Source organism: Stenella coeruleoalba, assembly GCF_951394435.1.
Source record: "Stenella coeruleoalba genome assembly, chromosome: 7".
Lineage (NCBI taxonomy): Eukaryota > Metazoa > Chordata > Mammalia > Artiodactyla > Delphinidae > Stenella > Stenella coeruleoalba.
Window position 1 is genome coordinate 35641983 of NC_137153.1, and position 268049 is coordinate 35910031.

General features: G+C 39.1%; 4 protein-coding genes across 13 annotated transcripts in view; 3 read left to right on the forward strand and 1 right to left on the reverse strand.

The window, feature by feature from the left end:
* The window catches only part of ZNF510 (zinc finger protein 510), a 22405-nt gene extending 20392 nt beyond the window's left edge, over positions 1–2013 (forward strand). The window contains exon 6 of the mRNA XM_079925791.1: positions 1–2013. This exon is cut by the window's left edge and continues 1803 nt beyond it. The gene's annotated coding sequence lies outside the window, so the exon portion shown is untranslated.
* A 34014-nt stretch (positions 2014–36027) lies between these two features.
* On the forward strand, positions 36028–47908 carry PRXL2C (peroxiredoxin like 2C). Of its 2 annotated transcripts, XM_079926799.1 has the most exons (6): positions 36030–36783; positions 37225–37293; positions 38191–38244; positions 38413–38518; positions 42799–42930; positions 46222–47908. In XM_079926799.1, exons 1-6 carry the CDS (start codon positions 36568–36570, stop codon positions 46347–46349), a joined length of 705 nt encoding a protein of 234 aa, XP_079782925.1. In that variant the 5' UTR covers positions 36030–36567; the 3' UTR covers positions 46350–47908. The 2 variants fall into 2 exon arrangements, with proteins under 2 accessions (XP_079782926.1, XP_079782925.1); XM_079926800.1 differs by lacking the exon at positions 37225–37293 and having other exon boundaries at positions 36028–36783.
* Positions 47909–74233: 26325 nt separating this feature from the next.
* On the forward strand, positions 74234–174722 carry CDC14B (cell division cycle 14B). 8 transcript variants are annotated; one of them, XM_079926140.1, is made up of 14 exons: positions 74234–74924; positions 118830–118920; positions 119465–119540; positions 121881–121973; positions 141128–141204; positions 146873–146939; positions 149532–149594; positions 151680–151767; positions 152053–152283; positions 155126–155264; positions 155437–155596; positions 156309–156406; positions 161256–161400; positions 170993–174722. In XM_079926140.1, exons 1-13 carry the CDS (start codon positions 74765–74767, stop codon positions 161368–161370), a joined length of 1458 nt encoding a protein of 485 aa, XP_079782266.1. In that variant the 5' UTR covers positions 74234–74764; the 3' UTR covers positions 161371–161400; positions 170993–174722. The 8 variants fall into 8 exon arrangements, with proteins under 8 accessions (XP_079782266.1, XP_079782262.1, XP_079782263.1 ...); XM_079926136.1 differs by lacking the exons at positions 161256–161400; positions 170993–174722 and adding exons at positions 165954–166070; positions 170629–170982 and having other exon boundaries at positions 74235–74924; XM_079926137.1 differs by lacking the exons at positions 161256–161400; positions 170993–174722 and adding exons at positions 165954–166070; positions 166264–169548 and having other exon boundaries at positions 74236–74924.
* An 8011-nt stretch (positions 174723–182733) lies between these two features.
* HABP4 (hyaluronan binding protein 4) lies at positions 182734–219323 on the reverse strand. Of its 2 annotated transcripts, XM_079926135.1 has the most exons (8): positions 218872–219323; positions 213922–214084; positions 208650–208811; positions 208379–208447; positions 204085–204168; positions 189664–189835; positions 186167–186352; positions 182734–184122 (listed from the first exon to the last, which is right to left on the reverse strand). In XM_079926135.1, the coding sequence occupies exons 1-8, from the start codon at positions 219230–219232 to the stop codon at positions 184066–184068; spliced, it is 1254 nt and encodes a 417-aa protein (XP_079782261.1). In that variant the 5' UTR covers positions 219233–219323; the 3' UTR covers positions 182734–184065. The 2 variants fall into 2 exon arrangements, with proteins under 2 accessions (XP_079782261.1, XP_079782260.1); XM_079926134.1 differs by lacking the exon at positions 182734–184122 and having other exon boundaries at positions 185839–186352.
* Between the last annotated feature and the right edge of the window lie 48726 nt (positions 219324–268049).

Below are 268049 nucleotides of genomic sequence, written 5' to 3' on the forward strand. Positions count from 1 at the left end.
TTGCCCAAAAGGCAACTCTGAGAGTGTATCAGAGAATTCACACAGGATTTCTTTCAAGGTTCTCTGGAAACCCTGTTGGATGGAGTCATGCCTTGTTAGATAACTCATATCACATGCGCTGGTAATCTCATTAGTAAGAATTTCATAGCTAAACTAAATTTCCCTATCTCCCTTTCATCTAACTGGGGCTTTGTGACTGTGTAGTAGACTGAGAATGCTCATGTTGTATGCCACACCTAGTTCTGACTTCCTTGGTCCCAGCAGTATCTCAGTCATACATGGAATAGTAGCAGCTATCCCTTAGAGAGGAAATGTATCCCCCACTTTGCTGCCTTAAGCAAAGCTGCTGGCTCAGTTTGACCCTCAACTCATAAGTACTCTAATTGGGCCTGTTTCACTGATGGTTTTGCTAGTTGAAACCACTTGGACACTGAATGTTCAACCTCAGTGCCATTATGCAGACCACAAAACTAATGTGGCTGCTCCTGTCACTGGGCAGAACACAAAGATGTTCTCAACTCTAGCCAGTATTCCCTCTGATGAAACTTGGTGCGTTTTCATTGACTCTTGGGTTCTTACTGTACCTAGCTATCTGACATGCCTGTTGTAAAACTATAGGCTTATAAAAGGACCCCTGTTTGGCACTGTGAACTGTGGGGGGAAAATCACAGCTGCTGAGCACAACGTCTGGGTTGTTCAACTAGATTCACATGGTAAGAGACTATTCTCTGATAAGACTAACTGGAATCAAGTTGCTGATCAAGCCCCCACTACCCTGATTCAGGATTGCTACCTGAATCCATATCATACTGATGGCAAAACATTTACCATCTTACCCTGGATAGACAGTAAAGGTGTGTGTATATATCCAGTGTTTCCTTTGATGTCATTTGATACAAGAATGTAGTTATTTTCTTCTGGATTAGTAGCCAGTGCTCCATATGCCATTTGATTAATTCATCCCTTTCCTACTGATTTTAAATATCTTCATATACTAACTTGTCATTTGTAAACATATTGCATATAACTGACTAATGACCATATTAGTAACAAATTCTCCTTTTATGAACAGGGATGGCACATACCTCATATGAGCCAAAATACCCTGTCTTTCTGGCCTGATAATGTTTCACTGAAGGGTATTTGAATCAAGTTTAGAAAAGGAGAATACCTCCTAGGACTTTGGAAATGAAACATCACAGACCAGTTACATTGTTACTCCAGAGCTGCCAGCAGCATTGTGAAGAAGATTCAACTGCGATAAGAGAAAATAATGTCCAGTTAGTACTATATTCCCTGAAAATCAAGAGATTACTGTTTACTCCATCTTTATAATTGTTGGTAATATAAAGTCATTCTTTCATAAAATTTCTCTGTTTTCTTAAGATATATAGAATCATCTCCTTTACACCCCCTTTCATATATCATCTTTTAGGATTATGATTGGATTTGCTATTAAGTTCAGGACCATCTACCCTCCAAGATGGAACCAGTTCACCCAAGTGGCCTGAATGGGAGGCCAGGTGACAAAGTCCCCTGATGGCACTCATGCTGTATCTGCTGTCTCCTTGGTGGGGAAGCCTCTCCAGATAATACATTATCAACTGGAGACCATGGTCTATGCTGTAGTCATGAATGCTCCATTCTCCCTGCCTGGTTCATCTCCTTTCCAAGTATTAACTTTTATTCCAACAGATGGGTTCCTTATCTAGAGACACTGGCAGAGTCAATTTTCTGTCTGCCTGCCTACTAAGGGTCTTCGAGCTAATAAAAGAAGCCTCCATGAAGGCAGGAAATTTTATCTGTTTTGTTCATAACATGTCCCTCTATGTATTGGGCATTAAAAAATTATGAAGAGTCCCTCTACATATTGGGCACTGAAAAATACGTGTTGAACATAGAATTATAAAAGTGATATCTGAAAATTTTTCCTTTTGATTCTTCAAATTATATTTTGAGATCATTCATTATTATTATAAATAGTTAAGGAAATTATTGCTCTAAGCTCCCACTCAGTCTCGTCTTTTGGATATTTTCTAAAATTGCTAAGAGAAAACTCAATATTCAGAAGTGTTCTTCAGATCTCTTTCAGCCAAAACAAAATTTATTTTCAATAAACTAGTATTCCCAGTTCAAAATTATGTCTGCATAGCTATGTATGGGTACATAGCTATAGCTAAGTACCAATCAAAAAAATTGTGCATAACAATAACAATGATAAATTAGATTTTCAGGATCAACCAAATGGGAGGGCAAAATAATTAGTTCTTGGGGTCATGTATTTAATTCATCATATCATTAATTCTCATTTTTACTTCCCAATCAACTTCCTGACAGTTACAAGGAAAAGTTTTTTATTTTCTCAGGTCCAAGAATCTATCTCCTAGGAGACATGTCTGACCCCAAAAGAACAGGTATAACATCTGCTCTGACCTACCTCCATGTTTTGTTTTTCCTTGCCAGGTATATACTACCTCTTCTGTCACATTAAAGGTCTCTCTAGAAGCCTAGCAGAAATAGTATATTCTGTCCTTCTACCAGGGCAGCTTCACACTATAATGGGGGTGAAACAAATTTGTTTTGTGGAGACTGCAGTCTCCAAGTACCATTAACCTGCCTGACCAACTGGCTATTTTAGTGATCTTCCAGTTTTCTAAGGAACTGACTGCCAACTGAGAAAAGCATAATTAGCTTAATTATCAGCTAACTAGCTTGATACACAATTAATAAACTGAGAAACTACTTGGAATATTACTCAGCCATAAAAAAGAACAAAATAATGCCATTTGCAGCAACGTGGATGGACCTAGAGATTGTCATACTGAGTGAAGTAAGAGAAAGACAAATATATGATATTGCTTATATGTGGAATCTAAAACAATGGAAATGAACATATTTACAAAACAGAGTCACAGATGTAGAAAACAAACTTATGGTTACCAGTGGGGAAAGAGTGGGGGAGGGACCAATTGGAAGATTGGGATTGACATACATGCACTACTATATGTAAAATAGATAACTAATAAGGACCTAGTGTATAGCACACAGAACTCTACTCTAATGAACTATATGGAAAAAGAATCTAAAAAAGAGTGCTTATATGTATATATATAACTGATTCACTGCTGTACACCAGAAAATAACATGACATTGTAAATCAACTCTACTCCAATAAAAATTTTACAAAATAAAAGAAAATCTTCAAACACTTGCAAATTAACACACTTTTAAATGTTTCATGGCACAGAGGAAGTTACAAAGGGAATGAGAAAATAATTTGAAGTGAACAAAAAGGAAAAATCTTGTCAAAATTGGTGCACTGGCAGAGGTTGAGAGTACGCCTGCTGATGCAGGGGACACGGGTTCGTGCCCTGGTCTGGAAGACCCCACATGCCGCAGAGCGGCTGGGCCCGTGAACCATGGCCACTGAGCCTGCGCGTCTGGAGCCTGTGCTCCACAGCGGGAGAGGCCACAACAGTGAGAGGCCTGTGTACCGCAAAAAAAAAAAAAAAAAAAAAAAAAAATTGGTGCACTGGAGCTAAAGCAGTGCTGAGCAAGAAATTCATACCACCAAAAACTTACATTAGAAAAAAAGAAAGGTCTCAAATCAATAGTCTCATCTCTCATCTCAAGAAACAAAAAGAGCAGAGTAAAAAAACCCAAAGCAAGCAGAAGCAAAGAAATAATGTAAGAGCGAGATTCAATCATGTTGAGAAGAGAAAATCTAAGAAACCTGAACTTAATCCTTTGAAGATAGAAATAAAACTGATAAAACTCTACTATGACTGAAAAAAAATGATACAAATTAATTCAGGAATGAACAATATGATATCACTACACAAATACTGAAAGGATAATCAAGGAACACTACAGAAACTCTGTGTGTGTCACTTCGACACTTTATGTGAAACCAACCAATATGGACGTCAATATCACAAAGCCACAAATTATGAAAACTCAAGATAAAACAGAAAATCTAAATTTTTCTATAACTATTAAATACATAGAATTCATAGCAAAAAGCATTCCCGAAAAGAAATGTTCAGGCTCAGTTGATTGCAATGAAGAATTCTTCTACATTTAAAGAATTAACACCAGTTGTACCCAACTTCCTCCAGAAAAGGAGGGAATACTTTACAACTCATTTTATGAGGTCTGTACACAAAAACATGACAAAGACAAAAAGAAAACTAAATATTTATATCTCTCATGAATTTCCATTAAAAAATCCTCAAAAGCCTATTAGCAAATCAAATCCAGCAATATATAAAAACTAACATCACAACAAAGTGGAATTTATTCCAGGAATGCCAGGCTCATTCAACATTTGAAACTAAATTAATGTAATCCAACATATTAAACTAAGAAGAAAAATGACATATTAATGCAGAAGAGCATTTGACAAAATCAATTCCATTTTATGGTTTTTTCTTTAAAGTCAGCAAATTAGGAATAGAGAATGTCACCAACTTGATAATTAATTGAAAACACAGCTAACATTGTACTTAATAATGGAAGACTGAATATCTTCCTCAAAATTAGGACTAAGGCAAAGATGCCCACCTTCATCACTGTTATTCAACATAGTACTGGAAGTCTACCCAGCACAATAAGGCAAAAAAAAAAAAAAAAAAAAAAAAAAAGGCATATAGATCATAAAAGAAAAACATAAATATATACCTATTTACATATGACATAATTGTCTATGTATGTACAAAAATCCCAAAAAATCCAGAAAAAAATAAAAACTTCCTAGAATTAATAAATTAATTCAAGTTTGCAGGTTATAAGATCAATATAAAAAATAAATTATATATCTATCTGCTACACACACACACACACACACACACGTATCTAAACCTAAAACCCTATTCAAAATATAATTCAAAATGGATCAGAGATTTCAATATAAAATGTAAAACTATAAAATTTTAGAAGAAAAAGGGAAAATATTCTTTTTTTTAACATCTTTATTGGGGTATAATTGCTTTACAATGGTGTGTTAGTTTCTGCTTTATAACAAAGTGAATCAGTCATACATAAACATATGTTCCCATATGTCTTCCCTCTTGTGTCTCCCTCCCTCCCACCCTCCCAATCCCACCCCTCCAGGCTGTCACAAAGCACCGAGCCAATATCCCTGTGCCATGTGGCTGCTTCCCACTAGCTATCTACCTCACTACATTTGTTAGTGTGTATATGTCCATGACTCTCTCTCGCCCTGTCACAGCTCACCCTTCCCCCTCCCAATAACCTCAAGTACGTTCTCTAGGAGGTCTGCGTCTTTATTCCTGCCTTACCACTAGGTTCTTCATGACATTTTTTTTCTTAAATTCCATATATATGTGTTAGCATACGGTATTTGTCTTTTTCTTTCTGACTTACTTCACTCTGTATGACAGACTCTAGGTCTACCCACCTCATTACAAATAGCTCAATTTCGTTTCTTTTTATGGCTGAGTAATATTCCATTGTATATATGTGCCACATCTTCTTCATCCATTCATCCGATGATGGGCACTTAGGTTGTTTCCATCTCCGGGCTATTGTAAATAGAGCTGCAATGAATATTTTGGTACATGACTCTTTGAATTTTGGTTTTCTCAGGGTATATGCCCAGTAGTGGGATTGCTGGGTCATACGGTAGTTCTATTTGTAGTTTTTTAAGGAACCTCCATACTGTTCTCCATAGTGGCTGCACCAATTCACATTCCCACCAACAGTGCAAGAGTGTTCCCTTTTCTCCACACCCTCTCCAGCATTTATTGTTTCTACATTTTTTGATGATGGCCATTCTGACTGGTGTGAGATGATATCTCATTGTAGTTTTGATTTGCATTTCTCTAATGATTAATAATGTTGAGCATTCTTTCATGTGTTTGTTGGCAGTCTGTATATCTTCTTTGGAGAAATGTCTATTTAGGTCTTCTGCCCATTTTGGGATTGGGTTGTTTGTTTTTTTGTTATTGAGCTGCATGAGCTGCTTGTAAATTTTGGAGATGAATCCTTTGTCAGTTGCTTCATTTGCAAATATTTTCTCCCATTCTGAGTGTTGTCTTTTGGTCTTGTTTATGGTTTCCTTTGCTGTGCAAAAGCTTTGAAGTTTCATTAGGTCCCATTTGTTTATTTTTGTTTTTATTTCCATTTCTCTAGGAGGTGGGTCAGAAAGGATCTTGCTGTGATTTATGTCATAGAGTGTTCTGCCTATGTTTTCCTCTAAGAGTTTGATAGTTTCTGGCCTTACATTTAGGTCTTTAATCCATTTTGAGCTTATTTTTGTGTATGGTGTTAGGGAGTGATCTAATCTCATACTTTTAAAAGTACCTGTCCAGTTTTCCCAGCACCACTTATTGAAGAGGTTGTCCTTTCTACACTGTACATTCCTGCCACCTTTATCAAAGATAAGGTGTCCATATGTGCGTGGGTTTATCTCTCGGCTTTCTATCCTGTTCCATCGATCTATCTGTTTTTGTGCCAGTACCATACCGTCTTGATAACTGTAGCTTTGTAGTATAGTCTGAAGTCAGGGAGCCTGATTCCTCCAGTTCCTTTTTTCGTTCTCAAGATTGCTTTGGCTATTCGGGGTCTTTTGTGTTTCCATACAAATTGCAACATTTTTTGTTCTAGTTCTATGAAAAATGCCAGTGGTAGTTTGATAGGGATTGCATTGAATCTATAGATTGCTTTGGGTAGTAGAGTTATTTTCACAATGTTGATTCTTCCAATCCAAGAACATGGTATATCTCTCCATCTATTTGTATCATCTTTAATTTCTTTCATCAGTGTCTTATAATTTTCTGCATATAGGTCTTTTGTCTCCTTAGGTAGGTTTATTCCTAGATATTTTATTCTTTTTGTTGCAATGGTAAATGGGAGTGTTTTCTTGATTTCACTTTCAGATTTTTCATCATTAGTATATAGGAATGCCAGAGATTTCTGTGCATTAATTTTGTATCCTGCTACTTTACCAAATTCATTGATTAGCTCTAGTAGTTTTCTGGTAGCATCTTTAGGATTCTCTATGTATAGGATCATGTTATCTGCAAACAGTGACAGCTTTACTTCTTCTTTTCCGATTTGGATTCCTTTTATTTCCTTTTCTTCTCTGATTGCTGTGGCTAAAACTTCCAAAACTATGTTGAATAAGAGTGGTGAGAGTGGGCAACCTTGTCTTGTTCCTGATCTTAGTGGAAATGCTTTCAGTTTTTCACCATTGAGGATGATGTTTGCTGTGGGCTTGTCATATATGGCCTTTATTATGTTGAGGAAAGTTCCCTCTATGCCTACTTTCTGCAGGGTTTTTATCATTAATGGGTGTTGAATTTTGTCAAAAGCTTTCTCTGCATCTGTTGAGATGATCATATGGTTTTTCTCCTTCAATTTGTTAATATGGTTTATCACATTGATAGATTTGCATATATTGAAGAATCCTTGCATTCCTGGAATAAACCCCACTTGATCATGGTGTGTGATCCTTTTAATGTGCTGTTGGATTCTGTTTACTAGTATTTTGTTGAGGATTTTTACATCTATGTTCATCAGTGATATTGGCCTGTACTTTTCTTTCTTTGTGACATCCTTGTCTGGTTTTGGTATGAAGGTGATGGTGGCCTCGTAGAAGGAGTTTGGGAGTGTTCCTCCCTCTGCTATATTTTGGAAGAGTTTGAGAAGGATAGGTGTTAGCTCTTCTCTAAATGTTTGATAAAATCGCCTGTGAAGCCATCTGGTCCTGGGCTTTTGTTTGTTGGAAGATTTTTAATCACAGTTTCAATTTCAGTGCTTGTGATGGATCTGTTCGTATTTTCTATTTCTTCCTGATTCAGTCTTGGCAGGTTGTGCATTTCTAAGAATTTGTCCATTTCTTCCAGTTTGTCCACTTTATTGGCATAGAGTTGCTTGTAGTAATCTCTCATGATCTTTGTTATTTCTGCAGTGTCAGTTGTTACCTATCCTTTTTCATTTCTATTGATTTGAGTCTTCTCCCTTTTTTTCTTGATGAGTCTGGCTAGTGGTTTATCTATTTTGTTTATCTTCTCAAAGAACCAGCTTTTAGTTTTATTGATCTTTGCTATTGTTTCCTTCATTTCTTTTTCATTTATTTCTGATCTGATTTTTATGATTTCTTTCCTTCTGCTAGCTTTGGGATATTTTTGTTCTTTCTCTAATGGCTTTAGGTGCAAGGTTAGGTTGTTTATTCGAGATGTTTCCTGCTTCTTAGGGTGGGCTTGTATTGCTATAAACTTCCCCCTTAGAACTGCTTTTGCTGCATCCCATAGGTTTTGGGTTGTTGTGTCTCCATTGTCATTTGTTTCTAGGTATTTTTTGATTTCCTCTTTGATTTCTTCAGTGATCATTTCATTATTAAATAGTGTATTGTTTAGCCTCCAAGTGTTTGTATTTTTTACAGATCTTTCCCTGTAATTGATATCTAGTCTCATGGTGTTGTGGTCAGAAAAGATACTTGATACAATTTCAATTTTCTTAAATTTACCAAGGCTTCATTTGTGACCCAAGATATGATCTATCCTGGAGAATGTTCCATGAGCACTTGAGAAAAATGTGTATTCTGTTGTTTTTGGATGGAGTGTCCTATAAATATCAATTAAGTCCATCTTGTTTAATGTATCAGTTAAAGCTTGTGTTTCCTTATTTATTTTCATTTTGGATGATCTGTCCATGGGTGAAAGTGGGGTGTTTAAGTCCCCTACTATGAATGTGTTACTGTTGATTTCCCCTTTTATGGCTGTTAGTATTTGCCTTATGTATTGAGGTGCTCCTATGTTGGGTGCATAAATATTTACAATTGTTATATCTTCTTCTTGGATTGATCCTTTGATCATTATGTAGTGTCATTCTTTGTCTCTTTTAATAGTCCTTATTTTAAAGTCTATTTTGTCTGATATGAGAATTGCTACTCCAGCTTTCTTTTGGTTTCCATTTGCATGGAATATCTTTTTCCATCCCCTTACTTTCAGTCTGTATGTGTCTCTAGGTCTGGAGTGGGTCTCTTGTAGACAGCATATATAAGGGTCTATAAGCATATATAAGCATATATAATGGATATTAGCTCCATTCAGCTAATCTGTGTCTTTTGGTGGGAGCATTTAGTCCATTTACATTTAAGGTAATTATCGATATGTATGTTCCTATTCCCATTTTCTAAATTGTTTTGGGTTTGTTATTATAGGTCTTTTCCTTCTCTTGCATTTCTTGCCTAGAGAAAATCCTTTAGCATTTGTTGTAAGGCTGGTTTGGTGGTGCTGAACTCTCTCAGCTTTTGCTTGTCTGCAAAGGTTTTAATTTCTCCATCAAATCTGAATGAGATCCTTGCTGGGTAGAGTAGTCTTGGCTCCAGGTTTTTCTCCTTCATCACTTTCAGTATGTCCTGCCACTCCCTTCTGGCTTGTAGGGTTTCTGCTGAGAGATCAGCTGTTAACCTTATGGGGAATCCCTTATGTGTTATTTGTTGTTTTTCCCTTGCTGCTTTTAATATGCTTTCTTTGTATTTAATTTTTGACAGTTTGATTAATATGTGTCTTGGTGTATTTCTCCTTGTATTTATCTTGTATGGGACTCTCTGTGCTTCCTGGACTTGATTAATTATTTCCTTTCCCATATTAGGGAAGTTTTCAACTATAATCTCTTCAAATATTTTCTCAGTCCCTTTCTTTTTCTCTTCTTCTTCTGGAACCCCTATAATTCTAATGTTGGTGCGTTTAATGTTGTTCCAGAGGTCTCTGAGACTGTCCTCAGTTCTTTTCATTCTTTTTTCTTTATTCTGCTCTGCAGTAGTTATTTCCACTCTTTTATCTTCCAGGTCACTTATCCGTTCTTCTGCCTCAGTTATTCTGCTATTGATCCCACCTAGAGTACTTTTAATTTCATTTATTGTGTTGTTCATTGTTGCTTGTTTCATCTTTATTTCTTCTAGGTCCTTGTTAACTGTTTCTTGCATTTTGTCCATTCTATTTCCAAGATTTCGGATCATCCTTACTATCATTATTCTGAATTCTTTTTCAGGTAGACTGGCTATTTCCTCTTCATTTGTTAGGTCTGGTGCATTTTTATCTTGCTCCTTTATTTGCTGTGTGTTTTTCTGTCTTCTCATTTTGCTTATCTTACTGTGTTTGGGGTCTCCTTTTTGCAGACTGCAGGTTCGTAGTTCCCACTGTTTTTGCTGTCTGTCTCCAGTGGCTAAGGTTGGTTCAGTGGCTTGTGTAGGCTTCCTGGTGGAGGGGACTAGTGCCTGTGTTCCGGTGGATGGGACTGGATCTTGTCTCTCTAGTGGGCAGGTTCACGTCTGGTGGTGTGTTTTGGGGTGTCTGTGGCCTTATTATGATTTTAGGCAGCCTCTCTGCTAATGGGTGGGGTTGTGTTCCTGTTTTGCTAGTTGTTTGGCATAGGTTATCCAGCACTGTGGCTTGCTGGTCATTGAGTGAAGCTGGGTGCTGGTGTTAAGATGGAGGTCTCTGGGAGATTTTTGCCGTTTGATATTATGTGGAGCTGGGAGGTCTCTTGTTGACCAGTGTCCTGTAGTTGGCTCTCCTACCTCAGAGGCAGAGCCCTGACTCCTGGCTGGAGCACCAAGAGCCTTTCATCCACACGGCTCAGGATAAAAGGGAGAAAAACTAGAGGGAATTAGTAGAAGTATGAGGAAAGAAAGAAGGAAAGGAGGGAACAAAGGAAGGAAGGAAGAAAGAAAGAAAGAAGCACAGAAGGAAAGAAAGGAGGGAGGGAGGGAGGGAGGAAGGAAGGAAGGAGGGAAAGAAGGAAAAAAGAAAGAAAGAAGATACAGTAAAAATAAAATAAAGTATAATAAAGTTATTGAATTAAAAAATTCTTATTTAGAAAAAAAATAAGGGACGGATAGAACCTTAGGACAAATGTTGGAAGCAAAGCTATACAGCCAAAATCTTACACAGAAGCATACACATACACCCTCACTAAAAGACGTAAAGGGGGAAAAATCATAAATCTTGCTGTCAGAGACCACCTCCTCAATTTGGGATGACTCGTTGTCTAAAGGAGGGAAGGAAGGAAGGAAAGAAAGAAAGAAAGAAAGAACGAAGGTAAAGTATAATAACGTTATTAAAATTAAAATTGATTATTAAGAAAAAAATTTTTTAAAAAAATCATGGACGGATAGAACCCTAGGACAAATGGTGGAAGCAAGACTATACAGACAAGATCTCACACAGAAGCATACACATATACATTCACAGAAAGAGGAATAGGGAAAAAAATCATAGATCTTGCTCCTAAAGTCCACTTCCTTAATTTGGGATGATTGGTTGTCTATTCAGGTATTCCACAGATGCAGGATATATCAAGTTGATTGTGGAGCTTTAATCTGCTGCTTCTGAGGCTGCTGGGAGAGATTTCCCTTTCTCTTCTTTGTTCTCACAGCTCACAGGGGCTCAGCTTTGGATTTGGCCCTGCCTCTGCGTGTAGGTCGCTGGAGGGCGTCTGTTTTTTGCTCAGACAGGACGGGATTAAAGGAGCCGCTGATTCGGGGGCTCTGGCGCACTCAGGCCGGTGGGGAGGGAGGGGCACGGAGTGCGGGGCGGGCCTGCAGCGGCAAAGTCCGGCGTGACTTTGCACCAGCCTGAGGCCCGCTGTGCGTTCTCCCGGGAAAGTTGTCCCTGGATCCCGGGAACCTGGCAGTGGCGGGCTGCACAGGCTCCGCGGAAGAAGGGTGTGGAGAGTGACCTGTGCTCGCACACAGGCCCCTTGGTGGTGGCAGCAGCAGCCTTAGCGTCTCCCGCCCGTCTCTGGGGTCCGCGCTTTTAGCCGCAGCTTGCGCCCGTCTCTGGGGTCCGCACTTTTAACCACGGCTCGCGCCCGTCTCTGAGGTCCGCGCTTTTAGCTGCGGCTCGCGCCCGTCTCTGGGGTTCACGCTTTTAGCCGCGGCTCGCGCCCATCTCTGGAGTTCCTTTAAGCAGCGTTCTTAAACCCCTCTCCTCACGCACCAGGAAACAAAGAGGGAAGAAAAAGTCTCTTGCCTCTTCGGCAGGTGCAGACTTTTCCCCGGACTCCCTCCTGGCTAGCCGTGGTGCACCAACCCCTTCAGGCTATGTTCAAGCCACCAACCCCAGTCCTCTCCCTGCGCTCCGTCCAAAACCGAAACCCGAGCCTCAGAGCCTCAGCTCTCAGCCCCGCCCGCCCCGGCGGGTGAGCAGACAAGCCTCTCGGGGCTGGTGAGAGCCAGTTGGCACCGATCCTCTGTGCGGGAATCTCCCCGCTTTGCCCTCCGCACCCGTTGCTGTGCACTCCTCTGCGGCTTCGAAGCTCCCCCCTCCGCCTCCCGCAGTCTCCGCCCGTGAAGGGGCTTCCTAGTGTGTGGAAAGTTTTCTTCCTTCACAGCTCCCTCCCACTGGTGCAGGTGCCGTCCCTATTCTTTTGTCTCTGTTTTTTCTTTTTTTTTTCTTTTGCCCTACCCAGGTACATGGGGAGTTTCTTGCCTTTTGGGAGGTCTGAGGTCTTCTGCCAGCCTTCAGTAGGTGTTCTGTAGGAGTTGTTCCACGTGTAGATGTATTTCTGGTGTATCTGTGGGGAGGAAGGTGATCTCCGCGTCTTACTCTTCCGCCATCTTCAAGGTCCCCCCCTCTATCTATTTCTTCTTGATTCAGTTTTGGTGGGCTCTATGTTTTTAGAAAGTTGTCCATTTCTTCTAGGTTGTCAAATTTGTTGGCATACAGTTGTTCATAGTATTCGCTTATGTTTTTTTTTTATTTCTGAGGTATTAATTGAGATTTCTCCTTTTTCATTTCTTATTTTGTGTATTTGGGTTCTCTCTCTTTTCTTATAGATGAGTCTGGCCAGAGGTTTGTCAATTTTGTTTACCCTTTCAAAGAACCATCTCTTGGTTTTATTGATTTTTTTTCTGTTGGTTTTTTTACCTCTATTTTATTTATTTCCTCCCTCATCTTTATTATTTCCTTCCTTCTGCTGACTCCAAGTTTATTTTGTTTTCCTTTTTCTAATTCTTTTAGTTGGTACGTTAGGTTGTTTGAGATTTTTCTTGTTTTTTGAGGAAGGCCTGTATCACTATGAACTTCCCTTTAAGAACTGCTTTTGCTGCATCCCATAGATTTTGTATGGTTGTGTTTTCATTGGTATTTGTCTCAAGGTATTTTTAAATTTCTTTTTCGATTTCCTTGTTGACCCTTTGGGTTTTTAGTAGCATGTTGTTTAGTCTTCATGTAATCATTCTTTTCTCATTTCTTTTCCTGTGGTTGATTTCTAGTTTCATGCTGTTGTGGTCAGAGAAGATGTTTGAAAGAATTTCTATATTCTGAAACTTGTTGAGGTTAGTTTTATGCCCTAGTATGTGGTCAATTCTAGAGAATGTTCCATGTGCACTTAAAATGAATGTGTATTCTCATTTTTTTGGATGTAATGTCCTGAAAATATCAACGAAGTCTAACTGTTCTATTGTATCATTTATGATCTCTGTTGCCTTATTGGTTTTCTGTCTGGAAGATCTGTCCATTGATGTGAGTTGATGAGTGTAAAAATCCTCTTCTTGTATTGATCCTTTTATCATTATGTAGTGTCCTTCTTTTTCTTTATAGCCTTTGCTTTAAAGTTTATTTTGTCTGATATAAGTATTGCAACTTCTGCTTTCTTTCATTTCCATTTGCATGAAACATCTTTTTCCATCCCCTCACTTTCAATATATATGTGTCCTTTGCCCTAAGGTGGGTCTCTTATAGGCAGCATATTGTAGGCTCTTGTTTTTTTTATTCACTCTGCCACTCTTTGTCTTTTGATTGGAGCATTCAGTCCATTGACATTTAAGGTAATTATTGATACATATGTATTTATTGCCATGTTAAACCTTGTTTTCCAGTTGATTCTTTGTTTCTTCTTTGCTCTTTTTCTGCTTTGATGATTTCCTTTTATGCTTGTGTTCTCTTCTTTTTGGTTTTTTTGAATCTGTTGTATGTTTTTGATCTGTGGTTGCCCTGTTTTTCAAGTATGTTAACCCCTTCCTATATCTGCTTGACTTATAGTCATATAGGCTCAAACACATTCTAAAAAAAAAAAGAAGAAAGAATCTGCATTTTCTTACTCTCTTTTCCCACATTTTATGATTTTGATGTCCTTTTTTACATCTTCATGTTTATCCTTTTGCTATTCCTTTTATTTATAATTGCTTTCACATATAGGTTTTTTTTTCTTTTTTTGATCTGTATACTGGCTAATTTAAGTGATTTAATTTCCAATTATTATTTCCTCCTTCATATATCTTCTTTGTTCTTTTCTATTTAGAGGATATCTTTCAATATTTCTTTTAGGATAGGTTTACTATTGCTGTATTCTTTTAGTTTTTGCTTGTCAGAGAAATTATTATTTTTCCTTTTCTAAATGATAATCTTGCTGGCTAGAGTATTCTAGGTTGCAGATCTTTCCCTTTCAAGACAATATATGTTGCCACTCCCTCCAGCCTGCAGTGTTTCTGTAGAGAAATCAGCTGATAACTTTATAGAGGTACCTTTGTAATTAACTCTTTGTTTTTCTCTTGCTGCCTTTAGAATCCTCTCTTTAACTTTTGCCATTTTTATTATAATATGTCTTGGTGTAGATCTGTTTGGATTCATATTTTTGGGGATGCTGTATGCTTCCTATATGTGGATATCTGTTTCCTTCTTTAGGTTTGGGAAGTTTCCAGCCATAATTTCTTCAAATACATTTTCAATCCCCTTTTCTCTTTCTTCTCCTTCTGGAATCCCTATTATGCATAGATTGGGACATTTTATACCATCTCATAGGTCTCTTATATTGCTTTCTTTTTTTTAAATTGGCTTTCTGTCTGCTGTTTTGATTGGGTAATTTCCATTTTTCTATCTTCCAGATCACTTATTCTTTCTTCTGCATTATTCATTCTGCTATTCATTGCCTTTAGTTCAGGTTCATCTCAGCAAATAAATTTTCTAATTTTGGCTCCTCCTTGTAGTTTCTAGTTTCTTTTTACAGTAATATGCATTTCTGTCAGTAGCCTTTCTAAATTCCTTCAGTATTTTTATTACCTCCTTTTTGAACTTCATGTCTATTAGACTGAAGAGGTTTGTTTCATTGTTCCTTCAGGGGAGTTCTCTTGGTCTTTTTTTTTTTTAATTTTTAATTTTTTAAATTTATTTTTGGCTGTGTTGGGTCTTTGTTGCTGCGTGGGCTTTCTCTAGTTGTGGCGAACAGGGGTTATTCTTCATTGCGGTGCATGGACTTCTCATTGCGGTGGCTTCTCTTGTTGTGGAGTACAGGCTGTAGGTGCACGGGCTTCAGTAGTTGTGGCACGTGGGCTCAGTAGTTGTGGTGCATGGGCCTAGTTGCTTTGTGGCATGTGGGATCTTCCTGGACCAGGGCTTGAACCCGTGCCCCCTGCATTGGCAGGTGGATTCTTATCCACTGTGCCACCAGGGAAGTCCTCTCTTGGTCTTTTAACTGGGAGTGGTTCCTCTGCTTCTTCATTTTGCTTATATTTCTCTTAGTCTGTGAGTTTAGGAGAAACAATTATCTACCGTTGTCTTGGAGGGCTATTTATATATGGGAGCATCCCTTCGTAGCTTGTGTGGGCTTAATATTTTTTGGTGTGAAGGTTATTTTTGGTTTGGATGCTTGCTATCTCTTTCCTCCATGTGTGCTGGCCATTATCCCCTTGATAGGGGGTGTGCAGTTATGCTGCCCGTGAATGCTCCCAGGAAGGAGGGGGTAGTGGTTGGCTCCCAGTTGCAGGTCCCTCAGTAGTGGCGGCGGGTTGAGTGCACTCCTCAGGAGGTGGGGGCAGCAGTTGGCGTTGGGTCTCAGGACCCTTGGCAGTAGCAGCCAAGGTGATCTGGGCCCACCTCTGGAGTCCGAGATGGCAGCTGTGGCTTGTGCCCGTCCCCTGAGCTCATGTAGGCAGTGCCCTGCCACTTGAGAGAGCATGTGAAAAAAGAAGTTCCTATGGCAGGCCCACCCCTCTCCTTTCACACCACCCAATGGTGGTGCCCTGCCTTTCTGGTGGGCCCAGGCCTCCCCCCATACTCCCTTGGTTGTGGCGTACCACACCCTTGCCCCCTCAGGATGTCTCCATGCAGCCAATGCCAGTCTTCTCCCCTGGGTCTGGTCTCTGAAGCCTGGGCCTCAGCACCCAGGCCCGACCCACCCCCTCTGTCCCAGCTAATCTCCCCACCATTGAGGGCACTTCCCAGTGTGCAGAAACCTTTATTCTTTCACAGCTCCATCCAAGGGGCACAGGTCCTGTCCCAATTCCTGTCTCTTTTTTTTCTTTTTTCTTTTGCCCTACCCACTTATGTGGAGATTTTCTTCCTTTCTGGAAGTCTGAGGTCTTCTGCCCATATTCAGTAGATGTTCTGTGAGAATTGTTCCACATGTAGATATATTTTTGATGTATTTGTGGGAGAAGGTGAGGTCCATGTCCTATTCCTCCGCCATCTTGATCCAATCTCTTATGTGTATTTGTTTTAGTTTCCATGTTTAAAAAGCTAGAAACGGACAAAGTAGTGAGAGGTAGGTACTCATTACATGTATTCCTCACAAATGTGTTTGTTTCTATAAGAGGATTCAGGTCTTGTTACATCACCTCAGTATGGCCTTCCACAACCTCCCTATTTATAATGGCACTCTTCATTTCAAGCAGTCCGTTTATTCCCTTGTTTTTTCTCCTAAGCACTTACTAGCTCTTCTAACTTCTGAAATTGTATTTCAAAATTTCCACTTATCTGTCCTATTTGAAAAATTGGGGGGCACTACATCTCTTTCCCACACTCTTTCTGCTTCCTTTGATGATACTTACTAATCATGATTCCTGAAATCAGCCCAAACTTTGATTTTATCATACTTTTGTCTGTGCTCCCCTAAGTGCTTATTCACATTAGTTGACCTGGTTTAAAGTTGTATCTCTCCTGCTTCAAACATAATAAGGCACAGAATAGGCATACAATGGATATCTGAGAGTGAAAGAATTTTGATTCCCAGTCTTTTTCTCCTCCTAATTTGTCTATCTTTGAGCACTCTATCCTCAAGTTCTGCTCTTTTTCTTCTTATACAATAACTCTTTCCAGGCCTCATCCATACCTGCAGTTTAAGCCTTTTTACTTTATTCTAATGACTTGTGCCCCTTCAGGGCAGCTGTATTTCAGTGTTATGGTCTCTTTATTCTCAAAATGGTTGAAAAAAACTAAATTTTTTTTCTCACAACTCAAATATCCTTCTTTTTCCCCTTCCATAATTATTTTGTCCTGGTAGCCTATCCTCATAACAGACAACCAAGAAATCACTTTAAAGTTCTGAATCATCTATGTTATCCTCATACCAATCTTTCAATACTTCCTGACATTTTAGTTTTCCTTTGTACTCAGTATTTTCATGTTCTCACGGCCTAATGACATCACCCAAAACTTAGAGCCCTGCTCTTTAATGCCTCAATTTTTCTTATTCCTAATTGGATTTAATTTTTACATAATGTATTAAATTCTCTTTTCTCTGGGCTGACAAAATAACTTATGGCTTATAAACTGGGTTTTACATATAACTTAATACATGAAATTTAGTGACCATCAAATAAATTATGAACCCCTCTTACATTATCAGATGTATTTCTTTCTGTTGCCTACCCTGATGCCAGAGCTTATATGATCCAGTCTCCTTGTAAGTGTCACCCATTCATGTGCCATTCTTCCTTACATCACAGTTTTCATCATTGTATGCTTTCCCTATACAGCTACTTAAATTTTATACATTCATTAAATTGCTTAGCATGCCTGGCACAAGGGAGTGTCTCGTTATTTTTTGTTATTTTTGCAATATTAATTTTTGGCTAAGATTCCTACTTCTATAAAATAATCATGGAATATATTAGCCTATTTTAATTTCTCCTTTTTTGTAATCTCCCAACTCATTTCATGGCTATTTCACAAGAAAATGAGACTTTTCAGACACTCAGTGCTCGATAACATACAGTCATTGAAAGAACACTTTTTCTTTCCTTGAAATTCACTAAAAAGTGTGGCCTCAGTTTTATTCTTCCATACTCAGGTTTGCAATGTAAATAAATATGATTACATTGTGGATTAGCTCCAAAGCCAGGTAGAGGAGAAGTAGTTCATATCAATTCACTCTGAAAGCACTATCTCAAATACAAATGCCCAGCTCAGGTTTCTGTTTCCCCCAGCAGTTACTTTTGATTAACATGAAATTATTCAGTTACTTGTAATTAATTCTTTGCAAACGAAGCAACTGACAAAGGATTAATCTCCAAAATATACAAGCAGCTCATGCAGCTCAATATCAAATAAACAAGCAACCCAATCCAAAAATGGGCAGAAGACCTAAATGGACATTTCTCCAAAACAGATATACAGATTGACAACAAACACATGAAAGGATACTCAACATCACTAATTATTAGAGAAATGCAAATCAAAACTACAATGAACTCATTGTATGTAGTTGATTGATACCTATCACCTCACACTGGTCAGAATGGCCATCATCAAAAAATCTACAAACAATAAATGCTGGCGAGGGTGTGGAGAAAAGGGAACCCTCCTGCACTGTTGTGGGAATGTAAATTGATACAGCCACTATGGAGAACAATATGGAGGTTCCTTAAAAAACTAAAAATAGAACTGCCATATGACCCAGCAATCCCACTATGGGCAAATACCCTGAGAAAACCATAATTCAAAAAGACTCATGTACCACAATGTTCATTGCAGCAGTATTTACAACAGCCAGGACATGGAAGCAACCTAAGTGTCCATTGACAGATGAATGGATAAAGAAGATGTGGCACATAAATACAATGACATATTACTCAGCCATAAAAGGAAATGAAATTGAGTTATTCATACTGAGGTGGATGGACCTAGATTCTGTCCTACAGAGTGAAGTAAGTCAGAAAGAGAAAAACAAATACTGTATGTTAACTCATATATATGGAATCTAAAAATAAAAAGGTACTGATGAACCTAGCTGCAAGGCAGGAATAAAGAGGTAGACATAGAAAATGGACTTGAGGACACTAGGAGGGGGAAGGGTAAGCTGGGACGAAGTGAGAGAGTAGCATTGACATATATACACTACAAAATGTAAAGTAGATAGCTAGTGGGAAGCAGCTGCATCACACAGGGAGATCAGCTCTGTGCTTTGTGACCACTTAGAGGGGTGGGATAGGGAGGGTGGGAGGGAGACGCAAAAGGGAGGGGGTATGGGGATATATGTATACATATAGCTGATTCACTTTGTGAAGCCACTCTTCTTGGCCACCACTGTTGGCGGAGAGGCCGCCTATCACTGGGGGTGGAGATACATTTTCTGATAGGGATTGAGGAGGCCACTTTTGCTGGAGATGGAGCCAGTGAGGCCAATCCCACAAGAAAAGAAGACTCATCAGAATTTAGGTGCTCTGTGTCCCCAGTTTCATCAGGGTCTTCCACATGGCCCCACCCCAAATTACAGAATCCCATTCTTTCCGAAGCAATGCATTCACTTTAACAGAAGACATGCTGTGAGGCTGGGAGGTCATCTTGCATTATAATTCAGCCAATTGCTAGGCAAGGAATCAATTTTTGATTCTCAGAAATATCAGCCGTGTGGCTACAGGAGATATGGCTGTCCCTCAGGGCATTTGTAGAAGCTCTTAGGTCACTTTATGCTGCACCTGAGCTGAGAATTTGAATCCCAGAGCTCATCCTTTTCTTTCACCACTTTGTCCAACAACATTAGAAGCAACCAACACATTATATTCCTTGGTTTTCCAAAAATGTTCAAAAATGCCAAACACAGAGTCACTTAGTTCCTTTCTTCTTTTAAGTGGTTGATGAGGATATTCAATACAGATGTTTTGCATATCTCTATATACTTTTCACACCATGGACTATCAGGGCTCTCTACTACGAAATGGAGTCATTAGCATCTCTAAATCTAATCAGACTAGAGAGCCAATTCCAGAAACCCCAGAACCAATTCAGAAAACTCATCCTTAACATTTTGTTCTTCTAGTACTGCTCCCCATACCCAAATCTTTACTAGTCAGGGTTCTCCAGAGAAACAGAATATATATAGCTATATGTAAATAGTGTACTATAGGAATAGTTCACATGATTACGGAGTTCAAGAAGTCCCACAATCCATCATCTATAAGTTGGAGAACCAGTAAAGCCAGTGGTGTAATTCAGTCTAAATTCAAAGGCCTGAAAACCAGTTGAGTTGATGGTGTTAAGTCCCAGCCCTAGTCCAGAGGCTTGAGAACCATGGTCTAAGTCCCATTCTGAGTCTGAAGGCCTGATAACCAAGAGCACCAATATTTGTGGACAGAAGGTGGATGTTTCATGACAGTGTACTTGGCAATGATCTCTTAGATATGACACCAAAAGCAGGGCAACAAAAGCAAAAAAAATAAACAAATGGACAAATCAAGTTTAAAAGCTTTTGTGCATCAAAGGACACAGTCAACAGGTGAAATGATGTACAAATGACCAACAAGCATATGAAAAAAGGCTCAACATCACTAGTCATGAAAATGAAAATCCAAATCACAGTGAGATATCACCTTACACCCATTAGGATGTCTAGTATCAATAAAACTGAAAATAACATGAGTCTTAGCTTGGGCCCTCATAACAGTATACCATAGACTGGGCGGCTTGTGTCAGCCAGTCTCATGGTCTAAAGGCTAGAAAGTCTAAGATCAAGGTCCCCACAAAGCAGGTTTCATTCTGAGACTTCTCCTCTTGGCTTGTAGGCAGCTGCATCTCCCTGTGCTCACATGGACTTTCCTTGATGCATGTGCATATAGGGTGAGGAAAAGAGCAAGCTCTCTGGCATCTCTTAAAAGGGCACTAAACCCATCATGAAGTCCCCACATTTATGACCTCATATAAACCTGATTATCTTCAGAGGTCACATTTCCCAAATACTATCATATTGGGGGTTAGGGCTACAATGTAGTAATTTGGGAGGGAACAAAATTCAGTTCATAGAACAAGTGTTAGCAGAGATGTGGAGAAATTGGAACCCTTGTGCACTGTTTATGGGATTGTAAGCTGGTCTAACCACTGTAGAAAACAGTATACAGATTCTTCAAAAAATTAAAAATAGAACTACCACAGGATCCAGCAATGCCACTTCTGGGTATATATCCAAGAGCATTTAAAGCAGGGTTTTGAAGAGATATTTGCACACCCATGTTGATAACAGCACTATTCACAGTAGTCAGGAGGTGGAAAGCAAGCCAAACGTCCATTGATGGATGAGTGGATAAACAAAAGATAGCATATACATACAGTGGAATATTCTCCAGCTTTAAAAAGAAGGAAGGAAGTCTATCACACGCTACATGGGTGAAACTTGAGGACATTATGCTAAGGGAAATAAGCCAGTCACAGAAGGACAAATACTGTACGTTGGTAAAAGCAGTCTCACGTACGCAGTATTTTGACTCCCACTTGGTCACATAAGAATGGGCCTTGGGTCTGGAACACTTCCATACCAAGAGATAAAGAGCCCACATAGCTTGTGTGAGCTTCTCATGCCATGGGAATATTCTCCTTGTTACAGCCACAGTTAGTACTCTCATCTCTGCTTTAAATGTGTGTGTCATATGGCACCTGGCCACCCCCACCGTCATATCCCTCCTCACAGGGAGGGGACAAGGTTCCTTCCACTGCAACATGAGAGGGATGCACATAGGCAAATTGGCCTGAGTCAGCCACCAGGAGAAACTCCCTGGCCATGGAGGACTGACACATACTACTGAGGCTGATCTTGTTCTGTCTCTTCTCTATGTAAGTAAAGCGTTGTTCCATCCAGTGCCTAATTAACTGTGTTGTTTTCCTTGGCAAGTCCAATACCAAGATGCAATGTGCAGAAGTGTTTACAGTCCTTCCCCTGGTGTTGGTAACCAGTGAATGGTACTCTGCTGGACACTGGGTATGAGATATGTAAAGTAGTCAAATTCATAGAAACTAAAAAGTAGAATGGTGGTTGCCAGAGGTGGGGGAGGAGAAATGGGGAGTTGTTTATGCCCTCAACATCTTCACATCCCCATCAAGTATAAGTGAGAAGGGCCAAGAAAGTGAGTCATGCCCACACTCATGACTGATTAATTAATATAAAATATCTATCATGATTTGTGTTCCTGTGCTATTTCTTAAAGGTAGAGCTAACAAATATTTTTATACATGATTGATACCTACTATAACTACACTATTAGTCTGGAATATTTAACATATATTCTAATTAAGTAATTGAATGCTCTGTGTTATTTTGCTGGATTCCTGTTAAATTGGCCTGAAAGAATCTTTATTTATTAAAGTATCAGGTGGTTTTAGAAAAGAAGTATTCAATGATTTCTATCTAGAGCACGATCAAGTTGAAATATTGCCATTTGTACAGTTAAATTCACTTACAAAGAGAAACCACTGTTTGTTCAGTTAATATTTCCAGAACATGTGACTGTTTTAATTTACATTTGTACCTTATCACTTGAGGACAAAAATAAAGTGACAGTTAAAGTAACAACATTGAAATGTAAAATCAGAATAAAATCATGCCCTTTCACAATATTCTATCTAGACAAAGTTGTAGACTGTGGTTCTTTAAGAATAGCTCAGATGGGAACTTCCTCCTCATAACTACACTCTCCGCCACCCTCCTCAACCCCCAAAAACACAAACACAGACATTCTCCTCAGGCTCCACCAAAATAAATTTACTTGTGAGCTCATCAGTTATGAGGTACAGGTTTAATTTATCTTACCACTACAGAAACGGCAAAGATTTTCCATTAAATACTAGATTTAGAAACTTTATAGAAAGTCCCAGATTTATAATTCATTCTGTAATACTGGCACAATGAAGATTGTTCTGTAAAATTCATGGAAAAAATGTTCCAAAGAAACAAATTTTTCTCCTAAATTATTTTCCCAAATCAGTAAGTTAATAAAATATCAAAGAAGCTATGGTTTAACATAACCACATTTATTTTTGAAATTTTAAAAGGAATTTTATGATCTTTCAGCTGTATAAATTATGATGCTTCACAAAGGTGAATTTTAGCCCTTAAGGAAGGTAACTGTATTTTCCCAATTCCTCCATTACTTTGAAAATATAAATACCAGGTTCCAATGTTTAAACAAATGGGAGCCACTGTTTCTGATATGGATTTAAACAGATTATAATATATGCATATTTAAAAATATATATTAATGCCTATTTAACTTTATTTTTTAACTACTTGGGAATTATAGCAATGTCATCACCTATGCCAAACAAAGAGTGACTCTCATAACCTTCTCTTTTTGTTTTCTGCATTTTTATCCCCTCAAGACCTGCTTACACAAGAAACAAACTGTCTTCTGTTGTACTGCAATCCAAATTGATCTCTGCTTGCCATAGAGAAAATTTGAAAAAGTTTTCTTTAAAGTCTTAATTAACTTAACTTAGTTGATTTGATTTTGCAATAACTGCATTAATGTCATATAAATTAAGAAACTTATCTACCATCTCTGAGCAATTCCAGGATAAGAAACCAGAAGCTGTAGCTTTTCAATCACAGACTGAAAAATCCCTGTCATTTAACGTATAAGTTTCTTTGTGTTTGGTTCAAAGCAGTAGTGGCTCCTATAGCTATTTTGATGGTCATCTGATACCCCACTTGCTACCTTTATCCAATGAAGTCCCTATTTCTGCCTAAGTTTTCCTCTTGTAGTGGACGTTTAAGAGATTTAAAAAGAAGAATGGAAAAGCCAGAAAGAAGACAAGACCTATGAAGAAACAAGTCAACAAAACTGCTTCGTCAAGCAATTTAGACAGTTCCCCTGAAGATGGTGAGCTGAGCAGTGCATACCTGGTAGTAAGCTCCCACCCTTGTATCTTTGAAGATGGAAGGAAATAGGGAAGATGAAAAAAATGAAGTCTTCATTAGAGCACTCTTTAACCTAATGAGATCAGTAAAAATGTCAGTGATTGCCAAAGGTTAGAGAAGCAGGAGGGAGGAATATAGGAGGAGCACACAGAATTTTAGGGCAGCGAAGTAATTCTGTATGATACTATAATAGAAGACACATGTCATTATACATTTGTGAAAACCCATAGAATGTACAATGCCAAGAGTGAATGGTAATGTAAATTATGGACTTTGGGTGATAGCGATGTGTTCATGTAGGTTCATCATTTTAACAAATATACACTCTGGTGCAGGATGTCGATAGTGGGGAAGGCTGTGCATGTGTGGGCAGGGGGTATATGGGAACTCATCATACCTTCTGCTCAATTTTGCTATGAACCTAAAACTACTCTTCAAAAAAGCCAATTTTTTTAAGTTGATATTTATTTCCCACTCACAGAAAAGATAATAGGGTTTTTGTTGAACTTATTTGACTGTCTAATTATATCCCTTTCATGTATGCTGAAAAATTTTTTAAATTGAAGTATAGTTGATTTACAATGTTGTGTTAATTTCTGCTGTGTATATATATATATATATATATATATATATATATATATATATATATATGTTTATATGTATTCTTTTCCAGTATGGTTTATCACAGGATATTGACTATAGTTCCCTGTGCTATACAGTAGGACCTTGTTGTTGATTACTTCTTTGCTTTATCCTGCAGAATACATATAAAAGTCTTGAAATAACAATGCCAATATTGTATTGATACTATGTATGAAATAGGCAACTGATAGGAACACATTGTATAACACAGGGTACTTTACCTAATGCACTATGGTAATCTAAATGGAAGGGAAGTCCAAAAGGGAGGGGATATCTGTATGTGTATGGCTGATTCCTTTTGTTGTGCAGGGGAGGCTAACACAACACTGTAAAGCAAACATACTCCAATAAAAATTAATTTTAAAAAATGCTAATATTGGCTACTGAATAGAATTTAAAATTTCTTAGTATTCTTTTTTTAATCTTGGAATATATCCTCCTAGGGATGTACAGTCAAAAATGCTCTGTTTTAGAGTCATTTGAAGTAGTTCTTCAGTATGTGGTTATGCCATCAGCTTGACATACAGCTATGTTCACTATAAAAAAAATAGTTTTTTTTTTTCAATTTTTAGAAATTTTTTCATTTTGCTTTTTTAATTATGTAAATATTTGCATGGTTACAAGTCAAAATTATTAAAAAAAGGAACATTCATAGAAATTTTGCTTCCATCCTCATCTCTGCAATTCTTTTCCTCTCTCTTTAGACCATTAGTTTTCTTAGTTTTGGTTTATCCTTTCATTGTTTCTTTTTGAAAATACAAGCAAATGCATTTAAATATAGTCACACTCCCTTCCCTTTCTTACACAAAATTTGCAAACTATAAAAGTATTTTGCATCTTGCTCTTTTTTTTTTTTTGCTCAATAATATATCTTGGAGATCACTCCATATTGGCATATAGAGCTCTTCCTGCTCATTTTTACAGCTGCATAGTACTCCACTGAATTAATGCAACAGGTTTTTTTTTGTTTGTTTCCTATGATAGAGTTTTGGGTTGTCATAATCTTTTTGTTATTAAAAACAGTGCTGCAGGGACTACCCTGATGGTCCAGTGAGTAAAACTACACGCTCCCAATGCAGGGGGCCCAGGTTCAATTCCCGCATGCATGCCACAACTAAGAGTTCCCATGCCGCAACTAAGACCCAGTGCAGCCTAAATAAATAAATAATTAATTAAAAAAAAAACAATGCTGCAATGAATAACTTTGAAATGTGTGCCAATTTTAAAAAATCAAAGTTAGTTGTAGTAAATGCAATAATAAGCTTATAGGAGTGTTCCAGCACTGTAGTAATCATTCATTGATAATAATTAGTAATAACCTACCTCCACATTGTCTTCTTATTGAATATTGTTTTATTTGCCCAGATGTGAACCTCCCACCATCACTCAGATACACACTGTCTACTCAAGTGTTTACTATGGAGTTGCAATCCTCTTATAAACTCCACATTCCTTGCCACAATGATAGGTCTATGCTTAGGTACCTAATCCAAATTGGGTCCATCAAAGAACCTCGATTGAATGGTCTGGGTTTAGTAATCTGACTCAAACTGTGCCATTCAGGGCTCTTCTCTGGCTTCTAAACGTGAGACCTAGGAAGGGTGTTTTATTCTGATCACCAATTCCAGTGTGTGTGCTGCGGTGGAGGGGGGTGAGGGTTCTTCTCCACTCCTCCAAACAATGCTCCAGACATTAGCTGGGTATCCTAACAATTCAAGTCCATTTTGACATTATCTACTGGGAGAGAGTATCAGATTCCACAGGTCATGGGTTCAGTTCCACAAGAATGGCCCCCCTTACTTCAGATGTCAATCACAAGTAGTAGGTCCCCAAGTTACCCACAACTTCTGTCCAGTTTAGTTAAAAGTCAAAGGTTCCCATGAGGGCCCTCAGGTTTTATTAACTTGCTAGAGCAGCTCACAGAACTCAGAGAAACATTTTACCTACTAGATCACAGTTTTATCATAAAAACAATATAACTTAGGAGCAGCCAGAAGGATGACAGGGCAACGTGTGGGGAAAGGACATGGACCTACTATGCTCTCTCTCTGAGCATAGCACCCGCCCCAAACCTCTGCATGTTCACAAGCCTGGAAGCTCTCAGAGCCTCCTATTATTGGGGTTTTTATGGAGGCTTCATCATGAAGGCATAATCAATCATTAACTCTATTTTTAGGCCTTCTCACTCCTTAAGAGCATGGGAAGTGGGGCTGAAAATTCCAAGCTTCTAATCATGGTTTGGTCTTTCCTGTGACCAGCCCCTATCCAGGAGCTATCCAGAGCTGCCTCATTAGAATAAAAGATGCTCCTATCACCCAGGAAATAACAAAGGTTTTAGGAGCACTGTCAGGAACCAGGGTCAAAGACCAAATATTAGAACAAAAATGCCTCAAGAGCTCTTATCACTTAGGAAATTACAAGCGTTTCAGGAGCTCTGTGCCAGGAACTGGGGGCAGAACCAGTATATACTTTCCATTACCTCACAAGGGGGAAGCTCAATTCATCCCCAGTGGAGTGTGTGCGACATGATTCTGGGAGTAGCCATGTTCTCAGGCATTGTATAAGGGGACAAGTTGAGAAAAGGAAACCCACCCATAAAGAGATGCAAAACTAGAGAAGAAGGAAGAAGTTCCTGGTGGTGTTTTCTTCTGAGACAAGCCATATCTATGCCTTTCCTGCTATTTTGTTACATGCAACAATAAATTTCTCTTTTATTCTAAAAAATAAAAAGGAAATTAGGCAGTGAATTAAGGCATTACATGAAAAATAGAATTAGCCAACAAAAAAGCTCATACTAGAGTCAGAACCTACTTTGATTCTTAACTCTATTGTTTTCTCTCAGTTCATCTAGTTTTTCAGACAGAAGAGTTCACTGCACCTGGGACACAGTAGGTGCTCAATAGATGAGAGCTGTTTGAACAGATGAATGAGTAAACAATAGATGCATCATTATTTCTTTTCAGTGATTATTTTCTCAACAATCTAAACAAGTAGATTATAATTCAATCCGAAATTAGAATATGTTTCCTAAATCCAAGAGTCCCTGAATTTCAAATTGGTTCTCACACAACTGATAAAACATCGTTTCATAATCTGTTTACTAAATTCGTAAAGAAAGACTCAATGTCCTGGACTGGTAAATTTTAAAGAAAGAGGGAAAATATTCTCTGATTGGTGTTCTTGTGTGGCTATAGAACATTTAAAATCTACCCACTGCAAATCAACAAGAATTTTATCTGCATGTTACTAAACAACAGTAGATACCACAAATGTACTTTATGAAACCACTTTGCAAGTAGAGCAAACTTGTTCCATTCATCAAGGGATGCTTGCTCTTAGTTACTAAAAACTCAAAGAGGCATTCCGTTTGCACAGCCTTTTGCTACAATTCAGCAAAGATATTAATCATTAAGATAAGTTACATATCTTGAGATCTTTCATCTTAAATACAAACCTACTGAATGAAGAGCCCAATGAAGAGCAATAACAAATTACTTAAATGGAAAAAAATAATATAACAAACTATTAACTATATATAGGCAGTAACTAATGGTGAAAAGATAACTCTAAAGAATATCCTAGGGCTGAGGAAGAGTGCTCAAGGAAGGAACAAACTTGTCAGGGGCTCCCTCCGCATGGCTAGAATTCAGTCTCTTCTGAGATGTGGATTTAGCCCATTGGATGATGGAGAAACTTGCTGGGTTTCCTAAGCCAAAGCTGGTCCATAGTCCAGGCAAGCGGCAAATACTCCTTCAGGCTGCAGGTGGGCAGAGACTACCAGATAGGCATGCAAAAGGAGCTGGGCATCAGGAGCCCACTGAGTGGTATTAAGCCTGGCATGTGTGGTGTCCACATTGGGAGAACAATAGGAACCAACCCTCCAGGGTGCAAGTGGACTGAGGTTGGCAGTTGGGTGAGCAGAGGGAGTCAGGGCATCAGGAGCCCATCTATGGGCAGTGCAGTGTGAGGCCTGGGGTGCACAGTGTTCACACTGTGTGGGCTGCAACAAGTTGGTCACTGGGCCTGGGCTGGGACTGCAGGCTCACCAAGGGATTACCCGCTCCTGGATGCCCAGTGAGACAGAGCATTGCTGAAGTCCCCACACGTGCACCCCTAGTAATTGTGAATTTGGAGCAAAGTGTGGCAAACAGAAGCACATCAAAACAAGAAGAGAAGCCCTTTCTCCTGCAATGTCCCTCCAGCACCCCTGTTTTAAAACGTAGGTCTTATTATTATTCAGGTATGGTAAGGCCAAGTCAGGAGACAGCTGCCATTGAAAAGATAGTTTGTTACAGTTCCCAAGAGGAGAGAGCAGGCCATGCCACGTAGGGCCACACGGAAGCATCAGAGTCAGTCAGGAGGCAGAGGGAGTGAGGGGAAAACATGGGCAACAGCCTTTATTGTGGTTTTCATGGGAAGGAATGGGAGAGGTAGGGTAAACAGGCTTAGGATTGAGTAATTTTAGTGAGCTCCAGGGTGTAGGGCCTGCTCCTAGCTGTCTGATAACTGGCCCCTTTATAATTAGTGCAAGGGAACAGTGGCCCATCGTGTGAGAGCCCAATGAAAGAGTGGTGGAGGGGTATGGGCTCTGGATTGTTTAGTGTGCATCTGAAAGCTGTGCTTGCAGGCAGGCCTTTGCTGTCTCTAGGAACTGGCTTCTAGGCAGTCCCTCCAGGGTCAGCAAGGCCCCAAATGTCAAACCATCAGAAATACATGGTTAATACAGCCCCCTACTGACAAAATGTGTTTACTGCAAAGGAGAAATGCTTATTACCATAGAGTAAGTAATGAAGGGTGGATTTGCAGCTGAGATTTATTCATTACTAACCAGCACAACTATACAGAGATTGATCATCCTGTTTGAAGATTTTCAACCAGTTGAGTTCAGCTGATTGTTTATTTATTTTTTATTTCATTTATTTTTGTCAGTGATAATATCATCTTTGGAAAATGGATCTCTCCTTGCTTTGTACCCTGTAATGGTCATTTTGGCTTTTTCCCCACTGTCTCTTTTATTCAAATAATCAATTTAAACTAATCATGGATATTTAAGTCTTTTGCCAGAGACTGGTCTAGGGAAGGGCACGTCTAAGCTATGCTGACCTGAAACAAATAGACTTCCAGATTTTTCTCCAGAAAAGATGGGTTTATTCCAAATCAGTAGGGAATTGCAATTCTGGGTCTGCAACCATAGTGAGCTACATGCAAGTTCACCCACCGCAAGGGAAGAAGAATACTTTTATAGAGGGAAAAGGAGGTTGGGAGGGCTATAAGAAGCAAAGAGTCCATGGCTTTTCATTGGCTGAGTCCTTGCCAGGAAAGGAGTCTTTCTTACAAATGCAGGGCTTGGCTATCTCTGCAGAGCATGAGAGCGCCCCCTCCTGTTTTCCCAACTCTATTTAACTCAGGTTGCTGTTTAATCATTTTTTATAGCAAATTTAGGTAAGTTAAACCAAAAGGAGAAGGTTGCTAGGGCTTCTGGGGATGAACATGTTCTATGTCTCTTCATCGCACCTGAACTAGAAAATGCAGCTCTGTTGCAACTGGGATGCATCTTGTGACCAGCCTAAGGGCAATGCCGATACAAAGGAGGATTGAACCAAGAGAACAGCTAAGAAGGAAGCCCTGATTTTACCACACCTAGAAACTGACTTGTCCCTGAATTTCCTGTTATGGTAGATAATAAATATCCTTATGATACAAAACAGTTTGAGCCAAGGTTTTCTGTCATTTGAAAAGAAAAATATCGTAACTGATACAAGTTCTTATTATACTTTATTCATACTTCTGCTCTATTACTTATTGCCCTTCCTCACAACTATTTATTCTGAGTTTATCTTCCCAACTAGACTACTGTCTCCTTCCCTTGAGCTTGGCTTCATTATCTTAATCTTTCTAGTTTCTAACAATGCCTGACACAGGGAAGTTACTAAGTAAATATTTCTCTGGTTCTGCCTGTTGCATCCTGATTTCAAGGATTTGGGGCGTTTATATGAAACATAGTTTGTATTCGTAAGCTTAAAGTGTAAAGGAAACTACAATACATTGCAATTAATACTCCAAAGAACAAACACATTTGAGAGTAACCAAATGAAACATCCATAGCAGAATAAGCCAAATTCGGTGGTGATCATTTGTGGCTTTACTCATGCTTTCTTCCTGTCACTCGGACTCTAGAACATTTTTCTAAACTTTACTTTTGGAACTAATTTTAGAAATACAGATGAATCGCAAAATAGTACAGAGCTCCTATTTACCCTTTACTCACTTTCCTCTAATATTAACATCTTATATAGCTATAATACATTTGTTAAAACCAAAAAGTTAACACTGGTACAACACAACTCATTGAAGTTCAGACTTTATCCAGAGTTCCCCAGTTTTTCCACTAATGTCCTCTTTCTGTTTCAGGATCCAATTCAGAATACCACACTGCATTTAGTTATCATGACTCCTTATCTCCCATCCGTGATGGTTTCTTGGTCTTTTATGACATTTAACACTTTTGAAGAGTATTGGTCAGGTATTTTGTAAAATGTCCCTCAAATTTTTTTTATCTAGAGCTTTTTCCATTTTTTTCTTTCTTCTTTTCTGATGTCTGAAGCTTTCTAAAAATTCTTTTGAAAGTAATAATAATGCCTTATTTTAGGATATTTTATGCTTTGCAGACCAACGTCACTACATTCCTTTGGTGATTCTCATCTCCACCTGGAGAAGTGACTCAGAAAGAACATTTCTCCCCATATATGGGAAAGCACTCATGGAAAGATGCTGTAAGGAGGAGGTTGAAAGCACCAAAGCACCTGTAGGAATGAAGCCTGTGAGACAGGCTGGGACTTGGGACCTGGGACCCTTTGCTGCAGTGCTTATGATCTCGGGTGGCCTCAGCCTGCAGCGGCTTGGAACAGGATTTCAGTTCCCAGCCACAGATTGAAGTCAGGTCGCAGCAGTGAGAGCGCTGAATCCTAGCCACTAGACCACCAGGGAAGAGTGGCCAGTGACAAGGCCCTGGCCTGTCAGCTGTGCAGAAATGAATTTCCACATAGAGTCAGAAAATAGTGAAACAAGTGTTATGAGGAAGAAAAACAGCACATATGTGTGGATAGACACACGGGCGGGCTCAGAGAGAGAGTCACGTCCTCCCGGTAGTTTGAATCACCTTTATGGGGCATTTCTTCCAGGTTTCCTTTGGCCAATCATCTTGCTTTGCCTGGTTCTGAGTCCGTATATGGTATATCTCAGGGTCCTCCCATGCGCACATCTCATAGCCACGATGGATTCTAGCAAAGAGGCCTATGGGTAGGTTGGCATCACTTGCTGTGGGGTGGTGCCCCCTCCCTTTTGACCTCCGAGGAGCCTCTCTACGCATGTGTAGTCAGGGAGGTCTCCTTGACTTCGAGAATGAGGAATATGTGGTCTTTTATCTCTTATCTGGGCAGGGCTCAGCTCTTCTCTAGCTCCTCAACTTGGAGTATCTGTCCACAGAGGACAAACTCCAGCTGCTCAGCCTGGGGCCCATCTATCTCCTGCCTCACTTACACCTGGACAAACATCTAGTCTAGTCCCAGCAACAGAATACAAAGAAACTATAAGGGACTAAAAATAACTGTGTATGCGCAGTTGGGGCAAAGTATGAACAACAAGATGCAAAAAAACCAAAAACCCAGCTGCCACTTCTGAGGTGTCAGGAGCAAAAGCAGGGTGCTGTGCATGACCCCTGCACACAGCACCACCAAGGGGGTGGCAGGCCACCCACACCACCCCTTCCACCTGACACACGGGTCCGCCCCTACCCTCACCCCATTTAAGGGATCATTTTGCCCCAGCTCAGGGAGCCTATTACTTGTTTTCACTCCCTCGTGCTGCAGCACCAGTCCCAATAAAGCCTTGTCTGAATTTCTTGTCTGGCTTCTTATCAATTTCTATTGATTAAAGAGTCCAAGAACCCAGATCGGTAACACCTGGACATGAGGTCAGTGAACTGGACCAGGCCTGAAGGGAGCTGGGATTGAACTTGTGAGTTACCCTAACAGGGTCAGATTCCTTACCTCCATGGGCGTAAGTGGTTTATAAAATGTCTTCCAGTACTAAAATCCTCTATTATCTGTGTATTTCATTTCTCCTGCTAATATTGCACTCTATTGACACTAATCCTTAACAGCTAATAATAAAACCCAAAAGTTGCCTTTCAGAGATAGCATTCTACTGTACTTTCTTCTTTCTTAGACAAAGGGAGCAAAGTGAAACCTTGCTCTCTGGGCAAGGCTCTCTTCAAAAGGCTGATAGGGTATATTGGCAACAACTTATCCCTTTAGCCTAAGTTACTTCTCAATGAATTAACCTCTTGGGAGACACATGCCTTGTTTCAGAAAACCAAGGTTCATTAGTGACAGTAGCGGACATGAATTCACCAGGAATGTACTATTTTCAGACTGAAGTACAGCTGCAGAACTCAGCCAGGTGTGTGGGTGATAATGGCATACCAGAAACATAGTGGAGGAGGACAAAATGAAAAATGAAAGGCTCGGGAGTGGGGAGGAAGGTAGAGGTAGAAGTACAAGAGGATAAGGACAAGCAAAAAGAAGTTTATCCATTTATGAGTATTTATTGGGTACTCTCTATGTTCCAAGCTCTGTGATAGATGCTGGAGATATGCAGAACAAAATGGACATGGACTTGTTTTCGGGGAGTTTATACTCAAGAAATGGACAAGAAGGGCAAGGGAGGGATAAATTAGAAGTTTGGGATTAGCAGATACAAATTACTATATATAAAATAAATAAACAACAAGGTCCTACTGTATACCACAGGAAACTATATTCAATATCTGTAATAAACCATAATGGAAAAGAATATGAAAAAATATATATACATATGTATATATATATATGTATAGCTGTATAACTGAATCACTTTGCTGTATACTAGAAACTAACACAACATTGTAAATCAACTATACTTCAATAAAAAAAAAAATGGACAAAAACCAAATAATTATTTAACCATAACTGTAACAAATGCTTTTTTAAAAAAAGTGTGCAGTGTACCAAATAACCAGAAGTTAGGAGGTCAGGAAAATTTGGTAAGTTGGAATATTTGATGGTCTGGAATATATGATGTACCAAGTAACATATTCCCAGGTTCAACCAGGAAGTTTGGGGGAGCTTTGACCAGTTATTGGTCACAGTGTGAAGACAGTGTGGTTAGAGTCAGTGGTTAGCATCTAAACCAAGGAAACTTGGGCATCTACTGTCAGGTGAGGCTCACCTCTGGAATAATGTGAATGAAATAGAGCTGGCTGGGTGTTAGGTTGATGGGTTTCTGTGGACTGGCAAGCCTGCAGCTGCATATGTCCTCTGAGCTCTGCCCTGCTTGTTTCAGACAGTGGGGAACACCATTTCTGTAAGGCACTGTGACTACCTTGCTCCCATTCATACTCGATCCACGCCAGATGGTGAAAGGTCTCTTAGCGCCACCCTATCTTGCACATTCCATGCATTCACCAATCAGACAATATTCATAGAGGCCTACAGTGTGTCAGGCCTTGCGCCAGTCTGCGAAGATATTACAGTGCTGCAGAAGGCAAGGAGCTTACTGCCTGATTCAAAGCTTTCCAAACTTTCTTGGTTCACAGTAGTTTATTTCTTGGGGTCAGCAGTTTATTCACAGCACCCTTAGGCCAAAAGAAATTCCTATCAATTTCTTTTATTTGGAAGTTAGATCCAAACAACTTAATAAGTATTTATGTCTGAACAACTTAGTAGCTATTTGAAGATACAACTATAAATTAAAAGAAAAAGTAATCTTTTTATTTCATCCCAGAGTGTGCCTGCCTGTTGGACACTGCACAACTTCTCCAATCTTGGAATCAGACTGGACGTCCCCAACCTCATTCCCTAAACACAGTGATTTTTGTGCGGTTTTAGGTTTTTTTAATAATTTTTAAATTTTTTTATTTATTTATTTTTGGCTGCATTGGGTCTTCGTGGCTGAGCGTGGGCTTTCTCTAGTTGTGGTGAGCGGGGGCTACTCTTCGTTGTGGTGCTTGGGCTTCTCACTGCGGTGGCTCCTCTTGTTGCAGAGCACGGGCTCTAGGCACGCGGCCTTCAGTAGTTGTGGCACGTGGGCTTCAGGAATTGTGGCTCACGGGCTCTGGAGCGCAAGCTCAGTAGTTGTGGCGCACGGGCTTAGTTGCTCCGCGGCATGTGGGATCTTCCCAGACCAGGGATCGAACCTGTGTCCCCTGCACTGGCAGACAGATTCTTATTCACTGCACCACCAGGGAAGCCTGTGCAGTTCCAGCTTTTTATCACAACTGTTAGAAACCCAACTTGGCAAAGATATGACATTATTCAAAGAAATATAGTGGAAAAGAAATGTAGTCTAATGTGAAATCGTGAACTATCTCCACTCACAAGCAGGGTGTCAGGAGGATAAGCTCTGCTTCCCTCAAGTATTTAAAATATCCTGCTGTGCCCCTGAGAGTGCATCTGTGGCACCCCAGCACTGGTGGAACATGACTTAGAAACAGGTCTATGATTAGAAATGTCCAAACCCACAGCAGAGTTTCTCAAACTGGGAGCACTTAAATGTGTGTTCAATAATGTATGTCTTCACACAACTGAAAGCCAGAGGATTCAGGATCAGTCTCTCCTGCACTTTGTGGCAGAGTGAAATTGGTCACTTTTACCTCACTAGCACTCTGCCCTTGATAAGTGTGATCCTGAAGGGGTTCCACTGGACAAATACCATAAATAGAGGATCGTATTTTCTGAACCACAAATCCAGAAACAAGGGTGGGTGAACTTATAAAGACAAAGAACCTGAATGTTGTCTGGTTCTGCCCTGGAAGACTTGGACACATGGTCACCATCTATGAGAAACCCCAGTGCAAGACCAACCTCCAAGTCCAGCACCAGCTGACTCTCACAGAGCCTGCAGAAATTCCTAAATTCCTCTATGCCTGCTTGCCTGCAGCCTGCCCCAGGAGAAATTAAGGTAGAACAGAGCCATTTAACTCCATCTTCCTCATCCCTCTCAATCCATCATTTACACACACACACACACACACACACACACACACACACAGAGTTATATCACTTGAGGGGCCTGGTAAACAGCTTTAGCAAGAAAAGTCTGAAGAAAGGACATGAACTCCTGAAACACCCTAGCACATTTATAAATAGATTTATTATACCTGCTCTTAAAAAATATAACTGAGGGAATTTTCTCAAGTGATAGCAATGGTCCATATTTTTATAGGATTGTGGATAACGGGTGGATAATCAGGCAAAACTCAACTGTGGACAGATGCACAGATTCTGACAGAGTAAAATAGAATCTAGGTGGTGGATATAGGAGAGTTCCCTGTAAAATTCTTTCAACTTTTTGGGCATGTTTTAAAATTTCCATGATAAAATTTTGGCAAATTTTTAAATTTAAAAATTTAATTAAAAAATAAAATTTAACTCCACTTAAGATTTGTACATTACCCTGCAAAAAAACAAAAAAAAGCACAAGAACTGAGGAGGGAGTGGGTTAAAAACAGACTAGAAGGTAAAACAAATCTATCGGATCATAAATATGGATGTGCTTGGTAACGGGTTCTCTTGAACAGATAAGAACTAACTTTGACCCAGGCGGCTACGGAGAGCAGGGGTTGCTTTCTTCCTAATTAACTCCTTTCTCGGCTTGGATCTCTCTGTCTCTCTCTCTACCTCCCTACCATGAATGGCTGAGTCAGAAAACGCGACAGCGGTTCCGTACCTTTCCGGAGCTTCGGAACCACCGGAGATGCGTACAAAGACTTGCCGAGTCCTAACCTGGAAGACAACGTGTGCGCCCCGGATCGACCCCGCGCGCCTCACTCTCGCCGGGCGCCGCAGCGGGTCTGCACCTCAAGCAACTCCGCGCCGTGCGCCCCGCCCCGCCGTGCGCCCCGCCCCACCGTGCGCCCCGCCCCGCTTGTACGGCCCGCTCCTAACGCCCAGCTTGGGTAGCGACCCGGCCCACCAAAGATTCTGACCCCCACCCTCGCGAACCAAGGGCCCGCGGATGCAGGGCGCGATGGCCGCCCCATCCGTGGCCCCGGTCACGCGGCAGATCAGCGGCCGCGCCGCCCCAGCCGCAGTCCCAGACCCGAGCGGCCCCGAGAGCGGGCAGTCCCTGGCCGCCGCCGTGGCCGACCTGCCGGTGCTGGACGCCTCCGGGAGGCGGGTGCTGTTCGGCGCGCTGTTCCGGGAGCGCCGGGCTGTAGTGGTCTTCGTGCGGGTGAGCGCGGGGTGCGGGACGATCCGGAGCAGGTACCTCACCCGCAGGCTGGGACGGAGGTTGCTTCCACGGCCTACGCTGAGGGGTGGTTACATCGGGCCCCTGGACGGGTCCAGGGCCCGAGAGCGGAGCCCGCCGGGCCTGGCCCTTCCCGTGTTCATCCACTAGAAGCTTCCGGAATGCGAACTGCTCCTCTCGCTTCCTTGAACGGGAATGGAAAAGCAGCCTGCCAAGCGAAGGCCATTTTCTCAACGAGCGAAGAGGCCTAGCACAGACTGGGTGCGGCCTAATTTCAATGCATATTTGGGCGCCCCGACACCTCTTTCTACCCGTCTTGGGTGTTGTGTTAATTAGCATCACGCATAATGAAGTACTTGGCCCTTTCTGACTCCGGGGGTGTTAGTTGCTAACTTGTCCTTCTTGCCCATATTGGGATTTCAGCATTTCCTGTGTTACATCTGCAAGGAATATGTAGAAGATCTGGCCAAAATCCCCAAGAGTTTCTTACAAGTAAGTTTCCTGAGAGTGAGCAGCAGCGAGCCCCGCTTCAGGGCGGCCTGGTGAAAATCACCTGCCATTTATAAGGAGTGCAACGGGATGAGGTGCGGAGTGCACCACCTCTCCAGCGCAGACACTCACAAACCCAGATTCTCACCATCCCACACATCTCTCCAACACCTCCAAAAAGGGGAGGCACGCGTTAGAAGTCTATTTCTGGCCTGTTCATTATTGCCTGGTTGTAAACATACTAACCATAATAATAATTTTGATGTTACCTAATAACCTGCCTGTTCTCAAATGTTGATTGATAATGACCAAAAACAGAAATGCTAAAAATATTTCCTTCCCTTTATTTTTGTAATAAAGATACTCCAAATAGTTGTTCGTTATAGGAAAATACTAATATATCCTAAAGGTGAAAATTTGTATTGTTAATGGAATGCATGTTCCACATTGGTCTGACAACCACATACAGGTGTGTTTCTTCAGGCATATAGAGGTTTGTCCCCAGCTGAGCTTTTGAGTGACCGCATTGGGTAGATTTTGTAAAACTAAGATCTATTTTCAGCAGACCTTATCAATTGAGAAGTGAAAGAATAAAATTGTCTGATTAAATAACCCTACTTTAATAGTTTTTATTCTCGTTTAATGTATGCCTTTGGGGGAAGTGTAGAGAACTACTGACTATATTGTTTTGAAATTCTTACTTAGCAAAAGAATTATCTGAATTAATTGAACATTTTAGCATACATCTCTTTGCTTTGACTCACACAATTTTGCTCTTTATACCATTCTTCTAGAAGCCTATAGGTGGCATTAGAATGGAACAAAAGAGTTGGATTAGGGGAAGTTGTATGAAACATGTGATTTCCAATAATATGTACATGTCTTTTTTCTCTCCTAAAGGAAGCAAATGTCACTCTTATAGTGATTGGACAGTCATCCTACCATCATATTGAGGTAAATATATAGCAAATTGAGACTCTAACAGGTTAAATCTCTTTCAGACGTAAAAATTATATTATTTGAATCACGAAATGTAGGCTAAATTTGCTAAAATTAAGTCAGATTATCACTATTTTTCTCCCATTTCTTTTTATTAAAATTCTAACTATATTCTTTTTTCAGCCTTTCTGTAAACTGACTGGGTATTCTCATGAAATCTATGTTGATCCTGAGAGAGAAATTTATAAAAGATTGGGAATGAAAAGAGGTGAAGAAATTGCCTCCTCAGGTAAGACATGATATGTCTCAAGTAGAAAACACTAATGGTGTATTTCACATTTCACATATGCATATATATGCATAGGGGAACAAATGGTAAATTCATAAATCAGCCTGCTTTTTATGATTCTAGTAAGTGATCCAGATTCATGAGACTCTAAAAGATTCACTTGCTATATGTAATGACATGGAAGGCTGTTGGCGAAGTACTAAATGAATGAAAAATGCAAGTTGCAGGGCAGTGTTTTTAGTATGATTCCATTTTTGTAAAAATAAAAACCATTTTCATAAAGATCTATACTATATATGTGTGAAATGAAAAAGGTTTTAAAAGATATTGCAATGATTACCCCAAGGCATGGGAATGAGAAAAATGGCTTTTGAATTTTTTACAATAAGTACATTTTACTTTTGTAATTACAAGAAAAATAATATTGCTTAATATAATATAGTTTCATACCTCGACACCATGGCTTTGAATGCTCTATGTTCTTTAATAGATGAAATCTTAGTTTTCATTTAAAGCCCAGCTCAAAGGGGCTCTTAATAGCTCTTCAAGCAGAAGCAATTGCTTCCTTCATTGTATTTTAATAGCACCTTGTACTCGATTATATACTCTATAATTGCACTTAAGGTGGTGGGTAGTATAGTTAGTTGAAAAGTTTGATGTTTTATTCATCTTTATATGGTCCATATTCCCTGCCCTTACACAATTCTTTACAATTAAGTGTATAATAAGCTTTAGGTGAACTATTTATGTATATATTAGGTAGAAAGACCTTGGCTTCTGAAACACCAAATAAGAGAACTCAACTTGAACTCAAATCACTTATTCTCAACAAATGCTGAGAATGACACCCATGGCACCCACTGTGTTGGATGTTCCTGGGAGGACTGTGATAAAAGACACAGCTCCTGCCAACCCAATGCTCATAATCTACTCTGGGAGACAGAAGCAAACAGTCAACTATATTACAGGTTAGGGCTCATAAAAGAGGAGAGCATGTACTGGCAATACCTATAATGCAGAAATGCCTATAACACCAGAAATGCACAGGGAGAGAAGAATCTGGAAAGGCTTCTTAGAGGCGGTGTTGTCTAAGCTCATTCTTTAAGGAGTTAGCTGGGTGAAGTGAGGCTGGGAATGGTGCAGCTGACAGAAGGTAGCATGCACAAAAGCACACAGGTATGAAAAAATGTGACTGTTGGAGAAGTGCAGTTCCCTGTGTCTGGCCAGAGTCTAGGAGCCAGTTGAGGGATTGTGTGAGCCAGGGGACTGAGTCTGGGAACATGCCAAGGAGTTTGGATTTGTTCTGGAGGCAGTGGGGGAGTCATAAAAGAATTATATTTGAGTGGAGAAGTGATACAGTCTTGTTGCCAGGTGGAGGAGCAATTGGAATGTTCCAAACGGGAGTCGTTGATATTCTTGACAAGTTTGTAGTAATAGTCTAGAAAGAAATGACACGGCCTGAAGTAGGGATGCAGAGGGACAGATCACAGAGCTACTTATGAGGTAGAGTTGACAGGATCCCTTTACTGAAGTTTTTAAAGAAAGCAACCTAAACTTTATTAAAACCAATGATGAGGTAGCATAAATACAGAATTTGCTCTTTTTTTCCCCTCTCTTTTTAGTATAGGAAATTGCAACAGTACAGATTGTGAACCTTTGTCTTTGGTAGACTGTTTTCCTGTGCTATAGCAGAGTCTCAGCATGTGTAAGGTCTGTTTGTCATTTAGCCACCTTAGATATAAACTGTGAGTTTCACTTTAGTAACACCTCACCATTCATTGCCTCAATAAAGATGTGGAATTGCAAAGAAAACAGTTGCTTGTGATTATAAGAGAGAGTATATTTAAATCATTTAAACTCCTTCAATCTGTGTTAAAGTACTGTATTTCCAAACAGAAAACATTAGGTTCTCACAAAATGATTTTTTAAAGTCCCTGCCTGGAAAAGCACAGATCTCAGAATCAGTTTCAGAATAATCCTACTTGAAAATTATGACACTGAAAATAAAATATAATAATTTAAAGTTAATGGGACAGTTTATAAAGACAAAGTGTAAGAAAATAAAGCCACTAAATTCAAGGGAGTAATGGGTTTACCCAGTATTTCATTTGCCTTACCATAAGCCAATTTACGGTGTTAAATCTACAATGATTACTGTAGACAGCACATAAGCACAATGCAGAAAGCTTGCCTCTTATAATACTTACTTAATCTAATGTTTCAAGTTAAAATTCTGGTCTTGAGTCCAAGAATCAAACTAAGCGAAAAAAATGAAAAACAAGAGTTTTACACATAACTAAATTCATACTAGCAAAATTAGATTGTGCTTTACAGCAAAGATTGTGAAATTCTAGGTTGTGAAATCTTCTTCAATTGAATTTCTAAAATTTCAGAAGTTAAATGACCCTTCTTCAGACATGAGGAGATAGTTTGGATTTAGGAACATCTATTTTAAGTGTAAAATCCTAAAAAACAGTAAACTTTAGTCCTTTACCCATGTCTCTAAGCTAATGAGCCTGTATTTGTTTCTTGGTGAGATGAATGTCCATCCTAATATAAACATGAAAGAAATAGAAAAGTTGGAGAGATGAGGAAATAATAGGTATCTGGAAATATTAAGAAATCGGACAGGTCAAAGGCAGCATAATCATCAAAATAAAAAGCAAAAAGCACTAGTAGGAACCGACTGCAGGGCTGAGGGTTGAGCTCTGTGCTGCGACCCGGCAGGAGAAGATGAAGGGGACTGGTAACTGCTATACACTGGTGGACATGCACCCAGAGGGGCAGACGGTGGGCAAGAGGACCTGGGCCATGGTGTCTTGCTGCTCAACCAGTCATTCTCTGGCCTCAGAACTGGTGGAGTCCAAAATTTAAAAAAACTAAAAAGACATAAAAGGCAGGGATAGGAAAAAGATAAGTTACAAGAAAGGTAGAGACTGAGCTTCTTTACTCAAAGGGAGTGGAGGACTTCCCCGGTCGCGCGGTAGTTAAGAATCCGCCTGCCAATGCAGGGGACGCGGGTTCGAGCCCTTGTCTGGGAAGATCCCACATGCCACGGAGCAACTAAGCCCATGCGCCACAAATACTGAGCCTGCGCTCTAGAGCCCATGAGCCACAACTTCTGAAACCATGTGCTGCAACTACTGAAGCAGCAAGAGAAGCCACTGCAATGAGAAGCCCGCGCACCACAACAAAGAGTAGCCCCCACTAGCAGCAACTAGAGAAAGCCTGCGCGCAGCAACAAAGACCCAACCCAGCCAAAAATAAATAAATAAATAAAATATTAAATTACTTTAAAAAAAAAGGGGGTGGGGGAGTGGAAGTGAAGTATCAGTTACTGTGAGAAAGGAAATAGAAAAACTGACAGCCAAGCAAAGATGGAGTGGTAGCTATAGTTGCTATTGTTACAGCTAAACCCCAAAGTCTCAGTAGCATAACGTGGGAGAAGGTTCTTTTTCTTTCACATTTCAAGAAGGGTATATCTATTGCGTGCTTGTCCAAGCAGCAATTCGGGGACACAGTGGGAAAGACTCAGGCCCTTTCTATCTTGTGGCTCTGCCATTGTCAATCCAGACTTCGAAGGATGTAGAAGAAACACGGAGAATCACTCCCTCAGAGGTTTTTAAGAGGTGCCCTGGAAGTGGCACACATCATTTTACTTGGTTAGAGTGTAGTCACATAGCCGTACCAAACTCCAGGAAATGTTTAGCTGTGGTCCCAGAAAGAGGAAACGGGTTTTGACAAGCGTATAACAGTCTGTGCCACAATGTCTCCCGAAGAGGAATGTAGTTATCTATTAGTTGGTAAGAGACTAAACAAAACACAAATGGGGAATTAAAAAGGAAAGCACTACCAGTTTGACAAGTCTGTAGCTGACATTTTTCTGTGGGAGAAAATGATCTGGGTCTGTCATCAGTTCTTCCTTTAAAGCAGTAGTTCTCAACTGGGAACAATTTTGACTCCTCCCCCCAGGGGACATTTGGCATTGTCTGGAGACATTTTCAGTTGTCACAGCTTGGCGAATGGCGGCTGCTATGGCATCTAGTAGGTACAGAGAGCAAGGATGTTGGTAATCACCCCACACTGCACAGGACAAAGAATTATCTGGTCTAAAACATCAGTAGTGAAAGACTGAGAACTGTTCTTTGAAGGAAGAATAAAAGACAAGTTAAAAGTAAGATGACACATAAGAAAGACTGTTTTCTAGAAATACTAACATTATCTTAATATCTAATCAAATATAAAATGACAACTTCTAAAGACAATTCCTAATATTTCAGGACAGAGCCCCCATATAAAATCGAATATACTCTCAGGAAGCATTCGGAGCCTGTGGCGGGCAGTGACTGGCCCTCTTTTTGATTTTCAAGGAGATCCAGCTCAGCAAGGTGGAACACTCATTTTAGGTCCAGGTAAGCATCAAAGCCCAGCTTCGGCAGTACACGTTTCGTGCTTTTTAGAAGTCCAAAGGCCATCCACTTTCTTCATAAAATAGCCACCATGTAAAGACGGGCAACTGGACATGCTAACCGTCAGGGTGCTGTGCTTTCATAGGGGTCATCGTTTGTTTTCAAATGCTCCTGTGTATTTTTGATGTTTGTTTACTGGATGTAATGTGGCCATGATTCTGTACCTGAGTGATTCCAGGTATTTGGGATAGAAGAAATCAGCAGTGGTTTGGTGACTTGTATGTGGCTATAACACTCTTTAAAAATTTCAGTGGAGGTGAACATTTTCAAATGGGAGAAAACCATCAAGAACTTTTTTTTATCAATAGAAGAATCAAATCTAGTTATTTATATCTAACAAAACTAGCAGACTTGCCCTATGTCAGAAAGCAAGTCAAGGGGAATTCCCTGGCAGTCCAGTGGTTCGGACTCAGTGCTTCCACTGCAGGGGGCATGGGTTTGATCGTGGTCAAGGAATTAAGATCCTGCATGCTGAGCAGCATGGTCAAAAAAAAAGGAAGCAAGTCAATCCCAGGGGCAGCTTATTCAGTAACAGTTACTCTAAGCTACATCCTTTAAATAGCTTTCTTTTTTTATTTAATTTAATTTTTATTCTATATTGGAGTATAGTTGATTTACAATGTTGTGTTAGTTTCAGGTGTACAGCAAAGTGATTCAATTATACTTATAGGTATATCCATTCTTTTTCAGATTCTTTTCCCATATAGGTTATTACAGAATATTGAGTAGAGTTCTCTGTGCTATACAGTAGGTCCTTGTTGATTATCTATTTTATATATAGTAGTGTGTATATGTTAATCCCAAACTCCTAATTTATCCCTCCCCCCCACCTTTCCCCTTTGGTAAGTTTGTTTTTGAAGTCTGTGAGTCTGTTTTGTAAATAAGTTCATTTATATATTTTTTAGATTCCACATATAAGTAATATCATATGATATTTGTCTTTCTTTGTCTGACTTACTTCATTTAGTATGATAATTCCTAGGTCCATCCATGTAGCTGCAAATGGCATTATTTCATTCATTTTTGTGGCTGAGTAATATCCCATTGTATAAATGTACCACATCTTCTTTATCCATTCATCTGTCCATGGACATTTAGGTTGCTTCCATGTCCTGGCTATTGTAAATAGTTCTGTAATGAACATTGGGGTGCATGTATCTTTTTGAATTATGGATTTCTCTGGATATATGAACAGCAGTGGGATTGCTGGATCATAAGGTGGTTCTGTATTTAGTTTTTTAAGGAACCTCCATACTGTTCTCCATAGTGGTTGTACCAATTTACATTCCCACCAACAGTGTAGGAGGGTTCCCTTTTCTCCACACCCTCTCCAGCATTTATTGTTTGTAGACTTTTTGATGATGGCCATTCTGACTGGTGTGAGATGATAACTTCACTGTAGTTTTGATTTGCATTTCTCTAATAATTAGCAATGTTGAGCATCTTTTTGTGTGCTTTTTGGCCATCTGTATGTCTTCTTTGGAGAAATGTCTATTTAGATCTTCTGCCCATTTTTTTATTGGGTTTTTTTTTGATATCGAGCTGCATGAGCTGTTTGTATATTTTGGAGATTAATCCCTTGTGGGTTGCTTTGTTTGGACATATTTTCTCCCTTTCTGTGGGTTGTCTTTTCATTTTGTTTATGGTTTCCTTTGCTGTGCAAAATCTTTTAAGTTTAATTAGGTCCCATTAGTTTATTTTTATTTTCATTACTCCAGGAGGTGGATTCAAAAGATATTGCTGTGATTTATGTCAAAGAATGTTCTGCCTGTGTTTTCCTCTAGGAGTTTTATAGTATCCAGTCTTACATTTAGGTCTTTAATCCATTTTGAGTTTACTTTTGTATATGGTGTTAGAAAATGTTTTGATTTCATTCTTTTATATGTGGCTGTCCATTTTTCCCAGCACCCCTATTGAAGAAACTGCCTTTTCTCCATTATATATTCTTGCCTCCTTTGTGGTAGATTAATTGACCATAGGTGCATGGGTTTATTTCTGGGCTGTCTACCCTGTTCCATTGATCTATAAATAGTTTTATTGATCAATTTGTACCACCTGAAATTCCTTTGGCTTCCCTCTACAAAATGGTTGGGCATTGGATCCCTACCATGTTCAAGTATTGCAGTCAGGAACAAACACCCAAAAAGCCTAGATCACTGTGCTGTAAACTGATTTTTCTTGGTTCTTCTTCATGTTTAAAACTGTTCATATTAGTGAGTGTAGCTTCTACAGGTTATAAAATTAACATTTACTTTAATAAATTCCAGATGTCTATAAGGAAGTCTTTAGAAGGAGGATTTTGACCAACTATCATAACTTTTTTGTTTTTTTACAGCTGGAACACTATAGCTAGCTAAAATCTTTCTTTTTATTTAATCTCCCTTTCTGTCTCTCTCATGAATTTACACTAGTTAGACTAGCCAAAAAAAAAAAAAAAAAAAATCAAAGTAAACAGAACACAGACTATAAATTACGACTATTTGGGCTTCCCTGGTGGCACAGTGGTTGAGAGTCCGCCTGCCGATGCAGGGGACGCGGGTTCGTGCCCCGGTCCGGGAGGATCCCACATGCCGCGGAGCGACTGGGCCCGTAGGCCATGGCCGCTGGGCCTGCGCGTCCGGAGCCTGTGCTCCGCAACGGGAGAGGCCACAGTAGTGGGAGGCCCGCGTACCGCAAAAAAAAAAAAAAATTACAACAATTTTATTTGAGCAGATAAAAGAATTGTGAACATCAAAGTGTATTGTAACTGATTGTCTTAATGCCCTTATTTTTTTCAGCCTCTTTTGGTCTATGGTTATAATGTAGATAGCCTATTAAACCAGTATTTGGGAGTGAATTTTTTAAGGAAGTGATTTATTCTATTATTACATTTAAGAAACAGATGATTTTCCAGCTTGATATTTATGCTAATTCCATATTCTGCCTGTTTGACAGGATATTTTATTTAATTACATTTAATAAAACCTAACAGACGGTTATAATTTAAGAATCTTTCCCCTTGGATCTCATAAAACATTACGTATTAGCCTTATTTAACGATAATTTTTGTCATGCTTTATTACCTTAATTAAAAATTATTATGTCATTATATAGAGAATATTATGTACTCTAGGTAAATAATGTTTTATTTTGGACTAATTTAAAGTTAAAATGCTTCCTTGATTCTAGTAAGCAATAAATCTAATGAATAGCACTGCATGTCAACCTTTACCTTTTATTCTTATTCTCTTCTAGGTAACAACATCCATTTTATACACTGTGATAGGAATAGGTTGGATCACAAGCCCATCAACTCTGTTTTACAGCTTGTAGGAGTTCAGCACGTGGACTTTACAAGCAGACCTTCAGTTATCCATGTGTGACATTACAGACTATGTCGCTTTCAAATGGACCTTGGGATATGACCTGAATTGTGGGAATGTAGTATACTTGTGCAGTGCCTAACTTGTTGGCTCTTCCCAGCCTTTGAGGAGTTATGAAACCATAAAGAGACCATGTACCACCAGTTGAATAGCATGCTGAGAGGCATTAGTTGTCAAAAATGTGATCTATATTTATAATTTTATAGCTTTTAAAGTTTTATTTTCTATAAAAATTTTTGTAAAAAAATTATTTTATTTTTGTAAAATAAAACTTTAAAAGCTATAAAATTATAAATACCATTCTTTATTTTACATTATGATATATCCATTCAATGAAGGTTTTTTTGGCCATTAAAATCATAAATTCTTTTTTTTTTTTTTTTTTTTTTTTTTTGCGGTACGCGGGCCTCTCACTGTCATGGCCTCTCCTGTTGCGGAGCACAGGTCCCGGATGCGCAGGCTCAGCGGCCATGGCTCATGGGCCCAGCCGCTCCACGGCATGTGGGATCTTCCCGGACGGGGGCATGAACCCGTGTCCCCTGCACCGGCAGGCGGACTCTCAACCACTGCGCCACCAGGGAAGCCCTAAAATCATAAATTCTTATAAAGAACATATAAGGAGAAAGGGAAGCAACCCAAGACCATTTTATCCATTGAGGAAAGCAGGATCTCAAATTCTGTAAACAGTATAATCACATTTTTGTATGTATATGTTTATATTTTTGTATGCTTAGAAAGAAAGACAGGAAGTAAACACACCAGAGTATCACCAGTTAAGTATCTCTAGGTGGTAGGATTACAAGTGTTTTTATTTTCTTTTCCATACATTTTTATATTTCCCAACTATTCTATAATGAACATGATTCATTTTTTTGGCAAGGAAAAGGTCTTTAAAATTATACGAAGAATATATCCCTACGTAGCAAGTTCCACAAAGGTACAATTATATAGGCTGCAGTCCACAAGTTTCTATCCTGATTGCTTTACTCAGAGGAAATACAGCAGATCGAACCTTCACAGAGCCTGTGTTCACAGCATCTTGACCACACACCCACCGTCCATTTCACTAGGATTTTGTTTGGGGCAACAGGGGCGGGGGTTGCTGGTAAAAGGAGAAAAATATCTTTTAGATATTTAAGATACGTATAATCAGTATGCTTTCTGAAAGGAAATTTTAAGAATTGTTTAAACTAAAAACCAAAAAAACTGTAATTTAAATGTACACTGTGGTTTGGTTGTATATTCCTGGACAGTTTCTATTTCTCACCTCCAAGTTTCTTTTATTTAGTAGACTATTGTCATCTTTTATTTTTCTGGAATCATAATATGTTTTGTTGGAAGTGTCCCAGGAATTCTGGTGAAAAGTACAGCAAGGGCTTCCCTGGTGGCGCAGTGGTTGAGGGTCCGCCTGCCGATGCAGGGGACACAGGTTCGGGCCCCGGTCCGGGAGGATCCCACATGCCGCAGAGCGGCTGGGCCCATGAGCCATGGCCTCTGAGCCTGCACGTCCGGAGCCTGTGCTCCGCAACGGGAGAGGCCACAGCAGTGAGAGGCCCGCGTACCGCAAAAAAAAAAAAAAAAAAAAAAAAAAGTACAGCAAAATTAAAGTATTTGTAATTATTAGCAAGTATAATACTGCTTTGAACTTATACAAGCATATGGAGTCATACACAAAATATAAATTTAAAGTGTCCAAAAATTTGAATCTATTTTCATGGGTATATAAATGGAAAATCATGTTTTTAATCAATAAAAATGAGTTATCTTATAAAAGTTAAAATTAAGGTATTTTGTACTATTTTTTATAGTAAGGAGACTGGTGGCCCAGATCCTTCTACTGATTTTAGACTTAAAACTGCTGAATCATAGCTTACACAAAATTTATATATTTCCATTTATAATATACATTATAAAAACGTACACCACATTTTTTAAGATACATAAATGTTCTTTATGTAGTTTCATGGAGGAACAGTTACATAAATACAGTGCAGTAGTAAATTGCCTACCCGAACAAACATTTAATATAAAAATTACTTATAATAGGTGCTGTGAAACATATAAACGTACTTCATATCCAATAATGTACTGGACGCAAAATTTTGAAAAACCTTTTGGTGATAAATATGTAGAAGTGCCGGATAAAAAAATAATAACATCTAACAGTTTTGTGGTGCTAATTATTTGCCAGGTACTATTCCAAGTGCTTTACATATATTAGCTCTGTGGAATTGATATTACTATCATCATTATCATTGTCAACTCCATTCTACAGAACACAAACAACCTCTTTTTTTTAAGTTGAATTTACAAGAAAGTGAGGAAACTCCACAAGGGCCGAACAGAAGCAGAAACCAGGCTGTTGACTATGTGTTGAAGCCATGGGCTGCCCTGAGGGCTGTCCCCCTCCCAGGAGTTAGAGAAGGCTGTTCCTTGGCCAACTCAAAGGCCTTACACTGTAGAGTTAAAAGTAAGACCACTAAAGCACTACCTGAGACCTGGAACTTCTGAGGGCTATGACAGTGTAAGAATGGGCTGCAGTCACATCCATCTATAGGCCAAGGAGCCCTGTGAGGAAATATGTTGTAAAGTTTCTACAATGAACCTTTGTGGCAAAAAGAATTTCAGTAAAATGAAAGTTCATGTTTAATTTAAAAATTTAAAAAAAATTCATTTATTTTTGTTTCTCAAGGAGATTGATAACTAATAGCCTGCATAAAATGTTTGTTCGTGTTGCCATCTACCATGGGGTTGGGGTGCAAAGTGATAACACTGACCACATGAAAACTGGAAGACAAACTTTCTAAAGAAGCAACAACATCTACTTCAAGGTTAAGAGTTATTTTAAGAAGAGTGTTCCAGAAGATGATTTAAGACATGCAGTTGCAGAAGGTACACTTACACATCATTCTGTGAAGAACGATTTTTCATTTAGATCAGAGTTCTTTTAAATTAATTTCACTTATGTTCAATTCCAAGTTTTCTTGTGCACATTTAAAAAGTGAAGTGGTAGCTCTTCATGTACTGGCTCTGTTAGCAGAAAACTCTGAAAACAGTTTCAGGATGCCAGTTTTAAATCAGTATTATCAGATGCTTCAAGTAGAAAATCAGGTAAACTCATTCCTTAAAAAGGAGCTTAAAAAAATATATTCTTTTTTTTTTTTAAATCCAGTTTCCAAAATCAAGGCAAAACTTTCAGAAGATGAAATATCTGACAGTATGGTGTGTGCTACTCTAAATTCAGATTAAAAATTCAACGCTGAAGAAAAACTGATTTGTTTTTGTGGTGACAATATGAGCATAGATTTGGATGAATATATATTTTGATAAAAGTAATGTTCATACTATATTAAGAAACCTGTGGGGCAGATGTGTTTTGGAATGTGCTGTGGTGCACGCATAATTCATAATTAGGTCCAAACAAGCTGTCAATCAAAACAGAGATTATAGTTGTTAAAATTTACCAATTAAAAATTTTTTATTGTGGTAAGATATATATGACATAAAATTTACCGTCATAAGCATTATTTATTGTAAAGTATACATAACATAAAGTTTAACATTTTTAAGTGTACAGTTCAGTGGCATTAGGCATATTCATATTGTTATGCAAGCGTCACTCCTATCCATCTCTAGAATTTTGTTATCTAATACTGAAACTCTGTACCCATTAAACAATAACTCCCCATTTGCCCATCCCCCAGCCCCTGGTAACCACTGTTCTAATTTCTGTCTCTATAAATTTGACTGTTCTAGGTACCTCATGTAAGTGGATCATACAATATATACCCTTTTATGTCCGGCTTATTTCACTAAGCATAATATCCTCAAGGTTCATCCATGTTATAGCATGTATCAGAATTTTATTACTTTTTAAGGCTGGGTGTTCTTGGGGGTGTGTGAGTGTGTGTATCACATTTTGCTTATCCATTCATCTGGATAGTTGGGTTATTTCTACATTTTGGCTATTGTGAATAATGTTGCTATCAACATTGGTGTACAAATAACTGTTTGAGTCCATGCTTTCAATTCTTTTGTGTATATTCCCACAGCGGAATACCCACAAGTGGGCATTCTGTTTGTTTTGAAGAACTGCTGCCCTGTTTTCCATATCAGCTGTATCATTTTACATTCCCACCAGCAATGCACAAGAGTTCCAATTACTCTACATACATTTTTCTGTTTTGCTTTAAAAAAAAAATAGCCATTCTAATGGGTATGAAGTGATATCTCACTGTAGTTTTGACAAAATGTGCCAGTTTTAAAAAATGTATATACAGAGTGATAAGGCAACACAATGTGTGAGAGAAGCTGATGGTGAATAGCAATTTTTTAAAAAGCGAGCATGACACTGGGCACTTTATTGTTGTTGCCCACCATTAAGCAGACATTAGAAATGTTTGAAGTGTTGAACAACTGCTCTGGTAAGTCAACCTGTGCTGTCCTCGCTGATAGTGAACTTGTTTTTTTAATGGATCCTGTATGTTTTGATTTCTTCTGTGTAGTAAGTTGGAAATATTTAATGAATTTACTCAATGAATGGTGTGCCAAAAAACTATCACTTTTGAAGCTTTTAGCAAAACTGTGATTGAAAACTAACCTTACAAATAAGAAGACATTGAAATTGGCCCTTAAGAAGAAAACTAAACAAAATAAATAATTGAAAGCTCAAATAAGATAAAAGATATAATTGTTAAATTCTATAACTTTTTTTTTTTTTTTTTTGCGGTACGCGGGCCTCTCACTGTTGTGGCCTCTCCCGTTGCGGAAAACAGGCTCCAGACGCGCAGGCTCATGGGCCCAGCCACTCCGCGGCATGTGGGATCTTCCCGGACCGGGGCACGAACCCGTATCCCCTGCATCTGCAGGCGGACTCTCAACTACTGCGCCGCCAGGGAAGCCCTATAACTTTGTTTTATAGTTTCTGAACTTATGATAGAGCTCCTATTTTTAATTGGGTAACAGTGAATTCTGCATCAGAAAGGAATGAAATTTTTTTTAAAAAGGAAAAAAATGCCCTATGATTTTATAGCGTCAAAATGTGAAACATTCAAAAGAATTTTAAGTGGAGAATTTATTTTATGAGTTTCATCTTGTAAAAATTATGTGTTAAAGAAAGGCACTCTGGACTTCCCTGGTGGCGCGTACCAAAAAAAAAAAAAAAAAAAGAAAGAAAGAAAGGCACTCTGAGTGGAAGCAAAAAATCAGTATCTGAAAATGTTAGGGCTGAATTATTTTCTTTTAATTTTTTATTGGATTATAGTTGATTTACAATGTTGTGTTAGTTTCAGATGTGAAGTGAATCAGTTATACATATACATATATCCACTCTTTTTTAGATTTTTTTCCCATATAAGTCATTACAGAGTATTGAGTAGAGTTCCTTGTGCTATACAGTAGGTCCTTATTAGTTATCTATTTTACATACAGTAGTGTGTATATGTCAGTCTCCCAATTTATCCCTCCCCCACAAGTATTTGTTTTTAACATGAAAATATTGACCTGAAAATATCCTTCATTTTGCAAAATTTGTCCTGAGCTTACCAGGTACCTCAGTATCTGTAGAGACTGAATATTCTCAACTTGAAATGTGGACTACAGAGAAAACTCAGATGAAGAGGTCTACAATTCTAATTCATTTAACCATAAAATGCAATGTTAGAGAAGGTTGCAAGGAATTTTATATAAAAGTTAAAAATAATAAAACCATATTGAAAAATACAGTTTTCAGAAATATACCAATGACGTAGTATTAGAGACAGATTCAACTTACAAATGGACTAAAGTATATAAACATGGACTAAGCATAATTATTCTGCTTGCATTATTGTTATTTTTATTATTATTATTACTTTTTGCCACATGGCTTGTGGGATCTTAGTTCCCCAACCAGGATTGAACCCGGGCCCTCGGCAGCAAAAGCACAGAGTCCTAACCACTGGACTGCCAGGGAATTCCCTTTTTAAAGTTCAGATAATCAATATAAAAAGTTTTAAAATGTATAGAAAAAATTTTTAATAGTTTTTGAGTAGATTATTATAGGTCCCTTCACATTGAAACAATTGTCAATCAATATTTCAAGAAATTATATAATCTTAATTATTTTGTGGCTTTTTTCACTCTCATATGTTCTGGTTTGGACTATAGGTTATATGGTCACCTTCATTGATGGATGAAGCAAATAAAATAAATTTTAAAAATTAAGGATAAAGAACAGTTGAACAATAGAAATAATAAGCTTGATTTAATTAGCAAATTAAAACAATAATTAAAAACACCTATCATTCTCAAGAACATAAAACATTAACCATATATTATCCCTTAAAGTAAATCTCGATAAATTTCAAAGACTCAATTTCATACAGACCATGTTCTGTTATCACACTACAACGAAATTAGAAATCAATAACAACAACAAAAAACCTCTATAGACATTTTTAAATTTAAAAAACACTGAAAGTCATGGGACAAAATAGAAATTGTGATGGATGTTAAGAATTAGAACTGAATAATGACAATATTCATGGAATTCTTCAGAAATAGTATTTTAATGTAAATTTATATCCTTAAACACTCATATTAGGAAAGAAAAAAAAGGCTGAAAATTAATGTACTAAGTGTTCAACTTTAAGAAGTTAAAAAAGCAGCAAACTAGGGAATTCCCTGGGGGTTCAGTGGTTAGGACTCTGGGCTTTCACTGCTAAGAGCGTGGGTTCCATCCCTGGTTGGGGAACTAAGACCCCACAAGCCACGTGGCGAGGCCAAAAACAAAACAACACAACACAAACAAAAAAAAAAGAAGCAAACTAAACCTGTATAAAAAAAAAAAAAAGAAAGGAGATAAAAATTAGATTGGCCATTGATTAAAGACACAAAGAAATAATAGGGAGGGACTTCCCTGGTCATCCAGTGGTTAAGAATCAGCCTTCCAATGCAGGGGACACGGGTTTGATCCCTGGTCGGGGAACTAAGATCCCACATGCCGTGGGGCAATTAAGCCCGCACGCCACAACTACTGAGCCCGAGAGCTCTAGAGCCTGTGCGCCACAACTAGAGAAGCCCGCACACCACAATGAAAGATCCCGCGTGCTTCAACTAAGACCTGATACAGCCAGATTAATTAATAAATTAATTATTTTTTTAAAAAAAGAAATAATAGAGAGATACAACAGGCCCAAATCTGGTATTAAGTAGACAAATCTCTGGCAAAACTGATGAAGGAAAAAAAGAGAGTAAGTACAAATATTAGTAGTAAAAAAGCGACATAACTACATGCATAGTAGAGATTAAAATATAAAAAAACTCTGAATAACTTTATGCCAATAAATTTGAAAATTTAGAGAAAATGACTATATTTTATCTAAAAAAATAGTAACTTTTCAAGTCTTAAAAAATATATAATAGAATACTATGTAGCCTTATAACCATTTAAGAATTGAACCAGCAGTTTCTTCTTACAAAGAAAACAACAGATCAAGAGGTAAATTCTACCAAATTTTTACAAGTGAATTCTACCAAATTTTCAAGGAAAGGATACTTCCAATGTTTTTTTTTTAATTGAAGTATAGTTGAATTGCAGTGTTTTGATGTTGTATTAATTACTTTTGTACAACAAAGAGACTCAGTTATAGGTATTTCCAATCTTATACAAACTTTCTGAGAATAGAAAAATGAGACTAATTTTACCTTGCTACTTCAATTGGACTAGGACAATAAAAGAAAGGAAAATCATAATTTTGACTCTCCCATGAACAAATGCAAAATTCCTAAAATGAATATTGGCAAGCAGAATCAAACAATATATAAAACATTTAATTTACCACAATAGAGTTTATTCCAGGTATGCAAATTTGGTTTTACAGATAAAAATTAATACAATTCACCACATTATCACATTTAAAGAAGAAAAAATGTATATAGTTATTTCAAAGAAGCAGAAAAAGCACATGATAAAATTTAGCCTCCGTTCACATTAGAAAAGAAAACCTTAAGAAATCTAGGAATAAAAGGGCATTTCCTCAATTTGATAAAATCTATCTGCCAAAAACCTACAACAGATATCATATTTAATGAGAAAATGCCATAACTATTCTATTTTTAATATTTATTTATTTATTTGGTTGCACCAGGTCTTAGTTGCAGCAGGTGGGCTCCTTAGTTGTGGAATGCAAACTCTTAGTTGTGGCATGCAAACTCTTAGTTGCAGCATACATGTGTGATCTAGTTCCCTGACCAGGGATCGAACCCCAGGCATTGGGAGTGCGGAGTCTAACCAGTGCACCACAAGGGAAGTCCCACTATTCCTTTTAAACAAAGGACTATGATAAGACTGCTCATTTTTACTGCTAACATTTGACATTATACCAAATTTCTAGCCAGTTCAAAACCACAAAAAAACTAACAAAAAGTATAAGAATTAGAAAAGAACTAAAACTCTCATTGATCACATATGCCATAATGGTCAACATAAAAAACCAAAAAGAAAATACTGAGAATTAGTAAGGTACGTTGCTGAATATGACATCAATATTCAAAATTCAGCTGCATTTCTACATACCCTTAATAAATAGAAAACCTAATTTTAAAATCATTTATGGGAATTCCCCGACGGTCCAGTGGTTAGAACTCTGTGGTTTCACTGACGATGGCCTGGGTTCAATGCCAGGTGAGGGAACTAAGATCCCGCAAGCCGCGCAGTGCAGCCAAAAATAAAATAAAATAAAATAATTTATAAGAGCAATAAAACTTATAAGGGACCCAGGAATAAATCTAATGTGTTAAGCCTGAGAAAATTATATAACTTTATTAAGAAATATTTAAAGGAGCTGATAAATGTAGAGGTATAACATATTCATAAAGAAGAATTCTCATTATCCTAAAAATGTTAGTTATTCCCAAATTGATCTACAGATTCTTTTCATGGAACTTGAAATGCTGGTTCCAAAATTTATGTAGAAGAGCAAAAAGTCAAGAAAAGCTAAGATATTCCTGAAGAACAACAAGCAAGAAGTGTCTTGTTCTATAAGATATCAAAATGCAGAATACAGCCATAACAATTAAGATGGTGTGGAATTGGCAACATATGTATACACAGGGCTTCCCTGGTGGTGCAGTGGTTGAAAGTCCGCCTGCCGATGCAGGCGACACGGGTTCGTGGCCCGGTCCGGGAAGATCCCACATGCCGCGGAGCGGCTAGGCCCGTGAGCCATGGTCGCTGAGCCTGCGCGTCCGGAATGGGAGAGGCCACAACAGTGAGAGGCCTGCGTACCGAGGAAAAAAAAAAAAAAATATATATATATATATACACACACACACACACACACACATATGGAATAGAATAGAGAGTCCATACACATACATGGACACTTGATATATGACCAAGTCTATGTTGCATAAAGGATAGAGAATTAATAAATAAATGGTACTGGGATATTTGATTACCATAGGATAAGGTAAATACACTAGTGCAATATTTGTAAGCCACTGTTTTTCAAATCACTATTATTTTCAGCTAAATCTAATCCTCTTTAATAGATTCCTAACTCACACCAAACACACAAACTCCACAAGAATTAAAGACCTAAATGTGAAAACCGAAACGTTTCTACTTTTATTTCCTGTAGGAGAATGTCTTTTTGAAATCAGGGTAGGAAAGAAATCCTTAAATAAGATTTTAAAGAAAGCAAAAATCATAAGGGAAAGACTGAGACACTCCATCAGATCAAAATCTTCGGTTCAATGGGTAGCAAAAAAGAAGAAAATAAATTGGGAAAAGATATACACAATGCCTATAACAACAAAAAAATGATTAATATCAAGAATATTCAGAACTTCTACAAATCAGTTTTTAAACAAGATAAACAACATAATAGGGCAAATAGGCAAAAGAGATCAATCACTGTAAAATTAGAGGGTACAGTACACAAGATCACCCTCCCTTCTGACACCCACTGCCATTTCAAGGGGGTCCCAAAACCATACTCAGGTTGGATAATTTGTTAAAAGGACTCAGAATTCACTGAAAGCTGTTATACTCACAATTACAATTTATCACAGGGAAAGGATTAAAATCAATAGGTCTTAAAAATCTTTAAAAGATTAAAATGAGCCAAGGGAAAAAGCACATAGGGCCAAGTCCAGGAAAGCACCACATGCAGAGCTTCCAGTTGCCCTCTGCCCTTGGACTCTGGACACTGTTTCTTTCCTGGCACTGATGAGTGACGATAGGCATGGAGTACTGCCAACCAGGGAAGCTCATCCAAGCCGGTATCCAGAGTCTCTACTGGGGATCCATGGTTAACTCCCCAAGTGGCTGACCTCAATCTCCAGCCCCTCCAGAAGTTAAGCTGATACCACATGACTCAAAACTTCTACCATAAATTGCATTTTTTAATAGCTTAATTTTTTTTGTTTGTTTTTTTAATTTAATTTTTATTTTTTTGGCTGCATTGGGTCTTCTATGCTGTGTGCAGGCTTTCTTCTTTGCTGGCGTGCGGGAGCTACTCTTCATTGCGGTGCGTGGGCTCCTCATTGTGGTGGCTTCTCTTTGTTGTGGAGCACGGGCTCTAGGCACGTGGGCTTCAGTAGTTGTGACACACGGGCTCAGTAGTTATGGCTCACAGGCTCTAGAGCGCAGGCTCAGTAGTTGTGGCACATGGGCTTTGTTGCTCCGCGGCATGCAGGATCTTCCAGGACCAGGGCTCGAACCCGTGTCCCCTGCATTGGCAGGCAGATTCTTAACCACTGCGCCACCAGGCAAGTCCCAATTGCATTTTTTTAATTGAACAAATTTGACATTTAACACTGTGTCAATTTAAGGTGTACAATGTGTTACTTTGATATATATTATAATATGATTGCAGTTGTAACAAAATTTTTCACGTTATATTTTTATAGTACAACAATACTGTTGTTTATATTCATTATACTGTGTATTAGATCTCTATGGTTTATTTACTACTTGTGGCAAGTTCGCACCCTAAACAACATCAATCTTATCCCCTCACCTCTCATGCCCTGGTAACCACCATTTTACTCTGTTTCTTAATGGGCTTGACTATTTTAGATTCCACATATAAGTGACATCATACAGTACTTGTCTTTCTCTGTCTGACTTAGTATAATTGTACTAAGTCCATTAATGGACTCGAGGTCCATTAATGTTGTCACAGATGGCAGGATAACCTCCTTTCTCACAGCTGAATAATATTCCAGTGTGTGTGTGTGTGTGTGTGTGTGTGTGTGTGTGTGTGTGTGTGTGTGTGTATCTCACATCTTCTTTATCCATTCATCTCTTGTTGGGCATTTAAGATTGTTTTCCTATCTTGATTATTGTGAATAATGCTGCATATATCTCTTCAAAATCCTGTTTTCATTTCCTTTGGGTATATACCCAGAAGTGGAATTGCTGGATTGCATGGTAGATCTATTTTTAACTTTTTGTTTTCCGTAGTGGTTGGACCATAAATTATTGGTGTTCGGGTTTTTCCATAAGGTGATACGGAAAAACCTGAACTAACCTTCTGGCCAACCCAGTATATTGTTAATCCTATCATTAGTCTATCTGGTATGACCCAAGGCCCTCAGGCAAACAAAAACACTCCTATCAGGCATTACAAGGACTTAGAGATTATCTCTAAGCAGCCGAGACCAAAGGCTAGACCTCTTTTGGGGAACGACCATGTTCTTTACTATACAACCACAAATTTATAGGGGAAAAAGCCTCGTAAAAGGCTAATAAACATACAAAAGTATGTCGAACCTCACTAGTAATTAAGAACTTGCAAATTAAAACTACAATGAGATACTATTTTATACTCAGGAATTTGGTAAAAAATAAAAAGTATGACAATACAGGTGTTGGGAATACAGAGTCATGGGTACTTTCATACACTGACAGTGAGAGCATAAATTGAAGAAACAGTTTACAGAACAATTTGGCAATACCTAGTAAAATAAAAAACATGTATAGCTCTAGAGTCAGTCTTATATAAATCAGAAAAATGCACAAGAATGTCTACAGCAGCATTGTTTGTTCATGGCTATCAACTGGAGACATCCTAATGTTCATCACCAGGAAAGTGGATGAATTAATTGTTGTATTAGGTTTCAAATAGTATGTATTGCTAAGGATACCTACATATGTATTACAGTTTTAAAGAAATGCAAGGGAATGATAAATAGCAAATTAAGGATAATGAAAATATTTAAGGGGATGAAAGTTGAGATAATTAGAGTGGTTATGGTGGGCTATGGCTGAGTTGGCAACATTTCATTCTTAAGTGGCATAGTGGGTACATGGGTATCTGTAATGTCATTCTTTATACCTTTTGTATTCTTAAATGGTGTATAGTACTTTTGAAAATTAAATGTATAGGTGTATATATACATACACACATAAATATATATAATATATTCAAAAAATATATATATACCATAGCCTGTTATGTAGATGTATTAATTGCTTTGTGCCTTACATTATTATCCAATAATTGCCTTTACAGCTTATGCATTGAAAGAGAGGGCAGTCATCAATTTTACATTTATACATGGGAAGTGGAAAAATAATTTGTACACCTTTAGAACATGTAGCTCTCCTTTCAGTTCCCACCTAAAATGATAACACAGAGGTGTATTTCTTGCTTGGGATCTGTGCTGCGGTTCTGCCTTACAGGTGATGTAGACTGATAATCAAGGAAAAGATGTTTTGGAGTTCCTATTATGTGTTAGGTACTGTGGGAGACTTAAGGGATACATAAAGCAGAATTTCTGCCTTTAATCATTCAGAATATATTTCGGGAGGGCAGGAGGAATATCAAGGTAACCAACAAAATAGAGTAGTAAAATAAATAGCCCACTGGAGGGGCAGTAAACCTCACAGTGGTTTGAAGAAGGTCCTGCAGGGAAATGCAGGAGACTGAAGTGCTTGAAGAAGGTTTGCACGTGAATTTCTAAAAGCAGCTCACAAGGACCCCAAGTGTAATTGGCCTTATTCATCATGATGAAGTATTTGATCAAAGCTCTTTTGGAAGTAAAGCTTGTTTCTAGAAAATTATTTTAAATATTATACCAATCTTCTTACAGTGCCATATTTAAAAATAGGTAGCACTCAGAATATTTTAAAGGTTTCTTTAGAAATAATTCCAGCTCTGTTAACTTTACTCTGAGAGCAGCCTATAATCGCTGACATTTCCAGACGTTGACTCCTAAGGACTTAAAATGCCATATGTGAATGTATTTACTGATTTGATGTAAATAAAAAATAGCTTCATATTTCCAAGCAACATGCCTACATCTCTTATAAACACAACATTCATCTTTCTTTCTGCCTAAACCAGCGCACTTTCCTCTCCATTTTTTAAAACTGAAAGCTCAGCTTTTTTTTTTTTTTGCGGTTCGTGGGCCTCTCACTGTTGTGGCCTCTCCCATTGCGGAGCACAGGCTCCGGATGCGCAGGCTCAGCGGCCATGGCTCACGGGCCCAACCGCTCCGCGGCATGTGGGATGCTCCCGGACAGGGGCATGAACCCGTGTCCCCTGCATCGACAGGTGGACTCTCAACCACTGCGCCACCGGGGAAGCCCGAAAGCTCAGCTTTTGATGTTTTGTTGCTTGTGTCTATATTGGCAAGTATGAGGGCCTCCTGTCAATTAATTCTGTTTGCCACACAAGAGGAAAATGAAGCAAAAGAAAATGTTTTTAAAAAATGTATTGGAGGGTCTTCCCTGGTGGCGTAGTGGTTAAGAATCTGCCTGCCAATGCAGGGAACACAGGTTCGATCCCTGGTCTGGGAAGATCCCACATACTGAGGAGCAACTAACTCCGTACGCCACAACTACTGAGCCCGCATGCCACAACTACTGAAGCCCTTGCACTGCAACTACTGATATCCACACGCCCAGAGCCTGTGCTCTGCAACAAGAGAAGCCACTACAATGAGAAGCCTTCACGCTACAACGAAGAGCAGCCCCTGCTCACCGCAACTAGAGAAAGCCCGCACACAGCAACAAAGAACCAACGCAGCCAAAAAAAAAAAAAAAGTATTGGATGGGCTTACCCGGTGGTCCTGTGGTTAAGACTCCATGCTTTCACTGCTGAGGGTGTGGGTTCAATCCCTGTTCGGGGAACTAAGCTGTAAGCTGTGTGCAGTGGCCAAAAAACCCAAACAAAAAACAAAACCAAAAAACCCCCCAAACAAACAAACAAAAACCCAAAACAAGAAAAAAAAACAAAACAAAACTATACTGGAGACATTTTTCCAGGAAGACATACAGACAGGTACATGGAAAGATGGTCAACATCACTAATCATCAGGGAAATGCAAATCAAAACTACAATGAAATATCACCTCACACCTGTTAGCATGGCTAGGAGCAAAAAGACAAGAAATAATAAATGTTAGTGAGGATGTGGAGAAAAGAGAACCCTTGTGCACTGGTGGAGGGATGATACATTGGTGCAGCTGCTATGGAAAACACTATGGAGGTTCCTCAAATAATTAAAAACAGAATTACCATAAGATCCAACAATTCAACTTCTGGGTATTTATCAGAAGGAAATAGAAACATTGACTTGAAAAGATATCTGCACTGCCATATTCATTGCAGCATTATTTACAGTAGCCAAGACATGGAAACAACCTAAGTGTCTGTCAATGGCTGAATGGATAATGAAGATGTGAGATATATATATATATATACACACACACAATGGAATATTACTTAGCCATTAAAGAGAATGAACTCTTGACACGCGACAATATGGATGGAACTTGAAGACATTATGCTAAGTGAAATGTCAGACAGAAAAGATAAATACCATATGATCTCACTAATATGTGGAATCTAAAAACAAAACAAAACAAACAAACAAAAAAACTCACCGATAAAGAGCACAGACTGTTGGTTGCCTGAGATGGGGCTAAGGGGGTGGGCAAAATGAATGAAGGAATTCAAATGGTACAAATTCCCATTTATAAATAAATAAGTCATCGGGATATAACGTGCAGTATGGTGGTTATAGTTAATAATAACTGTATTGCGTATCTGAATAGAGTTTTTCAAATATGGATCTTGAAAGTTCTCATCACAAGAAAAAAAAATTGTAACTATGTACCGTAATGAACGTCAACTAGACTTATTGTGATCATTTAAAAATATATACAGATGGGCTTCCCTGGTGGCGCAGTGGTTGAGATTCTGCCTGCCGATGCAGGGGACACGGGTTCGTGCCCCGGTCCGAGAAGATCCCACATGCCGCGGAGCGGCTAGGCCCGTGAGCCATGGCTGCTGAGCCTGCACGTCCGGAGCCTGTGCTCCACAACGGGAGAGGCCACAGCAGTGAGAGGTCCACGTACCGGAAAAAAAAAAAAAAAAATATATATATATATATATATATATATATATATATATATACACACAGATATCAAATCATTATGTTGTATACTTGAAATTAATATGTCATGTCCATTATATCTCAAAAATGTATTGGAAACAATGATTCATCTATGTTTTGTAATGAAGAAAATAAAATATAGTACCAGAGACATTCTGGTAGAGAGACCTGTGACCACAAACATTTTAAGTATCTTTCTCCCACTTTTTTAGGGAAAAAATGTAGCTAATTCTTAATGTTGAGATATTATTCTAATATTGACTTAGAATCTATGGACTGCAGTGTAATCTTACATATCTTTGTTAAAAATTATAGAAGTCATTCTGCTTGTAAGTTTTTTTAGGTCATTTTGTTTTAAGATATAAAAGTAAACCACATATAGGGTATATAATAACCAATATATGCTTGCATTTACATAGACTATATATGGATACATAAAAAAATTGAAAACATTGTTTACCTATAGGAAGGCAGCCAGGTGATTTGCAAATGCCAGAGGGATGGAGACGCTTTACTGTCTATTGCTTTGCACTTTCTTAATTTTGAGCCATGTGGGTGTATTATCTATTTAATAATTAAACAGTTATTTTTATAAATAATAATCATCCAAATTGTCACTGCACTATAACCTTCTCTACATTATTTGATACTAATTGGTTATAGAAGTTTCAACTGCAGTACCACAAAGAATAGCAACCTCATTGCTTTATAATCCCAGTTCTCCTGTTATCTTGAACCGTATTATTTTCTATTTCCCACACACAAAGCAAATATTCTCAGTTACACTGGTAATCAGGCAAATGTAAATTAAAACAATGAGATGCCATTTTTCTACCATGTGAGAGGAGTTCTGGAGGAAGTGCTGCAAGGAGCGTAGCTCAGGGTAGGATTCTGTGGTGGTCAGAGAAGACCACACATCAGTTAATACTTGAATAGTTGTGAAAAGGAGTAAGAATTGGCCATACAGAAAAGTAGTGGAAAGGGCATCCAGGAAGAGCAAGTATATGGAGGAGTACGGCACTTTGGGGACTCTATGTGGCTGAGCACAGGAGGCAGTGACAGAGTCACAGGAGGGGATTTTCAGATGAGACCAAAGCCAGATCACAGAGGTCTCATATACTTTCTAAATATCATTACCCAATGAAGGGAACTGAGCCTTCCTGAAAGAATGGATGATTCTAGGACCAGGGCTCAGAAAGGACAACTTACACATGTTCTTGTGCCAGAACATAAGAAAGCACTAAAAAATTGATGAGGACATGTCAAAAAGACACAGAAGCTAGTACGAAGAGCCACCCACTAGTCAAATCTGGGACAATTTGAGCATCAAAATATACAATGTGAGGGATTATAACACATTGTAGAAAACAAGTGATCATCCATCCATCCACCTACATGTATACATACATACGTTCATACATACATAAAAGGGAGAGAAAAGAAAGCTCTTTTTTCTATTGAATATGAATTTTTAAAAAAATTATTGAAATATAGTTGATTTACAATGTGTTAATTTTTGCTGTACAGCAAAGTGCCTCAGTTATATATATATAACTTTTTCTTTTTCATATTCTTTTCCATTCTGGTTTATCACAGGATATTGAATATAGTTTCCTGTGTTGTATTTGTTGTTTATCCATCCTATATATACTATGCATCTACTAATCCCAGCTCCCAAGCCTTCCCTCCCCCACCTCTCCCTTGGCAACCACAAGTCTGTTCTCTATGTTTGTCTTTCTGTTTCATAGATATGTTCATTTGTGTCGCATTTTAAATTCCACATATAAATGATATCATACAGTATTTGTCTTTCTCTTTCTGATTTACTTCACTTAGTATGATAATCTCTAGGTCCATCCATGTTGCTGCAAATGGCATTATTTCATTCTTTTTTGTGGCTGAGTAATATTCCATTGTATATGTATACCGCATCTTCTTTATCCATTCATCTGTTGATGGACATTTAGGCTGTTTCCATATATTGACTATTGTAAATAGTGCTGCAATAAACATTGGGGTGTGGGACTTCCCTGGCAGTCCAGTGGTTAAGACTCTGGCTCCAACTGCAGGGAGCATGGGTTTGATCTCTGGTCAGGGAAATAGGATCTCGCATGCCTCACGGTGTGGCCAAAAAACAAACAAACAAAAAACATTGGGGTGCATGTATCTTTTCGAATTATAGTTTTGTCTGGGTATATGCCCAGGAGTAGGATTGCTGAATTATATGGCAACTCAATTTTTAGTTTTTTGAGGAACCTCCATACTGATTTCCATAATGGCTGTACCAATTTACATTCCCATCAAAAGTGTAGGAGGGATCCCTTTTCTCTACACCTTCTCCAACATTTATTATTTGTAGACTATTTTTAAAAAATTATTTTGGCCGCACCCCACAGCATGTGGGATCTTAGTTCCCAACCAGGGATCAAACCATGCCCCCTGCAGTGGGAGCACAGACTCTTAACCACTGGACCACCAGGGAAATCCCATATTATTTGTAGACTTTTTAATGATGGCCATTCTGACTGGTGTGAGGTGGTACCTCATTGTAGCTTTGATTTACATTTCTCTAATAATTAGTGACGATGAGCATCTTTTCATGTGCCTATGGGCCATCTGTATGTCTTCTTTGGAGAAATGTCTATTTAGGTCTAGGATGCCAACTAATGAATGTAGAAGACAATTAGAAAATCACCAGTCTGCATCGTATAGTATAATACAGAATAGTAACAACTCATTTGAAAACATCAATGTGTACTGAATCACTGGGTGAAAGTTTGTGGTCTTAAAGTATCTCCCCACAAATTGTTTATTAGATACAAAGGGAAAAATTACACCTTTACAGTGGAAAATCTGACAGACAACACCTTAATGAATCAAAGTTCATGAATTACCCGGAATGGGGGAAATTGACATCCTGGAGTCCTAATCTGATACATCAAGGATACACCATCACAGCAGAGAATTCCTGCAAAAAATGTACATCCTGAGGCTAATCTTTAGGAAAAGCATTTCTTCCTGGGTCAGGGGAAAAAGTGCTATAAAGGACAGTATTAGGACAACTGGTGAATTTTGAAGATGGACTAAATATTCGATAACATTGTAAGGATGTTAAGTTTTCTGAATTTGACAATGACATTATGGTTATGTAAGAAAATGTCCCTGTTCTTAGGAAATACAGTCATGATGTCTGTAACTTACTCTTGGATGGTTCAGATACTAAAGTTTTTCCCCTAAATTAAATTTTCCATAGGTTTGAAACTTTTAAAAATTAAAATTAAAAGTCCCAAATCCTTATGCTGTACACCTTAAACTTATACAGTGTTGTATGTCAATTATATCTTAATAAAACCTGAAGAAAAAAAAGACAGAAAATAAAGATCACTCTCATAGAAATGTATAGGACGGTGCAGAAAATAAACTCAAGAAGACTTTCCCTACATGGGGCAGGGAGCTATTAGAACATTGTAATTGATAATATGATGCTACTAGATTCGCCATTTTGAAATTTTACTAGGGGAGCAGGGGGGAACATAGTCCAGAGCAAGTCTGATTCCCAAACTCATCATTTGGATTCTCTAAATATATTTTAGTGTTATTTTGGCAGCTAGATTTAAGTCAGAAGCATAGGTTTTAAATGTAATTTTTAGTAGTGCACAAACTAAAAGAATTAATACATTAAATGTGAAAACATAATTGCTTTTCTCTCAATAAATATTGTTAAATGAATATCCACTTTTACATACAATTTCTAGAAACTGATTGCCTATATTATGGATCATTTCAGGCTTCTGTTTTTTTCTTTTGAGTAGTCCCTACGTTTGGATAAAATAATTCACTGCTCACTTGAATCTGTATTTAAAAATGAAAAGAGGAAATTAATGAAGAATCCAACTTAATCTGCCCATTTGTGCTCTTGTATCATTGAAGAAGAAAAAAAGTCTTGAATAGTGAAAACCTCTCACCATGTAAGAATTTAAAAGGATAGATCTGTGCATTTTACTCTTTCCTGCTTTCCCTACTCCTATAGGAAATAGTGGGTGCAAGTGGAGAACCAAGACTGGGCTACCATTTCCTCATAGATGGGAAAATTTATAACAAAAAGACAGAAAAATCACCCAATGTATTGAAATTGGTAGCTAGTTTTCTCTGAAAACCTTTGCAAGGAATTTCCTTCCTAGCCACAACAGGAGATAAAGAATAAATTGCTCTTACACTTCTACAATTAGAGAAGTGACTTGAAATTGATGCCTTTAATCTACTTCTTTGTGGATGAGGCAGAGCCAGACAAGGATGTCTTTCTTGTCCTGCAACAATTGGAAAGAATAATGTGTGTAGTAAAGTGAAGGAGGCTATTAGCTACTTCAGATTACCTGGTTATCTCTCCTGATTACTAACCTTGCAAGCTCTATCCTACCACCACCAAGCCCCAGTGGGAGGAGACCTGGCGGGCTTAGCCCAGCAGCTGGGCCCAAAGGCAGGGACAACTTGGGTCTGCAGCAAATTTTGCAGAGTCCAAGAGAAAACAGTCAAGTCCCGTATGAAGAAAAAGACTGAGACTCCAGCCGGCGGAGACCACCCAATTCAGTCAGGGTGAGAGAGCAGGAGGAAAGTTTCAGAAGCTGAGGTATAGCACCAAGGGGTGTCAGAGACGATGGAGAGCAGTAAGCAGGGGCAATGGAGGAGTGGGGGAATGGATTGGAATGGTAAGGGGGATTGTCAGGATAAAGGCCTGACACAGGGAACCAGGCCCACCTTTGCATGGATGGTATTTTTAAAAGGTCCGTGATTCTGTATCTTGTTTTGGGTGGTGGTTACACAGGTGTATATAATTTTAAAACTCATTGAGCTAATACCTAAAATCTTTGCTTTTATTGTACGTTAATTATACCTTGCTTTTTTAAAAGCCTGTTGGAAGTAGATACAGCAGGAAACTTCTGTAGCTAAAATCACAGTTTTACCAACTGTACCCCCAGAGTTTACTCTGAACATAGGTTAATAAATCCTCACAAGGCCTCCTTTACACTTACAAAAATGAGATGATGAGAGACTGCACTGCCCAGAAATTGGGCTAAGATAAAGAAGAGTTTAATTTCGAAGTTGTGTTCGGCCTTGGTGTAAATAAAAGTGTCCCAGATGTAGTAGATTCTCTTTTTTGGTCAGACTGTAATAGGTGTAATTTCTTTTGCTCCAGTAGACCTCTGGGCCTTGTGAGAAGCCAGGAGAAGGAACTGAAATTAGTCTGGACAATAATTTAAAATACTGTCTGAGAAAATAAGCTGAGAAATATATGTTTAATGAAATAAAAACTTTGCATTTCTTAGTATGGATATAGGCTGTACCTTGTAGAAACAATCGTAGGATACAAGAACAATACGTAAAATCAATAAGCTTCCCTGTCCACCAGCAATGACCAAGTAGAAACTGTAAAAGAGAAAAAAGAGGCCCTTTCACAATTGCAGCAAAATCATGAAATGCCTCATAATAAACCTAGGATGATTTACTTACTGAAGGGCATAAGAGGACTTAAATAAATTGGAAGCTATACCTTTTCCATTAATTAAACAAATTTGATATTTTATGAAATTTCTATTAAAGAAATTCAATATTGTAAATATATCAATCTTCCTCAAATTAGTCTAGCAATTGAATGCTACCCCAGGAAAAATCTAAGTAAGAATTTAAGAATATCTAAGACTGTAGACAAAAATTGACTTTGGTTATGAAAATTCCAAACACAGAAAAAAGTAGAAAGACAATGAAAAAACAAGTAACCACTACCTGGACTCAACAATTCTTACTGCTTTGCCACAGTTGCTGCATTAGATAGATGGACAGGCAGACAGAAAGTGATATAGGGTACACATTTACTGAGCCATTTAAAGGGGTTACACTCAACACTTTATCCATAAATTCTTCAGTATGCATCTTACTGGATGCATTAGATAGTTTGGGTGCTATAACGAATACCACAGACTGGGTGGTTTAAACAATAGACATTTATTTCTCATATTTCCAGAAGCTGGGAAGTCTAAGATCAAGGTGAGGCAGGAGATAGATGGGCTTCAGGCTGAGAAGCTGGAATCTGTCCCCTGTGGACAGATACTCAAGAAAAAGATAATGGCAGGAGCAAGAAGCTGAGCCCTGCTTGGATAAAAGATAAAGAAACCACATATTTCTCATTCTTGAGGTCAAGGAGACCTCCCTGACTAAACATGCGCAGAAAGGCTCCTCGGGGGGTCAAGGGGTGGGGGTGGGGCGTCACCACATAATAGGTGGTGTCAGCCTCCTCATAGGCTTCTGTACTGTAATCCATCTTGGCAAAAAGATACGCATGCATGTCAGGCAGGGGCCTAGGACAGGTCCCTGTGGAAAAGAAATGAGATAATTGGCCAAAGGTAAACAAAGACCTGGAAGAACAGCCCTATATAAGTGATGTGAATCACTTCTCTGGTGAACTCCTCCTCATTAGGGAGGACTCCCACACCCCTTCTCTCAGGGTGTCTATATCTGCCTTGCCTCTGTCTAAAACAAACTCTTTTCTCTGTGTGCTCTCCCACTTGTGCTGTGTCTCTAATAATAAACTTTGTACCTGTTTTTACAGTTTTTGCCTCCTTGAGAAATTCATTTTTCAACAGGGGCAAGAGCCAGGGCAACTTTGTTTCTAGCCTCTAGCCCCTGGTGGGCTGGTGGCTAGGATTCCTGGTTTTCACCCAGGCTACCCAGGTTCAATTCCTGGGCAGGGAACTAAGATCTTGCTTCAAGCCACTGCTCACTGCTATCTCCTCGAGATCAAAGGTGCTGGTGGATTCGATTGCTGGTGATGACTCTCCTCCTGGTTTGCAGACAGCCACCTTCTAGATGTGTCCTCACTTTCTTCCTCTTCTTATAAGGGTGCTAATCACAACACGAGGGCCACATCCTCTTGACCTCCTCTAAACGTAAATACCTCCCAAAGGCCCCATCTCCTAACACCATCACACTGGGGGTTAGGATTTCAAAATATGAATTTTGAGGAGACACAATTCAGTCCATACCACCAGAATAAGACCATTCTCCTACATAACCATATTATTATTATCATACCCCAAACATACAACATTTTCCTAATATCACCTAGTGCCCAATCCATATACAGATGTCTCCAGTTGTCCTAAACATGTCATTTACAGCTGGAGAGTATATGCATTGCATTTGGTTGTTATGCTTCTTAAGGCTCTTTTCATTTACCACAGATCCCCTCACTCAGTAGACTCCAGTTTTTTCCCCCCAACATTTGCTTGTTGAAGAAACAGTTTATAGAAAGTCCCACATTCAGGATTTGTTAGATTGTTTCCTTATAAGTCATTTAACTTGTTCCTCTACCCCCTATATTTCCTGTAAACTGAAATTAGATCTCAAAACTTGATTAGATTCAGGGTAAACATTTTTGGCTCTAATACTTCATTGGTGATGCTGTGTTCATCAAGAGGCACATCATCTCTCTTTGGCGCAGTCTTAGGCAACATTTAACATTTGGTTTAAAGTGGTGATAGTTTTATAAAAATATTTTTGGAAAAGAAAAACTGTAAGGAGGAACTAATCCCATTGGACACCAAACCATTCTATAAAGCTACAGTAATCTAAATAGTGTGCATAGACACAGAAATAGACAAAAAAGATCAATAAAAAAGAACAGAGATTAGAATCAGGCCACAGTATATATGAAAACTATACATACAAAAGGGTAGCATTTCAAATCACTGGAGAAAAGATGGACTATATCATAAGAAATGTTGGGGAAAAAAATAGATGCCTACTTTATCCTACATCCTCCAAATAAAATCCAGGTGGATTAAAGACCTAAATATAATAACATCTCTAAAAAAATAGAAGAAAATAAAGAATGCTTTTAAAATATTGGGATGGGACAAACAAGATACAACATCTAGAAGCCTTAAAAAGATTGGTAAAATTGATTTGACATTAAAACACAAAACTTTTGTAGCAACATGAAGAGAGTAATATGACAAAGAATAGACAGACAGGTAATATCAACCAAGATTGAAGGGATGATACCCATAATATATAAATATTCCCACCAATTTAAAAGAAAGTGAAAACAAACAGAGAAACGAGCAAAGGACATAAATAAGAAATTCTTAGAAAATATACTGTAAACATCTAATAAGCACTTTATAATATGCTTAGCTTCACTAGCAATCAGGGAAATGCAATGAAAATAACCGATATCATTTTTATCCTCAAACTTAAAAATATTAATTATATCCAGTGATTCAGGGTGCGGGTGTGGGGAAACACCCAAAATATTGTTGGTATCTATTAAATTCTAAAAGTGAATACCTTTTGATTCAGCAATTCCGTCTCCTGTGGATATACATATGTTAGGATATTCATCGTAGGACTGTTTGTAATAGCACCCCCCACAACACAACCTAAGTGTCTATCTATAGGAATATAAATATGGAAAACACAGGGAAGCCTATGCAACCATCAGAGTGGATGAAATTGTCCATAAGGACTGACATAATTTTCAAGACGCAGTATTAAGTGAAAAAAATAAGTTCACAGAACAATATGCACAGTATAAACCAATTTATTTTTACAAATCTTTTAAATCTAAATATAGACTGTTAAAGGTGGTTATGTAGGAAGGTAGGATTGAGGTGTGAAGGAGAACTTTCATATATGTATGTACATATATATACATATATATATATATATATATTTCTGCTTTTCATTTAAATTAAAAAAAATACAACCACATGTTCATGCATTATTTGGTCATATGCTATAAAATCAAGGAGAAAGAAAAACTCCTTACTAAAAAATCTTTGAGGTAAAAAGCCACTATCACAAAATAAGACCTAGATTTAAGAAGCTAATATTGAGCATGTATGTTCATTCAGTCTTGGTAGAAGTGTTTAGTCAAGGAGCGCACAAATGTGCTGATTTACATGTATCATTTTCCGTTTTTTCCAAATTACTAAATTCTACTCTACTGACATACTGAATATCTGACAGTATGTCAAAGGCATGTCAGCATGTTTCGAAAGGTAATGTGAGAGAAAGAGTTTGGTACTGCTCACTCAGCCCCCTAGGGACAGGGCTCTTTGGCTTTGCGGTGAAAGCATCCTCAGTCATACTTGATCACAAGACTCACAATAACCAGAATTCTCCTCATTTTCTACCCCACCTCCACCCCAGCATTCCATTATTCCATTATTATTACTATTATTATTATTTGGTGGGAAGAAGCGTACATGACCAAAAAATCCAAATTACCATCAGGAATATTGTTTTAAAAATGCACAATGTTAGGGTCTGATCTGAGGTCCAAAAAATGAATCAAAATTTACAATATTTACACAACTATAGAGGTTATTCCATTTCAGAAACCTACGTACAAGGAAAGATCCCTTCAAACTCTGTTCTCAACCTGTGATGCACGATGCTGGCCCCAAGAAAGAGCCATGGGTTTTCAAACCAAACTCAAGCAGAAGGTGGGTGGGATGACTGCTTTGACCTGTCAAATGAGGGATTTCTCACCAATAAAATAAGAACAATACCATCAAACAGGGCATTTGTGTGAAGCCCTTAGCACTGTGGCCAGCATGTGGTGGTAGATAGATATATATATATTCATTTTCTTCCTTTTTTGCAGTTCTAAGAGATTTTCAGTCTCAGGGTCGGGAACACAGGGGATTTCAGATTAACACTGAGATTACCAGAATAGCCAATGAAATAAAACCAACTCTTCTTAAATATGCTAGTGAAGATTTTAGTGTGTTTTCCCATATGCCTGCTACCTAAACCCTCTAGTTTTTATGGAAATTTGACTTTAAACAAATTATCTTCACATAATTAAAGCTGTTATTCACTGATTCTGATATTTATATTATCATTTGAAACTTTAGCATCATATATATACCCACCAGTTTTTACTAATTTTAGGGCAAGATTTACATTCTTCAGAATACGAGTTACCTAAAATGTATAAGAAAATGTTCCATAATTGTTTTCCTTTCAGGGTCAATTTACCTAGTAGAAAGGACTATTTTAGAGAACCCCTCCCTTCCCTTTTTATTTAGCTTTTCACTGTGTTGCCCATGATGTTGAGGAAACAACCAAAAGACAATCAGAATCCTGGAGAGTGTCTGGATTCTGGCCCCAGGGCTGCCAATGCCACTTAGGTGGGTCCCCATGTCCTGACTGTAAAAGAACAGCCTTGCGCCAAATATTGTCTAAGGTGCTTTCAAGCTCTAAAATTCTATGATCAATGGTCAGTCTGAACAACAAACTAGCCAACCAACCAAGCAAACTAAACTACATTTCCTGTGGCCAAATTCTCAGAGCCCAGGAGCCCAGAGGTCAGCTTATTGAATAGTGGGAAGAGTCAATTTGTTCAAAAGACATGCTACACACAAAACAAGTATCAGTAAGAAATAGCACTTTTCTGCCACTATCTAAACACGACCTAAAAACAAAATATAAATAAGGTTTTAAACTTCAATATGTATACTTAGCATATGGACTATCTATTCCCCAAAATGGAAGCTATTTCTGCATAATTTCAAAGTGTAATCATATAACTTCTCTCCTAATGATGTTATACTAACAAAACCATAAAATTTTAATGTTTTTGAAATGTGAAAATACTTAACAGTATAGTTATCTGTATTTATAACACTTTTTCTTTTATTTAAATCATATACATTTCATTAGAATTTCTAGCCCAAACATTGTATTTGAAGGTGAGAGAAAACAAACTGATATAGGTGAACTTCTTGGCACTTTAGTCTTAGTCCGACATTTAGATAAGTCACTCTCAAACAAATACAATGTCAAAGCGTACTTGAATTTCTTTAATCTAAGGAGCCAAGTGGACAACACCCAAGTATTATCTATTCAAAACAAGACCTACTCAGTGTTAACTAGAGTTATTTTGATCATTTTGCAGTATATACAGATATCAAATCACTATGTTGTACAACTGAAACTAATACAGTGTTATATGTCAATTATACCTCAACACAACAAAACAAAAACCAAGACCTACTCTTGTAAAATGCCAGATAGTCCAGGAAATGGCAGCCTTTCTGCCGCTGAGCCTCTAGGCCAGTGTCAAAGGCCTCCTCTTCTCGGTCAGAACAGAGGACCTGGGATAGGTAGGTTTCTGCTTACCTAGACTCATTTGCACAGCACTTCACAGCCTCCCAAGTCTCTTGCTTCTTTGCTGCCCTTACAGACAACACGTAGGCCTTTCTTTTTTTTGCCATTTTTAATTTAAGGCCTTCACTGACTGATTTCCTTATGGGAAATGGGAAGAATGAACATGATTACTAAATTTCTGGTCTAAGTGTCAGATCTCTAGTTCAGACTGTTCAAATGCCACTGTCATGCAGAGCCCTCTTTCCCCCCGCCCCCATTCCTCCTTAATTGGTAGTGTTAAGGTAAAAGCCTTCAACAATAGAAGTCAAACAGCCTCCCGCCCCCTCCAGGTACTCCATTGAAATGTGCATTTCTGAGAGGCTTCCTGGGTGACTGACTCAAATTCATCTTTTTCTTCTAGAGGTTGGCAGTAACTGCAGAACTGCAGGGTAAAACATTAAAATACTGGTGAAAAATTAGGAAGAGCTTGCAAGATGTAGAATTTTGGGGTATGAAATCGAAATACTGCCCTCCAGTCTTAACACCCTTTTCTATGCCACCGTGGAAATTCATTTAAAAGCCTTCCAAAATGACAGTTTTGGTGAAGTTCTAGAAAGATCAGGCATTATTTTAACCCAGTAGGAAAAAAAAAAAAAGAAATATGATTATACAGTTTGCAAGATAAAAGTTAAAGGATTAAATTCGCCACTTGCTTCAATATTTCAATAATTGGACCTGTTGATACCTTAGGTAAGAAAAACATAGCAACTGGTGTATAAAACTACTGAGTCAATTCGGGCATAGGATTCCGAGATGAAGAACTTCGAGGTGCAAACCTTTACATTATATCGTGTTTCCACGGTAGTTTTATTGACTCCTTAAGAAGCCTTTGCTTGGTCTATTTGAACCCTGGGCATAGGTCAATAAAAAGACCGTAGCTGATTTAGATAGTTCCTAAATTCTGACATCAACTCTACCTTAAGTCTATATAACAGCAGACAATTTAAGAAGTCCATATTCTTCCAAGCCAGCAGCCATGGCAAGAGTCCCTTTCACTTGGCGCTATTACAGGGAAAACCAAGAAATACTTTAAAAAATATACAGGCCAAAGAACTGGAGTTAAGTTACTAGGGTAGGGCTGTGTAAAGCTTTGGTGACTCACTAAATGAAGTTGTGAACTGGGGTCTTGGCACTAGGGGAACACAGAAGAAACAGAAAAGTTGGGGGTCTTGCGTAGGGTGGCGAGCACACTTTTATCTTTGATTGGCGGAATCACTCAGACTTTTCTTTATGGCGTCACCGGCTACCTGCCTGTAGAAAAGCTCCGTGTCTGTGACGTCACGCCTCACTGACCAATAAAAGGCCTCAGTCTGCGGGCCCCGAGGAGGGTTGTGGGCCCCTTTTTGTGAATGAAGCTTTACGGACCAACCCTCCGGGAGTCCCCGGGAGCCGCGGCCCTTGTGCTCGGGCGCCTCGGCGGCAGCGTCCGCGGCTGCGGTGGGCGCGCACGGTTACTCCGGGCAGCCCCAGGCGCCGGCGGCAGCACCGTCGCCTCTGCCGCGCCAGCGGGCTGCAGGCACCTGGGGGCGGGCTGGGGGTCGCCGGCAGCGGCAGGAGGCGCTGTAGCGAGGGCTGTGGCGCGGGTCCCGCGGCGGCCGCAGGAGGGAGCGGGACAGCCGCGGTGGGCCAGGCCCCTCCTCCGGCTCCTGCGCGGCCACCTCCCGCCGGGCTCCGCCGGCGCCTGCAGTCGGCGCAGCGCCGCTCCGCGCCCGCAGCCCTGAGCGCCCGCGCGCGGGGCCAGCGGGGGCTTCGGCGGGCTACCGGGCGCGCGAGGCCATGGTCGTGGTCCCCTGACGGGCCGCGGCCGCCTCCATGAAGCGGAAGAGCGAGCGGCGGCCGAACTGGGCCGCCGCGCCCCCCTGCTCGCGGCGGTGCTCGTCGTCCTCGCCGGGAGTGAAGAAGAGCCGCAGCTCCACGTCGCAGGAACTGCACCACCTGGACCGGCAGGACGACCTGTACCTGGACATCACCGGTGAGCCGGCGAGCGATCGCATGGCGGGGCACCCCGGACACGCGGCACCCGGCGCGGGGGTCCTAGCCCACCCACCCGGGGCAGTAGAGGCGCCTCCCCGGGCCAGACTGACACGCCTCCACCCCCACCCCCATAAAAGCCAGAGCCGGCCACACCCCCTTCAGGATCCGGGCCCTGGGAGCGCCCCCCTACCCCGAGTTTTCTTCTGCGTTTGTTGCAAGCTGTAACTTTATCCGTTTTGCACCCTCCTACCCCAGCAAGATGGCCCCAGGGGTCACCTTTCTAAATTGCGGGCGTCTGCTCGGCGCCTCGGGATTTTCCTAAATTCGAGTTGATACCGCCTCCCGGGTTGCAAGCTCGGTTGGCCCTTAAGGAATCACTTAATCCGAATCACTCCAAAGGATTCCCCGAGCGCGCTGAACACGCCGGCGCGGGAGCTGCAGTGTTTATTTGGCGTTTGCCAAACCTCCGCTGCTCTGTGGGAAATGGAGTCCCTCCCGCCTGGGGCGGCGTTCCCCGGCCCGGCGCGGAAGCCAGATCCTTGCCCTGGTCCTCATTGCTCTCGCCCCCTCCCCAGCGCGCGTATGAGCACGCCCCAGACCTCCTAGGGATAATTTCCCTGCCTTGCTTCCGGAATGTCACTTAGATGGCATTTGAACCGGTCAGCTTGATGAATGCCCAGAGTTGTCACTTTTGAGAAATCACAGGTAGAAAAGCAGCCGTTTGATAACTGCTTTATTATTAGTGCCTATTCTACAATTCTTGAAGACTTTATAAATCCAATTTGGGAGCCGTTGGGTTTGCCAGGATTGACACTGAAGCGTGTGAAGGCATTAAATGAGATGATGTTTGTGGAAACGCTTTGTCTACAATTTTGAGGGATTTTTCAGTCTGTTTTCTGTGGCGCAGAGTGTGTAAACCTCGGTGTGTTGGATTTTTATAAACTGTTTCCCGCCCATTGATAAACCAGGTAAGCTGGAGTGGTCAGAACATTAATTAAGAAGATGCTCAAACACAGAAATTTAGTAGAAATTATTTTCTAGGTCGATGGATAGTTGTTTTGGAACTAAGGTCCATTTCACAGAAAGTTGAGAGTAGAGCGGAAGGTATCTCGGCGTTGAGTGGATGGACCTTGGCGACAGAGGAGGTAGGCAGGAAGGGGTTGCCTTAAGTACCTGTCTCCGGCTGGCACCAGCCCAGGTCCACCGTAGCGCCTGGTGCTTTAGGAGGTAAAGCCCACTTGCTGAGGCTGAGACCAGATCCCACCACATTGTGTGCTCCCGGGGAGATGGCCCCGCAGAGGAGGGCCGCGGGTGCAGGACCCACACAGGCCTTATGCCTTGTTATGTATACCTCTTCGAAGGACCTTGTTGAATAGCATTTAATTTGGGGGCAAGTAACACACTTACTTGGTACAGAATTCTTAATTACAAAGGTGAAGAGGAGTATTATATATAGTGAAAAGTTGGTCTCAGCCACCGGGTGTTTTTCCCCAGAGGCAACTTATGTTCCTAGTTTCTTGTGAATCCTTACAGAAATAGACTGCATGGTTACACGTATACATTCTCTACCGTACATAAGCACGGCAGCATACAATACGTTGTTTTGCACATTGTTTTCACAGTATTTCTTAGCAGAAAGATTGTTCTGTATTAGTACATGCAGAACTGCCTCATTTGGTTTTAATTACTGCTTCTGCCAAAATAGATATGGTTTAAAAGTATAAAACCATAAAATGGTGTATGTGGATTTAAATGTATATGTATATGTTTTATGACTTGTTTATATATATGTGTATGTTTTATGACTTGTTTAGACAGTTCCCTATTGGAGACACTTGTCTCCAATCAAAAAGGAAGAGTCTGACAGCAAAGTCATTGGGGTAAATCTTGCTTCTTTATGGAAAAAAAGATGCAATGTGGCTGGCTTTCCTGAGGTAGTGATCAATGAATTAATTTCAGAAAACGTCACCAAGCAGAATATTGAGGAAATAGTTGGTGCACTATATAAAATCATAATACTCGTATTTAGATGACAAGCCCAGATAATGGAAGGGTCCAATCTCAGTGTAAGATCACTCCAGGGGAGTTAAGGAAATCAACTTCCCCTACGATTTCTCCAGATGTCCCTTAGTGACAGTCTTGTATTCCTGGGAATAATAATACTTAATCAGTTTGATTGGTGTGATATACAAGACAAAGTAACTTTGGATGCAAGGTGAGGATTTCTTTTTACTGGGCTTGTAGGAAACGCTTGAGGCCTCATCCTCAGCAAATGGCAACCTGGTAGCATCCTTCCCAACTTGTTTTTCCCTCAGTTATTGTTTTCTAAAAGCAGTGCATGCGCATTTTTAATGTCAAACATTACTAAAGGAGATATATAAATATAGTTAGTCCCCCTTGCCTGGTAATATTTTCTTTCCCTTCAGTTTTCTACTCATATTCAAGTTTCTACAAATTGTACTATACCAGTAAGAGCGGTCCTCTTTTTAATGGCTGCATGTTGTGGCATTGGATGGCTGAATTGTGATTTATTTAATGCTAATAAATAAATGGTTATTTGGGGGTTTTCCAATCCCTACTGCAAATGGCTGCAGTAGCATCAGTGTACATGTCTACCTACACGTGTGACTGTGTAAACTTGAAGTGAAGAGGCCAGGCCAAAGTATATATAGGTTTATCCATTTGTGAGTGGACTTTTGGGGCAATTATGAATAATGCTGCTATGAACGTTCACGTACCAGTTTTTGGGTATATACCAAGGAGTAGAATTCCTTTGGGTATATACCTAGGAGTAGAACTGCTGGATCACATGGTAACTGCCAGGCTTTTTTCCAAAGCAGCTGTACCACCAGCATTCTCACTAGCAATGTATGGATTATTCCACATTCTCACCAACACTTGTTACAGGATTGTGAAGATTCTTTCCCAGTGGGGTTGGTTTGTAAACATTATTACTTCTGCCCACTCTGCCTTTAAATACATTACTTTTTTTTTTTTTTAAACTTTGGTCCCTTCACATTTTTATTACAGTCTATTTTATCTGTAGGTTGAATTCCCGTAGATCCCAGAGTATTTCATGTGTGTACATTTAACATAGGAGGCTTAATTCCTATTTTTGTTCCTCTCTCTTTTGTTATGTGGTCATTATTTATTGTCTATCCTGCCACCCCGATATACTGGACACTACTCTTACTAGGAGCAGACTGACCCAGGTTTTATTCCTAAGCAGACCCCATCAACCTCTCATTGACCATTCATTCAGTTCTTGCCATATGCAATGACTTGGAATTTTACCTGTATTCCTGGTGCAGTTCCAGTGCACCATGTGAAAGAAAGGTTATAAATACAGTATAAACTGTATATGTTAATGCTAAAGAGGTAACTGAGTAAAGATAAGATCCTAACGAGTTATCAGTCAGGAAGCAGGGGCAAGAAGGGAAGCGAGGAGGGCTTTCAGTTGGATTTGGAGCTAGGTATCTAGATGAGAGAAATACCAAGGGAAAAAATGTTGGACACAGTCAGGTTTTGTTGTTGTTGTTTGTTTGGTTTGGGTTTTTTTTTTTTTGCCCATGCGGCTTGTGGGATCTTAGTTCCCCAACCTGGGACCTTGGCAATGAAAGAGCGGAGTCCTAACCACTGGACCACCAGGAAATTCCCCACAGTCAGGTTTTTGATTTTCCTATGAACCTCCTTGTGGCCAGAAGTCTGAATCTTTTTGATCTCTATACATTCCTGTCCCTTAAATAGGGCCCTCTGTAAATGACATTGCACATTTTCCTTTCCTCCTTATTAATATAGAAAAAAAATTAAAGGCTATAACATTACTGCATAATCTGTTTTTGATAATTTATAGGATTTAATAGCTGGTACAGAAGTTCAATTTATTTTACTTTTTTTTTTTTAAATTTCTGACTAGTAACAAAAATTGTCAATAACTGTTGGCTTAAAAAATATTCTTGGTGGTTTGTCTTAAATTGAAAAATACTTTTTTTCAGTGTCTGCCATTATGTTCTACCTTTTAAAGAGTGTCTATATTATAACAGTAACTAATTTTATTGGAGAAGCTCTAATTGAGGTCAGGATGGTTATTTAAAAGCATTGATTAATGGTGTATTGTATACTCATCAAATAAAATGAAACAGATACAGCACTACTCCTCCCCCCTTCTTTTTAGGATTTTAAAAATCACGCTAGACATCATTAGACAGGGAAAATTTATTCATTAATTGAAGTATTTTTTGAATGCTTACTATGTAAAATAGTCATGTGTATTCATTGTTTGCAGTGATAGAAATATATTTTTCTTGATAGAAAAGGAATGCTGTTAACCTGGGGCACTGATTCAAGGAGGAAATAAATTAATTTTTCTTCAACGGTTTCATGTAGTAGATTGAGTTTCAGTAACTGAAACTCATCAAAGTCTGTAGTGTTCATTTTTCTTCTTACTTATGACTTATGTCTATACTTACTCTCTGCGTAATGTGAATTTACTTTCTTGATTTATGTGCTCACTTAATTCTTCAACATCTTTACTTCTGATGGCATTATGTTAGTCATCTGCTTTGAGTCTCATTCCTTAGGCACCAATAAAAAGGCAAAAACTTAACACAGTTTCAGTGTTGCTGCCACATAAAGAGTGTTTGGGCATAAAGATGAGGGGGAGGTGGAATAACTGGGTTACACAGATAGTATTTTTTTGTTTTTTAATATTTCTTTATTTATTTGGCTGCACTGGGCTTAGTTGCGGCATGTGGGATCCTCATTGAGGCATGCGGGATCTAGTTGCCTGACCAGGGATTGAACCTGGGCCCCCTGCATTGGGACTGCAAAGTCTTAACCACTGGAGCACCAGGGAAGTCCCACAGAGATGGTATTAATGCCAGGAGTTGACAGCACAAATTAACTGCGCTGTGCCTTAGAATGGGAATGAATTTCTCCAAATTTTGTTGGGGTTGGGGAGAGCTGGAATGAAACCACTTTGTGGATTTTTAGGATGGAAAGAAGGCACTGGCACATACCAATGACATTTCTTGGAAATTTCTGAGATAGTCTCCTGGGAACTCTGAATTGATGGACCTGGTATTTTTTGAAAGGCTTTTAAGAAATCCCCTAGGAATTTCACAGTTGTCCATTTTTCCCTGTGAAGAAGCCAAGACCAGAGATAAGTAATTTTGCAAATTTGTAAAATAAGTTTGCAAATTTGCAAACTGCAAATTAATGCAGTTTCTTTTTGGGAAAGTCATGATCACCTGCCTTTTATTCTTTCTGACAGATAAAGCTGCTTCACAGTTACACATAAATGATTTCTTGAACATCTACTAGTTAGTCCTTTGCTACTTTGGCTAGTAGATGATGTCATAGTAGATACTCCATAAGTAGTATCTATGAAGTTGAATTTAGAGAGATGAATAATTATCTAGTGAATTTGGAAAAATGAGCAAACTAACTACACAGTTCAGGTCTTTCAGAGCTCATGCTATTTTCCAAGTTGGCCATCATTACACCCCTGATCTTCCAGATATTTCATTCCTTCAGCAAACATGTAATGAATATCTATTCTGCCAGCCTTTTTTTTTTTCCTCCTTCAAGTGCATAAAATAGGTCACTGCTGGGAGATAGTCCCTGCTCTCATAGAGGTTATGTTCTCTGCTTTACTTGAGAAAATAAAAGTTGGAGGATTTGAAGGAGAACTAATCTGAAGAGGAACCATATCTTGGTTGAAATCTTTGGGGAAGAAAAACTTTGATGGTAGCGTTTTTGAAGAGCTAATTCTGGTAGTTAGGCTCGAGGACACCAGGGAAAGCTGGTGTCTCCCCACACAGGGGCTGAACACAGCCAGATTTAATAACCTTTTGGAGCCTGGATTCTCTCATCTGTTTAAAAATAAAAAGTCTGCAGAGTTGTTGGGAGGATGAAATGAAGGGGATGCATGTTAAGTGCCTGGCTTGGTGCCTCGCTGACAACCGGGGCTCCATAAATGATCTCTGGTATTACAAGTGTGCCAGCAGTGGGCAAGCCCGGGGGGTACAGAGGGCACACTGAGTCATCATGGTTAGGAGGGTTTCAGGCTCAGAAGCAAACATTTCCCCCATACGTGTACTTGCACAAAAGGTTCGGTGAATCAAAACAGTGAAAATGCAGTGTGTTCCTCTCCTTGCTTCTGAATGTAATCTTCAGGGCAGAAACGCTGCAGATGAGGCTGGCTCAGTATTTGTCAGAGACGTGGAGGAGGTTTGGCGCCGTGTTGATAATCTTTTCTGCCTTGGGAAAAACGTTACAGTTTCACTTTAAAGATTTCTTGTAAGAGGAAGAATAAACCAAAACTCTTCGGAGGCTATTATTACATGCTTTTATTATACTGAAGAGTTTGTATGTTGCTACTATTAAATTGCAGCTAAGTTTATGGGGGGTGGTTCTTCATAAAAATGCAAAGTCCTCATGGGAGAGCCTCAGGTAGAAGATTATTTTTAAAACGTGTGTTAAGTTATTTACTGATAAAATACAAATTTTTCAGAGTGGCTAACTTAAAGCATGACTGTGCCCTAGTACATCCGTTTTAAAAGAGTATTTCACAGATCCAAAAGCTTTGACACTGGTGGTGCATATTATTGGCAGACAGGGTGTTTGTTTTGGGTAAAACAAATTACCTTTCAAAAGGCCTTTCTAATGTTTAATGTGTGGCACAGAGACCCAATTTATTTGGAAGGGGTGGGAGTTAGAAAATAAGATAAATAAGAAATGATATCTTTAAATCTATTTTCTTTATTACACTGGGAAAAAATAATTTTAGTAGCCAGTATTTTGTTCTTCTTCCCATCCTAGCTACAGAATATTTTTATTTTAATCTTAGTAAGTCCTTTAAGGTCCTTCACACTAAAATTACTTTTATAATTGTCTTTAAAAAGAAATGAAAACATGGGTAGATTGGTTTATCTGAGTATTTAAAAGCCAGTCCTCACTTAGGCCAGGTACCATTATGAGTGAGGTAAGTAGGTCCAGGGTTTACTCTGGGCCAAAAGTGGAGAGATTGTATGGAGACAAAGAAAGTGGTGTGGCAGGAGCTAACCAATTTTCAAATACTGTTTCTTTACATTTTTTGATTTTTAGCTTCCAAGGTTGGTTAGTCACTTAATTTGTAGAAGTGCTGACTACCATATTAGCCAGGGATTACCTTAGAAAACAATTTCCAAAATAAAATTGATTTTAACTTCTGAAACACGAGGTTATTTAACTGGAATTTGTACATCTCATCTGAATTCTCTAGTTTATTTGAAAGTTTTACGCCCTCTCTCTCTCTCTTTTTTTCTATAGCTTTTCATGGATACTGCTCCAACAAAGGTATTCAGATCATTGACTCTACTTTGCAGTTCTTTGATGATTTTAAAACTGTAGATTTAATCTGTTAGTTGTGATTCTTGGTTCCGTCTCTTCCTGTTTGCTTGTCTTAATTTTAGTCTTAGGTAGCAGTTTTAGTTTTCTATAACTGTAGAGTATCTTTCATATGTTTACGACTTAAGTTGAAATCTGTCTTTATATGAAAAGTTCTGTTGGTTTCTGTGTACAGGTAATGCTGGAAGTAGTTTCTGTGATATTTTATGGGGTTAATTATGAATGCTATGTTTTGTATGGTGGATATTTTTGGTAATACTAAATTTTTATTTTAATTAAATCTCACTTTTGTAAGCGCTTGCCGAAAGGATACTTAGAATGAGTTGTTACGACAGCTGTTCTTGATCCCCACCCCCCACCCCCCATTATTTTAGTTATTTCTAGGCATTTCTTTGCTTAGTGGACAGGCATATATCTCACTTACTGTGTTTGGTAAGAGGGAAATCTCATGAAATGCCAACCTGAACTTTGAGAACAGGGGAGTTCTTTTGTATCCTATTAAAAAAAAATTTTTTTTAATATTCTGATTCCCTTTGATTTTCAGGCTCCTCACCAAGGCCATTTACCAAAAGAACAAATCTGAATGGCCCCATATACTTATTATTTTCAATTGAAAATTTTATGACTTTATTCTCTTCATCTTTTATTCAGCTCCTTTAATTCTTAGTATCATTTATATTCTAGAGGAGCAATTCTCTTAAGAGTCCTTTATTCACCAGTCAGTTCAAAGGTTTGGTCCCATTGTCTTTGAGGCTGAAAAGCTGAGGAAGCTAGGCAGGGTAAATTCATTCTAATTGCATAATATCACATATTGATTTCATTTCTCAGGTAGTTTACTTTTACACCATTAAAATTTGGTCGACAGTGCACTTTTCACAAAAGAGAAAAACATCTTGTTCCTCATGTCAGTGATATTTGTTGTTCCTTCAAGTTCTAATTTGACAGTAAAATTACTTTCTTGGCACTGCTATGCAATTTATGACATTGATCTTTTTATACCCAATCCGTAATGCTATAATATCATTACAGATTATGAATTCTGCAAAGTCCTCTATTTTAGGACCATCTCAGCTGAATCATTCTCTGCATTTTGCTCATTTATCCTCATTTGTATTCGTATGAATTGTGCTATGGAATTTATTCAACAAATATTTATTGAGCAACTACTTTGAACAAGGCAGTGGGCCAAGTATTACTGAGGAAGGGAGGAGGGGATATGAAGATTTAATAACAACATGCTCATTATCACTGAAAGATTGAGAAGGCATACACTCTTAAGTCATCATCTCAATGAAGACAGGCAGTGAAGGAATCAGTCATTATGTAATTTTGCTCTCTTAATTTAAACAGTGTCAGTTTGAGAGAAATTAGTGATGGAAATGTTACTTGATAATTCCTACACAAAGTGAGTTATTTTTTTCAATATGTGGTCAAAATGACCTGTCTTATGGTGTCTTTCTCGTGTATGTGTGTGTGTGTATGTGTGTGTGCGTGCATGTATGTTTTAACCTTTAAAAGATGAGAAAAAGCTTCATTTTGGTATATAACTAATCATATATATGTATGATATGAATATATGCATACAGTTAATAATATCCTGGAAACTATCCCTCTACTAACACAGAGCCAAAGTGAAAGGTCTGAATTCCAATTAATTCTGTATCACTAATTTGAATGTCAAAGTATCCCACAGGACATAACTTAAAATGAGATACTTTGTTTTATTTTTAAGAATACCTTATTTATTGGTAAGAAGTAATTATAGAGCACCTTTTAAGTTGAGTATTGCTTCTTAAATTGGAGGCACTAAAGATGGCTAAATATTTTAAGAACTATATTTGGTATGTGTGACTTTTAAACTGAAAAGCATTCTGATTTTCACATTCTTTTATAGGTGCTGAGGAAGAATTGCTTTGACACGAATGTGTAGCAGAATTAACATTATGGTTTTACATTTTGGGGAGCTGTTCTCAATCTGCTCTTAGAATTTTTTTATTGTACTGCTGTCATTAGATAGCTTTCTGGAAGCACCTAATACATGAAACAAGCATCTTAACATTCATTTATTTCCTTTTTGACAGTGTACTGTCAAAAAAGCTTAGAATTTAGCTAGCAAACACAACTGAGGTTGGGATTTTAACTTCACTATTATATTCTAATTTTAAACTATTGTGACTAAAAGGGCTTGAAGTAAAAACATATCCATTCAGGATATGTTTGAGTGCGTATTATAGTCTCATCCTTGCAATGGGTGCTGCAAGAGCTGCGATAGAGATTTCATAGTTGACCCCGGATCTCTGGAAAGTGACACTAGTACATGGAACTGGGTGATATCTATATATCTTCTGTATCACATAGAGGAACTTATCTGTGAATATCATGGACACTCAAAGATAGATGCCTCTGAATGAATGTGATCCTTGGAAAGGAGGCTTTGAGCTATGTTTTAAAAGATTCTCTTATATTCCCCTGCAGAACCAGCAGGAACTGTTCTTGATCACAGTAACACACAGTAGTCTCTGCTTTCTCCTTCCTCCTGACAATACCATTGCTACTACTGTGGTGGCATTTGTATGTGTGAAGGGTGATTGCTGGGATTGGGGATAGACTCTATCCCAGCATGGGATACCCCCCCTCCCCGACCTGTCCTGTTCTTGTATTCAGCAGTTAACCTGAATTAAATAATAACTTTGCTCCAAAATGGAAAAATACTTTATTTAGTGAAATCTCTCTTACTCAAGAGGGCAGGAAAAGGAAGATAAACCTTAAAACATTCTTTATTTAATAGGACCTATTCAGATTATTTTGAACAAATACATTTTTAGAGGCTAAATTTGTGGATTCAGAAGACAATCATTTCCAGGCACAGTGCTAAAGGAATTTTTTTTTCTTGTGGAACACTTTTGCGAATTTCCAAAATAAAAATGTTGGCTATTCCAAAGGCTAAGCAATAAACTTGGATTTTTAAAAAAAATCCATGCTTTGGATTAAGGACTGTATTTTAAAGTGATTTCAGAAAACAAGTATTATTCTAATATAGAGATTTATGAAAAGGCTTAATAAATTTTGTTTTATGCCACAAAAGCGTTTTTAAATAATGCCAATTTCTTTTGTGTACCTTTTACACACCCCATTTAACATAACCATATGCAGTGCTGCTTTGTTGTAATTATATTGTCTTCAAAACATTTTACTAAGAATAAATAGGCATATATAAAACTGCAGTCAATGTCTTGTTTCGGATTCCCCCAGAACAGGCTGAGTCAAGGATTCCAAGGCAAGCACTTTCTTTAGGAGATGGTCCCAGGCAACTCTCAAAGTGAAGTAGGTAAGTGAGAGGATCAGGAGGTGCAGGCCATAGACCGCTCATTAGCAAGTAAGTTACTTACTGTGGTAGCTGTAGTTTGATCCCACAGGGGAAATCTGGGAGCCAGTGTAGAACAAGTGAGGATGGAAGGGGGCTGGGATATTTGTACACTAGTAACTCAGAGGGTGAGTGATAATTTTGAAGTGGTGTGAGGGCAGCCCAAATGGGCTCTGCAGGTGGGAGAAAGTCCTGAAAGAAATGTTGGTATAATAATTGCAGTGTGTGCTGAGAAGGGGAGGGTGGGAGCGGTGACTCCTGCAGTCGCTCATAGTATGGTTAAATTTTTTCTGTGAGCTCTTAGTGCTATTAGTGTTTTTTTAGCTATTTAGCCCTCAACCATTATCCCAAGTTGAGTTTGTTATTGTCACTGTGCTGTGTCCTGGTGAGGCAATTTTGATAGCAAATGTTGGGAGAAGGCACACACGTGACAGGGCGGGTTTGTTAGAAAGAACCAGTGGGAGAGTACTAAGCTGGATGTTTATGATGCGAGCTTAATGAACCATTTGCAAGGAATCGTTTAAGGAAACTAGGTAAAGATGTGTGTGCAGTTAAGGATAGTTGGAAGTTCTTTGATTTTTATGAAAGGCTTTATAAAGATCACTGTAGCTTGGAGATTTAACTAACAGTTGTGATTAGCATCTAGAAGAATTATGGCCAGAGACAATCCTGACTTCAGTAAATGTGAAGTGACTGGAAGGAGCTGAGCCATTGCCAATGTAGAATGCCAGGACTGATCTCCTTGGACACTCTGGATTCCATGCAAGTACCATTTCCAAGAACTCCTCACCCCCAGCTAAATGGAGTTTATGCATACATGTGAAGTCAGCCACCTTATGTCATTTATTTCCAATAAGGCCAGATAACAAGCATTAGGTACTCTTGTGAGTGGTTCAAGATAAATAAATCTACTGATTTAATTGCTCAGGAGTTTATAATCAATGTATCATATGCGTGTACAAAGTGTTACACAAAGTAGGGAAATCACAGTTTACCTTGTGTAAGTAAGAGTTATTTTCCTGCCTTTTGGATGCTTTTCCCATATTATTAAAGCTTTGCATAGTCCCTTTTCATTTTTCTTTGGAAACAATAATTCAGTCTCTTTAACAGAGGGGGAAAATAGTCATACTGCTAATCTTGTGAGAGGTAGACTTTAACAATGCTGAAGCTTTCACAGGGGATCAAGATTCAGTAATAAAAGCCTTGACTTCGGAGACATTAGAAAGAGTTTTTCATCATTTTCCTAAATATGAGTGGGCAGCTTTTAGAACTTATTAGAAAAACTAGTGCTGGTGATGTTTCCTGCCCTATAATCCTGTTCCATGTTCTTGAGGTGCATTCCTGATCCTGGGTTCCTGACACGTTTATCATTGGTCCGTGCAAGCCCCTTTATTAGGCTTTCTGTTTCTGAAATACGGCCCACTAAACAACACTCAGTATACTCTTCAACTAGAGTTGCTTGTTTTTCTTTTATGTTTTTTCTTTTCTTTATTTTTTGTATAGATAATACATGCACATGGTTCACAATTTAAAAGATACAAAAGCGTAAACAGCACAGAGTAAGATTCCCACTTTCAGCTGTCACCTAGCTGCCTATTTCCCCTCTTCAGAATCAATTTGACAAAGCTGACCTCTTGTGTCTTACCAGAGGTTTTCTATGTATTTACAAATATATGTATATATGTGTATACAGATGTCTGTGTGTTTGTATCCTCTCATACAAATTATGGTCCATTATTCCCACTGATCTCTACTTTGCTTTTTTTCACTGCTCTTAGGTTGCTCATTGAGCCCAGAGTTGGAATAAAGTGAGCTGGAGGATCCTAGTGGGCCATGCTTTCAAGATGCTCTAGATTAAGATGTGATGATAATAGCCTCTGGGTTAGTCAGTGTATGCTCCATGTTAAGGCCCATGCTAAAACCTGTGTCTGTCCTCCACCTCCAATAAAGTTTCTAAGATATAGGTGCTCATTATTTTTTAAAAAGACAACACATAAAGAAAAGAAAAAGATCAGTGATGCTACTAGCAAGGGTGTTTTCTCTATCAGTTAGTTTAGGCTTGGTTATACTGTAATAGCAAGCCCCCTCCCAATCTCAGCAGTTTAACATAAAGATTTAATTCTTGTTTCTGTTTCACAGCCACTGTGGGTTGGCAGGGGTTTCTGCTTCCTGTAATTGTTTGGGGACCTAGGCTTATAAGTAGCAATGGTCTCTAATATTGCTGGTCCCTGTGCCAGAGGGGAAAAGAATGCTGTGGAGGGTCATTATCAACAATTAAACGCTCATTTTCGTCATAGTTCATTGACCAGAATTAACCATGTGGTCCCACCCAACCACAGAGGGACAGGAATGTGCCTGTTAGGTGAACAGCATTAATGAGTACCACAGTTAGCCTTTTAGATTGTTCAGTGTATATTTGTATACATAGATATCTCGATAGAGAGATGTATTTTTATATCAATAAGATAAACACTAAGTAATTTTATCATTACTTTTTTCCACTTCATATGTTATAGCAGAATCTTTCATTGTCCTAAGTATGTGTCTAAATATGTATCTCTTTTGGATGCATATTATTCTATTATATGCCTATATAATAATGTATTTCCTTGTGGCTCCTCTCCTAAGGAAAATGTACGTTAATTTCCATAAAATTGGTAGAAATATTTAGAGGTTGTAGACCCTCCCCAGCCAAGCATTGGATTCCTATCATGGTCTCTAGGTTGTAAATATAAGTGCTATTTAGAATAACCTCTCTTCATCCCCTTTGTCCCCTCATAAAGTACCGTTTTATAATTTTTTTAACTTGATATTTTGTATTGTTTTTTGTTTTTGGCCACACTGCGAGGCTTGTGGGATCTTAGTTCCCTGACCAGGAATTGAACCCGGACCCTTGGCAGTGAAAGCATGGAGTCCTAACCAGTGGACCACCAGGGAATTCCCATAAACTTGATATTTTGTATAGGTAAATACAGTTGTCCTGCAGTATCTGTCGGGGATTGGTTCCAGGAGCTCTGTGTATATTATTAGGGAAATTATTATCTGTGATGATTTACAAATGTGTTTTCTATTTGTCATTTGCCTTTTGATTATCTTATAGTTGTGGTTGTGACGTGTGTTTACCATGCAAAGTTTGTAGGTGAACCTGCTAATCATTCCTCTTATGGCTTCTGGATTTTAAGTCATAGTTGAACTCAACAAAGCTATTAAGGAGTTCTCATGTGTTTAATTTCTCCTGCACTGGCCTGCATGCTGTTGTTCTTAAGCATTTTACTCACACATATCATATATTATAAACCCCACAATATTGCTTTGGCCAAAAAGTTCGTTCGGGTTTTTCCGTAACATGCTACCGAAACCCGAATGAACTTTTTGGCCAACCCAATATATTGTTACTACTTTTGTTAAAACAATCATCTTTTAAAGAGATATAATTGAGAAAAATCTTATATATTTACCCATGTAGTTACCATTGCTCGTGCCCTTCATTCCTTTGTGTAGATCCAGAGTTCCAAAAGGTATCATTTTCCTTCTGCCTGAAGGATGGTGTTTATTTGTTTTGTTTCTGTCTTTTAACATTTCTTATAGTCGGGTCTCTTTTACCTTTTCTGTAAAAAAGGTAAAAAACATTTTGAATGTTTAAAAATGCCTTCATTTTTGAAACGTTCTTGCTTATTATGGAATTCAAGTTTGGCATTTTTCTTTTTCCTTTCTGTACTTGTAAAGACATTGTTCTATTGTCTTATCACTTACATTGGTTCCTACAAGAAATCTGATGTCCTTATCTTTGTTTCTCTGTATGTAATATGTACTTTTTCCTCTGGCTGCTTTTAAGATTTTCTCTTTCTCACTGGTTTTGAGAATTTGATTATGGCATATTTTTCTTCACATTGTGCTCAGGACTTGAATTTCTTGGAGCTGTGTGTTTAAAGAGTTTATCAGTTCAGGAAATTTTCTACCATTATTTCTTAAAATTTTTTTTTCTGCCCATTCCCCCTCCTTAGTATACAGTTACCTGTATATTAGGCCATTTTAAGCTGTCCAAGAGCTCACAGATGGTCTTTTCATTTTTGTTGGATTTTTTTTTCCTTCTCTCCCTCACTTTCATTTGGATAGGTTTACTGCTATGACTTCAAATTCACTACTATTTTCTTCTATTTTCTTATCAGCCATTAATCAAATCCAATGTATTCTTCATCTCAGATTGTAGTTTTCATTTTTAGAAAAGCTCAATTTGGGCGTTTTTTATATCTTCCATGTCTACATTTTTTTACTGTATTTAAAAAATAATAGTCCTTTGAGATGTAATTCACATATCATATAATCCACCCATTTAAAGTGTACATTTCAGTGGCTTATTTTTTTGTAATAGTATATTTTATGTAGTATTGAAATACTAAATATTAAAAAAATAGTATTTTGGGGGGGATAAATAGTATATTTACAGAGTTGTGCAACTGTTATTCTATCTTGGCTAGCAGTGGAAATCATGTGTTTTCTTATATATTTTATGTTTCATTTTCTTACATTTAAATATTTTCTCCATTTGAAATTTATTCTGCTGTAAGGTCATGGGACCACTTTTATTTACTTTTTCAGATGGCTACCTAATACCATTTATTTACTCGACATCTGGTTTGATTTATCATCTTTATCAAGCATTAAGTTCCTGTATATGGCTGGGTCTGTTTCAGAACTTCTGTTGTATATATGTCTATCAGACACTAGGAACACTCTGTATTAGTAATGGAGTAATAATCTGGTAGTGCTAGCTCCTTCTTAGAATTCATTTAAAAATTTTTTTTCCTCCAGCTATTCCTGTTTGTTTATTCTTACATATTTTTCCATATGAATTTTAGGATCAACTTCTCTATTCCATAAACAAACAAAAAATCCTGCTAGTTCTTACATGAATTAACCTGGAGAAAACTAATCTTTAGGATGATGGCTCTTCTGTCCACAAACATGGTACATCTTTTTGTTTGCTCAAGTCTTCTTTTCGGTAGCTCAGTAATGTGTTAAGATTTCATAGCATACAATGTCTTACACTTTACTTGTTAAACTTTTTCTTAGGTACTTTAATCTTTGTTGTTACTATTATGAATGTGATTTTTTTTCTCTTCTGTTTATTTCACATATTAACAATTCTCTGAACAATTAGCTGAACTCTTTATGGAAAATATTTTAATTTTATTTAACTTTGACTCCACAGCACCTACCAAAGGGTTTGGAAAGTAAAAGTGGCAGTTCAATATTTAGATGTTAGAATAAAGACTGAGGAGTTACTGTAACTACATTAATACTACATTTACAGTGTAGATGATTACCTCATGGCTTTGTTTTTAATTATTAAAGTTTAGGGATTGATCATTTTGATCTTATTGCTATTTTCTTATTTACCCCTTGTAAATAAGACTCTATTAATATCCTTGTTTAGTTACCTGTTTTTGAACTATGTAGAGTAAGTTAGTATGGCTAATAGTGATTGTATTCAGTGAATAGATTTTTTTATTTGATAAGTGAGTAGGAATTTGCTTGAGAAGCAAAATGGTCTTTTAAAAACTTCGGGTTGGACTTCCCTGGTGGCGCAGTGGTTAAGAATCTGCCTGCCAGTGCAGGGGACACGGGTTCAAGCCCTAGTCTGGGAAGATCCCACATGCCACGGAGCTACTGAGTCCACGCACCACAACTACTGAAGCCTGTGCACCTAGAGCCCATGCTCCACAACAAGAGAAGCCACTGCACGAGAAGACCGCGCACCGCAACAAAGAGTAGCCCCTGCTCGCTGCAACTAGAGAAAGCTGGCGTGCATCAACGAAGACCCAACGCAGCCAAAAATAAATGAATAAATAAATTAATAAAAACAAACTCTGTGGAGCTGAAACATAAAAAAAAAAACTTAGGGTGTTATGCTGCTGTAAGAAATTAAAGCAAAGACACATAAATGGAAAGACATTCCATGTTTGTGGATTGGAAGACTTAATATTGTTAAAATGTCCATAGTGCCCAAAGGGACCTGCAGATTCAGTCAGTCCCTATAAAAGTCCCAATGGCATATTTGTAGAAATTGAAAAAACATCCTAAAATTCATATAGGAAGACAAAGCTAAGACCTCACACTTCTGATTTCAAAACATACTACAAAGCTACAGTAATCAGAACAGTATGGTACTCACCAATAAAAAAGGCAAAAAATTTAAAAACTCCCCATACCAAGTGTTGGGGAGGATGTGGAGCATTTAGAACTCTCATACCCTGCCATAAGGAGTGTGAAATGATACAACCACCATGGAAACCAGTTTGTCAGTTGCTTGGAAAGCTAAACATACATATCCCAGTGATCCCACTCTTATGTATTTACCAAAGGGAAAAGGTAACACATATTCACACAGACTTATACATGAATGTTCAAAGCAGCTTTCTTTGTAATAGGCAAAAATTGGAAACCACATAAATGTCCATGACCAGATGAATGGATTATCAAATTTTCATATATCCATACAATGGAATAATACTACTCAGCAATATAAAGGAGAGAACTATTGATAAATGCAACAAACCATATGGACCTTGAAATCATTAGGTGGAGTGAAAGAACACTGGTAAAAAGACAAACATACTCTTTTTTTGTTGTTTTTTTTTTAATTGGATTATACTTGCTTTACAATGTTGTGTTACTTTCTGCTGTACAATGAAGTGGATCAGCTATATGTGTACCTATATCCCTTCCCTGTTGGATCTCCCTCCCACCTGCCTCCATCCAAACCATGTAGGTCGTCACAGAGCACCAAGCTGAGACCCCTGTGCTTTATAGCATGTTCCCGCTAGCTATCTATTTTATGCATGGTAGTGTATATATGTCAATCCTGATCTCCCAATTCATCCCACCCTCCCCTTCCCCCACTGTGTCCACATATCTGTTCTCTACGTCTATGTCTCTATTCCTGTCCTGCAGAGAGGATCATCTGTACCATTTTTCTAGATTCCACATATATGCATTGATATATAATATTTGTTTTTCTCTTTCTGGCTTACTTTTCTCTGTATGACAGACTCTAGGTCCATCCACATCTCTACAGATGACCCAGTTTCATTCCTTTTTATGGTTGAATAATATTCCATTGTATATATGTACCATATCTTCTTTATCCATTCATCTGTCGATGGACACTTAGGTTGCTTCCATGTCCTGGCTATTGTAAATAGTGCTGCAATGAACATTGTGGTACATGACTCTTTTTGAATTATGGTTTTCTCAGGGTACAGGCCCAGTAGTGCGATTGCTCGGTCATATGGTAGTTATATTTGTCGTTTTTTAAGGAACCTCCATACTATTCTCCAGAGTGGCTGTATCAATTTATGTTCCCACCAACAGTACAGAAGGGTTCCCAGTACAAAAGCATTCTCCAGCATTTATTGTTTGTAGGCTTTTTGATGGTGGCCATTCTGACCGGTGTGAGATGACACCTCATCGTAGTTTTGATTTGCACTTCTCTAGTAATTTAGTGATGTTAAGCATCTTTTCATGTGCCTCTTGGCCATCCGTACGTCTTCTTTGGAAAAATGTCTAATCAGGTCTTCCGGCCATTTTTTAATTCGGTTGTTTGTATTTTTGCTATTGAGCTACATGAGCTGTTTGCATATTTTGGAGATTAATCCGTTGTCCATTGCTTCGTTTGCAAATATTTTCTCCCATTCTGAGAGTTGTCTTTTTGTCTTGTTTATGGTTTCCTTTGTTGTGCAAAAGCTTTTAAGTTTAATTAGGTCCCATTTATTTATTTTTGTTTTTATTTTCATTACTCTAGGAGGTGGGTGAAAAAAGATCTTGCTGTGGTTTATGTCAAGAGTGTTTTTCCTATGTTTTCCTCTAAGAGTTTTATAGTGTCTGGCCTTACATTTAGGTCTTTAATCCATTTTGAGTTTATTATTGTGTATGGTGTTAGATAGTGTTCTAATTTCATCTTTTTATATGTAGCTGTCCAGTTTTCCCAGCACCACTTATTGAAGAGGCTGCCTTCTCTCCATTGTATGTCCTTGCCTCTTTTGTCATAAATTAGGTGGCCATATGTGCGTGGGTTTATCTCTGGGTTTCTATCCTGTACTATTGAGCTTTATTTCTGTTTTTGTGCCAGTACCATCCTGTCTTGATTACTGTAGCTTTGTCATATAGTTTAACATGGGGAGCCTGATTCCTCCAGCTCCGTTTTTATTTCTCAAAATTGCTTTGGTTTTCTGGGTCTTTTGTGTTTCCATACAAATTGTAAAATTTCTGTTCTAATTCTGTGAAGACTGCCATTGGTAATTTGATAGGGATTGCATTGAATCTGTAGATTGCTTTGGGTAGTATAGTCATTTTCACAATATTGATTCTTCCAATCCAAGAACATGGTATATCTCTCCATCTGTGTCATCTTTGAGTTTTTTTATCACTGTCTTGTAGTTTTCTAAGTACAGGTCTTTTACCTCCTTAGGTAGGTTTATTCCTAGGTATTTTATTCTTTTTGCTGCAATGGTGAATGGGATTGTTTCCCTAATTTATCTTTCTGATCTTTTGTTGTTAGTGAATAGGAATGCAAGCGATTTCTGTGCATTAATTTTGTAACCTGCAACTTTACTACATTCATTGATTAGCTCTAGTAGTTTTCTGGTGGCATCTTTAGGATTATCTATGTATAGTATCATGTCATCTGTGAACAGTGACAGTTTTATTTCTTCTTTTCCAGTTTGTATTTCTTTTTCTTCTCTGATTGCTGTGGCTAAAACTTCCATAACTATGTTGAATAATAGTGGTGAGAGTGGGTAACCTTGTCTTGTTCCTGATCTTAGTGGAAATGGTTTCAGTTTTTCACCATTGAGAATGATATTTACTGTGGGTTTGTCATATATGGCCTTTATTATGTTGAGGTAGGTTCCCTCTATGCCTACTTTCTGGGGAGTTTTTTTTTTTTTTTATCATAAATGGGTGTTGAAGTTTTTCAAAATTTTTTCAGCATCTCTTGAGATGACCATATGGTTTTTATTCCTTAATTTGTTAATATGGTCTATCACGTTGATTCATTTGCGTATGTTGAAGAATCCTTGTATTCCTGGGATAAATCCCACTTGATCATGGTGTATGATCCTTTTAATGTATCGTTGGATTCTGTTTGCTAATATTTTGTTGAGGATTTTTGCATCTATGTTCATCAATGATATTGGTCTGCAATTTTCTTTTTTTGTGATACCTTTGTCTGGTTTTGGTATCAGGGTGATGGTGGCCTCGTAGAACGAATTTGGGAGTGTTCTTCCCTCTGCAATTTTTGGGAAGATTTTGAGAAGGATGGGTGTTAGCTCTTCTCTAAATATTTGATAGAATTCTCCTGTGAAGCCATTTGTTCCTGTACTTTTGTTTGCTGGAAGATTTTTAATTACAGTTTCAATTTCATTACTTGTGATAGGTCTGTTTATATTATCTAATTCTTCCTGGTTCAGTCTTGGAAAATCTTACCTTTCCAAGAATTTGTCCATTTCTTTGAGGTTGTCCATTTTATCGGCATATAGTTGTTTGTAGTAGTCTCTTATGATGCTTTGTATTTCTACAGTGTCAGTTGTGATTTCTCCTTTTTCATTTCTAATTTTATTGATTTGCATCCTCCCTTTTTTTCTTGATGAGTCTGGCTAAAGGTTTGTCAATTTTGTTTATATTCTCAAGAACCAACTTTTAGTTTTATTAATCTTTCTGTTGTTTTCTTTGTTTCTGTTTCATTTATTTCTTCTCTGATCTTTATGATTTCTTTCCTTCTACTGACTTTGGGTTTTCTTTGTTCTTCTTTCTCTAGTTGCTTTAGGCGTAAGGTTAGATTGTTTATTTGAGATTTTTCTTGTTTCTTGAGGTGAGATTGAATTACTATAAACTTCCCGCTTAGAACTGATTTTGCTGTGTCCCGTAGGTTTTGGGTCATCGTGTTTTTATTTTCATTTGTTTCTATGTATTTTTTTCCCTCTTTGATTTCTTCAGTGATCTCTTGGTTATTTAGTAGTGCACTGTTTAGCCTGCATGTATTTGTGTTTTTTACAGTTTTTTTCCCCACAATTGAAAAAGTCTAATCTAATCTCACAGCGTTGTGGTCAGAAAAGATGCTTGATACGATTTCAATTTTCTTAAATTTTCCAAGGCTTGATTTGTGACCCAAGATGTGATCTCCCCTGGAGAATGTTCTGTGTGCACTTGAGAAGAAAGTGTATTCTGCCATTTTCGAGTGGAATGTCCTATCAATATCAATTAAATCCATCTGGTCTAATGTGTCATTTGAAGCTTGTGTTTCCTTATTTATTTTCATTTTGGATGATCTGTCTGTTGGTGAAAGTGGGGTGTTAAAGTCCCCTACTCTTACTGTGTTACTGTCGATTTCCCCTTTTATGGCTGTTAGCATTTGCCTTATGTATTGATGTGCTCCTATGTTGGGTGCATAAATATTTATAATTGTTATATCTTGTTCTTGGGTTGATCCCTTGATCATTATGTAGTGTCCTTCCTTATCTCTTGTAACAGCCTTTATTTTAAAGTCCATTTTTTCTGATATGAGTATTGCTACTCCAGCTTTCGATTTCCATTTGAATGGAATATCTTTTTCCATCCTTTCACTTTCAGTCTGTATGTGTCCCTAGGTCTGAAGTGGGTCTCTTGTAGACAGCATATATATGGGTCTTGTTTTTGTATCCATTCAGCCAATCTGTGTCTTTTGGTTGGAGCATTATTCCATTTACATTCAAGGTTATTATTGATATGTATGTTGCTATTACCATTTTCTTAACTGTTTTGGGTTTGTTTTTGTAGGTCTTTTTCTTCTTTTGTGTTTCCTGCCTAGAGAAGTTCCTTTAGCATTTGTTGTAAAGCTGGTTTGGTGGTGCTGAATTGTCTTAGCTTTTGCTTGTCTGTAAAACTTTTGATTTCTCTGTCGAATCTGGACGAGATCCTTGCTAGGGAGAGTAACCTTGGTTGTAGGCTTTTCTCTTTCATCACTTTAAGTATATCCTGCTACTCCCTTCTGGCCTACAGAGTGTCTGCTGAAAAATCAGCTGATAACTTTATGGGGATCCCTTTGTATGTTATTTTTTGCTTTTCCCTTGCTGCTTTTAATATTTTTTCTTTGAATTTAATTTTTGTTAGTTTAATTAATATGTGTCTTGGTGTGTTTCTCCTAGGGTTTATCCTGTATGGGATGCTCTATGCTTCCTGCACTTGGGTGGCTGTTTCCTTTCCCATGTTAGGAAAGTTTTCCACTATAATCTCTTCAAATATTTTCTCAGACCCTTTCTTTTTCTCTCCTTCTGGGACCCCTATAATTTGAATGTTGGTGCATTTAGTGTTTTCCCAGATGTCTCTGAGATTGTCTTCATTTCTTTTCATTCTTTTTCTTTTATTCTGCTCTTCGGCAGTTATTTCCACCATTCTTTCTTCCAGCTCAGTTATTCGTTCTTCTGCCTCAGTTATTCTGTTATTGATTCCTTCTCGTGTATTTTTCATTTCAGTTATTGTGTTGTTCATCTCTGTTTGTTTGTTCTTCTGTTTTCTAGATCTTTGTTAAACATTTCTTGTATTTTTTCGATCTGTGCCTGCATTCTATTTCCGAGATTCTGGCTCATCTTTAGTATCCTTACTCTGAATTCTTTTTCAGGTAGGTTGCCTACTTCCTCTTCATTTATTTGGTTATTTAGGTTTTTACCTTGCTCCTTTATCTGTGACATATTTTTTTTGTCCTCTTTTTTTTCTTTTTTTTTTGATGGTTTGGATTGTTTTCTTGTCTTACTGGACAGAAACAGTTTGGCTTGAGGCTTCCAGCACTGGAGTTTGTACACTGTTGGGTAGACGTGGGTCTTGGTGCCGAGATGAGGACCTTCGGGAGACCTTACTCTGATGAATATTCCCTGGGGTCTGAGGTTCTCTGTTTTTCCCGTGGTTTGGACTTGGAACTCCCACCGCAGGAGCTCAGGCCTGACCTCCAGCTCGTAAACCAAGATGCTGCAAGCTGTGCAGAGCTGCAAAAAGAAAAAAAGTAGCAGAACAATAAGAGAGTAAAAAATGAAATAAGGTTAGAAAACTAGCAGATATGTTAGAAAAAAATTAAAATGTAGGTGAAACAACAACCAGAAGGTAAAACAGAACCACAATAGCAAAAAAGAGGAAAAAGAAAAAAAGGGCAGAAAAGGGCTTGGCTGTGGGGAGTGGGGCTTAGGCAGGGGCAGGGTTTAGGTGGGGGCGGGGCCTATGCTTAGGACCCACAGGGCTGGAAAAAGCCCTGGGGTGGCGGTGGGGGTGCCACCACCAGAGGAGTGCCTCTGGCCTTGGAGGGTGGAGGACCAGGCCTGGGACCCCAGCCGGCTCCCCCAGCGTGAGTTTGTAGGGGAAATGCTAGGCACGCTCTCCCCTGATCCTCTGATCCTGGAGGGCCCTTCCCGGTCTGCCTCTCCTCTTATCCCCCACCTCCCTCCTACACCCCTGGGACCAATGAGGCTGGAGGGGGCTCCAAGGTCAGAGGACCCGGCCCAGGGGCTCATCAGGTTTCCCAGGGCTTGATTGGGCAGGGGAAATGCTAGCTGCACTCCCCCTTGATCCTCTGAGCCCTCTAGGGTCCCTCCAGGCATGGGAACCCCTCCCCTCTCCCAGCCACCCCTCAGGGGTGCTGGTCCTGCCCGGCCCCCACTTCTTCCCTCTGCCTCTCCACCACATCCTACCCGGTCACTTGGGGGTTCCTCCCATCTCCTTGGGCATCGAGGTTCCCCACCAGCATCTGGCAGGTGCCCTAGTTGTGGGGAGACACGAACTCCACCAAGAAGCACATACTCTTAAGATTCCATTTATATAAAATTCTAAAAATCTTCAAACTGTTCTGAAGTGGCAAAATATAAATAAGTGGTTGCCTGGGGATGGAAATGGAAGGAGGGATGGATTACAAAGGAGCAAGAAGAAACTTGGTGGTGATGAAAATATCTATCTTGATTCATTGTGTATATGTATGTCAAAGTTGATTTTAAATATGTGCACTTTGTTGTACATAAATTATATCTCAATAAAGCTATTTTAAAAAGTAAAAACAAACAAACAAAAAAACCAAACTAGTATTATACTAGCTTAAAGACAGACATAGACCAATGGAACAGAATAGAGCCCAGAAATAAACCATCATGGGTATGGTCAAATGCTTTTTAACCAAGGTGCCAAGGTTACACAATAGGGAAAGGATAGTCTCTTCAACAATAGTAATGGGAAAACTGGTTCACATGTAGAAGAATGAAGTTGGACTCTTACCTTACATCATATACAAAAATTAACTCAGAATTAATTAAAGGCCTAAAGTTAAGACCCAAAACTATAAAACTCCTAGAAGAAAACATGGGGAAAAAGCTTCATGACACTGGACTTGGCAGTGATTTCTTGGATATGGTACCAAAGCACAGGCAACAAAAGCAAAAACAGACAAATGAGACTATATCAAACTTAAAAACTTCTGCTCATCAAAGGACAGAATCAATAGAGTGAAAGGCAACCTATGGAATCGGAAAAATATTTGCAAACCACGTATTTGATAAATGAGTTAATATAAGGGGTTAAATATCCAGAATATATAAATAACTCCTACAAGTCAACAACAGAAAAATAAACAGTCCAATGGGAGGGAGACGCAAAAGGGAGGGGATATGGGGATATATGGATATGTAGAGCTGATTCACTTTGTTATACAGCAGAAACTAACACCATTGTAAAGCAATTATACTCCAATAAAGATGTTAAAAAAAAATGGGCAAAACTTGAATAGACATTTCTCCAAAGAAGATATACAAATGGCCAACAGATTGTATTGGGAAGATATTTCCCAGTGTTCCCTCCTGTGTTGTCTCCTTTACTCTCACACAGAACACTTTACTTCTGACCTTTCTGGTTTTCCCCACACCAAGCAATTTGGCACCGGCTGGGTGTTCTACAATTTAATTCTGACGTTATCTATCTGGAGATAGTGTCAGATCTCACAGGTTAGTGCTCAGTCCCACAAGGCTACCCACCCCACCTTCAGATGCCAGTCGAAAATCCATGTTGTTACCTCTGCTTTGACCAATCAGCTATAAATCAGAGGTTCCCACGATCCTGCCTCATGTTTGATTAATTTGCTAGAGTGGCTCGCAGAACTTAGGAAATAGTTTACTTACTCTTTGCCAGTTTATTATAAAAGGATGTAACATAGGATATAGACAAATATCCACATGGAAGAGACGCAGAAGGCAGGTATGTGGGAAGGGGCACAGAGCTTTTTCATCCTCTCTGGGCCCACCACTCTCCCAACACCTCTGTGTTCACCAATCTGGAAGCTCCCTGAACCCCATACTATTAGGATTTTTATGTAGGCTTCCTGACTTAGGTATGATCAGTTATCAATTTCATTTCCAGCCCTTCTCTCTTCTAGAGAATTTGAGGCAGGGCTGAAACTTCAAGCTTCTAATATGACTTGGTCTTTCTGGGGACCATACACATCCTGGAGCCCACCAGAGTCACCTCATTAGAACAAGAGACTCTCCTGCTACCCAGGAAATTCTAAGGGATTTGGTATCTTGGTGTCAGGAACCAGGGTCAGAGACCAAATATTAGAATCAAAGACACTCCTAGTGTTCTCATCACTTAAGAAATTGCAAGGGTTTTAGGAACTGTGCCAAAAACTGGCGGCAGATATATATATCTGTGTATATCTAAATATACACACACATATATTGATACAATTTTTTTAAGATCTCACACAAGCATATGAAAAAGATGCTCAACATCACTATTACTAGGGAAATGCAAATCAAAACCACCATAAGGTATCTCATACCTCTTGGGATGGCCACTATCAAAAACAAAAAAACCTCCAACACATGCACAAAGTAACAAGTGTTGGCAAGGATGTGGAAAAATTGGAACCCTTCTGTACTGTTGATGGAAATGGAAAATAGTGCAGCTGCTATGGAAAAGGGTATAGAGGTTTCTTAAAAAATTAAAAATAGAACTTCCATATGATTCAGCAGTCCCACTTCTGGGTATTGATCCAAAAGAAGTGAAAACAGGCTCTTGAAGAGATAGTTGCACACTCATGTTCATTGCAGCATTTTTCACAATAGCCAAGAGGTAGAATGTCTATTGACAGATGAATGGATAAAGAAAATGTGGTATATATGTAGAGTAGAATATTATTCAGTCTTAAAGAAAAAAGAGCAACCCTGTCCTATGCTACAACGTGGATGAACCTTGAGGACATTATGCTAAGTGAAATAAGCCAGTCACAAAAAGACAAATAATGTGTGATTCCAATTATGACATATCTAAAGTAGCCAATTGCCTGGAAACAGAAAATAAATGGTGGTGGTAATGAAAATATCTATCTTGATTGGGGGGAGTTTCAGTTTTTCAAGATGAAAAATTCTAGAGATCTGTTGCACAACAAGGTATATATATATAGTTAACACTACACTCAAAAATGGTTAAGATGATAAATTTTATGCTGTTTTATGCTGTGATCAAAAGATCACAAAAGGAATTTATGGTTGTAAAAAACTCAGTTTCACATCTACTTCTATTTCAAACTAATCTTAGTATTGTTATTTGTGTAGGTATTTCTTCCTGGAATTGATTAAGCTCTTGGAGATCAAGAATCCAGATTTCAGAGAATGTTTTACCTGTATTTTAAGCAAATAAATGCATCTGACAGTTATAAGGGCTACTCTTAGGAATGGAACAGAATGTTTGAAATTAGAATTGTTTAGAAAATTTAGGTTGTATGATTAAGCATAAGGAGAATGCTTGCACATATCCATTCGATTTAAACAAAAACGATAAAATATACTTACCAGTTGTAAATTTCATCAGAATATTTAGTACTTTGTGATTTTTTAAAAATATTAATTAATTTATTTGGCTGCACCAGGTCTTAGCTGCGGCATGTGAGATCTTTTAGTTGTGACGTGCAGGCTCTTAGTTGTGGCATGTGGTATCTAGTTACCTGACCAGGGATCAAACCCAGGCCCCCTGCATTGGGAGCGTGGAGTCTTATCTACTTCTCCGCCGAGGAAGTCCCAGTACTTTATGATTTTTTTCAACAGGAAGATTTCACTCTTGTTTTAAAAGAGAAGGGCCAAACAGCTGCTACAGCTCTCTTACTGTTCCCACTCCTCAGTTACTCCCCTTAAAGTGTACTGAGAGTCAAACAACTTTGAATCTCCTGTCCAGGGATGAAGGATAGACCAAGATAAGGAAGGATCGTGAAAGGTAACTGGCTGGGATTATTAACTCATCTTTCCATTTAAGAATACTAGCTGCTGGGCTTCCTCGGGTGGCGCAGTGGTTGAGAGACCGCCTGCCGATGCTGGGGACACGGGTTCGTGCCCCGGTCCGGGAAGATCCCACATGCCTCGGAGCGGCTGGGCCCGTGAGCCATGGCCTTTGAGCCTGCGCGTCCGGAGCCTGTGCTCCGCAACGGGAGAGGCCACAGCAGTGAGAGGCCCGCGTACCGCAAAAAAAAAAAAAAAAACTAGCTGCTGATGCTTTATTTAAACTGTCTGCACTGTGGTGGTAGATCTTGTCCTGGTTGGAAATAGCTGTTGTTTTCCCACACGTATTATCAGGGAAGTAGGGTACCCAGGGTTGAGGGGAAGACAGTCTTGAAAGACTTCATTCCCCATCCCTCCCTTACTCTCCAGAAGAGTATATTTTCAATTATAAATGAACACCAAGATGTTCTAAAAACCCAAGTAAATACTGATAAAGTGAAAATTTCCTTCACCATCCCCCAATCCCAGTGCCATCTCCATAAGCAGTTTGGTAGGGGTATTGTTTCAGTTGCTTTTCTGTTTATTTACATTCAAATAAATTTGCCTGTGGCTTAAATTTGTTTTATCATTTTTACATGTATCTGTTGAACAACTAGTTTTTTAAAAAATAATTTGTCTTTGTATTACTGTGGAAATATTTCATATTGATCTACCTCATTAATTTTAAGTCGTGGTATGACTGCCACAGTTTTATGTAATTATTCCTCTATTGCTAATAGTTAGTTCCGTTTACTTTTACTGCAGACAGTGCTACAGTAAACATCCTTACAGCTTCTTACTTGTCATATGCTACTTTTTCTCTGAGGTAGATGTGAAGAAGGGGGACTGGCTGGGTCAAGGGATACATGCATAACAGATTCTGCCAGCTTGCTCTCCAGAACACCTCTACCAATTTTCAGTCCCATCTTCCTTGTATAAAGGTAACAATTTCCCCACAACCTTTCCCTAACTGATAGCACTGTTAAATTTTTTTCCAGTTTGGTGGTGTGAAATACAATGTCATTGTTTATACTTTTTATTTTTCTGTTTACTAGTTAGTTTAAACATCTCACCTTTTTTTGTCATTTCTATTTTTCTGACTTACCTTTGCTATACCTGACTCAATATTCTATGGGACTGTTTGCAATTTAAAGATATTTCATAGGAATTAAAAAATATTTGTATAATATGTATATTTTTTGTTATGTAAGTTACAAATATTTTCTCCCAGTCGCTTTTTTAAAATAACTTTTATTTATTTTTTTAATTTAATTTTTATTTTTATACTGGAGTATAGTTGATTTACAGTGTTGTGTTTCAGGTGTACAGCAAAGTGATTCCATTATACATGTACATATATCCATTCTTTTTCAGATTTTTTCCCATATAGGTTATTACAGAATATTGCATAGAATTCCCTGTGCTATACAGTAGGTCCTTGTTGATTATCTATTATATATATAGTAGTGTATATATGTTAATCCCAAATGCCTAATTTATCCCTCCCCCCCCCACCTTTCCCTTTTGGTAACCATAAGTTTGTTTTTGAAGTCTGTGGGTCTGTTTCTGTTTTGTAAATAAGTTCATTTGTATCATATTTTTAGATTCCACCTATAAGTGATATCATATAATATTTGTTTTTCTTTGACTTACTCCACTTAGTATGATAATGTCTAGGTCCATCCATGTTGCTGCAAATGGCATTATTTCATTCTTTTTATGGCTGAGTAATCCATTGTCTATATGTGCCATGTCTTCTTTATCAACTCTGTTGATGCACATTTAGGTTGCTCCCATGTCTTGGCTATTGTAAATAGTGCTGCAATGAACATTGGGGTGCATGTATCTTTTTGAATTATGGTTTTCTCCAGGTATATGCCCAGGAGTGGAATTGCTGGATCCTATGGCAGTTCTATATCTAATTTTTAAAGGAATCTCCATACTGTTCTCCAGAGTGGCTCTATCAATTTACATTCCCACCAAGAATGCATGAGGGCTCCCTTTTCTCCACACCCTCTCCAGCATTTATTGTTTGTAGATTTTTTGATGATGGCCATTCTGACCGGTGTGAGGTGATACCTCATTGTAGTTTTGATTTGCACTTCTCTAATAGTTAGCAATGTTGAGCACCTTTTCATGTGCCTCTGGCAATCTGTATATCTTCTTTGGAGAAATTTCTGTTTAGGTCTTCTGCCCATTTTTTGATTGTGGTTTTTCTTTTCTTTTTTTTTTTTTTTTTTTTTTGGATATTGAGCTGTATGAGCTGTTTGTATATTTTGAGATTAATCCCATGTCAGTTCTTTCATTTGCAAATATTTTCTCGCATTCTGAGGGTTGTCTTTTCATCTTGTTTATGGTTTCCTTTGCTGTGCAAACGCTTTTAAGTTTAACTAGGTCCCATTTGTTTATTTTTGTTTTCATTTTCATTACTGTAGGAGGTGAATCCAAAAAGATATTTCTGCGATTTATGTTAGAGAGTGTTCTGCCTATGTTTTCCTCTAAGAGTTTTCAGTCTTACATTAGGTTTTTAATCCATTTTGAGTTTATTTTTGAATATGGTGTTAGAAAATGTTCTAATTTCATTCTTTTACATGTAGCTGTCCCATTTTCCTGGCACCACTTACTGAAGAGACTGTCTTTTCTCCATTGTATATTATTTGCTCCTTTGTTGTAGATTAATTGACCATAGGTGCGTGGGTTTATTTCTGGGCTTTCTATCCTGTTCCATTGATATACTTTTCTGTTTTTGTGCCAGTACCATACTGTTTTGATGACTGTAGCTTTGTAGTATAGTCTGAAGTCAGGGAGCCTGATTCCTCCAGCTCCATTTTTCTTGCTCACGATTACTTTGGCTATTCAGGGGTCTTCTGTATTTCCATACAAATTTAAAAAGTTTTTGTTCTAGTTCTGTGAAAAATGCCATTGGTAATTTGATAGGGATTGCATTGAATCTGTAGATTGCCTTGCGTAGTATAGTCATTTTGATAATATTGATACTTCCAATCCAAGAAAATGGTATATCTTTCCATCTGTGTCATCTTCGATTTCTTTCATCGGCGTCTTATAGTTTTCAGAGTACAGGTTTTTTGCCTCCTTAGGTAGGTTTATTCCTAAATATTTTAGTCTTTTTGATGCAATGGTAAATGGGATTGTTTCACTAATATCTCTTTCTGAGCTTTCGTTGTTAGTGTATAGAAATGTGAGGGATATCTGTGTATTAATTTTGTATTCTGCAACTTTACCAAATTCATTGATGAGTTCTAGTAGTTTTCTGATACCATCTTCAGGATTTTCTATGTATAGTATCATATTATCTGCAAATAGAGACAGTTTTACTTTTTCTTTTCCAATTTTGATTCCTTTTATTTCTTTTTTTTCTCTGATTGCCATGGCTGGGACTTCCAAAACTGTGTTGAATAAAAGTGGGAAGAGTGGGCTTCCTGATCTTGAGGAAATGCTTTCAGCTATTCACCGTTGAGTATGATGTTAGCTGAGGGTTTGTTGTATATGGCCTTTATTATGTTGAGGTAGGTTCCCTTTATGCCTACTTTCTGGAGAGTTTTGTTTGTTTGTTTGTTTGTTTATGAGGTACACAGGCCTCTCACTGTTGTGGCCTCTCCCGTTGCGGAGCACAGGCTCCAGACACGCAGGCTCAGTGGCCATGGCTCACGGGCCCAGCTGCTCCGCGGCATGTGGGATCTTCCTGGACCGGGGCACGAACCCATGTCCCCTGCATGGGCAGGCGGACTCTCAACCACTGCGCCACCAGGGAGGCTCTCTGGAGAGTTTTTATCATAAATAGGTGTTGAATTTTATCAGAAGCTTTTTCTGCATCTCTTGAGATGATCATATAGTTTTTATTCTTCAGTTTGTTAATGTGGCATATCTCACTGATTGATTTGTGGATATTGAAAAATTCTTTTTTTAAAAAAAAATATTATTTATTTATTTTTGGCTGCATTGGGTCTTCGTTGCTGCACGTGGGCTTTCTCTAGTTGCGGTGAGTGGGGCTACTCTTCATTGCAGTGCATGGGCTTCTCATTGTGGTGGCTTCTTTTATTGCGGAGCACAGGCTCTAGGTGCGCGGGCTTCAGTAGTTGTGGCATGTGGGCTCAGTAGTTGTGGCTTGTGGGCTCTAGAGTGCAGGCTCAGTAGCTGTGGGGCACAGGCCTAGTTGCTCTGCGGCATGTGGGATCTCTCCAGACCAGGGCTTGAACCTGTGTCCCCTGCATTGGCAGGCGGATTCTTAACCACTGCGCCACCAGGGAAGTCCCTGAAAATTCTTACCTTTTGGGGATAAATCCCACTTGATGATGGTGTATGATCCTTTTAATGTATTGTTGGATTTGGTTTGCTAGTATTTTGTTAAGGATTTTTGCATCTGTGTTCATCAGTGATACTGGCCTGTAATTTTCCTTTTTTTTTTTGTATATTTGTCTGGTTTTGGTATCAGGGTGGTAGTGGCCTCATAGAATGAGCTTGGGAGTTTTCCTTCCTCTGCAATTTTTTGGAACAGTTTCAGAAGGATAGGTGTTAACTCTTCTCTAAATGTTTGATAGAAGTCACTTGTGAAGCCATCTGGTCCTGGAATTTTGTTTGTTGGAAGTTCTTAATCACAGTTTCAATTTCAGTACTTGTGGTTGGTCTCTTTGTATTTTCTATTTCTTCCTGGTTCAGTCTTGGAAGATTGTACCTTTCTAAGAATTTGTCCATTTCCTTCTAGGTTAAATAACTTAGATTTGCAGAAACATTACAAAGATACTACAGAGAGTTTCTGTATATTCTTCACCCAGTTTTAGTTTCATTGAATGTTATCATTTGTATTAGTTTGCTCAGGTTGCCATAATAAGATATACATGCTTATTGGCTTAAACAACAGAAATTTATTTTCTCACAATTCTTGAGGTTGGAATTCCAAGATCAAGGTGCCAGCAGGATTGGTTTCTGGTGAGACAGCTGCCTTCTTGCTGTGACCTCATGCGGCCTTTACTCTGTGCTATGCATTCCTGGCGTCTTTTCCTCTTCTTATAAGGACACCAGTCCTATTGGATTAGGGCCCCACCCTTATGATCTCATTTAACCTTAATTACCTCTTTAAAGGCCCTATCGCTAAATACAGGCACACTGAGGGCTAGGGCTTCAACATATGAATTTGTGGGGAGGGGAGGCACAATTTGGTTCATAACATCATCCTGCATTACCATGTGGCATTAAGAAACCAACACTGGTTGGTATGTTACTGTTACATATACTCCAGACTTTATTCATGTTTCCCCAGTTTTCCCATTAATGTCCTTTTTCTATTCCATCATTTAATCTAGGATACCACCTTGCATTTAGTTGTCATCTCCTTAGCCACTAAGGTTCATGAGAGTTTCTCAGTTATGTTTTTCATGATATTGACAGTTTTGATGAGTATTGGTCAGGTATTTTGTAGAATGTCCCTCAAATTTTGTTTGATATTTTCTAATGACTAGACTGGATTTTTGGAATAAAGTACGATACAGGAGAAGCACCCTTCTTGTTGGATCACATCTGGGGGTACATGACATCCACATAACATCACTGATGAATTATGAACACTTGGTTGAAGTAGTGTTGGCCAGGTTTCTCCTCTGTAAAGTTACTATCTTTTCCTTTCCATACTGTTGGGCTGGCCAAAAAGTTCATTCGGGTTTTTCACAAGATGTTATGGGGGGAACGAACGAACTTTTTGGCCAACTCAGTATATTCTTTGGAAGCAAGTCACTAAGTCCAACCCATACTCGAAGTTGAGGAGAGTTAAGCTCTACCTCTTAGAGGGAAGTATCTGTATATATTACTTGGAATTCTTGTATAAGGAAGATTGGTCTCTTCATTTATTTATTCAATCACTTTTTTATATGAGCATATATTCATGCATATTTATTTATTTAAAAAAATTTTTTTAAAGATTATTTTTTTTTGATGTGAACCATTTTTAAAGTCTTCACTGAATTTGTTAAAATATTGCTTCTGTTTTATGTTTTGGTCTTTTTGGCCACAAGGCATGTGGGATCTTAGCTCTCTGACCAGGGATCAAACCCGAACCCCCTGCATTGGAAGGCAAAGTCTTAACCACTGGACCACCAGGGAAGTCCTCATATTTACTTTATACTTTCAGTTATAATCCAATATTATGGACTTACTTCATTGCTCAAATTGTTCCAGCTTTGGCTGTTGGGAGTTTTTTCAGGTTGAATCCTGTATTCTACTTTCTTCCCACCCCCTTTCTAAAAATATTTTAATGGTGTCTTTTGTAAATTTATCAAATCCTTTCTTTTTATAGCTTTTGCTTTTGTGTCTTAGTTTAAGACTTAAATATCTAAAGATATGTAACATTCAGGATAGGCTAGGTTATGCTGTGATGACAACCCCAACATCTTAGTGGCATGTAACAAGTAAAGGTTTATTTTTTATTCATGACACATGTCTATCACTGGTTAGTAAGAACAGTTATAAATCTTCTTACTTTTGTGACCCAGCTAGTGGAGCATAACTACCACACATATAACTTTTAATTCAGTATAACATAACTGAAGTCTAATTTATTTTATAATATACACAGATCTCTGTAATGTGTTGTAATGATTCATACATACACAGAAATGTGCACAAAGTGAACTTGATTGACAGCTTTGTACATCATGGGTAAGTAACTAGCAGAGAGATTGAGAAAGAGAATATCACTATACCCTAGAAACTACTCCTTTGTGCTCTTTCACAGTCACTCCCCTACCAAGAATAAACACTATCATAATTTTTAATTGCCATAGATTTGTCTGCCTTTGAAATCCATTTGAATGGAGTCAGACTGTGTGATGAAGCCATACTCTTGTTTGGCTTCTTTCACTACAGTGTGTTATTGAGAGTCATCCATGATGTTGTGCCTGGTCAAAGTTCATTCACTCATTCTTACTGGTATATAATATTCAACTGTGAGAAAGTACCACAGTGTGTCAGTCCACCATTTCTAGACATTTGATTTGTTTTCAATTTTTGGCTATTACAAATAATGATTCTATAAACCACTGTTTGTACCTTTCTTGGTGAACATGTGTATGCATTTCTGTTGTATATATGCCTAGAAGTGGAATTACTGAGTCAAAAGATGTGTGATGTTCATTTTTTATAAATATGGCCAGTTTTCTAAAATGGCTCTATTTCAGCTATTATCTTTTTCCGTACACGGCCTCTCACTGTGTGGCCTCTCCGTTGCGGAGCACAGGCTCCAGACGCTCAGGCTCAGCGGCCATGGCTCACGGGCCTAGCCGCTGCGCGGCATGTGGGATCTTCCCGGACCGGGGCACGAACCCGTGTCCCCTGCATTGGCAGGCAGACTCTCAACCACTGCGCCACCAGGGAAGCCCTCAGCTATTATCTCGATTGCTGCTGGTCAGAGGGAAAGAGAGTTCTATAGGGTTTTGTACCATCAATTAAATGGGCTGGCCTGGAAGTCATATATTTCACCTCTACTCATTTAATCTCAGAGGACTCAGGACAATCCTACCATGGCCTGGAATGTAGGGAACCAGAACTATTATGTTCAGCTTTTTAATCCAGGTAGAATTTATTTTTGTTTGTGAATGGTGTGACAGAGGGAGCCTTTTTTAAGCAGATGATTTTCTTCAGATTTTTGTTTAAGCATATTCCACAGATTTTAACATGAATTCTTATTGAGATTAATTTTAAAATAATTTGTGATGAATTGTTTTATTAATTTTGGGGGGGCGCTGTGTTGGGTCTTTGTTGCTGTGTGGGCTTTCTCTAGTTGAGGCGAGCGGGGGCTGCTCTTCGTTGCGGTGCGCGGGCTTCTCATTGTGGTGGCTTCTCTTGTTGCAGAGCATGGGCTCTAGGCGCGTGGGCTCAGTAGTTGTAGCTTGTGGGCTCTAGAGCACAGGCTCAGTAGTTGTGGCGCATAGGCTTAGTTGCTCCGCAGCATGTGGGATCTTCCTGGACCAGGACTCAAACCCATGTCCCCTGCATTGGCAGGCAGATTCTTACCCACTGTGCCACCAGGGAAGCCCTGTTGAATTCTCTTTTAATTTCCCTTTGTTGCAAGTTATTTAGAAATGGGTTTTAAACATTTGCATGTTGATAGATTTTTGCTTGTTGTATTTTCATCAATGAATTTCAAATTTTGTATTGTGTTAACTGTATGATCTGTATGTATGATCTTTGCTTTCCTGAATTTGTTGTGATTTCCTTGTGACGTAATATGTGATGACTTCAGTGAATATCCTATGTTTTGAGAAGTTTGTGCTCTCTGTTGAAAATGGTTCTCTGTATTTACTAGATCAGGCTTCTAATTACTTACTTTATTTTTTGGAGGTGTGTTAACCTTCTATTATTATGGGTTTACTAATTTTTCCTATTTTCACTAGTTTTTGTGTTATAGATTTAAAATCTTTTGTCATAAGGTGTGTGATGGTTGTAATCTCTTGTTAGATTACATAATCGTGAAACGTCTTGTCTTTATTGTTATTTGCTGTGAATTCTATTTCATCTGCTGTTGATATTAATATACCTGCTCTTTTTCCTGGCAACTGTATAGCATACCATTTTCTATCCTTTGATTTAAATATTTTTATATGGTTTTGTTTTAATTATCTCTATTAAACAATATATAGGTTGAATTTTTTTAAACTCAATTTGAAAAAAATTTAATAGGTGAATTTAAGTATTTTGCATGTTTTATTTTTACTGATATGTTTGGACTTATTTTGTTTTCTCTTTGCCATGCTTCTTCTTGCTGTTTGGTGCCTTGATCACGTTTTCTTAGTTTTATTTTTTCACTGGCTCCAGTGATTTGAAAGGTATAAAAACTATTAAAATTCTTCTAGTGGCTCCCTTTTAAAAATTCATTTACAAAATATTTTAGAAATATAGGTGAATATGGAGACTAACATAATTTGGGGGGAGGATGTCTGGAGCATCTTTAGACAAGATTACTCTTTTCCCCACCTTAATTCTGTACTAATTCTTTGAGGAACATAAGAGTTAAACAGATAAAGATTAAAATGTAAGCTTTATTGCTGATAACATTATGGGGCTTGGTTTATACCTGTGTACATTTAGATCTGTAGGCAAGTGGAATTACTTACACAAGCAGTCACTGGCAACCCCAGGGATAAATTCTAGATGGTGCATCTGCAAACTGGTGGAGCCTCCATCATCTTGGATCCTTGGGCTGAACATAGCCCCCCAGCAAGAAATAGCCTCTGTTGTAAATTAAATCACTAAGATTTCAGGGTTATTTTTGCCATACCTTACTCTGACTAATAAACTCAGTTCATCACAGGACATAGAGTAGACCAAAACCATACTCACTGTAGGTAGATTGGAAAAAGAGGAGCAAGGTAGGACAATTAGGTTTCTTCTTTTGTGAATTTCTTAGTCCCATCCTCTGCCCATTTATTTGTTGGGGTGTTAGCTTTTTTCTCTTTGATTCATAGTTCTTTGTAAATTCTGAATACTAATCCTTGTTGCTTTTATGCATTGTACCTATCTTCCTAGTCTGTGAGTTATCTTTTTAAATTTTGTTTTTGGGGTCTTATGTTGAGCAGAAACATTGCATATTCATATAATCAAATTTCTCAATCTTTTGCTTTATAGTTTGGGCTTTTTAAATCTTGTTTTAAAAAAAATCAATCCCTACTCCACTGTTATGAGTTATTTTTCTATATTCTAAGACTTGGCAAAGCTTTTCTTCTCATAGCTAGGCTTTTAATCCACCTGAGATTTTTTTCTTCTTTGGGGGTTGGTGGCCTGTGGTATGAGATGAGGATCGTGAATTTCCCCCCTCCTTCCACCCCAGACAATATGGACAACCAATTGTCACCACACCATGTGTGTTGAGCATTCTTACTTTTCCCATTGATGTGTAATGCGTGTCATAAGGGAAGTTTCTGTGTATGTGTAGTCTCTTACTGGGCTGTTGTATATAATAGATAAAGATCTAGTATATCTGTTCCAATTCTACAAGCCTAAATTATTTTAAGTTTTAATATTTGGTAGGGCAAGGGCTCCCTTCTTGTTTGTTTTCAAAATGGTCTCAGTTCTTCTTGGCCTTGTGGTCTTCTAGATTAATTTTGGGATCAGCTTGTTAGGTTCTGTGGAAAGCTCTGTTGAGATATTGATAAGAGTTGCATTTAGTTTGAGGGAAATTACAATCTTTGTGACATTGAATCTTCCCATTAAAAACCTGCTTTATGGGGGGTGTGTGTGATGAATTGGGAAATTGGGATTGACTTATATAAACTAATATGTATAAAATGGCTAACTAATAAGAACCTGCTGTACAAAAAAATAAATAAAATAAAATTTTAGAAAAACCCTGCTTTATCTTTTCATGTCCATAAATAATTAAGCACTTATATTTCATAAATTAGTTATTACAAGTCGTATATAGAAAAACTCCTGATTTTTGTGTTAATCATCTATATGTAGAAATAAATAAATGTTTACAAACATTTATTTATTCTAATAGTTTGTCTGCAGATTCTTTTGTAATTTCTAGGCAGACAATCGTCTGTAAATAAGGACAATTTTGTTTCTTCCTTTCTAAGTCTTCTCTCTTATTTCTTTTTCTTATCTTGGCATCAGTGAGTATTTCCAGTTATTACATTATTAAATAGGAGTAATGGTAGTAGGAATTTTTTTCTTGTTTTTCATTTCAGGGAGATACTTACAAAGTTAAGGCATGAAGTATTATATTTTGCTAGAGGTATTTGGAAGATAATCTATCAGTTTAAGGAAGTTCTCTTTTAGTCCCATTGTATAAAGGCTTAATTGGGAATGAGTTGATTTTAATGACTTCTGTAGTTAATGACATAATTATGTGGCTTTCTTCTGTAATCTATTCATGATGTTGGACTTTTTAATGTTGAGCCACTGGTAAGATTAATTTTCTTTTAATATGCTATTGGCTATTTGTATTTCTTTTCTGAATTGAGTGTTCGTAGCCTTTATAGATTTTTATTTTCTGTTGGGTTATTATATTGCTTTACAGATACTTTTTATCAGTTGTGATGATTAGCCCTTTATTATATATTTTCTGTAAGTTTCTGTTGCTTATTTTCCTTTATAACTTTTGAGTTTTGTGTCATGCTTAAAAACCCCATTTAAATTGTAAAATTATTTGCTATAATTTTATAGTTACCTGAAAGATTTTAAAAACTTATTTCAACTGGTATTTGTTTTATATAGTATGTGAGATTGGAACCTCATTTTCTTTTCATACTTTGACATTTGTCCCTTATTGAATATGGCTTTCTTTGTGACTGATTTGAAAAGCCAGTTTTCTCATATACTAGGTTTTCATATATGCCTTGGTTCATGTTTCTGTGTTGCTGTGCTAAAATAGTATTGTTTTAATTACTCTTGCTTTATATTAAGGCAAGTCTCTGAGGCAGGAATTTAAAAATCTCAAGCTTCACCCAAATAGTCTGTGTTCAGATCCTAATTCTGCTACTGTACAAGTTTTGTGACTCTGCTCAGGTTAGTCATTTTGCCTCTTTAAGGTTAGGCTTCCTTTCTGGGAAAATATTGGTAGTTGTAGTAGTATTTGCTTTGTAGGCTGTAATGAGCTTATTAATATAATACCTGGCACTAAACTCTCAATAATTGTTAGCTGCCATTGTTTTAGGGGATACTGCTTCTTTTTATTAATCAGTAGTTTTATGAACATTTCTTCTTCTGCTCCCCTTGGTCACTACTTATCTCAAAGAATAAGGGACTAATAATAGATGAGAGCGATGGCTATTGACCCTCTCTGAGGGACAGTCACTGTTCAGGTGGAGCCTGTTCTTTGGCCTGTTCTCTCTTGTTCCCGAGGGGTGTGATTCTCTCTTCTGCTTTTCTTACAGTTAGCTCACCAAGGGCAGACTTCCCTATCTAATAGAGAAGCCTTGCACTTCTCCATTTCCTCTGCCAGGACTTGTGAAGTCAGTCTAGTTCCAGGGGGGAACAGAAATAGTGAGAAGTTCATTGTGTCCATAGTAGAGTTATTTTAATCATTTCTACTAAAACGTAGATACTGTATTATCATTGCCACCTGACTGCTATATATATTTCTCAATTGGTTTAGAACAGTGGTCCCCAACCTTTTTGGCACCAGGCATCAGTTTCGTGAAAGACAGTTTTTCCAAGGATGGGGCAGGGGAGGGAGGGAATGGTTTCAGGATGATTCAAGCACATTGATTTATTATGGTCTCTGTGCAGTCAAACCACTCTGCTAATGATAATCTGTATTTGCAAGCCGCTTCCCAGCTCACTGCATCAGCTCCACCTCAGATGATCAGGCATTAGATTCTCATAAGGAGCGCGCAGCCTAGATCCCTCCCACGCGCAGTTCACAGTCGGGTTCACGCTCCTATGAGAATCTAATGCCACCGCTGATCTGACAGGAGGTAGAGCTCAGGTGGTAATGCCAGCAATGGGGAGCGGCTGTAAATACAGATGAAGCTTTGCTTTCTTGCCCGCTGTTCACCTCCTGCTGTTCCACCCGGTTCCTAACAGGCCACGGACAAGTACTGGTCCATGGCCTGGGGGTTGGGGACCCCTGGTTTAGAACATACCTCTCTCTGTTTTATGATTAACTGTCCCCCAGATAGCTAGTTGTTATGCAGGAAAATGTTATTCATTTATTTAACAAATATTTATTAAAGAAAGAAGTAGTAAACTGGAGGCCCAAAAGCCAAATCAGAACTGTAGACAAATTTGGCACAAGGATGGATTTTGAATGTTTTTGTCAGTATTTTAAAACCATGAGATTTCATTTCTTTCTACTGTATTATATCAGTCAAAGAAGCAGGAATGGTGACATTATGTGATGGGGTATAGAGGGAAGAGAGTTTACCACTTCAGTTTTTGACAACATACACATTAAAGGGAGGACAACAAACACATTAAAGGGAGGATACGTGTGTTTACAATAGGATTATAAGTTTAATCATGAACTTTTATTTTTATTTTTTTTTTGCGGTACGCGGGCTTCTCACCGTTGTGGCCTCTCCCGTTGCGGAGCACAGGCTCCGGACGCGCAGGCTCAGCGGCCATGGCTCACGGGCCCAGCCGCTCCGAGGCACGTGGGATCTTCCCAGACCGGGGCACGAACCCGCGTCCCCTGCATCAGTAGGCGGACTCTCAACCACTGTGCCACCAGGGAAGCCCTAATCACGAACTTTTAAGCAAAACGTAAAGAGACCTGTTTTCTAGCTTCAGGTTTCTAATAAATAGCTCTCATCCCAGCACTCTAGCCTCTGTTGTGTTTTATCACAGTATGACTCTAACAATAGAATTTTGAGAATATATTGTGCAGAGATAATTGGACATAAAATATCAGTGATTCCTCCTCGAACTATAATATATAAAATATTTCCTAGGGAACTGAATTTCAGGTTTGGACTTGGAGGGAAAACCTCTCCCCATTTCCTTCCAGTTTTATTTGGGTTTGTTAAAAGAAACTGGATTTCAAGAGATGGTAGCAAGCAAGAGGTTACTAAGAAGTTCTGTTATTTAAATGTGTGCAAAGGACATTTTCCATATTGTCTTATACTACGTTTACTGAATGCTTCATATCTTGATGAAGAGTCAGCCTTGGGAAAACACTTTTAGCCCACAGGTTCACTTTTCAAAAGCTTCATAATTTTGAATAGGTAATATATGTTACAAAATTCAAAAGTTACAAAAACGAATAAATCTTTCTTACCCTTCCCTATATACAGATACTCAGTTTCCCCTTATAAAGGCAAACACCAGTTTCTTGTGTTTCCTTCCAGAGATATGCAAGATTTAGTATACAATCATATACATTTGTGTTTTAAATACACACCTATAAATCATCCAGCCTGTAAACACCTATAACGCTGTCCATCTTGGCAATCTTGCCCGTGTTCAATTTTCAGTCTTGAAAATTTCTGCCAAATTGCCCTTTGTTGCCCTTCATGGAGGTTGTCCCAGTTTATGTTCTAACCCACAGGCAGTGAGAGTACCTGTTTCCCCACCTCACCAACACAGTGCCTTATCAAACTCCTTTCATTTTTGCCAGTCTGAAGGAAAAGTAGTACCTTGTAGTTTAAATTTGCATTTTTGCAATAACATAAAATTGAAGTTGGGCATCTTCTTGAGATGTACTTGAAATATTTTTCCAGTTTATCCCTTGAATTTGTGTTTATTGCCATGAAGACCATTTAAAAATGCTTATTAGTTTAACAGATTCTCATGGCTTTTAGATTTTGTTTCATTTAGAAAGGCATTCTTTATTAAAAAATAATTAATGGTTTTTTTTTTTGCATTTAAAGTCTTTGATCTGGAAGTTTAAATAAGGGTAGTAGGTATGCAGCTTTACTTTTGAGGCAAAAATGTATATATTGTGATATATAATGTGTATATTGTATTGAGATGATAAATAAAGTGTAATTCTTGGGAAAGAGTTGTTACTGTATTGCTTGTTCGTTTTAAGGGAGAGTCATTGAAAATTTTTTTCACGGATTATTAAAGTAACACTTTTCTGTAGGAAATTTAGAAGAATACAGGAGGGAATAAAAATCAACCATAATCCCACTACCATATTATAGATAACAAAATTGGGACCGTACTCATACTGCAACTTATTTTTTTCTCACTTGATACTAACATAGGAACTTAGGTTTAGAAAATAAATTGTCGTTTACCATGGTGTCAGAATTTTTTTCAACCATCCTAATATTTTTCTGAGGCAAAATCTGAGGCCCTTAAAGGAATGAATGACCTCGGCTTTAGGCATACCTTTAAATTTTGAACAGTTTTAAAGTGCTGCATTTTAAATGAGACACCAGCACTCAGGCGAGCCCGACATTCAGCGGGTTTCGACTCCAGAGAGGACGGAGCTCCAGGCCGGCCGGGGTCCTCGAGCCTGGCCGCTGGCCTCTCAGCCCAGCCTGGCTGCAGTGCCCCCTCGTGGCGGAGGCAAGGGCGGCCAAGCACGAGGCTGACGGTCAGATCCACCGCTGAACCCTTCTCTTCCGAGAAATCCTTTTAGTCGCTTTGGGAGCCGCTTTCTTCGCATTTGCCTGTCTGAGCCTTTGCCGCACACGCCGACTTTGAGCGCAGAATTGCGGCGCTAGAGCGCCCTGGCGCTGCAGACGACCGCCAGGTGTCCCCGAGGCGGGGCGAAGCTCAGCCCCGGCGCCTGGGGCTGGTTTCCGCGCCCCGCTCCCTCGTTACCCCGTCTGGGGAGTTTGAGAAGTTTTGAACTTCCGGGTTGGCTCTCCCGGGCTTGCGGTGTGGTGGCCAGCCGAAGGGCGTCGCTGTGCCCAGTGTTTGGGCGTGTCCCTTTAAACTTTTTTGTTTTTTAAACTTCGGGGGTGTAGTCACGGCCCTCCTCTCTCTGCGAGTTGCTCCCTGGCCACCCGGTCCTTCCCTCCGCCCCGCCGTCCAGATGCTGTGGATCATGAGCCTGAAGGGCGCAGGGACCCTTCTGGTGACCGAGGTGATCAAAGGTTAGTGTGGAGAGCGCGCCCTCGGGACACCCCCTGTTTAGAGGGCATCGGGCAGTGCACGGGGGTCGAGGAGGCCCCCACTGATGACCAAGATGTGCCTTTAAGCTTCGGTGCCAGGACCGATGCTGTCTCTTGGGAGTGGGTGGCCTCCTGGGACTCCTAGTCACCAGGCGTGGTCCTGCCTTGGGGCGAATCCGCACAGATGTGTGCAGTTCGGACCCTTGTGTCCTTACACCATGGCTGGTGGGCTCTCCACCTCAGGGAGCAAAATCCGTAGTCACTGCATGGGGATCAAGGGTCATTTTTGGTTGAAAAGGAGTCAGCCCCGTCATCCGTTTGGGTGTCTGTGGTTGCAGGACATTTAAGTTGAGGCGTTTATAGGGAAATAAATACAGCAATTGTGTGTACTGAATTGTTTAAATTACTGTTATAAAAATTGTTTAAATGACTATTTGGGGAAAGGATGCCAGCTGGCGTCCTTTGTTCCTTACTATTTTAAGGGCTGTACTTAATTTTGCCACAGTTTGAATCTAAGTATTCTACTAGCACTATTACTAGTATTACTACTGCTAGGTATTAAGGATGACTTTGCTTCACCAAGGATTTTTAGGCAATTCCTTTTGGGGTGGGGCAGGAGAGGAAGGGTGGCGCCTCTGAACCTTACCCTGTTACCATTCTTGCTAAACCTCACAGCAGCCTAACTGCTTTTATGCAACGCAGGTTCATCTCATACTCATCCTGCAGAATACTCTTATTTGCCTCTGCTATAATGAATGGTCCGATTGTAAAAATCATTACAAAAGTAGTGATTCCGAATCAAAAAATAAGTAGCGACCCCTAAGAACATTGGATAAACATGTGGTTTGTTTTGTGTGTTATAGCCGTAAACTAATTTTGAAGCAATTTTGAAAGCGTTTTCTCTCTACTTAAAACATAGTTTCTTATTGAAATGACTTTTCAGGATGTCTTGAAAACATAGCGAAACATAGGGAAAGTCATCCAGGCTGGTGGTCTAGCTATCAAATGCATGCTGCCATTTACCGAAATTTCTTAGTCCAGGGTAAAGTTTTCCAGAAATCAAGCCGTATCGCTGTATGAAAAGTCATTTACCGCTGTTGAAACTTATATTAAAGGCAATTTCTCCTTTTTAAAAATTGCTTACTTATTATTACCCACCAAAATAGCCAGAACATTTTGAAGTTACTCACTGATAACCATCTGAAACATGCATGGGAAAAAAATAAAAATTTGACTTCATCTGAAAAGAGTTGCAACATGATATATGAAACGTTTTTTAATGATGTGAAGGAAGGAACATTACAATTTTTCCATTTCAGATCGCCTTTGTTTTGCCATTCTCTACAGCAGACCAAAGAGTTCATCAAATGTACATTATTTCAGCATAGATAATGAACTTGAATATGAAAAGTAAGTATTGCTTTTTCAAAGATTGTTAGTAACGTTTTTTTATTTTGAAGAATCTAAAGGTATGTTTATAAAATTGGAACATTACAAATCCGTTGACTGTTAGTTGCAGGATACTTTTTGCTTTAACCCTTGGTAATAAAATAGATCCTTAGGGAAAAAAATCAGAATGAAAGAACCTTCCTAAATTTAACAATTTACATTTGAAATTCTAACAGTTTACAGTATAATGAGATATAAACTAGAGTACTAAGATGTTGTGTTTTTGCCAGTGGAAAAAAATGTGTGGAAAAACAGCTTTTTTATTCAGAAAGTGTTTTTGTTATTTGAGGTTAGATTTAGGCGTTTTAACACTTGTCAGGTATTTTAATAGTCATCTTTTACCAGAGTATTTCTTCCATTAGTAAGGCAGTACCTTTAAGTTGTGTGACCTATAATAATTTGGTGTGTGCTTTCTTGCTTTATTTTGATGTTGTAGCTACAAAAAGGCATTTATATTCAAAGCATCTGGAATATACATACACATTTTTGTTTTTCATTTTTGCAGCTTCTACGCAGATTTTGGACCACTCAATCTAGCAATGGTTTACAGATATTGCTGCAAGATTAATAAGAAATTAAAGGTAAAGTATTCCTTACGGAAGATTTCACTTAAGTAATCATTGTTAGCCTGATCTTGCAGGGAGGAAGGGAAATCTGTTTTTAAAAGGGAAATGTCATGTTTTTCACTGGAGTGGTGTTTGAGACATACATGTGGTTTATTGTTTTATAAAGTCATAGTATATCTATTTGTTTACCAGAGTTTTGATGAATGGCTTAAGTTTGGGTCATTTGGTTCTGGTTTGGATTGGTGATGTTCATATACTTGAAAAGCCAAAGTTCAGATAGTCAATAAAGTGAACCTCTTATTGTCTGAGCCAGTGGAGCTGTCACCTAACAAGAGGAGCTTTCCTTTCCTTTGGTCATTGTTCTTTCTGCCTTCACTTTGATAGGGGGTGTTAGGAAAACTAAGAGAAATTGGATTCATCTTACTTTATTTCATTATGAATCTCGCATGGTATTGTACTACTTGTGACTCTTCACTATGACCCTTTACGCATATGATTAAGGAGCAGAGAAGCAAGGGCAGACAGCATACAGTCTTTAAGACTGTATCACTGAATTGTAAGAGTGTATTACTATTAGTTTGAACTTAGACCTTATTCATTTATTTTAAAAACTCTGAATTGTTGGTCATGTACAATAAAAGGTGTTCATATACTGCTAGCAATTCTAAGAGTCACTGTATATTCTCAAGTAGAAATACTGGATTTGGGGGGGCAGGTGCTTTTTAAAAAAAGTTTATTCAGCTGATTACTTATTAAACTACGACACAGAAATAAAATTCATTTTCAATTAAAAATTAAATTATACTAAAAATTTATGGGTGAGTAAGGCAGATCTATTTCCCCTTGAACATCAAACTTAAAATTCCACACCATAAATGCTAGAAGCATCTGTCAGAAGTTACTAATATGTAAAAAGGAAGTTGCAGCGTTGCTTTCTCTTTTTTCTATTAAATTTGTATTCACTAGAGATGTCTACAGAGATGGAGACTCTTCTTTCTGGACTTTATTCCTCCCTGGAACAGGAATATAAGCATTTGTGGCCTTGGGTATTTATGTTCCCCCCATCCCGTTTTTCCAGTTGCTAGTGGCAGGTTTTTTGTTTCATACAGGGCTGAGAAGCTAAAAATAATTTCCTTTTCCCCTACTGGTGTTCCTTTACTTTAATTTTGAAAGTTTTTTGTTTGTTTTAAACATACTTGGCCATCCTTTTATCTTTGGGTCAACCAAGAACATATTTGTCCTTTTTTCAAACTTTAAAAAAAAATTATTTACCAGAACAGCTTGCAGTGTTGACCATCCCACCTGACTGAAACTTAATTCCTATTCAATTAATAGAGGTAAAAGTGTGTTGAGAATTTCTATTAAGAGTGTCTTGTGTGTATGCTGCTTGAGGGCTGGTTGGGTTGTTGTTTTTCTTTAAATCAACTTGGATTTCTTACTCTATGTAAACAACTAAAAGAAAATATGTAACATTCATCATTGAAATACCCAAACATTGGCTCACAGAAGCAAAAGAATACTGTGCTTATTCAACTGAATATATCCTGTTTCTTACCCTTACTTGAAATGTTGTCTACTCACATTTGTGAAGTACAGGTGAGGAAGAGCTAATAAATCATGTGTTCCTTTGGTTTTTAAATTCCATATCCTTTTTATTTTTAACTTTTTATTGAAGCACAATGTATATACAGAAAGATGTATAGATCGTGAATATACAGCTCAATGAATTTTACAAACTGAATATACATGGATAGTCATCTGGATCAAGAACAAGAACAGAACATTAGCAACACTCCAGAAGAGCCCACTTGTGCTCTCTTGGTTATCTCTGTACCACCCTCCTCACTCCACCCCTCCCTACCCCATTCACTATCCTGATTTCTAACAGAATGAATTATTTTTGCCCGTTCTTATACCCTTTGATGTTAATTTAAAGATTTTGGGAAGAGATTAACAAAAAAAGTCAGACAGTAGGAAAAGGAAAGAAAAGGTCTCTGCTACTACCTTTTCCAACTTTTTATGTATTCTTTCAGAGGTAGTCCATACTTAAAGTGTATCTGTTCGTAGCTTCTCTCCTACCTTTTTAAAAAATTGAAGTGTAGTTGATTTATGATATTATATTAGTTTCAGGTTTCTCCTCTCCCACCCTTTAATTGTACATTTGTTCTACTCCAAGGGTATGTCTTCTATGGGAAGGTACATGGTATTTTGGGGTATCAAAGTTTATCTTTTTAAGTCCTGCTAATATGAATGCTTCACCATTATGAGGTTTGGAATTTATTTTAATCACAAAATAAAGTTTTAGAAAACTTGAAATTAGAAAGGAAATACTAACAGCTGTTTATCTTTATGCAGTCCATTACAATGATGAGGAAGAAAATTATTCATTTTACTGGCCCTGATCAGAGAAAACAGGCAAATGCTGCTTTCCTTGTTGGATGTTATATGGTAAGTATTTAACTACTTTTCTAACGTATTAGTGAAAATACATACAACAGTGGTACTTTAAATTTGTGGTTGAAATTTTGAAATTACTTTTTCTTAGACATCTTGATTTCTTTCCAGAAAGAACATGTTTTGCTTTATAAAAATTGACCAACTGGGAAAGGCTATGGAGGGGGGAAGGGGTATATGGGAGATCTCTGTACCTTATACTCGGTTTTGCTGTTCTGAACCTAAAACTGCTCTAAAAAAGTCTATTTAAAAAAAAATTGAGCAACTAGTGTGAAAACCTTTTTATGTGTTACGGCACTTAAGGTTAGAAAATAATGCCCCAAATCTGTGTTTTTATTAACTCGTGATCCATTTAGTAAAGTTGTGAAGGTGGAATCAGGACCAATAATTGATTTAAAACAAAAACAAAAACAAAAAACATCAAAAGTGTATCACATGAGGTAAGAGTGCTGTATAATTTGAATACAGGCAATGTTTTCCTAAATAACGTGTGATTCTAAACACACCAAAACATGCCATAAGGACATGGCATGTCGGTACTGTAGGAAAATGGGTAACATACTGTGTAGATTACATACAACATTGAGTGGTTGGTCTTTTTGGGTCATTGGAAGTATGCTTTGGAATAGCCAGTATTTCCTGAGTTATGAATTTCATTTATTTGTAAATATCATGGAAAGTGGTTATTTAGAGGCAGATTTTATCTAGTGCCTGCCTTCATCTTCAGGAGTACCTAAGTAACAGGTTTTCCTGAATAAGCTAAGAGGTCCTCCAGAGTGGTGGTCCTCATGTTTTTGGTGGTGTGGAAGCTAGTTGTTCTACTCAGTGGAGAAGAATATCGAGTAGTTATTCCAGATAAAAAAGGATTGGTGGGCTTCCCTGGTGGTGCAATGGTTGGGAGTGCGCCTGCCAATTCAGGGAACGCGGTTTCATGCCCCGGTCCGGGAGGATCCCACATGCCGCGGAGCGGCTGGGCCCTGTGAGCCATGGCCGCTGGGCCTGCGCCTCCAGAGCCTGTGCCCCGCAACGGGAGAGGCCACAGCAGTGAGAGGCCCACGTACCGCAAAAAAAATGGATTGGTGTTGGAGTTCTTGAGGTAAGTTCTTGTCCCAGGTTGCTACTTGGTTCTGTCATGCTTTCTTTTAAAATTTTCTGACATGTAGTTTGAACGTCTGTAATTTACAATGATAAGACCAAAATTTGGTGGTACTAGTTGAAATTGCACCTCAAAGTCGGGTAGTTTCCTTTTCTACGTTTAAGGTATATCATTAACAATGACTAAGGCCTTTTGGGGTTTTGTTTTTATATTTGTGCTCACAAAAGTAACTGAGAGAAATGTTTCTGAGATAACTAAGTTTTATTTTCATCTCTGTATGAAACACAGGTTGTAGATTATATCTCTTAAAAATTGATTTTTTTTTAAGCTTACCCAGATAAGGACTTTTGTTTTTTGGCTTTTGTCATCTCTCCTGATGTTTATTGTACTTAGCAGCAAAAATCCTGAGGGGGGAGGGTGGGTGGAAAGAGCCTCTGCAGGGTCCCAAGAAAAAGAATGGAGAAGGTAGCTGTTTTCACTGGGGTAATTTGTCCCATTACTTGGCCAGTCACTGGGGAGAGGAATGCCATGGATTAGAGTAAATTGTGACAGCTTTACAGGAAAAGGGACACAGCCAGAATTCTTGGTGTTCATAAAGTATTAAAGGGAACCGTGGAGAAATGGCCCTGGTGTAACAGTAAAAGTCATTATGCTGCCCAGGAGAAAATCTGGATGGCTGAAGCAGTTCCACTTAAGCGAATGTTCTCCTGATCAGAGCACACAGAGCTTGCCTGGGCTGCACTGGAGTCCGTCATTTGTCTTTCTTTGTTAGATGAGATGTCCCTAAAACGGTGGGGTCTCGAGTAGCCAGATATGGTAAGTTCAGTGTGAAAGAACCCCTTAGAGGGTAGCTGTGGGCATCATGCAAACCAAGCATTGTCTTAGAAACAAAACACTTGATAATTTTAGAGATAAGAAATCTCTCTTTTTAGATCTTGTTGCTGTTGTTTTTTTATAGCTAGTGAAAAAGCAGTAACCCCTTGGCACACTGATTGAAACTGTGTTAGCATGCTTGTTCCTAGTTTGGTGTTGGCCTTTTGACTTTGTTTATGGTTGTATTTTGGCATGCAGAAGTTTATTTTTCTACAGTTAATATATTTTACATTTAGAAATCCTTCCAGGATTTTACACTCCCAGGTCAGCACTGATTTGATTGGTTAGGAAAGTGCCAGGTAAGCGATTTGGACTCAAGGAATGAACTTGAGCTCATTCCTCTGTTCAGTTAGAAGCCAGGTTGGCAGGAGGTTTACAGCTCTTGGCTGTAGTAAATGTCTTTGCACCATGACTGGCTGGCTAAAGTAGGAGCTTGGAGCTGTAATGATGCTAGGTGGGGAAACGGGAGAAAAACTTCTAAGAAGAGGAGGTTTATTAATAGGAGGAAAGGAGCGTCAAGACGTGATATGGATACCCCAAAAGATTAAACATCAAAAGTAAGTAAGTAGTGTAGGTTTAATCTGGTTGAAGTCTATTGGATCCTCTGATTAAAGATTTGTAGAGATGAGTGAGAATTCCCCCAAAATTGATCTTCAGGCCTGATGACCTTTTCTGGAGTTGTTTGAGGAATTTTGGAGATAATAAGTCTTTTTAATGACTGACTTAGAGGATGGTGTAGTAATATTAAAACAAAAACAAAGTCTGGAGGAAGTACAGACAGGATGGAAGTATTCCAAATGGACTGATTCTATTTAAAAGGACTGACTGTCCTTTTAAACTCTGGGCCTCTGAAAGGAATCATTCTCCCTTCATTCTTGTGTACTGAAAAGGAGATAGTAGAGAGAGTGAGAGAATAAAATGTTAGTAATTATATTTATTATTTTACCTTAAAAACAGAAGAGGTTAGGCTTTATAAGTACTTAAAATACTCAAATACTTAAAATAGGATTGACATGCCCATACTTTTCAAATACATTTTATTTCTAAATATTACAGTTTATGTGGCCTGGCAAATGGATTTGCCAACTATCTGAAATGGTAGATTATTGGGTAACAAATCAGGGTGCAACTAAAAATTTTTTTGTACCACTCACCATAAAAGAGTTGAGGGACATAAAAGATAACTGGATTTTTTGTTTGTTTGTTTGTTTTAACAAAAAGATAAGTGAACCATATCATTTTACAAAATAATAAGTTTGCTACCCTGTTGTGATAAGTCAGTGGCTGTTTACTAGCCAGATTTTGGGGTGGCGGTACTTAACCTGTCATTTCAAGTAAAGGTGAAATTCTAAGTGGCAAAGTAAGTGCTTTTCAAAACAAATTCACGATTGAGAGTGTATTTCTAAAATAAAAGTTTGAAACTTGGTCATTTTGCTATAAAAAAATGTCATGTGCAAAACCCATATTTGGACCCTTGAGAAATTTAGAAAAACTTCCTTTAAAAAATACTTTTATATTTATTTATAGAAGCAGGATACATTCACCAGTATAATTTTATCACCTGATTTTTTTAGTTAGTGATCTGTTCTTTCACTTTAGTACATGTTTTATCATCTTTATACCCAGATTGTATTCGTCTTTCTCAATTGATCCAAAGTGTCCAAACCAATATTTCATCCAGGACCACACATTGCATGTGGTGGTAGTGTCCTTAATCTCTCTCACACATGGTCCTTTTTTTGCTAACACTGATTTTTATAAAGAGGCCAGACCTATTTTCTTGTAGAAAGTTCCACCTTTTGAATTTCTCTGGTTTCTTCTTTGTGGTATTTTTTAACTTGTTTCTCCATTCTTTGTATTTCTTGTGAACTGGAAGTTTTACCTATAGGCTTGTGCGTTAGTAGTATATGTTGTATCCCCTAAGAAGACACGTAATACCTAAATTGCCATTAGTGGTGCTGAAAACGGCACCACTGGATTAGGTGCCAACCGTCAAAGCCCTTCAATATATTGTTTTCTCCTTATGATTTAAGCATTCTGTGTGGTGTTATTTTGGAACTGTTTGTATATTCAGTTCCCCATCAACCGTGCATGTTGGTGTTTTAAACAACAATTGATCATACTTGCCTGAATCAATAATTTTATTAGGGTTTCAGTATCACGTTTTTCTAATTATTTCCTTCCTCCTTCACTTATTAGCTGGCTTACTTTTATGGAAATTGAGCTTTCCCTCATTCAGTTGGGGCTCTTTGGTTACCCTGAAACGAATTTTCCTACCGAGAAGGCAGAAAGAGTGGCCGTTTCCCTTTAATCACCAGTTTTTGAAGTATTACATGAATAGCCACAAAACAAAATTTTAAAACCTTATTTAAAGTCATTTAAATAATGTTTCATTGGGTTTTGAACTCATTTGCTAAACATTTTAAAAATGTGCAGCACTTTCCCAACACCTGATTAGCATTTGGGAAGTTGGACATTTACTAACCAAATGCACATCATTGCTGAATGGGATTAAAAAAGTAAGTGTAATCATTCCTGCATTTGCATTTACGTATCATGGTAATGTATCTTTTTTAGTTACAGCAGCCATTAAAATCAAGAATTGAAATAGCTGAACTTACAACTAGACTTTCATTTATTTTTATATATTTATCTTATTTTTGGCTGCTTTGGGTCTTCGTTGCTGTGTGCGGACTTCCTCTAGTTGCGGCGAGTGGGGGCTACTCTTCGTTGCTGTGAGCGGGCTTCTCATTGCAGTGGCTTCTCTTGCAGAGCACGGGCTCTAGGCACGCAGGCTTCAGTAGTTGTGGCTCACAGGCTCCAGAGCACAGGCTCAGTAGTTGTGGTGCACAGGCTTAGTTGCTCCACGGCATGTGGCATCTTCCCGGACCAGGGATTGAACCCGTGTCCCCTGCATTGGCAGGTGGATTCTTAACCACTGCGCCAGTAGGTGCAAACATTAATATCTAGTTGCGAACAGTTATTTGGAAGAGGCCATTGTATAGGGGATGAAGTTTAGGGATTTAGGTTCAGATTGAGCTAGCTTTTAATTTCAGTTTGGTAGACTATCTGGCACAAATTAAGCATTTACTAAACGTCATTCTCTTTCTCTTTTTTTGGTTCTGTCTACCATTATTACACCTTAAATCTGCTTTTTATATTAAAAAACAAGAAAGTTACCATTGTATCTTACTGATTATCAACTTTGGTTACATCTTACTGCCCCAGCATTTATATTTTCCTATAGATACATAGTACTTAGTTCTTCTATAGGTTAAATGTACTTTTGAGGACTTGCCTGGGAAATTAACCATTGTTTCTAACAGTTTTCCGTGGTTAAAGCATCCTGAGTGTAAAATAAATGACACAAGCAAACTGTTGGTACATAATTTGCAAATTTGCCCTCCTATGATGTTCAGTAGATTACTTTGGTAGAGCTAATTGTGGTAACATATAGATTCCCTGTTTAAAATGTATCACTGTATTATATTTTTATTTTAAGCAATTTTTATAGCCTTCAGAATGGTTTACCTTGTAAACACTTATACTAAAAACTGTGATACTAATCAAATTCTAGGAATATATTAACTCAGCAATCTGAGTAGAATCCTAAATTGCATTGAATTTGAGATTGCTTCAACAGTTGTAATAAGAGCTCAGGGGCTTAATTTGTTACTTAATGATGATCCTTTGAACCTGTTGTCCATTTTTCTTAATGATTTAATTATTTTGGACTCAGAGTACTCAATGCTGGGCTAAGGTAGCTACAGGGTGAAGGCATTAGACAAGAACTTAGGACAAGGAATGCTGAGGGGAGAGGATCTGGAAGCAGTGGGTGGGAATCCAGTTCAGCAAATAGCAGTCTAGACAGGGCAACAGAGACTGGAAGACAGAACCCGGTGGGATGGCCAAAGTCTTTGTAAACACCCATCCCTGGGCAAACACCCTTCCTGGGTACCTGTGAAAGGCAGAGCAAACAGCAACCAGGCAGAGGTAAATAGCAACCAGACACCAGGCAGTGTGAGGTGCACCAGAGCCACAGAAAGGGGCCAGCATGGCCCCCTGCCGTAGGAAAAGGCCCTGTGGTGGAGGCAGCTGGCTGTCGTCACCAGCATTCATCAGAACTTTACTTCCCTTTTCGCCTTACTGAGCCTATCTGATATTTCAGCTGCCTGTGAGACTTGCTAGGGGCTAACAAGTCTTGGGAAAGAGTAAAGAGAAATGGCCCCTCTGACCATTTATGATCTTTGATTGCAGATCTGTTAAGTTCTGTGTAATTTTGGATCCTATTCTTGTTTCAGTACTTCTTTTACACAGTGTGGTTTCTTATCTTTAAATAAGACTTGAGCAGTAGGCCCTCTTCCATCAATAACAAGCGGTGTGATCTTGGGTGAGCAGTTAACACCAGAGGTTAGAAAGTAGTAGCCTGCCAGCTTTATATAACTCAGAGTATTTATAATTAGTAGTTTGTTTTTGCCAGTGTTTACAAATGAGGTGCCTTTATTTTAAATATTCAAGATTTTTGCTTTGTCTTAAAAAAGTCCCTGCCACTCACATAGAATATATCCATGTGTGCTTATACCCAAGGCCAATTCCCTCACATTTATTAGTCTGGCCTTGGTAAAGATGTATTTGCTACTCTAGAGTTCCAGTTTCCTTTTACCTAAATTGAGCATCATTATACCAGCATACTATACATACAAATAAAAGTAATTTGAGAAGTTAAAACTATTGAAATATAAGGCCATCTGAATTGTTTAGAGAGATTTATGCTTTTTTTTTCTTACTGGTATTTGTGCAGGAGCTGTGAGAGTGATTTTATCTTATTTACTTACTTTATCACATAAAATTGCTTATTATATATAATCTTTTCCCTATTCACCTTTTTTATTCAGCAGTTGAATCTTTAAGCCTGTTTCCAATTTGCATAGATTCATGAAAATTCTATGTTAATCTGGATAGAGTGATTTTTTTTAAAAAAGATCAATCAAGTTCTTGGCATTGGGATGACTGTGTCATCTGGCTGATGTGAAAATAATTAAATATGGGAAACGTTGTGACATTTCTCCATGAAGAATAATTGAAAATAGTTTACTGAAGTGAGAGAGTGGCATGGACATATATACACTACCAAACGTAAAATAGGTAGCTAGTGGGAAGCAGCCACATAGCACAGGGATATCAGCTCCGTGCTTTGTGACCACCTAGAGGGGTGGGATGGGGGGTGTGTGAGGGAGGGAGACGCAAGAGGGAAGAGATATGGGAACATATGTGTATGTATAACTGATTCACTTTGTTATAAAGCAGAAACTAACACACCATTGTAAAGCAATTATACTCCAATAAAGATGTTAAAAAATAAAAATTCTGAAAATTCTGTCAAAAAACTAGTTTACTGGTTTATTGGGTTGGAATTTAAATATCCTTTGTTATACTTAACTCTGAGATATGATGACTTGTGTAATTTTTTTTTTAATTAATTTATTATTTTTGGCTGTGTTGGGTCTTCATTTTTGTGCGAGGGCTTTCTCTAGTTGCGGCGAGTGGGGGCCACTCTTCATCGCGGTGCGCGGGCCTCTCACCATCGTGGCCTCTCTTGTTGCGGAACAGGCTCCAGACGCGCAGGCTCAGTAGTTGTGGCTCACGGGCCCAGGTGCTCCGCGGCATGTGGGATCTTCCCAGACCAGGGCTCGAACCCGTGTCCCCTGCATTGGCAGGCAGATTCTCAACCACTGCGCCACCGGGGAAGCCCGACTTGTGTAATTTTTTAAAAACATTTTTACTGGAGTATAATTGCTTTACAATGTTGTGTTGCTTTCTGCTGTATAACAAAGTGAATCAGCTATATGTATACATATATCCCCATATCTCCTCCCTCCCACCTGCCCCATGCCACCTCTCTAGGTGGTAACAAAGCACTGAGCTAATTTCTCTGTGCCATGCAGCTGCTTCCCACTAGCTAGCTATTTTACATTTGGTAGTGTATGTATGTCAATGCCACTCTCTCACTTCGTCCCAGCTTACCCTTCCCCCTCCGCATGTCCTCAAGTCCATTCTCCATATCTGCATCTTTATTCCTGTCCTGCCCCTAGGTTGATCAGAACTTTTTTTTTTTAAGATTCCATATATATGTGTTAGCATACGGTATTTATTTTTCTCTTTCTGACTTACTTCACTCTGTATGACACACTCTACGTCCATCCACCTCACTACAAATAATTCAATTTCGTTTCTTTTTATGTCTGAGTAATATTCCATTGTATATATGTGCCACATCTTCTTCAGCCATTCATCCGTCGATGACACTTAGGTTGCTTCCATGTCCTATTTTAAATAGAGCTGCAATGAGCATTGTGGTACATGACTCTATCTGAATTATGGTTTTCTCAGGGTTTATGCCCAGTAGTGGGATTGCTGGGTTGTATGGTAGTTCTGTTTTTAGTATTTTAAGGAACCTCCATACTGTTCTCCATAGTGGCTGTATCAATTTATATTCCCACCAACAGTGCAAGAGGGTTCCCTTTTCTCCACACCCTCTCCAGCATTTATTGTTTGTAGATTTTTTGATGATGGCCATTCTGACCCATGTGAGGTGATACCACACTGTAGTTTTAATTTGCATTTCTCTAATGATTAGTGATGTTGAGCATCTTAATAGATGTGCCTCTTGGCCATCCGTACGTCTTCTTTGGAGAAATTTCTATTTAGGTCTTCCGGCCACTTTTTAATTGGGTTGTTCGTTTTTTTGATATTGAGCTGCATGAGCTGTTTATATATTTTGGAGATTAATCCTTTGTCAGTTGCTTTGTTTGCAAATACTTTCTCCCATTCTGAGGGCCATCTTTTTGTCTTATGGTTTCCTTAGCTATGCAAAGGTTTTAAGTTTTATTAGGTCCCATTTGTTTATTTTTGTTTTTATTTCCATTTCTCTAGGAGGTGCGTCAAAAAATATCTTGCTGTGATTTATGTCGTAAAGTGTTCTGCCTGTGTTTTCCTCTAAGAGTTTTATAGTGTTTGACCGTATTACATTTAGGTCTTTAATCCATTTTGAGTTTAGTTTTGTGTATTGTGTTAGGAAGTGTTCTAATTTCAGTCTTTTACATGTAGCTGTCCAGTTTTCCCAGCACCACTTATTGAAGAGGCTCTCTTTTCTCCATTGTATAGTCTTGCCTCCTTTATCAAAGATAAGATGACCATATGTGCATGGGTTTATCTCTGGGCTTTCTTTCCTGTTCCATTAATCTATATTTCTGGTTTTGTGCCATACTGTCTTGATTACTGTAGCTTTGTAGTATAGTCTGAAGTCAGGGAGTCTGATTCCTCCAGCTCTGTTTTTCTTTCTCAAGATTGCTTTGGCTATTCGGGGTCTTTTGTGTTTCCATGCAAATTGTGAAATTTTTTGTTCTTGTTCTGTGAAAAATGCCATTGGTAGTTTGACAGGGATTGCACTGAATCTGTAGTTTGCTTTGAGAAGTACAGTTATTTTCACAATATTGATTCTTCCAATCCAAGAACATGGTATATCTCTCCATCTGTTTCAATCATATTAAATGTCTTTCATAGTGTCTTATAGTTTTCTGCATACAGCTCTTGTCTCCTTAGGTAGGTTTATTCCTAGATATTTTATTATTTTTGTTTCAGTGGTAAATGGAAGTGTTTCCTTAATTTCTCTTTCAGATTTTTCATCATTAATATATAGGAATGCAAGAGATTTCTGTGCATTGATTTTGTATCCTGGTACTTTACCAAATTCATTGAATAGCTCTAGTAGTTTTCTGGTAGCATCTTTTGGATTCTCTATGTATAATATCATGTCGTCTGCAAACAGTGACAGTTTTACTTCTTCTTTTCTGATTTGGATTCCTTTTATTTCTTTTGCTTCTCTGATTGCTGTGACTAGAACTTCCAGAATAGTGGTGAGAGTGGGCATCTGTGTCTCGTTCCTGATATTAGGGGTAATGGTTTCAGTTTTTCACCATTGAGAACAATGTTGGCAGTGGGTTTGTCATATATGGCCTTTATTATGTTGAGGTAAGTTCCCTCTATGTCTACTTTCTGGAGGGTTTTTATCATAAATGGGTGTTGAATTTTGTCGAAAGCTTTTTCTGCATCTATAGAGATTATTGTATGGTTTTTATCCTTCAGTATGTTAATATGGTGTATCACATTGATTGATTTGCATATATTGAAGAATCCTTGCATTCCTGGGATAAACCCCCTTGATCATGGTGTATGATCCTTCTAATGTGCTGTTGGATTCTGTTTGCTAGTGTTTTGTTGAGGATTTTTGTATCTGTGTTCATCAGTGATATTGGCCTGTAGTTTTCTTTTTTTGTGACATCTTTGTCTGGTTTTGGTATCAGGGTGATGGTGGCCTTGTAGAATGAGTTTGGGAGTATCCTCCCTCTGCTATATTTTGGAAGTGTTTGAGAAGGATAGGTGTTAGCTCTTCTCTGAATGTTTGATAGAATTCACCTGTGAAGCCATCTGGTCCTGGGCTCTGTTTGTTGGAAAATTTTTAAACACAGTTTCAATTTTAGTGCTTGTGATTTGTCTGTTTATATTTTCTATTTCTTCCTGGTTCAGTCTCACAAGGTTGTGCTTTTCTAAAGGTTGTGCTTTTCTAAGAATTTGTCCATTTTATTGGCATATGGTTGCTTGTAGGAGTCTCTCATGATCCTTTGTATTTCTGCAGTGTCAGATGTTACTTCTCCCTTTTCACTTCCAATTCTGTTGATTTGAGTCTTCTCCCTTTTTTCTTGATGAGTCTGGCTACTGGCTAATCAGTTTTGTTTACCTTCTCAAAGAACCGGCTTTTAGTTTTATTGATCTTTGCTATTGTTTCCTTTATTTCTTTTTCATTTATTTCTGATCTGATTTTTATGATTTCTTTCCTTCTGCTAAATTTGGGGTTTTTTTTGGTTCTTCTTTCTCTAGTTGCTTTACGTGTAAGATTAGGTTGTTTATTTGAGATTTTTCTTGTTTTTTTGTGGTAGGATTGTATTGCTATAAACTTCCCTCTTAGAACTGCTTTTACTGCATCCCATAGGTTTTGGGTCATCGTGTTTTCATTGTCATTTATTTCTAGGTATTTTTGGATTTCCTCTTTGATTTCTTCAGTGATCTCTTGGTTATTTAGTAGCGTATTGTCTAGCCTCCATATGTTTGTATTTTTTACAGTGTTTTTCCTGTACTTGATATCTAGTCTCATAGTGTTGTGGTCAGAAAAGATACTTGATACAATTTCAGTTTTCTTAAATTTACCAAGGCTTGATTTGTGACCCAAGATATGATCTATCCTGGAGAATGTTCCATGAGCACTTGAGAAGAAAGTGTATTCTGTTGTTTTTGGATGGAATGTCCTATAAATATCACTTAAGTCCATCTTGTCTAGTGTGTCATTTAAGGCTTGTGTTTCCTTATTTATTTTCATTTTGGATGATCTGTCCATTGGTGAAAGTGGGGTGTTAAAGTCTCCTACTATGATTGTGTTACTGTCGATTTCCCCTTTTATGGGTGTTAGTATTTGCCTTATGTATTGAGGTGCTCCTATGTTGGGTGCATAAATATTTACAATTGTTATATCTTCTTGGATTGATCCCTTGATCATTATGTAGTGTCCTTCTTTGTCTCTTGTAATAGTCTTTATTTTAAAGTCTATTTTGTCTGATATGAGAATTGCTACTCCAGCTTTCTTTTGATTTCCATTTGTATGGAGTATCTTTTTCCATCCCCTCTCTTTCAGTATGTATGTATCTCTAGGTCTGAAGTGGGTCTCCTGTAGACAGCATATATACGGGTCTTGTCTTTGTATCCATTCAGCCAGTCTATGTCTTTTGGTTGGAGCATTTAATCCATTTACATTTAAGGTAATTATCGATATGTATGTTCCTATTACCATTTTCTTAATTGTTTTGGGTTTGTTATTGTAGGTCTTTTCCTTCTCTTGTGTTTCCTGCCTAGAGAAGTTCCTTTAGCATTTGTTGTAAAGCTGGTTTGGGGGTGCTGAATTGTCTTAGCTTTTGCTTGTCTGTAAAGGTTTTAATTTCTCCTTCGAATCTGAATGAGATCCTTGCTGGGTAGAGTAATCTTGGTTATAGGTTTTTCCCTTTCATCACTTTAAATATGTCCTGACACTCCCTTCTGGCTTGCAGAGTTTCTACTGAAAGATCAGCTGTTAACCTTGTGGGGATTCCCTTGTATGTTATTTGTTGCTTTTCCCTTGCTGCTTTTAATATTTTTTCTTTGTATTTAATTTTTGATAGTTTGTTTAATATGTGTCTTGGCGTGTTTCTCCTTGGATTTATCCTGTACGGGACTCTCTGTGCCTCCTGGACTTGATTGACTATTTCCTTTCCCATGTTAGGGAAGTTTTCAACTATAATCTCTTCAAATATTTTCTCAGAGCCTTTCTTTTTCTCTTCTTCTGGGACCCCTATCATTCGAATGTTGGTGCATTTAATGTTGTCCCAGAGGTCTGTGAGACTGTCCTCAATTCTTTTCATTCTTTTTTCTTTTTTCTGCTCTGCAGTAGTTATTTTCACTATTTTATCTTCCAGGTCACTTATCTGTTCTTCTGCCTCAGCTATTCTGCTATTGATTCCTTCTAGAGAATTTTTATTTCATTTATTGTGTTGTTCATCATTGTTTGTTTGCTCTTTACTTCTTCTAGGTCCTTGTTAAACGTTTCTTGTATTTTCTCCATTGTATTTCCAAGATTTTGGATCATCTTTACTATAATTACTCTGAATTCTTCTTCAGGTAGACTGCCTATTTCCTCTTCATTTGTTTGGTCTGGTGGGTTTTTATGTTGCGCCTTCATCTGCTGCATATTTCTCTGTGTTCTCAATTTGCTTAACATACTGTGTTTGGGGTCTCCTTTTTGCAGGCTGCAGGTTCATAGTTCCTCTTGTTTTTGGTGTCTGCCCCCAGTGGGTGAGGTTGGTTCAATGGGTTATGTAGACTTCCTGGTGGAGGGGACTGGTGTCTATATTCTGGTGGGTGGGGCTGGATCTTGTCTTTCTGGTGGGCAGGGCTGTGTCCAGTGGTGTGTTTTGGGGTATCTGTGTACTTAGTATGATTTTAGGCAGCCTCCTTGCTAATGGTTGGGGTTGTGTTCCTGTTTTGCTTGTTATTTGGCATGGGGCGTCCAACACTGGAGCTTGCTGGCCATTGGATGGAGCTGGGTCTTAGCGTTGAGACAGAGTTGTCTGGGAGAGTTCTCGCTGATTGATATTATGTGGGGCCAGGAAGTCTCTGGTGGTCCAGTATCCTGAATTTGGCTCTCTCACCTCAGAGGCTTGGGCCTGACACATAGGCCAGAGCACCAAGACCTTGTCAGCCATACGTCTCAGAAGAAAAGGGAGAAAAAAGGAAAGAAAAAAATAATTAAAAAATAAATAAAATTATGAAAGTAAAAAAAATTAAACAAATAAAAATGTAAAAGTAATTTTTAAAAAAAGAGAGCATCCACACCAATAAGCAAATCCACCAATGATAAGAAGCACTAAAATCTGTACTAATATATACGTAAAAATCAGAAAGAAGTCAGTCGCAGACAGCATACCCCAGTTGCACCCAAAGTCCACCGCCTCAATTTTGGGATGATTCGTTGTCTGTTCAGGTATTCCACAGATGCAGGGTACCTCAAGTTGATTGTGGGGATTTAATCCACTGCTCCTGAGGCTGCATGGAGAGATTTCCCTTTCTCTTCTTTGTTCGCACAGCTCCTGGGGCTCAGCTTTGGTTTTGGCCCCATGTCTGTGTGTAGGTTGCCCTAAGGCTTCTGTTCCCACGCAGACAGGGTGGGATTGAAGCAGCGGCTGATTAGGGAGCTCTGGCTCACTCATGCCGGGGGAGGGAGGGGTATGGTAGTTATAACTGGAATGCAGGGCGAGCCTGTGGTGGCAGAGGCCAGAGTGATGTTGCAACAGCCTGAGGTGTGCCGTGTGTTCTCCTGGGGAAGTTGTCCCTGGATCACAGGACCCTGGCAGTGGTGGGCTGCACAGGCTCTGGGTCGGGGTGGGGTGGGGGGGCATGTGGATAGTGACCCGTGCTTGCACACAGGATTCTTGGTGGCCTCAGCAGCAGCGTTAGCATTTCATGCCTGTCTCTGGGGTCCGAGCTGATATTTGTGGCTCGTGCCCATCTCTGGAGCTCGTTTAGGCGGTGCTCTGCCTACTGTGGGCAGACAGGGAAGGAATCCCCTCTCCTTGCGCACCCCGAAGCAATGGTCTCTTGCCTCTTAGTCAGTTCCAGACTTTCTTCTGGACTCCCTCACGGCTAGCTGTGGCGCACTAGCCCCCTTCAGGCTGTGTTCATGCAGCCAACCCCAGTCCTCTCCCTGGGGTGTGACCTCTGAAGCTCGAGCCTCAGCTCCCAGCCCCCACCCGCCCCGGTGGGTGAGCAGACATGCTTCAGGCTGGTGAGTGCTGGTCGGCACCAATCCTCTGTGTGGGTATCTCTCCGCTTTGCCCTCTGCACCCCTGTTGCTATGCTGTCTGTCCTTCTAGGCTCCGAAGCTTCCCCCCAGCCCACCCCCGTCTCCACCAGTGAAGTGGCTTCCCAGTGTGTGGAAACTTTTCCTCCTTCACAGCTCCCTCCCAGAGGTGCAGGTCCTGTCCCTATTCTTTTGTCTCTGTTTTTTCTTTTGCCCTACCCAGGTACGTGGGGAGTTTCTTGCCTTTTGGGAAGTCTGAGGTCTTCTGCCAGTGTTCAGTTGGTGTTCTGTAGGAGTTGTTTCATATGTAGATGTATTTTTGATGTATTTGTGGAGAGGAAGGTGATCTCCATGTCTTACTCGTCCAACATCTTGAAGGTCCCCCTCAATGTTTTGGTTTTTTAAACTCTACCACAGGCTTCTCTAAGTACATAGATTAAACTTCAAAATGTTCTGTGGGAGAATAGAAATGAGAAGTACAGGTCTAAATAACTGGGCTTTATTATTTTGAGACCTGAATTGTCAAGATTAAAACTATACATGATCAAGTTGTGATCTTTTTGTTTCAGTCCACTAATTTATCCATTGCTACTTGAGGCTTTCCTAGGTTTTGAAACATTGATCAGCAATTCAAGATCAGAAGTTTTCACAGGGCTGGGTTAGGCAGATGGTAACTTTTTAAATGGGGGCAGTGGAATTCTAATGGCTGCAATATTGTTCAGCAAAAAAACAAAACAAACAAAAAACCCCACAAAAAACAAAACCAAGAAAGTTTGTGTCATGACTTTGAAAAGCACTACCAACTTCCTAAGTATTTTCTATTCCAGTATTTTATTTTTCCTGTGAGATTGCCTTTTGCTCCTTCAGAGAGATTCCTTACCCTGGAGAGAGACAGCAGGTTCTCCTTACTCATGTTTCCTAAGCCACGGGGCTTCCTTACTTTTACATCTCTGCACTTGTCACATTTTTAAAAACTTTATCTACTTTCAACAAACTGAAATGATCAATTGCTCACTCTTTACTGTGTTACTTGCTGTATTATCTATTGCTGCCTTACAGATTACACCAACACTTAGTGACTTCAAACAACAATTAATGTTCTCTGAAACAGTTTCTGTGGGGAAGGTATTTGAGATTGGCTAACTTGGGGGGGTCTGCTTCTGGATCTGGCTGGGCTGCAGTCATCTGAAGGCTTGACTAGGGCTGGAGGGTCCACTGCTCAAATGGCCCATTCACATGCCCAGCAAGTTTGCACTGGTTGTTGGCAAGGAGCCTCAGTTCCTCACCACGTGGGCTGCGCTCACAAAACAAGAACCTGATTTTCTTGGAGTGAGGAGTCCTAAAGAAAGCAAGGCAAAAGCCACAACGTCCTTGTGATCTAGCTTCAGGTGTCACACTCTACCATTAATGCAGTATCCTATTGTTTACACAATGGTGACCTAGTCATTGAGGGTGGAAATACCAGAAGATGAGCATCGTTGGGGCTGTCTTGGAAGCTGGCTACCACAGCTATTTAGTATCTCTCTTGTTCATCTCTTGTTGTTTTCTATTTTTGGACAGCAATGTGCAGTTAGAGTGGCCATTCTATATATATAGCTTTTCATGAAAATACACTAAAAAAATTTGAGAAGCACATAGCTTCCAAGTTGTTGGGATCACACGGATACATCATAAAATCTCATTGATTTAGAGTTTACTAATTTGAGAACTAATATAGGAGCCATTTTAAGGATTCTTCTCAAGTAACAAATTTATAATAATTTTAATGGGGAAGGACTTTTGACTAGAGAAGATGAGTGGGTGTAAAATTAAGAATTATAGATTGTTAGCAAACATTTCTTTGATTGTTATATGTCTTAGTCCTTTTGGGCTGCTATAACAAAATACCAGAGGCTTATAAACAACAGAAGTTTCTCTCTCACAGTTCTGGAGCCTGGGAGTCCAAGATCAGGGTGACAGCATGGTCCAGTGAGGGCTGTCACATGGTGGAAGGGCCTAGGGATCTCTCTGGAGTCCCTTTTATAAGACACTAATCCCATTCACGAGGGTTTCACTCTAATGGCTGTCTCCCAAAGGCCCCATCTCCTACTACCATCACTTTGGGGAGGTTAGGATTTCAACATATGAATTTTGGATGGGACAGAAACATTTGGACCATAGCATGATGTAAAAAACTTATTCTGAATCTGTAAATTTCCTTCAGCTTATTACATTGTACCTAAAATCTCTACGTATAAGCATTCCCCAGTTGGGTTTAAAGGTTATGTTTTTTAAAAGTTCGTCACTAGGAATATAGGTTTTGTTTCTCCATAGGAAAAAATGTTACATTTTTCTTGGGTTCTTTGAACTGAATTTGTATTCCAAGGCTAACCCACAATTATTTAATGTATTAGAGACTATTTCTGTTTTGAAAGTTAGAAGGAAATAATACCATTGCAATTTTAGTAATTAAAGAAACCAAGAAACTGCAATCTTGAGTTGGAGGAATTATCTTTCACCTGGTGCTTAAGAAAAAGTTTATATAATTTGAGAGAATTTCGTATTAGAAATTTAGGGAAAATCTGAATGAGGTTTCTGGATTTCATTTAATTAATTTATTTAAGTTATGTATGTATATACGTACATCAGTGAATCAAATCCTATTCTTACCCTCATTGGCCTCAAGGTATTTTTTTATTTGGTTTTGTTTTGTGTTTTTGTTGTTGTTTTTTAGAGGAAATTTTTTGGAGGAGTCCTGCTAGGAAGACCTAAAATAGAATGGAGAAATGAAAAGGCTTTCCTAAAGTTATTCATTAAGTCTTAGAAGAGAAAGGAAGCAGGTTGGAGACTAGAAGAGAAGGAGTAAATGTAGAGAACAGGGCGGGGGGGCACTAGATTTAAAAGACTTTTTAGTTTTTCTTAAAGGAACTGTTATGCTCTTTTTCCAAATAAATAGTAAGACAATAGAAAGTCAATTGATAGATTGATCCTTAAAAGATCTAAATAAGTAATATATAGATAAATATAATGTTGAGTGCAATTATAGATGATTTTGATTAGTTAATTCATGATAAATTACAACCTTCTCTGAGTCAGTAATATTGTACTTTGAAAATTTGTTTGATACTAGGTAAGAAGGCATTCCTTTGTTCTTGGGATTGATTGTTCTTTGTGGGTTTGTATGCTGCTATAGATAAATGTTAGAAGATTCTGTATAGTTAATTATAGTTCTGTATTATTAGAGTAAATGGGATAAAATCATTTTCAGAAACAGGGTAAACATTTCCATTTATGAGTCTTAAAACAAAATTGGTAAAATGCCCTCTGGAAGCTGACTTGTTTTAAGATATATCCTTCTCTAAGTTTCAAAGATTCGTGCTGGATCTTTGATTTTTATAATTTTTCTTAATCCAATGATATATTTGTATTAACTTTTTATCAATTATTTTAAAATTTCCTATTGTAAGTAGATTTAAGTTCAATGAATTAAGGATCGAATCTGAGTCCATATAAAAGGTATTGGGTTGGCCAAAAAGTTCATTTGGTTGTTCCGTAAGATGGGATGGAAAAGCTGAATGAACTTTTTGGCCAACCCAATATGAACCCGGAGTTACAATGAAACATAAGACAGGGGTTCTTACTTCAGAATTTTGTTGAAGAAACAGCTCATTTATATAAATTTAAGTAATGGAGATTAAAAAGTTTGTAATTAAATTTTTTATTTATTTTTACTGGTCAAAATTTAAAGTGTATTTTCTCCCAAAGTAAGCTTAAGAATTGAATTGAATTTGGGTAATGATATGTGTGCCAAATCAAATGCTTGTGGCCTCTCTTCACCCCTTGCCTCCATGTATGGGTGGAAAATATCCGCCAGAAGATTCTGAGTTGGAAAAAGATGTGCCTTCGGATAGAGTGAGGGTCAGAAAGTCCGAGGCAAACTTAATTGGGGCTGGGGGATGACTTTTATTTAGGGGGATGACTTATTTAGAGGGATGCCAGTGGACATTCTCAAGCTCCAAGTTTCTAGAACAGGTTGCTTGTGAGGAAGAGGAGGGGGAGAAGAGAATGAGACCAGTAAAATACTTCTGCAATACTGGAAGTGAGAAGACAGTGGCACAACATCTATGAACTGTTGAGAGAAAAGGACTGCAGACCTGAAACCATATATACATAGTCCAGTGTCAGGGCAGAAAACAAGATACTTTGGAAATACAAAAAGGTCCACCAACTGTGGACCTCAAATGCTGAAGAATCCACTTGAAGTATTCTACCAGATTACAATATTGTACGTTGTTAAATCTAAATGGATGGAGTTAATAAAAATGTTTGTCCTGATTCTATGTTGCTCTCATCCTCCCCCCAGTCCCAGTCCCAGTCCATCCCCTATCCCCATCTCCCACACACTTCTTTACTATCATTTCGGTGTATTTTTAGAAAGGACATGAGGTCAAAGCATGTGCTCAGTCTAACATCTTGATTTAGAAAAATCTGTTCTTGAAATGCTCTACTTCTTACCACAAAAGGCTGTTGTAAAACGTTGCTGGTCAGGGCTCTGCAAGCAGCAGAAACCAGCTGTGACAGCAGATTTAAACAAAAGGGGAATTCACTGACTGGGTAGTGGGCAACTCATAGGATTCTTGGGAAGGCTAGAGAATCAGGCTCAGTTGATTGGCTAAAGATTGTACAAAGCTTACTTCTCAGTGACAGTACTATATCTTTATTTAGAAGTAAATTGTCTTTTTCTTCTCTCTTCAAATGTAGGTTATATATTTGGGGAAAACTCCAGAAGAAGCATATAGAATATTAATGTTTGGAGATACATCCTATATTCCTTTCAGGTAAATATAAGAATGTTATGGTAGATTTCATTTAATCAGGCCCTTGCCAGAAATATCTTGGTGTAGTTGTTTCTGAAAAAAGAAGACCTCATAAATAGTTATTTTGAGGTGGGTGCAAATAACACCATAGATCTAGGTTACTCAACAGTGATGCTATTGACATTTTGTCGGGGGGTGGTTGTCCTGTGTACTGCAGGATGTTTGACAGCATCACTGGCCTCTGCCCACTAGATGTCAGTAACACCTTCACCCCAGAAAATTAACTGTGAAAGCCAAAAATGTCTCCAGACATTGCCAGATGTCTGTGGTGGTGCTAGGGGTAGTGGTGGTGAATCGCTCCGACATGAGAAGTCAGAACCACTCTCACTGATGGAAACTGTGCTTTGTAATCAGATGAGAATCCTGGAGTTATAGTATGACAAACTACCGTTTTCCAGTACTGCGGAGTTTTGGTCCTGAGGAGTTAAGAAATAAGTTTTTCCCAATAATCAGGAGTTACTTCTGGGGCAGAAACGAACCCCCTTTTCCTAGGGACACAGCCAGCAGAAATAGTGGGTGAGGTTGCTAATATAGCACCACTACTTGAAAAACCAAAACGGCTGTGTCATAGAGGTGGTAGATAAGTAATGTCTTTATATAAGTTAATGACATCCTCATCCTTATGTCAAAGTTACCAGGTGATTGTGTTGAAGATACTTTGGAAAAAAAAAAACCCAAAAACTTGTGTTTTTTTTTCTTTTTTTAAAAATCAAATGAAGTTCTAAAAGTTGCTCTTCCTGTTTATCAAAACACTTGACTTAGCTGTATAATTAAATACTTGTATGGTGCTTAAGTATAATAAGTGTGTGAAGTGATTTTACTCATTGCATACTGTATTGAGAATTTCAAATATTGCATTATTCTTCCGCCTGCAAATTAGTTAAACTTAGTTTTAGAATTGTTGCATATACCTCAAATGCCTGATTTTGAAGACGTGGGCTTGCCTTTAAAGGGGAGGTTATGAACCTGACTTAATTGTGGACAAGTTTTGGGGTGAGCGTCCCTAACCTTATGCAGAATCTGTCTCCTTCGTAAATAACTCTGTAGGACTGTCCATGGATGTACTCCATGAATTCGAGATTTTTGTTAGGATAGTCTGCAGAGTTCAGTTATGTATTGCACTAAAGACTGCATGTATATTAGTGATTTAGCCAATTAGAAGAATTGCTTTGGACCATGTATCACTCTGCCTTTCTTCCTAGCTCAGAGATCATCTTAAGTATTCTTTGTGGTGGGTAGGAAGGGATGAAGGTTATTTTCTAAACTGGAGAGTGCTCCATTTTTCTTCTCAACTTATAACAGCAACCGTATACTTCCTTCAGAAGAAGTGATTGTGTTTGTGGTCCCTGAGTCATAGGCACATTGCTGTAGTGATAATTTTGTTCTGCAGAACTCTTCTTTTATAATAGTAATCCTTTATAATAGTGCCATTCTTAAAGTTTATAACGCAAGGTCCTGAAACAGGGATAAGCTTACACATTTCACATAATCTAAGTAAGGATCCATGAAGCATTGTTAATGTAAGAGAAGTTTTGTGTTAATTTAAATACAGGCATCAAAAATAGAATAAATGTTGTCTACTGCCGTACCCATGTTTAAATTCTTAAAGTTTGGCACTGAAAAATGTAGTTAGTTGCTTCTGGTTCCAGGAACAAAAATCATTAATTTTATAAAAAACAGGACTTAGCTAGAAGCAGTTCAGGTTTGTGAAATTTGAATCTCTTTAGTCATAGATGCCAGACATTTAATGATTCTCCAAGTGTGGCCTGTGAACTAGTGCCAGTCTGTGAACTTTTTGTTACCAGCTTGTGATAAGTACAGGAATTGCGAGTAAGATTTTACAGACTTTTTAGCAATTTAATAGACTATTTTTATGTCTGTGGAATCAAATAATAGAAGAATTTAAGCTTGTGTTTATGTGTTTTTTCCTTTCATTTTTCTAATAATTCATTTTTACTTACAAAATAAGATTATTGCATTATTGTGGGTATGTAATAGTACAAATATTATTGTATTTTACAAAAGTATCAGCCTTTGACAGATTTAAAAATCTGTGCTTCACCACATTTTACTGTTCTGAAGAACTTACTAATTGAGAGTTAGGCGGGTGGTCCAGTGGTTCCCTGGTGGTGCAGTGGTGAAGACTCCACACTCCCAATGCAGGGGGCCCAGGTTCAATCCCTGGTCAGGGAACTAGATCCTGCATGCCGCAACTAAAAGATCCTGTATGCCACAACTGAAGATCCTGCATGCCACAACAAGGATCCCGCGTGCTACAACTAAGACCGGGCACAGCCAAATAAATAAATAAATATTAAAAAAAAAAAAAGAAAGTAGGCAAATCAGGATTAATAAAACCTGATAATATTTTGACAGAAATTACACTATAGTCTTTTATCTTTGCCAATTCAAGAGCATAGAATAAATATAACTGCTAACAAGGGATTGTGCAAGAATAGTGTTCACTTGTCTTTAGTAACTCCTTTTAGGCTCCTAGCAATATTTAATTAGATGTAATTTAAGTTACATATAATTCTTCAACCACTGAGTTTTAAAAAACTATATATATATATGATTTGTTAATGAATTATATTAGATATTTCTCTACCTGTCTACCTGAAAAAACAGTATAAAATATAGTTCAACATTTTCTTGATACTTTTGGATCATTGTTACATGAAGAGCATATACTTCTGTTCTTTGGTATTACCTATAATACTCCTTGCTTCTTAATTGTTTTTTTGTGTGTGTGTTTTTTTGGGTTTTTTCGGGGGGAGGGCTCTGTTCTTTATTTTCTTGAGAGGTAGTATTGCAGAGCTGCTAATAGCTTGGCTATTGACATCAGACAGACGGGAGCTTGACTCTCCGTTCTGCCACTAATATCTCCATGGTTCTTTACAAATGTGAGCCTTGGTCTCTTAGTCTATAAGTGGGAATGATAGTAGGATCACCCTAATGAGGTGTGAGGATTAAGTAACATCCTGCTTATGAAACACTCGGTGCCTGACCCTTAGATAACATTTGTTAAACATTCATGTTTTTTTCCTTTTAAAAACCATGTATAACTTAGACGCAATTAAAAACTCTAACTCCTATGTGTACAGAACAATAAACTCCTACATATTTACATGTAACTACCATCCAGTTCAAGATACAGAAAATTGTCAGCCTCCGTGAAGATTCTCTTCTACCCCCTTTCTAAAAGTTTTTCTTATCTTTTAATGTCATATAAATGGAATCATACAGTATACATTTTTGGAGAGCTGGGATCTAGTGTTTTAAATATATAATGTCTGTGAGATTTATCCATGTGATGGCAGGTGTTAGTATCAATAGTTTGTCCTATTTTTTATTGCTTTTGTAGCATTCCATTCTATGAATATACCACAGTTTATTTGTCCATTATCCTTTTGATGGACACTTGGGTTATTTGTAGTTTTAGGCTGTTATGAATGCAAGCTGCTCTGAAAACTGTTATTTTTTTTAAACTAGTATTTGACATTGTTTTGCAGTTTCTAAGCAGTATTCCTTTATTGATTCTCATCTGCTTTTCCAAGTTTGTTAAATGATCTGTGACAAGGTTTTCCCCCTCACAAAGGCTTATATCCAGATTCATAGCTGCTATTTTGAAGAAGTCTGATTGCTTGGGTGGGAGGAAGGAGGTGTGGATGTGTTTAAAGTTGGAGGTGTTAATGAAATAAACATGAGTGAATAAAGAAAGATTCTTGTCTCTTCAGATAATGTGGCAAAACTTTATCCAAGCTCAGATCAAAGCTTGACTAGAGCAGGGCTTGGCCCACAGTAGGTTTATTCCAAGTTATGCATTGAATAAATGCATCGAGTTGTCACAAAAACTGAATCAACATGGCTTTAACTTGATTGGAAAAGAATTATCATAGGTTAAGAAGATAATAATCATAGCTAACTGAGGAGACGTGGTGAAAACATTGGGATGCAATTTGAGAGTTCATCGTCTTTCCACTGATCATTTTGACTTAGACTAAACTACTTCATTTTCCTACCTTAGCTTCTTTATCTTAGAAACCTTCCTTATTGCATGAAACAGTTACTTGTACAAAACATTATTTGTGATGATCCTGTAAGTCAGTGGTTCTTAAACTTGAACGTGTATCACAAGAACCTGGAGGACCCAGCCCCACCCCTAGAACTGGTCTGGGTTGGAGCTTGAGAATTAGCATTTCCAGCAAGTGGGGTGCATGTTGGTGCTTCTTGCCCAGGGAGTATATTCTGAGAAGTAATGGTGCAGGTCATTTTATTTTCCTCCTTCCTGAATACTGCCAGTAAGCTATTGGTAAAAATCATTTTCTCGGTTGCATTGAGACCTTTCCTAGCTTTTGGAAGAGCAGCATTTAAATTCAAAAGCTTACAGAACAAAAATGGCACGTTGTAAGGCCTTGCGTCCAGTCCTCATGAAGCCTAGCATATACTAAAGTAAATCTAACCAATTCAGACAGTAATGTCTAAAAGTGTCTTAGCTAAAAAGGATGCCCTTTTCTTTGATGTTAATGTTGCTATAATAATCTATATTCTTAAAGTTTGTACAAGAACTAAACATTTTAAACATGCCTTAATTTTTCAGGTAAGTGAATTACAATGTGAAAGCCCAACCACGGCGGGCAATTAATTATGGCTCCAGTAGCAGCCTGGTTCCACATAGGGACCAAATGAGTACCATTCTGATAGGCACAGTTGCTTGGCATGCCTAGAATGATCATAATAAAATTCATTTTTATCTTGCCTAATTCTTAAAATTTTCACTTTGTAATGAAATGACTCAAGTTAGCCAAAAAGGAGAAGCAGGTGGGAATGGAGGAGTACCTTATTTTTCTGGACAAAATCTTAACTGACATAAGACATTTGTAGTAAGATTACTAACAGGTGTTGATGCAGTGTTGGGTGGGGCTGTCTAACTTAATTTTAAGCACTTCTCCAATGTAGAGTGATTCTCCTGACAGTAGTTGACTCCTTAGTTTCTGTGGTTTTATTGGTACTGTTGTCCTTTAAGAACCAGAAAGAAGTTATCCAGTTAAATTGTTAAAAAGTATAAGAGCATAATGAGAGGAGCAAAATGCTTTTTAGCTTGCACCTATTATTTCAAATATTATCTTGCTTTCCAAATTTTTTTTTGCTACGTGGATGGAGATAAACACACACACACATGCACACACAACATGCATATACAGAATCAAAAAGCAGTCTTTCCTGCTAACAGTTTGACACAGTATTCTCCAGTTGGAAGAAAAAGATCAAATGCCTTTCCCTTTTGAGGGGAGGAGTACATACTATTGAGAAGTTGAACTCAAGAAGGAACTTTTGAAGCTCAACTATTAAAGCCAAAAACAGTCTAGACAGATCATTTGAAATTTAAGATGTGGTCATTATTGATCCACATCTGTAAAACAGTATCTACTGGAATAGGTAGAAATTACAATGAACTGTATAACAGTGACTTATCCTTTATTTAAAAACCAAAAGGCAAGAATCCTTTTTTTTTTTGAGACTGATTCTGTGTTTGATTTTAAATTCTAATCAACTTTGTCTTGAGATAAGTGTACAGCAGAAAATTAAATTAACTGAGCTATGTATTTCAATACTTTTGGAATTTCAGAGATGCTGCCTATGGGAGTTGCAATTTCTACATTACACTTCTTGACTGTTTTTATGCAGTAAAGAAGGTAAGTGACTCGTAGGATACACCCAGTGTTGTGCTGGAGAACTGAAGTACAGTGCAAGGAAGACAGGCCTTCTTCCTCAAAGATCTTCCAAGATGTATATGATGTGAGAGGTATCCCATTTCCCTGCCAACATTAGAATGACACTAAACTAGAAAACAGATTATTCTGAATCTGAGTGCTTCTGTGCACGAGTTGGGGGAAAAGCCACTTGAACACAGGGAACAATAAGAAACAGTTTTGTAATTAGCTTCTAAATTCAGAATTCGTTTTGAATGTGTTATGATTTCAAAGAAAAACAAGAAGTAAATAGATTACTGGTTTCTAAGTTCTCTTTGATTTATGTATTTTATGGGTCTGATTCCCATCGATTCTGTTTACAACAGACATTTCTATAACACAGTAACTGTCAAATACTTTGTTTTTGTATCTTCAAGCATTCAATTTCTAGTTCAACAGAAGTATTTGAGTAGCCCATTAGTTTGTTACTAGGTTTTATATAATACTAAGTATAGGTCACTACTGCTTTGTCAAAGCTATTTAAAAATAACTCCTGTGTTTTGTAACCAGGGCTACTTGCTGTCTTTGACTCCAGGGGACAACCGTCATACCACGTTCTAAATAAACAGGGTCCCCTGGAGTCATGTGATGCAGCAGACCCTGGTTATAACACTCACTCCCTTAGGTATATTTCTTGAACATCAGGGCCGTGCAAGAAACTAGAATTGTCAGTCAGTAGCCCTTGGATCAAATAAGCCTTCGAAAACATCTCAAGTTTGTGTGACTTGTATTTTCAGAGGCACAAGGAACCCAGGTTTACTTTCTTGTATAATGGAACATGGTGGCTTTCTGAGAATTTTGACAGAAATTTTAGGGGTTAAACTGAGAGACTTAATTAGTACAACTTCAGAGATTAATTATTATATCTTTTTTCCTATATAAGGCAATGAGGATGGACCTTAATTTTGGGACTGAGCCCAGCAACTCTGTGGTGTATGGAGCTGATGGAGGTAGTTGCTGCAGGCTCTGAGACAGCTCCATGAGGCCACAGTTTAGGCAGGTCATGGGCAGAGGAGGTGATCAGGAGATGGGGAGACAGTAGGTATAGATGACCCCTTCTAGTTACAGTTACAGTCCTTGCCAGATGGACCCCAGGGAACTGCTGACGTAGCCAGGCATCCTTGTCCTTGACCCTAGGGCTCCCTTCTCTCTGCTCCCAGCACCTTTAAAAAAAAAGAAAGAAAAGAAGAAGAAGAAACACTTATGAGGGCCTTGGAGATGGTCTACTATAACATTGGCTTTGTTTTTATCAGATGTTATATCCAAAGTTTAATTAGCTATAACTATAGATCAAAGATTGCTTTTTTCATGCTACATTTAATTTTATTCAAGAGACAACAGCTTCTGATTTTACATTTAAACATTTTCTGTTTGTGACTGATTTTGAATATTATTGTATATTTGAAATTTTTATGAATGTATCAATAATTATGTCTTGATTTTAGTAGTGCTTTTTTTTAAGTGCTACTTCTAATAGGGTCTCCTTATGAAATTCAAATAATAGAAATTCCCTGCAAACTGATACATTTTATGGTATCATTCTGTTATTTTATTGTGTCACTCTGTTGTTGTATTATTATGTATCATTCTAGTCCAAATATGACATATATTGGGTACTCCAAATTCAAAGAAATAAAATTCATCGTGGATTTGGTCTTGGAGTTAGGACTTAAGCCACTATATTTTATAAAATGAGGGTTTTTTTGTTTGGTGTTATAGCCTTCTTATTTCTCATTCATATTTCAGTAGTTTACATTTTGCACACTGGGTTTGCAGAATCACCCCTTTTGAACCAAGAATACCTTCTTGATCAAGAATTGTTGCTTACATACTGTCTGGCTCAGTAAGCTGGGAGAACAGTTGTCAGAGGCTGCCAGCTTGTCCTTGTCTCAGAAAATAGATATTGTGCTTATTTTGCTTAGCATGATGCTCTGCCCATTGCAACTCAGAGTGAGGCTACAGAGTAGAAGAGAAAATTCATATATTTTTCCTTATTGAAACAAAGGGTTTTTCCCTCAAAATTTTGCATTTTAGTGTTGATCTCTGGGCTGTCTTTAGTATAGGGAACATTAATCTTTTAATTCAAGACTGTTCAGAATTTGAAAGTGAAGATGTTTATGAAATATGTGGGATTTGTTTGATATAAACTAACCCATGGTTTCTTTCCTTTATATTATTTATTTAGCAACTATTGGGTTATGCATTATATTTGAAGCCTGAATGATGTTGATCTAATAAACGAGTAGGATTACTTTGAAGGCTTGATTATTTAGATCTTGCATGGATAGGATGACTGATGAAGGAAAATAAAAAATAAAATTTCATTAAAATAAATACTGTTATAACTAATTTTCCTGATAATGGAAGCATTTAAAAGACATAGCCCACCTCCTTTGAAAACTACTCAATGGAACATAATCTAAATATAAGAATGTTTTTCTGGGGTGCCTCCTGATACTTATTATTAAGAAATTGGATTGGAAACTGTTTCCTTATTTGCATCTTTGTTATTAAAAGCTTTCCTTTGGATTTTAGGCAATGCAGTATGGCTTCCTTAATTTCAACTCATTTAACCTCGATGAATATGAATACTATGAAGTAAGTTTTCAAAGATATTGTTTTTAACTCTTTTATGCATGTTTTACTTCCAGAAGTAGTATTCTTATTTTTTGAAAAATCAAACAATTTAGATGTGTGTAGAGTGAAAAAAACTCGTCTTTTTTTCTCTTATTCCTATTTCTGCAGTCCTAGTTCATATTGATTTTTGCATTTGATACATCTTTCCAGAGTGAATGAGTGTGCTCTGGCATTTTTCTTTAATTTTTAGTTTAAATTTTTTTTATTATTGATGACTTTCATACAGTGATTAAATGAGATAATGTTTGTTAAACCCTTAGCATAGGAGCTGATGAAATGAATAGCCATTATACATCTAATTAACTCTGGAAAATATTTGTTTTTGTCAGAACCTATTGTTTCTGTGAAGTCAAGACACCTTTGGATGCAAATTACAAAAAGTAAACACAAATGGCTTAAATAAAGTGGGGAAAATTTATTGATTTACGTAAATAAAAAGTCCAGGAGCTAGTGTAACTTCACTCATGACCAGATTCAGGTACTCAAGCACTTACCAGAAATTGGGCTGAAGCTAGCTTTGTTCCAAGGTCAGTTCTCCCCAGTTGGGATAAAGATGGCTACCAACAGCTTTGACTTACCCGTTTGATTTACCCAACTCATTGGAAAAGAAAATTCATAGCTCCAGCAGAAGACTCTCGAACTCCTCTCCTTGGCCTGGCTTAGATCATGTCTCTAGCCCCGAACTAGATTGTGTTTTTGGTGAGTGTGGGGGATGAGTAGGTATAGAATACTTTGGCCATCACAGCAGTGGAATCGGGTCAGCCCTATCAAATCATACAGACCAAGAAAGGTGGGGTGGGGGGGGCACAGAGAGGAGAGAATCCAGGCAGGCAAAACCACAGGTGTCCTCTATGTTTTTTAAAGTAGTGTATTTTTTTTTAATGTGTAATTTGATTCTACCATTCTACCTTCCAAGTAGATAATGAGTAAGATGTTATGCTAAAGGTCTTTTCCAGCCAAGAATACTTGTGGAGTCTTGTTTTTTTTTATCCTGCTATAGTTATCTTGAGCAGACAGTCTCACTAATATTGGAATGATTCCACAGACGGCACTTTATTCAGCAGTATCTTGAATCCTCAGATAACTGTTCTTTCACAATCAATTTTTAAAATAACTATTATTTTAAACTCCTAAGTATAACTGAACTATTTTATTGATAAATTGGGTTCATAGTTACTACTAGTCATTACTGTGATGTACCAAACATATAAAAGCATATTGTGTGATTCATTAGGCCAACCCTGCCTTTACTTCTCTGTAATAGCAGTACATTTATAAAGTACGATACACATCAATATTTATTTACCATCTTAACTACTGAATATAATTGAATTATTAACACCATTTTTTGTGCTTCTCCTTATAAAATTAAACATTTAAAATAAAATATACTTTCTCTTTTTAGATAAGCAAAACTAAGAAAAACACCAGTTGCTATTCCTTCAGTGTAGCACAGTGATGCCTTTATGTGTTTTTTACTAAGGAGTAATATAGGTGCTCATTAGCTTCCCTCTCGCTAATGCGGAAATTGCAGCATTGCGGGAGAGTAGCAGGGTCACCCACAAATGACTTTTACTTTCAGTGAAACTGCATTGAGACACAGGGTAGCTACAGACCACCATGGTAGCTTTGTTTAGTCTCTATAAGTATTTTTAGAAATTTTGGATTAGTATTTTTCATTGAATCCACGATGCCCATTTTATCCTTTTTTGAATAGGAATTCTCTGAATTCAGGATATATCTTACAATCTATGATGCCTGTGATTCAATGAAATCTATCACACATTTCTCATTAAAATCTCCAAACTTCTGGTTTTACTTCAAAATCAGAACATGTGGCAACAGTAGTCCTCATTCCTGCTTACATCTTTTAGCATGGAATGAACTCATCCATTCCCTTGGCTGATAATTAAGTCAAATAAATCAGTTTTGGGTTACTTGCTTGGCCTATAGATCTTAAGGGAACTCTTGATTTATTTCTTACCTGTTCTTAGGTACACGTATACATACACATACATTGATCTTGTTTTGGTCTTCCCTATGCAGAAAGCAGAAAATGGAGATTTAAATTGGATAATACCAGACCGATTTCTTGCCTTCTGTGGACCTCATTCAAGAACCAGACTTGAAAGTGGTATGCAAATACATGGGACCAGCATAGTTTTGTTATTAAAAGTATCCATCCAGTATTTTCTTTTAAAAGAGGCCAAAGCTCGACTGTCTTAATTAAGTGTACTTGGACATTTTAGCACATCATTCTGCCTGGATTTTAACTTTTTAAATTTATTTTTTTCACAGTTATAATCAAACTGGTATTCAATCCCCAGTCCAGATACTGTTTCCACCCAGTTACAAGTGAAATTGTTATCCATTGTTTTCTTTCTGCATTTTACAGCATCTGGTGAATTTCTTTATGTAGGTTACCACCAACATTCTCCTGAGGCTTATATTCCGTATTTTAAGAATCACAACGTTACTACCATTATTCGTCTGAATAAAAGGATGTATGATGCCAAACGCTTTACGAACGCTGGTTTCGATCACTATGATCTTTTCTTTGCGGATGGCAGCACGCCTACTGATGCCATTGTTAAAGAATTTCTGGATGTTTGTGAAAATGCAGAGGGTGCCATTGCAGTACACTGTAAAGGTATGTTTCTAGTGTTGGTTAAGAAATGGTGGACGTGAATGTATATGTGTGTAGAAACATACCATACTCGTTTAGATTATATGCAAGGACACATGAAGATGCCTTTGTTTTTTATAGAGTGCTTTTTTTTCCTTTTGTGATTTACTTTTTTTTCTTAAAACCACTTTATGGAGGTATGACTGGCATAAAAAGGCTGTACATATAAAGAATGCTTTTAAAACCCTAATTTCATATGGAAAGTTTAGTAAATTAAGTTGTATTCATGGGTAATACTACAAAGGCTTATCACATTCATTTATTCATCAAATATCTATTCAGTGCCTACTTTGGTAGGTTCTGGCATATGTCAGTGAGCAGAGCAGACTCCAAGAGCTTATCTTTTGGACTTTATATTCTAACAAGTTGCTAGGCTTTCAGCAGCTAGAACAGTGCTTGGCACTTAATAAATATTTATTGAATGAATGTGTAATAACACATTGTATGAATATACTAGGATTTATTTAACTTTTCTCCTTTTGTTAGTTAACTAAGAAGGCAAGGGATACATTTTTGTTAAGAAAAATCCAACACTGGGGAGAAGAAAAACTAAACAGCAAACCTGGGGAATATCAGAAATCTAATCCTGAGAGTTCACACATTTATAAGATTCAAATGTCCAGTTTTCACCAAAAAATCTCAAGGAATACAAAGAAACAGGAAAGGATAGCTCATTCAAAGGAAAAAACTGAATCAACAGAAACTGTCCCAAAGAAAGACCAGATGGTAGACTTACTAGACAAAGACGTTAAAACAACTGTCTTTTGTTGTTGTTGTTCACCACATGGCATGCAAGGATCCCTGATCAGGGATTGAACCTGTGCCCCCTGCAGTGGAAGCTGATCTCTGCATCACCCTCAGGGTCATACTAACCTTCTTTTGAAGGATGAGCCATGTTTGCAACCAGTTACCTCTGTTGTCCAGTCCTATAGGATCCCTGAAACGTAAAAGCCTTCCTTTATTTCATCCTGTTTCTGTCCCCTTTAGTCCAAACTGGCAGTCTTCCAGTGTAATCCCATCAGTATTTTTAGCTTGTGCCTAGATGGCTGATTAAATCCATGGGTAATATCTTTATGGAGCTGATTTTTCAGTCATACCCTTGGCATCCAGAACACAGTTTCTCACTTTTTTCAAAATGAATAGGCCTAAAATTTTTTAAGTGTTTAGTTTCTCGTTCCTTTTTGCTTAACAATTACTTCTTCAATTCATCTCTCTCGTCTCACATCAGTCAGGAGAAACCAGGCTGCACCTTTAACACTTTGCTTATGAATTTAAATCTCCTTTGCTAATTATCCAAGGTTGTCATGCAGAAGTTCTACCTTCCACAAAGCACTAGAACACAATTCAGCCAGGTTTTTTTGGCCACTTTCTAACAAGGATTGCCTTTCTTCCAGTTTCCATGTGAGTCCACTGGAATCACCATTAACGTCTGTATTCCTCCTACTAACAGCCCCTTCAAGGCAATCTAGGTTTTTTCTCTTTTTTTTTTTATTTAACATCTTTATTGGAGTATAATTGCTTTATAATGGTGTATTTATCTAGGTTTTTTCTAACATGTGCCTTAAAACTCTCCCAGCCTTTAGAATTCCAATGCCAAAGTCACTTCCACATTTTTACATAATGTTTCAGTAGCATGCCACTTCACAAAATCTGTATTAGTGGGATTTTTCCAGAGAAACAACTAGTAGGATGTATATATAGAGAGAAGGAGATTTATTATAAGGAATTGGCTTATGTGACTGTATAGGCTGGTGAGCATAAAACCTGCAGTGTGGACTGGCAGGCTGGAGACCCAGGAGAGCCAATGGTGCAGTTGAAGTCCAAAGGCTGTCTGGTAGAATATTCCCTCTAACTCTGGGAGGCAAGTATTTTTGTTCTGTTCAGACTGCCAACTGATTGGATGAGGCCCACACACATTACGGAGGGCAGTTGGCTTACTCAAAGTCTACCAATTTCATCCAAATACACCTGCCAGGTTGACACATAAAATTAACCATCACAGGAGGTAATGATACTAGTCTAGACGAGAGTAAAGGAAGACAGCAGGAACAGAGTGGGGAAAAAAGTCCACGTGCAAATAGGTATAAAAGTAAGAGTAGAAAAAACAGTTGGATGAGGGAGAAAGTACAAGATGTTAAGCCTGTATTTTTGGAAAGATGGTGGTTCCATTAACTGAAAACCCAGAGTATAAAACACTGCACTTACTGAGAATCATCGCTTAGAAAGTGATTTTCAATCTTGGCTAAACGTAGAATCATGTGAGGGATTTTAGGAATCTCCGTGTCCAGGCTGCATCACATACCAGTTAAAACTCTCCAGTTGGGCTTCCCTGGTGGCACAGTGGTTAAGAATCCGCCTGCCAATGCAGGGGACACGGGTTCAAGCCCTCGTCCGGGAAGACCCCACATGCTGCGGAGCAACTAAGCCTGTGTGCCACAACTACTGAGTCTGTGCTCCAGAGCCCGCGAGCCACTACTCCTGAAGCCCTGGCGACTAGAGCCCGTGCTCTGCAACAAGAGAAGCCACCGCAGTGAGAAGCCCTTGCACTGCAACGAAGAGTAGCCCCCGCTCACCACAACTAGAGAAAGCCCGCACACAGTAACAAAGACCCAATGCAGCCTAAAATAAATAAATAATAATAAAAACAAACAAAAAACTCTCCAGTTGATTGTACTGTGCATCAAAACATGAGAACCACTGTTGAGGGGAGCAGAATCATGGAAAGCTTTTTTAAAAAAATCCTACCTGCCCAACAAAATTCTGGAGCACATGACACCAGGTCTCATTGGTTTGTTTCTTTTCCTAGCTGGCCTTGGACGAACAGGCACTTTGATAGCCTGCTACATCATGAAGCATTACAGGATGACAGCAACCGAGGCCATTGCTTGGGTCAGAATCTGCAGACCTGGCTCAGTGATTGGACCTCAGCAACAATTTTTGATGATGTAAGTGGATGGAGAGCTTTTGTAATTCCTCAGGAACGCACGGGTCTGGAAAGTGATGGGAAGTAGAATTTTCCTTAGGCTCCAGTAACAGCAGATAGTCTAGTAGGAGAAAGTTGTTTGTATGTATCTTTCCGGAAGGCTGTATTTTGATCTTGTTACTTAAATACTGTAGGAAACAGGCAAGCCTCTGGTTGGAAGGTGACTATTTTCGTCAAAAGTTAAAGGGTCAGGAGAATGGAAGACACAGAGCAGCTGTCTCAAAACTCCTCTTGGCTGTTGATGACATTTCAATCAATGGGGTCGAGAATGAAGACAAGCAAGAACATGAACTGGTAATCGAACCACCCCCATCACACTGTTGTCATTGCTTTAGATGCTGCTGAGAACTTTTTAGGGCATGGAGAAAATTGTAGATACAAATAATAAAGCACATTTTGAGGGATTATCATCACACATTTTTTGTACTTATTGCCCTCTCTAGAAACTTTTTAGTCAAAATAGTTAAAACAAGGTTATGTGTCCTTAAAACTAAAGTTTATTTTTTTGTTTACTCACAAGGCACTGGTGATAAAAAGAGGTATGTGAAATACACTCTTTAGATGGACCTCGTGACACCCGTTTCCCCCATTTTTTTCCTATTTCATGGTAGCTGATTTAGGGAACCCATTGTTCTCAGATGGGAACTTTAAAGAACCAAGAGTTTAGGGGGTAGCAGTACTATATTAAGTGGTGGTAAGTAGATTGTGGAATTTAAAAGAGAGTGTTTTCAATACTGAAAACCCATTATGCCTCTTCACTGTCAAAATGTTTTATAACAAGAGTGCTATTGGGTTCTTTGTCTATGAAAGTCAACTTTTGGTTGTCTTGAATTGTGTCCTGTCCCTTTATTTTGAAAGCAGCAAAATATTTTAGAGTTCATCAGAACGTTGAAGTATATTTATGTGTGTCTGTGTATGATCTGTATGGGTAAATGTAGCTGCTATGCTTCGCTGCATTAACAAGTACAGCTTAAATCATTAGCTCAGTGTTTTTCTACTTACACAGTACAGTGATGATGACGAAATCAATGCAGTGACACAAGGTGATAGACTTCGGGCCCTGAAAAGCAGAAGACAATCAAAAACAAACGCTATTCCCCTCACGTGAGTCTGATTTCCTTCGTGTGGTTGTAGTTATTTAATTTGTGTATGTATAAGGTCCTTCATGAGCAATTTTTCCTGTACATTTTCTCCATGGTTGCATGCCCATTATGCCACTTTGAAATGAATATCTACTTTATTTAAAATCTAAGGGTGTTGCCTAAGAAGCTCTTAACTATCCTTTGTTTATCTCTGTCTTGTGTTGCAACCTCGCTAGCTCGTATAGATAGGAAAGCACTATGCCGAGTGATTTTTCTCCATGGATAATAACTGTCGGCTAAAAAAATATTCACAGCCTAAAAGTTGAGAGTTATGTTTCATTTGGAGGAAATTTTTAGAACTTGAAGAAGCCTGGCAGGCAGCAATCTCAAGTTACCCTGAAAGAACTGCTCCAAGGAGGCGAGGAGGGAGCCAGGATATATAGGAGTTTTGCAGCAAAGGTAGTCTGAATGTCAAAAGATTACTGTTAATAAGAGAAAACAGATATCCCAAGTCAAGGAATTTAGCGCTTTTCTATGTATGGGAAGATGCAAGAGTCTGGGCTCACTGAAATCCTTCCTTTGATATGCACCTCAGCTCTCTGGGGCCAGTATCCATGCTGAGTTTCCTCAGGGCTCACCATGGGGAGTGGGAGTGGCTGCAGTCTGATGGTTGCTAGATGGCAGGTGTTCCTTCCTTCCTGAGTTCCCTCAGGGCTCACCAGCTCATTGTTGGCTTGTGGCTATAATCACTGATGACCGTGACATCCTTTGTTTACTGATATGACACACAGTATTCCATTTCTCATAAACATGTTACATCCTCAAGAGAGTAACAGAAGATATAAACTGTAGAATAACTAGATTTGTCCAGAGTTATTAAAATTGTTAATTTCTTTAAATTTACTACCGTATTACACATAATTTGTTTTGATATGGTAAACTTTAATTAGTGGTGACACGGGGGCTTAATGTCGTTATTTTAAGTCAACAATGAATTGATTAAACTATATTTTTGTATTAATTTTTCGTTGGAGGAATTTTTCAAGTTACAGAAGCAGGTTTAGTATGGAGTTAGGAAGTTTTATAGTTATTGGGTTGTGTGTGTGTCCACTTATACTTGCTTCTGTAAGTGTTAGTTGGGATTCAATCTCATGGAATGTACAGGATTGTTAGAAAGATATGTAGAATCAAAAACTTGACCATTGTACTTTTTTGGGGGGGGGGGCGCTGGTACACAGGCCTCTCACTGTTGTGGCCTCTCCCATTGCGGAGCACAGGCTCCGGACATGCAGGCTCAGCGGCCATGGCTCACGGGCCCAGCCGCTCTGCGGCATGTGGGATCTTCCCGGACCGGGGCACGAACCCGTGTCCCCTGCATCGGCAGGCGGACTCTCAACCACTGCGCCACCAGGGAAGCCCTCTAGGGTATTCTTTAGTAGATGCTCCCACCTATACCAATGGATTCTTTCCTTCTAGTACCTTTCATTGTGGGGTGGGTGTCAAATTTTGCACCGCCCCCCTTTTTTGGTGATGGAGATAGGTCATCTTAGTATTCAGTAAGCATCTTGTAATATGGCAAGGAACTATGACATAGTAAATGGTTATGACAGAGAAGAACAGGCCTTTTTAATTAAAAGTAGTTCTTCACTGGTATCTTCTCATAATCTTAAAATCCAAAGTAGAATTACACTTAAGGGATGTGTCATCATGGGCCACTACCTTGGGAGATTGTTAAAAGACCCAAAGTAAAGGAATGAGTTTTCCAAAATAAAATGCCATGTGAATGAAAGGCATCAGTATTGATATAGGCATTAATTAAGCATTCTCTTTGCTGTTTAGTTGTGCATTCAATCAACTAGAATGCTTTAAATAATTTATTTAATTCCAAATGCCATTTTGTTTTTAATTTCATTATAAGTCTTCATTTAAGGTCTTAATGTTCTTTTTTTTTTTAGTTACTATTTTTTAAATTAGTTTATTTTTAATTTATTTTATCTTTGGCCGTGTTGGGTCTTCATTGTTGCACGTGGGCTTTCTCTAGTTGCGGCAAGCGGGGACTACTCTTCCTTGTGGTGCACGGGCTCTAGGCGCACGGGCTTCAGTAGTTGTGGCACACGGGCTCAGTAGTTGTGGCGCACGGGCATAGTTGCTCCACGGCATGTGGGATCTTCCTGGAGCAGGGCTCAAACCCGTGTCCCCTGCATTGGCAAGCGGATTCTTAACCACTGCGCCACCAGGGAAGCCCTTAATGGTTCTTTCTATTTAGAAATAGTATGGTCCCTCCAAATAATCATTCTGAACCCAATTTTAGACAGGAGGAAATAGCTAGTGCCTTAGAGCAGTGCTTCTCAAACTTCAGTGTGCATTTGAGTCTCCTGGGAAGCTTGTTAAAATGCAGATAATGATCAGTGGGTCTTCGGTACCATCTGATTCTGCATTTCTGGCAAGCTTCCAGGTGTTAAAAGATGCTACTGGTGCAGGGACCACACTTGGAATCACAAGCCCTAGAAGGTGGATGATTTTGTGGGCTGCTTTTAGTCATGTCCAGGTTTTTTGTTCTGTTTTTAAGAATCTTCAGCATCAGTTTATTTCTCAATAGCTTGTTGCCTTCTGTTCAAAAGTCAAGCTGGGAGTCAGGGATGGGAATTCTGCTTAGTCAAAGGTTCTGAAGTTCGATAGGGCTTATAGGAAATTTTCTTTAGTTACTCTGAGTCTGCTATCTTGTGAATATGTTTTATAAGAGTTCAAATCATTTGATGCTCCTTTCTAGAAAAATGAGACTATAAAAGTCTCTTCCATAGCTCATGGATTTGTGGAAACGTAAAAGAAAACAATAAATGTAGACTAAAATTAGAAATATTGTTGGAAACCAGAAGATGACACTAGATGCTATGACATTTATCTTGGTATGTGAGGTTCCCTGGGATGGTAGTTGATGGATGGCTAAATGATAGTAACTAGCAAAGACCAGTGGAGGAAAGACCAGCCTTTGTGCTATCCATTTGCTTAGTTATCTATTTACACCCCACCTTACCCTAAAAGGAGTAAAGAACACTGGCCCTTTGCTCTGAAGCACTCTTGGCATTCTTGGCATGTGTTAAAACAATCTTTCTGTTTTTTTTTTTTTTTTGGCCGTGGCTTGCAGCTTGTGGGATCTTAGTTCCCCTATCAGGGGTCGAACCTGGGTCCTCAGCAGTGAAAGCATATTCCTAACCACTGGGACTGCCAGGGAATTCCCTAAAACAACCTTTTACTTGGTAAAAGTTAAAAGAAAAAAAAAAAGCTAGCTCCAGATTCCCTTTAATTGTAATTGTAATCCCCCAAACAATAGAATAGTCCCCAAACCACCCTCTTCCCATACACACAATTATGCGTAAACACCCCGAGAGATTTAAGATTAGTCGCAGCAGATTTTCCTTCCTTCTCCTTCCTTATCCCTTCCTGCTTTTTCAGACCCTCTTTGCTGTTACAGTCTTCTCATTTTTGCTCTTATTTGTAGCTCTTTTGGCCCTAGAAGAGGAGGTCAACTGGAGATTTCCTTTCCTTCCCAAGTGTTTGTTGTGATTTTAGAAATATTTAAAAGTCCCCTGAGAGAGAGTTTACAGCAGCAGCTTGGGTTGAAAAATCTAAATTCAATTCCTGCCTCCTGATTTTGACCCATCTGTCAGCATGGACATGTTATTTTGCTTCACTGTTGGTACTTAAGCCAAATGAAAATGTTAAGAGGGAAAGTTAATGAAAAATATATGAGTACTGGTGATTCTTAAAAGAAAGTTATAGTACATAAAGTAATCCAGTCATTGGTGTCTGTTTTACAGTCAATATTTGGGGAGAATTAAGTGTTAGAAATTGTAAAATTAGTAATTTTTTTTTTTTGCGGTACGCGGGCCTCTCACTGTTGTGGCCTCTCCTGCCGCGGAGCACAGGCTCCGGACGCGCAGGCTTAGCGGCCATGGCTCACGGGCCCAGCCACTCCGCGGCATGTGGGATCTTCCCGGACCGGGGCACGAACCCGTGTCCCCTGCATCGGCAGGCAGACTCTCAACCACTGCACCACCAGGGAAGCCCAGTAAAATTAGTAATTTTGTCAGAGAGCTTGTCTGATCCTGACTATCATGAGGACAGGAAATTATGTAGCACCATGATCTTGAAGTGATCTTCAGGACATGATGGCAAGTATATTATTGTCTGTGCCAAAACAGATTGGGTAGATTTTGTAACTTCATCCATGCTGCCTATTTTTCTGCATTGTGCTGATGATTTCTGCTAGGTTTATTAGGGACAAAGGAAATGATGCGTGAAGAGTGGAAGCGCATCCTATGGGAACAGGTAAAAATACAGATATAGTTAGCCTTGAAAATCCCTTAAAACCACCTTTAACAGTACAGTGTAGGTGGGTGTGTTTCATCATTGAAAAATAATTCTCATGCCAGGAGCTTTACTAGAGGAACAAATGAAAATCTATAAAGCAGACACATGCCTGTGTCAGTTCAGGGCTTTTTTTGTTTGTTTGTCTGGTTGGTTTTGCCTCCTTTTTCTCTGTGATTTGGTTTTCTGTGTGCATATTACGCTTTTTGAAGAACTTCAGTCGCATAGCTATGACTCTAATTTCAATATCATACAATTAAGTTAACGTGGGGTAGTTATCCAACTAGAGATTGGGTCTAATCTTTCTTTACCAAATATCAAATCGGTTTAAAACTGAAGACAGCATTTTTTTCCAACGTAAAATGGCAAAATTTGATCCCTGTTTCCTGCTCCTTTGCATCGCAGGGTATCTAAAATTCACACGTGGCTTTATTTATTTATTATTTTATTTATTTTGGCTTCCCAATTTGAACATCTGTTCTTTCCCCTTCGCCCCTTTCCAGATGTTCCCTAGCTGTGCTGACCTCTGCACTGTGTAGTGTTGTCATCTGGTGGATTGTTTGTGACTACATTCTCCCCATCCTGCTATTCTGTCTCGATGGTTTAAGAACACAGTAGCCATCAGGACCCTTGACAGATAGCTGCTGTGTAAGTGTCCCATTCCACTTCTCTACTAGCGCTCACCTCTGGTGTCCAGTGTGTTTCTCATGATGCATGTTTTTCTCACTATCAGCTCTTCTAGCTTTGTTGATTTGCCTATTTTCAAAGGTTCTTATTCTGAATCTTTGCACTTCATGGGTTGGTGGCAGGGAAGGAAGTCTTCTCTGTTACTTTCATATCAGGGATATTAAAAGTAACACGCTTTGTTTGAGATGTGCTTACTCTTAACAGATTTTTTGAAATAGCGATTTATGATGACAATGACGTAGTTTCTTTTTCTTATCAAAAATGTATAGTTAGTTTGGGGTAATTGGGGTGGTTTTCTTTCAGTCAGTTGTCTGTACAACTTTCCTCTGGTTTTCTAGAGTAAATATTGTTAATATATCCTTTCCAATCTAGCAAAAAGAATTTTCCCGCTGGTTTTCTGCTGTTAGTAAAGACTTTATTTTGTAGCCATGAGGTCTAGTGAGCATTGCATCCTTTTTCACCTCTGATTCTGCCATTGTACACGGTGCTCTCTCAGCAGGCACCTGCTTCCCTAATAAATATTCTGTCTTGAATATGCAGAATTTTCTCCTCTTCCTTGTTTCACTTCCTCCCCTTTAGGGAATACAGTTAAGTATAGTTTTCAGCACTTGGTGTTGAATGAAAATAGGAAAGCAGAGAAAACTGGAGTCCTTTGTTTATGTTTGTGTTTCCACATGACAGTCACTGTGCTCCTTTTTCCTTCCCACTTTCCTCCTTTCCCAAAAGTAACCAGAATGCTTTTATTAGGTTAATAGAGGCAGAATTTGTATTCTCTTGATATCTTTCATCATTAAATGAATACCTTCACAGTGAAGAGACTCCTTTTCTGCAGAAGAATGTGACAAGAAGCTTTCCCGGGAACATCATGTTAAGACCAAGAGCACAGAAAGGAGGGTGTATCCTGTGAGACTGTGGTTCACCATTACCCTCTTATGTCTAGGCTGCATTCTTTTTTTCTCTGAAACATTTTCTTTAGCTCAAATTTTAAGAATTTCTTGTCTTGTTCCAACTTGGACTTGGGGGTTATAAAGGAATACAAAAGTGCCTTCTAGGATCTCCTCCAAAGTAAAATTCCATTGCAACCAACTCTAGTACTTTGTGGTTCATTGAATGTTTTCAAATGGCTAGAAAAGATTTAAAAAACTAGCAGATGCCATTCTTTTCAAAATTAAGGAAAAGCTGCTTAACATGAACCTATATATGACATTTAAAAAAAATCTTATTAATAACAAGCTATTACATAGGCACATATACTATGTTTCTGATACGGATTATCCCTTTAGATGTTTTGTTCCTTTACTTCTTTTACCGAGCCTAGATGTCACACATTTGGACTCAGGGCCGTCACACACTGCATAGATTTATCCTTCTCAAACTATTCCGAGTGGCAATTTCAAACAGGCGGAGTCATTGCTAAAAATGTTTAGGCGCTTCATGATTGTATTATTTTTTGCAGGGTAAGTTTAAAAAATGGTCTCTATCAGGCTCTTTTCTTTTTAATATTCTATGTAAGACATAACGTTTTTTGTTATTACTGACATTTGCCATTGTATTTCTAGCCCAAAGCAGAGTATTCACTTTAGCCTGCCCTGATTAATTTGGAATTTACAGAAACAAAAGCTTTCAACAATAACAATAATGTGAACAGATATAATCCTTAGAATTATCCTTTGAGGTGACTACTCATGGGCACTGTTGTTGACATTCACCTCTGTTGGCTGATGATGTAGCTTGCCTGATAGGTTGTTTCCTGGCATGCCTGGAGAGCTTCCCTATAACAGCACTTCACACGCTGCTTCAGACCTTTTAGACAGTGGGAAAAGCATCTCTGCAGGTTGCAGGGCCTCAGGCCCATCATGTTGCAGGCTCTTTTTGTATCAGTGGTGGACAACCAGTGTAAATAGTGCCTGGCTGCGCTGATGGCTTCTCTTCTTGGAATGAACATTTATTTTCAAAGTACTCTGTGACTTGATAGGTGAGAGACCTGGCTTTTCCATTTTTTGCTTTGCCTCAAGTTGCAGCTATCTTTGTATCCAAAATCGGAAAATATTGGGCCTCAAAAGATACTGCAGAGAAGAGAACAAACTCTAGTATGGGCAAGAGATAGAAGGTAGGACTGAGGGTTCTATCAGGAAAAGATGGAAGGGAGAAATGACATTTGCTAAATGTTGTCCTGCAGAGCCGCGTGATTGGCCTTGTGTGCAAGGTGGGGGTGGTGAGCTCCCACATCCCTGTGGCAGAGTGAATACTTCACACGTTTACTAGCTTCACCCACCTTAGGGTGTTAACTTGTAGGATATCTCAGGTAATAACTAAGTGTAGTTGCTGTGTTTCCTTCGCACTTTATTGCTGCATAACCTACAGATGTAATAACTGCTCTGTTTTTAATGTAAATAACTGGTGACCTGAATCTTTACTGATGAGATTAATGCATTCCAAATTTCTAGCATGCTCTCATTTTCAAAATTGCACCTAAATTATTAGCTATTAATAGTATATTACTTCACATGAATTGTTTACACTAATTTTATAGAGAAATAAGTACTTTTAAAAAGATGTTTCCTATCAGCCTAAAATATGATTTAGCAGTAATTTCTTGTTTTGAATAGTATTTAAACATAATAGCTAACTTAAGAAACCAGGAGGTAAATTTCCTAAGCAGGCAATGTATATTGGATCTTGTTTTTTCCCTCATATTAATGATTTTACAGTGTGATGGTTGATACTTTTGACCCTAAGTGGCCTCAAATTATTTGAAAAGTAGTTTTTGTATTTCAAAAAAAAAAGCCAACAGGAGTCTCATTTTCTCCATTTGTAAAAACTGGAGATAAAATTCATGAGCCTCACTGAGTGGGTGAGAGCCCTCGGGACAGGGCCTGGGCCTTAGAAATAACCATGGAAGCATTGCAGTTGGTTTCTGTTTTGTTTTGTTTTTTTAAATGAAAAATTCTAGATTCACATTCTTAACAAAGACAACTAAATATTTCCTCTTCACTTTACACAATCAGAAAGAATTTAAAAATAAATCCTTGTTTTCAAGGAGAGAATTTATATGCCGGGGCAGTTGGTACTACCTCTTCGATAATATAATGATGTCTGCATATACATTTTCTATTTTGTTAAAACAGTCAGCATTTAGGATGATAAAACTTTATCAGAAATCCTGAATCAAGCATTGGCTCATTTACCCAGGATCAGTTTCCCTCAGTGAGATTGAAGGCCTGATTCATAAGGCTTTCAGAAATGTTTCTTGGATAAAGAGAAACAGCTAGGCTAGGAGTTCCCCTCCCTCAGCCTTCTACTCCTCTCCCCCAGATGGCTCGAAAACTACTGACCTCCAGACTTCTGCTCTGGTGCAGTACAACCCATTGTTTTTTTAATGATGAGAAGTTAGTATTTTACTAAATGTTGAATATCCTATGGTTTGAGTAATATTAAGATTATAAGAATTGACTACATTTTAAGGACCTGGCTTTGGTTTTTAACTAATGTGGTGTTAACACAGGCATAGGAGGTAGGACTGGCTGCTAGTTCGTTGTAATGGTTTCTTTTTATGCATGAGCTGGGTTCTCATAAGTTGTTGTTGGCTATCTCACCTTTATGTTTGGATATGAGAGGAGAAAGCTTTTTAAAGTATTTTCTCTCACAGATAAATAAAAGTTGAGTATATGTAAATGTGTATGTATGCAGTTCAGTGTTTTAGTCATTATCTCTTGAAGAAAAGAGTTGCTTGTAAAATTTTTTGGTGTTTTCTGCTGTTGTCCCTCTGACAATTCAGTGAGGAATTTTAAAACACCCTCTACTTATGAACAGGTATTCTGTGTGGGCTTTATCTGAGGGTGTTCTTTCTGATTCATGAATTTGCCTCCTGGGCAGTCTACTCCCATAGGTCTCAGTTCCTTGAGATGTCTAGAGTTTAATGAAATCAAGTTTCACAAAATTTAAACAGCTTCACTTTAATGGTACTGGGTGACTTTGTAAGTGGTTGTAAGCCAGCCCAAAAAATTCTGTTTGAACATACTTTTAAAATTTGAAATGTTATAAAAAATTACTGTTGATTTGATGTCAATTGCTTGTACTTCCAGCTCTGAAGAGTGAATACTGTATATATATTTATATTCGTAGTCTTTAGAATTTGGGGTTTTTAAATGATTTCTTGTTTTCATGACTAGAATTCTGAGAATTTATTTTTACTTTGGGACACAAAAATTTGTCTTACTGATTGATTTCTTTGGTGTGGGAATCGCTTGACATGCCAGGTCATTTCATTTTCCAAAAGCAAAGTTCTTTGTTTATCTTTGTGTAAACCTTCATAGGGAAATGAGATGCTTTATTTCAAAAGACCTTGATGTAAAAGTGTGTTTCAGATTTTTTTTTTGGCAAATGTGCTTATGGAAAATCCTGTCCGTTCTCAAGAAAATAATTTGCACTAAAGTGCAAAAATGCCTTCCTCTGTCAAGTATTTGCAAATCGCTTCAGTGAATATAATGTTATCTTTTTCCAACTGTTTTCAGAGTAATTCTTCAGTCCAGTGTTCAGAGCTGTAAAACATCTGAACCTAACATTTCTGGCAGTGCAGGCATTACTAAAAGAACCACCAGATCTGCTTCAAGAAAAAGCAGTTTTAAAAGGTGAGAAAAGAATCCTACTCTTCTGAAATGTTCTAAGCATTGGTTTTCCAGTTTAATCTTCTGGAGATAGAAATGAAGACAGGAGAAAGCAGAGTCCCTGTGGTAGGAAATTAATCAAAAATGTTTCACTTGTTCATCATCTAAGAAAATCTGGACCATTTTAATTTGGGGTTTTGTTTTGTTTTGTTTACAGAGGTGATTCTCAACACTGGAAATGTGGTCTCTGGGTCATGATATGGGAAAGTTGAGAATGCTGTACTTCTGAGTTCTTAAATTAAGAACTTCCAAAGCTCTCTGTCAGGACTTGGAGGAAATCTTTCTGTCTGTATATCAGATCCATCATAATTGTTGGAGAATTAGTTGTAAATAAGTGTGATGGTGGAAAAATGAGAACTCCCGTGAGTTTGGGATCCTTCTTTACCTAGCGACTATCCTCTTGGCCACAGTCTCTATATACCCAAGGGCGCTAGCCTTTTCACTTTCTGGCCCAGCATCTGTCACTTCCTTCATTAATAGAGGCTTTCACAAAAAATTGGACATGTTCTGTGACCAAATCCATTACTCACCATTGTTTTTGGATGTTTATCATGAACTGAGACATTTCATTTTTAACATATTCCAAAAACAGATCCCCTTTTAGGGGAGAGCAGTTTGCCCACTTCCTATCATCTCAGGAGGCATAGGCAGGCAGGCACCTTTTTTGTGTTTGTGTATCTTTGCCTTGAGCTGGCAACCCGTGCGGTCCTGAGCATGACAGTACCATGCTCAGGGCACAGTGTTGTCTTATAGAGACCACGAGCAAGCTGAAGATAATCTGAACCAGACTTTAAAACGTCCTTCACAGTTTTCTTTGCTTCTTTTTGGCTTCCCTGCCCTCAGATCTTTGAGGCTTTGGACCTGCGTTGACCTTCAGTGCTAAGGTAGTCTCCGGTGCAGTCCCACGGCAGCCTGTGTCCTGAGGGACTCACTGACAATCTAGAGAGCTCTGTGTGTTTAGCTTTTGTAAGGAACTGTTCCATTCTGCCACTCTCCTTCTTTGCTGATTCTTTTGTACAGTTTTACTACAATCTTTTACTTGCCAGAGAACGTGATAGTGCCTCAATACAAGTATTTGAGAATTGGGCACTGACTCCTGATTTTAAGGTTTAAAACTTTTCATTAGAAAGGTATCAAATATTCATACTCTTTGTACTCTCATTCACTGAGAAGAATATTAGAGAAATACTGACAGAAAGTCAGATTTAGGTACATTATAACATAATATCAGAAATGTTGTTTATAATAGTAAGAAATCGGAAATGATTGATGAATTCTGCCAAATGAATCGAGAGTCATGTTTTCAAAGGAAAGTTAATGACCTGGGTTAATGGCTTATGGAGCAATAAGTGAAAAGGGCTACACGTAAAAATTATGAAGTATTGCTCTAATTTTGTAAATGTAAAATATACTTTATATATATGTGTGTGTGTGTAAAAGTGTATAGATGTGTAAATATTTATAAGCTTAAATATTTATAGATGTGGACATTTCTGTTGGGTTGGCCAAAAAGTTCGTTCGGGTTTTTCCGTAACATCTTACCAAAACACCCAAAAGAACTTTGTGGCCAATCCAATATATATGTAGAGAAGTAAGATAAAGGAAAAATATGCCGTAACGCTAACAGCTCTTCCGGTTGGTAGGGCATTTGGGGATTTTTTTTCTTTTTTTCTATCATTTCTTTTCTTCTAACTTTTCTACAATAAATGAGGGGAAATGCGAGTTTTTTTAACTTTGACACTTTTATGGAAATTAAATTATTAAAAATTCAAATAAAGGGCCTGCTGTTGATGATAGTTAGACATGTTTTGAATGGACATATTCTTTTCAGACTTTTATCACAGCCGGGTGTGTTTTGCACATTTAATTCTGCTCTCTGCTTTTCTGGATGGCGCTCTGCAGGTTTCAGAGGAGTTGGCTAGAGTCCTGGAGCCGGGACTGCACTTGCCTGGTCATACCACGTTCCTCTTAGGGTGTGGCCGTATGGCAGTCTTTCCATCTAGGTCTTGTCTAGTGATCTAAACTTGTGCTTCTCAGCAGAGGTGGTTCCTGATTGCGGTGAGCATCTGCCTGAGGTCCCTGGACTTGTTGCTTTGAGGGCTCTAAAGTAGAGTTCAGACTGAATACCTTGACCAAATATTGAAATGGCCCAAAGAAGGCAGTTTTCAGGCATTCGGGATAGTGCTGAAAACCAAAAAAAACTTCTTTTAAATTCTGAAATGGACTTTCAGAGATTTGGAGGGGCGAAGAAGTAAAACAACGAGAGTTAATTGGGCTTCACAGTGCTTTTAACCATGCCCTCCATGCCGGGTCTCCTTTACCTCTTTCTGGGCTTTGACCTGTATTGGCATCACCTTAACTGTGACCACATACAGCTCACCAGAGAAAGGCAAATACGTTATGCACAGGTCCCATTCCCTGCTTCTAGGAAATAACGGGAGTCAGCACCCAAGCTATAGCCTGAAGTTTTTGTCCTATGAGATAGTATTCGTTTGTGGTTGGAGGGTAGTGAGAGAATTAACACAATTGTACATAATCTGATTCAGGACAAAATAATATGAGCTAAGATTGTTGAGTAATTTTAAAGTATTGAATAGAAATCTTTTCTTTGAACAGCAGTACACACACACACACACGCGCGCGCACACACACAAAATAGTACACCATTTTTGCACCATTTCCGTGTACACTCATAAACACTTGCAAGGCGCCAGGGTTGCCAGTCTGCTGTTATTCCCATTTGTGAGGCCTTCTCTCTTGCAGGTGATGTTGTTTGTACGTCATCATCATCATCTCTATTGAGCCGTAGAGCTTGACCTTTCATTTCCATGTTCTATTCTACTCTTTGAGGCTTTCCAGGATGAAGACCTCACCGACATTCACTTTCCATTGTTTTGGCTCTTTTGATTTTTGACAGTTTACTGAGAGGCTTTACATCTTGGAAGAACTTTTCCACAAACATGTTAAAAGAACAGTTATTTGGAGACTGAAAAAATATGAGTTGTGGGGAAGAATTGCCACCATGTTTCTCTCATGGCAGGTGACTGATTATTCTCCCATGTATCCATTGAACATTAGCCACATCTAAGCTTAAATCGTGGGTGACAAGCTCTGCTCTGGCACAGCTGTGGCAGTTCAGGCACGGAAACACTGGAGTGTCTGGTGGCGGATGGGGTGCTGAGAGGAGCCTGTGTAGCACCTTCCTCATCCCCTTTCTTAAGTCCAGAGAAGTAAATTAATGGGCTTCTACACCTCCCACTTCCTGTTAGAGCTAGAAACCCATTTTAATGTTTCTGTTTTAATAATTAATCCACTGAAGAACCAGCTAAATAGAATTGGCCCATTTTTCAGTGTTGTTGTATCAACTCTGAAGGGCTCCCTGAGAATGAGTCTCGAACATTTCATCATCGAGCCTCTGATTGAGAACCTGTAGCCACCTCATTTGATGTCATTCAATTCGCTTCATGTCTGTACACTGCTCACCCATTGAGTGCATGTTTCTGTAAGCTTATACTGTTTCTTTGGGGCAGTCTTTTGTTTCTTTTTTTAAAAAAATTATAACTTCATTTGTTTTCTAAGAAAACTGTCATGTATAAGTGCCTTTTTTATTCCAAGTTGCATCATCGGGAACCATCACTTTCTGCTCCACCTGCCAAACCAAACAATGTTCATTGCTTTGGGGCATTTTGTACCTAATTATTCATAGTTTGGAGGAAGATAAACGCTCAGGCTCGCTCTTCAGTCTCTGAAACCATGAGTCTCTTCACAAGCCCTTCAGTTGGCGTAACTACATTTAGGACTTTGGCTTTTTAAGTCTTCTCATTTGTGACGTTTGCCATCATCATACCTGTCACTGCTGCTTCTTCCTTAGAATCTCAGATCTCAGTGTCTGTTCCATCACCTCTGGGCTTTAGTTCTTCGTCATTGCCATTATGTTTAAAAACTATATCACTGTAGAAGCCCCAGAATGTTGTATCTAAGTACTCTTTTATGCTGGTTACCTCTGTTCCTTTGAAATATTAATCTCCCTTTGAAATTTCAGATACTTTCCCTCTTGGCTCCACCAACTAACCTGGACCTTTATACTCAGTTCTCTATTGGGGTCTCGGAAAACTAAATGTTTGATTCGGATGAGCTGCTCTGATAGAGCACCGTTATCATCATCCAAGTGAGGGTCACCTCCAGATTGGAATTGGTTTCTCTCTTTTCTTTTGCTTTAGTTGTTCTCTGAAAGTTGCTATTTAGTTGAAAGCTAAAGTGATCAGTTGGGGAAGGAAAGAAAGGAGGTAGGGTGAAGATCAACGTAGGTCCATTATTCACGAACAGAAGAGGGTCGGCGGCTGTCCCCTTGCAGCTGTGCAGCAGTGCGGAGCAAGGTGGGAGCAGGTGCGGGGTGCCTGCTGCGCTCTGCTAAACTGGAAACTGCGTGCTGTGCCCCAGCTTTTTCTGTGACCGACTTCTGGCTTTGGAAATAATCAAGTAACACTTCTTTATCTTTTCATTCTTTCCACTTTTCCCACAGCCTGATTCCTCAGAGGGAAAGAAGGAAAAGGAATGCTTTGCAACAAATGCCCTTCATGGCATTATGGTACTCTCATTGCTCGGCCGCTTTTGCACTCCCTTCTTTTTTTATCGTTTTTCTATTGTTTTTTAATTTTTTGCAGAACTGAACCTTTTTCTGCTCTGCCTCTTCTCTCCTGTTTGTCTTTACTTTACGGTTGATATTGTACCGTCTTTTCCAAAGTATCTGTCATTAAAGAATTATACAAAGTGTATACTTTTTAGCATGTCAATATTTTTATTATGTTGCCTTCCTTGTCTTTGATAACTACATATGGGACACTTAAAAACCTTCATGGTAAAATCCTTTTTTTTTTCCCCTGTAGTCCCTCCATTTCAAGGACTAAAACAGTCTTGCGTTAAGTAAAAACCTGTGACCAGAACTTGAAGGAAGACTCTAGGAACAGAAAACTACAACGGGACTTTAGCACAATTTATTTGGAAACAAAACAGAATTGCAAAAGCCTTAGCTGCTTTCCACCTAAGAAGTTTATTCAATGAAGAAAATGTCCACTGGAATTTAAATAACTACATGAGTTTGGGTACAAGTGAATGACTTGAAGAGGGCCCAACTCTCCTTCTATAGAAATGTCTTTAACAAAAAAAGCTGTTGTAAATTAGTCTCAGGTGTAAATATCAAAGCCCTCTGTTATCAGGAGAGCTGACTAGTCTGTGTGGTGCACGTACGTCCCTGTGATGGCAATCAGTTTAGCTGCTGGCCTTCAGAAGAATTGAGGGTCTGATGGAGGTTTTTTACTTATTTATTTGCTGTTCACCCTGTGTCAAAATTTATAAAGATAAAACAAGCATTACTGAAATGGTACTTTCTGTAATTTGATACTATTTGGTTTAATCATCTTCACTTTAGTATTTGTAATACTGTTATAATGTTAACTCTGTCAAGTACCCAAGCTGCTTGTCTTCCACCAAAGAGTGCTTTATTAACAAGAATCTGTGAAAACCACATTTGAAGGCTGTTGCATGTTGCGGTACTTTGGTAACCTAAAACTTTCAAGAGAATGTTAATAGTAGCTTTAGAAGACTCAGGAGGAGAAACTGGCTTCAGAGTTGGAAGACTGTTGTTAAGTCATTCGTTTGTCATTTCGAGACTGAAGAATGCCAAGGCTGCCCACTATTTGGTTGCCCAGTCATACAAATTAAAATCATATTTCCTTCCATGCAGGAAAAAACCCCACACTGTTGGTGTTTCCCCTGGAAACAGTGATCCCAAATAAGGGTGACTTTTTAAAAAAGTTACTTTGTTAGGGTCTTTCTCTGTAGCATTGTGGATTTTTTTTGTTATGTGAATGACCTAAGGCCATTCACACACCCTTTGGTTTCAGTGACAGTTATTCGTATCTGGATTTCAGTTGTTTGTAAATAAGAAACTCACTGTTGCCTTTGGTTAGGGAATACAACTAATAACTCTTTGCAGAGTGCCTTCTCCCCTCAACCCCACAGAAACACAGCAGAGTCTGTAAAAACAATCACAAAACAGAATTTATTTGCTGCTAAAATAAAAAAAAAAGTGGGTCCCAAAAGAAAGAAATATTTGTAATCATCTTGGTTACCTCCATAAGAAGTGAATGGTTTAGTTATTGCTAACCAGTGTTTGCCTGTCCTAGTCTGGAGAATGGGGAGATGATACAATATTAAAAGGCAAAATGCCTTCACGTTATAAGATGAATGAATCAGGTCAGTAGGCAATTCCATTTTTAAAAAGCTGCCTTTTTAATACAAATATGAAGAATAAGGAGTGGTTGGAATAAACAGATTCAAGTCTGCTAATGCAGAAAGTAATTAGAAGACGGTGGATCTATTTTGGTATTTACTCTCTTGGAGTAATTGTAAGGTTGCCTAGTTTTGAGGGGAGATGGAAGATGCCATTGTTTTCGGCCAAACGAGCATTTGTTTGAGGTGCTCCTCATTGGGCACCATGAGGGCCATGCCAGCTTTTTTCTGAGGACTAGACCTCAGAAAACCGGTGTTTTTCTATCCCTGGAAGTTCATAAATATAAAGACCTACTTACCTGAGGGAAGACAGCTCTTCATCAAGCTTTGAGTGGGAGGGGAAACCTTCTGTTTGCTGTGTTGGTCTGGGAGATGATACTAAATATTGAAGCTGTGCCCAGGCATTAAACACTGAATTCTCAGGGCAACTCTTCTTCCCTTTATACTTTGAAAGGCCATCTCCTGCATAAACAATCCCGGTAGTTGTGAAAATCAAACTTCCGTCTGAACCGTTCTTGCTGGTCAGAACAAGTAAACGTGCCGTCACCCTCACAGTGAATAAGCCATTTGGTGTCTCTTGGGCTTCAATGTACCTTTCGTTTTACAAGTTGCCTTTTTGTGTGGCTGCTCAAGTGTCCAGCTAGAATTGCTGTCACTGTGGTTCTTTCTAAAAATCCTTGTATTTGACAGGCTCACTGAAATTAGTCATCGCAAACTAGTCATTTGTTAAAGAAGCCTTCCTTGGAACACACAATTTGGGATAGTGCTTCAGACGGATCGTATATAGCACAGTGTTAAATGTACAGGGGACATCTAGAATCTAGGAAGTCTCTGCATCTGATTGATGGAAAGTTCTTGCTGTGAATAAAAGTAGACTCTTCCCCCGGCCCCCAACTGAAACTTTAACATACCCAAGAATCTTCTCAGATTCTCATTTTTAATTTGTTATAGAAGATCTTGTTGCTATGGAATATGAAACAGGGCATGTCAGATGGAGAGATTTCTTTAACTTCAGAGCCTTAAATAACTTTGAAAGTACACCAAGACAGTTTCCATTGGAATTAAAATTAGAAATGAATATTTTTAGGTGCCCTTGAAGCTTTCTGGGGACTCAACCCATCAAGAGTTAGGGACGGTCCAAAAGAAGGGTGGTCTGCCAAACTGGGTACCTAGACATATAGACAGACTTCCATTATGTAATGCTACAGAAAAACTAGAAATCCCTCTAACCTGTCAGTGAAGAGGGACGGATCCTGAGCAGTGCCTCACTAAAACAAGCAGCCTTACTTGTCAAGACGTAGCTGCATCTAAGCGGCCCGCCACTCTTCTAGTCTCCAGAATTTTTCTGCTGTGAACTCGATCCTCTGAGCCTGTCCCCCACCCACTTCCTTCCCTGCCCTCCTCCGCCTCTCACAGGGGTGATTTCTACCTCTTGGGCCCCGACAAGATTGAAGGAGTCCCCAAGTGTTCTCATGAGTCCCCAAGTGTCTCCCCTTGGGTGAACCGTTTGGACCATCTGGTGTTCTGGGCCGCGTCATGCCAAGAGCTCCGGGAGCCCTTCCCTTGCTTGACCAGTGGGCCTTGCGTTTCTTTGATGTTTGTCAGAAAGTGGCTGAGCTGCTTCTCTTCATACAGTTTTTAAAGTGATTATTGCATTTTGGAAAGCAGTGCTCATCACAAACAACTTTAAAAACATGTTTTCATTCTTTCCTAGTTCTTTCCCACCGAAACTGTCCTTGTGGGGCTAGCTGCTGCTCTTCCTTTTCTCCTAGATCTGAGTATTCGCCATGTCACTAAGTGGAAATACTACAGATGTGTTTAATTGACTGGACAGTTCACCTAATCTGTGTAGGAAATTACCTCCTTAATTGCCCAGTAGAATTAACTGTCAGCAGATATATTCATCTGATTATATTACTGCAGTTTTATATTAATGATTTGCAGACTTTTATCTAACCTGCACTCATGTATAGATTATTAAAACTTTTAAAATGTGACTGATTAATCAGTATTGGATCAATTGTTGTCTTGATTTTTTTTAATTAAAATGTATATTTCTAATCATATTTTATAAAGCTGAGAGAACTAGTTGAATGTTTATTTTCCTGAAGGTATTTTTAAGATAAAGCTTCATAATGGCGTGTAAACTTTGCATATCTATATAGTTTGATACATATTGTCACATTTGTGTATTGTAACTGGTTTTATACGAAATGTTGAATAGTGGAAATTGTATAATTATAATCATGTAATTAAAAGTATTAACCAAACAGCCTTCTGAGTTTTTAATTCACTTATCATTCTGAATCATGGTAGGCAGTATAAAGTGGATGTAACCCTCTGTAGTATTAGTTTGCTAGGACTGCTATATACCAAAATACTGTGATCTGGGAGGCTTCAACAACAGAAATTCATTTTCTTATAGTTCTGGAGGCTGGAAATCCAAGATCAGGGTGTCAGCAGGGTTGATTTCTTCTGATGCCTCTCTCCTTGGCCTTTTCTCTGTGCCCTCCAGTCCCTGGTGTCCCTCTGTCTGTCCTCCGTTTCTTATAATACGAGTCAGGTTGGATTAGGATCTATCCTAATGACCTCATTTTAACTTAATTACCTCTTTAAAGCCAGTGTCCCCAGATACAGTTAGTTACATTCTGAGGTAGTGGTAGAAGGGCTCCAACTTAAGAATTTGGGGGTATACAGTTTAGTCCATAACATCTTCCCCAGGATAAGACAGTAAGCAAGTGAGGGGGCTCCTGCTAAGAACGCATTCACACACACCCACTAACCAGCTCAGGCATGCAAAGGTTTGACTTTTCTGGAAACCGCTAAGGATAGATAAGACACAAGTAAGTCAGGCCCTTGGAGTCTTGTAGGTTATATGCACCGTAGCCCCTTCATTTTGCCCGCCAAGGTCAGGATTAAAGTGCTGAGTAAAGGGCAGGACCAGTGCTAGAGCACTTCACATCCCAATGTGTAACCCAGGATGTCATCCACAGTGTTAATCACCTGCCTTCCCTGTTGGTCTCTTGTAGGGCGGAATCCTAAAAGACCTAGCTGCCCACACCATCATGCAGAGGTTGTGTCTAGGTTGTAGGAGTCTGTCAAGGAGTGCTGTCCAGTTCCCCCAAGGAACTTAGCTTTGATTTGTGCTAGGATATGAGTTTTCAAAGTACAAAGCAAAGGGATCTGTCTTCTCACCCCTATCCAAACTCCTCCTGCACACCACTACTCGCAAAGAGCGATTTCCAGGCTCTGCAGCGTCTGCCTGCCCCTCTATGGTTTACCCTGAGACCCGTGCTGAATCATGTACCCTCCTGCTGACCCACTGGAGCTCAGTTGGCATGGCCCAAGCAACTCAAGGTACATGAGAGTGTGAAAGGGGCAGGCTTGGCAGCAAGGCTCTGAGGCTTGCAAGGCTCTGGATGAAACCACAGGGCGTGTCTGTTTCTCGTGGGAGCAGCTGTGGCTTCCAGGACTGTGCAGTGTGGGCAACCAGCCTCTGAGACCCCGGCCCTGTAGATTCTTGGTCTCCTTCTCTGTTGTTGACCACTGTCCAGTTTTCATTTACCACGTGGACAATTTGCTAAATCCCTCTGCTTCTGTTTCTCAAGTAAAATGGGAATAAAGAGAATTCCCACCTTAACAGTTATAAGGAGAATTAAATGAGATAATTCAGCATTTGGAAAGTGCTTAAAACAGCATTTGGCACACAGCTTTCAATAAATTAATTTTTTCATACATTTAAGGTAATTTTCTCTAGATAATTAGGTAAAGACCAATTATTTGATAGCAGATTATGGTCCCTCAGTATCCACTATTTTTGGTACCTGTAGCATAATTCCATGTAAGTATCATGGTGTAAGTTTTTAAAGAGGTCAGACTATTTTGACTTCTGAGTCTCTTGAGAGCGGTTTGTTCAAGGCAGAGCAGGGGCATAGTTATGTAGAAAAGGCCCCTTCCTGAGGCCCCATGAGTTTATTTAAATAGCAAGTTGATAATGGAAAGAGCAATTAGCAAGGTGCGTTCTAAAATGAGCTCTGCCACTTATTCTGTGACTTGGGGATCCTTTATCTGCCTCCTGGCCCTCCCTTTGTTCATCCGTAAAATTGGACCAATAAACGCGTAGTGTTTGGATTAAGAGAGACCGAAGTACGCGATTGTGGCATAGTATGGGGCCCGGTGCCAGCGTGGAGCATAACATCCACCACTGCTTTCTTTTCCTCTGCCCGTGGGTAAGTGCAGCTGTGGGTGCGTTGGAAAGCCGTGTAGTGGGAGGAATTCTCCACAAATGTGATTTTTACCTTCTCTGCAATATGCCGTGACTTCAATAACCGTTCTCTCCCCATTGTTGCCCATGTAGGTAGTTTCCAACCTCTTACCTTTATACCACTGCTTGAATATTCCCATATGTAAATTCTTCCCGGGTGGTGCTCCTTATTTTCTTGGGATAAATTCTTTCAAAAGGCATTTCTAGGTCAGGGATATGCAAAAGTTTATAGCTTTCGTTGTACAGTGCATCAAAAAGGAGCTTGGTGTCATTGTTTGGAACACGGATTCTGGACCCAGACTGGGTGTAAACCTTTGCTCTGCTGCTTGTTAGCTGTGTGATTTGGGCCAGAGTGACAATATCTAATATGGTTGTATGAGGATTAAATGATTTGATATTTGCTAATTACTTAGAACAAGCACCTGGTACATACTAAGAGCCATATCTATTATGTTTAATTTAAAAATTAAAATATTACCTTAATGCTCTTCAAAAGGACTATGATACATTCTGTGCTCCCTCTGTCCCCCATCAGCAGCTGTTGTGACACTGCTGAGCTGGTTAATTAACAGGAGGACACTGGCCCTAGGGCCATGGGTCGTGGTCACCATCACTCCCTGCTATATACTGTCCTATCTTTTAGCTGCCCCATTATTCAGATTCGGGGCATTTTGTCTTCTAAGTGGTTGGCATGATACGCCCCTATGTTATATATAGTCCCACCATTTTCTCAGCTTATTGGAGAAGCACGTGGACTCTGGGATCCCCTTTCAGGTTCCTCTCCAGGTAACCCCAGCTCCCTCAATGGGGAAGCTGGCCCAGTCCGTGTGGAATGGAGATCCTTCTGCGCTGCCCCTGAAGCATGTCTGGTCTCCTTGCCTTGTCTCTAACTGTGTCTCGTTTCTTTGCTAGAAAGTCTGCATGACTTTGACATGCTTCCGGATGACGGGCGCTCTATCCACACTGAGGTGCCCAGGTAAGGAGGCCTCCTGCAGGTCGGGAGCCTGGCCTTGGCCCCTCTGATTCTTATAATGGCCAAATATCATAGGTTAAATGAGGAGAGCCTTTGGGTGGGAATAGAAAGAGTGGGGGAGGTAGTGAGGTTTGTGCGTCGTTTTTCTTGTAGAAAGACAATGGTTTCTCTTCATCGTGGGTTTGCTTCCCTGTGTAAAGCAAGATGATTTTTCAGGCAGACAGTTCTTCCTTGTGTAGGACTCCAGAGAATGCAGCCAGTCTGGCATTCCTTGCAAACCTACCCCCCACCAACCTACTCAATGCCAGTCATGTCCCGGCTGTTGAGTAATCCAACCCCCCGCCCCCCCCCCCCACCACCATAGTTTCAGCCACCCTCAGGAGGCAGTGCTGCCCCCAGTTGGGAACTGCTGATTAGGTTCACAGTTTTACTTGTGATGTCACAGAAACAGCAGCAGATGCTCTTTGGACCCTGTAAAGTGAATATTGTTCTCCTGCCTCGTTCTGCTCTGGCCCAAGCCCCAGCTGGCAGAGGAAGGGGTCGGAGAAAAGGTTTCATCTGTATAGGAGGCAGCAGAGGCTAACCCTGGGTATAGGGCTCATGAGTATTCATGAGACTGGGGGACCCTGAGATTTTAGGCGGGGCCTTCCTGCCTGGCCCTGGCTTATCAGTGTAGCGGCCATGGGGAGGTTACCCATCCTGTTGTCTCCATCCCTGTGACGGGTCTGTTGTGACAGCTGGACAACACACGGAGTACCCTAGGCAGACCAGTGATTGCATGTCCTTAAGCGGCAGCTGAGCGTTCCCTCCACATTGGCAGGACAGGCGTGAGGGCAGGGAGCGTGATGGCTGCTGGCCACCCTAGCTCACTCCTGCTGTTGAGCCATCCTCTCTGGCCAGCCCCAGATTTGCCTTGCGGTTAACCAGGGAGTTTAGAGGATGAACCCTGGGGTCTTTTCTCCAGACAGCATAATAAACTAGTAACCCCCCTAAGACAGGTTCTGGTGTTGTAAGTCCAACTCTGTGTGTCTCCCACCTTTTCCAGCGATGGTTGGATGTCCTGGGCTGTAACCTTTCTAGACCGACTTTTAATCTGGCTCGGGATCCGCAGGGACTAGATCTTCAGCGGTTTCTCCTGGATACCACAGCGTCACCATCAGAGATGTTCTCAAGGTGCCGTTTAAACCTGTTTCCTCAGGCCCGTGCCTCAGAGTCACAGCAAAGGAGTTTTTGCCTCGTTCTTCCACTGGGTATGGAGATTTCAGCCCAAAGCCAGAGCTGGGACTTCCTGTAGGTGACCTGGGGGGAGGACTGGGTTGGGGACATGACCAGGCTGGCACCCCCTCTGGTAGTGGTGCAATCCTGAGTCCAGGTCGACAGCATTCCTTGAACTTTCTTACGTTAGAGGTCCTTGTGACTATCTGATGGGAGTTGGTCCCTATGGCCCCCCCCCAAAAGCAAAATTTTGAAGACTTCATAGACAGGCCCTCCATGGCATCACAGCATCCAGAGGTGCTGTTCACACAGGTGCAGTGTGAAGGGTGCCCCCTAGAGGTGTGCCGTGAAGGAGCCTATTCACCAGTCATCCCAACGCCCCCTTCTGGGCCTTCAGGATCCTCGGTGAAAACCCCTGAAGGATGTCTTTCCACCCTGGTCACAGGACCCTGGGTTGCCACTTCCTTCGCTGGGCCACCTGGGCTCTGCCTTTCTCCTGCTTCCGTTCTACCCACCGTCCTCTCCCTCTTACTGAACACTCCTCTGGCGTCCCCGCTCACTTCCACTCTCACTTCCCCTCACCACCAGAACACGTAGGTTCTGATCATTTTGCATTGCCAAGAATGTAGGCCTCACCTCAGGTACTTTAAGTTTTCCTCCCTGTTGCTCTAATGCTGCTCCTATCTGAGCAGGTGCGTGAAGTGCAGACCAGAGCCCCCAGCACAGTTGTGCGGGTGGTTCATCAAGGTGAGTGAGGTCCCCCGGGGCTGGGCAGTGCACACCTCTCTGGAGGTATCCTCGATGCCTCTGGCAGGGTGGCTGTTCTCGAGAAAATAGTTTTCCTATTTTCTGAGAACATTTGAGAACTCTCAGAGCCCCCTGAGGGACTTATGTGTAAGTTGATGCCACTCCATTCTCATGACAGGCGTTTCCCAACTCATAAATGACTGTGCTTCCAAGTCAGTCTTCTGAAATGGGGCCACATTTTGCGAAGAAACAAGGCAGCTGGTGCTCTCCCCACACTATGGGGCCACTTTTGCCCGTGGTAAAGCTGTGATGGGTTAGAGAACCTTTGTGGTTTGGTTGGGGAAAGTCCTATTGCCTTGGAGTCATGGGAAACCCATGGCCAAGGAAAAGGCTTTCCCAGAGCAGCAGGAGATGGGCAGAGGCCGCCTGGGCCAGCGGAGGCCCCTGGAGTGCTTCGGACCTCAGGCTCCATGAGGCCCCTGGGAGAGCCCAGCTTCTGCTCCTGTCTCCACCAGCGCCTTGCCGGCAGCCTTGAACCTGGTCTCGTGGCCTCTCAAGTCTTGGCATCTCCACCTGTGCAGGAGACCTAATAAAGCTTTCTAAGAGCACTTCAAATGTTTTCAGGAGAACGTGTCACAGTGTGGCATTGCCCTGAGCGCCACCTCTCCACAGGGAGTGGCTAAGCATGGCAGCACACAGCCCCATGTGGTCCTTCGGGGCCCCCACAGAGGTCCATGTGTCCTCTGGCCTTTCCCTGTCTCTCTCTCGGAAGCTTTGTCAGAGGGACTAATCAATTAACTGGAAATTTCAGGAGTGTGTAGAAAGAACACAGCTTGGGCACCGAATCATCTTCTCACCCCATCCCTGCCCAAACACTAGCTAGGGAGCAAGAAAGACGAATGTCCCTTCCTGTTCCCTGACTGAAAAGTGATGAGACAATTACAGACCGACACATAGCAGTTGCTCAAGAAATGCTTGTTTCCTCAGGTTACCCAGGCTCTGCAAAGAGGGTGGAGGGGGATCCTTCAGACTTAAAGGCCATTCAGGCGAAGGGCAGAGCCGTATTGTTAGGGGTGCATCCTTGGGCAGTGCTTCCTCTAAGTCAGGAGAGCGGCTCCTTTCAGAAGGAGGGGAGGCTGTGATGGGCATGGTCGCATGGACAGGCTTCTGGAGTTGGCTCCTTGACCTAGGTGGTGGTTACAACAAAGTTTTTGCACTTTTATCCGTGTTGTATTTTACAATAAAGATTTATTTTCTGCTTTTTTCCTTCCTCATTCTCCTTACTGCGTAAATACAGAGAGCCAGGCAGAGCCTTACACTTGGGACACGTTGTGGGCAGTGGTGCCGGCAACCCAAGTACCCGACTTCAGGCCGATGTCGGGAGGATGTGGAGGTGAGGAGGGCAGGACCCTGCAAGCTGTTCAGCGTGTGATCCCCATGGAGGCTGAGGGTGGCAGCAGCAGCAGCAGTGAAAGGGAAGTGGGCAGATTTTTTTCTCAAAGTGAACCTCTGCTTGTCCTGCTGGGTCATGCTCTGCTGAGAGGGAGGGCAGCGTGGCTGTCTCCTGAATAGCTTAGAAGATGGTAGTTGTTTTCACTTTGAGGGCTGCCCTTTCCCAGCTTCTGAGACCCGGGTCCTGCTGCTCCGTAGGCCTTGCCAACACCACACATGGTGTGGTTCCAAAGGAGAAACAATGCCTTCACCTATGAAACACCTATGCCCTGGGCTGGCACGGAGGAGCGAGGGAACAGAGAAGGAAAGGACCTCAACTAGAAACCAGCACTAGAAAACGGGGTGCTTGCTGCGGCTTCTGTGGTTCTGAGGAGCCTGCCTTGCACGGGATGAAGATGTCAAATGCTTATCAGTAACATTAGGCTAAGGATGTACTTTTCAAAGTAGCCTGGCCAGACGTTCAAACCATCCAGTGCAAGGTTCCCAGCCAGGAGCAGCTTCTGCAGTGAGTCCGCCTCTTCCCAGACCCTGTCAGCTGTGTGACTTAGGTTTTCATTCCAGTCGAAGCAGGGCACCAAAACCTGTCAGGGGTCACACCTCCTCCTACTGATGCAGGTCCTGGGACCAGCTCATCCTCAGGAGCCCCGGCAGGGAGCGCCTGTATCAGAAGGGATCCAAGTCAGGCTTGGGGCTGGTACACCTGCCCTTGGAATTCAAACATGCTTGACCTCCCACTTTCCAAGAGAGTCTGTTAGGCTCACACGTTTTCTTTAATGGGGTTAGTTTGCTTAGTATTAAGGTTACCAGCCAGAAACGTGTCCTGCCTCATGACAACACGTCTACACCCAAGCACCTCAAAGGAGTCTCGCAAGGCACTGTCACGTGGAAGGCTCTGCCTTGTATATAGGTCCGAATACACAATCCTGCCTCCTGAGTTTCCCTACAGCACATCATGGATTTCCCCTGCCCTTTGCTTCTGCTCTGTCTTCTCTGGGGCCGGACTGTGGACAACCACATGACAGAAGCCTGACATTCATCTGCCCCACCAGATTGGCAAGAGGTAGTCCTGGTGAGCAAATGAAGACCTCTAGCGGGCTCAGAAACCGTCCCCTATTCCCCCAAACTTTTTCTGACCACAAGACCCGAGACTGCTCCGTGGTACGGGCATCCTCAATGTGTTTGGGAAGGACGCAGTGTTTGCAAATACATTAAATCCAGCGCAATGGGCTTTTCCATCGTTATTCACAACACTAAAGGGGATCTTCTTGAGAAGGATCTGTTTTGCCAATCTTCAAAGCCAGGGCAAGGCAAAAGGACTTCATGTGACACAGCACAAGCCTGATGAGCAGTGACACATCTTCACGCTGCACCCGCTGATTATCACGGCTGAACACGACATTCACTCTCACGAGACTTCTCAGGTCAGGTACTCACGTTCACTGTGTCTTTTCCGGGGAGAGGGAGTAAAATGATTACCTTAGTACTCAGATTAATAACAAGAATCCAAAAGTAGGCTGTCAACCACAGGGAAGGTCCTTAACTGGCTTAATGTGGCCGAGGGTTCAGTGCTGATTACTCAACAAAATATGAAATGACTCTTTCCGCTGTGGCCTTTTCCCACATTGTTCTCTCTTGACCTGGGTGTCACCAAAAGGATTCAGCTCTCTATACACAGACGAGGGAATACCAACCTTTATTTACACTTGGGTTCAAGTTCAGAACTGCCATCTTAGTATAGCAAGGCAAAAAAAAGCACAGATCCTGAGACCAAGGTTCAGATTCCCACATAAGCATATTAACCGTGTGACAACCAGCAAACGTTACCCAGTTTCTTCAGTAAAGTGGGAAGAGTGTCACCCCAGCTCCCAGCGGCCGTTACAGCTGCCCCAGCTGCCACCCTGGGCACCACCCTGCAGGCAGCTGGGCTGAGAGAACGTGGGCCTCCAGGTCTCAGCCCTGCTGGTTAGGGTGGGACTCAGGGAGTTATTGAACCTCTGAGGAAGCCCCTAACCCCAAAATTCTCCAAAGGCAAGAAATAGGAACTCGAACTGGTGCAAGGGCTAAGTGAGAAAAACTAAACATAGGTGTTCAATAAATATTAGTTATTTATAAGTCTTGCCCAGGACAGGGACGGAGGGCCTCTGTCACAGGTGTTGAATTCTGACGCTAGCTCTGAGGGAGAAAAGCATGGGGTGTTAAGTTGCAATTCTTGCCTGGACCCCTTTTCATCTGATTGGTGGGATAAATAACATTATTTAAAAAATCATTTACTTCATACTCATCCTAAAACCCACCCAAACACTAAATATGCACATTTATACTAAGCGCGTGTGTGTACGTGTGTGCACATACACGCAGAAACCACGAGGTAGTTTGGATCACCGTGAAAAAATCAATACTTTCCCTAATTCTCTGCCGCAGAGTGGTAACCAGTGATTGCACGATAGCTACTTAAAATTATTGGTTAAATGAAAACCAAAAAATTCCAGGAGAATATAACATTTACAAGTAAATAGTAAATACAACTGTATTTTAATTTCTTGGTCTCGGAAAACTAGGCTGTGACCGCTTTAAATTAATGGTCCAAGTTATATGTATTTCCTTTAATACAGAAGGACATAGCCTTCCGGTATCTATACAACTTACTAAGTAGTCTCAATAGATTCTATTTTACAACTTGCTTTACTCTCCATGCTTTTGTGGAAGATTCAATACAATCTCTATGTACATATTTTAAACATTATTTCTGAACTACATTTGGAATTCCTTAAATAAAAAAATAATCACCATTCTCCACCTTCTCGGGAAAGTGCCAGACTAACGCCTGACCAGCACTGCTGCTCTCTAGCATCTGGAGAAATCCTTATTCCCACACCACCCCCAGGCCAAAAAAGTGCAATGAATTCAAACTACATGGGAAAAAGCAACATCTATTGTTCTTATCTTCCCCACAGCAAGAAAAGTCTCTTTATAGGTATGCCAGTGCTGTTTTAATTTGCCAGGGAAATAGGGCTCTCTCAAGCCAGAGCAGGAAAATCTTCAGGGTCGTCTGGGTTTGGAGCAACATCTTGTGTCTGAAAAAGAAAAGTTTTGAAAGCAACCGTCACTTCACCCATTCCCACCTGGGTGCAGAGCTGTGTGAAACACGGTGCCCACTCTCCCTCAGGGGAGGAGCTAATGGGGTAGGGATAGCGGCCCAAACGTTGAGGGAGAGAGGGTCCCAGTGGGAAGAGAAGAGTGGCAGGGTCACTCTGAGTGAGGCCCTGCTCTGAGCTGCAGCCAAGTGCTGCACAGACCCCAAAGAGGGGACATGGAAGGGTGCCTCTCCCTCCTCTGACCCGCTCCCGTCCCTGTTGCAGAACGGCTGGCAGTGCCTACTGGCCACCCCCGGCCCTCCCTCCCACAGATCCTTACTGATCTTACAGATCCTTCCTTCATCCAATAAATATGGAGGATATTTATTGGATAAATTTGCTCCATGTAGCAAAAAAAAAATTTGCTACATGGAGATATAAGGATGATTAAAGACAGTCCTGCCCTTGGGGAGCTCACAAAGTTGGGGGAGAAACATACTGGTAAGTTCAGTCACAGATGGCCTGGGAATGGGGGCCCACAGTCAGGGCATCCAATGCAATTTGGTGGCCAAGTACACATCACAGTCAAGTAATGTTTTCTAGAAGAGAAGGTTCTCCCAGAGATAAGCCTCAATGAATGAGCAAAGAGAACAGAATCCCGCAACAATGCGAGCGTGAAGGCTGTTAGAAGCTGGAAGAGCCCAGGTGGGCGGCAGGTTCGAGGACCGGATCACCACACTGCACACGCGGTGGCAGAGCTCTGCTATGGGAAAGGAGTGGATGTATATTTTCTATTCCCAGAATAGTTCCTTTTTCCAACATGGCCTCAAATGTACCCAGAAAAAACAATGTTGTGTTTTTGCTCTTGTTTAAGTATAACAGACTAGTTTCTCCTCCCAGGGGCTGCTCCCTGGAGTAAGGGAGTCAGGCAGCAAAAGGAACATTTCCCAGACCAGCCACAGAGAAGGGGCTGCTCCTCTTCCATCGTCACAAGGGCGGCACGGGGGCCTGTGCTGGCCACCGGGCCTTGTGCCCAACTCCCACTCAACAGGTGTTTGTTCAAAAAACATTTATGAAGCACCTACTACAGCTTACATTGCGCTAGGCACTGGGGAAACCATCATGTCCCCTGGAGACAGCAGACACTGATCAACAACTGCACCAGCGAGAATACAATTACAAATGCAGATGGTGCTTCAAAGCAAATAAGGACTCTGACCTGGTCTGGAAGACTTCTCTGAGAAAGGGAGGTTGGAGGATCTATTCTAGGTAAACAGGCAAAGGGGTGGGAGAAGGGCCAGCAGGTGCAAAGGCCCTGTGGGGTAAGGAACATGCTTGTCTGTTCTAGAAGTAGAGCAGTGTTGGCTGAAGAGTGGGAAAGAATGGTTTGAAGCGAAAAGGTGGCCTTGAAGCTGTAGGAAGGATTTTGTCTACCCTGAAAGCATCAGGGCCCAGGGCAGATGATCAGACCATGGTAAGCCACCGTCAGTTGATCTAATTCAATCCCAAGCCTGGGGATCTTATCTGATGCAGATGTGTGAATTTTTCTCCAGCTCTGAACGTGCGTTCATGGCAGACATCGAACTTCCCTGGAGACCCTGGAGGCCAGGGCTACACAATGGTCTGTATCCAACTGATGTCCATCATGCTACCATGACCGTTCCAAACACTCCAACATCAGACCCACACGAGACAGAGGAGGAAGAACCTCCTCTGTCTAGACGAGGCAGAACCTGATGATCTTCCAAAATTAGACTATGTAGGCCCAGGGCATCTTCATCCTCTCACTTCAGAAAACCATCAGGGTTTAGAATATGAACACTGGGCTTCCCTGGTGGCGCAGTGGTTGAGAGTCCGCCTGACGATGCAGGGGACACAGGTTCGTGCCCTGGTCCGGGAAGATCCCACATGCTGCAGAGCGGCTAGGCCCGTGAGCCATGGCCGCTGAGCCTGCGCGTCCGGAGCCTGTGCTCCGCGGCGGGAGAGGCCACAACAGTGAAAGGCCCACGTACCATAAAAAAAAAAATAGAATATAAACACTTACCACCACTTCTGCTCTGGGTCCATAGTTTTCTGCCCTTCTGATCCTTCCCCGGCCTCCCCGTGTGCCACCTCTGGCTCCGCGCCCGGGACGAGGGAGGTTACCAAAATTAATCTCCAGCTGGGATGTGATGTCATTGGCCGCTTTCCGGAAAACGTGGGCATCATCCTCATAGTCATCCTTTACCAACTGAAACACAGTTACAGCATCAAACACAGAACACACACATGGCCGTCTCCATGGACACTCACTGGGCCGGGCTCTGGGCAGGGGAAGATGCTGCTGCTCTGCTTCCAGCCAGGTGGGTTCTGCACATTTTTGAAGCCACATGTTCTCATACTCATAGTCCTTGTTTTTTGAATTGGAGTATAGTTGATTTACAATGCTGTGTTAGTTTCTGCTGTAACAGCAAAGTCAGTCAGCTATACATATACATATATCCACTATTTTTTTAGACTCTATTCCCGTATGGGTCATCACAGAATATCGAACAGAGTTCCCTGTGCTACAAGGTAGGTTCTTATTAGTTGTCCATTTTATACATAGTAGTGTCTCACAGTCTTAATTCAAACATTTTTGAACTTACCGTTACTTCAAGTGAGACCAAATTTCTATCAGTTTAGTAGGTTAAGATGTAAGATTTGACGTGACTAACAGTAATCATTTAAATGTTTTATATCGAATAAGTGTATTTTGCTGAGATTGAAAAGTTTTAGTTTCTGCCTTTTGTTTTATTTCTTCACAAATGCTACTCTGATAAATAAGGAAAATCACCTTCCTAGAATAGAGCTTGATGGAGAAACTTCTTTCAACATGGGTGCTGACTGTACAAATACCGTATGTTAAAAACTGGATGATATACAATAAACACCTCTGACTCAAAATATATGGAAAGGATAGAACAACAGTATGATTTATCTGAGGGTTGCTACCAAGGCAGCATAAAGAACTCAAGCTGCTTTTGAAGAACTGCTCTAGTTCAAATTCTTTGAGAAAGTACATTTTATTGTAAGAGGTCAAATAAGTTCTACCTCTTGTTAAAAGAACACTGTATTAAATAAAACTCCTTCAAATTTGATTTGGCTTCAATTCCTAACCATGAATGAAACAAAGAAGAACTCTCACTTTTAAGTAAAATATAAACCTACAGAAAATATGCCAGTGATCGTAGACGAGAATCTCCCAAGTGCTGTAAGGTTAAACATCCCTACAGCTTGTCCAGAAAATGGAATCAAATTTCCCTGAGCACATCAGTCCCTTTTGGCCATATGTTCATTTCAGGTTTCACATTTAACACTTGTGTCCCCTTCGAAGTTTCAGATTAAAATAAATCAAAGGCCTTAGATGGGCTCTCAAAGCTAAAAAGATGAAGGAAAGAACAATTCAGGAACAATGGCACTCTGGCAACAAGACAAACACAAAAGATATAAGAGGTAAAATGATAACTACGGCCTGGTTTAGAAAACAATTGGCTGTCAGTGTGCCTCAGCAGAGACACGGCAGCCTTCCCAGTAAGAAGGGACAACTTGCAATGGAAGCAAAGTGAACGAATAGTCAGGCCAAGGTGCTTTAAGGTCCCAGCTCTCTTCATAGGCTACTGTTTGGTCTGAACCTTGCAAAGAACAGAGCTCCATGCAAATAAGAGGTGTTATTCTAGTGCCTTTGTCTCTTAGGGCACTCAGAACAAAGTCAGTGACACCAATCACTTCTTGGACTAGTGATTTGGCTTCTGTTGCTTTAAGAAAAATTCCTGGCTAAAATCGTCAATGCCACAAGATTAATAAGTACCAAAGATGTGTGCTTTACTGAGACCAAGCTCGATGACTCAGCAGCTAACACAGTTGCTTCAAAGATTCCAGGAGACCTCTCTCTGGAGCCAGGGAGGATGAATCTGGTGTGGATTAAGGAAGAGCAGCTTCTATTTTTACCTAACATGTCAGCTGCACATTTCACATCCTAACAGCACAATTGTTTTAGGCAAAGCTTTATTTACAGTGCCCCAGAACAAAAAAGAAGAAAATGGATAGAAAAAAAAAAAAAACAACAACTAGCTGATGGACTTGTAAAAAGGCCTCACTCGTATGTGTACAAAAAGCCATTTCTAGTGGAAAAGCTAAAAACTTATTAGACTCGGGCTTCCCTGGTGGCGCAGTAGTTGAGAGTCCGCCTGCTGATGCAGGGGACACGGGTTCGTGCCCTGGTCCGGGAAGATCCCACATGCCGCGGAGCGGCTGGGCCCGTGAGCCATGGCCGCTGAGCCTGTGCGTCCGGAGCCTGTGCTCTGCAACGGGAGAGGCCACAACAGTGAGAGGCCTGCGTACCGCAAAACAACAACAACAAAAAAAACACAAAACGTACTAGACTCCAAGAGCTTGGACTGACTGAAACAGGAGTTAGGAGGGGATCCTGTATCATAAATGACCCCCTAGGGAAACTATTCATTCAAAGAATATAACTAACCAAAGTGTAAATGGGAACACAGACAAATCTACATAGTACAAAACTCCTGAGTTTCAAATGGAAAATCAGTGAATATCCAGCAGACAGGAAGGGTGCTCACTACCGTCATCGACACAGAGACTGGTATCAAGATAAATAGCTGTGACGGAATGAAACAAACTCTAAATTTTAAAATCAGAATGATTCAGTGTACCCTTCCTTAAGTTCAGCAGCTTAAATAGAATGTGATTAAATAACTCTCTGACCAGCCTTCTCAATATCTGCTGGAAGATATTTTCAAAGCGGAAGTTGCCAATGAAGAGCTGAACATAAACCTTGTAAAATCAGGACCACAAAAGACAGAGGAACGCACAAGCAGTTCCAACAGGATAGCTGGCCACAGCAGCAGTGCCCGACGGTGCTGCCAGGTGCTTCAGGGCTCCTCTGGTGAGTTTCTGCAGAGGGAGCAAAGCTGCTACAGTAACACAGAAAAGGCTTCACCCAACCCTGACCAGTTAAAAATGATCAACTAGTTCCAACTAAATGCTCTTATTAGGAATTAGAACTGTGAAAAAAAACCCACTGAATCACTTTGCTATACACCTGGAACTAATAAAATATTGTAAATCAACTATACTTAAACTTAAAAAAAACAAAAGAATTAGAACTGAAGATAATCTAATCACGAAAATGCAGAGTAGTTATCCTCTGAAATGGATTCAGGAAACATTCTGTACCTCTCTTCTGACACAAAATTGACATGCAGCTAAAACATACAGCATGTGCACAGTCTTTGCACAGTTCTGGAGGGAGCAGAAAGTGCACTGTCACTATAACTGCTTTGGATTAAGTATTAATAGGTCAATTCTTTTTCAATTTTTTTCTTAATAAACAATAAAAATACAGTAAAATTAGGCACACATAATCTCTGATTACTCTTAGGTTGAAACTAGAATGTCAACTACTAATGTTCCATTTTTAAAATAGAAGTGGAAAAGCCCATTTCGTTTCCAATAAGGTAACAGTGAAGATTACCTCTAGATACAAAACATCATGCTTACATCATCTCTATATTTAGACTTGTGTATCACCACTGCTTTGGAAGGGACAGTGGACTCAGGTTTCCGGATGTTAAATTCAGGCTTTGGTCTGGTCTGTTCTTGAAGATTTTTCCACTCATCTAGGGTCATCTCTTGAACTTGAGTTTCTTCTTCTACCTCCAACTCAGGAACTCTATAAAGAAGTAAAATCATAAAGAATTATTTCTGACAGGTCTGAAATGTCTACTTTCTCAAAGAGAAAGTCATAACCATTAGTTTAACGTACTTTCATGGTTCTGTATCTTAAATTTAAATAAGGTAAGAAAATCTTTGAACCATAAGCTTCTTTATTTTATTTTCATCATTTTATGCCACCATTGCCAACTGAAGGTAATTCCTGTCTGTGTTCAAAGCAGTCTTTGAAAAATGGGAGCATCACCATCCCAATGACATTAATATTACACTTCACCACCAGGCACTCCCTTCCCCTATGACATTACACACAAAATGAGATAGGCAATTGTAGAAACAAATGGGAGAAGTAACTGAGACAAAACACATATAAGGAGACCATGAACAGAGGTTATAAACAATGGGTCACAAATATGTACTTTTGTAAATATCCTCCTTAAATTCATGAATTCTTAAAACAGAAGACAGACATATAGAACAATGGAATAGAATTCAAAGTCCAGAAATAAGCCCTCACATTTATGAGCAATTAATTTTTTTGATCAGGGTGCCAAAGACCATTCTTTTGCACTTGGATATTTAGTTTTCCCAGCCCCGTTTGTTGAAAAGACTGTTCTTTCTCCTTTGAATTAAGTTGGACTTCTCATACCATAAATATAAGAGCTAAAAGTATAAAACTCTTAGAAGAAAACAGAGGCATAAACCTTGGATTAAGCAATGGTATCTTACATATGACATCAAAAGCACAGCAACAAAAGAAAAAGTAAATAAACTGGACATCACCAAAACTGAAAATTTTTGTGCTGCAAAAGGACACCATCAAGAAAGTGAAGAGACAACTCATAGAATGAGAGAAAATATTTGCAAATCATATATATATCTAATAAGAGACTTAGATCTAGAATACATAAAGGACTCATAACTCAAAAAACTAAATGATGCAACTAAAAAATGTGCATTTGTCAAAACAATGAATGTACACTTATTTTTGTACATTTCACAATAAATAAATTTTATATCAGTTTAGGTGGTGGGTATAGGTGTTCACTGTAAAATTCTTTAAACTTGGCTGTGTTTGAAATTTTTCATAATAAAATGCTGGAAAAATACTAATATTAAAACATATCCCAAACATACATTGGCAAAAATATAAAAAGACAGTAAATTTTGTAATGCCAAATACTGGAAACAACCCAAAATCATCTGGAGGGAATTTGCTGGAAAAATTATGTATATCAAACATGAATATTAAGCAGCTAAAAAGAAATGAGAAATACATAAATTGCTGTGGAGCACCTCCTGGATATACTGATGAAAAAGCAAGGTGGAATGTCTGTTACCACTCACCTAAGAAATAAGGAGGCATACAAATATATATACATATAGGTTTAAAAAAAAAATCATAATATAAACCAGGGAAAGAACAGGGATAGCAGCTATTTGGAAAATATCATGTTTTAACAGATTGTACTTTGGAAACATTTAAATATTTTACATAAATAAATAAATCTATAGAACAGATTTAAATTAAAATTCAATCTCTAAAATTTGGAAGCAAAATTAATCAAATTAGCCTAATTGTTTATCAAGTTGGTGATAAAAGCATCAGAAAAAAGCTATTTAAAGTGCCTTTAAATACAAATTTATAATTATTCATCTCTCTGTATGTAACTTTTTAATAATCATATTATTGGAGGTAGTGTTGGTAATATTATTTGTTACTGTCGTGTGTGCAGCAAATGGGTAATAGTATGATGTTATTGACAACTGGGATTTTCAGCATGGAAGAAAAAGAGAGAGAAACTTAAGAAAGTTTAGCTAAAAATTTTGTACTCCTAAATTTCAAATGGAAATATTGAATGAACTCATAATATATTTTAGCTTAAAAATGTGTGTGTGTGTGTGTGTGTGTGTGTGTGTGTGTGTGTGTGTATTCCTCAGCTCTGTCCACTTAAATGTCCTAGAAACAGTTAAGAACCTAGTAGCAGTAAGTAACCCTAGTGCCTAGACTATGGTCTCTAAATACCATATTCTATTTTTTTAAAATTTATTTTACTGAAGTACAGTTGATTTATACTGTACAGCAAAGTGATTCAGTTATACATAGATATACATTCTTTTTCATATTCTTTTCCATTATGGTTTATTACAGAATATTGAGTAGAGTTCCCTGTGCTTTACAACAGTAGGACCTTGTTTATCCATTCTATGTAAAATAGTTTGTATCTACTAATCCCAAACTCCCGATCCATCCTTCCCCGACATCCACTCCACCTTGGCAAACACAAGTCTGTTCTCTATGTCTGTGAGTCTGTTTCTGTTTCATAGATAAGTTTATTTATGTCATATTTTAGACTCCACATATAAGTGATATCATATGGTTCTAAATACCATATTCTATTAAAGGACTCTGGCTCCCTGGAAAAATGACTCAGTATGAGACGTGAAGTATAGATGATGAGTCTGAAACATGTCCTACCAGAAAGCAAGGAAGCTATCAGAGACCACTGAATGTGTGTAAAAAGGATCAAGAATCAACTTGAAGAGGCCCCCTTCAGTCAAAAAATGGATCAGTTTAAGCACCAATAAGCATAAAAACTCAGTGTACTGAAACACATCAGATATGTTTAAATCTCTAAGTTCACAAGGACACTTAAAAAAAGTCACTGGCACCTTTGAAGGATATGAGGGAACCAACTCATTATTCTGAAAATGAGTAAATTAAAAGTAAAACACGCCTTTTATGCATCCTTCATTTCCTAAACAAACTTACACTCAGTTTAATCAACTAGTTCTAGGTAAGCTTTTCTTTACAGATCATCCCAGCTACTTAACTGAAGAAAGAATCATAGAATTAGACTATCACTAATTTGCAGCCCTAATGAATTAATGGATAAAGGCAATGATAATCAGCAGCCTTCCATAACCTATGAAACAATCTTGCCAAAGAGTTGAACCTGAATTTAATCAAACCTCTGCCTCTCATTATTAATATTCAGGAAATTTTTTTAAAAATATGAAGAACAGAGAAACATGTTGGACTACTCTACAATGCCATGCTGGGACTGGCTTGCACCAAGTCGTAACAGCCAATCGTTAAATTCTCAGGAATTTTGCGAGTTGGCTGTGAAATACAGTTGTTAAAAATTAAATTATAGAAACATATAATTAAATGTTAAAACATGTTTAAATGTTAAAACAAAGGTAATAAATCCTCACAACTCATCATTCCCTAATTATTTCACTACATTTTGCCTTTTCCTATGCACTTGAAGTTATTTATCTCTATTTTATGTGTAGAGTGGATATACTATGCAATGATGTACTACCGCACATCTTTTCCCACTCTGTGTTCAATGATGTTGCTTTGGTGGTTTTAAATCAGCCATGGTAGGAATATTTACACCACAGAAACTAGCAAGTGCAATAGATCCAGGCTTTTTCATGCCAGAGAACCAGATGTTAAATATTTACCAGCACACCACTGATTACAGGGGTGCAATCAATACAATTCTGACTCTGAGAAACTATTTGGACAAATGACCCAGCTTTTTCAACAAATAAATTGCAAGAAAATTAATAAAAAAGAAGACACGTAGATTGAAAGCGACTTAAGGGTAATCAAGATAGTTTGATATTGGCAGAACAATGGAACAGACTATAGAGAAATAGGCCCACACATACATGGGCGATTGATTTTCAAATAATGGTTTTCAGTATGCTGGAATAACTAGACATGCATATGCAAAAAAAAAAAGGAGGGAACGTCTATCCATACCTCACATTGTATATAAAAGTCAACTCAAAATGGACCAAATGTTAATTTTTAAAAATGGATCATAGACCTAAATATAAAACCCAAAATTATAAAACTTATAGGAGAAAACATTTGTGGTATTAGGTTAGGAAAAGATTTCACACCAAAATCATGATCAATGAAAGAACTGATAAATTGAACTTCCTCAAAATTAAAAACTTCTGTTCTTCAAAAGACACTGTCAAGAGGGGACTTCCTGGGTGGTCCAGAGGGTAAGACTCCATGCTCCCAATGGAGGGGGCATGGGTTTGATCCCTGGTCGGGGAACTAGATCCAGCATGCAAGCTGCAACTAAGAAGCCTGCAGGCCGCAACTAAAGATCCCACATGCTGCAACGAAGATCCCATGTGCCACAACTAAGACCTGGCACAGCCAAAATAAATAAATAAATATTTTTTAAAAAAGAAAAAGAAAATGGGTGGTCATCATTTAAAAAACAAAATGACACTGTCAAGAGAATAAAAAATCAGGCCACAGATTTGGAGAAAATATTTGCAAATCATGTATCTGATAGAGGACTTGAATCCAGAATATACGAAGAACTCTCAAAACTCAGTAATAAGAAAACAAACCAATTATAAAATGAGCAAATGATTTAAACAGACTACTAAAGAAGACATACAGATGGCAAATAACCCGTGAAGAGAGGCTCAACATCATTAGTCATTAGGGAAATGTAAATTAAAACCACAATGAGATATACACCTATTATAAGGCTGAAAAATTAAAAACTGGAACAACCACTTTGAAAATGAGTTTGGCAGTTTCTAGAAAAGTTACATAAACACCTGCCATTTCACTCAGGAGAAATGAAAATGTATATCTACAGAAAGGCACACACAGAAATGTTCATAGTAGCTTTATTTATAATAGCAAAAACTGTAAACCCACATGATCATCATCAGGCAGATGGATAAACAAATAGTGGTCTATCTGTAAAATGGAATATTGCTCAACAATAAATAGGAAGGAACTACTGAAACACTCAACAACCTGAATGAATCTTAAAATATGCATGCTCAGTGAAAGAATATAGACAAAAAAAGAATACAAAAAGAATACATGCTGTATGCTTCCATTTATATAAAATTATAGCAATTGCAAACTAATCTTTAATGACAAAAAAGTAGATCACTGGTTGCCTGGGGGAAAGGGGCGGGATGGAGGGATTACAAAGGGACACAAGGAAACTTTTTGGGTTGATAGATGTGCTCATTATTTTTATTGTTTATGGATTTCAAACTTGTAAAACTGTACATTCTAAATATGTGCTGTTTATTGGATTTGGATTGTATCTCAATAAAACTGTTTTTAAAAGAGATGTAAGAAACATAAAAATTAAAATGTATATTTCAATATTAATTCAAACAAATAAGTTGTTTTAAAAAAAGATTTTGAGATAATCAGGGAAACTGACAAACTGCCTAGATATTTAATGATAAGGAATTGTTAAAAAATTTTAGATGGGATAATGATATTCCAGTTATGTTTTTTTTTTTTTTTGCGGTACGTGGGCCTCTCACTGTTGTGGCCTCTCCCATTGCGGAGCACGGGCTCCGGACGCACAGGCTCAGCAGCAATGGCTCACGGGCCCAGCCGCTCTGCGGCATGTGGGATCTTCCCGAACCGGGGCACGAACCCGTGTCCCCTGCATCGGCAGGCGGACTCTCAACCACTGTGCCACCAGGGAAGCCCCCAGTTATGGTTTTTTTAAAGGAAGTCTTTTAGATATAACATTCTGAAACATTTTTGGATAATATATAATATATCCTGGAGGTAGAGGAAGTGGGTAGAGAAATATATGAAACAAGAATGACCATGATTTGATAACAGTTTAGCTGAATAACTTAATTGGAGTTTCAATATACTATTCTTATTTTATATACATTTTTTCTGTAACTTTTAACAAAAAGAGCTAAAAATAAAGAAATATTAAGGAATCATGAGGGTTTCTGTAGCCTACTTGTGATAGAATTAAGAAATCTGTGGCACCGATGCTATGAATTTGATTCTTTCTTAACTAAGATAACCTAATAGAAGTTAATAAATTCCAAAAAGTTCAATAAGAACAGATTTTGTGTTAAGACCACAAAAGAAGTACTTTTTGTCTGCTTGTTTTCTTAAAAAATATATCTAGGGCTTTATATATATATAAACATAAACAACTAGAAAAAGTAGAAGGCATGTAAGAAATGCAGCCCTGAAGTGACACAGCCACCCAAAATAAAGCAAATAGTGCAGTTCAGAATAGAGAATCTGCCACAAGTGATTCCATCCATGAAAGTGATCAGCCTGACACCCTTTACTCAGATGTGCCTCATTTGAAGGTGTTCTTACAGATGCCCCCATGCATTCTCCTTTATCACCTGCCATTTCAACAAGCCATTTTGGGAGCAGTATAAAATCACCAAGGACAGGCTCCTTAATTTCATTGCCTATTGGCCAAAAATAATTATAAAAAACACACTCTAAACAAACAAAACACATTCTATGACAGTTCTGTAAGGCAGATTCCATTTCCCATTTGAATCAGCTCTGAACGTAGTTTTTACTGCCGTTTTAGCAAAGACTGGATATTCAACAGGAAGAGATATAGCTAATTCTCAGTTCCAGGAAGGACTAATGCAAGTATATTTCTAACAGTTATAAAAGCAACATAACTGCTATCACTCTAAATTTAACAATTCCCTTTTGAGTAATTCAAAGACCTTTACAGTTCTTGGTTTATCAGGTGGGCCAAAGAGTGCCTTTGGTATTTTAAGTAAAAATAAAAGACACATTTTTCATTTTCCCCAAGAACTTTATTGAACAACGTATTCACACTTTTGTTCCACTACTTTCTGCCATTTTCCAGGCAATTTCGTAAGTCCAAAACTTTTTATCTTTTTGAGCAAAGAACTGTTCCAGGTGCCTTTTATAGTCTTCCAGGGAATTGAATTTTTTTCCATTAAGAGAATTTTGTAAAGACCAAAATAGATGGAAATGCGAAGGTGTAATGTCTGGTGAATATAGCGGATGAATCAGAACTTCCCAGACAAGCTGTAACAGTTTTTGCCTGGTCATCAAAGAAACATGTGGTCTTGAGTTATACTGATGGAAGATTATGCGTTTTCTGTTGACTAATTCTGGACGCTTTTCAACTGGGTGCAGCTTTCAGTTGGTCTAATTGGGAGCAGTATTTGTTGGAATTAATCGTTTGGTTTTCTGGAAGTTCATAATAGAGGACTCCCTTCTGATCCCACAATATACACAACATCACCTTCTTTCGATGAAGACCGGCCTTTGGTGGTTGGTGGTAGTTCATTTTGTGTGCCCCACGATCTCTTCCATTCCACATTGTTGTACAGTATACACTTTTCATCTCCTGTCACAATTTTTTTTTAATTAATTAATTTATTTTTGGCTGCGTTGTGTCTTCGTTGCTGTTGGGTGCAGGCTTTCTCTAGTTGCAGCGAGCGGGGGCTACTCTTCATTGCAGTGCGCGGGCTTCTCATTGCGGTGGCTTCTCTTGCTGCGGAGCACAGGCTCTAGGCACACGGGCTGCAGTAGTTGTGGCTCGCGGGCTCTAGAGCACAGGCTCAGTAGTTGTGGTGCACTGGCTTAGTTGCTCCGCGGCATGTGGGATCTTCCCAGACCAGGGCTTGAACCCGTGTCCCCTACATTGGCAGGTGGGTTCTTAACCACTGTGCCACCAGGGAAGTCCCCAACAATTTGTTTTAAAAACGGAGTGTTTTCATTACATTTCAGTAGAGAATCGCATGCAGAAATAGGGTCAAGAAGGTTTTTCTCGTTTATGTGGAATCCAAACGTCAAAGTGATTCACATAATCAAGCTGGTGCAAATGATTTTCAACGTTTGATTTGGATTCTTTAAGTATGTCGGCTATCTCCCATGTGGCATAACATTGATTGCTCTCAATTATTGTTTTGATTTGATCGCTATCAATTTCAACTGGTCTACCGAACTGTGGAGCTTTGTCCAGCGAGAAATCTCCAGCACGAAACTTTGCAAACCACTTTTGACACATTTGATCAGTCACAGCACCTTCTCCATACACTGCACAAATCTTTTTGTGCATTTCAGTTGCGTTTTTACCTTTCTTGAAAGAATAAAGTATAATATGCCGAAAATGTTGTTTTTCTTCCATATTCAGTATTAAAAAGGCTACACAAAAATTTACCAATTTTTATGTCTTTTTTAAATGTATGTTGATATGACAGCTGTCACATACAATGTAATAAAATTGTTTCCAGTGAAGTTAAAGACAACTAAGTGCTACTAGAGCCATCTTACAGAAGAAACCAAATGAAACTCTTGGCCCACCCAATATGATAAAAAATTTTTGGAGAGAATTTTTCATCAAAACTGCTCATAGGTATAAGTCATCAAATCTATGACTTGTAATGTGAACAATGCTGTACGCAGATTTGATAATTATACATTTTGTTTCTAAATGAGTAAAATTACAGAAGAAATTTTAACAACAGTTATCTTTTTTTAACAACTGTTTTAACAACAGTTATCTTTATGTAGAAATAAATGGGATAATAATGCTAATATTTACTGTATGTTTACTAGGTGCCAGATGCTATTCAAAGTGCTTTACATTAATTTGCTCATGATAATTAATGCCACAAGTTAGTTAAAATTAACAGCTCCGGGCTTCCCTGGTGGCACATTGGTTGAGAGTCTGCCTGCCGATGCTGGGGACACGGGTTCATGCCCCGGTCCGGGAAGATCCCACATGCCGCAGAGTGGCTGGGCCCGTGAGCCATGGCTGCTGAGCCTGCGTGTCCGGAGCCTGTGCTCCGCAACGGAAGAGGCCGCAGCAGTGAGAGGCCCGTGTACCGCAAAAAAAAAAAAAAAAAATTAACAGCTCCATTTTACAGGTAAGAAAATCAAGGAGACAGGTTATACAACTAACAAATAAATGAAAGAGCCAAATTTCATATCCATTCATTCTACCTCCAAAGCCCGCATTTAACCTCTGTGCTATTTAGGGAATAAGATGGCAGAAAAAATGCTTAGATGGAAGATAGTCAAGATATGGACAGAGGAAGCATACAAATCATCAATTCAAATGTCCAAACTTCCATTCAGGCAATACTTTTTCACCTGAATGAAAATGTGCAGTGAATCAAGGAAAGTGGGTTCTAGAAATAAAACTTTACTCACTGAATACTTAACTGCGGCAAGTGGATCTAACCTAACATGTAAATAATACCTCCTACTTCCTTCCAAAGTACTGAAAGGGTGACTTCCCTGGTGGTCCAGTGGTAAAGAATCCGCCTTCCAATGCAGGGGATGTGGGTTTGATCCCTGGTCAGGGAACTAAGATCCCACATGCCACAGGGCAACTAAGCCCGCGCACCACAACTACTAAGCTTGTGCACCTCAAGGAGAGAGCCCGTGTGCCGCAAATTACAGAGCCCACACATTCTGGAACCCGTGCGCCACAACTACAGAGCCCATGTGCCCTGGAGCCCGTGCACCACAACTAGAGAGAAAACCCAAGCGCCTCAACTAGAGAGAAGTTCGAGCGCTGCAACGAAGAGACCATGCACCACAATGAAAGATCCCACGTGCTGCAACTAAGACCCTACGCAGCCAAAAAAGTAATAAAAGAAAAAAAGTACTGAAAGGGAAGTGAATTTCATGATAAACTTGGAGCTCCTCATAAATTTGCAATAAAAATTTTAAAGAGCTGTGGTCCTGCTTTAAGAAGACTCAGTACATAACAATCTTCATTGTCTAAGCAAATACCCTTGGAAACAAAGTGCAAAATATTTCATTGCAGATATTTTTTAATAATGCTTCCTCACCATTCTCTTTTCATAGAGTTAAATTTTTAAGGATGGAAGGGAGTTGCTGATCTATGTTACTTAACAGGAAATCCTCAGTGATCCCGGCAGCTCTTCCCCTGATTACAGAACCACCTTCTCCCATTTGCAGTTCTTAATAGCAAGTTAGTCTAAATGGCACTTTTAAACATTCCTACCATTCAGTACAGTTAACAACATGAATGTCTGTGCCACAATACCTGGTTCAAATTCTGGCTCTGACACTTACTACAAGTTGTTTAACCTGTATGTCTCAGCATTAGAATAGGAACAGTACCTTCTCCTTCCCAGGCAGCAAAGGGTTAAATGAGTTAAGCCATAGACTCATTTAGAACAGTTCCTGGCACACAAGAAATGCTCAATAAATGTTAGACTTACTCTTAAAGCAAAACAGGAAACGGTCACAGGTATTCTTGGACATTAGAACACCACGTGATAAGAAACATGTAATACTTCTGTAATGAAACGAAGAAGGAAGGGCATAGCACATGTAACTGTCGACAAAATGTGTCCAATTTGAGGAAAATGTATGTACTTTGGGTTGCAGGTTTGAAAATAAGCAAGGGTACATTAAATTCACCTACCAAGAAGTTCTAAACCAAGAGTTGCACTAAATATGCATCCTGGCTGAACGCCGAAAGCTTGGGTGTTAGATCAATATCCCGACAAAGCCAAGATCAGAGGGCATCTCCGTCCTGGAATGCATATACAAGCCTAATTTTGAAATTATAAAAAACTGTAATTGTATTACTAGAAATGTGAGTAATAATTTTAAAATGTGACAAGGCAGTGCAGAAACAAGAACTTCTCAGTGCGGTTGGCTAGACTGCAGCTGCGGTGCACTGCAGCTCCTGCAATTTTAACTGGATGCTCACTGTTCAGCATGTTCAGCAGAGGGAGAGAGATTTGCTGACTAGCTCCACTAGGATATTGCAGACAATGAGATGGCCAACGAAATCATCAAGTATTATTTTGTCTTTCAAAATAACTGATTAATTGAAAGAATTATTTTGTCTAATATTATGAATGCTAGAGTACCTCAATCAATTCCAAAGATTATAATTATGCTATAATTTACTCTCTATTATTCTGCTTTATATTACCTGAATTTGGATAAATGGTTTACTGGCTCAAAAAGGATCCAATTTTTCCTGAAGGTATCTAGTTAACTCACTTCTTAACATTCATATACACTGTTGATCTATTTTCTTAGTTAACTTACTGTCTAAATGTTCATATTAATCTATTTCTTTAATTAAATACATTACTTAGTTGTTTTGAATAGTAAAGTAACAGCTTTCACAATCATCAATCATAGCACTTTACTCTTGTAATAAGTAACAATAATAATAGTAGGTATTTATACAGCGCTAACTACATGCCAGGCCCCACTCTACATGAAACACACGCACACCCAACCAATCCTTATAACAGCCTTCTGATGTAGGTGTTATTATTATCCCCATTTTACAGATGAAGAGAACTGAGGCACAGAAAGATTAAATAACTTAGCCAAACTAGTAAATGGAAGAGCTGGGATTTGAACCCAGAACACTGGCTCAGAGTCTCTGCTCTTAAGCATTGCCTCTTCTCAGCTGAAGGATGAGTAAGAGTTAAATAAATAGGTGAAGGGTGAAGGGAGTGTGGAGGAGAGGTACAGAAACACAAGAATACAGCACTTGCAAAAGCTCTTTGGCAGGTGTGGCATAGGAGCTGGAGAAAGGTGCTTGGGGACATGAAATAAGGGCCACATGGTGAACCTGGAGAAGGCACAGGAGTGGTTGAACTTGAGGGCTCTTCATGGGCCAGACCATGCAGGACTGTGCAGGTCAGGGCAAGGGACAGAAAAAGGACAGAAAGCCACTGGGGGGAGGGTCTTACTCGAGGGGTGGGGGCACGATGATCAGAATGGCAGTGTGAAAGCCACTTTGGTGTGAAACGGGTGGGTTGGTAGAATGTGAGAATGCAAGGAACCCCATTAGGAGCTCTGGTGAGAGAGCAGATAGCAGTAGCAGAGACTATGATGGTGAGTGGAGATGGCAGATATAAAAGAGTACAAATCCTCAGGGCATGGTGACAGATCGGATTTTGAGGAGACAGTGGGTCAAGAAGAAGGAAATCTCAAGAATGACTCCTAGGTTTCTGGTTTGTGCAACTGGATGAATGGCGATGCTGTTCCGCAAAACAGAAACACCTAATGAGGGTGGGGGCTTGTGGACCTCAGTCCTGGCCACACTGAGCATGAGGTGCATTTGGGATGCCCACGGGGAGGTGTCTAGGAGGCAGATGGACACATGGGCCTGGAGTCCATGTTGAAGGTTGGAGCCAGAGGTATATATTCTGGAGTCAGGGGATAAATGATAATTCAAGCTGCAGGAGTGCATGAGACCCTATAAAGAGACACTAGACACAGAGAAGAGGACCTAAGGCAGAGCCCTGAAGAACTCAACATTTTAAAAGAGCAGAAAGACAAGGATGAGTCTGCAAAGGAGGAACTGAGCAGCAGAAAGCAAGCCAGAAGAATGCAGAAACCAATGGGAGGTTGTGGTTAAGAGGAAATCAACACAGGCATACCTTGTCGTATTGCACTTCACAGATTCTGCCTTTTTAACATATTGAATATCTGTGGCAGCCCTGCGTTGGGCAAGTCTAGCAGCACCATTTTCCCAACAGCATTTGCTCACTTGACGTCTCTGTGTCACATTTTGGTAATTCTCGAAATATTTCAAACTTTTTCATTATTATTATATTTGTCATGGTGATCTGTGACCAATGATACAAAGATGTTACTATTGTAATTGTTTTGGGGTGCCACTAACTGCACCCACATAAGACAGTGAACATAATCAATAAATGTTGTATGTGTTCTGACTGCTCCACTAACTGGCCTTCCCATCTCTGTCCCTCTTCTGGGGCCTCCCTATTCCCTGAGACACAACAGTATTGACATTAGGCCAGTTAATAACCCTATAATGGCCTCTCAGTGTTCAAATGAAAGGAAGAGTCAGTCAATATGGCAAACTTCATTGCTGTCTTTATTTTAAGAAACTGCACAGTCACCCCAACCTTTAGCAACCACCACCCGCATCAGTCAGCAGTCATCATCAAGGCAAGACCCTCCACCAGCAAGAAGATTATGACTCATTGAAGGCTGAGATGATAAATATGTTAAAAAGGTTAGTGTCTTTAGCCATAAAGTATTTTTAAATTAAGGTATGTATACTGCTTTTTTTAGACATAATGCTATTGCACACTTAATAGACTACAGTACAGTCTAAACATAACTTTTATATGTACTGGGAAACCAAAAAAATCATGTGATTCACTTTATTGTGATATTCGCTTTATTGAGGTGGTCTGGAATCAAACCCACAATATCTCTGAGGTATGCCTGTAAAGTCAAATGTTCTGAGAGGTCAAGGAAGATGCAGACCGAAACATCTGTTAGGTCTGGAGACATGTGGTGACTGTTTCAGAAGGGCAATGAGGACAAAGCCAGACCTGAAGTGAAGTGAGGATGAAGTGAAGGGGAGGAAATGAAGAAAGAATGCACATAACCCCGAAAAAGGCAGCTGAATGTGAATGTAGGGGCAACGAGAGGCTTTTAACAGGAGAGATTGAGCGCAGATAAAATGTTGATAAGAAGACCAGAGCTGGGAGGAAGGAAGTGAGTATGCCTAAAAATGAAGGAGCTAACTGATAGTGAGATTTCTCTGAAGTCAGTAGGAAATGGGATCCAAACACTGGAGAGGCTGGTGGAGGGATGGGGCCTCTATTTTACCACAAGGGAAGAAGCCCAGGAGGCAGGGGTAGGCAGGTTTGCACCTTTGAGAGTAGTGTAATTTCTCTGTGACAAAGGAGGCCAAGTTGTACCCAGAAAATGAAAGAGGAGGTGTGGGTGTCAGAAGGATGGAAGAAGGGGAAAGTGGGGGGCAATGTCAGGGCTCTGAAGGGACAAGAAGGACTGAACCAGTGATTGTAATGGGTGGGGGGGGGAAGAGCGAATCCAAGAAATGGGCATTGCTGGGCAGTGTTGAGGGCTCATTTCAGAATGTGGTGATGGGGAATTTACAGGGGTTCCCATCAGCCCTGCTGAGTATCTTGCAGTGCTCAGCCTGTGGATGCAGGCAGAAAGAAGGCAGATGGCTACCGGTTGTCCAGGAGGTGGGTGCATTTGCTAGCAAGGTACTCATAGACCCAAGGGGCAAGGGAGTTTAAAGCCTTGGCAAGGGTGCTACAGATGGACCAGGGAACTAAGCTCCATGAAGAAAAGAGGAAGGAGGGACCGGGAGAGAATAAAGGGACAAAAGATAGGGGTCCTGAGGAAAGAGAGACTAGTCACAGTACAGGCTGCTGATGGAAAACAAGTTGTAGGCACAGGACAGAATACTTGAATGCAACCCATTAATTATCATTAATAATCATTCATTAGATGATTTGAACTATTAATTAGTTTGATTATTCATTAACACGTTAAGAAGATAACCCTCTGTGATATGACGAAAGGCTGAGCTTCCTCTTCTATGAAGACCTCTTATAAATCTTTAAGAAAAAGACCAACAACCCAATGGGGAAAATGAATGAAATACCCACTTGGCTGGCGATTCCTCCTCCAGGGGGCCCAGGGACTCCTCCACCACTGTGGTCTCTTCCATGGGGGCAGTCGGGTCCATGTCACTGCAAAGCAGCAAGAACCACTCTAGTCACACAAATCTGTTTACATCAATGCCCTTACATATTCAAGACAGAAAAAAACACATTTCAATGTCCTTTTTCTTAAGTAAACATCCCTCGAGGAATTAACATGTACATACAGGTAATCCACATCAAAATAAAAAAGAGGAAGAAAAATGCTCTTAATTGCTAATCCATATAAATTATTTCAAAAGTGTTAAAAGTACTTTGAGAAATACAAGTTTCCATGAATGGCCTAAAATTAAAAACAGATTGTAAAGGACCAGAACAATTATTCAAACTCTTATTATACTAGGAAATTCCAAATATTAACAGGGGCCATAAAAATTTTCAACCTGTGTTAAATGACTTAAAATAGATAAGAATATGCCATTGCAAACTTCAGAAAATGGCAAGAAAGTGGAAACATTCCACAAAAAGGAATGTGTAGGATTACAAACAAGCTGGTGATAACCATACCAGAAAAATAAGGCTTTGAAACATCAATTTACATACCATCACATCTAAATACATAATCACAGCACAGTGAAAAACACTTTGAATTTTAAATACATAATCTTAAATCTTTTATGTTGATATTAATCCTATCTGAACATTACTTTTAAAAAAGTACCAGCAAAAGAAATTTCATTCTCAGGAAAATGCTAAAATTGGTCAATATAATAGAAATATTTTACACTGTACATTCAGAACCCAGCACTTTTTCATCCCCAGTTCAGGAAAAATCTTCATAAAATTAGTTTTTTTAAAAATAAACATAAATTAGGCTTCCCTGGTGGCGCAGTGGTTGAGAGTCCACCTGCCGATGCAGGGGACACGGGTTCCTGCCTGGTCCGGGAAGATCCCACATGCCGCGGAGTGGCTGGGCCCGTGAGCCATGGCCACTGAGCCTGCGTGTCAGGAGCCTGTGCTCCACAACGGGAGAGGCCACAACAGTGAGAGGCCCGCGTATCGCAAAAAATAAATAAATAAATTTAAAAAATAAATAAACAGAAATTGAACTATAATGAAAGAATAGAGTTTTTACATTAAAAGTATTTTAATTCTCAACTCAAAGCCATTGTTATCAACTTTTTAAAAAACTCAGTTTTCCAACACAAAATTTGAATAAATAATTTTTACTTTTAAAAAAGGTCCTAAATCAAATGTTCTCCCTGTTTGGAAGGACATCCCTGCTGCTCTGCCTGGCAGAAGTCCTTTAACAAAAGCAGCCTCTACACGTCAGCATGACCCTCGTGGGTCATGGGACTTTTTAGCATCTAGGAGTCTAGCAGCAGTGGCAGTGCTGTATTACTCCAACTTTCTCTTTATTCCCTTGGCCATGTCATAAACCAAGGGGATAAAAACATGGATTCACTGACAGTTCATAGCTTTCAACAATTAAAAATCATAAAAGGGCTATAACGATATAGGGGAAGAAAAAAGAAGCAGAATACAAAACAAATATGAACTGACAGTTCATAGCTTTCAACAATTAAAAATCATAAAAGGGCTATAACAATATAGGGGAAGAAAAAAGAAGCAGAATACAAAACAAAGAGACTAGCAATTCTTAAACCTGTCAATCAATTTAGAAGAAAAATCACAGACCTCCCTCCTGTATTGACCTAAATTATTTTATGAATAAACATAAAACTAATTTTGTGCTTATAGCTCAATAGAACCATAGCTTATAGAAGCATATGATGAAAACTACAAAACAAGTAAGTCTCAAGATTAGCACCAATTTATTTTGGCAAATTTTATTATTTTGTTGAAAGTAAATCACCAATGTTGGATTTATTAGAAGAAAGATAAAGCTCCAGGGCCCATGTCTATATTTTGACTTCAGTTATACTAACGTAGAAAATGCCTGTTTGCACAAGTATGGTTACAAAACAATTTTAAAAACCTCAAGGCTTTGTTAACTAGTTCAAATTCAATCAGACTTCATACTTAACCAAATCTATGACAGTGAACAGATTTAATCCAGTGTTGCTTGATTACTACATAAAACTGTCTTGGCTCTTTACAATAAAAGTTGGAAGGCAGTATTATTAAAAACTGCATTTGTGGGTGTCTATCCCAGTTAGGAACAAGAAAATAATATCTGATATTACACTTTTAAAATTATTACAAATGGAGAAAATTCTATTTTCAGCACAGGTACTAACAGTCAAACTCTTGAAGAAAACCAGTAACAATGGAAATGGCTCAGTCACACCATTTTGAAAGCATCTTGCCCTTAGATCTAGTTATACTGTCAATGTCTTCAAACAGGAATACTAAACTACAGCAAAACCCTCACACCTCCAATGCATGGTGCAGCACTCGCCCTTGTCAGCCACGAACACATCACTTATTGTTAGGCTCACCTCTGCTGTTTTCTCATTAATCATAACTCAGCTGCACTATACCATGGTGGCAAATCAAAATCTCAATGTATTAAATAAGAAATTAAAGTCTTATTCTACAAAAAAACTTTCAATTACACATTATTACCACCTAAGAGCTTTGACTTTATAACTCACAAAACAATCCAAAATGAGTGCCATGGGGCACGTTTCATTTTAACATTGGGACATACCATCTGCCAGAAGCACATGTGGTCACTTCTTCATGTTCCAAGGTCAATAATTACCTCTTAGAGTAAGTAAACACTTGGAGCCAAAATGATTTTAAACTCAAATGCAAACTGAAATGGGGTGGTAGTATTAAATAAGCTAGTAAATCAGATGATGCAGAAAGTGCCTGTATTACTTTTTAAAAATATACTATTACAGTAAAATAAAACAAAATGAAAAGGTCTGTATTTGAGATTCTATAGAACCCTAGATTGACAAACATTCAACAAGTTTCTTTTCAAAGACAACACAGATGTGCAATGGTAGTAAATTTAATCTTAGATTTGATCTTATTTTCTACATTTGTTTTTTTGTTTGTTTGTTTTGCGTTACACGGGCCTCTCACCGTTGTGGCCTCTCCCGTTGCGGAGCACAGGCTCCTGACACGCAGGCTCAGTGGCCATGGCTCACGGGCCCAGCCGCTCCGCGGCATGTGGGATCTTCCCAGACCGGGGCACGAACCCGTGTCCCCTGCATCGGCAGGCGGACTCTCAACCACTGCACCACCACCAGGGAAGCCCTGTACATTTGTTTTTAAGGATAAAAATTTAAGAAAAATAAGTTTATGTAAAGAGCTTATATTCTTCAAAAGAAAAAAAAGTGGAAGTCTGGATCCCCTCAAGCCTTCAAACTTGTGTAAAGTCTTCCCTGCAACACATCCTGTCGCAACCCATTCCTCGTACTTCCCTGCAGCCCTGAAATGACAGAAATAGCAGAACCAAGTACCTCCCCTAAGTAGCAAAACTGGCACAGATCTGAGATATCATAAAGCCTGAGAAATGTCAAATTTGAACCTCAGGTGAAACTTGTCATTGAGCTTTGATCTGCAAATGATTTTATAAAATCAAGAGGCAGGGACTTCCTTGGTGGCGCAGTGGTTAAGAATCCGTCTGCCAATGCAGGGGACACGGGTTTGATCCCTAGTCCGGGAAGATCCCACATGCTGCGAAGCAACAAAGCCCATGCGCCACAACTACTGAGCCTGCACTCTAGAGCCCACGAGCCATAACTACTGAGCCCGTGTGCCACAACTACTGAAGCCCGTGCACCTAGAGCCCATGCTTCGCAACAAGAGAAGCCACAATGAAAAGCCCGTGCACTGCAACAAAGAGTAGCCCCCACTCGCCACAACTAGAAAAAGCCTGAGCGCAGCAACGAAGACCCAAAGCAGCCAAAAATAAATAAATAAATAAACTTATTTAAAAAAAAAAAGATGCAATGTATACAAAAACTTTGGAAAGTCACAGAAAAATAAAGTACAGAATATCCAGGAATTTAAAAAGCATTCTGAGGCATATGCAAATATACAGCGCCGTGTGCTTGGGGTGTCAGCAAATATACAATTTGCTTGGCTAAAATAAGATAAAAGAATTTTGAAAGCAGTTTCAAATCTAACCACAACATAGCAAAACTGTTTTAAAAAGTTATCTCATGAAACAAAAGCCTAAATTCAATCGCTACGTAAAGCACACAAGTATAAAGACATGGCAAGCGTAACACAGAGGACATAATTTTCAAGACAGGCAAATAAAGATCCAGATATTTCCACTTAATTGTAGGTTCACAGAAGGTACACATTTGCACCATACCTGGTATCTTTACCTGATCCCCAGGTGCGAACTCCATATCCACCCATGTTGTCTTCAGTTCTGATTGCTCTAGAAAACGAAAGAATATTCCCTTAAACTGGAAGCTGGTGTCCAGTCAATCTCCAAATCAGAAAAGCTGATCATAAAAACTGTCCCAGGATCAGCTCCCTTAGGAATAACTGCATACTAATATAAAGTCAACTAAATATTAAAACACAACAGATTCACACCAAGATCTTAAAGGGAGAATAGCATTTACAATGAAACTTACATTTTATCATTCCCACTGTATCTCTCAAATTCTCGTTTCCCTCTCTGGTCAAAACCGTCAAAAGCTCTGTTCCCAGGACCACCTCTGCCTCTGCTTCGCATGCCCCCTCTTGGGCATCCACGTCCTCTCAGTGGTCTTTCTCGATCAAACCTGTCAACTGGTCTTGGAAGAGATGAGTATAATAAAAAGCGGTGAATTGGATTAAAGAGCTAATGCTTTTTTTGATTAAAAAAAAATTCTAGAAGGACATTACGGCTACAGTATATTGGAAAGAATCGTGTATCTTGAATAAAAAAATTAATAGTTAAATTTACTGAGCACATACTATCTCTAGCACTGTTCTGAGCCCTTCACGTACAGTCATTTAATTACAACTAGTGCCCACAGATGAGGAAGATAGCTGAAGATGACGTCTTTGTTGTTAAATCCAATAGCAACTTTTGTCTCTAGGTCATCTGACCCTTATGCATCATTTGACACTGCCAACCACTAATTTTCCTCTGCACTTTCTGGCTTCTCTTTCCCTGCTCATCCTCATAAAATGATTTTTGACACAGGTAATACCCAAACATTCACAAGGTACTCCTCTTGCTTCTTGGCCACACAATTCCACTTCTCAAAGGCAGACACTGCAGAGTCACATATAGGGAAAGGTTCTACACCTTGCCTTTTTCATGGAACATGTCTTGAATATCCCATCTTCTGGATACCTACACATTTGTCCTTAAGAGCACCAGCATTCCTGACTCCCTACCTCCTGTACACATCGTCCTCGTCCCTATGCTAATGCTACATGGCCCCTTCACGTGACCCTGTGTCTCTCATTTGGGGGTCTCTCTGATTTCAGGCCACAAAGCCAGTTACTTCCTGGACATCCCCCTATGTCACCCCATGGCCCTGAAGATACATGACCAACACTGACCCCTTGCTCCTACTACGGTCCCTAACTCACAACATGGAAGTGTCCAAGCCAAGAAACTCCCTTTTCTCACTCTTTCCCTGCCACACCCACTGGATCCAGGGCCTGACCGCCCGCTTCGCCTCACATCCATTCTCTGCTACCATCTGGTCACTGTCACTTTTTATGAGGACTTGTCTCTCCTCCACCAGACTCAAAGCTTCTGCAGGAAGGGCCTCATCTTTTTCATTGTTAAATCCTAGTTTAATAAGAAATTATATTTTTTAATTTGTCAAGGCTTTTAAAAACATTTAAAGCAACAAATTACTTATTGAAATCTAGTGACATTAGTGGCTCAAACACCAGAACTAGAGGTGTGTTCCGGTCTACTGAAACAGGCTGAAAATGTTACATTGAAAAGCTACTATACCATCACCGATAAAAAGATACAAAACTCACAGTTCTCCTTACTCAAAAAGATAAAGAAATACAGAAGCGCCAATCATTAACTTTATGCCAGTCTCTTTCAAGAAACATCATCCTAAATCAATTCTCCAAGCTGGCTTTTCTGTCTCCCACCTCCCCGGACCAAAACCAAAATTATAAATAGAGACTGTTGTAGAATCTGATTCCACATTACAGTAAATATCTAAAGCAGAGTTCTAAAACAATGACAAATGAAAAGTAACAGTAAGTTCTTAACCAGGAAGTTGGACAGCGCCATAAAAGAAGTCTACCTAAAAACTGAGAAGAAATGAAGCATAAAACTCTATATGGAAAATAATGCCAATAGTCAAAATCGGGTCTAAATTTACATGAACTCTAGATCAGATACTGATAAAATAACGAATTCATTAATAATATAATAGTAACTGAAGCTGACCCTAAAAATAACCCTGTGTGTTCTAGTCTATTTTAATCCCTTAAATCATTTTTCTTTATCCCACAGGTTTACCCCACCCCCAATTAAATATATTCTCAATTGCTTCTTTATAATCCCCTTCTTATAAAATACATTCTTTTTTTTTTAATAGATCTTTATTGGAGTATAATTGCTTCACAGTACTGTGTTAGTTTCTGTTGCACACCAAAGTGAATCAGCCATATGTAAACATATGGCCCCATATCCCCTCCCGCTTGGGCCTCCCTCCCACCCTCCCTATCCCACCCTTCTAGGTCATCACAAAGCACAGAGCTGATCTCCCTGTGCTATGCTGCTGCTTCCCACTAGTTAACTATTTCACATTCAGTAGTGTATATATATCAATGCTACTCTCACTTCGCCCCAGCTTCCCCTCCCACCCCATGTCCTCAAGTCTGTTCTCTATGTCTACATCTTTATTCCTGTCCTGCAACTAGGTTTGTCAGTACCATATTTTTTTTTTAGATTCCGTATATATGCGTTAGAATATGGTATTTGTTTTTCTTTCTGACTTACTTCACTCTGTATGACAGACTCTAGGTCCATGCACTTCACTACAAATAACTCAATTTCGTTTCTTTTTATGGCTGAGTAATATTCCATTGTATATATGTGTCACATCTTCTTTATCCATTCATCTGTCGATGGACATTTAGGTTGCCTCTATGTCCTGGCTATCTTAAATAGTGCTGCAATGAACATTGTGGTACATGTCTCTTTTTTTTTTTTTTGCGGTATGTGGGCCTCTCACTGTGTGGCCTCTCCCGTTGCGGAGCACAGGCTCCGGACGCACAAGCTCTGAGGCCATGGCTCACAGGCCCAGCCGCTCCGCGGCATGTGGGATCTTCCCGGACCGGGGCACGAACCTGTGTCCCCTGCATCGGCAGGTGGACTCTCAACCACTGCACCACCAGGGAAGCCCCATGTCTCTTTTTGAATTATGGTTTTCTCAGGGTATATGCCCAGTAGTGGGACTGCTGGGTCATTCGGTAGTTCTATTTTTAGTTTTTTAATGATCCTCCATACTGTTTTCCATAGTGGTGGTATCAATTTACATTCCCGCCAAAGTGCAGGAGGGTTCCCTTTTCACCACACCTTTTCCAGCATTTATTGTTTCTAGATTTTTGGATAATAGCCATTCTGACCACATGAGGTGATACCTCATTGTAGTTTTGATCTGCATTTCTCTAGTAATTAGTGATGTTGAGCATCTTTTCACGTGCCTCTTGGCCATCTGTATGTCTTCCTTGATGAAATGTCTATTTAGGTCTTCCAGCCATTTTTTAATTGGATTGTTTGTTTTTTTGATATTAAGCTCCATGAGCTGTTTGTATATTTTGGAGATTAATCCTTTGTTGTTTCATTTGCAAATATTTTCTCCCATTCTGAGGGTTGTCTTTTCATCTTGTTTATGGTTTCCTTGGCTGTGCAAAAGCTTTTAAGTTTAACTAAGTCCCATTTGTTTATTTTTGTTTTTATTTCCATTACTCTAGGAGGTGGGTCAAAAAAGATCTTGCTGTGGTTTATGTCAAAGAGTGTTTTTCCTCTGTTTTCCTCTAAGGGTTTTATAGCGTCTGGTCTTACATTTAGGTCTTTAATCCATTTGGAGTTTACTTTTGTGTATGGTGTCAGGTAGCGTTCTAATTTCATTCTTTTACATGTAGCTTATCCTCTTTTTTAATAGGTTGGTGAGTATTAAGAATTTGAGCAGGCAAACTCAAATTCTGGGCTCTTCTACAAAATAACTGGTCCATACTCTTAAAAAATGTCAAATCCATAAATAAATGAAAGACTAAAGAGCTGTTTTAAATTAAAGAAGACTAAATGCAATGCACATTCCTGGACTGGATCCTGAACCAAAATTGTTTTTCTTCTGCTAGAAGGATATTAGTAGGACAATTGGTGCAATTTGAGTAGTCTGTAGATTATATAATTTAGAGAATTAGATAATAGTATTGCATCAATGTTAATGAGTTTGATAATTGTACCATGTGTTTAGGAAATATATTTAAAGTATTTAGGGATAAAGAGACATTCCTGTAGCTTACTCTCAAATGCCAAGGAAAAAAGAGGGGTGTGTGTGTGTGTGTGTGTGTGTGTGTGTGTGTGTGTGTGTGCGTGTGTGTGTGTGTGTGAGAGAGAGAGAGAGAGACAGAGAGAGAGAGAGAGAGAGAGAGGAGAAAGAGAGGGAGAGAGTGAGGGAGGGGTATGATAAAGCAAATGTGGTAAAATGTTATTGGAGAATCTGGATGAGGGTATATGGGAATTCCTTATATAATTCTTAAAACTTCCTGTATCCAAAATAGGCATCCCTTAATAGGCAGTTTTTTTCATGGTAACATATAAAGACTTATCCTTTTAAAAAAACTCATAATTTTGCTACTAAAAAAGCTGGAAACATGAGTTATAATTTCCGTATTTCCACAGAATAAATCCCTGCAGTGAAGGAAAAAAATACACAAATGCTTCCCAAAATAAGCAGCTCTGATCCAGAAGGCTTTCTGTAAGCAAGCAGACTGCGGCTGTTACATAGCAAATTTGAACTAATCACCCAAAAAAAGCAGAATTAAGCCTTTCTCTGGCCCTCATCCTCTAACATGGTGGCAGATATACCATCTGTTTTGAATGTGTAGTGGAATAGGTAGTCAAGAAGTTGAAAGACTTTGGGAATAACGGCTCCCTTGACATTCAACTGTACACTATTCTAGTCTCTTTTAGCCTTTTTAACTTTCTTTTCCTTTAAATGTGAGTCACAAGTTGTTTTGTTTTAATCTAAACCCAGTGCTACGCAGGTTTAATAATTAAACACTTGAGGCAGCAAGCATCCATCTTGTTAGTGCCAAGCATAAGACACTAAGAACTGCTTCCCGTGTATAGGTGGGCATGATAGCCCACATGCTGCCACATTACTCAGAAGGGTGTCAGGCTGCACCAGCCTGAGATCATCTTCCAGGTCAGAGCACTTTCTAGAGAAGGCATGGGAGCCTTAAACTGGTGTCACATATTTTATCAGGTTTTTTGTCCAATTTCATCATGATAACCTATTGACCTGACATGGGGCTAGGAATTTGTTTAAATTCATTAGTAGCCCAAATTAGTACTGCTAAATCAAGAACATAATTATATCTCTGGCCTAAATTTCAAAAGAAAATTTAATCAGTTTAGCATACTCCTATATAGTTTGTTATAAGAATGCTTTTCATAGTTACCAATAAGTAATCCATTTTTCATTGTGTAATGATTTCCTGAACCAAGACTTAAGGTCATCTATGAGATAAATGGAAGGTGCTTCACGTGTTACCTAAGGTAGTATGATTTGGTACTTAAATTTGGTACTTAAATTGGCAAAATATTCCCAGGACTGGCACCACAAAAAGGTTGCAAAGGCTAGTAGTCCTCTGAAAATCCTTCTGGTTCCCCCAACCCTCCAGGCCGAGGTCTGCAGTACTTACCTTTCATCTGTAAACTTCTCAGGTGTAAAGTCTGCCTGCCTCTCCGTCTCATAGGGTCGATATTCCCTGTAGGATCTCCGCTCTGCTCTATCAAGCGTCACCTCTGTCCCCCGGCTCTCACTCCATCCTTGCTGCTCCCCTCTTCTGGAAGTTCGTTTCTGGCCTGACAGGGAGGAATCAAAGGGGAGAGCTAGAACACAAGGTCTGCAGCAGCACGTTATTACAGGTACTTTTAAATTTTACTTTTCTAGAAATCAATGCCATAGGAAAATTTGGGAAGTTTGGAAAAGTTCAGAGAAGAAAAAAGGTTGCTGATACTACTACTGCCCAGAGTCGTCTTTTAATAAAACTTTGACATTACTATTGAATCCCTTATGTCCTAGAAATTATGATAAGATAAACTATACCAACTCACTTACAATTACAAATATTTTACAATGACTCTGTGATAGCAACGGAGATATATTATCAACTACATTTCACAACAGCAGCTTTATCAAAACATGGTAGCTAAGTTCCTTCCAGAAAATTAAAGGATAAATACCCTGTATTTCAGAACATATTTTTAGAATCCCAACTATAGTTTATCATTCATTGGCTAATAAAGTTTTCATTTTTAAATAGCTTGTACCATTGTATCTTTCTCACTTGAAAACAGATTTTCCTGGTCTTTGATGGGATTTATACATTTATGATCACACTTCTCAAATACAAGGCCAAGCTGGTATTTGCCAACTCGTGCAAGGGCTGGCCAGCACTTGAAGGGGCATCTCCCGTCCATGGAGAGGCCAGCACTGAGGAGGTAGGGGCTGGGGCATTCCAGCCTTCTCTGTTCTCTTTTTACTCCTCTCGGTTTTGACGCTTTAAAAATTTTCAGCAGGGTCTATGTCTTAAGGCAACTAATATTTGGTGAATATATTGTGAAGAACTTTGTTACTTCTTAAATCATCTTCCAAAAATGTGTGTTTATCTTTTCTTTGTATACACTTAATAGGTCTCCATCCCAAACATTATGTACAATTTTCATTTTAGTAGAAAATTTTAGATTTTTCTTGGTATGTCACCCTCCACATTTATTGTATGGCTATAAAAATATTAAATGTACTTGAATTAATGGGTATTTTTTTAAACTACCGGGTTCCTCTTCTACTTAGGCAGATACTCGTGATTCTTAAGAAATATATGTTTACATGTATTCTCCTATTTTCCCACTTAATATTTTCTATCTAAGCTTTATAAACTAGGCACATGTAAACATTAACATATTTCCAATATGTTACTAATCTCATTTTAAAGCAAAAATCATGTCGTGACACCACTAACACAAAACTGTGCAATTTATTACTTGTTAGCTAACGAAGTATTTTTTTGAAATGTGAAATATTGCACAACAGACCTAAGTTCAATCTTAAGTTAATGTCCCATGAACTAGGATGCTTAAATCTGATTTGCTTCCTGAAGCCCCAGTCGGAGCTTGTGACATGTTTAGGATATAGGGAAGATGTTATCATAAACAGAGCATTATGCTTTTATTGCAGAAAGAGAGACTGACACTGGTGTCCAATTGCCCAGGAGTATGCAGTGTCAGATCCGAGCGCATACACGTTACTAAGAGAGATCAAATTTGGAAGAGGCATTGAAAATGTAAGGTAGAAAATGTTATTGTGAAAGTTAACTATCTAACAAGTTGAAAACTATAATAGACCATGACATAACAGCAAGAACATCAACAGTAACAATACTTTTCAATACATTTCCCTCAATATGAAAAGTTACTTTAATACAGTTTCCAATGTCCTATTCATAACCTGTAATTAAAAAAAAAAAACAACAACTAAATATCTCCACTCAACTACAGAATTACTTAGCTTATTCCCACCTTCTTTCTGCTTTCAAGGTTATTTAAAAAATTGTATCAATTAAATTTGGAATTCATCATTCAAAATTTAAAATGACATTTGCTGTATACTTTATACTAAAGCTTCTTCCAAAGCTTCTGTGTATAAGTTGAAAGCCATTAAATATAACTGGCAACTTATTAGAATAATTATCAATACCCTGCAAACATTTCCTTTTCCTCCCAAAATCCAAAAAACAAAGATAATAGGGGTCCAGTTTTTCCCACAATTTACTACTAAGGGATCAAGAATGCAACTGAGGGCTTCCCTGGTGGTGCAGTGGTTGAGAGTCCCCTGCCGATGCAGGGGACACGGGTTCGTACCCCGGTCCGGGAAGATCCCACATGCCGCGCAGCGGCTAGGCCCGTGAGCCATGGTCGCTGAGCCTGCGCGTCCTGAGCCTGTGCTCCGCGACGGGAGAGGCCACAACAGTGAGAGGCCCGCGTACCGCAAAAAAAAAAAAAAGAATGCAACTGAACCTAGTTTTTCTGTGCTAGATCAGCGGCTCCAAGTGAATATGCAAACATTGAATTTTACTAGCCCTTTCCAATAAAAGGCTGGCATATGCAGTCTCATCACTGATGTAACCCCAAGCCCACATGAAGGGACAGAATACAATCAAATTTACAGTGAGATTTCCCCCAAATAAATTTGAGCTTTGACTCAGAGATTAGTTCTGAAAGGCCAGGAAAAGCAAAGCTGAAACAGCCTGTGAAGACTTCAAGAACAAATTTTTTGAGCAAGGCTCATCCAAAGGTCTATGTATATTGTTAAATAGTGAAGGCCATTAAAAACCTATTTCTATGGGAAAATCTTATGATTTCCACATCCTTTTGAGATTAATGTTTCCGTTATATGTCAAACTTGTTTGACTTTGATTCTTGTCTACACTAAGCATTCATTTATAATATTCTAACTAAATTAAAAATTTTGAGTGTTAGAAAAGTACAGTCCATATCAATTAGGGCTACAAAACCTTGAGAGAGTAGCTCTCTAACACCCATTACAGATAAATTTAGCACAGTAACTACATAAACGGAAATTAATGAGCTGTTTGCTCCTGAAATAACATACTTGAAAAAGAACTAGAATTATAAAATTTCCATTTTAACTACAAAACTAACTAAAGTTCTTTAATATAGATCTCAAAAGCCAGATCACTTGGATCATAAACGATTGACAGAAAAAAAAGTTATAAATGTACTAGACTACAGTGCTAAGTTTATTAGTTTAGCAAGTTATAACTGTACTAGATCATAACGCTAAATGCAGGTTGCAACCCAGTTTATATCATGTAAATTTAGAAAAAAAGAAGCAGCTCTGTGCATTTATGTATGTAAATGCAAGGTGTTAAAATAAGAAAAATACAGGATTTTCACTATACTTCATACACTTTTGAATTGTTTAAAATTTTTATAACAAAAATGTACATTTTTAATAGTAAAAAGGTTAAAAAGCAATACATTGACATAGAAAACTAAATTCAGTTTCACACTAGAATACATATTTTCACTTGTTAAAAAATAAAGCTTAGCCTTTCCCAATTCTTATTACTATATTTATCTAAATAGATTTAAAAGAAAAGATAGAACAACTATATTTATCTAAATAGATTTAAAAGAAAAGATAGAACATAATGCAAAATGTACAAATTATCTCAAGTCTCACTCACTGTTTAAATAGGCTCATAACTGTACCGGCCTACCAAGGAGTCTTGGGATATCCAATAGCATTTAAAATAATTTTCAATATTTTTATTATAGTGACTTAATTTTCTGATTTTCAAGAGATAATGCTGGATTGAACTTTCCACAGATAAAGGTAAACATTACCTAGTTGCAGGAGTCAAAGCCCCAACACTCAAATCAGGTGTTATTCTCTCAGGGCTGGGCTGCACGATTTTTATCAAGCAAGGACCAAGCCAGTAAAGCCAAGTTGAATACACTGCCAAACATTGGCTGGAGTGGTCGAATTATACATCTTAACATTCTTTTTATGGAAACTTTAGGACCACTGTCTCATTTTTGAAAAACAGAGGAAACACAGGTGGAAACTTGGAGGCTTTGCCACTGATGCAGTTCAGGTGAGAAGACTCTTAAGCGTCCTCCGCCCCTAGATGCAGACAGTAGTACACCAAGCTTTGTACTTGCCGTTCTGGCTAAGCAGGGAGTGGGGAACTTTGAATATTCTTGTTGAAAAGGTTAATTAAAAACGCTTTTCTTAAAGCAGCTTGAGTTAATGACAAGTTACACAACCCATCAATGCTGCCTGCTACATTGAAAACCCGTGCGGGATGACTGCTGGAAGCTCCGTAAGGGGGATGGATGGATGAAGGCACAGAGCTTGGAAGGCGCTGGGGACCCCGCGTCCACCCCCGCCGCATTCTGCTCGCGGCCCTGACGTCACAGCCCGCCCCCGAGGTCACCCAGGACTTCCCTCCATCACAGAGGCCCCAGCCCCTCACCCCGGCGATCCTTCACACACCCCGGGCTCTCGCCGCCACCCCCAGGGTCCGGGTGCACCCTCCTCCACTCTCCCTAAAAGGCGCTCCCCTCCCTCCTTCCCACCACGCTACTTTTTGCCTCCCGACGCGAATCTTGCAGAGGTTGGGCTGGAGGATGGAGAAGGTCCCTGCTAGTTCTAGATCTGAGAGCCCCGGGTCAGCGACCTCAGTGTTCGCCCCCACACACCAACCCAGAAATATCCCTCAACTTTGCCCAACTTGTAAAGGCTGTTTCAGCGTTCTGAAACCCCCTACTCCAAGCCTGCACTCTCCTTCGCCCCCAGAAGGGACTGGGAAAGGCCAGAAGGGGCGTGACACCCTACACCCCGTCCTCTTTTCCCACCCTCCTCGGCCACAGGGACCCTCAACTCCAGCCAACTCTTCCCAGAGCCCCCTCCCCTTTCTGGAACAGATTCCAGTGATCCCAGTCTCGTAGTAGGAGGTCGTGGGGCTGCTGAGGAGAGGTGACCTCCATGACCCCATTCTCCTTCCCCTCCCGCCCACCGCGCCCACCCCGGGGCATCTAGGTGCCGGGCGGAGCGCGCGTACCGGGCGGCTGAGGGCCGCCCCCTGGGCTGTCTGGCTGCTGCGCGCCGGGGGCCGGGAGGCTCTTGCGCTCCTTCTGAGACTCCCTCCGGCCGCCGCCCGCGCCGGGTCTGTGGCCCGAGGCCCCAGCCGGGCTCCTGCCGCCGCGGTTGCCGGCCCCGGCCGCCGCCCCCGCCGCTTCGTCGCGCCTCTTGCGCTGCAGCTGCTGCTGGCGTCGGCGCTCGGCCTCGCGCAGGATGTCGAACGGGTCCGACTCGTCGTCTAGCAGCTGGTGGAAGCGGTTGGCCACGACACAGCCGAAACTCTCCTGCATCGCGGCGCCTGCGGCGGCCGCGGCCACAGGACTCCCCAGAGCGCCCTTCATGCCGCCGCCGCCACTGCGGGCCCGCCGCGGGCAGTCCACGCGAGCGAGTCTCAGCGAAGCCGGCAGCAAGGACCCATCCTACCCGCAGCTACCGCCCTCCCGCCCCAGCCCAGTCCCATCCCTACCAGCGCCCGCCCCCGCGCCGCCGCCACCGCCCGTCCAGCCGCTTCCCGCCAGCCAATCAGCGCACGCGGACTCGCTCCCTTTCCTAGCCAGCACGCCTGGAAACCCAATCAGCGACCGGCTGCTGTCACGTCATGCGACCTCTATGCCCCTCCCCACGATTCGGCAGGGAGGGGCTGGACCCAAAGGGCGGAGCTACTGGGAGGAGCAAGGAACGTTGCGGTCCAGGCTGCTGGACCCTGCAGGTGGGTCACGGCCATAATTTATGTTCTCTCTGGGACTGGGTCCACATTCATCATCGGCCATACTTCTTTGAAGTTTACACATTGATTGAGCCATTCAACAACTGTATAGTGTACACTTATTATGTGCCTGGCGTTATGTTGTAGGAGATACTAGCTCTCTGTTTTAGCAGATCTTACAGCCTATAGGCAGAAAAGTGCCCTGAAGAAAAGGCACAGACTTCTCTATGATCCTATAGCAGAGGGACTTGACCTAATTAGGAAGTTTGGAGAGGCTTTCCCAGGGAATGACGGTTAAGCTGAGATCTGAAGGATGGCAAGGGCCGTGAGTAACGGCAAGTGCACAAGTCTTGAGTTGGGGTGGAGCACAGCCCATTCAAGCTCAAGGAAATGGATTGCTAAGAGTTGGAGGAAGGCCTTATTTTGGTCTTTATTCTGGGAGCAGCGGCAAGCAAATTTTAAGCATGAGCATGTGTTTGAAAAGGCCACTCTAGCTGTAATGTGAAGGACTAGGTTAGAGGGAGGTCAAAATGGATGCAGGGAGACCAAACTGAAGATTGCTGCAGAGCTCCAGGGAAAAGGTGGTGATCACTATCCTTGGATGGTGGATACTGTCGGTGGAGGTGAAGAGAGTAGTAGATCCAAGAGCTATTTTGGAGGTTATATCAACAGGACTCAGTGATGCACTAGATATGGGTGGTGAGGAAAAAGGAGGAGAGTATGATGACTCCTATTTTTCTGGCTCTTGCAACTGGAATGGTGATGCTATTCACAAAGAAACAGAGCATTTATAGACCACTTTGTTGAGAATCATAAGTTCAGTCTTGGACATGTTGAAGTTTAGGGTTTGGGTGTTTGTTTTGTTTGTTTGGTTCGTTGGTTGTTTTATTCAACTGAGGGCTTGAAGTTCAGAGAAGAACTGTGAATTGGACTTTCTCCAGGAATTCTTGCCTAGGCACTGGTGGAGACACTCTTGGCTGCCTATACTACAGCCCTTCCTTTCCCTCTTACACTTTCCCAAAATCTGTATTTTGTTAGGGCATCAGGGAGCTGTTTGCCCCAGGGGGGAACTGCGCCCTTTTCCAGCCTCAAACTTGATTAATCTTAAATCACCCATTGTAATTTCATTCCCCTACCAATGATTGGTGTAGGAATAGGCTTCTGGGGCAAATCTGGCAGAACAGACCTGAGGGAAAGTATTCTGCAGGATTTCTTGGAGGGATCATTCTTCTTGTATCTAAAAAGGGATTGCGACAGGATCTTCTAACTTTCCACTTCTGTTCTTTGGTCCTTGTTATGTGAGGAGGACATGATGCCTAGAGTGCTGGCCCTTATTGTGACTATGAGGATGGCAGAGAAGAAGGATGGAGAAAACCTAGTTCCTTGATGATGTGGAGCTGCTGACTTGCCACAATCGGGAAACTTCCTGCCTCAGACTTATTATTATGTAAGACAATAAATGCCATTATTGTTTAAACTAGTCTTAGTTGTACTTGTTTCTTGCATCAAAAGCATTCTGTTACAGCATCTTGCTCAGATACATCAGTACCAACTTTTACTTTCCTTTAATAGCAAATGGAAAAGGAGCCCTTAATCTTAACTGTTGCCAGGTCTGTGTTTTATTCACTTATTCAACTTTCTGTCATTCCCGAGGAGGAGAACAGGGATGATGTCTGTCTTATTCATTATTACAACATATTCCCAGTGCTTAGCATTCTAGGTAGCTGTACCATAGGTTCTCAGTAAATATTCGTTGAATGAAGATTTTAAGATATCTGGTCTTCTCCTTCTTGGAGTCAACAGAGGCTTATGATCAAAAGCCTATACTTGGGCTTCCCTGGTGGCACAATGGTTGAGAGTCTGCCTGCCGATGCAGGGGACGCGGGTTCGTGCCCGGGTTCGGGAAGATCCCACATGCCGCGGAGCGGCTGGGCCCGTGAGCCATGGCCGCTGAGCCTGCACGTCCGGAGCCTGTGCTCCGCAACGGGAGAGGCCACAACAGTGAGAGGCCCGCGTACCGCAAAAAATAATAATAATAATAAGCCTATACTTTTTATCCAAAAGAATTGAGAGCAGGTGTTCAGACAAAAACTTGTACCTGAGTGTTTATAGCAGCACTACTCGCAAGAGCCAAAAGGTAGAAACCACCAAATGCACATCAGCTGATGAATGGATAAACAAAATGGGGTGCAATGGATTAATATTTGGTCAGAAAAGGGAATGAAGTACTAATACCTGCTACAACGTGGATGAACCTTGAAAACATTATGCAAAGTGGAAGAAACCAGACACAAAGGGTCACAAATTGTATGATTTCATTTATATGAAATGTCCAGAATTGGCAAATCCATAGAGATAGAAAGCAGATTAGTGGTTGCCAGGGGCTCAGGGGAGAAAGAATGGGGATTGACTGCTTAAAGGGCATGAGGTTGCCTTTTAGAGTGATGAAATTTTTCTGGAACTAAATAGTGGTGACGGTTAAATACCACTGAACTGTAAAATGGCGAAAATAGTAAACTTTATGTGTATTTGGCCACAATTTTTTTAAAGCTTATATTTTGGATTTAGACCATGATTTGAATCCTGGCTATGCCACTAACTGACTTTGTAACCTTGGACATATTCCTTATTCTTGTGCTTCAGTTTTCTCATCTGTAAAACAGAGAAAATAATGGTACCTGCTTCAGAGGGTTATTGTGAGAACTGGGTCCAATAATGCATATGAAGTGTTCATCACCATACCTGGCACAGAGTAGATCCTCAGTAAAAGCTATTTGATAGTAATTATGATACCAAAGAGAAAAAAACCAAAACATGCACACAACCATACAACTCAGAAAATAAAGCATACCAAAAAAGCAGTGAAGTGTGGATGCTGAACGATACCACCAGCCCTTCCATAGCAGTTACTTATTGGCATCAGTGGAAATGCAGGGAAGTTTAACTACATACAAAATGTAAATTGCCTTGAGTTAATTAATAGGCAAACTCCACTAGGAATCATAAAATAAAATATACTAAAATCTTCCAGATTGACTTAAAATTCACAGAAAGTTAGAGAATTTACAAGCATGTAGCTTTGTTACCTTTGATTACATGCAAAGAGCAACACCTGGGTGAGGGCCAAGGCGGAGGGATCAGTCAGGCTATAAAGGGTGTGAGTTTTTGTGAATCATCATTCCACATACTCTGTTTTGCCACTGAATTATTACTCCCTCTTTGCTTACCTTTCTCCTCTGTAAAACTAGGATGATTAAAATTGGTCCTGTGTTCCGCATATGGTTGATGGGAAGATAAAACGAAAGAAGTAAATTTTAAAAGGTTAAAAAATTTCACATTATTTTACAGTTGTTTCTACTTGAATAATATATGCAAGAACAAAAATATTTTTCCCAACTCTAAGAGGATCTCATCTGTCTTTTGTGCCAGTTGAGTCAATTGTGATAAGATCAGTGAAATTATAGGTCCTGGTTTAGTTGTTACCAGGTGGAAGTGAATTTAAATTCAGTTTCCCACAGCAAATGAATAAAGCAACTACACAGTCTCAAAGTTAGGGGTTATAGAACCATAAATCATTAACAATCAGGATGCTGCAGGAGAACTTCCAGCAAGCCACATTCCATTTATGACGACCAGAAACAGAATATTTAAACCAGGAAAGGACCTGCACCCAGCCTACTAATATTTGTATTCTTGTTGTCACTGAGGTTCTTTCCAGCTTTTTTTTAAATTTCTTTATTTTTGGCTGCGTTGGGTCTTTGTTTCTGCGCGCGGGCTTTCTCTAGTTGTAGCCAGCAGGGACTGCGTTTCATTGTGGAGCACGGGCTTCTCCTTGTGGTGGCTTCTCCTTGCAGTGGCTTCTCCTGTTGTGGAGCATGGGCTCTAGGGCACGTGGGCTTCAGCAGTTGTGGCGCGCAGGCTTAGTTGCTCCGCGGCATGTGGGATCTTCCCAGACCAGAGATCGAACCCGTGTCCCCTGCATTGGCAGGAGGATTCTTATCCATTGCGCCACCAGGGAAGTCCTCTTTCCAGCTTTCTTATGTCAAGATGTTACTGGCTACCACAGTGCTTTATATCCTCAAGGCACTCATGCCAATAGAAGAGTTTTTTATTCTCTCAAAATTCCTACTATTAAAATGTTGGTCTTGGTTGTAACTTTAACCAAGCCTGAATAAAATAATTTATTTTAGAACTTCTAAATTCTACATTTATTCTGGATCCTTCCAGTTGTGAGCAACAGAAAACCTATAATTAAAACAAAGGATTTGTTGGCTCAAGAAAAAAGTCCGTGATTGAATCAGGCATAGCTGGGTCAGGGATAAACCGTACCAGGACCTCATCTCTCTCTCTGCCCCGTGCCATCTCTTTGCTATATTTTCTTCTGTATTGGCTTCCCTTTTATCAGTTCCACTTTGTAGATGGTCCCAGTAGTACCATATTTAAGCCCTTATAGTTGTAAGGCCAGCAGGAAAAGAAAGGGCCTTTCTGGCAACATTAGCATAGGAATCCCAGAATTGAATCATTGCCTTTCTTGGGTCATGAGTACACCTTTGAACCAGTTGCTATAGTGAAGGGCATTTGATTCTCTGATCAGCCGGCCTAGTTCACCAGGTCAAGCTGGAGTCAGCCCCCTCAACCGGGGCTGAGTGGAGGGAGCAAGTCCCCAAGGAAGATAAGGTTTCCAATACCAGCAGATAGGAATGGATGGCCGGGTAGGTAACAAACAGAATTCCCCACAGGTGATGATTAGCATGAACATGTTATTGGCACCCCTCTTGTAGTACTGGATTTGCTGTGCCCTGCATTATAATTCTTTCTCCTTACTTCTCCTCCCTAAGACCAGAAGTCATATCTAATTCGTTTTTCTGTCCCCTCCTTCCCTTCTTTTTGGCTTCATCTTCAGTGCCTGCAAAAATGCTTTTCATCCAGGAGATATTTGTTGTATGAATAAATGAGTTTCTTCTTTGTATGCATGTGCTCCTGAAAATTTTGCATGTGTTACAAAGTAAAAATGCAACAAACGAATTAATGTGTGTAAGTTAATTAATACATTTACATGATTAAATGGATGTGATACTGTTTCTTTTTTCTGAAAGATTCATTATTCCACACATTTGCTAATAATCATAGCTGAATTTTATATAGGGCTTACTAGGTGCTAGCCATCATTCTAAGCATTTTCTCTTTGTTTAGTCCTTACAACAGCCTGAAGAGGTAGATGCTTCTACTGTCCCCGTGTTACAGTGCCATGAGGTGAGTGCCTCAGTAAGTGGTAGAGCTGGGATCATGAACTTGAGTCTACACTCCTAACCATAATGCTTTCCTGCTAAGTACTGAGCTAACAGCTTTGGTGTGAGCAGGACATGGCTTCTCTCCTTAAAGAGCTATGCAAGGTGGGGGCAGACATTGTGCACATAAGGCACAGTTCTCAGAAGAGACCTAAGGGTCTGTAATTATATCACCAATAGAATTATGTTAGGGAGTGCTCACTGAGACCCTAGTGGGGGAAGTGGTATATTTAGATCCCTAAAAATATAATTTTGTGGAATGAAAGCTATAGTGTGTTCGTGCTAAGTTTGAATTGACTAAGATGTTGAAATAGGGCTGCTCTTCTGCTTAGATTATATTTCAGAAATGTTTTAAAAATAAGCTCACATCTAACTCTCTAAGGATGATCTGTGGGCCAGCAACTGCAAATCACCCAGGAGCTTTTTAGAAATGCACAATCTCAGGCCCACCACAGAGCTACTGAATCTGATTCTGCATTTTACAATATCCCTAAGAAGTGTCTGTGCACAGTAGAATTTGGGAAGCACTAAGCTAAAGTAAAAATACAAAGCCAGCAATGGGATCTGTTAGTACCACCTGATGGAAGCCTGGTCATCACTTGTTGTTGACTAGTGTAGTCTTATCTGGCAGCTGGTGAGTTTGAGGTGCTCAGCCTGGGACCCAGGCACACAATGAAAAAGAGTCTGACCACCAAGGAAGGACAGAGATCCTGCACCAGCAGAGGCTCGGACCACCTCTTCCACTGCAAAGTCCTCTAGCTACATGTCCTTTGATGAACTTAATGCCTTAACACAAGGTTAAGGGGAATGAATTGGGAAAGGCTCTAGAAAGGAGGGCTTTGATGAATGATTAAGCCAGTCCAGGGAGAATTACATGTGCAAAGACCCATAGGTATAAAATTGGGAACTTTGGATTAACTAGAATTTCTGTGTAGAATGGTAAAATATGGGGCTATACCAACAAGAAGGGGCCATACCTTGAATTACTTTATGTGCCGTGGTAAGGAGTTTGGACTTTATCTTTTAAATTTAGGGTGTATCACCAGAGTTTTCTGAGGATTGGGAGAAATAAACTTTATTGCTTGTGTGAAATTATACATGCTCACTGAAAGAAATTAAAACTATGAAAAGCACAAAGAAAGTAAAACTCATCTGAAATACCACCACCCACAAATTATCACTGCTCACATTTTCTAAGCATCCTTCTAGTCTTCTTCATGTATGTAAACATACATATAATTTTACATATCTGCTCTTTTCACTCAACAATGTCAGAGACATAGTTCTGTGTCAATAAATACATCAATGTCATCATTTTTTTTTTTTTTTTGCAGTACGCAGGCGTCTCACTGTTGTAGCCTCTCCCATTGCGGAGCACAGGCTCTGGACGCGCAGGCTCAGCGGCCATGGCTCACGGGCCCAGCCGCTCCGCGGCATGTGGGATCTTCCCGGACCGGGGCATGAACCCGCGTCCCCTGCATCGGCAGGCGGACTCTCAACCACTGCCCCACCAGGGAAGCCCCTCAATGTCATCATTTTAATGGCCATAAAATATTACACTGTATGTGATCTGGGTCCAATCAAAAGACAGAAACACGCAGTAAACAGGGAAGCTTAACATAAAGAATTATTAACTTATGATAGGAGAGTAACTATAAGGTTAGAAAAAGAATTCTAAAAGGTACCCTAGGACTGAGGAAGGGTATCCAAGGAAGGATAAAGTTGGAAGGGAGTTCAGACGTCACTGAGGAAGGTGTTGGTTATAGCCCATTGGATGGTTGAGAAGTTTTCTGGGTCATAGATGGTCCACAATCACTGGGAAAGCAGGAGCAGCACCCCAGGGCCTAGGTGACTAAAGGCTTATGGGGTAGGGGGGTGCATAAAGGGAGTCAAGTGCCACTGTTGACACTGCTGGAACCAGAAGCTGGGGCAATCACACTCTGTAGGAACCCAGCGCACTCCTGTGTATCGCTTGGGATGAGGAGACTCTGGACACTGCATGGAACAAAGTTTGGCTGACTGGCCCATTAGATGTCTAGCCTTATGGGGCTCTAGTGTGTACACACAGGAGGCAGAGAAGAGGGTGCCAGGAGCAGTCACCTGGGCTGAGACACAGGCCCACGCATTCTGAGGCTCCTGGCTAACTGTCCATGTTGACAGCTGGAAAGAGCAGAAGCCCCGCAAACAGTACAGAAAAAAACACTTGGAGTTAGTGGAGAAAAAAGCATGCTCTGTAGGAGCCTGGTGACAATGTACCGCAGAACAAGGAAAAGAAAAGCTCTTTCTCTTCCAGTGTCCTTTCAGCACCTGCTACTACCAGAGTCTGACACCTTCCACTGGCAAAGGAAAATGATTTAAAGGACCTAGATCCATTTTTGTGGAGCAGGCAATGAAGGATGAATTGGCAGATGTGAGATAATAAATCAATAACTAGCATACTACAGTGTCCTGAACCAGTTTTCTATTCATGGGTATTTTGGTGTTTCCCATGCTTCACCATTTTCAATAATGCTGGCATGTAAGACTCTAGATACACATATTCTCACACTCAAGTAATTATTAGAAGAGAGTTTTAAATTGAGGAGAGGGACATGAGCTTTACATCCCATTCTTGGATTAGTCAATCAAAGCTACAGTTGGCTTATGGAAATGCTGTGGAAATCAGCTGCTGCCTGGATCACTCAGAGGTGATGAGGGGCTTCCTCTAGAGTTGGCTACTTTTCTAAGAATCACTATAGCTACCAGAGAGAACTATTTAATAAGTCTTCATACACGGAAGCCTCATCTCCCATCTCTAAATTGTCATCCAAGCCCAAGCTCTGAGCCATTGAGGCCTCTCCCAGTGTAACAGACCTCTGTCCTGCCACCCCTAGGACCACCAGAGCTCTTTCAGCTCCTTCTTTTTCTTTAATTTTTTTTTAAAGAAGTGATTTTTTGTTTTTTTATTAATTTATTAATTTTATTTATTTATTTGTGGCTGTGTTGGGTCTTCATTGCTGCATGTGGGCTTTCTTTAGTTGCGGCGAGTGGGGGTTACTCTTTGTTGTAGTGAGCAGGCTTCTCATTGCAGTGGCTTCTCTTGCTGTGGAGCATGGACTCTAGGCGTGTGTGCTTCAGCAGTTGTGGCACATGGGCTCAGTAGTTGTGGCTCCCGGGCTCTAGAGCGCAGGTTCAGTAGTTGTGGCACTCGGGCTTAGTTGCTCCGCGGCACATAGGATCTTCCCAGACCAGGGCTCGAACCCGTGTCCCCTGCTTTGGCAGGCGGATTCTTAACCACTGTACCACCAGGGAAGCCCTCAGATCCTTCTTTACTTGGCACCTGAGGAGTCCATTTTTCCCTCTTAGGAGATTAGCTTATTCTCCTTGGGAATATTTTTAAATTTGTTATATTAGACTCCACATTTATAGATGTTTATAAATAGAACTAAAAACCCTCTAGGACCCAGTCTACTACATGGAAGGCTTGTCCTAATATCCCCCACCCCCTGTACCCCCCAGTTCCTACTTAGAAATCCCTCAAATTCACCCTGTTGGTGTTCACTTCTTGTAGACATACTTCAATACATTAATCAGCTGAGCAATCATATTATGACTGGGAATCCTTAGAAGGATCTTGAAAGATAGGTGTTATTATCACCATTTTAACCATGAGGAAATTATAGTGAAAAAACTAAAAGGTCTGTCTGATGTCACAGAGGTAACAAGTCGTAAAGCTGGAATTTGAAACCAGCCCTCAAGTCCAAGTCCAAGCTGCTTTCATATTTTAGAAAAAATATAATTACCCCAAAGGGAAAAAGCCCAATAGGTTTGCTATCTTCTATATTGGCTCAAAGAGGCTCACCCTACCCCATGGTTTCCCAAGACCCTAACAGAAGTCCCTGCCCTGCCTGTTCTGGCCCTGGTGGCTGGCTCTCCTCCAGAGGCTTTTCCTGTGGATATCTGAACACCTTTCCATACACCCGCAGAGGTCTTTGCTTCTCAAAGTCACCGTCCTCTCTTTTGGAATTCTCAGTCCTAGCCAGGGGTTACTGACAAAGGGGCAGTGGTTCTTTCTGAGAGGATGGGCACTTCCCTTGTAGAGTATTTCCCAGAGACTTTATGCTGCCTGAGACTATTAACGAGCAGTGAAGATTTGACCAGCTTTTACTGAGCATCATCTGTGTGTCAGGCCTGCCATGAGACAGAAGTGCAGGGTGTGGATTCTGCCACCTTTGTCTTTGATTATTCATCCCAAAGATTTTGGCCAGCCTTTATTTTTGTTTTTCATACATACTTTTTTCTGATTATAAATTTATGGACACAGAAAATTTATAAAACTCAAACATCACCAAAATATGACAAAAATTCTCATAATTTGTCCATCAACCTCCCACCCTTTTCCAAAAAAAGTCGTTATTAGATGTATGTAAGTCAAATTATTATGCTGTACACCTTAAACTTATACAGTGCTGTATGTCAATTATATCTCAATAAAACTGGAAAAAAAATTAAAAACATGAAAAGGGAGTTCCCTGGTGGCCTAATGGTTAGGATTCCAGGGTTTCACAGTCATGGCCCAGGTTTAGTGCCTGGCTGGGGAACTGAGATCCCATGTGCCATGCAGCACAGCCAAAAAAATAATTTTTTTATGGTAATAAATAAAGAGTGCAGGAAGAAACTTTTGGAGGTGATGGGTATGTTAATGGCATAGATGTGGTGATGGAGTCATGGGTGTATACTTCTCTCTGAACTCATCACATTTTTATATTAAATCTGTACAACTTTTTCTATGTCGATCATACCTCAAAAAATGGTTTAACAAGTGAAATAAAATGAGTGGAAAAAATCACTATTAACAGTTCAGCATTTGTATTTTAAAAAATTTTAGTAGACAGTTTTTTTCATATGGTTTTTATTCTTCAATTTGTTAATATGGTGTATCACATCGATTGATTTGCATATATTGAAGAATCCTTGCATCCCTGGGATAAATTCCACGTGATCATGGTGTATGATCCTTTTAATGTGCTGTTGGATTCCGTTTGCTAGTATTTTGTTGAGGATTTTTGCATCTGTATTCATGAGTGGTATTGGTCTGTAATTTTCTTTTTTTGTTGTATCTTTGTCTGGTTTTGGTATCAGGATGATTGTGGCCTCATAGAATGAGTTTGGGAGTGTTCCTCCCTCTGCTATATTTTGGAAGAGTTTGAGAAGGACAGGTGTTAGCTCTTCTCTAAATGTTTGATAGAATTCACCTGTGAAGCCTTCTGGTCCTGGACTTTTGTTTGTTGGAAGATTTTTCATCACAGTTTCAATTTCATTACTTGTGATCGGTATGTTCATATTTTCTATTTCTTCCAGGTTCAGTCTTGGAAGGTTATACCTTTCTAAGAATTTGTCCATTTCTTCCAGGTTGTCCATTTTATTGGCAGAGAGTTGCTTGTAGTAGTCTCTTAGGATGCTTTGTATTTCTGTGGTGTCTGTTGTGACTTCTCCTTTTTCATTTCTAATTTTATTGATTTGAGTCCTCTCACTCTTTTTCTTAATAAGTCTGGCTAATGGTTTATCGATTTTGTTTATCTTCTCAAGGAACCAGCTTTTAGTTTTACTGATCTTTGCTATTGTTTTCTTTGTTTCTATTATATTTATTTCTGCTCTGATCTTTATGATTTCTTTCCTTCTACTAACTTTGGGTTTTGTATGTTCTTCTTTCTCTAGTTCCTTTAGGTGTAAGGTTAGATTGTTTATTTGAGATTTTTCTTATTTCTTGAGGTAGGCTTGTATTGCTATAAACTTCCCTCTTAGAACTGCTTTTGTTGCATCCCATAGGTTTTGGAACGTCATGTTTTCATTGTAATTTGTCCTAGGTTTTTGTTTTTGTTTTTGTTTTGGCTGAGTTGGATCTTTGTTGCTGCACGTGGGATTTCTCTAGTTGCAGTGAGTGGTGGCTACTCTTTGTTGTGGTGTGCGGGCTTCTCATTGCTGTGGCTTCTCTTGTTGCGGAGCACAGACTCCAGGTGCGCAGGCTTCAGTAGTTGTGGCTCACGGCCACTAGAGAGCAGGCTCAGTGGTTGTGGCTCACAGGCTTAGTTGCTCTGCAGCATGTGGGATCTTTCCGGACCAGGGCTCAAACCCATGTTCCCTGCATTGGCAGGCGGATCCTTAACCACTGTGCCAGCAGGGAAGCCCCTCTAGGTATTTTTTGATTCCCTCTTTGATTTCTTCAGGGATCTCTTGGTTATTTAGTAACGTATTTTTTAACCTCCATGTGTTTGTGTTTTTTCCTTTTTTTCCCCTGTAATTGATTTCTAATCTCATAGCACTGTGGTCAGAAAAGATGCTTGATATGATTTCAATTTTCTTAAATTTACTGAGGCTTGATATGTGACCCAAGATGTGATTTATCCTGGAGAATGTTCTGTGTGTGCTTGAGAAGAAAGTGTAATCTGCTGTTTGGATGGAATGTCCTATAAATATCAATTAAATCTATCTGGTCTATTGTGTCATTTAAAGCTTGTGTTTCCTTATTAATTTTCTGTTTGGATGATCTGTCCATTGGTGTAAGTGAGGTGTTAAAGTCCCCCACTATTATTGTGTTACTGTCGATTTCCTCTTTTAGAGCTGTTAGCAGTTGCCTTATGTATTGAGGTGCTCCTATGTTGGGTGCATATATATTTATAATTGTTATATCTTCCTCTTGGATTGATCCCTTGATCATTATGTAGTGTCCTTCCTTGTCTCTTGTAACATTCTTTTTTTTAAAGTCTATTTTATCTGATATGAGTATTGCTCCTCCAGCTTCCTTTTGATTTCCATTTGCATGGAATATCTTTTTCCATCCCCTCACTTTCATTCTGTATGTTTCCCTAGGTCTGAAGTGGGTCTCTTGTAGACAGCATATATACGGGTCTTGTTTTTGTATCCATTCAGCGAGCCTGTGTCTTTTGGTTGGAGCACTTAATCCATTCACGTTTAAGGTAATTATCGATATGTATGCTCCTATGACCATTTTCTTAATTGTTTTGGGTTTGTTTTTGTAGGTCCTTTTCTTCTCTTGTGTCTCCCACTTAGAGAAGTTCCTTTAGCATTTGTTGTAGAGCTGGTTTGTCTGTAAAACTTTTGATTTCTCCATCGAATCTGAATGAGATCCTTGATGGGTAAAGTAATCTTGGTTGTAGTTTCTTCCCTTTCATCACTTTAAATATATCCTGCCACTCCCTTCTGGCTTGTAGAGTTTCTGCTGAGAAATCAGCTTTTAACCTATGGGAGTTTCCTTATATGTTATTTGGCCTTTTTCCCTTGTTGCTTTCAATAAATTTTCTTTGTCTTTAATTTTTGCCAATTTGATTACCATGTGTCTCAGCATGTTTCTCCTTGCGTTTATCCTGCCTGGAACTCTCTGCACTTCCTGGACTTGGGTGGCTATTTCCTTTCCCATGTTAGGGACGTTTTCGACTATAATCTCTTCAAATGTTTTCTCAGGTCCTTTCTCTCTCTCTTCTCCTTCTGGGACCCCTATAATGCAAATGTTGTTGCATTTAATGTTGTCCCAGAAGTCTCTTAGGCTGTCTTCATTTCTTTTCATTCTTTTGTCTTTATTCTGTTCCTCAGCAGTGAATTCCACCATTCTGTCTTCCAGGTCACTTATCCTTTCTTCTGCCTCAGTTATTCTGCTATTGATTCTTTCTAGTGTAGTTTTCATTTCAGTTATTGTATTGTTCATCTCTGTTTGTTTGTTCTTTAATTCTTCTGGGTGTTTGTTCTTTAATTCTTCTAGGTCTTTGTTAAACATTTCTTGCATCTTCTCCGTCTTTGCCTCCATTCTTTTTCCGAGGTCCTGGATCATCTTCATTATCATTATTCTGAATTCTTTTTCTGGAAGGTTGCCTATCTCCACTTCATTAGTTATTTATCTGGGTTTTATCTTGTTCCTTCATCTGGTATATAGCCCTCTGCCTTTTCATCTTGTCTGTCTTTCTGTGAATGTGGTTTTTGTTTCACAGGCTGCAGGATTGTAGTTCTTCTTGCTTCTGCTGTCTGCCATCTCAGTAGACAATTTTTTATACCAATTTTAGATTCACAGCAAAATTGAGCAGAAGGTACAGAGATTTCCCATATACTCCCTCCCCCAACCAAGCACAACCTCCACTACTGTCAAGATCCCCCATTAGAGTGTTTTATTTGTTACCCTATAAATGCAGTGTACAAAATGTAGTCTATGAATCAGTGAACCTACATTGACACATCATTATCTCCCAAAGTCCATAGTTTACATTAGGTTCACTCTTGATGGTGTAAATTTTATGTATTCACACAAATGTATAATGACATCATCATACTGAATAGTTTCACTGCTCTAAAAATCCTCTGTTCTCCACCTATTCATCCCTCCTTCCCCCTTAACCCATGACAACTACTGATCTTTTTACACTCTTCTTTTCAGAATGTCAGATAGTTGGAATCATACAGTATGTAGCCTTTTCAGACGGACATATTTTTTTAGATTGTTTTCCCTTTGTACACAATATTATTTGCTTGCTTACTTATTAATTAATTAAATAAATAAGGATAATAACATATTGTTTATCATTTAGCAACTTTCTTCAGGTAACACTATGCCTTCAGTATATTTTATTATCAGTGTATATAAAAGATAACGGTAGTAGTAACAATAATAGTTAAGTTTATTGAATATTAACTATGTGCTATGTATTGTTCCACTGTAAATGTTTCCATCTGTATTATGGGCTGAATTGTGTCCCCCCCCCATATTCATTTCTTGAAGTCCTAAGATCTCAGAATGTTACTGTATTTGGAGATAGGTCCTTTAAAGGGGTAATTAAGTTAAAATGAGGTCATTAGGGTTGGCCCTAATCCAATATGACTGGTGTTCTTGTAAGAAGAAGAGATTAGGACATAGACATGCATGGAGGGAAGACCTTGTGAAGACAGAGGGAACAGACAGCCATCACAAGCCAAGGAGACAGGCCTTGGAAGAACCTAATCCTGCCCACACCTTGATCTTGGACTTCCAGCCTCCAGAAGTATGAGAAGAGAAATTTGTGTTGTGTAAGTTTACTCAGACTGTGGTACTTTGTTATGGCAGCTCTAGCAAAGTAATACAATGTGTAACTCACTTATTCTCTTCATAACCTGGAGAGGTAGGTATTATTATCCTCATTTATAGGAAGAAACTAAGGCACAGGGAAGCTAAATAAATTGCCCAAGATCACCCATGGTATAATATCAGGATAGAGCAAGATGTATCGTGGTGACAAATAATCCCCGAATCTCAGCAGTGTAACACAACAAAGATTTACTTCTCACTCACACTTCAAGTCCAACAAGGTTTGGGGACAAAGCACTTGTTCTTCCTATAGGCACTCGGGGGCCCAGGCAGATGGAGCCTCCATCTCAACACGTGTTTCCACAGTTCCTGAGGTGGGAGAAGGGGTATGTGATGAATCTCACATTGACTTCTAAAGCTTCTGCCTGCTCACCACTTCCACTTGCATTTCTTCAACTAAGGCAAGTCATAAGGCCATACCTATCTACAAAGGGGGTAAGGAAGCACAATCCCACATTGTGTCCAGAAAGAGAAGCGAACCAATATATTTATAAATAGTGCACGACAACAACAACCACATGGGGCAGACAAACCTTGGCAAACGTGTATTCCAAAGTACAGAGAGTGTAGTGTGTGCTGAGGAATTAACTTTCCCCGAAGAGAGGTCTGGCCTCTGACTTGCTTGGAGGTTCTCCCTGGAATGTCCTGCCTGATAAGTGTCTTTGTTTGCCTGTGAGCTTTGCCCATCAGACAATCTAATAATGTGATAAATGGTGAGGTGCTTTGGACAGGCCATATCAGTTCTGACCTCCAGAGGAGTTGGAGACTACAGGTCAGCCACACAAGTAGTATGTGATCAAGCCCCAGTAAAACTCTGGACACCAAGGCTCAGGTGAGCTTCCTGGGTTGACAGTATTCCATGTGTATTGCCACACGGTGATGCCAGGAGGGTAACATGTTCCTGAGGATATGGAAGCTTCACGTTTTTATCGTCCTTCTCCACAGATTCTGTTCTACGAGTCTCTTCCTTTGACTGGTTCTAATTTGTATCCTTTCACTATAATAAAACTCTAATGATAAATGAAGCATTTTCCTGAGCTCAGTGAGTCATTCTAGTGAGTTATCAAGCCTGAGTGTGGTTGTGAGAACCCCCAAATTTGTAGTCAGGTAGTCTGAAAGGAGGATGGCCCTGAAGACCTCCAAACTTGTGGCCAGTGTCTGAAGTGAAGGCAGTCTTGTGGGGACTGTTTCCTCTGACTTTGCACTTTGGCAAACTCATTGCAGTTGGTGTCAGAGATGGGCAGACTTGGCAGTCTGGAGATGCCCTTAAACTCCTTAAAACTTGGTTAACTCATTTGCAGGTAGAACCTATACTTTCTTGATCAAACTCCAGCTTTCCTCTCCATTTTTTTCCTGCCACCTCCTGTACCTTCTCGTATGCTCCTTAACGTATTTTGTTCCCCAAACATCCCTGGCTTCTTCATGCATCAGTGACCTCACACGTGCTATTTCCTCTGCCTAATCTGCCCTACCTGAGCTGCTCAAGGAGACCATTCATCATTCAACATTTAGCTTTGAAGTCTCCTTTCTTTCAAGGTTGTTTATTCCCTACCAGAAAGCATTGGTCATTCCTTTTTCTGTGATTGTATAACACTTTGTACTGCCATATCTTATAGCCTTTCTATTTGGTTATCTAACAAAAGTAAACACACAGAATGATAATGCAGGATGAGAAGGTGTTATAACTCGTCTCCAAAGATGGCTCTCAATGAACATCACTTGCCAGTATTCACGCACTTGCACAGCCACCTCCCTCATTGAATCTGGACTGGCTGTGACTATTAGGTAACAGAATACAGTAGAACTAATGCTGTGCCAATTCTGGGCCTAGCCGTTAAGAAGAATGGCAGCTTCCATTTCCTTCTTGGAACTCTCCTTCTTGGAATCTAGCTGCCATGCTGTGAGGAAGCCCAAGCAACCATGTGGAAAAGCCACATGGATAAGAGAAGCCCTAAGACCAGATGGAGAAGGAGGAAAACTCAGCCATTCCTGCATCACCAGCAAGCTTCCAGATGACTTTAACCCCACCTACTATGTGACTGCAACTGCCTGAGATACATCAGACAAGACCAGCAGAACTGCCCAATTGAGTTCAGTCAACCCACAGAATCATAAGATAATAACATGGTTGTTGTTTTAAGTCATTGAGTTTTGAGCTTGGAGATCATTGGACTGTGAGTTCAGTAACACAAAGATACCAAATATCCTAGATATTTCCCTAGCATAGAGAAAAATATAAGAGGAAGGTACATAAGCATCCTGAGCAAGAAGTGTGGTTTTTGTAACACAAAGGGCAGTTCAGCACAACAAATGTCCACATAAAAAGACACCTCTTCTGGTTGTTTTCCCAGGTCAACTAAAATTTTCAAAAGCCTCATGATGTATAGCTTACATAAGCTCTTTAGGTAAAAATGCAATTTTTTAGGAAACAAAGACTAAAGACAGTGTCTATGTGGTGAAGACATGAAGATAAAAATAGATGAATAAATAAAATGGTCAGTATTTTCTTTTTTAAAATACTTGACATTGTTTAGGCAACAGAGACTTAGGTTTTACTATTTATTAATTTTTTATTTTAAATACAAGACACTGTTTGTACTAATTCTCCAACCATGGGGAAAAATTTGAGCTCTGAAGGCCCTCTATGGATCATTTAGGGAGGAGAGAATTAGTTCTCTCTTCTACATGTTTAAGAATGACAGAGAACCTTACACCCATCAGAATGGCTATCACCAAAAAGAACACAAATAACAAATGTTGGTGAAGATGTGGAGAAAAGGGAACTCTTGTACACTGTTGGTGGGAATGTAAACTAGTGTAGCCACTATGGAAAACAGTATGGAAGTTTCTCAAAAAACTAAAAATAAAAGTATCACATAATCCAGCAAATTCCACTCCTGGCTATATATATATCTGAAAAAAAAAGAAAACACTAATTCAAAAAGATACATACAATCCCAATGTTCATGCAGCATTGTTTATAACTGACAAGACATAGAAGCAGCCTGTATCCATCAACAGAAGAATGGATAAAGAAGCTGTGGTATATACATATACATAATGGAATACTACTCAGTCATAAAAAGGGATAAAATTTTGCCATTCACAACAACATGGATGGACTTGGAGGGTCCATGCTAAGTGAAATGTCAGACAGGCAAATACATATACTGTATAGTATCATTTACATGTGGAATCTAAAAAATAAAACAAATTAGTGAATATAGCAAAAAAGAAATAGACTCACAGATATAGAGAACAAACTAGTGGTTACCAGTGGAGAGAGGAAAGGAAGGAGGGGCAAGATATGGGTAAGGGGGATTAAGAGATACAATTATGTATAAAATAAATAAGCTACAAGGAGGTATTGTACAGCACAAGGAATATGGCCAGTATTTTGTAACAACTATAAATGGAATATAACCTCTAAAAATAGTGAATCACTATGTTGCACACCTGTAACTTATGAAATATTGCACATTAACTATATTTCAATTAAAAATTGAAATAGAAAAGAATGACAGAATTTCCTCTCCTGCTCTAGGGCCTTTCTGTTTGGAGCTGTTTCTCCAGTAAGACTCACTCCATAAATTCTTTTACATCCCTGCTCAGACGAATTCATATCAGAGATACTTTCCCTGACCAGCCCATTCTAAGCCCCATTTCCCACTGTATATTCCTCCACATCATCTTCCACAGTACATTCATTTGCTTGTTGTCCTTCTCCCTCCACTAGAGTGTGAGCTCTGAGAACAGAGACTTTGTTTTCTCCACTGCGTATCCTCATTGCTGAGAACTTGGATTGACACTCAATAAATATTTGTTGAATGAATTGGAGTGGAATGTCTAAAAATGTACTTTCAGCTAAATAGAAATGCTAAGCAATACAGTGTACTTGATTCCTTTGCTTAACATCAAAGATTATTGCTGCCATTGTAGAAAGTCTTTTAAAATGGCTGGGTTTCCTAAGTCACTATATAATTACCCTCTTAAGTCTGAGTGAGCATTTAAAAACACAATTGCTAAATTGTTTTGCCTACATAACATTGCTGTTTGTGACATCATTTAGCAAGCACTGAGATGGGGCATACCATTAAAACACAGCGTAGGAGAAGTCAGGCTGTGATGAGCACTGCAGCGTAAAGAGAAGAGGAGTGAAATTGGTGCCAGTCCTACCCCCTACCCTTGTCAGCCAGATGGCCTTAGCAAAGCTACTTAATCTCTTTGGGACTTTTTCTTTGACTGTAAAATGAAGACACCCTGCCAAGTCTACCTAAGAGAGGTATTTGAGGGTCAAATAAGAAAATATGTAGAAGTGCTTTGAATGTCAGAAAAGCATCATGAAAATGTAAGGTATTATCATTATGTCAAAGTAATAATCAGTCATCAACTTTTGGCACTGGATATAACCAGGAGACTCTGCCTATATTATGGGAGAAATCTGCATCTAAGTTCACAGAGAGGCTTTCCATTGAGTTGGAGGGATGAGGGGCTGTAGGCACATTGAAAATGTGCTCAACTAACTAATAATGCAATCATTTCCAAAATGTGCCTTGGATACAAATATAATTTTTAAAGGAATTGGCTGACTCAGATTGTATCTTGACATGTTAATTTCTATCAAGGAGGATGATGGAGCCATAGACTCCACATAGTAGACATTTACCAGTTAGAGATCACCCCTCTGTGTGCATGCATGCATGTGTGTCTATGTCCATTTTAGGCTTCATTCTTTTGTCCATATTGCTTTTTAAAAAATTATATAAGGAATACATGAATATTTCCACTGAAAAAGAAAAGGAATATAAAAACATACCAAGAAAACCAAGAAAGTCTCCTTTCATTTCTTCACCCATCATATTAGGTTTCTCTTAAGACACATTTTAATTGAATATCAACAAGGGACAATAACCAGAGAAATTTTTTTAAAATATATTTATTTATTTGGCTGTGCTGGGTCTTAGTTGTGGCACATGGGATCTTTAGTTGTGGCAATGTGAGCTCTAGTTCCTTGACCAGAGATTGAACCAGGGTCCCCTGCATTGGGAGCATGGAGTCTTTTTTTTTTTTTTTAACATCTTTATTGGAGTATAATTGCTTTACAATGGTGTGTTAGTTTCTGCTTTATAACAAAGTTAATCAGTTATACATATACACATGTCCCCATATCTCTTCCCTCTTGCATCTCGCTCCCTCGCACCCTCCCTATCCCACCCCTCTAGGTGGTCACAAAGCACTGAGCTGATCTCCCTGTGCTATGCGGCTGCTTCCCACTAGCTATCTATTTTACGTTTGGTAGTGTATATATGTCCATGCCACTGTCTCACTTTGTCCCAGCTTACCCTTCCCCCTCCCCGTATCCTCAAGTCCATTCTCAAGTAGGTCTGCATCTTTATTCCCATCTTGCCCCTAGGTTCTTCTGATCATTTTTTTTCCTTTTTTTCTTTTTTTAGATTCCACATATATGTGTTAGCATATGGTATTTGTTTTTCTCTTTCTGACTTACTTTACTCTGTATGACAGTCTCTAGGTCCATCCACCTCACTACAAATAACTCAGTTTCGTTCCCTTTTATGGCTGAGTAATATTCCATTGTATATATGTGCCACATCTTCTTTATCCATTCATCTGTTGATGGACACTTAGGTTGCTTCCATGTCCTGGCTATTGTAAAAAGAGCTGCAATGAACATTTTGGTACATGACTCTTTTTGAATTATGGTTTTCTCAGGGTATATGCCCAGTAGTGGGATTGCTGGGTCGTATGGTAGTTCTATTTTTAGTTTTTTAAGGAACCGCCATACTGCTCTACATAGTGACTGTATCAATTTATATTCCCACCAACAGTGCAAGAGGGTTCCCTTCTCTCCACACCCTCTCCAGCATTTATTGTTTGTAGATTTTTTGATAATGGCCATTCTGACTGGTGTGAGATGATATCTGGTTGTAGTTTTAATTTGCATTTCTCTAATGATTAATAATGTTGAACATTCTTTCATGTGTTTGTTGGCAGTCTGTATATCTTCTTTGAAGAAATGTCTATTTAGGTCTTCTGTCCATTTTTGGGATGGGTTGTTTGTTTTTTTGATATTGAGCTGCATGAGTTGCTTGTATGTTTTGGAGATTACTCCTTTGTTAGTTGCTTCATTTGCAAATATTTTCTCCCATTCTAAGGGTTGTCTTTTTGTCTTGTTTATGGTTTCCTTTGCTGTGCAAAAGCTTTGAAGTTTCATTAGGTCCCATTTGTTTATTTTCGGTTTTATTTCCATTTCTCTAGGAGGTGGGTCAAAAAGGATCTTGCTGTGATTTATGTCATAGAGTGTCCTGCCTATGTTTTCCTCTAAGAATTAGATGGTGTCTGGCCTTACATTTAGGTCTGTAATCCATCTTGAGTTTATTTTTGTTTATGGTGTTAGACAGTGTTCTAATTTCATTCTTTTACATGTAGCTGTCCAGTTTTCCCAGCACCACTTATTGAAGAGGCTGTCTTTTCTCCACTGTATATTCTTGCGTCCTTTATCAAAGATAAGGTGACCATATGTGCGTGGGTTTATCTCTGGGCTTTCTATCCTGTTCCATTGATCTATATTTCTGTTTTTGTGCCAGTACCATACTGTCTTGATTACTGTAGCTTTGTAGTATAGTCTGAAGTAAGGGAGCCTGCTTCCTCCAGCTCTGTTTTTCTTTCTCAAGATTGGGGAGCATGGAATCTTAACTGCTGGACCACCAGGGAAGTCCCAAGAGAAATTTTAAAAAACCATACGGGACTTCTTTGCAGACTTCTATGCAAATACATTTGAAAACCTAGAGCAAATTGATAATTTCCTAGGGAAATTCTGATCAGCAAAATTGAGCTCATTAGAGTTGGAAAGCTTAAAGAGACCAATTTCCACAGGAGAAACAAAGAAAATTATTAAATAACTACCTCAGGGAAAAGCACAAGACATGGATAATTTCCCAGGGGAATTCTACCAAACCATTTATCTAAAGTATTAAAAAGGAAAGAAATCTTACTCATTTTTTTCTATGAGGAAAGTATAACACTGATATTAAACTAAATAGGGTACAAAGAAAGAAAACTATTGGCCGATATAATTCAAGAATATTGATACAAAATTCTAAACAAAATATTAAGTAAATACCACATTAAGTAAATAATACACAATGACAAAGTGGGTTATATTCCAGAAATGCAAATCTGGTTAAATATTTAGAAATCAATTAGTATCATACCTAACATTAATAAATCTAAGAAAAAGGATCATAGTATTACCTTCAAAGAAGCTAATGGGCAAACATTATAGGCAATTCTTCTAGGATTGGAAACAAGTATGTGCATTATCCATTACTATTCACCATTGTACTAGAGGTATTAGCCAATACAATTAGACAAGAGAAATAAATTAGAGGCATCAGAATGGGTAAAGAAGAAGTAAAAACATCTATATTTGCAGATGATATGATAGTATACCTGAAAACCCCCTCAAAAAATCAATGATAAAATTAATTTAAATATTAAAAGAATTCAGTGAAGCAGCAGAATATAACATTAATATATAAAAACCAATAGCTTTTACAATAGAAATAAAAGCAAAAATAAACAAATGGGACCTCATCAAACTTACATGCTTTTGCAAGCAAAGGAAACCATAAACAAAACGAAAAGACAACATATGGATGGGGAGAAAATATTTGCAAAGGATGCAACAAACAAGAGCTTAATTTCCCAAATATACAAACAACTCATAGAACTCAATAACAAAAGAAACAAACAACCCAATGAAAAAAATGGGCAGAAGACCCAAAGAGACATTTCTCTAAAAGAAGACATACATATGGCCAATAGGCATATGAAAAGATACTCAACATCACTAATTATTAGAGAAATGCAAATCAAAACTACAGTGAGGCACCACCTCACGCTGGTCAGAATGGCCATCATTAAAAAGTCTACGAACAATAAATGCTGGAGAGGGTGTGGAGAAAAGGGAACACTCTTACACTGTTGGTGGGAATGTAAATTAGTACAACCATTATGGAGAACAGTATGGAGGTTCCTTAAAAAAACTAAAAATAGAACTAACATATGATCCAGCGATTTCACTCCTGAGCATATATCCGGAGAAAACCATAATTCGAAAAGATACATGGACCTCCAATGTTCACTGCAGCACTATTTACAATAGCTGAGACACGGAAGCAACCTAAATGTCCATCAACAGATGAATGGATAAAGAGGATGTGGTACATATATACAATGGAATGTTACTCAACCATTAAAAAGAATGAAATAATGCCATTTGCAGCAATGTGGATGGACCTAGAGATTATCATACTAAGTGAAGTAAGTCAGAAAGAGAAAGACAAATACCATATGATATCACTTATACGTGGAATCTAAAATATGACACAGATGAACTTATTCAGGAAACAGAAACAGACTCACAGATATAGAAAGCAAACTTATGGTTACCAAAGGGGAAAGGGTGTGGGGGAGGGATAAATTAGGAGTTTAGGATTAGCAGATACAAACTACTATATATAAAATAGATAAACAACAAGGTCCTACTCTATAGCATAGGGAGCTATATCCAGTATCCTGTAATAGACCATAGTGAAAAAGAATATGAAAATATTATATATAATATATATATTATATAGATATAACTAAGTCACTTTTCTGTACATCTGAAACTAACATAACATTGTAAATCAACTATAATTCAATTTAAAAAAACTGAAAGCATCTAAATATCAAAAGATAACGTAAACAAGGTAAAGAAAGTAACAGATTGAAAGAAAACATTTACAATATGTGTAACTGACAACAGATAAATTTGTAGAGTACACAAATATTTCTACAAATCATTGAAAAAAGATAACTCAGTGGAAAAATACAACAAGGATATGAACAGGAAATTTTCTGAAGAAAAATATCAAATAGCAAACATATGAATGGGTGCTCAAATGCAACATAATCAAGGAAATGTAAATTTAAATAACAAATGATTTTTTTAATCAAAAGAGTTTGGTACTGGCACAAAAACACTAATATAGGTCAATGGAACTGGATAGAAGGTCCAGAGATAAACCCACACACCTACGGTCAACTATTCTATGACAAAGGAGGCAAGAATATACAATGGAGAAAAGACAGTCTCTTCAATAAGTGGTGCTGCAAAAACTGTACAGCCACATGTAAAAGAATGAAAGTAGAACATTCTCTAACACCATACACAAAAATAAACTCAAATGGATTAAAGACCTAAATATAAGGCCGGATACTATAAAACTCCTAGAGGAAAACATAGCCAGAATACTCTGACATAAATCACAGCAATATCTTTTTAAATACACCTCTTAGAGTAATGAAAATAAAGACAAAAACATATGGTACCTAATTAAACTTAAAGCTTTTGCACAGCAAAGAAAATCATAAACAAAATGAAAAGGCAACCCACAGAATAAGATAAAGTATTTTCAAATGAAGCAACCAACAAGGGATTAATCTCCAAAATACACAAACAGCTCATGGAGCTGAATATCAAAAAAACAAGCAACCCAATCAAGAAATGGGCAGAAGATCTAAATAGACATTTCTCCAAAGAAGATATCTTTCTCCAAAGATGACCAAAAGCACATGAAAAGATGCTCAACATCACTAATTATTAGAGAAATGCACATCAAAACTACAATGAGGCACCACCTCACACTGGTCAGAAGGGCCATCATTAAAAAGTCTACAAACAATAAATGCTGGAGAGGGTGTGGAGAAAAGGGAACTCTCTTACACTGTTGGTGGGAATGTAAATTGGTACAACCATTATGAAGAACAGTATGGAGGTTCCTTAAAAAACTAAAAATAGAACTACCGTATGATCCAGCAATTCCACTCCTGAGCATATATCCGGAGAAAACTGTAATTCAGAAAGATAATGCACCCCAATGTTCATTGCAGCACTATTTACAATAGCCAAGATACAGAAGTGACCTAAATGTCCATCAACAGAGGAGTTGATAAAGAAGATGTGGTACATGTATACAATGGAATATTATTCAGCATAAAAAAGAATGAAATAATGCCATTTGCAGCAACATGGATGAACCTAGAGACTGTCATACTGAGTGAAGTAAGTCAGACAGAGAAAGACAAGTATCATATATCACTTATATGTGGAATCAAAAAGAATGGAAAAAATGAACTTATTTACAAAACAGAAATAGTCACAGATGTAGAAAACAAACTTATGGTTACCAAAGGGGAAAGGTGCGGGGGAGGGATAAACTGGGAGATTGGGATTGACATATACACACTATTATATATAAAATAGATAACTAATAAGGACCTACTGTGTAGCACAGGGAACACTACCCAATACTCTGTAATGACCTATATGGGAAAAGAATCTAAAAAAGAGTGGGTATATGTATATGTATAACTGATTCACTTTACTGTACACCTGAAACTAACACAACATTGTAAATCAACTATACTCCAGTAAAAATTAAAATAAATAAATAAATGTATAACAAATGATTTTTGCCCAACAGCTTAGCAACAATAAAAAAAGATAATGTTCAGTATTACCGGTAATGTGAAAAAAGAGTTACTCTTTTATACTACTGGTAGGAATGTAAATTGTCATAGCATTTTGAAGAGCAATTTGCCTACATTTACCAGTTAAAATTTTCTATAGTTTTCAACCCAGTAATTTTTCAACCCAGCAACATTTTTGCACATGGGCATAGGGTGGCCTGACTAAAAATGTTCATTGCATTATTGTTTAAAATATTAGAAAAATGTTAAACAATTGAAATGTCCATAGGGTAGAAGAATAATATGAAATAATATTGTCGGATAAACTATGCTTTTATATACCACAGAATACTATGCAGTAAATATGAAGGCTGAGGCAAAGATCAATGTACAACATAGAAAGATCTCCAGGACATATTTTTTGAAGTGAAAATGCAAGTCACAGAGCAAAAGGAACAGTTTAATCTCTGTGTTTTTAAGAAAACCACAAAATATACCATGCATCTTTATATGTACATGTTTATAAGTGCATTTAAAAAGGCCTAGAATGATGCGACTTAACTGACAACGAAGGTTATGTCTGAGTATGAGTATGGGAACTGAATTTTAAAGAAGCCATTGGATTTTGCTACTGGGACATTACTGATGACTTTGGAAGATCAAGTCTCATGGGAGTTGTGAGACCAGAAATGAAGAAGTGAATGAATGGAGGGAAGTGGGAAGTGGAAATGAGCACAGAAAGAACCAAGATGCAAAGTCCAAGAGAAAATGGAATAGAAATGTACAAAGAACACAAGGCACAGAAAGGAGAGGCTTGGTGGTGTAGGCGAACTCAGTAGACCAGCTGGTGATGTTTGAGGATAAAGGGATGCCTGAACTAGATTGCAGTCGGAATTCAGGATGAGTATGAGGAGTATTTGAGGCTCAGACTTTGCCTGTGTGTCAGCATGTTACAGTTGGTCTGGGTTGGTGGACAGGGAGTCCTGGGTTGACTTCATCTTGCCGTTGAAGAAAATTAGTGAAGAAGAGAAAGAGGGCTTCCCTGGTGGCGCAGTGGTTGAGAGTCCGCCTGCCGATGCAGGGGACACGGGTTCGTGCCCCTGTCGGGGAAGATCCCACGTACCGCGGAGCGGCTGGGCCCGTGAGCCATGGCCGCTGAGCCTGTGCGTCCGGAGCCTGTGCGTCCGGAGCCTGTGCTCCGCAACGGGAGAGGCCACAGCAGTGAGAGGCCCGCGTACCGCCAAAAAAAGTATCAAAAATCTTCAGTCCAAGAATTCGGAAGTTATAAAAATTGTTACAAATCCTTGTTGATGATATTTTATTTGGGAAGTTTAACTCCTTACCAATCGATTTCTGTCTGCCACCTGAGATAATTCTTTTTGGCAAGGTATTGTGAAATTTTAAAAAATATGTATATTAGTCTCTGCTCCTGGTTCCTGACACAAAGTCTCTAAAATCCTTGCAAATAGGGGTGCTAGGAGAACCATTTGTTCTCATAGTTGGTCTTTGACCCTGGTTCTTTTTTAAAAAATTTTTTATTGTGGTAAAAGTCACATAATGTAAAACATACTATTTTAACCATATTTAACTATACAGTTCAGTGGCACTAAGTACATTCACATTGTTGTGCAACTCTCACCATCATCTATCTCTCCAATTTTTCACCTTCCTAAACTGAAACCTGTCCCCATAAACACTAACTCCCCATTCCCCCTCCCCACACCCCCACACTCCTGCCCCTGGCATCTACCAATGTATTTTCTGACTCTATGAATTTGACTGTTCTACGGATCTTGTATAAATGGAATAAAACAGTATTTGTCTGTACCTACACAGCATTCTCAAATCCCTTGGAATTTCCTGGGCAATAGCAGTGTCATTTGTTCTAATGAAGTGACTTCTGGTGGGCTCCTGGTTGGGGGCTGGTCACCAGCAAGACCACACTATGATTATAAGCTTGGAATTTTCAGTCCCCCACCCATTCTTCAAAGAGTGCAGAGGGCTGGAAATGGAGTTAGTAATTGATTATGCGTGCATGATGAAGCTTCCATTAAAATTCCAATAATACGGGGTTCAGGAGTTTTCCAGGCTTGTGTACGTGTGGAAGTACTGGAAGAGTGGCAGACCCAGAGAGGGCATGGAAGCTCTGTGCCCCTTTTCACATACCTTGTCCTACATATCCCTTCATCCGGACGTTCGTCTGTATCTTTTATATCTTTTTACAATAAACTGGTAAACAGTTAGTGAACTATTTCCCTGAGTTCTGTGAGCCACTCTGGCTACTTAACTGAACCCAAGGTGGGGGGGTTGTGGGAACCTCTGATTTATAGCCAGTTGGTCAGAAGAACAGGTGGCACCCTGGACTTTGGATTGGCATCTGAAATGAGTTAGGGGGGACAGTCTTGTGGGATGGAGCCCTTAACTTGTGGGATCTGACACTACTTGGAGATAAATTGACTTAAACTGTAGGGCAGCTAGCTGGTGTTGCAGAATTGCTTGCTGAAGGAAACACCCTCCCCACATACACACACACATCAGGTGTCAGAAATGTTGTGAGCGTAATAGTAGTGTGGGAGTAAAGGAGAAACACAGAAGTTTTCTGAGTTCATACCCAGGTATGAACAAATAAATGAATGAGTGGACAACACACATACACAAGTACACACACATTATAAGCTGGTTTTCTAGCTAGCTTCCCTCCCAAAGGTAGCTGCTGAGGGCTCAAGACATCCAACTTTCTGTTTTTACTCCTGCAGTATACTGAGCTCTTCTCAGCAGAGCTGATTCTGCAGGGCTCACCACCAGTTCTACCCAGGTCTGTCTAGTGCTGGCCCTGTAAATCTGACCTATCTGTGTTTTCTCCATAACCCACAGCAGGCTCTTGCTGAACTAATACATGATTTATTTGGAGGAAGCTGCAAGGGACTTCAATATAATAATTATTCTCTTTGTAACGGGTCTTTGTTTCTGTCTGCCAACTAATGTGTTCATCATACAGCCTCTTCTTACTTCTAGCTCAGCATAAACATCATACAGGGTTTAATTCACAGTATAAAAGTTATTTCAGCACTAGGTATTTATTACCTAATGTATTGCGAGGAAAAGAGCTACCATTACTAAGAAATATGGCATACCAAGAAGATGAGCACAGGAAGAGATGCTTAATGTCATTAGCCATCAAGGAAATGCAAATTAAAATCACTAGATGCTACATCACACCTACTAGGAGGGCTATAATTAAAAAAAGAAAAAAGTATTGGTGAGGATATGAAAAAATTGGAATGCTCACATACTGCTCACATACTACACCATTCTACATTTCCACATACTGTGGAAAACAGTTTGGCAGTTCCTCAAAAATTTAACCATAAAGTTACCATGTGACCCAGCAATTCCACTCTGAGGCATATACCCAAGAGAACTGAAAACACATGTTCACTCAAAAGCTTGTATATGAATCTTCATAGCACTATTCACAATAGCTAAAAAGTAGAAACAACCCAAATGTGCAACAACTGATGAATGATAAATTAAAAAATCTCTCAAATAATAAGACCTTGTATGTTATTAAATAGACTTGCAAAGAGATTTATTACTTTTATCTCTCTGAAGTCTTCCCTCTTCTTTTACGAAAAACATAAAGAGTGGATGTGAGCAGGGGGTGCAATTACTTGGTATACACACAGAGAGATAATGTTGTTAGTAGTAGAATTGGTCTTAGTAAAGTATCAAAAACTAAGCTTTCCAACTCTAAATTTGGGGACTGAACCTTCATGACCACAGCTTCCACCTTAAGAAACTAGAACAAGAAAAGCAAATGAAACCCAACATAAGCAGAAGAAAGAAAATAATAAAGATTGAAGCAGATATCAATGAAATTAAAATATTAGAAAGCCAATAGAGAATATCAATGAAATTTCTAGATATGAACAGAGAAAATCTTTGTGATCATGGGTTAGGGAAAAAAGTTTTGGTTATAACACCAAAAGCACAATTCATAAAATGACAAATTGATAAGTTGGACATAAAATTATGAACTTTTTCAAAATATGCTGTTAAGAGATGGGAAGAGAGAACCCTCCTACAATGTTGGTTGGAATGTAAATTGGTACAGCCACTGTGGAGAACAATATAGAGGTTCTTTAAAAAACTAAAAATAGAGCTACCATATGATCCAGCACTCCCATTCCTGGGCCTATATCTGGAGAAAGCTGTAATTTGAAAAGACACGTGCACCCCAATGTTCATTGCAGCACTATTTACAATAATAGCCAAGACATGGAAGCAACCTAAATGTCCATCGACAGAAGAATGGATAAAGAAGATGTGGTACATATATATGATGGAATATTACTCAGCCATAAAAAAGAATGAAATAATACCATTTGCAGCAACATGGATGGACCTAGAGATTATAACAATACAAAAATAAAAATAGATAAATTGGACTACATCAACATTTAAAACTTCTGTACATTGAAGGACACAATCAACATCGAAAAGGCAACCTATGAAATGGGAGGGAATATTTGCAAATCATGTATATGAAAGAGGTTAATATTCAGAATATGTGAAGAACTCCACTACTCATCATCAACAACAAAACCCAAAAAACCCCATTAAAAAAGGGGGAAAGGACTTAGACGTTTCTCCAGGGAAGATATACAAATGGCCAACAAACACATGGAAAGATACCCAACATCACTAACCATTAGGGAAATGCAAATTAAAACCACCATGAGATACATCCTCACACCCATTAGGATAGCCATACAGGAAATAACGTGTATTGGTGAGGATGTGGAGAAATTGGAACCCTTTGGCACTATTGATTGGAATGTAAAATAATGCTGCCACTATAGAAAACAGCATAGAGATTTCTTAAAAATTAAAAAAAAGAATTACTATATGATCCAGCAATTCCACTTCAGGGTATATACTCAAAGAATTGAAAGCAAGAACTTCAAGAGATATTTGTACATCCACATTCATAGCAACACTATTCACAATAGCCAAAATGTGGAAGCAACCTAAGTGTACATTGGTGGATAAATAAATAAACACGTGATATAAATACATACGTATGTATATATCTGTATACACACAATAGAATATTCATCCTTAAAAAGCTAGGAAATTCTAGGGACTTCCCTGGCGGTCCAGTGGTTAGGACTTCGTGCTTCCAATGCAGGGGGTGCGGTTTGGTCCTTGGTTGGGGAACTAAGATCCCACATGCCACGTGGCAGGGCCAAAAAGAAAAAAAGTTAGGAAATTCTAATACATGCTACAACATGAGTGAACCTTGGGGGTATGCTATGTGAAATAAGCCAGTCATAAAAAGGCAAATATTGTACAATTCCCCTTAAATGAAGTACCTAGAATAGTCAAGTTCATGGACTCAGCTGGTAGAATGGTGGTTGCCAGAGGCTGAGAAGAGGGGAGAATTAGGAGTTGTTGTTTAATGTGTATAGGTTTTCAGTTTTGCAAGATGAAAATAGTTCTACAGATTGGTTGTACAACAATGTGAATGTACTTAATACTACTGAACTGTACACTTAAAAATGATTAATATGGTAAATTTTATGTTATGTACATTTTACCCTAGTTAAAAAGGAAAACATAGAGGTAAATCTTCATGATTTTGAATTTGCCAATTGATTCTTAGATGTAACACCAAAAGCACAACAACAACAACAAAAATAAATAGATAAATTAGACTTCAAAATTGAAAACTTTTGTTCTTCAATAGACACTATCAAGAAAGTTAAAGACAACCCACAGCATGGGAGAAAATATTTACAAATTATATATCTGTTGATGGACATATATATAGAATATACTAAGAACACTTACAACTAATAATAAAAGATAAGTAACTATTTTAAAATGTTAAAGTGTCTGAATAGACATTTCTCCAAAGGGGATATAGCATGGGAAGATAGACTAAATATTGTTAGTCAATAGGGAATTGGAAGCTATCACTGATAGCAACAATGAGCTATCACTTCATATCCACTAGGATGACTATAGTAAAAAACGTAGATAATAACAAGTGTTAGCGAGGATGTGGAGAAATTGGAACCCTCACACATTTTTGTTGAGAATGTAAAATGGTGCAGCCTCTTTGGGAAACAGCCTATCAGTTCCTCAAAAACTTAAACACAAAATTACCATTTGACCCAGCAATTTAACTCCTAGGTATATACCCAAGAGAAATGAATACATATGTCCACACAGTCTTACACATGAATGTTCATAGAGGCATTATTCATAATAGCCAAAAAGTAGAAACAACCTAAATGTCTGTCAACTGATGGATAAACAAAATGTGGTATGTACATAAAATGGGTTATTAGTCATCCATAAAAAGGAATGAAGTACTGATACATGCTATACAGTCATCCCTAGGTATCTGAGGGATATTGGCTTCAGGACCCACCCTATGAATAAAAAAATCCACAACGCTCAAGTCCTTTACACAAACATTTGCACATAACCTGTGCACATCCTTCTGTACACTTTAAATCATCTATAGATTACTTATAATACTTAATACTATGTAAATGCTATGTAAGTATTTCTGGTGGGTGGCAAATTCAAGTTTTGCTTTTTGGAACTTTAGGGAATTGTTTTCAGATATCTTCAATCTGCAGTTGGTTGAATCTGCAGATGTGGAACCTCTGTATACAGAGGGCTGACTGTAGATGAATAAACCTTGAAAGATTATACTAAATGAAAGAAGTCAGTCACAAAAAATCACATATTATATGATTCCATTTATATGAAATATTCAGTATAGGTAAATCCATAGAAGCAGAAAGTAGATTAGTGGTTGCTTAGAATTGGGGAGTGGAGATAGGATAGAGGTTGGGTTGATAAGTAAAGGGGATGGTGTTTATTTTTTGAGGTTATTAAAATGTTCTAAAATTGATTGTGGTAATACATAACTCTGTAATTACAGTAAAAATCATGGAATTGCACATTTTAAGTGGATGAATTTTATAATATGTGAACAATAATGCTGTTGCAAAAAAGGTTTATAGTTTTCAATGTACAAGTTTTGGACTTCCTTGATTAAATTTAATTGTTTTAATCCTTTTGATGCTATTGCAAATGGAATTATTTTCTTAATTTCATACTTTGTTCATTGCTAGAGTATAGAAAAGCAACTTATTTTTGCATATTTAACTTTTATCCTGCAACACTGCTGAACTTTTTAATTAATGTTAACAGTTTTGGTGTTTTTTGTGTGTGGATTATTTAGTGTTTTCTATATATAAGATTATGTCATCTGAAATGGAGGTAGTTATACTTCTTCCTTTCCAATCTTCTTTTTCTTGTATAATTGCTCTGGCTAGAACCTCTAGTATAATGTTTAATAGAAATGGGAAGAGTGAATGTTCATGTCTTATTCCTGGACTTAGGGGGAACACTTTCAGTATTTCATCATTAAGTATGATGTTAGCTGTGGGTTTTTCATAGATGACCTTTATCAGGTTGAGAAAGTTCCCTTCCATTCCTAGTTTGTCAAGGTTTTTTTGTTTATTTGATTGTTGTTGTCGTTTAACCATGAATGGGTGCTGGATTTTGTCAAATGCCATTTCTGTGTCTATCAAAAATCTGATCATGTGATTTTCTTTTCTTTCCTTGCATTCCTGGATTAAGTTCCACTTGATATTTGTGTATAATCCTTTTTATATGTTGCTACATTTAGCTTGATAGTATTATGTTGAGGAATCTTAAAGGAGTCAATTTTAGACAGCATATAGTTGAATAGCATTTTAAAATGTATTCTGCAGACCTCTACATTTTAATTGGAAAAATTAATTCATTTAGATTTAATGTAATTATTTGATAAGGTAAAATTTTCATCTGCCATTTTGATTTTTTTTGTATATGTCTTATATCTTCTCTGTTCCTCAAATCCTCAATTACTGCTTTTTGTGTTAAACAGTTTCTAGTATATCAACTCGATTCCCTTGTCATTTCTTTTACTATATATTTTGAGTTTTTTTAATTGGTTGCTCTGGGGATTAGCATTAACATCTTAATTTAGAAAAATCTAGTTTTAACTGATACTTCCTTAATTTCAAAACTATAGGAAAAATATGCTCCTGTACAACTCTGTCCCTCCCCCTTTAGGATATTGTTGTCAAAAATTATATCTTTGTATATTATGTGTCCATCAACATAGATTTATAATTATTGCTTTGTAAAGCTGACTTTTAAATCAGGCAGGAAAAAAGCAGTTGCAAGATAATACATTCTACTCTTTCTTTTTTTTTTTTTTGTGGTACGCGGGCCTCTCACTGCTGCGGCCTCTCCCATTGCACAGGCTCAGTGGCCATGGCTCACGGGCCCAGCCGCTCCGTGGCATGTGGGATCTTCCCAGACCGGGGCACGAACCCCTGTCCCCCGCTTTGGCAGGTGGACTCTCAACCACAGCGCCACGAGGGAAGCCTCATTCTACTCTCTTGAGTACTTCTTGTAGTGTAGGTCTGCTAGTGACGAGCTCTCTCAATTTTTGTTTATTTGAGGATGTCTTAATTTCTTCTTAAGTTTTTTTTTTTTTTTTTTTTGTGGTACGCGGGCCTCTCACTGTTGTGGCCTCTCCTGTTGCAGAGCACAGGCTCCGGACGCGCAGGCTCAGTGGCCATGGCTCACGGGCCCAGCCGCTCCGCGGCATGTGGGATCTTCCCGGACCAGGGCACGAACCCTTGTCCCCTGCATCAGCAGGCGGACTCTCAACCACTGTGCCACCAGGGAAGCCCTCTTCTTAAGTTTTGAAAGATCATTATGTCAGACATAGAATGCTTTGTTGACAATTTTTTATCTCACTACTTTGAATATGTCATCCCACTGCCTTCTGATTTCCATGGTTTCTAATGAGAAATCAGTCTTTAATGTTATTGAGTATCTCTTGCACATGATGATTTGTTTCTCTCTTGATACTTTCAAGATTCTTTGTCTTTGGCCTTTGACAATTAAATTGTGAGATGTCTGGAAGGGGATCTATTAAACTTAACTGGAGTTCATTGAGTTTCTTGCATGTGTAGATTAATGTTTTTTAGTAAAATTGGCCATTACTTCCTCAAATATTCTTTCTGTCCAGTTTTATCTTTATTTCTTTCTGGTACTCTACCATGCATATGTTGGTATGATTGATGGTGTCCCATGGTGTCCCATAATTGTCTTGGGCTCTGTTTAATATTTTTGTTCTTTTTTCTTTCTGTTTCTTAGACTGGATAACCTCAATTGACCTATCTTCAAGTTCACTGATTCTTTCTTCTGCCAGCTCATTTCTAGTGTTGAACCACTCTTGTGGATTTTTAATTTGTTATTTTACTTTTCAGCTCCAGAATTTCTATTTGGTTCCTTCTTATAATTCCTCTTTCTCTACTTGGTGAGACATCCTTCTCATACTTTCCTTTAGGTCCTCAGACAGGGTATCCTTAGGTCTTTGAACATATTTTAAATAGATTATTTAAAATCTTTGTCTAGTAAGTCCAATATTTGGGCACCTTCAGGAACAGTTTCTATTTTTCCCCCATTAATGGGCCATATTTTCTTGTTTCTTTGCATGTTTCTTAATTTTTCTTCAAAACTGGACTTTCATTGAATGAATTCAACTTGTAATATTGTGTAAGTTTGAGGTGTACAGCATGTTTCTTTGATACATGTATGTATTGTAATATGATTGTCAATGTAGTGATATATATCACATTACATAATTATAGTACAATATTATTGTCTATATTCATTATACTGTGCATTAGAGATCTATGGATTATTTACTGCACATTACATATTTGTACTCTTAAACATCATCACTCTTATCATTCCCCCCTCCCATCCCTTGGTAACCACCACTTTACTCTCTGTTTTTTATAGGTTTAATTATTTTAGGCTCCATACATAAGTGATATCATACAGTACTTGTCTTTCTGACTTATCTCAGTTAGCATAATGTGCTCAAGGTCCATCCATGTTGTTGCAAATAGATGGATATCCTCCTTTCTCGTGGCTGAATAATATTCCATTGTGTAAATATACCATATCCTTTTAATCTATTCATCTATGGATGGACATTTGTGTTGTTTGTATATCTTGGTTATTGTAAATAATGTGGTAATAAATATGACAGTGCATATATTTCATCAAAATCTTGTTTTCATTTCTTTTGGGTATGTACACAGAGATGAAATCCCTGGATCATATGGTAGATCTATTTTTAATTTCTCTGACATTAAAAGGTCACTCACTGGACACCTGTGCAGTTTTAGGGTCAGTGGTCCCAACCAGTCTTAGCTGGCTTGAACTGGACAAGTGCTGACTCCAAATTTCTAGGCTATGTGAAGCTTAGAGGGCATGCAATTAAAAAAAATAATAATAATTAAAGCAAGCTTGCTCAGTGAAGGCAGGTTACAAGTGGGGGGTTTTTTGTTTTTTTTTTTAAAAAACAAGTTGTTCCCTTATCTGCTGTTCTGTAAGACAAGCTCAAGGATTTATGTTAGTCACCGGTTTCTGTTAACCCTATGGGGCATGGTTTCAATAAGGGGGACAACTGTATGTGCTGGCCACAATACCAAATGCTGAGAACACAAAGATATACAACCTTAGCTCTTAGCTTCATACTCAGCTGGGGTAAGAAAAGATAACTTGGAAGCTCACTTCCAGGAAGTGAGAAAGCACAGAAGTAGAGAGAGACTTGAGGGAGAGAGACTTGGGAGGAGGCTTTTATAAGGGTGTGAGGAGAAACAAATAGGGAAATGGCAGCAGGGATGAAAAGGAGGGGATAAATTCAGAAGACATGCTGGAGATAGGATCTGCAGGATTTGTAAATCCATTGGGTTTTGAGGAAAGAGGAGTCAAAGGTGAAGACATTGGTTATTTTTCTTTTCTCAGGGTAAAAGCAAATGAAAGGTTGATTCCACTTATGTGAGGTACCTAGAATAGGAAAACTCATAGAGACAGAGTAGAATAAGGGTTAACGGCCTGAGGGAGGGAGGAATGGAGTTCAGAGCTTCTGTCTGGGATGATGCAAATAGTGCTGATGGTTGCACAAAATTGTGAATGTACTTAATGCCCCTGAACTATACACTTAAAAATGATTAAAATGGTATATTTCATGTTATGTATATTTTACCACAATAAAAACTAAAAAAACAAGAAAAAACAAAACAACAACAACAAAAAACAAATGAAAGGAAATACATTTTAGAAAGACAATCAGCATTTTTTTACACAGGAGAATCATTCCTTTTTTTAAATTGAAGTGTATCTGGGCTATTGTGTTAATTTCTGCTGAACAGCAAAGTGATTCAGTTATACATACATATTTATATATTCTTTTTAATATTTGTTCCTATTATGGTTTATCACAAAATATTGAATATAGTTCTCTGTGCTATACATTAGGACCTGTTGTTTATCCATTCTATATATAATAGTTTGCAAGCAGAATCATTCTGAATTGCAGAATGTATTGACATCATAAAGAATCTCACTTATATGACACACTGTATATTATTTCATAATTTTCTGACATGCTTTATATAATTAACTCACATGTGTTCATTGAAGAGTACTATATTCAGTGTTGTGTAGATTGTAAGGAAGTGAGTTGAAAAGAGGGTTAATTTCATTTTTAAAAGCTATTCATTGAGTATCAAATTTCACACACCTTGTATCATTTATTCCTCATACAGTCATGAGGTAGACACTAGATCCATTTTTAAATGTTTTTTGAGTATGGCTGGATTGCTTTAAATAAATCAGCATTTTCGGATATGTCATTATAAATTGAAGTGCATAGCTACTGACTTTTTTTTTTTTTTTTTTGGCTGAAACCTTAAGCTTGTGAGATCTTAGTTCTCTGACCAGGGATGGAACCGACGCCCTCAGCAGTTGAAAGCATGGAGTCCTAACCACTGGACCACCAGGGAATTCCCATACTGACTCTTTTTTAAAATCAGTGATTTTCTACTGCATCTTTACATAGCTAATAAGAGTTTTTAGAGTTTCTAGCATGAAGACCATATTTCAAAGTTAAATTAATGGTGGTGTCTATTGATATCTATAAATTCTCTTTCCAAGTAGAAGAATTAGTGTCTTTTAATGTCTTGATCATTGACATGCCTCTTTATGGAATTCTTTGGTTTAATTTTTATTGTAAAGGTCTCTTTAAGCAGATGGTTTTCTCTTTTGCCTCGTATTATTGTGAATTTTGTGAAATAATTCTATTTTTCCCCTCGAAGCTTACATATTGCATATATATCCCTTTCAATCAATCTACTAAACGTGAAGAAAATTCTTAGAACCACTAAATAATAGTAACAGTGTTGTCATATAGTTTTATATCCCAGATACAGAAAAAAGACAATAGCATAAGTCCTATTAAACATCAAACTTCTACTCCATGAAAGCCACACAAGTACTGGCCTTACAGACAAAGATCATTCAAAAAGAGCCAGGGATGTTCTTTTCAGGAAATAATTTTTCTTACTTTGGCATGTGCACATTTGAAAATACCCGTAGTTAAACTAACTTATTTGTAACATTCATTCACTTTATGCCTTCTAATTAGAGAATTTTGATATTTAATTCCTAAGATAAATTTAATGTTATAAGAGATCAGACATTTCCAAAGAGGTTCTTTTGAATGTCAGAGGCCTTTGGGTGTAGGTTAGCAAGGGAGCCACAAGACTTCAGTGGGTCAGCTATTGTTTTGTGCATGTCAGTCTTAGAAAAGTAAATATAACCTTTTAGAACGGGCAAGTTCATAGAAAGAAAGCAGATGAGTGGTTTCGAGGGTCTAGGGAGAGAAAGGGGAATGGAGAATAACTGCTTCATGAGTACAAGATTTCCTTTTGGAATGATGACAATGTTCTGGAACTAGATAGTGGTGATGACTGTACAATATTGTGGATTTACTAAATGCCACTGAATTGTTCACCGTCAAATGATTAAAACAGTAAAATTTATGTTATGTGTATTTTTTTTACAATAAAAATGTAATCTTATTACAAAATAGTAATTTGTAACTATAGATAATTTATACAAACACAAGAAGAAAACATTACCATCAATCTCACTGCTCAGATAGAACCAGTGTTGCCATTTTGGTGACTATCCTCCCAGTTATATCCCTATGCATATAATTACATTTCTGTTTCAGTTAAGGCTTTTTGGTTGCAAGTAACAGAAAATAGAAAACCTGGTGTCTTCTGGAAACCCTGGGCAGAAACGCAGCTGTGCCTCTGGGAGTTGAAGGGTCATTGAGAGGTCGGGAAGTTCATTGTACCCTTTCTACATCTCTCCTCTGTGGGCTCTGTGGGTCAGATTTCATCTCAGATTTTTCTTCACTTCTCCATTCATGTGGCTGATTGCTGCCCCACAGCTCCTCAACATACCTGCTGACGGTCTAGCTGCCCATAGACTGGCTGGCTCTCTCAGACCCAATTCCAAATTCTGCTCATGGTTCAGTCAGCTTTAGCAGGGGAGCTGGGGTAGGCAATATAAACAAGAACCAATTCAGATCACTTGCTTTGAAAAATGTTGAGATAGCTTCAAAAATATCCTCAGCTTTAGCCATTTTCCAAGGCATGAAAAAAATCATAATGATAATAACAGTTAACTCTAGAGGAGCTTTAACAACATATTATACATATACAGTTGAGGATAATTTTCTGTATTAGTAGATATGTCATAACCAATTGCAAAAGTGGGTGTAATTTTATTTATTTATTTATTTAAAAGTTGATGTGTATTATAGTTTCAGTTAAGTCATCAATTTGTCACTTCAAATGGTATGCTCTGGAATTAATTTTTTCTTAATTTCTTATCTGGTTGAAGGCTAGACAGTCTTAGGATGCATGTTCACATGAGTTTCGTTGATGATATGAGGGTTTTAAATAAATATTACTTCTAATTGAAAAGGGCAATTTGGGATTTTGTTCAAAAACAGTTTTATTGACATATAATTCACATACCACAGAATTCTCCTGTTAAGTGCACAATTCAGTTTAATTAGTTTACAGAATTGTACATTCATCACTACAATCCAAATTGGAGCTTTTCTTCTACCCCCAGAAGAGTCCTCTGCCCAACTGCAGTCAATCCTTTTTCCACCTCTAGCCCAAGGCAACCACGAATCTATTTCCTGTCTCTATAGATTTGTAAAAAGGACAATTTTATTTTATACAACAAAATATTTATGGTCTTTGTGGAGCACTCACAGTGTCTTCATCTGTGAATAACATCCAATTTTCAAGTTTGAAAAACAATAACTTTTTATTTGATCTTAAACAAAATACGTAATTTGTTCACCAACATGTTTTTTCAACTAAACATTCAAAGTTATACATGCAAATAAAGTATACAAGTATATAATTTTAGGTGGGGATCTTAAGTCCTTCTGAGTTTCCCCCATTAGCTGTCCCTCCCTGCCCCTATCAGCTCTGTCTTTTGCCCTGCCAGTCACCATTTGGAACTCCTAGACTCTTGAATGGGATGCTGTTCTTCTCTACACAAGTCTAGGGAGACTGAGTGAGGAGCCAGCCAGACTTCCCTTTCTACCTTGTACTTTATTGTTCATTGGACTACAACATGTGCCTCTAAGGATGCATCAGGCTTTTTAGAATGCTTGGAATTGTTGTGCAGGAGAGGAAAAACTCAAAAGTATACACTGAATATCACTTTCCTGAAGTCCTAGGTATAAAGTTCTCAAGAAGTTAAAGCCTCCAGAAGGACTCCTCATTCCTACCCTAATCTCTTGCTTCCCTGTCATCAAGGCCATGCTTTTCTTATGGAACTGCCTCCTTCTAAACCTGGTAATACAGGTGTCCCACTCCCCTGCTACTTTTCAAGAAACTCTAGTCCCTACACGTAAGAATCGCTCTTATTCTGAATCCATGTTTCTTTTCTTAGCAGCTTAAGCCCTTAAGTATGAGTTATTCAATCTAGATTAGAATAACACCCCAGGGAAGAGGGCCTGGAGAAGAAGAGTTGGTGGTGACTCTCCAGGTCCCACAGAACAGTTGGGCATGGAAGTGAGGGCAGACTTTGGTGCTCTGTTTCAAGAAGCAGTTTAGAATAGCTGTGGGTAACTTAAAATCTGGTTCTCTAGATCTCTTTCCAGTGGGAGTTCAACATATCTTTTTTTCTCTGGACTGCCTAGGCTAACTACTGAATAAAACACACAATACATAATCATGTTCATCATGCCATCTCCCAAGGACAAATTTTAATTTCCAGAAGTAGTGCAATGAACCCATGAGGAGAAAGAGAAGTATTTTCCTGCTTACTCATAATTTATAAGCCACTTCTTGATAAATGGAATCTGTCCTGTACATTATTTGCTGGACATTATAATATGAGACATATTGGTTCTTCCCTTCATTGCTCCTTCTTTGATCTCTGTTTTCACGTTATGACCTCTCAGGCCTTCTAGGAAAACAAAGCAATCCTATTGTTAGCCCAATAGGTAAAAACTGTACCTTTTACAGGTAGCTCCCTTAGCTATATTAGACCTCGCTAAGGCTGTACTTATAAGTTCATATTAAATTCTTGGCCAAGGTCATACTCTGTCCAGGGAGGATAGGATGTCGTGATTTCATTCTTCTATTTATAAGCACATAAATTATTATATGCTGTCAATCTATGTGATTTCTACTTGCCCTATTTACTAACTCATGGATATAGTAGTATTTTGTCAGCCCTGTCTAGTGATGTCTCACAATTATCACGAACACAATCTACTGATAAGACAGAGCTGAGTTTATTGCTTACATTGGTAAGGAAGAACCACATCTCCTCAGAGTTTTGGCAGTTTCTGAAAGGGGGGAAGCTCAGGAGAGAACTTATTGAGAATTTGAAGTTTGTCTTAAGAAAGGTCTTTCAGTGTAGGGATTTGATTAGAATTGGGTAAACATCAGATAAAACTGTTCAGGATTGGTAGAAACAACAAGGAATGGTTTTTGAGGCTAGGGATTCAAAGAATCTTAGGGCACAAAATGCCTGTGGATGTCTTACTTTGAAGGGTTTCTTTTAGGAAATTCCTGTGATGAACTGTCAATCTTTGCCTGGGAAAGAAACTCCCAGAAAAGTAATGTGGACAGAGGAATGAAGACATGTTGACGTAGATGTTAATGTAGAGGATGAGGTAAGTGGGAGTGAAGTAGTTTCAGTTCTCAGTGTCCGGGGTGAGTGGGGTGTACGGTTTTGGTTCTCAGCCCCTTTCCAAACACTTCAAGTGAATTAAGGTGACTTTAGCTGTTGAAACTGGTAGATTCCCAAATGTTTGATGGCTCAAACATGAAAGAACTATTTTTCACTCAGGTAAAGTCCAAAAGAAGCATACCTGCTTTATGGATGGTTTTCTTCCTTGGGGAGAGAAGGACTCAGGCCCCTTAGAGACTGAGCTCCATTATCTGTTAAGACAATGGCCCTCATATCTGAGCGTCATCAGAATCACTTGGAGGGCTTGCTAAACCATAGGTGGCTGGGTCTCATCCTCACAATTTCTGATTCTGTAGTTTGGGGGTGGGGTGGGGTAAGGTGGGGGGATGGGGTCCAATCACTTGCATTTCTATCAAGTTCCCAGGCGATGCTGACGCTGTTGGTCCCCGAGGCCTAGGCTTCATCTGCTGTATCCTCAGCATCACAGTGGGAGATGGGGAGGTGAGGGAGGAGATCTGTCAACTGCTTTGTAATCTTGGCCTAAAAGTGAAGCACATTACTTCTGATCACATTAATTGATGATATAACTTGTCACACGACCCCCACCTAGATAACAGGGGGCTAGGAAATGTATTCCTTGGACTAAAAAAGAATCTTTGTAGAAAATGAACTTTTAGTGGTATTAAGTAACAAAATATCAACCGAGTACATTTTAAAGATCTATTTAGCTTTATTGGATGATTCATGAATAAGGCAGCATTCCATCTAGCAGGTAGAAAGAAGATCCAAAGGGCTATAGAAAGAGAAAGTTCTTTAAAGGCAACACAGGGAAGTCATAAACTGAAGATTATTTCAGGTTTAGGTAACCTCCCCATGGGGACAGAAGGGGCCTGTGTGGTGGACACCTCATCTTCCTTTGTAGGATGAAGAGGGCCCATATGACAGATCACCTCATAGGTGCTGAGCAGAAAACTCCTGGGGGATGTTGAAGCTCCAGTTAGGTTAGGTATTAAGCCCTGGTTTGATGGCATGGCTTAGCATAAGGGAGCCCATTTTGGGCCCATGATTTTCTTTTTAACAGCGGACAGCTATGCATCTCCCCCAGGCCTCTAACCACCAAATTTCCAAGAGCACCCTTCTTCTCATACATAGAACATACTCAGTTCCTCCAAAGATCATCCAGTTTACTACATCCAGGTAATACACAGTCCTCTTTGCAAAGTACAAAGTGCCTCCTCATGGTTTCCCACCTATAAACCACAAAGCTGTCTGCCCTACAATATAATGGTGGAGCAGGGACAGGATAAAACACCCATTCGGACAAGAAAGAAATGGAGACACACAGCAGTCCTTAGTCCACAGAAATGACAAAATCCTGAAGGGCAGGCATTGAAATGGGGTGGGGGTGGGGTTTCATTGAGTGGATTCTGGTTATGCCTCTGGAAGAAACTCCCTTTGGTTCCCTGTGACCCCTGTGGTCAAGAATTCTTCATGACACTTGGTAGGCTTCTGATCTATTTGCATCCAGGCTGTTCAGTGTGACTCTAACCACAACCTAGGCAGAATTCTGAGGCCTAATCTGTTTCTCTGCTTCTTTGCCCCCATTGCTCTCTTAACTACATTGAAGCCCTATGAAACAATAGGTGAGAATCCTGCACTCTTGGTCTGATTGTTGCCTTAGCCATAAGTTTTGGTACCTAAACCTCTTTGGGTCTTATCTCTTACTGTTTGGAGCCTGCAAACAGCTTTTGCAACACCTAGAGGCCCAGTGTTTGTTTTTTCTGTATTGCATTCCATTTCCGCTCTCAGGCTGGGCAGTTTTTTCCCCTGAATTCCACCTCTTGCTGGTAATAACTTGCTAAAAGCCGAAAGTAAACATCAGCATATGCTATCATACCAACTGTTACGAACTACTTCCTCTAAAGCTACTCAGTAGACCTCTGGTCTTCCTTCCTACCTACCAGTTAGACAGTTTTGTCAAATGTCCTGTGGCTGCATGACATGGGTCATTCTCTCTTCAGCCTTTGATATCAGTTTCTTTGCTACTTCCACCTGATAATTAACCCAGCTTTGCATATTGTTAGATTTCTGTAACATCAACATCTTACTTCTGATACTAATTTCTGTATTAATTAAGGTAATTCTGGCTGCTGTAACAAATGTTCCATGATGCTCTTAATGGCTGGTAGCTTCTCTCTTTGTGGTGATAGAGGGACACCTCTTCCTTTCAGATTGTGGCTCTGCTATCTCCTAAGGACTCAAAGTCTTTGGTTGGATTCTCTGCATCCAGCTGACAGACGGGAGATAGCACATCTTCCTCTTAACATTCCTGGCCTGCAAATAACACCTCAATTTTGCTCATATTACATTGCTGAGAATAAGTCACAGGGTGACACCCAGGTGTAAGGAGTGACAAAACAGTAGTCTCTACCTGTACTGTCCTTTTACAGGAAAACTCTACACTGTGAAAAGGAAGCTCATGTCTTTGGTGGATATCTAGTTGTGTGACACACCGGACCACTCTATCATTAGAGCCATTCTGTTGAAATCCAGCTTGGATATAGGTACTCTACCAGTTAGGAATGGCTTTGGGCCATTAGTGACAGATTCCAGAAATAAGAATGACTTAAGACCAAAGTTTATTTCTCTGTCACATAAAAGATATCCAGAGCTGGGCCGTCTTAGCAGGTATGGCTGTTGCATCAAGTCATCAAGGACTCAGATTCCTTCTGTTTTTCTGCTTTACCATTCTTAACACTAAGCTTCAGTTTTTCAAATTGGCTGCTAAATCTCTAGACATCACATTCACAATTCGGGCTGGAAGAGAGAAGAAGGGTGAAAAGACTAAAGAAGCTTCCTGAGATACCACCTAGTAACACTGCTTAATAACTAATTGACAATGAACACATCTAGTTTCAAGGGAGGATGGTAGATGTAGAATTTTAGCTAGGTACAATGATGCATCAAAAATATAGGGATTTTATTATGAAGAAAGAAGGGGACCATACACAGTCAGCTAGTGCCATAAGGTCCTCCTTTCTGAATACAGAAGGGAGGAACATATAGCTTCCTGCTATGTTTCAGGGTAATAATGATTCAGTGTGGCACATTGGGTACTTTATTCCCTGATTAACCACATGAACTGGGTAAATGCAAAAACTAAAAATATTGTATTTTTAGAGTTTTGTCCTTTTTCTAAGAATCAAATTCCAACTTATAGTCAGTCTAAATAATCACCAATTGTCATCACTATATGTGTGTTAAACAAATTTCATATACTTCAATGTGGTGTTTCCCAACCACATCACACATATACACTTATGAAGTTAGTCAGTCAATTAACAAATATTAATTTAACCTCTGTGATATGCTCTGCAATTTGAAAGCTACTGGTAAAGATGAAAAAGAGACAGGACATAAGTACATTGAATTCAGGGCCCATCAAATGGGATATATAAGATCAAATAATTTTCTAATACATATCAAAAGACTTAAAAGTTTTGCAAACTTTTGGACCTATCAATTCTACTTAGAAAAATATTACCTGAGAAAATTATCATGAATGCAGGCAAAGATTTAACTATATGCATGGTCATTAAAGTATTGATTTTAAAAACAGAAAACTAAGAAAACAATTTGAAAAGTAGAGGATAGTTCAAGAAGCTATGGTGCTCCCATGCAACTAAATACAATGTCACTTAGATCATTGAGAAAGAATACTTATGACATAATACACGTTCATGATTTACTGTTAAATGGAAAACACACATCTCTTTGGAAAAGATGTACTTTTTGCATTTCTAGTACTATCTACAAGCCATCTCCCTCTTCTCTGAGAACTGTTCTTCAGATCATAAAGATCCCAGCCCACCTCTTTACTACTGGATTGTGCCTGCTGATTGCACTACCTGATCCAAGCTGGACAATCAAATTCTACCTCTTAATAATTTGAAGTTGAGCTTTGCAAAGGCCAATCTGTTTCTTCTGGTGGCTTGAATACAGCATAAACAACTCAGAGGCTGGTGTATCGTTGTGTATATTTAGCCATTTACTCGGAAAAGCAAAGAAACGTGTCTTCAGAGAGGAAAGAATGAAGCACACCTACAGATAGAGGAACTGAGGCCAGAAACCATGTGTCCCCAGAAGGTTCTGAAGACCAGTTTCAGGTTCTAATCCTGACTTTGAAGTCCATTTGACACCCCTGTTTCCTTTTAATAATTCTGTCTTCGTTTTCTAAACTGGCCTGACAGGCTTACTCTTACTTGCAAAGTTAGATTGCGTATTTGAAAGCAAAAGAGCTATTTCTAAGAAAATTAGCAATAACATCATAATGAGATATTTGGGCATTTGTGATGGTAGATAGGCAAATCAATGTTAAAAATGTTTCCTTATACTCTTAACTTGATGAAACTCTCATTGCACAAAGTTTTTGGAAAATATTTTGGGGAAAGCTCTTTTGAATGAAAAACATACCTGGTCTATGTAGATATTTTCCTGTTGATAGAGCTTAAAACTCCCACTGAAATACTATGGGGAACCATTTCCTCCTAGATTTCTTTCATCGTAAGAGGGCTTTTTGGAACTCAGCTTTGAGTCTGCTGCCAAACAGAACATGGAGAAAATTATTTTGGATAATTTTTATGGTAAAATATCTTCCTGTTAATCATCTCAAAAGAAGTGATCAGGCATTTTTATCCCATTTCATCTACATTTATTTGCAAAGCTGTTTTATCTGCACTTTTAGCTCTGAAGACAAATCACTTAAAAGGATTTATGTTATGCTCAGTCTCCCACATTAACCAGAAGATTTTGTAGCAATCAAGCAGCTTCAAATGCTCTTGTTGATATTGTTTTCAAAGTGAAAAAAATCTTGCTTTTTTACTCAGATTGTATCTTGAAACTTTAAAATATATTTTAAAAAGAGGGTTTGAGGTATATATCTTTATCAGAATAGGCCTACATTTTTAACAACTGGAAAGACTACTGTAATAATATAGTAAGTATCCTTAGATGGGTTTTAGTATTCTGGGATGTTGACTCTGCCTAGGGCAGAACAAAGACATCAGAAATATGATCCACACACTTCAGACAGCTTCCTAGTTGCATGCAAATGGAACCAAACAAGCAGATCTTGCATGACCTCAGCTCTGCTCCTAGAATCACCCTCTGCCCACTTCATACATTCCTGGCATGTCTTTCATTCTCTTGTGGCAGAGAACAAGTGGAGTTGCCAGCTTACTGTTGATGAAGAGTAATTTTTAGAAGCAGAAAGTCAGTGTCTTGGTTCTGAATGACTCATCTTGAACTCTGGGGCATGTTAAACAGTAACTATTGGTGCTTAATCTGTTGGATCTTACTCAACCCATAATTTGAGAGTCCAAGATGGATATATCACTTTTTTCTTTTCAGTGTTTTTCAAGTACAAAATAGATGGATTATAGTTTCCTTCTAATGGACTCACAAGTATGTGGTGCAGTCATTTGGCATAAAATTGTAAAAACAAAATGAGTTTAATTAAGTAAAATGAGAGACGAACTTTCAACTTTCCACATCAGCTATTTATTAAAATATCAAATTGGTTTTAACCTCTAAAACCTGAAAGTTCTAGAACATGAGAAAGAGGTCTCAGAAATGTGGGGTGCCCATTTTTCAGCCACTTCCTCCTTTTGTTCAGCAGACTCTAAGGGGTATACTCCATAGGCAGTTTTCAGAGCCATCCTTACAAAAGATTTTTATCGAGTTAGGTGACCTTGGACAAGCCTGAAATTTCCTCATCTATAAAGTGGGAACAGTAATAACTACCTCACAGAATTGAGAGCAGTAGAATGTAAGTGAAGCTACCAACCATATTATTGTATATCAGTAGATATATGCTATTATTATACTAGGCCTCCAGGAGATGGTAGCTACATACTATTGTTTATTTATTGCAAAGATATTTTCACTTGTTTCAATGTACAAAAGATACAAAGAGTTATATGTTGTATCTTTTGAAATCTTTCAATTTCTGTTTCCCAGCCATATAATTCCCCTCCTTGGGGTCAACTTATGTATCAGTTTCTTGTGTATCTTGCTAGTATTTTGCATATATAAAAGCAAAAATGTATGTTTATTTTCCACCTTTTTAAAAAGGTGAATAAAATCATACTAGTCCATTAAAAAAAAAAATATTTGTCTGCACCGGGTCTTAGTTGAGGCACGGGGGGTCTAGTTCCCTGACCAGGGATCAAACCCAGGCGGCCCTACATTGGGAGTGAGGAGTCTTAACCACTGGACCACCAGGGAAGTCCCCATTTTTTTAATCACTTAAAAATGTATCTTAGAAGTTGTTCATATAAGTTAAACTTGTTTTTAAACACTTGTGGCATAGGTGTGTGTGTGTGTGTGTGTGTGTGTGTGTGTGTGTGTGTGTGTGTGTTGGGGAGAGAGAATACTCAGCTATTATGCAGGTCTGTTCTAATTACCAATCCTAATCTTTAACTACCAAATATTCACTCATTTATTCAACAAATATTTATTGAAAGTCTACTATGAGTCAGGCTCGGCCCTGGCAATAAACCAAAGAACAAAACAAAACACAGTCACTTCTTTCACATTCTAGTGAATACGAGGCTGGACATCCCATTTTGCCCCCATCCCCTTCCGAGCCCACACTGGCCCTCGGTGGGTGACTGTCAGACTTAGACTCCGGTCGTTCAGGATCCCTCTGGTGCGGGGTGGGGTCCTTGAGGCGGGGGCGGGCAGAGCTGGGAATGACCCGAACCCTCCGGGGCACCCACAGCTCAACGCCCTTCCAGACGGGGGATGAAGGGCCGGCCCCGGACGGGTGAGGAACCACGGCGGAAGGGCGGGGAGTCCTCTGGCGTCTTTGGGGCATCCGTCCCGGGTGTAAGAATGGACACACGCCTGTGTTCGTGTCCCCTCCGAGCCGCGAGCAGCACACGGGGACCTCAGAGACGACTTCCTTAACTACCCCACTTTACACAAATGGGAAACCGAGGCCCGGGGAGGCGAAGGCTGGGACTGATGCCCACCTCAGCCTTGGGGCAAGTAGGGGGGTTGCGGAGAGGGTCAACTCACAGCGAGTCCAACAGCTGGGCAGATGGGAACCATTAAGAAACGACGCACCTTTTGGTGTCTACTAGAAACTGCAGTAAGAAGGCCTCGGTCCCCCTAGAGCTGGTGGCGGGAGCCACGGACGGGGGCGGGCAGCCCGGGCCCCAGCCCTTTAAATTCCCAGCCGCGCGGGAACTACAGCCCAACAGCTACAGGCGGGAGGGGCCGCCAGACGAGCGACCCCGCCGGCCAACTACCACCCCTGGCCCGCCCCCTCTCTGATAACT

What these genes read in the sequence shown, in the direction of transcription:
- PRXL2C (XM_079926799.1), top strand. Translation starts at nt 36,568, where the DNA reads ATGCAGGGCGCGATGGCCGCCCCATCCGTGGCCCCGGTCACGCGGCAG. An exon ending in TCCCCAAGAGTTTCTTACAA is followed by an intron (nt 37,294 to 38,190) that starts GTAAGTTTCCTG and finishes TCTCTCCTAAAG; the next exon opens with GAAGCAAATGTCACTCTTAT. An exon ending in TGAAGAAATTGCCTCCTCAG is followed by an intron (nt 38,519 to 42,798) that starts GTAAGACATGAT and finishes CTAATATTTCAG; the next exon opens with GACAGAGCCCCCATATAAAA.
- CDC14B (XM_079926136.1), top strand. Translation starts at nt 74,765, where the DNA reads ATGAAGCGGAAGAGCGAGCGGCGGCCGAACTGGGCCGCCGCGCCCCCC. An exon ending in TCCTTGTTGGATGTTATATG is followed by an intron (nt 121,974 to 141,127) that starts GTAAGTATTTAA and finishes CTTCAAATGTAG; the next exon opens with GTTATATATTTGGGGAAAAC. An exon ending in AGAAAAAGCAGTTTTAAAAG is followed by an intron (nt 166,071 to 170,628) that starts GTGAGAAAAGAA and finishes CTTTTCCCACAG; the next exon opens with CCTGATTCCTCAGAGGGAAA.
- HABP4 (XM_079926134.1), bottom strand. Translation starts at nt 219,232, where the DNA reads ATGAAGGGCGCTCTGGGGAGTCCTGTGGCCGCGGCCGCCGCAGGCGCC. An exon ending in GGGCGGCCCTCAGCCGCCCG is followed by an intron (nt 214,085 to 218,871) that starts GTACGCGCGCTC and finishes CCTCCCTGTCAG; the next exon opens with GCCAGAAACGAACTTCCAGA. An exon ending in GAGAAGTTTACAGATGAAAG is followed by an intron (nt 208,812 to 213,921) that starts GTAAGTACTGCA and finishes ATCTCTTCCAAG; the next exon opens with ACCAGTTGACAGGTTTGATC.